Raw genomic sequence first — 268,148 nt, forward strand, 5'->3', positions numbered from 1 at the left:
CCTGCTTGGGGGCTTCCTATGGGGGCGTCTGCTGGCCACTGTGTGAACAGAATGCTGGACTGCAGAGGCCTCCCGTCTCGTCCAACAGGGCTCTTCTCACTGTTCTGATGAGTCACATGCCACTAAGATAAATTCCACTGTTGCTTCCATGAATGAATATCAATCTACAGTTGGAATTGTTGCACTTTTCCTAAAAGGTTGCAATCCAAAAATATTTAGCTTGGCTATGAAAAGCAAAAACACATTTTGCTGGCCCTTGCAAAATGGGTGGAGATGGACCTGGGACTTTTCTAGATGTGGCTTTTAAACTACCACTTTACTGTGGCTTCTGCGGCTGTATTTTTTGTGGGATTAAAACTGGATCCTCTACACATGTTTTTTTCTGGGTTTTCCTCTGCTCTGCCTTTCTATATGTTCCTCTACATAACATCTAGGTGGTGCTGTGGTACAGCAGAATTGCGGAACTAGTCTAGTGTTTCATTCTGCCATTCCCCCAAATACTGGACTTTCCCTGATCAGCCCCCCCCCCCTCCAAAAATGCTTCGAAAGCACAGGAGAGGCCCTGGAGGATGACACTGTTGTGTAAAGCACCTGCAAACTACTGTGAGTGAGGAATCATGACCGCAGAATAAATGTCTCGTGTAGAAAAGCTCTTGGAAATCATGAAAAGCTGAAATAAGGACGTTAGAAGACCACTGATGTGCCAGACCAAGGGTCAGTCTAATCTAGTATTCTGGTTCCCACACTGGCCAGCCAACCAGGTGCCCCAAAGGGAAGCCCACAAGCAGGGCATGAAAGCCTCCCGCACCCTGGTTGCTCCATGGAAATTGGCATTTTGTGATAGATTCTTTCTGAAGATGGCGGCTCTTTTTGGCTGTCATAAGCAATAGCCATTGATAGACCTTCATGAATCTGTCTAACCTCCTGTTAAGCCATCTAAGGCTCTCAGCCACATGCACATCCTTCTAGCAGTGAATCCCTTAAGGGTTAAGTTGTGTGCAATTAATTTGAAGTTGCTGTTTTATCTAGTTGGAATTCATAAGCCATGATATTACCTCTCTGCAGCCATCAAGTAGGACACTTTTGAAGAGGTCATCTAAAAGGTTTAATATACATTTCTTGAGGATTATCCAAAACTACACTGCCCTTTAATTTCACAGACAGGGCGGGGTGGGGGATCTCCAGTAGTACATTAAAAAAACCCAATATATACAAAAAATCACACTGTACCCATGGAGGCTGGTGGCACCAATGTCAGTGGGGTGGTAAATCCACTCTGGGTTTCGGTCAGAACCAGTCAAAACTCTCAAGGAGCCATCTGCAAGGAGACAGCAGCCTCCACTGCATTGCGCCCTTCCAGAGTTTACTAGTCATCATAAGACCACGTTGGACAAGCTAGATTCCAGTTCCACATTGAATACTCTGTGTTCTGCACAGGTCATTCCTCCTCCAATCCGTGTCAAGCTGCACCAAGCGTACTCTGAATCCAGCGCCAAATCTGGATGCCTGCAGTCAAATGTTGTAGAGTTTCTTCCTTGCTCGTGAAGCACCAAAATGAAAAGTGTCAGTTCTTGATTCACCGCCCAGGGATACCTTTCAAATCACACACACACCCCCATTGTTACGGCTTGCTTTCGCGTCTCTTCTCTGAGGTTCTGAGCACCACGACATTAAGGTATTTTCTTGCTGACGCCATTCGGAAGGGCACAAGAACATTGGCTTTGCTGGATCATCGAGTCCTGCGTCCTGCTTACCATGGGGGCTGGCCAGATGGCCCAGAGGGAAACCCACAAGCAGGACACTCACCGGCATTAGCAAAAAAAGGGGAAGGGAGAGTCCCCTGATCCAGCCTGGGGTATTATTAATTAATTAATTAATTAATTGCATTTATGTCCTGCCTTTTTTGCTCCTCAGGGAACCCAAGGCAGCATACGTAATCCTCCTCCATTTTATCCTCAACGTTTTACGTAATCCTCCATTTTATCCTCAACAACAACCCTGTGAGGTAGGCTGAGCTGAGAGTCTGCGACTGGCCCAAAGTCGCCCAGGGAGCTTCCATGGCTGAGTGGGGGCTGGAACCCGGATCTCCCGGCTCCCAGGCCAGCACTCTCGCCGCTACACCACGCCGGCTGTCCTGGCTTCTGAGCACTGCGCGCTGACCAGCTGAGGCAGCTGGCTACGCAGAGCCGCGTGGAAGACGGGAGGGCGGCCGGGCTGGATCAGACCAAGGCCGACGTGGTCCAGCAGCCTGTCTCTTAGCAGCCCACCAGCAGGGCTGCTCAAGCCCCTTTGCTGCCTGGAGCGGAAGATGCAGCCACCCCATTCTGCGTACGAGCGGAGACTGGTGGCTCCGATTGCGGTGGGGCTGTGCATCCGTTCTGGGTTTTGGTCAGAACCAGCCAGCCAGAAGTTCTCTAAGGGCTGAACCCTGTCCCCCCAATAGCCTCACCGAAATCTGAGCCACCAGCCCCCACGGCTACGTGCGCATGCCGGCTGGACTGCCAGCTGAATCGTCCTCCGTCGCTGGAGATGGGGCAGCGTCTCCCACCACGCTGAGGACAGCGGGCTAGCTGAGGCCCGAAGAGAAGTCCCAGGGCACCTTTGTAATGGATCAGAAGCGCTTCTAATCTGACGCAAAGGACGACCAAAACACAGCGGGTCAAATCAGTTCAGACACGGGGGTGTCTAAATAAATAAAAAATCAAAACAAATCTGCATAATATATTTTAGCTGCAGAATCAGTGTGTGTGGTTGTGGCATTTGACAAGGTCAGCACACAATTCCAGCTCTGCTGCCCTACAGTTTGGGCTCTCGCATATGGGAGGAAGGCGGCTATTTTAAAAATAGTTCAACCGGAATATTCCATGACGAACTGTATTTAAGGGGGATTTAACACCTCACTGTTAGAACTAACAGCAGCACAGGTGAACATAACGTAGGTTCAGAGAGATCTACGCGTATCAAAATCCCAACCTGATATGGTTCACTGGATTTGCTGGCTCTAGAGCAACCTTATTCGTGAATCCAGCTGCTGCAGATAATCCAGGACTCCATGGGGAATAGTGGGATTCCACAATCTAGAAGAGTTTAAAAAAAGAAGTAGAGAAAAGCTCAATGAAAGAGATGAGAGCCAAAGCACAGTTTCATTAGGAGTCAGTTATGCTGAGATAATCTCTTAATTTTCTTCACGACTGGGTTTGTTTTCAGGGTCAAGGGTAGGATGAAAGGGAAGAGAAAGCCCTGGGCAGTTAGGGGGTCCTCATTCAGAGGGGTGAGGCTGCAGCGATGTCAGCCCCCCCCCCCCCCGTGATCGGGCTTCCCTTTAAGGTCATGGAAGTGGCGCTCTCCAGGGACTCCTCGCTGTTCAGAGGAGATCCGAATCAGCCCCGATGTCAAGGGCTCCTTGGAGGGCTCTCTCAGTCTAATCCAGTAGCCAAGTCCAGACGCAGACAAAGGGATTCTTTTCAAAGCTTTATTCTTTTTTTACAACTTACAACTCTACAGGTAGCAACTAGATCTGAGCAGCAGCATCCCTATGCCCTAAGTTGGAACAGTTGGTCCCCGTTTGAAAGGCAATTACTGGCAGACCCCTGAATATAAGGACTAGGGAGAATCCCTCCCCTTTTCCCTTGGATCCTCTGGGTGCAACCGTTCTTTGAGCGCCAACCTTTTGGCGCCGCTGTCTGCGTCTGCGCCGCGCATCCACCCAGTCTGCTATCTGTGCTGAGACACTCCTTGGACTGCTTTCTAAACTAGGAATGTGGGTGGGAGGAATCTCTGTCAGCTGTTGGTCCTGGGAAAAAGGAGCGCACTCCTCTCCCAAAGGAGCGACTGCTCTTCCTCAGCAGCAGAACTACTCTGGGAATCTATGGGCTCAGTGTCCACCCTGACACCCGAGAGGCAGGGCCCGGGAGGGTGGCTTGGTTGGTGAAATTCGCCAGTACCCTGGCCTTCCTAGGAGAAAGGAAAACACGGAACACACCCCGGAAAGAGACCGTAGCTGTGTGGCAGAGCACCTTCTTCGCATGCAGAAGGTCCTGGATCCGCTCCCAGCATCTCTGGTCAAAAAGATCCGGGAGCAGGTAATGGGAACAGCCTGTCTCCGAGAGCTGCTGCTAACCAAAGCACACCAGCTTTTCCCAACCTGGTGCCCTCAAGGCGTGTTGGATTACAACTCCCATCATCCTCAGCTCAAACATCCATGCTGGCTAGGAGGTGATGGGAGTTGTAGTCCAACACATCTGGAGGGCTTCAGGTTGGGGAAGACTGGAGCAGGCAGTGTAGCAGCCATATCGGGGATCAGACTAAGTAGCCTCATGCAGTCTCATGCTTCATGTTCTTGCTGAGCTCTTTCTCCCTTGAATATATTGTTGTAAGCTGATGAGACACAGGAATTCCTTATCTTGTCAAAGGTCATACAATTGTATATCTTGTTCTCTGCTGTTCTCTTCTGTTCTCTCCTTATCATGGCTACCCTATAACCCAGTTCTTGTATTATAAACAATAGTGCTAAGAGAAGAAATGTTGAGGATTGCAACCCCATGCGGGAGGGGGAGGAGGAGCCGTTTCATATGTGTCACAATGTCTATAAAACCAATGTGCTAATGTAAATCGGGGCTTCTGGCTCTTTGGAAACGATTCCAGCCTTAAGCCCGCGCGTTAAATAAAGAATCTCTTTTTCCTTCACTCCGTGGTCTCTCTGACTCTGGGTTCTGCAACATAAATGGTGCCGTGACTCGGATGTGGCAGGCTCTGAGCCAGACAGGTGGCAGTTGCCTGCTCTTGATCGCCGCACCGGGAAGACGAGCTCGGCGCATGCCTCCCTTTCTTGGCGCCACCGACCTTTTTGTCGAGTGAATGGGAGAAAGCCTGCACCGGGATCGCCCAAACGGCAGCGAGCAGCAAGAGAACCTTGGGAAGCGGAGGAAGGAACTTGAGCCCTGCCTGTATCGCAGCTGCAATTGAGTTGAAACCCACATTGGAAGCCTTCAGGAGAAAGGCAAGTATATGGGAAAAAGAGGGCCCCGCCTTTAGGGAGAAAGGCCACTGGGCAGAAAAAAAGAGGGCCCCGCCTTGTGAAGAAGGTCAGTGTTGGTGGTATACGTATACAAAAGAACCTACTCCTTGCGGGTAGAAGGGGGGCCTGATCACACCCCCGAGTGGGCGCCAGTACCTAGCATGCCAGTACTCAGTAGGAAGCTGAGGAAGCTGGGGAAGCCGTATTCCGCTCTGGTAAAAAGTGGGAAAAGTGGGTGGCAGGGACATATGGATGTAGTGGAGAGATTAATGATTGTGTGAGTGGCTACTGCGGTTTCTGAAGCATACCGTTGACCGTCCGGGTGCCCAGGCCAGTAGCAAAGTGCGTGGTGTGAAAAATCCTCTTGTGTCGGCCAGTGAGACCCCTTACTCACTGACCAATTCCCATTCCCTAATTGTGTCTGTCTTCAATTTAGGAGGGAGGCTATGGGTGGTGGGGGAAGCAAACCTTGCACCCCCTTGAGATGTATGTCAAACAAAGAAGGAAAAAGGTTTTTTTAAAAAAAGATTCAGAATAGAGAGAGAAAACAGCAAAAAGCTCAAGGTCGAGCTGAGAGGAAAAAAAAAAAGATCTGAGGCTGTTAATTAGAAAAATGTTGCAGGACAGTCTGGCTTTTAACAAAGCGTGGGAGCGTGAGAGTGTGAGGCCGAAGACGTAGCTGTTAGCCTAGCGCGCCGAGAGGGGGGGGGCAGGAAAATTGCCCACAACGTTCTGAGTTGTGCAACATCATCACCTCGCCTAATTGAGATGAAATCCCTAAGAAATGGAAACTGAAAATGAAGACCCAGAAGATGAAGGAAAAATAGAAAATAAAGGTGAAGAATCAGCCCCCAGAGCACAGGCTAGACCCCTCTTCGAGTAAAAAGTGTGCCATAAGACTGTCCCAAAGCAGAATAAAGTGGAAAGACCACGTTGAAGATCTCTGTCAAGGTAACCGTGTTTAGCTTTGAACTGTGTTAAAATTGCATAGAGCCTGTAGCTACTGACCATCAGCTATATGATTTCTGAAGAGCGTAACCATTAAGTTTTTGCCGTGGGATTCCCTGCAATGAAGAAATCTCACTGATTTGAGTGTCCAGTGTTACACTGCCTAAGTGTGTGTGCTAAAGAGACCGAGAAACCAGACAGCATGTTCCTGGCCAAGCCAAAATCACGCTACTGCCATGCTCCTGGAAGCTGCAATAAACTGTGTAAGCTGGGAGACCCAACCTGATTGAGAAGAAAAGAAGATATTGGAGCAACTGTCTTGAAAAACAATGAGATCTGTGTAGCTGGCTGGCTGACGCTGTCAGTGATGTTACAACTTTAAATTAAGACTGTTTTCCTGTTTGAGACCCCAGCGAAGAAAGCTGACCTGAGTTATTTGTTGCCCGTGCCAAAGCAAGAATTTAGCTGCCCTGTACCTCATCGTGTCCTGTTTTGAGCTTGGGATTTACAAATACAAACAAACTGAGAAGCTTGCCTTTGAAGTCCTGCAAATCACCCCACCACCTCCCCAAAGATTAATGGCTGCCTGAAAAATGCAAGTATAAAGCGATGCCCATCACCCCCCAGCGTCCTGAGTTTCGGCACTCAGTGTTTCAGTGCTTTCGTGTACCAGGTTAGAAGAGAAAAAAAAAAGAGTAAGTTTTTAAAATGTCTGTGAGAGAACCTGACAGAAATAAAATAAAATTTACAGAGGAGTTGCCCAAGTTAAAGCGTCACGGCTAGAGAGCTGAGCTGTGCGGCTCTGTTTAGACAGAGGCCTTGCTAAAAAGTTAAAGGCCCTTGTCTGTCAGAAGGGGTGTAGGGCCACACTTCCCCTTTTTAAACTGATGCAAAAGTGGAGAGCCTTTGCTGGAAACATCACATCTTCATTGCCCAGAGCCGTCTCTGTTTGCTTCCATCAATGTCTGGGCTTTTTAGAGACACTCTGCACATGAACTAAAATTTTAAATTGTCAAAGACTTGCCATGGACAGTGCTGTGAAGCTTTTGATAAACTTGAATTCTCATCGCTGTGGACCGTGTGTCTATGTTTGTAGTCAGCTCAGTGTACAGCAGGCTGAGTTTGATCTATAACTTTTAGATTTCCTTCTGCCAGAACTCATGCAGCATAGAGTTGCCAATGCAAAAATGGTGACCTAGAACTCTGCGTGTGTGGGTATGCCCGTCCCTTGATTTTAATGAGCCCTGAGCTTTCAGCCAGAAGACCAGTATGATTGCTGGATCTGCTCCATCATGCCTTACCATGCAAGAAGTGTTTTCCATTCATTGTGTTAAATTGCAGAAAAAGTTTGTTGTATATATTTTATGATTTCTTAGATATCATAAAGTATATGTGATATTTGCAGATTAGTGTTAGTTGCAACTCCAAATGATACTAAGTGTGGTTCCCAATGGATGACGAAGAGAAAAGACAAAAGCAAATAGAAAAGAAGGAATAGAGAAAGTAGAAGACAGATAGAGAAGAGAGAAAAAGAAAAGGCAAAAGGCAAAGAAAAAACATTTATAAAAAAGAAGCGTGGCCATAGTTGCCCCCAGGGTAAATTAAAAGCAGCTGATTGTGCCTAGAGCTTATTACCTGGGGTAAAGTAGCCACAATAATGTAATAGTTCTTTAAAATGAAGAAAATGTAACTAGAAGGAGAAGAAGAGCCTATCCCAAATGTGTGTCAGTGAGACAAGTGTAAGGCAGAAAAGTTTAAGTAAGTTTAACTTGAAAAAGACAAATAAAGAGACAAGGCTGGTGCATGGAGCAGAAAGTTTTATATAAAAAGTTTGAAACATGATCTGCAATACAGGCAGATCAGCAAAGAAAAAGAAAGCAAAAGAAAGAGAAAAAATTTGTCTTCCCATACTAATAAATAAAAAGTGTTATCAAGCACTTTGGGAAGCGAAGTTGTTTACAGGAAGCTGTGCCTGAGAACCAAGCACTTCTAGCCTATGCTGAAAATGCTTGCTAGTGTTGTGCTGCCTCATGGGTAACATGTATGGTATAAAACCCATTTAGCGCAATAGCTCGTGGTTCAGAGAAGCTGTCTGATCCAAAAATTAAGTACGCCTGTATGCTGTAAGTTACCCAATAAAGTCTCCTTATAAATAAATCCCCCCCTCGCTGGAATCCCAAAACACAAGTGCAGCTAGAGCGCCTCACCCAGTATCAAACCCTGCTGTTAGAAGCCATGAAAGCAGGTATGAAAAAGTCAATTAATATGACCAAAGTGTCTAAAGTGCTGCAAGGTGCCACCGAGGCCCCAGAGCGTACTTGGAGCATCTTTCAAATGCCTGTCGCCAGTATACCTCCCTCAACCCAGAGGCCCAAGAAGACATGGATGAAAGAAGAAAAAAAGAAGACCCGGCAGAGGCAGAAGATTCTTTAAAAAAGAACCAGTGTGCCCAGTGTGGACAAGATGGACATTAGTGGCATGAATGCCCAAATAAAATAAATCAAATACACAAAGGAAAAAAACAAAGGGGCCAGAATGGGCGAAGAGGGAGACAGCTTGTGAGGGGCCATGACATTGACTTCATAATTGACACTGGAGCAGCATCAAAAGCAAGCAACAAGAAGTCCAAACACTGAGCAAAGTTCTTCAAGCCCAGCGTCGCTTTGTCTTAAAAAAATAAGCCATTCCCATCACAGAAGCTCATCCTTTCCAACCAAGAGTTAAAGTATGAGTTAAAGAGGGAAAAATAACCCTTTGACTCCCAGATGGAGAGGACTGAAAACTGTCATACTTTCCACCCCCGCAGCTATGAAAGCAGCTAGAGTTAAACCCTGGATACATTGGACACGAGTCAAAAGAGCGAGAAGGAGAGAGTAGACTGTAAACAGAAATCCTGAAAATCCTTTAAAAATCATTCTGAAAAAGCAGTAAGAAGACTCAGGCTAGACCTTACTGTGGACACACCGGGAAACTGTCCCCCTGCGTACGGTCAGACCTGCAACTGGAGAATTGAAGAAGGGGACTAGACCCTACTGCAGCTTGCCAGGTGAATAGCTGCCCAGCGTACGGTCAGATCCCAAAGAAGATCAAACATGCGTATTGTAGTGTTGTAGTGTTAGTAGTGTTGCATTGTGTCTCCTTAATAAGGTGCAAAAAGGGGGGTCTGCCCCTGGAAAAAGAAGTTTGTCCCAGTGATTTGCTGATAATTACTGGCTTCACCTGGCTAACATCACGAGAGTAAAACATTTTTGTTTGCCAAGAGGTATACCTGCAAACAGGCTTATTAGCTCTTGCCTAATACCTGTCTGTAGACATCCTGGGAAAATTCAAAAAGATACCATGTTAAAAGTTTATGGTGTAAGTTTAACTTATTCCCAAAATGCTAATTGGGGCGTGGTTGCAAAGATCCTACCCCCTACAGAGTTCACTCTACGCACCCCCATCGTTGCTGAAACAAATGCTACGTGTGCACAAATAATTGTCAAAATTTTTTCCAGAAAATACAAAGCTATCCCTGGCCCCCTTCCACTGTAATAAAATTCAAAACATATCTTTTAATGATGCCCACATACTTTTGCCTCATGGATGGTTTTAGACATGTAATTCCCGCACTTGGTCATTCATTCCTGCCAACTTGTCTGATAACCACCCATGTTGCCTCAGCCGCCAATTGAACTGGTGCCAATTCTTCCCCTGTAGCCCGAGAAAATCCGTCAACGGCAGCCTCGAGCACTCCAACTAACTAAAAATTGTAATAGTCATGTGCAGTTATATTCTGACTCAGAAAAATTGGCCTTAGCAATGTCACTGGTTAAGGTTCCAGGTTTAGCCTTGGCTGATGGTCTAGAAATCAACCGGTTAGCTTGCAGCTTAGCCAAAAGCATAAATGCCACCTCACAAGCATTGTCATTGTTAAATAAAAAGTTGCGTGATCTAAGAGGTGCAGTTCTAGAAAATAGAGCTGGTATAGATTACCTCTTCCTTCTTCATCATTTAAGTTGTGAGACACACCAAAAGCTCTGTTGTTTTAACTTAACTGATAATGGCAATGCTGTAGATGAACAGATCAACAAGCTGCACAATATAGTAGCTAACAAAACAATAAGACAAAACACTTAGCTCAATTAGTTGACCCTTTGGCTTCCAGATCTTAGCTGGCTTAAAAGCATTGTTCATCCTAATTCTACCAGTATTGTTCATAAAAGTTCTGTTATGTCTCTGCGTTCCTTGTCTTATGCGCTGTTTAACCAATCTGTTTTATGTCTCAGCTAGTAAAACTGCTGCCCTCTATGCTCTAATAGCCCAACAAGAGGCTAAGTAATATGTATGTCACAAAAAGCTTTGTATAGTTATCAGAAATGCTATAATTGTAATGAAATTATGCATTTAAGGGGGGAATGTAGCAGCCATATCGGGGATCAGACTAAGTAGCCTCATGCAGTCTCATGCTTCATGTTCTTGCTGAGCTCTTTCTCCCTTGAATATATTGTTGTAAGCTGATGAGACACAGGAATTCCTTATCTTGTCAAAGGTCATACAATTGTATATCTTGTTCTCTGCTGTTCTCTTCTGTTCTCTCCTTATCATGGCTACCCTATAACCCAGTTCTTGTATTATAAACAATAGTGCTAAGAGAAGAAATGTTGAGGATTGCAACCCCATGCGGGAGGGGGAGGAGGAGCCGTTTCATATGTGTCACAATGTCTATAAAACCAATGTGCTAATGTAAATCGGGGCTTCTGGCTCTTTGGAAACGATTCCAGCCTTAAGCCCGCGCGTTAAATAAAGAATCTCTTTTTCCTTCACTCCGTGGTCTCTCTGACTCTGGGTTCTGCAACAGCAGTACCAGGCTAGATGGACAAATGGTCTTGTGTTCCTCGGATTCATCTAAGAGGAACTCTATCGGAAAAGGATCGCTCCGAAGTCTGGTGATATCCCCACCATCCTCAACCCTGGGGAGGAAATAATGCAGATGAGGGAAGAGACCCAAGTAGAAGGGAGTGGAAACGCAGACAAGGTCAGCAAGCCCACTGGCACCTTGGGTTGCTTGTGTTAACGGAGAATTTAAGACAGGCCAGGTAGGACCGGGGGCTGGGGGGGGGCTGAATCTCCTTCAAACCAAGGGCTGGACACCATTTTGGAGAAGCGCTCGGGGGCCACATTCCAGTGGTGGGTGTGGCCAGAGGCAAAAGGGGCAGGATCACAAATGCCAGCCTACTTCAACTTGACGCTCTTACTACCAGGAGCTCAGCCTCCGGAGAGGCCCGTCGAGCTTTTAGCATGGGGGAGGTGGGGTGTGCAACAGCCAGAGAACTCCCAAACAATCAGCAGTCATGGGAGAAGGGGTGTGGCCATCTGGAGGGCCGGATTTGGGCTCTGGGGAGGCCAGATTTGGCCTGAGCTTCTGCACCGCTGAGGCAGGAGGAGGGCTGTTCACATACACGTGTTCATCGCCTGCTGATCCTCCCGGCGGATTGCCTGGGAAGCAGCTCAGAGGCTGAACTGCGGTGCTGCCCCATGGAGGGGGTGCCTGCCTCCCGACGCCAACCCCGGCACAGTGCCTTCCAAACAAAGACAGCCCACAGCAGAGCATCTTTGTGCGTGATGTGGAATCCAGCGGCAAGCAACCCATGGGCAAAGATGTGTGTGGGGAGCCGCACTAGCGGAAGACTTACGCCACGCTCTGAATGTGGGGGCATCTGCTCAAGCTCTTGGTCAGGTGCTGGGCGCCTGCAGCAGTGATCTTGTTGCAATTTATGCTGAAAAGAAAGGAGAAGAGGCCCGTCTGTTAGGTGGCATTTTCCTCCTCTTCAGTCAAGGGGATCCTAATTCCACTTGGGACTCGCTGGCAGGGGGGACGCAGGAAAGAGGTTTAGAAGGTTACGCCTAGTGTGGAGAAAGGGAAGAGAGAGATCGTTTCACTCCCTCTCTCATCATGTTTGAATATGGGATCCTCCAATGAAACGGAGGAGATTCAGGGCAGACAAAAGAAATGGGCTTCTCCACACACAAATCATTAACTTGTGGAACCCGCTGCTTCAAGTTAGGAGGCTGTGAATGGGGATTAGACAACTCCATGGAGGAGGAGGAGGTAGAACCTCCAAGTTCAGAGGCAGTATGCCAATTAATGCCAGGTGCTCAGGAACAATGGTGGGAGAGGTTTTTGCCCTCATGCCCACTTTGTGGGCTTCCCAGAGGCATCTGGTTGGCCACTGTAGGACGTAGCTAGACTAGATGGTCATTCAGATAGATCCCCTGGGGCCCTTACGCCGCTTGGCAATCCTGGGGCGAATGCCCCAAACTGCTGCTCCCTTCTGAGCCAGAAGAGGGCCCTGCAACACAAGCACCAACCCGTAGTCCTGTCCTGTCCTGGACAGCAGGCACGCACGCGAATTCTGATTCTGTTTGCAAATCACGTGAACATGTCCTCATTCGCAATCCCAAACACAAGCAGGAGCACTTCTTCCCCTGGACAAATGTTTGCAAGCTCCCAAATTTGAGATTGCATTCCAAAAATGTGTACTTTAAAACAAATACATCCGTGCTTTAGTCCGCGGGGGAAAACTGGGCATTTTTGAAAAATGCACACAGAAATGCACACTTTCCCCATTCAAACGAGCAAAAGAACAGGTTGAAAACAAAAATGGGAGTGGGCTGAAATCAGCTTTGAAGTGGTCTTTGGGGACAATTTAGCCAAGCTCGAAAATCGCTATTTTCCCATCCCAACTGGATGGATCCCTTTGTCTGGCCAGTCCCTGGTCAAAAAATCCCTAGTTTAAATCCTGAGATTCTTAAGTAGTCAGAGGTAGCATTACATCGATGGTAACTAGTTGTTGATATGGCGTCTTCCCCAGCCCCCAGTGACATGTAAATATCTTTTGTCATAGAAAAAAATCTCCCTTGCATCACAGGAGCTAAAACAACCGCGCATTGCTACCGTCATGCTTCGTGAAGTATACCCTTGCACACTCCCCATGAATGGGGACTTATGGGCCCCAAGTCTCTGCCGCAGGATGTGCTATACTTACTCTAGCACCCTCAAAGAGGCCATCTGGGGGAGCATCTTTGCAAAGCTTTCCGCTCCGGCATCCCCAATGTTGTTATTGTACAAGCTGCAGAAAACAAAGGCAAGTTTGAGGTTTGGGCAGTGGATCCATTAACAGGAAATGCATCACAACATTACCAACGACCTTGCAAGGAACAGCTGTGCATATGTTTCTAACCCATCGGAAAGCTTTACATCCCAGGTTCAAACACAGAGTCCAAGAGGCCACAAATGCAAACTTTAGTGCAAAGAGACATTTGGAAAAGGATCATGGAAAGGGGGTGAGAAGTGAAATGTTTTTGCTCTGTTGTCCCTCAGTGATTGAGGGACCCTGAGTAAGATGCTCTCTGCCCCCCGTCCTGATTTCTGGGTGCCTCCCGGGTTTCTCTCTCCGCCCCAGGCCCCAGCACATACTCAACTCTTTCCATTCTGCCCCCCCCCCCCGCTTCGCCGGACAGCAGCACTTTCCCTTTCTTTTAACTTTCAGAAGAGTTTGGGTGCATTGCAGAGAGAAGCCGCAATTGCATCTGGCATCTTGATATCCCCAGAGTGCCTCCGGGCCCACGTGATGCTGACTGCAGGCCCTGTGGAGAAATTAATACACCAGGCATGGCTGCAGCTCCCTCCGCAGTATGCCCAACCTCTTCTGAAAGTTTTTTTAAAAAGATCTGCGGGACAACTTCACTTGTGCCCTGTGCCTGGTGGTCCAACCCCAGTGGTGCCACCGGACGTGGCTGCCCCATAACCATTTGCAACCTTGGTGTCCTGCCAGGGGAAGCAGTAGGCACTCGCCACAGACCCACATTTCCCAGAGAGGAATTAACTGTTTTGCATATGGTGACCCGAGGCGCCCACGGAAATGACGGAGGAGCGCTTCTTTGGCTCAAGTTGTTTGCGTTGGTCTGTCTTGTGTGTTTTGGAGTTTTTCAGAGTGCAGAATATTGTGATGAGGAGCAGGAATGGGGATAGGATGAGTAAATTTTGAAACCGAGGGCTTGTTCCTGCCGATTGACAGCCTGAACTTAAACATGAATCCCTGTTGACAACTAGCAATTCATATGTGAAATGGAAAGTGGCAGAAAATGCCTTCTAACTGTGTCATGTACTCCAACTGGAGAAAATCACCGTCCAGCTCCAGAAATCACCGTCCCTGGTTTTCCCCAACTGTTGCCTTTTTTGGATGCTGTTAAAATTTTACGAGTGTGTTAGAGCTGCTTTCTTGAACGTTCGGCTTCTTTTCCAAGATCTCTAGTTAAATCTCTTGAGTGGGGAAGGGACACATCTTATCTTTTGTTCACATCCGAGTAAATGCATGTGCATGGATGCTCAGGTATGAAGCAATGGGTGCAGGCTGTTGTTTCAGGCACTGCAGCTACTGAGATATATTCTGAACTGCAGATTTATTCACTTTAAAAGTTTCTTAAACACCCTTCATCAAAAAGATTCCAGGGTGGTATACAGAACTATTCATATAAACATATAAATACAATATAATAAAAATAACAAATAACAACTGAGCAACCAATTAAGCAGAATAAAAGAGGCTAAAGCATAAAAACAAACAGAGCCTGAGCAAATTGGAAGGTCTTAACCTGGTGCCGAAAAGACCATAGTGTCAGTGCCACTTGAGCCTCTTTGGGGAGATCATTCCACAGTCAGGGTGCCACCACAGAAAAGGCCTTCTCCTGTGTAAATCCACAATGCACCTCTGCTAAAGAGGGCGCTTGGAGAAGGACCTCAACAGAAGATCTTAAAGCATAATAACCTATTGTTGGACAATGATGTTTTTCCAGTTGAGCTTTAACCAAAACAAGTCTTATGGTTATGGTTGTTTGCTTGAGATGGTTTGCTTGAGATTGTGTATTTGAAGTTGTTTTAGATATATGTTCTCTTGTGTATATTGTCTGTTTATGTGTTTTTATGTAAATGGCTTTTAATCTCTGTATACTGTATTTTTAATGTTTTTAATCTTTGTAAACATCCCAGAGAGCTCTGGCTACTGGGCAGTATATAAATGTAATAAATAAATAAATAAACCAAAACACCCAAATGCTTTCATAGCTAAATTAATGGAGGACATGGAGTTGCAAAATAAATAATTATAGACCCCAGCCAGGTGGTAAAGAGCCTTCCACAACTTGTATTGAGGAGTTGGGGGAGACAAGGATCCTTGGCAGGAGAACTGCAACATTACAGGCGTGCCCCCATTTCCAGCTGTGAAATAAGGAAGGTCAGCTCCATCAGGCTCAGCCCTTGAGTAGGATGAATACTTGCCTAAGGGTCTTCAAGGAAGGTAAAGCCGGGAGTGCTCTGGCCAGCTGCGCCGCACCCAGGTCCGTTATCTTGTTCCGTGACAAGCTAGAAGCAAAGCAGTTGGCAAGGTTCAGGGCGTGTGTTCAGGCCAGGGCTCAGGGCATGAGGGCCAACACAGACAGTGTGTGTGTGTGTGTGTGTGTGTGTGGAAGGGGGATGCTACGCTTACACTCTCTCTCTCTCTCTCTCTCTCTCTCACACACACACACACACACACACACACACACACGAGGAAAATGGCATTTTAGTTTTTTAACTGGTTGTAATCCACCCAGAGAACATTAATTATTGGACGGATTAGAAATGTACTTACTTACTAACTTACTTACTAACTAAAATAATGCCACACTTCTTTCTTGACCAGTCAAGACAAACAAAAAACTAGACTGGGTGGGGTCATGCAGAAGCAAGCTGCTTCTTCCCACTACGCCTTGGGGAAGCTGGCCTCCCACCCTTGGAGAGCTATGGTAGATGTATCTTCCGTGCCACTGTGGCTGAGCACTTCCGCTCTCTTTTTTGGCATCCCGACACTGGCTGTCAAGAGATAACTTACTTTAATGTTTCCAGGGAGGCCAACCGAGGAAGGACGTTGCTGAGGCTCACAACTCCTTCGTCGCCTATTTCGTTTTCGTTTGGAGAATCCAGGCTGCAAAACGACATGTAATATTGTTGGTGAGATTGGGAGGTGAGGGTTCACAGGGACAGAATGACTGCACATAGTTCCTTAATAGTCTGTGGCAAAGTTGCAGGGCATGTCTTCTCTCTTAGGGAAAGTACAATGTTCCCCCCAGCAGCTGGCTTTCAAGGCCAGCCAGATTCCTCCAGGAAGCCCTTGAGCCGGGCATGGAGTCAATGTAGTGCTTATTTCCCGGCAGCATCCCAACAGATCCATCTACCTGTTGTAATTGGAGATGCCCCAAAGGCCCGGCCCGGCCCAGCCCACCTCCTGGCCACTCACTCTAAATGCTGAAGAGCTGGAAATGCATCCAGAATTTCAACCAACATTTGGAAGCCCTTCAGGCCACAAATGGGCCCCAATCTGCAAAGCAAAAGGGGAGAAATATTGGTGACTACTGCTCCAAGAGGGTTTTTTTGTTTCTGTGCCTTTTCGATTATTTTGCACAGGGACGGCTATGGGCCCCACCTTTCTCATTCCCTGAGGATGGGAAGCAGGATAAGGACCTGGCTGGCATGACAAGAGAGCCCATGGTGGGTTTATTTACCCTCAAGGAGCTGTGGAGTGTGCTGACCAGCATGATGAATATGCAAGCCCCGACAGGGGGTTGTTGCAGCTTGACATGTTGTGTGAACCCGGCCAGCGGGGGTTATTTGAGGATTAAAGAATCCACACATAACCCATGGTCTGCTTTAGGGTTGTGCGAGGGTTGTTTAACCCTCAAATAACCCCTGCTGGCTGGGTTCGCGTGACCAGCCATGGCACACACAGCTGGGGCTTGCATATTCAGAACGGCAGCCGGCACACGCCACAGCTCCTCAAGGGCAAGTTAGCCCATGATGGGCTGCTGTGTTGTGTGCACTGGCCCAATGACTTCCAAGCAAGGGCTCAACATCATTGTTGCAGGACAAGTCAACAATGTTCGCCTCAAGCCTAGAGCCAGGGCTCTTTCCCAGTGCAGATTTGCACTGGGGCAGTGGTTCAGGGGGATCCTTCAGGAGCAGGCAACCTGGTGCCCTCCAGATGTTTTGGACTACAACTCCTACAAGCTCCAGCCAGCATTGCCAGTGGTCGGAGATTATTAGCGTTCTGGTCCAAAACCTCTGGAGGGCACCAGGTGGCCGGCTCTTGAGTAATGGAGCTTGCTCTCAGGGCTTCTCCCAGGGCTTCATAGATTCCAGGAGGAGTGGGGGGGAGGAACTGTGAAATACAAAATGCACACGGAACACTCTCTTCTAATCCTTAACATTTGTACAGCACATTTCAACTGCTCTGTGTCCTTTACATAAGTTTTCTCAACAAAGAATTTCACACAGTGCAGCTTTGGGGTATCTGTCTGCAGGCTCAGCTTCATAGTTAATCCATTTCCTCCCACATTTACAGACTGTTACAGGTTTTTCAGCCAAATGTTTGACTCTTTTTCCCACCCCAGTTAGCCCACTAAGCCACCAGGACTGATGTGCCCTTAATGGGCTGTGACGGGTGTTTCGACAGAACATGGCCACCTTCTGCTGGGAAAGGGAGGAGCCTGTTTTGCATGGGGATTTTCCCCTCATGTGACCTCGATTATGGCCAAAATATGGGTATTTACCAATCACCCTGGGGCATGGAAGGAACTAGGAACTGGTTCTGCTGGTTCTTTGGAGCACTTCTCCCTCCCTCTTGACTCCTTTGGTGTGACCATTAAAATCTGAACTGGAGCGTGTGTGCGAATGTGTGTGAGAGAGAAAGAGAAAGAGTGTGTGTGTGGGGGGGTGTTCCAAAAATGAGCAATATTATTGGCTGAGCCCTGGGAGTGTTTGTTTGCCTTGCCTTCCACACAGGTGTTTGAGACTCCAGCTTGCTGCACCCAAGCCGAAGGGTGAGAGCCAAAGGGCACTTGGCCTAAAGCTCTCAGCCATGGGCAAGAAGCGGCTAAACAGGAGCTGCTTCCTTAAGAGAAGAATAGAACTGGTTCAGTGCCTGGAGTGGTGACCAGTCACTCACACAAAGTGCCAAAGCTGTGCAGAGGGCAAGATCTGGATTACTCTGCTGGCCCTGTTAGGAGATGCAAGCGTGCTGACTAGGTGGCATCTGCCTCCAGGCAGCTGACCTCCATGGCTACGTCCACTGTAAACGAGGAGGATCGCAAACCATCCGCAAAGTCACCTTGTGGTTTCCAGTGCAACTGACATTCCAGACCCTGTTTGGGCAACATTTGCCAAAGCGAGGAGTGGTTGGTCAACATCCCCAGCAGGGGGTAGCAGTTCGGGTTGCTATTTTTGTACACAAGTCATGTACTGAGAAGACTGATCTTGGTACCAGCATTCTGCTAGGAACATTGGAAGCTGCCTTATACTGAGTGAGACCCTGGGTCCATCTAGCCCAGTATTGTCGACCCTGACTGGCAGCCATGGCTTTCCCGCGTTTCAGGCAGGACTCTTTCCTAGGCCTACCTGGAGATGCCGGGGATCAAACCTGGGACCTTCCACGTGCCAAGCAGGGGCTCTGCCGCTGAACCACAGCCCTTCCCACTTTGGTCTGTTCTTAATATAATGTGGCTCCTTACAAAACCCTCACCTTGTTCCATGGGAAAGAAACTCTCAAAAACTTTTCAAAAAAATATTTCTGGGGGTGTTTTAGGAATGGCTTTTCTGGATCTATCAGGTCTTGAATTTGGTTTTCCAACAGCAGCACCAGCCAGAATCAGAATCTCTGAGCAGCCCAGAATCAGGCTGAATGCAACAGCCCGTCTTTCTCCCTCCTTGGCGTTAATCCAGTACTCAGAGGTAAACTGAGTACTCAGTTTAAAAGGCTCTGCTTTTAGCTCAGGGCTGACGAGAGGTCGTTCGCCTTTACCTGTTTCTAAAGTCCTATTCAACACAGCAGCGGCCCTCTCTTACTTACGTGAATTCTAGTTGCCTGAGATCTGCGACAGCCGGAATGAGGTGGATGTTGCAGCCAGCTGGATCCTTCTGGCTAAAGAGAAAATAATTCGGTGGGAGGGGGAACAATCAGTGCCTGGTGCTTTTGAAAGAGAGGAAGAGGACAAAGGGTGCGGCTTCTCCCCTTCAGGCATAAAACTGACTATACATCTTTTATTTTTATTTACTTACTGCATTTTTATTCTGCATTTCAGACAATTGTTGTTTTCCAAAGCGGCTCATATCAACGAGAGAGAGAGAGAGAGAGAGAGAGAGAGAGAGAGAGAGGCCCTGTCATCAAGCTTACAACCTGAAAAAGTGGAGACACACAAGGAGAGGCGAATGGAGGAGAAGGAAGAGGAGGGAGAGCAGGTTTTCAAGGCCGGAGCAAGGCGGGCGTTCCAGCGCGCTTCGGGGCCAGGCTGATCTCCCCCTGCGGGTGTCTCTGCAACTGGTGGCTCTCGCTCCTTTGGCAGACGGAGGGGCCGGAGCGCTCTGTTATTTATTTTTTATTTGCAGAGTACATTTCTAATCTGTCCAGTAACTACTGTTCTCGGGGCAGATCAGAACTGGTTAAGAAACTAAGCTAACCCTTTCCCCTGCCTTCTGCAGTCCCAGCAGGGCAACTGTCTGCTGGGGGACCAGAGCCATCTCCCTGGCAGGGCGGGGGGTGCGTGCTCCCTGCAGCCGCTCCTCCGCTGGCCGAGGGATGGGTGGGTCGGTCTCCCTTGGCTAGGTGGCATTCCCGGGGGCCGCCTCCCAGGGCCCTCGGTCCCCCAGCTGGTGGCAGGAGCCGGAGGGCGCTTCCCTTCCGCTCCCCAGTCCCAGGGCAACACTTCTGCTGCCTCAGCAGGCCAAGGCAGTTGCGGCAGACCGAGAGCCAGGCCTGCCCTCCCCATGAAGAAGGCCGGAGGGTATTTTTCTTGGCTTACGGAGGGTGCTTCTGGGATGCTGTGCCAGATCCCACAGCTGCTCCCCTGATGGCAACAGCGGAAAGGGCTGGGGTCCTCCCCGCGCCGGTTCCCCAAAACGTTTCCGCTTGCCGTTGCGGGCACAATCACATGTGGAGAAAACAACCACAGAGGGCGCAACCCCGTGCACGTTAAGACCGGAAAAAGTCCTACGACTCCCAGCATTCCTCAGCCAGCAGCACACGCAGAGAGACACCGGTCTGCCGAGCACGCGTAGGACGCACCCTGACTTACTGACGTACCCTTGGGCCATGCTTTCTTGCAAGCGCACGAGAGCGGAGAGGTCGCCAACGTCCCTGATGGTCTTGGCTTTGAATGGAGCAACGATGAATTTCTTGATGGCCGACTGCAGCGGCTCTCCTGCCTCGGTTTCCCACAAATGCTTCCAGAGCTGGACGGCGTCGCTGAGAGATGCCCTGAAAAAGAGCAGCGCCGCCCTGCAGTTTATGTGCAGCCCAGCTGGTCCGAGAAAGCGTTGCCCATAACCCGTTGGCCCGCCTCCACTGCCCGCCTCCTGGGCCGCCAGGGCTTTGGGTTCCTGGCAGACTGAGCCCTCGGCTTCGGGGCAGCCCCACGCTTATGGTCCCAGCCTGCCTGAGCATTCCATCAGCTGACCCCCGGGGGCCAATCCCTGTCCACCAGGCCCTATAGAGCCCCGCCCTCTGGGCTTGCTCCTCAGTCAGAGCGACTCGTCTTGGGGGTGAGGACGCTGAGCCTTTTTCGCTGCCTTGGATGGTGACCTCTGCCTGGGTCTGACTCGCTCCCTGCCCCAGCCCCGCTGATCTTTGCTCAGTTGGGAATGGGTGGGTTTGAACCAATTTCAACCCCAGGGCCACATTTTGGCCCTCGGGGACCACATTCCACTGGTGGGCAGGGCCTAAGGCAAAAGGGGTGAGGGCCAAAACGCCAGCCTGTTTTAGCTTAAAGCTCTTCCCACAAGCAACTCAGCCTCAGGAGAGGCAGTTCAACCTTTTTTTGGGGGGGGGGGACGGCACAAAAGCCGGGAAGCCACCCAGGAACCAGTAGTTGGAGGAAAGGGGAGAAGCTAGAAGAAGGGGTGGAGTTAGAAGGGGGTGTGGTTGTTTGGATGTAGCTAGGGGGTGGAGCTAGAGGAAGGTGGGCTGGATCCCCCCCCCCCCGGCTCTGCTCATTGCCCTGGAACTCAGCCACTCCCTCGGTTTCACCACTCCCCAGCCGCAGCCTTGGCTCTTGACTGCCACCTCTTTGGGCCCACCCAGTGGAGGCTGGTGGCTCCGATGTCAGTGAGGCTGCCAATCCAGTACGGGTTTCAGTCAGAACTCTAAAGGAGTTCTCCATGACACTTCACAGAATTCTGACTGCCTTGCACCTTGGAGAGCTGCGTTAGAGTTCTGACTGAAACCCAGAGCAGATTCACTGCTCCACTGACATCTTGCATAACACCTTGGAGAGCTCTGTTAGAGTTCTTGCTGGTTCTAACTGAAACCTGGAGCACATTCCTTGCCCCACTGAGTTCTGAGCCACCAGCCTCCACTGGGTCCACATGTCTGCTTCTGGCCCACTTGGACTGACAGCTGGTTCCCCCTTGTTCTAAAAGCTGATCCTTGCCCAGGGCCAACATTGACAACGAGCCCGGCAAACCTGAATGCTGCCACGTTCCTCATGCTGACCAGCCAGCCAAGTCCTTCTGAATCAATGGAACTCCCTCTCAAATCCAGAGTGAACTCCTTTGTGGATCTTCTTAAGGTGGAGTGCAGAACGTGGACATCGGACGGGGTGAGGGGGAAACCCAAGAAAGAGAGGTCAGGATTGAGTTCTAGCACCAAATGCTGCAAAAGATACGGATTTTCCGTTTCGTAGATGCAGTGAAGAAGCTCTAGCAACTTGTCCGGACCAAAAGCTCTTATGGTGAGTTTCCGGATGTATTTCGAGAGACTTTTCTGCTTCTTGGCAATCATCTTCTCAGTGTCCAATTCCGCTTCCTCACCAAAGAGGAGAGAAGACCTGAGATCGTCCTCTAAGAACAGCAAACCAGACAAGAAGCGAGGCACCAAATCCCAGGAGGAGAGAAATTTCTTGGACTTGGAGAGCAAGCGAAGGTGTTTGGTGAGTCCTTTGTCCTTGATTTCTTTGGCTAGTACCAAATGCAGTGCGACCAAGAAATTTTGGACCACAAAGCTGGAAAATGCATACCCACACCCCTCCTCTCTGCTGCTTGCGTTTTGGGGGAAGGCGAAAGGTACCACCAGCCCATAGTTGAGGGCAAACTCCTTCACTTCCACAGAAGGGAAGTGATTGCTCGTGAGTGCATTTTGGCGACTTTGTCCGAGGGCCCAGGCCACCTGGGCTAAGGCGGCGATATGCTGGTGTTTTGGTGCAGCTCCTTTCTGCGCTGGACATGCCAGCCTTCGCAGCAGGAACTTCACAAACAGGCTGGTAAGAGTGGGAGGCAACGCCTCGACTCCTGTTTCTAACACCGACTCGCAAATGAACCGGCACAGGTCAGGATTGTAACAGTGGCTGAACAGATAGGGAGAGTTCCTGATCAAATTCACCACCTCGCCGCACCCGGGGGATCCTTCAAAATAGCGAGCGAGGTACAATTCTGCTTGCTGCACGGAAAACCCCACCACCTCCAGGACCATGTCCACCCTGGGTAGATACTGATGCAACTTGTCCTTGGGCCGTGCGGTAAGTAACAACGTGCAGCCGCTGAGGACTTTCTTCTGGAAGAGTCCGGCCAAGATGGCTCCGATGGCCCAAGACTCCCTGCGGGGCAGGCTGTCCGAAGAAGGCAGAAAGTCGTCTCTATCCATCAGCTCTTCAAAGCCATCAAAAACAAGGAGGACCTTTTCCGGGTTCCGCAATATGTACCTGTAGACTTTGTCAGGTCCCTCTCCAGGTCCAGCAGAGAGCTCAAACAGCAGATGTTTGAGGCTATGATGACGATTCCCGTGGAGAAGGCTCAAGCTCCGGCAATCAAATCGGAAGACAAAGTCATATTCGGGCAGCTTGCCCTCGGACCAGTCCAGGCAGACCTTCTGGGCCAGAAGGCTCTTCCCCATCCCGGCCTTCCCCAAGACGACGACGAGCCTGCCTCCCCGGCTGCGCCTCCCCGGCACCCGGAGCAGCTGGCTCCTCTCCACGGCAGCCTTCCACTTTTCCTCGAGGTCACAGGGCCGCAGGTCGGCGTTCCTCCCGCTCCTGCTCTCCACGGGACACGGCACCAGCTCGCCTGCAATGTACAGGTGCTCCAGGGGGACCTCTTGCTTCATCGGCGCCCCGCGGCACGTGTGCTGGAAGTGGCCTTTCAGCCGTGCGCAGAAGGCATCCACAGGCTCTAGACGGACAAAAGGACAGCGTGGGGTTGATGCGGCCTGGGGTGGAAAGAGAGCTTCCCGGAAACCTCGCTGGGACTGCGCTGCTGGCGTTAAAAAAATCCTGCCCTTCCTCTGAGCAGCTCAGTCTGGCATCTGTGGTTCTTCTCCCCTCCCCATGTTATCCACAGGGAACCCTCTGAAGTGGCTTAGGCTGAGAGGGAGGGACGGAGGGAGGGAGGGAAGAGGCTTGCCCAGAGTTGCAGACACACTATGTCACACTGGCTCTGTATTGGTACCTGCAGCATGTCTAAGTCTGCAGTCCTACACACGCTTAAGCCCCACTGATCTCAGAGGGGCTTAATCTGGAGTTGATGTAGGTAAAGTCAGCCTGCACAGACCTACAGCCACATCTGTTCACGTTAATCCCTTGTTAACCTTGTCTCTTCCCTCTCTCTGTTGTCTCTCCTGCTCTCAAGCTTCAGATTGCAAGTTCCTTGTGGTGGGGCCCTGTATTTATTTTCTTATGGCATAATAATAATAATAATAATAATAATAATAATAATAATAATAATAATATTTATGTAAACTATCTTTATCCTGTTCCTCAGCCAAATAGGGTCCCAGAGCAGCTTGCATATAACCAGTAAAACAAGACAGTCTCTGCCTACAAGGCTTACAATCTAAAAAGACACAACACACAAGGAAAAAGGGATGGGAGGGAAGAGGAAAAATCAAGGAGTCTTCCAGCTGGGCGGGTGGACTGACCCTGCTCCCCCCTCTTGTCTCCCTCTCTACAGCTTGCTGGAATGTCTCCTGGTGATGACAGCTGAGGAAGGAGGCACCAGTCCTCAATCATCATCATCACCACTGAATGGGAGCCCATAAAAAACAGCAAATTGTTGATGATCCATCAGAATGTCCCCCTTGGCAGTTACACAGTGATGAGCATGCAGTCCCCACTGGGAACTCCTCCCTGCTGTCCTGGGGGCTGCGTGCTGGCATGCCCAGCTCTGCTCCCTCCCAAAGTCTTCAGAAAACTCCACCACCTGCCCCTCCTGCTTGGTCTTGTGGACGGGCTCGTGTGATGGCTCGCAGGAGCCCAGCTCACGTTGGCACCCGTTGCTGATGTGCTGATAACCCCAGAGGGCTTGAGTGGGGAGCGGGGTGGGGGCAGAACAGGACCTGAGAAGCTGGGCACAAAACCAGCGCAGGAGGAAAGCCGGCCTGGGTGGCACAGCCAGGAAACTCGGCAAAGCGCTTAAGGCGCCACTCGGGTCTTTCTGCAGCGCTCGCAAGGATAATTCAACAGCTGAAGCCCTCGCTGGGGAAATGGAATTCAAAAACCATCACTCACCTGGGCTTTTGTGAACTTGGTTAGAATGAACCGCCCGGCTTTCAGGTCCTTTATCAGTTGCACCTTCGCCTACGAAGAAACAACCAGGATGTTGAAAGAGAGCAACCCTGTAATCCTCCCCCCAAAAGCGAGGGAGGGGGTGGTGTCAGGAATGGGCTGACTTTAGTCCAAGGAGGGCCCGTGGCTCAAAGGTCGAGCCCCTGCTTGCTGGCAGAAGGACCCAGGTTCGATCCCTGGCAGCATCTCCAGGTGGGGCTGCAAAAGGTCCTGCCTGAAACCCCAGAGAGCCGCTGCTGCCAGTCAGTGTCGACGATGCAGTGCTAGATGGACCCAGGGTCTGACTCACAGAATCATAGAATCGTACGGCTGGAAGGGGCCCACAAGCCCATCGAGTCCAACCCCCTGCTCAGTGCAGGAATCCAAGTCAGAGCATCCCTGACAAGTGGCTGTCCAGCCTCGTCTTGGATGCCCCCAGTGTGGGAGAGCCCACCACCTCCCTAGGGAATGGGTTCCATTGTCGTATTGCTCTAACAGTCAGGAAGCATAAGGCAGCCTCCAGTGTTCCTACTCTTGCACCTTATCTTTTTGTACGGCCTATGTTACATTTTGCGGCGGATTTATGCATTACATACATCAGCCTTCCCCAACCTGGCGCCCTCCAGATGGGTTGGACTACAACTCCCAACATCCCCCAGCCAGCCACATGATGAGATCCATGGTGCTTTTTAGTACAGCCCCCATGGTCCAGAGAACCCATTTTGAATCAATCAAGCAACAGCACGGAGGATCTCTGGACGGTGAAAGCACAGCTTCTTGGCGTTTCGTGAATGCACTCTTGATAAAGAATGCCGGGAGAACCTCACTGGCTCAGACCATCAAAGGCCCATCAAGTCCGGGACTCTCTGCCAGCAACCCAGCAATTCATGGGTAGTAGGCAGTGCCCCCCACATTGGCCAGTGGTCCAGCTTTGACCGTCTGTCTGTCCCTAATTCAAATTGCATCCAAGTTTCACCTCTGATGTCATGTCAGCCTGGAACCACCAGGAGGCAGTAGCAGCTTATAAGAAACAGGAGCTGAAGGGAACATTCCCCTCCAGGGCTGCAAAGTTTTTTCTAAGAACTCCAACGTCTTCAGAGACCAAAACTACAGATTATCTTGAACACGTCTTTGCCTTTGCCTTTGCATGTGAGTGTGTTTCTTTTAAATAGCAGCGGCAGGAAGCCCTGATTCAAATCAAGACCACACCCCAAAGGGAGGGGGATTTCACACTTTCCTCCATGCCATGGCTCTAACAAAAATCGTCCCCCAGCCCTGAAACTGCTAGTTGCTGCTGGTGGGAAGGTCTTGCTACTGCCAAGAGCAGCTTCTCTTCCAGGGCAAATGGGAGCTGTGGAGAGGGATGTACGGATTCTGTAAAATCCATTCCCTCTGCATTTAGCGGATTGTCAGGAGCCTTTTGTTGTTGTCTACTCCTTGGTGGAATCAGATTTTTCCCATTTTCCTGAATTTGCACAAATTCGCATTTGTGCAAATTCGTATTTGCCCAAATGCGCAAATTTCCTCCAAAATGTGCTAATCCCCCCAAATGTGGAAATCCTCCCCATGCACATTTTCATGCCTTAGCCTATGGGAGAAATGCACATTTTCGGCTGTTTTGAAAAAAATCTTTCATATTTTTCTATGACTAAATCTGCATAAAATTCCAGAAAGTAAAAAAACTGGTCTGGAAGTCCATGGAATCCGTGTGACTTGGGAAACACCAGTCCGCTGCGGAATCAGATTCATAGAAAACTGAACTCGTTTGATTCTGTCGTGGATTTCTCTGACATCCCTAGCTGTGGAGGGGGTGAATTTTGGTTGCAGCCACAGAATAGAGAACCCCCACTTCCGCACCATGGTCCCAATCCAGACTGTAAATGGCCCTAAAGCTACAATTAAAACACCCCCCCCCCACACACACGGATTTTTAAAGTTGTTACGCAACATGGAGTTTGCTCCTAAGGCTCATCTACAGGACTAGATTGAAGCAGCTCCAGCTGACACTTTGTTCAAGCACCCTGGGAACATCGATCCCTTCTCCCAATCCAGACTTGGGCTGCTATCCTACATATTCTTTCTTGGGAGTAAGCCCCATTGAACTCAGTGGGATTTACTTCCAAGTAAACATGTATAGGATCAGGGCCATTCACAATGGGAACAAAAATCACGACACTCACCCGGACAGACATCAATGCTGGCTGCCCCTGCAGGCAAATTAACAGGTTCAGCAACAGGTTCAAAGGCGAAGATCACCTGAATATCCCCTGTGATGGGTAGGCAATAGCCCAGGTTAGCGCCTGAAGGCAGTCCTGGAAATGAGGAGGCAAAGAGAGAGGGGTTTTTGCTTGTCTGCACTGCCTCATCTTTTTGAGGCAGAAGAATAATGCACTTCCCTGAAAGACCCAAGAGCACGGAAGAGAAACAAGGTCAGGAGACGCCGGTGGACATTAAGTGGGCCCCTGTGGGTGAGGGTGGGTGTCGGCCGCCGCCCAACGATACCAACTCATGGCTCCTCCGACATTTGTGTTGCTGTCGTTTTGTGCTCATGTTGTGAAGTCATTTTAATCTTTGCTTAATGATGGGTTTTTATTGTTTTACATGCTTGGGGAGTCAGTCTTTGGACTGGAATAAGGGACAGCGGTACTTCAAATAAATAAGGGCACAATCCTATGCATGTTTAGACAAAGGAAAGTCTTGCAACTCCCAGCATCCCCCAGCCAGCCATGCTGGCTGGGGCATGCTGGGAGTTGTAGGACTTTCCTCTTTCTAAACATGCATAGGACTGCGCCCAAAAAGGGGGCTATGCAAAAAGTGGAAGTCCCACATACTAAAGACAATGAGATACCTGTCATTTGGTACATTTATTCCCCTTGAGACGCTCACGGGTACCAAAGTGTTTCTGAGGTGATGCCTTTGCAAGACAAGGGAACTTCTACAGCACAAAAACGGAACTTAAGCACTCTTAGGCTGAAGATGCATCCCCTCAAAACACGTTTGGATCCCTGCACATCGTAGAGAAAGAATTACATGCGATGCGTGTATATCATGGGTTTTTCTTCTGCCTGTGAATTTGCACCTTTGCCTGAGCAGTGTTCCTCTTCTCGGTGAGCTGTTGCCCTTCTCTTTTGCTGCAGGGCTGCAGGCAAAGATCTGAACGTAGCTTTCCCCCCAGCCCACATCCAGGACTCGGATCCACTGAACCTTCCCATCGGCCAAACCAGAAAAAGAGCAAATCAAACAAAACGGAACGAAGGTGTACGACTGGGCATGATCTCCCACAGGCGTCGTGCTTCGGTATCTGTTTCACTCTGATGTTTGCGCTTGTCTATCAAATTTCACTGAGCCAAAGACGTTCTGCACGAGGGCTGCAGCAAAGGAGATCCAGTTCTCCAACCAAAGCACCTCCCAATCTGACGCTGTAACTCTGATCCTCCCCCACTGCCAAGTGGTTTTTACACACAGGCAGGGGCACTCTTTGGCACTGAAAAGATTCAGGGACCAGGCCTAGGGAGGTGTGGGAGTTTCGATTTTGCTCCCCAAACATGTGAACATGCCCCCTTTAAAGCTCCGAATGTGAGTCTGAGGATGTGTCCACAAAAATATTCATAAATTGTCAAACGTGTCAATCCTGATACTCAGTTGGATTTGTGGAAATGTTCTAATTCGCGCAAATGTCCTCCATTGACTGAATCAGCCCCGCTTTAATCTATGGAGGGAAGTTGTGCAAATTTGGGGAAAGTTGCTCAAATTTGGGGAAATCTGCTCAACTCTCCCATTTGATCACTGCTCCATTTGTGCAAGTTTCCTGTTCACACAGAGTGAACAGCAATTGCAAAGACGAATGAGACGAGTGCCGAGATGATGTTTGGAGTATCTGGGTGACCTCATTCGCCCAGGCCCTGTAGGACACAAATTTGCATATGTTAATATATATTTATATATGCAAATTTAAAAATTATTAATAGGAATTATTTAAATTTCACAAGAGGCAAAGCCAGTCAATCAATTTCTCCTCCAAATCACCTCAAATAAAATTAATTCTTCAATTAATTTGCACTCTGCTCCAGTTCATCCCAGTCCAATGGGAAAAGCTTTTTTCTAAGCATAATGGCTGTGCAAGGGAAGATTCTTCTGGAGGGTGTTGTAGCGTGTGAGAAGGCGAGAGCTAACCCCTCACTCCCCAGCTCCAACTAGGGGTGTTGGAGAAATCTGTAGTGGAACCCAGTGAGTTTGGATTTCTATGAACCCCACCTGCAGATGCCACAGTGGAGTTGCATGGATTCTGCAGACTGGCAGACTGGTGTTTTTTTTTTACTTTCTGAATTTTATGCAAATTTAGTATTAGAAAAATATGAAAATTAAAAAAAGAAAGAAACACCAGCTGAAAATGCTCATTTCCCCCATAGGGTAAAGTATGAAAATGGGTATGGGGGGAGATTTGCACCTTTGGAGGGGGGATTAGGGGGGATTTCAACATTTCACAAGTGCAAATTTGCGCAAATGTGAATTTGTGCAAATTTGGGAACTTAGAAAAAAATCTGATCCCATCAGTGAACGAATGACAAAACGAATGGCACCTGGTAGTCTGCGAAATGCAGACAGAATGGATTTTACAAAATGCATACATCCCTGGCTGCAACCCCTCTTGAAAATTGCCCCCCTGCATGGCAATTCTATTGAGGAGAAATAAACATGCTTCCTTTGGCACCAATGGACAGTCAGGGCCTTGTGGAATAGACCCAGGGCCCCAGGAAATAGATTTTGGGCTGAGGATTTCTGGGCCTGATCCTAGTAATGCCACTGGCCAGGGCCGTCCCTAGTTTCGGCTCGCTGTGACAAAAGGAACATGCGGGAATAATGTTAATGTGCAGCTTGGCCCTTCATAAAAGGCAAAGCCCATGTCTTACTGCACCTACCAAATGCCTTTGGAGGTCCTCCTGCAGGGCTTATGGTGGTCACAGAAAACTCTACATGGAAGGTGGAGTGGGAGATCATGGCGGCCACCGGGGAACTGTCCAGTGGGATGGCAATGGAGTTGCCGCTCATGACACACAGAGAAGGTGAATGTGCTATTAAAGGCAACAAAAACAACAGGAAGAATGAGGCAACAGGGATGCTGGTTTCTTGTGCTAAGTTGCAAACAAAAGCGGGAGATCTCTAGGCTCTCTTCAAGCTCAATACTGTTTGGAAAGATGATTGCGTAAGGGCTGTGGCTAGTAGCTAACCTCTCTAGTATTCCCTCATCACAAGAAAATTGCTTTATTGTTTTCCAACAGTGCTGATAGTTCAACGCCATGAAACCCCCACCTAGGATAGAGCAGCAGTCTCCAAAGCGGGGTGCGCGCATGACAATCCATGGGGGTGTGCGAGCCGCCTGATCATTGAGCAGCCTCCCGCTGCCCTGACAAGTGGCCATGGTGTGCAATGATGGCCGCGGCAGAGGCAGCAGGAGGGGACGGGAGCCAAGAGGGACGTTCCAGGGCATTTCTCTCTTGGCCCTGGTCCTACCTGCCTCTGCCGCAGCCACCCACGGAAAGCAACTGCGCCAGCCTCTGCCAGGCCTCTGTCTCGGCCACGGCACTGGAGCAGCTGCTGTCCTGCTGAAGGAGAGCAGGTCTGGAACAAATCTGCTGGCCTTTCCTGGGATGGCAAGCAGCCATCAGTAGCAGGCTCCCTAGCAGATACGTCTGAAAAAATAAACACTCTTCATCTGTCCCTTCAAGGTAAAGGTGACGTTTTAACAATGAGTGAGAAAGGAACTGCTTTTCGAAAGAAACTCGTGCTACGGAGAGAACATTCTGAAAATGGATGCTTGGGAATGTTTCTGTCAGTGTGTGATTTTGTTGCCGAAAACAAAGTAAGTGTCTCGTCTATAAAAACTCTCATATTTGCACACTTAAAAAACTTGGAAAAAGGAATTTTCAAACCTGTTTAAAAATCTTCCAAATGAAGAGTTTCAGTGGGTTTTGAACCCATTTGTGAAAATATAAAAATGCAACACCTTTCAATTAGCTTGCAAGAATAACTGATTGGCATCAGGGAAGATGGAAGTTTACTCGCTGAATTTCAACAAAAACCTTTACATAAATGGTGGATAGGACTGAAAAATGAGAATCATGATTTAGTAAGTGCAGCCAACAATGCACTTCTTCCATTTGGATCTACGTATCTTTGAGGGGTGTCTTTTCAGCTAGGACAGCCATTAAAACCAAGTATCAAAATAAAGTGAACTTAGAACCAGACCTTCAGCTTGCTGTATCACAAAGTGTTAAGCCAAGATTTTTAAAAATAATGAAGCATATTCAATCACATTGCTCTCACTAAAAAATATTATTATTAATAATATTTTAGTGAGGGCAAAAAGGTTTTTTATACCATTAATAATATATATATTTTTAAAAACATTGTTTATTTCATCTTTATCTCATCCTTTTAAAAATTCTGATTTTGGGTATGTTTTATAATGTACATAATATATTAGTAGTACATGTACATCATTTATAAATAAATATACATATATTGGGGGTGTGTAATTTCACTGATAGGGTCCATGATCAAAAACGTTTGGAGACTACTGGGAAAGAAGGTGGAACACACACGTTCTTTTACAAACAAACAATCAAAAATTGACCCTGGAAAAGGCATCTCCCTTGGAATTTCTCAGCCCTTGAAGAAGTGGGGAGCATGAACAATGTAAAAGGGAAAGTTATTTGTTCATCTCATTGAAAGCACACCTGTCAGCAATCTGCTTATAAGAGGAAAAGTAGAGAGGATAATGGCAACAGTGGCACTGAGTAAGGAACGCTGTGCTGGCGTCTTTGCAGAGGGGAAGTAAGTAGATTAGGGGTGGGCAAGTTGGTGTCTTGCATGTACATGTTCTTAGAGAAACAAAGTAGCCTGCACTGTCATTGCAATGCACACCTATAGATCTGGGATGATGCTCAGCTATTTGTGCAAAGGCCAGCTCACCAAGTTTCCTGCGCTTCAGTTCCGGAGCTTCAGAGCAGCTGCCTGCGGATGGAAAGCAAACAAGATCAAAGTCCAGGTGTTTGAATAGGGACTTCGCCACACGTGGCCAGGGGTGTAGCAGTAAATTAAATTTCAAAGTACAGCCGCTCATCATGACACCATAGCCAGGCCCTCCAAAGAGAGCCCCAAACTGCAGGCAGCTGGGTTGATCCATATCAGCAAACCAGTTCTGAAATTTTCATCTCCCAACAGGAGCAGGAATGTTGTAAAGAAGATGGGTCTTAATTGCCCATTCAAGACCAAGTCACCTCCAAAACTTGTAAAGTTTTATAGAATTTCATTTGCTAGTAATACTTACTGCTTTACACCTTGGAGAGCTCCCTGAGAGTTCTGACTGGTTCTGACTGAAACCTGGAGCAGATTCACCACCCCACTGACATCGGGGCCACCTGCCTCCACTGCTATATAGAACCCCCATGGTCATGGCAGCAGCAAACATTAGTTGCCGAAGAGCCATGACGAGAGAGGGCTACTGCCTTACAGCCCTGTCCGTGGGCTTCCTGAAGGCACCCGCTTGGTGACTATGGGAAGCAAGACGCTGTTCTACATGGAACTTTTGGTCTGATCCAGCAAGGCACTTTGGAATGTCTTCTGATAATCAGGAGAAAGCAGAAGTGAAGAGGGAAAGAGCACCGTGAATGACGATGAAGAAGAGAGAGGAAAGAAAGTTTTCTCTGGTGCTCGATAAAACCGAATGTATTGCACTCTACACGTTTCAGGATGCTTCCTTCCCCAGGAGCTATAAATTAAACCAAACATTTACAGAGGACTCAATGAGGATTTGGACTTCTCAGGGTTTAAATAAAGGCAGAAAAAGAATTAGGATCAGCCCAATTAATGCATAACATGATACAATAATAAAAAATGAAATTAGAAGATTGTAAGAACATGCAATATCAACCATAAATATCATGTGTGAAATGTTATCAGTAAGGCAAAATAGGAGTAGCACACGACTGAAGATACAACAGGGTGGTGTTCAGCTCTAAATCATCTAGGACAGTGGTCCCCAACCTTTTTGGCACCAGGGACCGGTTTCGTGGAAGACAATTTTTCCACGGACTGGGGGGGGGGGGAGGATGGTTTCGCTGGTGGATTTCCGGCCACTGGGACGCAAATGGCGTCCCTGTTCTTTGCAGTAATAGGCTATGTAAAGATTTATGTAGCCCATTACTTGAAGAACAGGGATGCAAATGGTGTCCACTATGCGGACGCCATTTGCGTCCCAGCAGCCAGAAGTCCGCCAGTGTGGCCGGAGCTGGCCAGGAGCTCTGCGGACTCGCTGTGGAGCAGAGCGGAGCTGGCCGGGGCTGGCAAGGATTCTGTGGGGGAGGGATGGCCTCCCCCCCCGTGGACCCCCACGGACCCGAGGTGAGGGGGTTTCACACACCCCTACTATGGCCTGGGGACCCCTGCGGACCCGCGGACCGGGGGTTGGGGACCCCTGGTCTAGGATATAGAAGGCACACCTTGGGCTCAGCACCTGATGTGAGAGCAAAAGACGCCAACTGTAGCCGTTGCCAGTATCCAGAAGTAGGAATGGTTGTGTATTTAGGGCAAGAGATCAAACGGCTTGTATAAGATCAGTGTTTGTTCGAAAGATAAGAGCTGATATAATGACTATTCATTCGTGTGCTCCTTAAAAAGCGATGCAGCCGTTAGAAAGCTCCCGCTCACTTTATCTCTCAAGTTCAAAGGCAATGTGTGGGAGTATTTTACACAATGTGTAAATGGGAAATGCTTTTTTCTTGAGTGATTTGATTTTGGGTGGCGGAATTTTAAGATTTGCATATAAAAAGGTTTTAAGAAACATTGTCACATAGGAACAGGGTGCTATCTGCAAGTCAGTATTTTTAATGAAAATGTTTGGTTTAATTTATAGCTCCTGGGGAAGAAAGCATCCCGAAATCCGCCAAGCGCAATAGATTCTGTCTTCTGATAACCAGGGCAGCACCGAGGGGGCGCGTGGCTGGGCAGCTGCTGAGGGCCTCGCTGACAGAGCCCCCGGGGCTGCTTCTCCTCTTTGCCGCTGTGACCCATCTGCTCGCCTGCCTCTCGCCCCGGCCCAGGCAACGGTGGCAGTGAGGGGGAGGAGCAGGAGACGCCGTGGCCGGCTCGCTCTCTGCCTGCCAAGCCAGCGAGTGGCAGCAATGATGAGGAGCGGGAGGAGGAGCAAGGGCGGCTGGCGAGAATGGCGGAGAGAAGGCCAACTCACTGAGGGGGCCCCCACGGAGGGTCTCTTGCCTAAGAGCCCTCCGACACCCGGAGCCGGCACTGCGGGCAACAACAAGGGGCGGTGGATGTGTCCTTTACCAGTGCTTGGTGCACAGTCCTTGTTGTGTAAATATTTAGTGAGAGCAGAATGCCGGAGGGGGAAAGAGATGAACGACTCCCCCCACCCCCATTTGCATGGGAGTACTCAGGTACTCAGGCAGTTCGAAAGCAAGAAACTGCAAGTAGATAAATAGGTGCCGCTTCGGCGGGAAAGGCAACAGCGTTCCGTGCACCTTGGTGTTCAGTCACGCCGGCCACATGCTGGCTCTTCGGCTTAGAAATGGAGACGAGCACCACACCCTAGAGCCGGACACCACTGGCTGGGGACACCCGTTACCTTCACCTTTACTCAGGTATCACAGACTGTGGAATGTTCTCCCTATGAAGATCCCTCCCCTGCTGGGTGGCATCGCTGCTGAATTTCCAGTGTAAAACCACGTGCATTGTGTGGCCTTCTGAAACAGTTGGCCAGGGCCCAGGTTCAGCACTGCCGTGGGCCTTGTAGGTCATAGCCACGATTTGATGAGAAGTAGCCTGGAAGGCCCTGGGCCTATTCAGTTTCTGGAATGTCAGAATCTGTGTGAGCTCATCTCTGTCAGCGTGCCCAGGGCAGAGCCAGGGGGAGTCACCCAACTCCCTGCCTGCCTGTGGTTTGGCCTTGGCAGGCAGGGAGGCTGGAAGCTGCCCGTGAGGACCTGACAGAGGTGGGCTGGGGTTTGCAGAAGGGTCGCCCAGGTTGAAACGCCACTGCTGGAGGGCTGAGCAGTGGCGCCCTGTGCAGACAGGGGCCTTGCGGAAAGGCCAAAGACCCTTGTCTGTCAAGGGTTCCGGAGGGGTGTCCTACAGTCACGCCTTCCCTTTTAAACTGAAGCAAACGCGAAGAGCCTTTGCTAGGCACATCCTGTCTTCCTTGCCCGAAGCTTTCTCTGCTTGGATCCATCATCGTCTGGGCTTTTGGAGGCACTCTGCACATGGGCTGGAACTTTGGACTGTTAAGGACTTGCCATGAAAAGTACTGTGAGGCTTTTCATAGACTTGAACTCTCGTTGCTGTGGACTGTGTGTCTGTGTTTGTAGTCAGCTCAGTGTACGGCGGGCTGGGCTTGATCTACGACTTTTGGACTTCCCTCTGCCAGAACTCAGGCAGCGTGCAGTTGCCAGTGTGAAAGCGGTGGCCTGGAACTCGTCCCCTGTGTGGGTGTGCCCTTCCCTCGATCTTGATGGGCCTTGGCCATGTAGCCTGGAGTTATCAACAAAAAATTCAGCGTTGGACTCTCTGTGGGTGTGGTTTTGTTAGGCCTTTTAAGAATTTATCCCTTGATTGTCTGAGGGGTCATCCCAGGAATCATTCCCTTTCCATGTCCAGGGTTGGAACCCCACGAAAGGATTGTCGAGGTTAGGTACCCAGGAATCCAGAGTCCCTTCCCTTGTGTTCAGAGCCGTGGAGAATGACAACGGCAAAGCCACGTTGATGAGGATCTCAGTCGTGGAAGCAGTGCTTAGCTTTGGACTGTTCTGGAATTACATAGAGCCTATAGCTACTAACCATCGCTTATATGATTTCTGAAGAGTGTAATCATTAAGCTTTTTCCGTGGGATTCCCTGCAATAAAGAAATCTCACTGATTTGGATGACCGGTGTCAGATTGCCTGAGCGTGTGCGCTGGGGGATCGAGAAGCCTGACACAGTCGATGTTCCTGTGCCACGGTTTTGGGCATTTGCACTGGCTTTAGATTGTGACTTCCAGAGCTGAAGTTTTCTTGGTATTTTACAGCATTGCCAATCTGTTTTGACACACACTGCCTCAAGCATCTGTTTCTGGTGCTAAATATGTACAAATATTTAAAAGAAACCAAATCAATACATTGATGGCTGCCTACACCCACTCCCCCAGCAATCTCCCCTTGCTCTTCCAGCTTGGGTTGTACTTACACCTCTTCTTTGCCTCCATGCAGCCTGGAAGGTATTCAGCAACTGTCTCATCTGAAGCGAGGCTGCCTGTTGGGTTGTTTTGAAGAAGAAGAAAAAGTAACAGATTGTTATAGTGTCGGTAGGTAGAGGTGTGTGTGTGAGCGAGAGCGAGAGACCGACCGACCGACCGACCGACACAGAAAGTGCGAGATTCTTATGGGTGTGTCTTCCCAAGAGAGAATCATAGCATCATAGAATAGCAGGGCGGGAAGGGGCCTATAAGACCATCGAGTCCAACTCCCCAATGTGAAATGTGAACCTATTTGGGGCAGAAAGCAGGATGAGGCTCTGACATTCAAAGGGTGCAACTTTCCCCCCAACATGGAGATGTATGTCGGAAACGAGGCTACAATAAAGCCTTAAGTAGTGTGTATCCTTGTTGTTGTTCTTATTTTGAAAATGCCACTGAAGTCCCTGGAGATTTGCAGAGTAACAGAGTAACAAAAGCAAAGCAACAACACGAACAAGGACTGGTCTCTGTCTGCAAGGAGCTTACAGTTCCGAAGTGGGAGAGAGCACATAAAGGGAGGAGAAGAAAGGGAGTGGCGTGTAGGCTGGAGAAAGATTCTTTGATGCTTAAGGCAGACCATCCAGATGGTCCCCCTTGCCCACCAACTAAAGGGGCATGATCCAGCAGGATGTTCTCCTGCACCAGACCCTCCCAAGCTCTTGCGCAGCTTCCACTTGTTTCCACGGGTCTTGCGTTGGAGAGCGTTCCGCTGGATTATAACCCACAGGTCAGAACCACCATGTGCCCGGAGAGAGGTCCCTACAACAGCGTCCCAAATTGACCGCCTCGCTCGGCTCCTGGAACCAACAGGTGACGAAGGACAGGTAAAAAGCTTACCAAAAAGCTGCTCCACTGGCTCCTCTTGCTTGTCTTTCAGTAAGTATTCGGCCAATGCAGCTAAAGAGGAAGAGAAGGTTGGGAATGTGACATGAAAAATGGGGCGGTGTGAGTTCTTCTTGCACAGAAGCCCAGACCTCTTGCGGAACGGACTGGCCCCTCTCCCCAGGCTCACACACGTTAAAGAGGTTTCGAAATTCTGCTCCAGCAGAATTCTGTGGCCTGCATAAGTTATGCTAACAAAGAACGACAGCGTCTCTAGCTTGCTTCCTTTGCATGACTGCTTCTGAACCATTGCAGGGAGTCAAATGAGTCTGGAGTTCTATGAATCCGACCTATGCATTCTGCAGCAGACCACCTTTTTCTGAGCTGTGCGGAATCACGGACCATTTTTTCACGGGGGGGGGGATTTGCACAAATGTGCATGTGTGCTAATGCCCATTAGTGCTAATGCAAACTTGTGCTGATGCGTATCAGCGCAAATGTGCATTTGCACATGCAGAACAAAATTATTGTACATCCTTAAAAAAAATTCTGAGTATGTCAGTGAATGGATGATGGAATGAAAGAAACCTGACCACAGACAGAACAGATATAACCAAGTCAATCTCTCCTTAACTATAACTCAGAACGGCAGAGTGAAAACCTTCTTTTAACACTCCCTTATATGGCATCTCCCTTACTTTTCTTATCTTCTTCCTGCCATGTTATCATATTATTGTGATTATTATTAGGTGTATGTTTCATTTACAGATAAAGGTGACTGGTGCTTACTAGAAATTCAGATTGCAGGAAGCAAGAGGGTGGCTGCCTTGATGGTGACACCACAGTTATGGAATTCCCTTCCTGGTGAGTAGGAAATCCCCAAAGCTCCCTTTCTAACTGCTTTTAGATAGGAACAAAAAACTCTTTTATTTCAGACAGGCATTTGATTAAGGTATTTTCTCTGCGGTTTCATTCATGTTTGTGCTGTTTTAGTGCAACGGATTGATCCTGTGCTTTTTAGATTGGTCTTCACCCTTTAAACAGTGACATCTGTATGCCACCTTGATTGCAGGTGCAGAAAAGCAGAGTAAAAAACAAATACATTGACTTTGAAAAAAAATATTTGTGAGCCACCTCCGAAGCCTTTGGCTGAAAGGCAACCTAAAAAAATAAAATAAATCCTAAAACAAACAAACAAGCCGAACGTCAACCAAGTCTTCCCCACTCCCACAATCCAAGCCACCTACCGATTTTATCATAGGCCTCTCCTGCATTCGAACAGCGGCAGACCTCTTCCCCACTCTCATCACTTTCCACTGTGTAAAAGACATCTGGGTTGTTGTCTTGCTCCTCGTTGATTGTGATGATAGAATGATCTAGAATAAAAAATGAAACGAGGCATTAATAGAGTGAAATCGTTCCTTCTTGTTCCAATGTTCAGGTGTGAGTGCCGATGCCAATGTGTAGCCAAAACGGCTTCACCCACATACAAGAGGGAGACATCAGAAGGCTTTGGGGGACCCAAGGCTGGCAGATGTACAAAAAAAGTTTGGGAAAAAAACCAAATCCCCAATGAGGACCGAGCCTGCTCAATGGCCACCATACACTGACCACAGGGTGGCAGGGGTGGCGGTGGTGGGGTGTGTGTGGAAAACTGGGTGGAAGGGAAAACAGAATGGTGTATCATGCAGGAAGGGAAGGCTGACTGACTGAACAGGGACACCTTGTTGCAGGTTCCACTTGTGGACCCTATCCGGCTTTGATCTTAACATGGAAGGGTGTCAGGAACCAACTGCAGCAAGCCAAGCTCTCCGTTTCCCTGTGTGGGCACACGGGCCGGCAGCCAAGGGAGGCAACACTGGTGAGGAGCAGACATTCGGCCGCAACGTCGGCGCCTTCCCCGGGAGCGGCCTGCTGAGCCAATCGGCACTCCGGGGAGCTTGGCGGGGGTGAGGCCAAAGGAGCGGACCCGCTGGAGGGAGAGCTCTCTCCTTCATTCTCACTCCAGCTCAGCCCGAGGCCCTGAAAAGCAGGCCACCCATGCAGCTGCAGCATTGCAGTGGCAGACTTCCCCACCCACCCACTCACCCATCCACCCACAGTAGCAAGATGTCTTGCGGTGGCAGACATAGTCGCCAGTTCATGGGGCTGGGAAGGAATTTTTCCTGCACACAAATCAGCAAAGACGGTGGAGGGTTTTTTGCCTTCCCATTGCAAGATCAATTCCATTCCAAATAGGTTGTTCTGGACTGTCAGTAAATTCATTGTAGTTGCTTCATTCTATAACAGCTGTCACAAGTGTGTATGTGTGATAGGCACTGGGCTGAATGCATTGATGAGGGGGAGTGGGGCTGGGCTCCCCACTCCCCTATGGTTAGGGACGTTGGAGGGATCCATCCGGGGGGTGGAGCTCGCTGACCTTTCATCAGCTCGGTCCCCGGACCTCAGTTCGTTTCCCTGCAAGCTGGCCTGATATGAGCTGCACTGAGTTGGGCTAGCTTGTGGGTTTTCCGTTTAAAAAAAAATCATAAATAGGAGTGTATGCAAATTTCAGCCGTAATTTGTGTAATTGACGCTAATTTTGCATGTAGTTTGCATGAATTGTGGCTGAGATCTGTGCAAATTATGCAAATTGCAGGTGCAATTTGCACAAGTGTCTATTTATGAAAATTTAAAAACAACGAAAGAAGTTCCTGGATTTGGGGAAAAACCCATGGCTCAGCTTGCAAATGCACACTGAGCTGGGGCTCTGTGGATATCCAATGAGCCCCAAAAGGGACAGATTTCCTGGCAATAGACATCCCACGGTGTGGGTTCCCATGAGGGCCAAACCAGGTCAGATCATACAATGTGTTTAAAAAACCCAAACCAAATCAAACTTAAAAGCAACCACAGATTCAGTGGGGGACATTTAGATCAGGGAAATGGTGCACAGGAGAGGTTTAAGGCCTTCTCTCAGAAGAAGAGCTGTGCTGGACCAGACCAGAAGTGTCTATAGTCCAACATTTCTCAACCCGCTGCCTTCCAGCTGTGTTGGACCACAGCTGCCAGCACCCCCCAGCCAGCATGGCTGGCTGGGGGATGCTGGGAGTTGTAGTCCAATACCTTTGGAAGGCACCAGGTTCAGGAAGGCTGATGCTGTTCACACACTGGCCAACCAGATGCCCCAATGGGAGGCTCACAAGCAGGACACGAGTGCAACAGCACTCAACGGGTTCCCTGTCAACTGGTGTACATGGGCATACTGTCTTGGATACCTGGAGGTAGCATAAAGCCATCAGGACTAGTAGCCATGGATAGCCTTCTCCTCCATGAATTTGTGAAATGGGTGGCTATCACCTTGCGGAAGTGAATTCCATGGTTTTACTCCATGCTGTATGAAGAAGGACTTCCTTTTGTTGTTGTTTATTCGGTCAGTCGCTTCCGACTCTTCATGACTTCATGGACCAGCCCACGCCAGAGCTTCCTGTTGGCCGTCACCACCCCCAGCTCTCCCAAGGTCGAGTCCGTCACCTCCAGAATATCATCCATCCATCTTGCCCTTGGTCGGCCCCTCTTCCTTTTGCCTTCCACTTTCCCTAGCATCAACATCTTCTCCAGGGTATCCTGTCTTCTCATGATGTGGCCAAAGTACTTCAGTTTGGCCTTTAAGATCCTTCCCTCAAGTGAGCAGTCTGGCTTTATTTCCTGGAGTATGGACTGGTTTGATCTTCTTGCAGTCCAAGGCACTCTCAGAATTTTCCTCCAGCACCACAGTTCAAAAGCATCTATCTTCCTTCGCTCAGCCTTCCTTATGGTCCAGCTCTCGTAGCCATAGGTTACTACGGGGAATATCATTGCTTGAACTATGCGGACCTTTGTTGTCAGTGTGATGTCTCTGCTCTTCACTGTTTTATCAAGATTTGTCATTGCTCTCCTCCCAAGAAATAAACGTCTTCTGATTTCCTGGCTGCAGTCAGCATCTGCAGTAATCTTTGTGCCTAGAAAGACAAAGTCTGTCACTGCCTCCACATTTTCTCCCTCTATTTGCCAGTTATCAATCAAGCTGGTTGCCATAATCTTGTTTTTTTTGAGGTTGAACTGCAACCCAGCTTTTGCACTTTCTTCTTTCACCTTCGTCATGAGGTTCCTCAGCTCCTCCTCGCTTTCAGCCATCAAAGTGGTATCATCTAAATATCGGAAATTGTTAATGTTTCTTCCAGCGATTTTAACTCCAGCCTTGGCTTCATCAAGCCCAGCACGTCGCATGATGTGTTCTGCGTACAGGTTGAATAGGTAGGGTGAGAGTATACAACCCTGCCGTACTCCTTTCCCAATCTTAAACCAGTCCGTTGTTCCGTGGTCTGTTCTTACCGTTGCTACTTGGTCGTTATACAGATTCCTCAGGAGGCAAACAAGATGACTTGGTATCCCCATCCCACCAAGAACTTGCCACAATTTGTGATGATCCACACAGTCCAAGGCTTTAGAATAGTCAATAAAACAGAAATAGATGTTTTTCTGAAACTCCCTGGCTTTCTCCATTATCCAGCGGATACTGGCAATTTGGTCTCTAGTTCCTCTGCCTTTTCTAAACCCAGCTTGTACATCTGGCAGTTCTTGTTCCATGAATTGCTGGAGTCTACCTTGCAAGATCTTGAGCATTACCTTACTGGCATGTGAAAGAAGTGCCACTGTTCGATAGTTTGAATATTCTTTGGTGCTTCCCTTTTTTGGTATGGGGATATAAGTGGATTTTTTCCAATCTGTTGGCCATTCTTGTGTTTTCCAAATTTGCTGGCATATGGCATGCATCACCTTGACAGCATCATCTTGCAAGATTTTGAACAGTTCAGCTGGGATACTGTCATCTCCTGCTGCCTTGTTATTAGCAATGCTTCTTAAGGCCCATTCAACCTCACTCTTCAGGATGTCTGGCTCTAGCTCACTGACCACACCGTCAAATCTATCCCCGATGCTGTTATCCTTCCTATACAGATCTTCCGTATATTCTTGCCACCTTTTCTTGATCTCTTCTGCTTCTGTTAGGTCCTTGCCATCTTTGTTTTTGATCATACCCATTTTTGCCTGGAATTTACCTCCAATGTTTCTAATTTTCTGGAAGAGGTCTCTTGTCGATCTTATTCTGTTATCTTCTTCCGCTTCCGCGCATTGCTTGTTTAAAAATAATTCCTGATCTCTTCTGGCTAACCTCTGGAATTCTGCATTTAATTGGGCATATCTCCCCCTATCACTGTTGCCTTTTGCTTCCTTTCTTTCTTGGGCTGCTTCCAGTGTCTCAGCAGGCAGCCATCTTGCTTTCTTGGTTTTCTTTTTCTTTGGGACGTTTTTTGTTGCTGCCTCCTGGACAATGTTGCAAACTTCTGTCCATAGTTCCTCCGGGACCCTATCTACTAAATCTAGTCTCTTAAATCTATTCTTCACCTCCACTGCATATTCATGAGGAATATTAGTGAGCTCATATCTGACTGATCTGTGGGTCTTCCCTGTTCTCTTTAGTCTGATTCTAAATTGTGCAATAAGAAGTTTGTGATCTGAACTACAATCAGCTCCAGGACTTGTTTTTACCAACTGCATAGATGTCCGCCACCTTTGGCTACAAAGGATGTAGTCAATCTGATTTCGGTGTTGACCGTCTGGTGAAGTCCATGTCTCTTAGGTTGTTGGAAGAGGGTGTTTGTTATGCACAGTGAGTTGTCTTGGCAAAATTCTATCAGCCTATGTCCCGCTTCATTTTGTCCTCCCAGACCATGCTTGCCTGTAATTCCAGGTGTCGTTTGACTACCCACCTTAGCATTCCGGTCTCCTGTAATGAAAATAACATCTTTGTTTGGCGTACTATCCAGTAGGTGCTGCAGATCCTCATAGAACTGATCTGCTTCTTCAGCATCTGTGGTTGGGGCGTATATTTGGATCACTGTGATGTTAAATGGCTAACCCTGAATTCGAACTGAGATCATTCTGTCATTTTTTGGATTGTATCCAAGCACTGCTTTAGCCACTTTATTATTAATTATGAAGGCTACTCCATTTCTTTCTCCATTTCTTCTCCATTTCTCTTGTCCACAGTAGTAGATCTGGTGGTCATTTGATGTGAAGTGGCCCATTCCAGTCCATTTCAGTTCACTGACACCCAAAATGTCTATATTTAATCTGGACATCTCCCCAATAACCACATCCAATTTGCCCTGGCTCATAGATCTTACATTCCAGGTTCCTATGGTGTGTTGCTCTTTAGAACATCGGATTCGTTGTTCACCACCAGCACCATCGGCTGCTAGCCGTCCTTTCGGCTTTGAGCTAGCTGCGTCATCACATCTGGGGCTAGTTGAACTTATCCTCTGATCCTCCCCAGTAGCATTTTGACCATCTTCCGACCTGGGAGTCCCATCTTCCGATGGTATACCGACATCTCTCTGGTTGTACTGATCCATTTAGTTTTCATGGCAAGAATACGGGGGTGGGTTGCCGTTTCCTTCCCCAGGGATAGTATTTAGTCTGACCTCTCTGCCATGACCTTCCCGTCTTGGGTGTCCCTTCACGGTTTAGCTCATGACGTCATTGAGGTGCTCAAGCTCCAGCACCATGACAAGGTAACGATCTCCTTTGCTGTAGGGACTTCCTTTTATCTGCCTTGAATCTCCTGCCATTCAGCTTCATGGGGTGACCCATTTGGGTTCTAGTATTGTGGGAGATGGAGAAAACCTTTGTCCTATCCACTTCCTCCCTCCTCCTCCCTTCCTCCAATATCCTCTTCCAACCCTGTTCCTACCCACAGAGCTGCTTTCCTTTGAAATTGGGAAATCCAGTCCCAAAATATCAGTTTTGGCCTGAAGTTACCCTCAGAGGAGGTGAGGAATGTTCGTTCTGGCCTGCATCTCCCTCCCCATTCATCCATCTCTCTGGCCGAAGCGGAGGTTGGAGGCCAAACGGAGAGAACTATGAAGGTGAGGCTGCATGGGTGGGGGGAGAGATGGATTGGCAGCAGCTGCAACACCTCCCGGAGCCAATCCGTCTTCATTTATTAGAGGCAGGCAGGCAGGCAGGCAGAACTGCCTTGTGCTTGACTCTCATGCGGGTTTTGCACTTTCAATTTGCCCCCTTTGGAATTTGACTCTGCCATTTCTTGGCAGTCTGCCCCTTCCTCCACAGGCAGAAGGAAGGCTGCATCCTGTGCACGTTTACCCAGGAGTAAGCTCCACTGAACACAGTGGGACTTACTTCTGAGTAAACATGCAAAGGCATGCACTGCACATCATCACCTGGGGACGTTATGGAGCCCTCAACTGTGAGGGTGCTGCTGCAGCACACATAATTAATTATTATATTATTTATTATGAATTAATTATTACATGTTATTACTTATTACTTCTTATTAATAATAATAATTATTATTAATAAGAGCAACAACAATAGCAACAGTATTACATTATCATTAGCATTAGTAAAAGGTCTTGGTAGCAGAGGTGCAACTGACCAGGTTTTGTGGCGCTGGGCTGTACAGAGTCAGAAGAAGCTCCCCCATTTTGAAGAGAAATTGACAAAGCCCCCCCCCCCCCGAACTGCGGGCATCCTGGAGAAAAGAGGACTTTGTTTCTTACTGTGAGTTTCTGTTCTCAGAGCCTCACGGAGGGCATTCCGTAACCTCAGGTGGCCCCTCCCTCTGGAGCATTTAGGCAGAGCCAAAAGTTGCTTCTTCAGAGGGAGGAGCTGTCTGTCCCGCCATCCCAGCATGGACTGGCAGAGCAAACAATCCTTCAACCCCAGACTATAAAAGAGCATAAACAGAATTATGCCCAGAACAAGAGTATAAAAAACATAAAAGGTATAAGTATTTATTTTTATTACATTCCTATACCGCCCCATAGCTGAAGCTCTCTGGGCAGTTTACAAAGATTAAAAAGCATTAAAAAGACATCACACGAAGTGTTAAACCATTTGCATAAAATCATTTAAACAGACAGCATGCACAGAGACAACATATATCTAAAAATAATTTTAAACCATAGAAGACTAACCAAGGACCTGATTAAAAACTCATCATATGCTGCCGAATGCCTGAGTGAAGAGAAAGGTCTTAACCTGGCGTCAAAAAGATAACAATGTTGGCACTGGGCACAGGACCCATCAGGGAGATCATTCCACAATCGCGGGGGGGGGGGGGGCACCACCAGGAAGGCCCTGTCCCTTGTTGCCGCCTTCTGAGCCTCCCTCAGAGGAGGCACCTGGAGGAGGCCCTGAGATGCTGAACATAGTGTACAGATAGTTTCATGTCTGGAGAGATGCTCTGTCAGGTAAACAATACCCAGATGTTCCAAGTTAAAACCACATAGAGATAAAACATGGGAGGAATTGACCCAGGAATCTCTGCCCCATAACCACCCTCCTCCCACCATACCCTAGAGAGGTCGGTGGAATGCCCTCCACAATGTGCTGAGGCTTTGTAGAAATGCCTGTCATTTGCTTATACTTATGCTCCACTTTTATATTTGTAAATAAAGCAAGTTTTACCACCCACCCTCCCAGCCCAAAGTCCCTTGTCTCTGTTCCATAGCTCGCTCGCTCTCTCCTCCAAAGAAATTCAAACCTGGGGTCATGCTGCCCTTGGAATGTCTCAGTTCTTGGGGAAGCAGTGAGTACACAACAGTACTTTTAAAAGGGAAAGTGCTTCATCAGTTGGGCCCTTAGATTGCTTGTATTTGGAGGCAGGCAGGAGGAGAGGAAACAGCTATGGAGAGTTAATATATATGTGTCATAGGCTGAACTGCTCTATTGCTGGCATGCGCAATAAAACCACACATCAGGTTTTCTCCCCTTTTTTCTCTAAATAGCATTCACACTAAATCACCGAGGCATACACCCTGCAGTGGTACATTAAAAACTCAGACCATCATGTCTGCTTGAAAGTTGATTTCCTTCTCCAGCCACTTCCTCCCTACATCTTAACCACCTCTCAAATGCAGCTGTCCCCCCATGATGGCAGAGTTTCTTTCCTTTTAAAATTTCTGCTTTCGCAGTATAGAAGCTGCAGCATCCCCCAGCTTGATGCTTCGGAGGGCAGTGTTTTCTGTCCTGCCCCGTGCCTTGCAAATTCGGGGCAAGGAGATTAGAAGAGAGTGGCATGGATGAGATACCTTCAAGAACAGTGTGTGCGTGATGGGATGGGGAGTGGGGAGGATGAGACTGAAGCAGCTACAAATGGGACAGCAGAAAATCTGAACAGAATAACATTCCTGTGAGGGGTTGAGACTGGGAGTGGTCTGGAGCAGGGATTTGCATCCCCTTAAACCCAGCCATGTAAAATAATCTCCCTGAAGAATGAATATATCTATATGCCTTTTCAGTGGTGGCTCCCTGGTTGTGGAAAGTCCTTCTCAGAGAGGCCTGCCTGATGCCTACATTGTGGTCTTTTCAGCACCAGGAGAAGACCATTTTATTCTCCCAAGCCTTTCAGTCCTTCAGTTTTAAAAACTGTGTTAGGACATTCTTAGATCTCTGCACTGCTGCTGGCTTTTACTCTGGTTTTTACTTTGGCTGTATTCTGTTTTTAGCTTTTAAAAGGCTTCTGTTATGTTTTGTCATGTTGCATTTTATGGTTTACATTTCTGTGAGCCACCCAGAGAGCTTTGGCTATTGGATGGTATAGAAATGTAATAAATAAATAAATAAATAAATAAATAAATGTGTGCGCGCAAGGGAGGGAGGGAGGGAGAGATGCTTCTGAAAGTTTCTCTCTTTCTCTCCAGCCAGCGTACAAGTACTGGAGCAGGAAAGGGTGCAAAAAGCCCCAAAGCAGTTTTTCACATTTTAAACCTGCACACCTTGTGAGACAAATACGTGCCTACACAAAGGGGTTGCCTGATCTGAGGGCAGCCTCTGGGAAGGGCCAGGGTCTTCTCCTACACTAGCTGAAGGGGCTGGGGTGGCAGTTAAATCAGAATGCGGGCAAGATCGCATGTCACAATAAGCCACCCTGGAAATAAGCCATGGTGGGTTGGTTGTTCGATCACCAACCCACGTTACTCCTGACAGACAGCTGCATGCTCTGCTGCTTACCGCGGCTTGTTTCTCCCCTTATTTGTCCTGCCCGCTCCCAGCCCATATCCCAGGGGCCTTTGCGGCACAACCTCAGCAGCCTACTCCACTTTTTGTAGTGGTTTTTTTTTTTTTTACATTTGGGGAGATTTGAGCATATTCAATGTTATTTTTTCCCCCACCTTTAGGGAGATTTGTGCAAAGGTAACATTATTTTTTTAAAAACTCTCAGGGAGTTTGATGCAAATTCGCTACAGCAGAGTAGTTACTGCGCATTTACGTACATTCACAGTAACTACTACACTTCAGTGAATTTTCACAAATCTTCCCAGAAGTAAAAAGTTAAATATGCACAAATCTCCTCAAAGGTGAAAGAAATGGAAATTTGTGCAATTTTCCCCCATAGACTAAATCAGCCCTTCTTCAGTCTGTGGAGGAAATTTGCAAACATTTCTGAATTTTGCTTAACTTTAGGAAAGTTGTGCAAATTCCCCAATCCATTAAAAAAAAAAAAAAAACAGACAGGTGAATGTGTGCATTTGCACACTTATGATGGACTGGAGGGAGATGAATTTAAAAAAAATACTAACCCATTTGTGTACTTCAGAAACACCGAGAAAAGACGAAGAAAAAAGGTGGCAAACACATTAGAGAGTTTCTTAACTGTCATTTCTGTATTGATGGAGGGGCAGAGGGCACTGACAAGGGAGGAGGGAGGTGGCACTCACGAGATTGCAAGGAGGGGCTTGGTTTTTTGCCACTCTTCCCAGGCGGCTCCATAGCCCGTGCTGACAAGCCCCTCACAAGCCACTCTGGTGGGTTTGGATATCACAACAAGCCACCCTGCAAACAAGCCACCCTGAACAATTCAAGAAGCCATGGGTTCGCAGGGAAATCGTACCAGATTCGGACATCATGACAAGCCGCTCTGCAACAAACACGGGCAACAACCCACCATGGCTGATCCTGTCAGGTGAACCAGGTCTGGGTGTCAGTGCTTCAGTGGCCAAAGTTCCTGTGCATTAACTCACAGCTAAATGTTTCAGGCCATTTATTAATTTAGCTGGGTTTTTTTCGACCATTCGCAGGAGGGGCAAAAAGAAAATGCCCTGAAAATTGGAGAGAACTCAGGGGGTGTGGGAGAGGGTTGGCTAATGGAGGGATTTTTTAATACTCTTTTTAAAAAAGCCTTACAGCTGCCATCCAATTCCGCCTCCTCCTGTTTCTTCTGGGCGTGTTTCCCCTTCCTGTGCCAGAGGAACCCCACGGAAACAGTGTTGTACCAACCATGTCATCATTTCCATGGGGATACTCTGGCACAGGAAAGGAAAACACACCTGAAAGAAGCCCAGGAAGCAGCAGAAATGGAGAGTCTTGCTGGCTGTGATTACTGGCTGGTGTGGCTTTTTTTTTTAAGAAGAGTAAAAAAAAGAAGGAAAACCCCGCAGCCCTCAGCCACCTTGTCTGTAAAGTAAGTCGATTCTTCCCATCCAACAATTTCTTTAAAATTCACTTCCCCCCCCCAACATGGCCCCCCTAATTTCATGGGGGGATAAATGGCCCAACAGAAACGGGGAGGGAATTTTGGCCCACCACTCATTCAAATGGTTTAACAAGCTCCTGTGATTCAGGCCAAAGGTGCGAAGGCAGCAAGCATAACATGGTGGCTAAGAGAGTGAGTTTGGAAACCCCAGGTACAAATCTTACCTCTTCCAGAAACTCACAGCAACCCTCCCATTGCCAACTGGCAATATGGCAAGAATAAAGCTAACCTACCTTGCAGGGTTCTTGCAAAGATTACTGGGCTAACATATGCAAAGTGCTTGGAATACTTGAAAAGTGCCCCGTATTATTATTGTAGCAATATTGCTTATTGAAGTCAGCAAGAAGCTCCCCCAGCCTTATTGAAACCTTACAGATAGATAGATAGATAGATAGATAGATAGATAGATAGAGAATATTCTTTATGCTACGACCAACCACCTGTGGGAAGCTCAGCTGTGTCTTCAATGTGCTTATACAGAACTGAAGGGTCGACATCACTCTGCAGTAGTTCCAGGTAGCTCTTCCCAACTAGAATTCCTGGGTCCATTGTGTGATCTGGAGTAAGAATTAAAAAAGAAAAGAAAGATTTTGGTCTCTTTTTAAAAAAAGTGCTGAACAAGAACGTCAGGTAAAATTATGAGACAAACTTTTAATCTGGTTTTAAACTATGTGTTGCCTGTGCTTTTAAGAATTATTATTATTATTAATAATACCAATAATTTATTTTTAAAGGCATTTCTACTTTGGATTGAAAGTGAATAAAGAAAGGACATCCATTCTGTCAGCTTCACTGTCATTAAAGTTTAAGGCTTAAATAACTCTGCTCATGCTTCCTTACTGCCCTTATGTGGGGCCGGCATGGTCGGGCACCTCCCAAGGGCCCACACCTCAGGAGGCTCTCACTGACAACCCCCCCCACAGAGTTCTCCTCCTCTTCACCATTACACACCCTTTCATACGACCTCCGTTCCCTTGTCTCTCGCTCTGGCCCAGGCAACGGTGGTGGTGATGGTGAGGACAAGTAGCAGGTGCTGCCATCTCCTTGCTCTCTGCCTCTCTGCCTGCTAAGCAAGCAAGAGGTAGCAGTGATGAGGAACAGGAAGAGGGGCAAGAGCAGCTGGAGACCATGAGGGTGAGGGCGACTCACTCAGGGAGGGGCCCATGCAGGATGTCTTGCCCAAGGGCACTCAAAACCTGGAGCTTGCACTGCCCTTATGCCTGGAACCATTTCCAAGAATACCTGTGTGGTGCCCCTCTCTCCCTTCCGTTGAATCCCTCTTCCAAACCCATCTTTCTCGGAAGGCCTCAGTCCGTAAAGCAGGAGTGCAGAACCTCAAAGCCGGGGGCCAAATGTAGCCCTCTAGGGTTCCCAGAAGACCACACCCCCTTCCCCTTCCCGTGTCCCCTTTCCCTGACCAACAACTGTTTGCTCATTTCCAGGCTTTTGTGCTGCCCCCCCCCGCCCATTCCAAAAAGTTGAACTGCCTCTCCTAAGCTTAATGACTGGCAGGAGGAGCTTTGCGTTGCAATCTGCTGGTATTTTTGCCCCCGCCCATCACTTGAAAGCTTCTCCGAAATGGACCATGCCCCTTGGGTTCAAAGAGGAAAGAGAGGAGGTTACACCATCTGGGATTGTTGAGCTTGGAAAAAAGGAGGGTCAGGGGAGACATGATAGAGGTCTACAAAATGATGCATGGTGTGGAGAATGTGGAGACGGGGACATTTTTCTCCCTGTCTCATAATGCTAGAACCCAGTGGGGTCCTCCCATGAAGCTGATGGGTGGAAGATTCAGGACAGATCAAAGGAAGGACCTCTTCACACAGCACAGAGTCAAACTATGGGATTCGCTACCACAGGATGTAGCGATGGCCACCAATTTGGAGGTCTTTAAAAGGGAGTTGGACAAATTCCTGGAGGAAAAGGCTATCGATGGCTACTAGTCCTGATGGCTGTGTGCTACCTCCAGTACCAGAGACAGTGAGCCTGTGTACACCAGTTGCTGGGGAACATAGGTGGGGGGTGCTGTTGCACTCATGCCCTGCTTGTGGGTTCCAGCTTGGCAGCTGGTTGGCCACTGTGTGAACAGAATGCTGGACTAGATGGACCCTTGGTCTGATCCAGCAGGGCTCTTCATATGTTTTTAAAGCAATGTGTGCAGTTCAGCCTTACTCATCACTTCCCTGGCCTGCAGTCCCCGTCCCCCGCACTGGTGCCCCGGCTTAAGCTCCCAAACTCCCTGGCCTGTCTGTTCCCCTCTCTGCAAAGCAGGCGCTCTTTCTATTCCACAGTATTGGTGCTGAGCCAAACTGGAATGTGCTGAGTTGTGTTAACATTTTCTTGCCCCTCGAAAGTCCCCCCAGTCTTGGTGATCTTGCAAGTTGCACAAAACTCTGTGGATTAATGCATCTCAGTGCCTAGATTTGTTTAACCCATCAGAATGAGAAATGAATGCTGGCAACATGGTTTTGTTTGCCCTTGCAGATATCACTTTTAAATGTATGACATTTTTAAATGTCATACATTACATTTGATATTGTGCTTCGAAGGAGCTCAAGGCGTTATGCATGGTTCTTCCCCCAACTACACCCCATCATCACAACAACCCTTGAGTAGGTTGGGCTGAGATAGAGTGACCAGTCAAAGGTGAGCCTCATGGCTGAGTGGGGATTTGAACCCGGGTCTCCCCAGCCTTAGTCTAACGGTATAATCACTGCACCATGCTGGCTCAGCCGATTCTAACTGGCTACAATCACTTGTGACATCATCACATCCACTAGATGATCCCTGATTGGCTGGAATCAAACATTGAAGAAGCCCTTCCAAATTAAATATATTAAAAAGGTGGTATATCACTAGCTGCCTAGTTGCTACCAGGCCAGGTTTAAGGTTTTGGTACTAGTGTATAAAGCCCTAAACAACTTGGGGCCAGGATACCCGAGAGAGTGCCTTCTGCCTTACCAACCTGCCCGGTTACCGAGGTCATCAGAGGGCATTCCCTGGTGGTTCCACATGGAATTATGGCCTGATTGGAGTCCACCCGGAGAAGAGCCTTGAGTGTGGTGGCCCCATTCTATGGAACTCCCTGCCTCTGGAGGTCAGGCAGGCGCCAAAACTGGGTTGTTTCCAGCACCTTCTGAAAACATCTTTAATTCAGGAAGCCTTCCTTGATGGAATGGCCATGGTTTTTACCTTAAAAAAATGTAACTGGAGTTTTATTCTTTTATCTTCTTATCTTTTTATCTTTTATTGTTCACTGCTTCAGAATCTGTCTAGATGTAGAGCGATATATAAATGTTGTAAATAAGTAAATACATAAACAAACAAACAAACACATACATATATACATACATACATAAAGTATCCAACAGAACAATGACTGTAGATCATAGAATCATAGAATAGTAGGGTTGGAAGGGGCCTACAAGGCCATCGACTCCAACCCCCTGCTCAATGCAGGAATCCAAGTCAGAGCATCCCTGACAGATGGCTGTCCAGCCTCGTCTTGAACGCCTCCGGCGTGGGAGAGCCCACCACCTCCCTAGGTCATGGGTTCCATTGTCACATTGCTCTAACAGTGAAGAAGTTTTTCCTGATGTTCAGCCGGAATCTGGCTTCCTGTCACTTGAGCCCATTATTCCGTGTCCTGCAATCTGGGATGATGGAGAAGAGATGCTGGCCTTCCTCTCTGGGACAACCTTTCAAGTACTTGAAGAGCACTATCATATCTCCCCTCAGTCTTCTCTTCTCAAGGCTCAACAGGCCCAGTTCTTTCAGTCTGTCCTCACAGGGCTTTGTTTCCAGTCCTCTGATCATCTTTGTTGCCCTCCTCTGAACCCTCTCCAGTTTGTCTGCATCCTTCTTAAAGTGTGGTGCCCAGAACTGGACACAGTACTCCAGATGAGGCCTAACCAGTGCTGACTGGAGTGGAACTCATACTTCCCGGGATTTGGAAGCTATGCTTCTATTAATGCATCCCAAAAGAACATTGGCCTTTTTTGCAGCCACATCACATTGTTGGCTCATATTCCGCTTGGGAACAACAACAATTCCAAGATCTTTCTCGCTTGTAGTGTTGTTGAGCCACATATCCCCCATCAATATGGGCACCAATCTCTGATCCATAAGGATAGTCCTGATCGATAAGGATGCTGTCTCTCTGATTTGGTACCCTGTCCAAAATCCAGCCAGTTTTGAGTGTCTGCACCTGGTACTGGGAACCTAAGACAGGACTGGGATTCTGTTGGTTATCCATCCTGCTGCTTAACAGTCTCCCTGCCTGAGCTGATGGAGCTGGTCTCAAGGAGCGTGGGGGTTGAGGACCCCGAGGCTTGTCACCTTAGGGGGCTTTAACATTCACACTGAGGTTAATCTGTCGGGTGCAGCTCAGGATTTTATGGCCGCCATGTCCAACTAGATCTGGTGCACTGCATGTAGCAGGACATGCTTTGGATCTGTTTCCAGAGGGGTGGCCCTTGTGCTAGTCTGTTGCAGCAAAAACAACAAAGTGTCTTGTGGCGCCTAAAAGACTCACCAGTTTATTCTGGCAGAAGCTTTTGTGGGCACTGCTGTCCACTGCTGGAAACAAGATGCTGAGCTAGATGGACCTGATCCAGCAGGGCTCTTATCGCATTCCGCTCTCCCTGCCCTCAGTGGTGCATGACAACCTGCTTTTGAAACTGGGAGACGTTTCAAAAGCTATTTTGTAATGGAGCATGACAGTTGGCTTGAAAAGGGCAAGAAGGGCTGGTCTTATCAGGAGCCGGCTCTGCCCTTAGGTGGACTAAGACAGCTGCTTCAGGCAGCAGGTGCTATGGGGTGGGAAATGGTGGTGACCCACTGGAGGACAGAGCTATGTGCGCCACGTGGCCTGACGTAAGCTAAACCTAAGCTGGCCTGGTGCCCCCTGGTGGAGCGGAGGATGCTGTCCTGTCACCAGGAGTGAAGTAAAATTCAACTGCCAGTTCAGTCAGCTTTTGTATTTATTTTCATTTTATTTATTGCATTTATATCCCACCTTTTTTCCTCTTGCAAGGAACCCAAGGCGGCTTACATTCTCCTCCTCCTCCTCCTCCATTTTATCCTCACAACAACAACCCTATGAGGTAGGTTGGGCTGAGAGTGACTGGCCCAAAGCCATCCAGTGAGCTTCCATGGCCGAGCGGGGGCTAGAACCTGGATCTCCCAGCTCCCAGTCCAACACTCTCACCACTACACCACGCTGGCTCACGGAACAGGGAGGTGCCATCTTGTCCTTTGCTTCAGTAAGATGTCTTGGGCTGGTCCTGGGTTGCATGCAACCCCACAATCATGTCTAAAGCAGCTTTTGGGATCCTGGCTCCATATGCACGACTGCCAGGCCAGTGAGCACCATGGTCGCTAAAATGTGGTGAACTTTGGCAATGCTTAATGCATCAGAGAACTAGCTAGAATGGTTGAGAGAGAGGCCTTAGGACCAGCCAACACCCACAATTGAACCCATGAGTTAATCTCATTTGGATGGCTTTAAAAGGGGGTTGGACAAAGTCCTGGAGTCCTGATGGCTCTGTGCCACCTCCAGTACCAGAGGCAGTGAGCCTATGCACACCAGTTGCTGGGGGACATGGGCATGACGGTGCTGTCGCACTCCTGCCCTGCGTGTGGGTTTCCTGTGGGCAGCTAGTGACCACTGTGTGAACTGAGTGCTGGACTAGATGGGCCCTGGGTCTGATCCAGCCTCAGGGCTCTTCTGATGCTCTTATCTGATTTAGATCAATGAATAACTTCGCATCAGTGTTATCCTCTGCATTGCCTTGGTTCTCAAAGAAAAGATACACCCTTTTGTTATAAATCAACAGCAGTATATTAGTTGTCCTTTAAAACCTGCAGAAGGTAAAGGCAATGGGGGGTTATTATGCTAAGGAGAAGAGTGTGCAGTTTCACATGCCAGAAGTCCAAGCCATGTTCACAACAATATTGTCTCAAAGCACGTTAAACCACAGGTCTCTGTTCACATAAAAAAGAGGAAGAGAAACCTGTCATTTTGATATTTTGTTTCCTTTGAAATGTATATATACATTTATATAATCACGTTATGTTGTGAATAAGCTAGAAAAGCAAACTGGAACATTTTGGGGTTAGATTCTAGGTTAGTTAAGGTGTCCATGGATCCAAAGGAGGACAAGTGAGAACCCCACCACCCCACAAAAAAGAAAAGAAAAAGTGTGTGTGTGTGTGTGTGTGTGTGTGTTGCAACTGGAACCTACAACATGTTGTTCTGACTTGTGGGATGTGGCTATAATGGGCTTTGAAATGAGGATGTGGGTTTAAAAACACCTCGCTTTGCCAAGCGGTGAGACGGGTCTGGGGTGCAGTCTTTACCCAGGTTTGCTTCCCTGTGGAAGGAAGTTACTGGAGATTTATTGGCATTTTGTATTTTTTGCCATTATCTAGGCTGGGCAAGGGCAAAGGCAAAGGCACACAGCCGAAACGCTCCAAGAGATGGCCAAAGCCCACACCTCCCATGTTGGATCTCCACGGAGGCAGCCAGCAGCAACCTCAGATGCTCCTGGAGCACAGACTCGGCTGTTTGCGTCTTGCTCCGTCTCTCCCAAATTTCACACACAGACACCTAGATTATAACATCCTGTGACGGGGGCAAGGACGGCTGCCTTTCTGGTATCTATGAGCCTTTGGAAAACTACTGGAAAGTGGATTGCTGGAGTGATGGAAGCCCTTGTCAAATCCCAGGCTCTGGCCAGGTACTGCCTGTGGGCGATCCACACCGAGAGTCCTGCTCACAGGAAACCTACGACCTGGTGGTGGAGTTTCATCTGTCAAAAATAATCTGGAGCAGCTATCCCCAGCTGGGTGCCCTCCAGATATGCACAGGTTGGCAGCGCCTGTGCAGCACCTGCCCAACCTGGTGCCCTCAACAGGAGGAGCTGAACTCACAAGCAGGGCGGGGGAAGGAGCATTATGGGAGGGTGGCCACCGAGCTGGAAAGTGTGCAGATGGTTCTTGGTAGCGGAGATGAGAAGGGCCCCTCAATCCGCCTTCCTATACCCTCTTTGCAGGTCTCCAAAGCCTGCTGCCGTCCCACTGATCTCATGGCACCACTGCTGTTGCGTTCCTTTATTTTTTGCAGCAAAGAGTCTTATAGCACCTTAAGGACTAGCACATTTCTTCTGGCATAAGCATTTGCAGACTGTCCATTTCATCAATTGCATGCAGTCTTGACCTCAGATTGGTAGCTGTAGAGACATATGGTGGGGGGCGGGGGTTGCAAGGTTCTTAAAAGATCTGGGGCACAGGCCCACAACACAAATCTTCAGGTGGTATATATGTAGTGCATCTATGTGTGTGCGTACACCCCGCCCCACATGTCTGAGTGGAAGCAGGTGTGTGTCTGTGTGTGTGTGTGTCACTGCATACCAATATATGAATATCTGTAACAGGGGGCCCAGAGGTATTCCTGAAAATAAAGATGGTGCTGGAGGCCGGTGCTTCCCTTTGCAGTGTGTCAGCCTCCCACTTAAGTTTTAAAAAACAAAACAAAAATCTACATAAAATAAAAATCAGGAGAGGCAGGAAGCCTGGTGGTTGCCAGAAGAGGGGTCTGTGGGCACAGTGGTGCCCACAGGAATGACGCTGGAGGTCCCAGCACAAGGTGGCCTTTGGCAAGCTTGCCTCAGCCCCTGTGATCTGCCACACAGTACTAATAGTACTGACCCACTTTACAGGGTTGTTGTAAAGGGTATAACATGATGTTGTATGTGAAGCACTAAACACTGTAAAAAGCATTACTTAGGAGTATCAATACTACTACTACAATGATGTAGTTGTATTAGAGACCCAGTGTGGTGTAGGAGTGTAGTGTCAGGGCAGGAGTGGGGAAATGCGGATTCAAATCCCCTTTCACCCATGACACTCCGCAAGTGATCTTGGGCCCGTCACACTTTCTCAACCTGGCCTACCCATGGGGTTGCTAGTGGGTGGGGAGGGGAAATGACCACATACGTTGCCCTGGGCAACTTTGGAAGGAGGGGTAGGCTAAAAACAAGCATTTAGCTGGTTTCAAAACCTGTTTCACTATCACTCGCAGGCCCCAGCGGAAGCAACAACCCCAGTGGTTGTAGGGTGTCTTGTGGCGAAGGACCAGTCTAGCTACTGGTTTTAGGAGGCTGTGGTGGTGTGTGTGTGTGTGATATGGCTAAAATTGGGCAGAGAGCAACGTCAGGGGCTTGCTGGTGTTTTTAGAGGCCTGCGAGGGTGTGGACTATTAGTGCTGAACAGCTAGAACCTAAATACAGCTAGCTTAATGGATGTGAAAGTACCGAGCTGCATTCAAAAATCGATACAGCAAACATGAAATGTATAACTTTTGAAAATCATTCCGGCACCTTTGTGCTGGAAGATGGGGAGTCATTGATTAAACTGCTGGGCTCTTACAGCATCCACAGGAGGACTTGGTTTTTCACGGTGAGTGAGAGTTGAACATACCAAGGGGGGCCAGGAATATCCCCGATGCTAACCACAGTTACCCACATCTGCAGCTGCAGCCCTGCATCTTGTCTCCCAAAAGCCCAACGAACAAAGAGAGCCCACTCATTTCACCACCAGTGAAGTTTCAGTCACTCGTGTTCTTGTGATGTTTTGCTGGGTACTATAAGCACGTTGCAGCTTCAACAATGAAAGAAGATGACTCAGTTGCTTAAGGTCAGGTAAAGCCACCAACTGCAGTCAAGGCATCATCATAGTGAGATGTTCTTCTGCAACATCCATTAACAACACAGTTAATGTGTTAACACAGTTAACAAGCGACACAGTGCTTATTGGGGGGGGAGAGATTGGGGGGCTTATCAAAACCTACAACCCCCCTCACAAGTCCCCACAATTTTAGCCAAATCATGCCCCTCCCTACCACCTTTTAGGAACAATAGCTAATGGAGCCCATTGCAGTAGGTGGGGGCTAGACGCCCTTAGTACCAACGTGCACAGGGCAAACGACACCTTCCCATCACCACATGGAACTGTCCTCTGTGCCCAAGTGGTTACACCAGCCACTATTCACAGATGAAAAATGGGGGCAGACTTCTGCTTTAGCAAACCCCTCTCCTCACACCTGGACGTTTGGCCGGGAGTGGCAGGGGGTGGGGGCTCTTTTCTGCTTGCTGCACTCTCTTACTTTGCAGTAGGCACTCCATTGAATTTGGAAGCAGTTTTATGAATTAACTGCCCATAACAAAGTCGATTAAAAAAAGCATGCACATGTTAAGGAATGTTTTACAGAAATTTTTGTCTCACATTGACTGGGTTCGCACAACCATTCAGTGTGGCTTATTTTTCTTGAACAACCCACCTTGAGAACCCATGGTTTGTTGTTGGGTTGTTCTGTGTGGTTAACAAGCCACCCTACGGAAAATGTCCTGGGTTCAGGCAGCACGCTAAGCCATGGTTCCACAAACAACCCACGGTTCCACAAACAAGACACCCTCAACCACTAAGGGGTTCACATGAGGCTGAAATCCTGCATCCTTACTGAGGCTTTCTGCTTCTGGATTCTTTGGGATTAAGACTGGCTCCCTTACACAGGCGGCCATGTGCTTTGAATCAGGGAATTCCTTTCTCAGCAAGTTCTATATATTTCATTTTACAGCCACTAGATGTCGATGTGGTTATAGTGGAACTGCACAATTACACACAGCTGATATATTGGATTGAAGTTTCTTATCGAGTTATCTGCGATCTTTTAAAAAGTGGGATAAAGGTTAAAAAAGTGTGGGAGACTCTCTGGAGGTTGACGACATCGTGTAAAGGACCCACAAACTTCCGTGAGCGACCAATCTTGATCACACGATATAAGCCCCATGTAGAGAAGCTGTAAGTGTGTGTTAGCGCATTGTATGAACAACCCCAGTGGATCTGTTCTGCACTTATCATAGAAGAAGCACGCACCCTCAGTGGCGCACTCGAGGCAGGAGCTTGGGGCAGAGGTCCTCAGCTCCATTGAGCAGACTGAGCAGCGGTCCCTCAACCCAGCCCCAGTTCAGTGGGGCTTACTCCCAGCTAAGCGTGTGTAGTATGTATTGCAGCCTTAGCATCCACGTGCATGCATTTCCCTGCATGCCTGCTAGAGACAGGGTGCACCCCTCCAAAATGTAAGGGGAGGGGAGGGAGCTGAACACAGAGTGACGACAAATCCCACAACTCTCACGCAGGCATTGACAGAAGGCAAAATGCATATTCTCCCCACTCTGAGATGTCACTTCTAGAGAGCCTGGAGAGGGAATGGGACCAGAACTATGAGGGATAACAATTCCAGCAACCCACACTGACAACATTTTTAACAAGCCTTCTCCCAGTGGGCAAAAATGGGATCAAAATAGAGACCGCAATTGACCAGAGACCAAAAAACAAAACAGGGACTGCCCCTGGTCAATATCAGCTTTCCCCAATCTGGTGCCCCTTTAGATGTATTGGACTGCAACTCCCATCATCCCCATGCTGCCTTTTGGAGTGTGCAGACTTGCTGCAGCTCAAACACATTCAGCAATTTTATACTGTCTGGACGAGCAGGTATGGAGGAGGCAAAAAGCAGGATGTAAACACGACTTGGCGCATATGCACACAGGCTAGCTACATGGAAGGCTCCCGCCCAAATCTCCCCAGAAGGCAAAATAGAGACAGGGATTTAAGAAACAACAGTAGGGGGAGGAAGGGGGGTGTCCCTCAGAAATAGTAGGGATATGTGGAAGAGTTGATAAGCAGAAGGAAGTTCTACTGGGGATAGGGGAAACAATAAACTGACCTTGGAGAAGGTGCTCCAATTGTCCCTCTTGCCAAATCTGCTGGAGGCAGAGTCCAGTGTTGCAAGCCATCCTAGATGCCAGAGAACACGCTTGGATGTAGCACGGCTGCTAACAGCAACCCTGTGCCACTGAAGGACAGAGAACTTGGTGCACAGGGCCAGCCTCAAACCAACTGGGGGAATCCCGGAGGGAGAGCAGAGAGGAAATTCCCTTTTATCCTACTACAGATATTATTAATGGGCCAGGAGCAGAGCCAGCTGTGGGCTGCCCCTTCCTTCCCGCAAGCACCCCTCCCTCTCCCTCCTTAGATCTTTTACATTAAATCTGCCACCTGTTGAATAGACTGGTTTCCTAATCTACCTCGTAGGCACAGCTACAGAGCCTCTTCCAAGGCGGCCTTTTGGAGCTATCCACTTCCCACAGAACTGGAAATAGTCCTAGACCCCCAACCCTGAGGAAAAAGCAGCCCACAAAGCATTGACCCAACTGTGTCTCAGCAACCCACCCCAGGAATAAAAATTGCCCAAAGCATAAGTCCTCCCGATCTTACCCGGTGTGCTGCAAACAGCTCATGTTGACACAAGTGAAAGGAGAGTGTTGCAAACCTCTGTTTCACTTTCTGAACTATTATTTTGGGTCAGGAAGCAACCATGCCCTCAAGCAGGCAGAAATATCTTGCTCCCACTCCCACTCCCACTCCAGCAGTGAAGTTCTTAGCTCTCTCATTCACATTCACATTCACAAAAACTCACGCTTTTCGTTTCTACATGATCCAATTGCTCCCTGGTTATCAGCTGAGGTCCCTAGAATTGCTCTAGAGTACAGGCAAAAATTGACCTTTGCAGCTGCGCAGTGTGAAATGACAGGCTCCATGCTCCACGGCGCCTTGTTGTTCATGCACATGTGTTTGCATGCATGCCCAACAGGCCACATCCATTCCTCGTGCAGAGATTTGCCCTCTAGAGAGTAGCCTTGTCCAACCAATTGCCCCATGCTGGCCGTGGGCTGCTGGGAGTTTTAGTCCAACACATTTGGAGGGGACTAGGCGGCAGGAGGCTGCTCTAGAGACCTTGAGGACTAGCAAACTGAATTCCAATGAATGACAATTCTAGCAACTCAAACTGACAGCATTTTAACAAGACATCCCCCCAAACCCCCTCTCTTTGTGCCTTTAAGTGTGTTCGGAAAATACATATTAAGTGTAAAAGGAAGGCCTTTTATGATTAGTTTTAAAAATCTGTGTTTGCTGCCTGGGTTTTATAAATCCTTCAACTGTGCCGTTTTTATTGGATATATTTTATTGCTATTGATATTTTTTACTGTTTTCATTCATACCTGGGTCCAAAATGTGATCAGTGCATGCAAACAATAGACGATGCTAAAATGATGTGCACCTGTGTGAACCCTCACTTCTGTCCTGGCCCTGCCCTTAAGCTCCGAGGAGGAGGAGCTGAACCAACTTCCTGAGGCTAAGCCAGAGCATCCTACAAGCAACTTCCCCTCATCCTGAGGAGCCAAAGGCCTCTTGGACTGCCAGCCTGCCACATCTGACCAACAGCGAGTGGAGCGTGCCAGGCGGGAGGTCCTTGAGCAGCCACCTCCAGGGCAGGCGTGTGGTCCTTTAAGAGGCTCCATCCTTTGAGCAAGGGGGTGGAGTTTGGGGGTGGGTGGGACTGGAGGCAGAATTGCTACCTCCTCAGTCTACCTCCAGCCCTCAGGGGCAAGTTGCTCATTTGGAACTCTGTGTCTTTTGGCGGGTGCTGCAAGCAGATGGACCAGAACAAATTCACGCGGAACACTGGCCAGTTCTACTAGATGGGGCCTTGTGAGAGGGCCTTGTATGCATGAACAAGGATTGTGCCCTGAAAGAGCACATCGGAGCTGCACATGGCAAGGGAAAGTCAGTCACGGTGCACAAGCTCACATTTTAGGGAAGCTCATTTAACTCTGCCAAGCTTCTCTTGGGGGAACTTCAAAAGTGCTGATCTAGATCAGACTTATATCCTAACTCCGCTCCACAGAGCTCAAGGGGATAGATGTGGGGTACTCCCATTTTATTCTGGAAGTCGGGGGCTATCAGTCACCAAGACCAAAACCCCGTCCTGACCTTGTAACTGCAAGAAGATATTCCCATCGTACCTTGATCACCATCGGGTTTCCCCACAGCTCTCAGGTTATTTAACTTATTTATTAAAAGATCTAAAGATTAAAAGGCCTCAGTGCCAAAAGCCCACCCACCCCATCAAGATACCTTACCATGATAGATTAAAACCCAACAATAACATTGACATCTAATTAAAATAACAATCCAACCAGAAACAAAAAAACAGCAAGTAGCAACAACTTGGAGAAAAATACTAACTTAACCCCAAAGGGCAACAAAATTCACAGCATCAAAGAATCATAGAATAGTAGAGTTGGAAGGGGCCTGAAAGCCCATCGAGTCCAACCCCCTGCTCAATGCAGGAATCCAAGTCAGAGCATCCCCGACAGGTGGCTGTCCAGCCTCGTCTTGAATGGCTCCAGTGTGGGAGAGCCCCCCACCTCCCCAGGTAATTGGTTCCATTGTTGTATTGCTCTAACAGCCAGGAAGTTTCTCCTGATGTTCAGCTGGAATCTGGCTTCCTCTAACTGGAGCCCATTATTCCATGTCCTGCATTCTGGGATGATTGAGAAGAGATGTGGCCTTCTTCTCTGTGACAACCTTTCAAGTACTTCAAGAGCTCTATCATATCCCCACTCAGTCTTCTCTTCTGAAGGCTCAACATGCCCAGTTCTTTCAGTCTCTCTTCATAGGGCTTTGTTTCCAGTCCCCTGATCATCTTTGTTGCCCTCCTTTGAACCCTCTCCAGCTTGTCTGCATCCTTCTTAAAGTGCGGTGCCCAGAACTGGACACAGTACTCCAGATGAGGCCTAACCAGTGTTGAGTAGAGGGGGACTAGTACTTCCTGAGATTTGGAAGCTGTGCTTCTATTAATGCAGCCCATAAGAGAATTTGCCTTTTTTGCAGCCACATCACATTGTTGGCTCATATTCAGCTTGTGATCGACAACAATTCCAAGATCCTTCTCGCTTGTAGTGTTGTTGAGCCACATATCCCCCATCTTGTAACTGTGCATTTGGTTTCTTTTTCCTGGGTGCAGAACTTGGCATTTATCCCTATTAAATTTCATTCTGTTACATGCTGGAATCCAGTAAGGAGAGGGGGCAAGTTCAGGCCTCCCAGAGTAATGATTCCAGAGGCTCAGGGCCACGACCAAAAAGATCCCACCTCAATGTGCCATGTTCCCATCAACCACACATTGGGTGGCTGTGGGATGGGATGTAGGGCTTCTCTTGATAACCCCAGACTCAACTTCATAAACGCAAATGTGGCAATCAAAGAGGCCTTGTTTGGAGAACTAAGAATGGATTAACTGTAAAGATCCCCCCCCCCACCTCCCACACACACTGAAAATGCTGAGCATTCAGATGGTCATATTACATGAAGCAAGCTTACCAGTCAAGCATCTAGACCTTGGTGACACGGTATTTGTAGCGTCTTTTCGGTGGCTGCCAAAGAGTTGTAAACAACAGGGGGGAGGTACACTGTTCACCTGCACAGCCCATTTCTCCACAAGGGTCAATGAGATCTTCCTTGCTAGGTCATCCCTGTCTCTTTCGTGGAGCAATGTCTGATGGTATTCCTTGGATACGATTCCTTCTCCCAACATGAGGCTCAGCAACACCTCAACTTGGGAGGCTGACGCGCTGGATAGGATTTCTCTAACACCTGGCAAGATCTCCTTGAAAAGGTTCATATTGGCAGCATCCGCTTTTTGATTCCTCTGGACTATTTACACATGATATGTATATAGAACAGACAAAACACATCCCGCCAGCCTCCAAAAACATGAAGTGAAAAATGAAAACTGTAACAACATGCCAGGGTTTGGGGAGTCATCTGTATTATTTCCTCATTAAATTGAAGTTATGAATACAACTTCCAAATAAACTTAACCACAGATTTTTTTTGGTTAATACAAGCGCAGCTAAAACGGATCCACAGTGTTTTTGGCAAGCTCAGGTATAGTCTATTAATTGCAGACTGATCATTTCACAGGTCTTGAAACCAAGCGATTTTCTACACGACGTATGTATCATGATTCTCTACTCACGGTTGTGGATTCTTTAGACAACATCGTGACACTCCAGTTTTGCTTCTGTGTCTAACCAACACTTTTGGCGAGTTTTTTTTAGAGCAGGGAAAATGCAGCACGACTGTGAAAATGAAAGAAACTGCTTTTTTCACTTGTGTATTTGTGTTATTCCACTATACCACAGTGCCACCTAGAGGTTATGTAGCAGAAAAGCAGGAAAGGAGATGCTCCTCATGTAGTGCTCGGATCTCATTTCTGTGACAAAACTTAAAGTAGGTACAGCAGATTAACAGCCTCGTGTAGAAAAGTGAAAGACGGAGCTGAGTTTAAACCTTCACTCATATATTAGAAGCAGATCTTGCCAACTCCATACCAATGACATGTGGAGTAAGGCAAGGATGTGTTTGAGCACCCCTGTTGTTAAATCTTTATTTGAATGATCTCTCCCTCAAACATTCGCTGTAAGCAGTTGTTGCAGTGTTATTCTCACTGAGCCAAGTTGGACTTAGGTTATTGTAAAGTTCAACAGCTGATCATCATCTATGAAGAACTGAGGGGATGATTTACACAAATGAAGGTAAGATGCTTAAGTGGGTATTAGATGGACATAGAGTTGAACAGGTAAACCATTTTAGGTACTTGGGAATAATTTACCAGTCTTTTTTGTCCTGGTCAATTCAAACTCAAAATGCCATATCTGGTACATTGAACATCTCAATTGCATTGTTAATGTTCTTCTTTACAAAAGGAGGACAATATAGACCTTCAATTGTCACAACGTATAATGCTGAAGTAGTTGACAAGTTGATGCCTGGAGTTCCCCCTTGGGTATTGGGAATTAATTAATCTATAGAAAATACTCAATAGACTTTTCTGAGAAAGGTTTTTCGTTCCTTAAGATGTGTGTCTCATGCAATAATACAACCTGAAGCTGGGATTTGCTCTTTGGAAATTGTTGCATGGTCCTTTGCAACTGGATATTGGCAGCGTCTTTACCTTCTCCTGATCTTGGTTATTTATACCTGATCTTAATTGATAATTATGCCTCTTCAGGTTTGAAATCTATCAACAATAAAGTCAACTCAACCAACTCAATCAACTCATTTTCTGGCTCATTCCAAAGAACTCATTAAATCAATTACTTCCAATTAGACTGGAGCAAAGAAATATTTTATCAACAAATACTATTGGACATATATTGGATACCACTAAAAGCCAGGTGGAATAAGAACCTTTTCACTGTCCGCCTAACTGTCATCAGGGATGGGACTAGTCTCACCTCCTTTGGGAGAGAATTCCACAATCGGGGGGCTGCCAGAGAAAAGTCTCTGTCTTGCATTCTCACCAACAAATTGATCAAGGACAGAGGTTGTCACCTAGTCGCAGCCTTCCCCATTGTGGTGAGGAGCATAGTATTTCTGTTTCAGTTATAGCATTATTTCTAAATTTCTATCTGTACATGTAAATTGGCATATAAACATTTTACGCAAACCTGTGTCCTCTTCTTCATTGAAACGTGCCTTCTGTTTTGGCTGCGTGTAAGTGCCCCCCATACTTAAGCCATTAAGGGCTTTACAGGTAAGCCCCAGGACCTTAAACTGAGCCAGAAAACAAATCAGAAGCGAATGCAGTTGACATATGGACATGACATGAATGGTCACCCCGCCCCCGCTTTTAAATTTTTTTACATTTTTGTTCTTGTTGTGTTGTAACTAAAAAGATATTTTAGAAAGATTAGATCTTCAACTCTGGGCCTGTCTTCCAAATGATTATCTGAATTTTACTGCACATGTATCAGGCACTCTGGTCTGAGGAATAGCAGTGGCTGGAGAGGCAGTGAGTATCTGGAGCAGAGGAGACAACGGAAAAGCAAGTGGAAGGAGAGAGGTCTGAAGGTTTGCTGGAAGGGCAAAATGATGGAGTGCTAGACAAAAGATCAGTACATTTAAAACTAGATGGGCTCTATTCCTAAAGGTCTTGGAGCCATTTCCACAGGCTGTACAGAGGGAGATGAGAGGGGAAGCAGCGCGATCCCACCAGCCCTGCTGAAAGACTACTTATTTTTTTCCTCTTCCCTCCCCATCCCTTTTTCCTTGTGTGGCGTGTCTTTTTTTAGATTGTAAGCCTGTGGACAGGGACCACTTTGTTTTACTGATTGCATGTAAACCACTCTGGGAACCTTGCTGGCTGAGGAGTGGGATAAAAAATAAACCTTTTTAATGTGGCAGTTCACAGTACGGAGAGTGACCATGCTTGGGAGGGAGAAAATTGTAATTATCCCCTATAGAAAATATTTTTAAAGAAAAATATTAGATGGTCTTGCCTCAGGTTTCTTGTTCTGTTTAAATTAATGATTGTGACCTCTCAGTGGGGGATCTTTGGCATGGTTGGGTGCCTAAACTTTCCAGAACTGGAAGGCTGCCAAATTACTTACCAAACAGCCTTTGTTCTGTCCTTCTCTTATGTCCTGGGCCTGAGATGAATTCTCTGAAGTCACATGATTCACTATTAACTGAGCAGAGATCAGTTGCTCTGATGGAGATCTCCTTGCCCTGTAGTTATAGTTCCAGGCAAACATGGTGAGTCTCTTGGATAAACACAAAATATTCCCCATGAGTTTCGGTTTCAAAGGGCGCGTCCTTCTGGCAGTCACTTATTTGCCATTACTTGCACCGCCCATTGTATAGGGCACCTACAGGGAGATTTTTATCCTGTTTTTTCCTTCTTCCAAGATATCAGATTTTGAGAAAATGTGTATGCTGTTAGCTGATGAGAACAAACATGTTACATACTAAGTTTCATTATTTGCAATAGCTGCTTTTAAAATTAGATGGAATTATGTGTGCATGTGATGGAAATTGTTTGATCGATTCTTTAATGTGGATATGTTTGGGGGGAGGGTTCTCCTTTTCTTCTTTTCTCTCTTGTTTTGCAATAACCTTTGGTTTTAAGCAAATATTGAACTGACCTGAATGCTTAAATACGTGAAGAATGAGTGAATACATCTTACAGGCAATCAGGCTGCTATTAAAAGGACAGCAGCAAGCCCAGGAGATATTTTTTTTAAGCAGAAACTAGATTTTGGGGAGTTAAATTGCATTTGAATTCTTAGATCTGGGGCCTCCAACCTTTTTGGGTCAGTGGGCACATTCGGAATGTTGAATGTGTGTCATGGGCACTCTCACAAAATGGCTACCATGGCAAGTCACAAAACATTCACTTCCCAGAAAGCAAAACAGTGTGACTAAAATAAAAGTAACTTGCTCAAGAACCGAAGTACAAGGCAAATGTGGGGGCTGAGCTCCAAATCACAAAAACTCTCTTTTGAACCCAAATAAAGATGGCACTGGAGGGCAGTACTTTGCTTTGCATTGTGACAACTCCCTAGGCTTTTTTTTACTAGTTAAAAAGAAGTCTTAAGGCATAAAATAAAAATCAGTAAGGGCAGGGAGCCTGCAGGCACCAGAACAACTATCCACAAAGCACATTGGTGCCCAGAAGCAGCACATCGGGGACTCCAGCCTTCGCTCTTCGGTGCTGGCCGTTTAAACCTATAGTTGATACTGCTGCTGGTTTTTGACTTGCTTGATTCTGATTTCAGTTGTGTTGTATTTTGTTACGGGGTTTTAATCCCTTAAACACTGCTTTGGTGGCCTTTGGATGAGAAGCAGCACGTCTTTATTTATTTACAGCATTTATACCCCGCCTTTTAGCCAAAGAGACTCCCAAGAGCAGCTTACAAAGATATGTAGCACAGACAGTCCCTGGGTAATGATCAAAATTTAAGACATGACACACAAGGAAATATTAACGTGACATAAAATACAGATCTCACTTCTGAGTCAAGGTGTTCAGGATTGGGTTGTGTGTGTGTGTGTCATGTCTGAAATGAGAACTTATTATGAACTAGACCTAAAGCACAAGTTCTACATAAGAACATAGAAAGAGCCCTGCTGGATCAGACCAAGGGTCCATCTAGTCCAGCATTCTGTTCACACATGGCCAGCCAGCTGCCCATGGGAAGCCCACAAGCAGGGCATGAGTGCAACAGCACCCTCCCACCCATGTTCCCCAGAAACTGGTGTACTGAGGCACACTGCCTCTGATACTGGGGTAGCATAGAGCCATCAGGACTAGTAGCCATTGATAGCCTTCTCCTCCAGGAATTTGTCCAACCCCCTTTAAAGACATCCGAATTGGTGGCCATCACTACATCCTGTGGTAGTGAATTCCATAGTTTAACTTGGCACAGTGTGAAGAAGTCCGTCTTTTCATCTGTCCTGTATCCTCCACTGTTCAGCTTCATGGCATGACATCATTGGGGTCAAGGATTCTGAGAGAGGGAGAAAAATGAGTCCCCTGGACTGCAAGGAGGTCAAATCAGCCAGTCCTAAAGGAAATCAACCCTGAGTGCTCATTGGAAGGACAGATACTGAAGCTGAAGCTCCAATATTTTGGCCACCTCATGCGAAGAGAAAACTCCCTGGAAAAGACCCTGATGCTGGGAAAGACTGAAGGCAAAAGGAGAAGGGGATGGCAGAGGATGAGATGGCGTGATGGCATCACCGATGCAACGAATATGGACTTGAGCACGCTCCGGGAGAGAGCGCAGGACAGGAAGGCCTGGCGTGCTGTGGTCCATGGGGTCACGAAGAGTCGGACACGACTGAATGACTGAACAACAACAAATCCACTTTCCCCACAGCAGGCATAATTCTGTACACCTCTATCATGACGCCCCTTACTCACCTGTTCTCTAAGCTAAACAGTCTCAGTTGCTGTAGCCATATAACTCTCAACCTTTTATGTTATGACGGTATTTATTTTTATTTGTATTATTGTTCTGATTATGGTTCATACTGACTGGATTTTTTTCTGTTATATCTTTTTCTTTATTATATTTTTAATCCACCCAATAAACAATGTTCTCTGGGTGGATTACAAACAGTTAAAAGATGCCATACAAACAGTTAAAAATATAAAATAAAATACAAGTATTTAAAAGAATAGAATAATGAATCATGGATTTCCGTATTGGGCGTGTAAGTCGTTCGAGACAGCTTTGAGTGATGCATTCATAGCAACAGCAGTAACAAGAGACGCCTGAAATTTCCCCTTCACCAGGCTTGTCCCTAACCTCGTGCCAGCTGCCCCTGGCCCCCAAAGTCAAGAAACGCCCCTCCTGGGGCCGGGGCTGTGCCTCCTGCTGCACCTCTGGCCCAAGCCGGCTTGCCTTCCTCTCTCCGCATCACTACCGCTTCAGTCTCCATAGCAACCGGCCAGGACAGGAGGAGGAGGAAGGTGAATGCCGCATCACATCCGCAGGGCCAGGGAAGAGCGAGGCCTTGCAGGGATGATGAAGCAGGTGAGGGAGGGAGGGGGAAATGGTGGGGTGAGTATTCTGGGCTGTGTCACCAGGCCTGCAGGATGCCTGTGCGTGAAATGAGGATGCCAGGGAGGGGTCAGCATGAAAACGGTCGGTGCAATGTGGTCTGTGGAGCGTGGGTGAGGAAGAACGGGGGTGCCAGGGGAGGAGAAGTGCGGTCATTTTCCTTTTCCTGGCACGCAGATGCGAGGAGGGAATCCTGAACGTTAGACGCGCAGGAGCAAGGCCATGAAAGATTAAAAAAGAATAAGATGGCTGAATAAGGTGCCTTTTAATTCCGAGAGCTTATTTCTGGGCGGAGGTGTTTAGGATTGGTTGAGTGTGTGCTGTTTCTGAAAAAAGGGAGACATCTAGCTCCGTCTATGGGAACCTGATAACTCAACTAAACACACAACTCTTTGAAATGAAAGGGCATCCTTTTTTGTTTATTTTTTGTTTAAAGAAATAGGGAGTTGAGCCCACTCTTACTCACATGCTTTTTGTGCAGGGGGATGGAGAAGGGCATGTCGTACATCCCTGGCAGGAAGAGAGGGGTTGGGGGGGCACGTTAGTCTGTGGGGCATGGATGCAGGGAGGAGGGGTCATGGTAAATCAATGGGGAAAGCCGTGAAAAGGCGCACTGGAGTGGGGGTAGATGGGGGTCTTGTTGGGAGATGAATGCCACTGTCATAGGGTTGCCACTGGACCTCTCGATTTTGCCTCCCCCTTTTCAGGGTCCCCTCAGCATGAAGCACCAGAATTAGGGGACTGAGGGCAGTTTCTTCGCTCTTCTGCTGGGCGGAGTTTGGCGTTGCCTTTTGTTTTTCCCCATCACTCCCTTTTGCGGACCTAAACGCTCTCTATCAGCCCCAAAGCAGAAAAGAACATACAAGCAAGATCCTCTCAGAGTGCGCATGTGCGCATGCACACTTATATTTATTCTCACGGTGAGGAGGATTAAGATTGGGAAAACAGCGCATGGTGGGGGGCTTACACATTCCGTCCCCCAGCGCCACTGTTCTAATCAAAATTGGAGCATCCGCTGCTGACTTTGAGTTTAAAGTCAGAGAAAAGTTTAGAGATATGATCAGAGAATCACTCCTGACATATTGGGGGGGGGGGGCAGTCAGGCACAACTAAGAGTCCTCTCACCAACTAGGTGCCAATGATTCTCTGCCCCCAATAGGTGCCAATAGACTCCACTCTTCGTGCAGCTCCACCCCAATCCACCAGTCACCACCTTCTAGCTCCCACACTCCATCCCTCGAGTCTTAGCCTGGGGAGACCCAGCAAGCCCACACTTAGGATCATTTTAATTTTGGGGTGGGGGGAGTTTGCAAGCCCCAGGCTGATCAGGGAGCATGCCCAGAAGAAGTGGGTGCCTCATTAAGGGTTGGTGTGTGCTTGTCTTTTCCAGACATTAGCAGATGATACTGAAGATGTCTCTCTTGACTTTGGAAATGAAGAGGAGGTGGCACTAAGGAAAGCAAAAATCAGGTAAACAAAGCAGAAGATAAACAAAGATGGAGCAGAATTGCATCGAGAGCAGCCTTCCCCAACCTAGTGCCCTCCCTATATGTTGGGCTACAAGTCCCATAATCCCCAGCCAGGGTGGCCAATGGCCATGGATTATGGGCATTACACCCCCAAACTTCTGGAGAACACCAGGTTGCCTTCCCCTGCTCTAGTGAGACATGGTAGGAGGGAGTGACGGTGATTAGCGATAGATGCCACCCCATTGAAGACATTTTACATTGCAGTCCTAAACATGTTTACTCAGACTAAGTCTCACTGGGTTTAATGGGGCTTACCCTCAGGTAGACTGCAGCCTTCACTGATTAATTAAAGCTTCTCTACATGAGACTATTAATTGTCTATATCTACAATGGGTTTCGTTGTAGAACTAAAGTACAAGCACTAAACTAGGAACATTTCCTCTCTTGCTTTCCACTACATGACCTCTAGGTGGAACTGTGGTAAAGCAGAATAGTGCAAATACGCAAGAGATTGCGCTTTCTTTTGCTTTCACAATTAAACACCGCATTGTCCCTGCTCTAAAAAAAAAATCACAGAAACTGCTGGTTAGACACAGAAATGAAACTGGAGGGTCTCGATTTCATCTAAAGCATCTGTAAACAACCATGAGTAGGGAATGATGAGCACATGATAAATGCCTCAGGTAGAAAAGCCTTCGAGTCAATGAAGTTTGCATAAACTTGCACATGGGAAAAAACAATAGTTCTGGAGCAAGAGGCACCCTTTCCCTAAAACTGGATTTGTCCCTTGGGTTGTAAGAGGCTCAACACCCCTGTTTTAGGTGATGTGTCATCTTAGAAGATGCCATCCCTGCTCTGTGTGAGAGAGAAAAGGGGAATAGGGATGCCTTTAAGATGTTGCAGTTGCCATCTGTAGTTTTTATAAGTATATGAAATAAAACTATAATATATTTTTATTTTAAAAGTTATTTTAAAGTTGTTCTGTTTAAAAAATCTGCTGCTATCTTTTTAGTCCACTGACAGGGCAATCTAGACTTGCCTACTCAGAAGTTGTTGTTGTTGTTCAGTCGTTCAGTCGTGTCCGACTCTTCGTGACCCCATGGACCATAGCACGCCAGGCCTTCCTGTCCTGCGCTCTCTCCCGGAGCGTGCTCAAGTTCATATTCATTGCATCTGTGATGCTATCTAGCCATCTCATCCTCTGCCGTCCCCTTCTCCTTTTGCCTTCAGTCTTTCCCAGCATCAGGGTCTTTTCCAGGGAGTTTTCTCTTCGCATTAGGTGGCCAAAATATTGGAGCTTCACCTTCATTATCTGTCCTTCCAATGAGCACTCAGGGTTGATTTCCTTTAGGATGGACTGATTTGACCTCCTTGCAGTCCAGGGGACTCGTAGGAGTCTTCTCCAGCACCACAGTTCGAAAGCATCAATTCTTCGGCGCTCAGCCTTCCTTATAGTCCAGCTCTCACATCCATACATTACTACTGGGAAAACCATAGCTTTGATTAGACGGACCTTTGTCGGCAAGGTGATGTCTCTGCTTCTTACTATGCTGTCTAGGTTGGCCATAGCTTTCCTCCCAAGGAGCAAGCGTCTTTTAATTTCATGGCTACAGTCACCGTCTGCGGTGATCTTGGAGCCCAAGAAAGTAAAATCTGTCACTGCTTCCATTTCTTCCCCTTCTATATGCCAGGAAGTGATGGGGCCAGATGCCATGATCTTCGTTTTTTTAATGTTGAGTTTCAAACCAGCTTTTGCACTCTCCTCTTTCACCCTCAACAAGAGGCTCTTGAGATCCTCTTCGCTTTCTGCCATTAGGGTGGTATCGTCTGCATATCGGAGGTTGTTGATAATTCTCCCGGCAATCTTAATTCCGACCTCTGATTCATCCAACCCGGCATTTCTCATGATGTACTCTGCATATAAGTTAAATAAGCAGGGTGACAATATGCAGCCTTGTCATACTCCTTTCCCAATTTTGAACCACTCGCTTCAACCACTCCCATCTCTTTCAGAATTTGCCACAGTTTGTTGTGATCCACACAATCAAAGGCTTTAGCATAGTCAATGAAGCAGAAATAGACGTTTTTCTGGAATTCTCTTGCTTTCTCCATGATGCAGCGAATGTTGGCGATTTGATTTCTAGTTCCTCTGCCTCTTCTAAACCCAGCTTGTACTTCCGGTAGTTCTCGGTTCGCATACTGCTGAAGCCTAACTTGTAGGATTTTGAGCATCACCTTGCTGGCATGTGAAATGAGCGCAATGGTGCGGTAGTTTGAACACTCTTTGGCGTTGCCCTTCTTTGGAATTGGAATGTAAACTGACCTTTTCCAGTCTTGTGGCCACTGTTGAGTGTTCCAGATTTGTTGGCATATTGAATGCAGCACTTTAACAGCATCATCTTTTAGGATTTTAAATAGCTCGGCTGGAATACTGTCATCTCCGCTAGCTTTATTGTTACTAATGCTTCCTAAGGCCCACTTGACTTCACTCTCTAGGATGTCCGGCTCAAGTTCAGTGACTGCACTATCATGGCTATCAGGGACATTCAGATCTTTCCTGTATAGTTCTTCTGTGTATTCTTGCCACCTCTTCTTAATCTCATCTGCTTCTGTTAGGTCCCTGCCTTCTTTGTCCTTTATCATGCCCATCTTTGCACAAAACGTTCCCTTGAGATCTCCGATTTTCTTGAAGAGATCTCTAGTCTTTCCCATTCTGTTGTTTTCCTCGATTTCTTTGCATTGTTCACTTAAGAAGGCCTTCTTGTCTCTCCTTGCTATTCTCTGGAACTCTGCATTCAGTTGGGTATATCTTCCCCTTTCTCCCTTGCTTTTCGCTTCCCTTCTTTCGTGAGCTACTTGTAAAGCCTCATCAGACAGCCACTTTGCTTTCTTGCATTTCTTTTTCTTTGGGATGGATTTCGTTGCTGCCTCCTGAACAATGTTATGGACCTCCGTCCATAGTTCCTCAGGCACTCTGTCTATCAGGTCTAATCCCTGAAATCTATTCCTCACCTCCACTGTATATTCATCAGGGATATGATTGAGGTCATACCTGAACGGTTTAGTGGTTTTCCCGACGTTCTTCAATTTAAGCCGAAATTTTGCAAGAAGCAGCTCATGATCTGAGCCACAGTCAGCTCCAGGTCTTGTTTTGACTGACTGTATGGAGCTTCTCCATCTTTGGCTGCAAAGGACATAATCAATCTGATTTCGATATTGACCATCTGGTGATGTCCATGTGTAGAGTCGCCTCTTGTGCTGTTGGAAAAGAGTGTTTGCTATGATCAGCGTGTTCTCTTGGCAAAACTCTATTAGCTTTTGTCCTGCTTCATTTTGTACACCAAGGCCATGCCTGCCTGTTATCCCGGTGATTTCTTGACTTCCTACTTTAGCATTCCAATCCCCTATGATGAAGAGGACGTCTTTTTTTGGTGTTAGTTCTAGAAGGTGTTGTAGGTCTTCATAGAACTGATCAACCTCAGCTTCTTCGGCATCAGTGGTTGGGGCATAGACTTGAATTACTGTGATGTTGAATGGTTTGCCTTGGATTCGTACTGAGATCATTCTATCATTTTTAAGATTGTACCCCAGTACTGCTTTTCCCACCCTTTTGTTGACTATGAGTGCTACTCCATTTCTTCTAAGGGATTCTTGCCCACAATAGTAGATATGATGGTCACCTGAATTAAATTCACCCATGCCTGTCCATTTTAGTTCGCTGATTCCCAAGATGTCGATGTTCAATCTTGCCATCTCATGTTTGACCACCTCCAGCTTACTTTGATTCATTGATCTGACATTCCAGGTTCCTAAACAATATTGTTCTTTACAGCATCGGACTTTCTTTTCACCACCAGACACATCCACAGCTGAGTGTCCTTTCGGGTTTGGCCCAGCCGCTTCACTCTTTCTGGCGCTACTTGGAAATACCCTCTGCTCTTCCGCAGTAGCATATTGGACACCTTCCGACCTGAGGGGCTCATCTTCCGGCGTCATATCTTTTAGCCTTGTGATACGTTCCATGGGGTTTTCTTGGCAAGAATACTGGAGTGGGTTGCCATTTCCTTCTCCAGTGGACCACATTTTGTCAGAACTCTCTGCCATGACCTGTCCGTCTTGGGTGGCCCTGCACGGCATAGCTTATGGCTTCACTGAGTTACGCAAGCCCCTTCGCTACTCAGAAGTAGGCCCCATTAAATTCAATGGGGTGGGATAGGATTGCAGCCTAAAGGATTTTTAACGATCATTAATCTAACTCATTAATTGATTAAACATTGTGGCCTTAGTGTTAACAGCTTAGAAGAACCATCTAAAGACTTATTGGTAAATGTTAACATTCACCATGTTTCTGACATTTACTGTAACATACATGTATGAATAAAGTAAGTCAGCCTCTCTCTCCCTCCTTCTCCCTCACACACACAGTGGCCCGGTTCTTACAATCATCTTGGCTTAAACAAGCTATGGTGGCTTGTGCTGGGCGCTGAGCACCATTTGCCTAATTACGCACCTGGGCATGGCTTGTTGTGCTGCCTGAATCCAGGCAGCGTGGCTTGTGCGGGGGGCAACCCTCAAATAACCATTCTGCCCACTGTGACATGTCCCCTTGGGATATAGAAGGCTATAAATAGATGCCCTGTCCTGCTCCCCATCTCACTGATCAAGCGTAAACTGTGCAGAATTTGAGGCACATGCCTGTAGTAGGTTTGCTAGTAAACTCATGGTCAACTGTTAGTAAACATACAGGAGACTCAACCCATTTATAGCTTGCCATGGGGAGCCTCACGGTGGTGAAACCGGACAGAACTTGCACTCACTGAATTTTAAAAGCGTCTGAAAGGATCCTCCTTTTCTAAACGCTTGTGCACAAATTTCAATATACACATGAGGCTCAAAAAGAGCTAATTCTGCTTTCCTTGTAACGGACTCCATCTTTATCATATTTTGCAAAGGGAAATTCCATAGCAAGCTTCAGCTAAAATTGTGTCTAGACGGAACATACAAATCTTTGAGGAAGTGAGAAAGCGAGGGTTTCGTTCCATCCCCTATAAGCAGGAGGATCTCAAGCATGATCGATGGACGCCTCTGCAAATGCATGGTTTTAAAATATATATATATATATCCACAAATCATAACTTTGTTTAAAATTATACCAAGTGCTCCCCCCACCCTGCAATGAAACATTCTGGATGGCTCTTCGTCATCTGTATTAACTTATTCTGCAACCCCCACACCATCATCTACGGCTGAAAAGCCAAGAGGATATTTGCTCTTTTGATTAAAGACATACTAGAAGAAACATATGCCCTATTCAAATGCTTGAATAGGGTGCCCCTAACATCTGTAAGAGGGATCATAGAATAGTAGGGTTGGAAGGGGCCTATAAGACCATCAAGTCCAACCCTCTGCTCAATGCAGGAATGGGGCAGCACACGTTGGCCCTGCCTGTGGCATCCATGACCTTGGATGCAGGGACATCAGCAAGAGGCTTCTACTGATGCTCATGAAGGCTGCTCTACAGCAGCTGCCCCCAAACTGCTGCCCTCCAGTTGTGTTGGATTGCAACTCCCATAATTCCCAGCCATGCTGGCGGGGAATTATGCGAGTCGCAGTCCAACACATCTGGAGGGCAGCAGGCTAGAACATAAGAAGAGCCCTGCTGGATCAGACCAAGGGTCCATCCAGTCCAGCACATAGTGGCCAACCGGCTGCCCATGGGAAACCCACAAGCAGGGCAGGCATGCCACAGCACCCCCCCCCCCACGTTCTCCAGTGACTGGTGTACATAGGCAGACTGCCTCTGATACTGGAGGTAACAGTGATCAGCAGTAGTAGCCATCGATAGCCTTCTCTTCAGGAATTTGTGTAACCCCCTCTTAAAGCCATCCAAATTGGTGGCCGTCACTATGTCTTGTGGTAGTGAATTCCATAGTTTGACTCTGCGCTGTGTGAAGAAGGACTTCCTTTTATGTGTCTGGAATCTCCCACCAATCAGCCTCATAGGATGACTCCATTGGGTCTAGTATTATGAGAGGGAGAAAAATGTCTCCCTGTCCACTTTCTCCACACCATGCAGAATTTTGTAGACCTCTATCATGTCTCCCCTGACCCTCCTTTTTTCCTAAGCTAAACAATCAACATATAAACAATGCTGTAACCTTTCCTCATAGGGGAGTTGCTCCAGCCCCTTGAACATTTTAATTGCCCCTTTCTGCACTTTTTCCAGCTCTACAATACCTTTTTTTTTTTAGCTGTGGTGACCAGGACTGTACACAGTATTCCAAGTGTGGTTGCACCATAGATTTGTATAAGGGCAGTATGATCTTAGCTGTTTTCTTCTCAATTCTGTTTTGTTATGCCTAATATGGAGTTTGCCTTTTTTACAGCAGCTGTACACTGGGTTGACATCTTCATTGAGCTGTCCACCACAACCCTCAGATCTCTTTTCTGGACAGTCACTCCTAGCTCAGATCCCATCAGGCTTTACTTGAAGTTGGAATTTTTTGCCCCAGTGTGCATCACTTTACACTGGTTTACATTAAACCACATTTGCCATTTGGATGGCAGTTTGGAGCAATCCTTTTGAGCTCTTCACAATCTCTTTTTGTTTTGACCACCCTAAATAGTTTGGTGTCATCTGCAAACCTGGGCACTTCACTGCTCACTCCTAATTCCAGATCATTTATGAACAGGTTGAAAAGCATTGGTCCCAATACAGATCCCTGTGGAACCCCACTATTTATTTCCTTCCACTGGGAGAATTTACCATGTACTCCTACTCTCCGCTTTCTGTCCTTGAACCAGTTACTGATCCATAAGAGGACTTCTCCCCCTATTCCATGACTGCTAAGTTTGCTCTGGAGTCTTTGGTGAGGGACTTTGTCAAAAGCCTTTTGGAAGTCCAAGTAAACAATGTCCACCAGATCACCCCTGTCTACATGTTTATTGACATTCTCAAAGAACTCTAAAGGGTTAGTGAGACAGGTCTTCTATTTGTGGAAGCCATGTTGATTCTTTTTCAGTAGGGCTTGTTCTTCTATACTCTTACTAATTTTATCTTTAATAATGCTTTCAGCCATGTTTCCCAGAACAGACATTAAGCTAACTGGCTTGTAATTTCCCGGAAAACCCCTGGATCCCTTTTTAAAATGTGGTGTTATATTGGCTATCTTCCAATCCTCTGGTACAGAGGCTGATCTTAGGGACATGTTGCATATTTTTGTTAGAAGTTCAGCAATTTCATATTTGAGTTCTTTGAGAACTCTCGGATGGATACCATCTGGGCCTGGTGATTTTTATTTACTTTCAATTTGTCAATAAGGTTGGGAGCTTCGTCTTTTGTAACCGCTATTTGCCTCAGTTCCTCAGACTCCCTTCCTGAAAACATCAGTTCAAGCACAGGTATCCTATATCTTCTGCAGTGAAGACAGATGAGAAGAATTCATTCAGGTTCTCTGCAATCTCCTAATCCTCCTTTAGTACGCCTTTAATTTCATTGTCATCCAGCTGTCCAACTGCCTCCCTTGCTGGTTTCCTGCATCTGATGTATTTAAAGAACTCTTTATTGTTGGTCTTGATGCTGTTTGTGCAAGCTTGTGCTCCCTTTTGTTTTCCTCATTTGGGCAGGACTTTTTGAAGGAAGCCTTCTTTTCTCTAATAGCTTCCTTGACCTTGCTCATCAACCATGCTGGTGACCTCTTGGACTTGGTGCTGTTTTGCCTAACCTGCAGTATACATTCTAGTTGAGCTTCTATCATTGTGGTTTTGAGTAGCCTCCAAGCATCTGAAGAGATTAAACTCTCCTGATTCCCCCTTTCAACATCCTTTTTACCAGTTCCCTCATTTTAGAGAATTTTCATCTTTTGCAGTCAAATGTCACTGTGCTGGACTTCCTTGGCAAGTTTCCATGTAAATATATAGTAAATCTGTTAGCACTGTGGTTACTGTCTTCAATTAGTTCAACAACACTCGCATCTCATACTAGGTCCTGGGCGGCACCACTTAGGATTAAATCCAGGGTCACCTCCCCTCTGGGTGGTTCCATGACCAACTGTTCTAGGGCATAGTTGCTTAGGGCATCAGGAAATGTAACCGCTTTGTCATGACTGGAACATGCATTTATCCAGTCAATGTGAGGTTCATTGTAGTCACCCATTAGCACAACACTCCCTCATTTGGAAGCCTCTCTGATTTCATTTTCCAGCTCAAGATCACCCTGAGTGTTCTGGTCTTTTGGAGCTTGGTATTGTCATCCAAAGCACTTCTGTGGTGGAGTCTGCCCCTTTCAGGTATCCTAGTCTGTTTGACACTATGCCCTCTTTGACATATAGGGCAACACCTCCTCCAATATGCCCTTCCCTCTCCTCCCTACACAGGTTATATCCAGAGATGACTGTATCCCATTGGTTCTCTTCATTCGTTCCATCAGGTTTCTGTAATGCCCACTATATCTAGGTTCTCCTGTAAAACCATGCCCTCCAACTGCCCCGTTTTTGCTCGGAGGCTTCTAGCATTAGCATAGGAACACTTATATATGGTGTCCCTCCCCAGAAGTCTCTGGCGTGTATATCTTCTGCTAGGGTGCTTAGACCTCTTTGGCTATCATGTTTCACCGTATGCTCATGGCCTATTTCCTCTTCTACTACTTCTGAGTAGTTATGTATAGGATCGCACTGTTAGACACCTTTCTCAAAAAAGGACCCAAGGCAACTTAGAATTAAAACATACAAAATTTAAAACAGCTACAGCAGTGGCCCATTAAAATACAACTATCCCATAAAACAACTGAAACATGAATGACGACCACAAATATAACTGATACATTAAACATTGGCTTGGCTGCATATATGTAATTCCATAAAAAGGGATCTCAGGCAATCTGAGGAGCCTAGTTTGTAATAACGCCCCCCCCCCCCCCTTGTCAAACACCTTGGGCTAAACTGGGCGCATTGTTAGCCTCCTGAGCCGTGACACTCTGGCCATTGGTGGGGAATCATTTTTCTTCTCTTTTCATTTTTTGCAACTTAAAATATGTCAGTTACAGAGAACAGTAGCAATTATTCCGTTATACAAAACAGTTACGACTGATTTGAAGTGTGGGTCTTTGAAGAACATTTTTAAAAGGCTGTAAAGGGAATGGGCCCCCTCTGCAGTCTCCCCCTCCCCCAGTTGAGATTCTTACCTGACATTGCAGGGATCACAGGATCTAGAGTTGGAGATGAGCCATCTGATCCTTGCTTCAGATGCAGTTCTAGCATGCCCGAGGGAAGGGCATAGCTCAGTGGTATTGCGCAAGTTATGAATGAAAAAGGTCCCAGGTCCAATTCCCAGTACCTCCAGGTAAGACCCCTGTCAGAAACCCTGGATAATGGCTGCCAATGTTGACAATAAGGGGGTCGATGGATCAAGGGTCTGACCTGGTTTAAGGCAGCTTCATATGCTCCAGATTGCTCTATCCTAGGCACCCGCTGGCCACCTTCTTCCACCTCTTCTTCCGAGTGAGCGCCATCGTGACCTACTTGCTCTGTGACTGGTTCAGCAAGAGCTTCATTGCCTGCTTTGTCGTCATCCTCCTCCTGCTATCCTTCGACTTCTGGTCTGTGAAGGTATGAATTCTCTGGGCCTCTCAAGCTCTACTGTTGTGCCACCTTACTCCATTTTGTCCGCAAACACGGCCAGTTCAAGAGCTGATGCGTTCACCAAAGTTTTGACACCATCAGTTATCCTGGAGTATCAGGCCTTGAAGTCTGGTTCTGGTTTCTTTTAATGCTAGAGATGCAACCCAATTAAAAGGACCTAATAGATTAATCGTGAGTTTTAGTCAATTGATTACATTTGCATATAGATAAAAACTGTGGCCAGATCTACACCTCGTGTCATATCGATATGATCCCATCATGGTGATGCTATATCCTTCTTGCGCATTTATACCTCACGGCACACACAATGACAACCGCTGTGGTATTTTGGATAATACAGAACAAAAAGCGGGAAATAATGCTAGAAAAGCAGTGTGTGGAATATGTCGTGTGTTCCAACAGTTATCAGTGTACCTCAGTACTGATAAAAAGCACTACTGTAAAGCCAGCCAGTATCTCTGAAGCAAGAACCATGTTTTCTTTATTTTTAAATGATACATGTGTATTATACCTTGCATCAATTTAGAAGAGATTACTTGTCACCAGCAATCTAATGGGGAGGAGGCAAGCCCAGATCAGCACATCACTCAAGAATGCAACAAGCACCATCCCCTGTGAATAGAGTTTTGGGCTTATGGGAGCCTTTCATGTAATTATTTGCCATAGGGTTTGGTGTTCTAAAGTAGACATACCTGCAATGGCCTCGGATCCTGATTGCATATATCACACTATCTTCATGCTCAGCAAGACACAGTGGCAAGACACAAAAGGAAAGAGGATTGGGAGGAAGGAGGGAGGGAAAAAATCAAAGTCAGGCATCGACTAGATTCTTAGTTACAAAATCGCCCTGCAGCACACGAGACGAACCTGACACACCACATGACGTATTCTTACATGCACACACTCAGCAGGGCCCATGGTTACCTCTCCTACCCTTAGGAAGAGGCTAAGTCAACTTGATGGAGCCCCACTGCCAACCTAACCTCCCAATGCAAGCCATGGTCTGCCTCTCTTCTGTTATGACGGCTGGGATCTCTGCCACTGGAGGAAGGCGAGAACAGGGGTTCTGGTTGCTCTCATCTGGTTCAGCCAAGTTGTCAGGACTTTGCATATTTCTGCAATTCAGAAATCAAAGTTAGCATTCAGGTTGATCAAGGAAGCATGGATTGCTGTCTGAAGCATCTGCTGGTTTTATTTGTGCCATTAGAATGTCACTGGAAGGCTACTGGTCGGCTTGAGATGGTGGAACCAGATTGACGAGGATGGGAAAAGCCACTGGGTTTACGAAGCAAAGAAGGTAGCCTTTCAAAATGACTATTTCTTTCAAAGATTGTTAAGCCCAAGGAGTTTTCCTACCATTCAAATGCATTGTGAGAAATAAACCTTTTCCCACTCAACATATCTGTGCTAGGTTAAAAGCGGTTTTATTGTTCTTACCCTTGGTGCTTGGTAAGCGTTTTGGTTGTCAAAACAGTCACCATTCTCATTACCAGACCTGCCTGTGTATATATTCACCGGGTTACCAGTTTATTAAAGTCTTTATAAGATTATAAAATCCTTTAATTTATCAAGTGGTACAATAGCTCACGTCTAGAACTTATAGGCAAGTATGAAGCAAGTTTATACATTTTTGAATAATGTGGAGACACATTTTTCTCCCTGATACTAGAGCTTAGTGTCATCCAATGAAATTGATGGGCAGCAGACTCAGAAAAGACAAAGAACTTGTTAGAACACACAACGAACTTTGGGGATTCACTGTCACAAGACATCTGTGATGGAGAAGCAGTTTGAAATGAGCACCACCAATTTAATTGTCATAAAGATTGTGCTTGCCCATCCATCCACTTTAGAGCTCATTCATTTTGAAGAGCTCTATGTAGCAATTATATTTTGTTTAATGTTTCCCACCAACATAACATCTGTCATGAAGCCAAATTTTAGGGAAGTTTATAGCCAAGCTTGAGGAAATGAATCTATTTCCCTAGAATTAGGATGCATACTTCAGTTGTTCCCATTTCTGCTAATTTTTTTGCGTTTTTTTCTTTGCAGACATTTTAGCTGACAGTAAGTCCTCTACATGATTTTAAAGCCACCTCTTTTGTTTCTCCTCCTTGTTAGGTCCCTTCCACTGCAGCTGCCCCAACTGAAGTAGAAGCTCGGATATTCTGGCTGGGGCTGATTATTTGTCCCGTGATTTGGACACTTTTCTTTTTTAGCACCTTGTTTTCGTTGAAGCTGAAATGGCTGGTAAGGGCTGGATGGTGCTTTCCAAGACTAAGGAGGGTCACCCCGGTGCCAAGAAAAGATGCATTCTTCCTTTAGAAACTTGTATGGTGCATAAGTGTTCAGTATATGCTGCTGGTTGTTTCATTAGGAGCTTGATCTGAAGGAACATGATGCAGCCCATTGCTGATGCTCAGCAGGTCTGAATCTTGTCAGCATCTGGGCAGGAGACCGGTTGGGGCCCTTGAGTGCATCATGGCAGAATACTGATGAAATAAGTAGAATATATGCTTATCGCCTTGCCCAAGGAGCCAAGGAGGGAAACGTCAGGACACTGTTCTCCTTTCTAATGCTTTGTCTCTATGGCCCCTGTCAGAATCACAATTCTGCCATTGTCCCATTCCTGCAAATCTTTTGCACAGCCACCCTACTGCTACTTCGCTAGGCTTTGTCTAATGATAGGCAGGGTGTTCGCACTCAGGCCAGAAGCTTATCATGAAAAAACAACACACACAGAAAGCTCAGATTCCTGTGAACCTGAAATCTGTCCAATATCACCTTGATTGCTTGGCCTGCAAAATAGTAGAGAACATCAAGTTAGACTTTTTGTCCATTTAGCTTAGTATTGTCTGCTCTGACTAAGCAGCACTTTTGGGTCTCACATAGAGAAAGACCTCTGCCCTCACCTGCTACCTGATCCTGTTTAACTGGAGATGCTAGGGAGTGACCCCGAAGCCTGCATGCAAAGCAGGGGCTCTACCACAGTGCTTTGGACCAAACACTTGCATAGGATTATACACTGACTTGCCCAGACTAGAAAAAGTAATATGTGACTTGGCTGGGACATTCAAGTGAAGCTTGCAAATACACCCCAACTAGAACTTGGTCTGTATGAACACAGCCCCATAGCCCACATAGCATGTGGTCTTCAATGTCACAAGTATCTCCCAGAGCTTAACTAAGGCACTTGACAGAATATGAAGTCTTGCTTAGATATCTACCAGTGTTCTCCTGGTTTTTGTTTTGTTATAGGCACTTGTGATAGCTGGCATCTGCCTCCAAGCTGCTAACCTCTATGGCTACATCCACTGTAAACTAGGAGGATCGCAAACCATCCACAAAGTCACCTCGGGGTTTCCAGCGCAACCGATCTTCCAGAGGGTGAGTTGTTCAGGCTGTGTGGGCAAAGTGAGGGGTGGTTGGTCAACATCCCACACATGGAGTAGCAGTACAGGTTACTATTTTGTACACACGTCATAAACTAAGAATATTGGAAGCTGCCTTATACCGAGCGAGAACCTTGGTCCGTCTAGCGCAGTGTCGTCGACACTGACTGGCAGCCATGGCTCTCCAGGGTTTCAGGCAGACAGGATTCTTTCCGAGCTCTGCCTGGAGATGCCGGGGATTGAAACTGGGACCTTCTGCATGCAAAACAAGAGCTCTACCACTGAGCCCCAGAATCTCTAGCAGCTCCATATAAGCCAGCTAGTATGAAAGATCACTCTGACAAGAATATGCAGCACGCTCCTAAGCTTGCTTACTCAGAAGCAGGGCCTACCGAGTTCAGAGACCTGCTCTCTCATTTGTTTTGCAGTGTCAGTATTTGAAAGCATCTGACTGACTGTATGACATTTGGAGGACATTAAGAAAGTGACAAGCAAAAGTGTGGAAGAGACACCTTGGACTAGTCAGAACACTTTGCATAGGGATTGTTTCCCCTTGATACTGAAGGAAATTCAGGAACTTCAGTCACATAGCTGGGACCTTGTGATGGTTTCTCAACCCAACAGCATGGATGGAGGTTGGAGCTAATAGGGAACAGCTCCTCTTTCAGGAAGGCATACAGAAGCCTCAACTTGCACTCATGTGGTACAGCTCCCACTGCACCCCTGCCCCCCTGGATCGGCTAAGCGACTCACACTGCAGGGTGTGGAAGCAGGGCGCTCTAAAATGGAAGTAGGGTGCTCTTACCCTGGGGAAGTTCCTGTTTGGAAAGAAGTTTAACGCAACTGCTCCCTACACATGCCTCCCATTCAAAAGCAGAACAAGTATAATTCTGATGTAGAGTATTTTTTAGGAGAAGAGGCACTGGCTGTACAACATTGTTAGGTGGTGGGGCAAATGGATGGCAGAGAAGACATCAAGCTATGTGAAACAGCAACAGCTGGTAGTACCAAGTAGAGGAGAGAGCAACATATATCTGTGCAGCAGGAGGAAAGAAAGAGCCAAAGCCATTCAGACCTCTCCTAAGAAGCAATACTGGACAGTAAAAGGCGGGCAGTAATTAGGGCACTCCTTAGATTTTGCTGGTCGAGTAGAATGCATCAGCAAAACTACTGAAGCTTGCTTGGTCACAGGTAGTCGAAGTCCCTTCAGAACAAGCAACAGGGACAAAAACACAAGGCAATTTATTTACATTGCAGGAAATGCCAGAGGAATTTCAGAAGACTGTTCTGAAGGGGATGGGGACACGAAACCATTAGAGGAGCTAAACAAAAAATGATTACTGGTAGGAAGCATTTCAAAGTACTATTCCTGTGCTAAATCAGGACTGACTGCATTTTGTTTCAGAAGGGCAGATGCAACAGGAGCCAAGTGCAGCGAGTTGTTCTTTCACATCTTGTGTTACAATTGAGAGCATCACCCTCACCCTCACACACTGCCTCCTTGTCTGTAGGGCACTATTCTGCTGTCTTCGTCTGTTAGAGCATGTTACACAATAACATTCCCCTGCAGCCAGCTCATCCCTAGCATGAAGTTTGACATCTTTGAGTGTGAAGGAGGAATTGAAACCTCTTCTTCCTTCCACAACCCAGCCAGCCTTCAGGGCCGTCAGCCAAGGCCTTTCCAGACTATGGCTTTGCCAACTGCAAGAAATCTGAAGCATGGCTCGTCAGTGCTGCTGACAGGCCCTAAGCAGCACTAGAGTACTGCAAAGGGAGTCTGAGCATGTCAGATTTCATCACATCCTCAGTGGCCAGTTAATAGGGAGGGTGTTGCATATTTGGGGAACCCCAGTGCTGACTTCAAACTTGTCAGTGGCCCACCCCAAAGAAACACACACACTTCTACATCAGTTCTTTTCATCCCCATGCACACTGGGGTGGGGTTGTTGAAAGCACTAATTAGGTATCCATCCTGCAACTATTTCCCAGGAAGTAGTAGTGGATATGGTGATGGGCAGATTTTGTCCATGGACCTTGGGTTCTCTACCCCACCATGTGGTAATGTTCCAATGGACAACCAGACTGGGAAACAATGCAGCTGTCCACTGCATAGAATTAAAACCCACACGTTTGCTAGTTAAATTATTCCTCTTTAAAGTACTACTATGCTGTTCTGCATCCTTTCTAGAGAGACTGGCCATCTTGAAGGGGATCTGCTGTTTAAATATGGAATGCCATCAACAACTCTATATGCTGAAAACAACTGAACAGAAGCCTAAAAACAAACACAGGAGTGATTGTTAAGGAACGCTCCTGAAACAGAAAGAGAGATGTACATGTTTCTAAATAAAAGCACCCCTATATATCTCTACGTGTTGGTTTCACTCGTGAAGACAGTAGCCATTAAGGGTAAGCAGACTTGCCCCTCGTACCAAGACAGTGTCTGTTCTGATTCAAGCATACCATGCCGGTCCTAGAAAAAGACAACTCAAACTAGCAGTTATTACTCAAACAGATTTATTTGCAAAACAAAGTATTTATATTATTCCTATACAGAGAGGCTTCAGGCGATCAATGCTTTCCTATGACTCTTCTAAATTTCATTTGCTACTCAAATGGTTTTTTCTTCCCCCGGGTGGTTGTGGCTGCAGTAGTCTTGGATTCCTGCAGAAAGACATAAGGCAAGATGAAACACAGCACTGCCTCCTGAGTCTTGACATTTTTGTGCTGGAGGCTGGAAATTCAAGTGTGCACTTCTCCCTATAAGTATGGGGAACAATCCACTGTGATGATCTGCTGTGTAAGCCTCGATGACATGAATGTCAGCACACGCCAATGAGACTTGCATTGGTGAAACTTGGATTGTGCCCGCAAGTGTATTCTGCACTCTGCCATTCTTATTGGCACCTAAAAGCCACCTCTCCCTTCATGTGAGGTCTGACAATGTAAACTCTGACCAGGTTCAGTACAGCTATGAGGTTTTTGAGAATGGAGATATTTATAATGATGTTATTTCAATTTGATTTAAAAGATGTATAGGCTGCCTTTTTATGGGAAACCTGTATCTGCATATAGTAAATTGAGTTAGAAAACTGGCAGGGAAAAAAAATCTTATGAAACCTGGAACTTGGTGTCTAAAAACCTGTAACTTTGTTAGGCATTAACAACTTAGGTTAGGTATGAATCACTTCTACTTAAATCTACTCAGAATTCTTGTTATAACATATAATATTAAGACATAGCACAGCATTTTACCAGCCCATTCACATGCATCTACATGCCCCAAAGGGGCTTCAGAAGTGGACCTGGCTGGTTACTCACTGAAAGGAAGTAACTTCTATGGAAAAGCTTCCATTTGGGGCTGTAAGAGATTTGCTCTCAGATACTACTTAAATATGGAGAGTGGAAAGGTTTCTGTATTGCAGGGTCTTTCCAGGATTCTGAACTTACTTTGGATGATATTCCTGTAGGATAATGTAGCTGGAGAATTTGGTACTTCAGACAAGAATGAATGGCCTTGATCACAGCTTTTTCCTGCAGGAGGTGAGGGAAGAGAAGAGTCAAGCTAAGTCCAATCAAATAACAGAGAGAAATGTCAGTATTTAGCTCAATAGTCTCTCTTCCATCTCCACTCAGTTGCATCACTGTTCCAAAGAATCCAGTTAAGACATTCTTCCTGCCTGTCTGCACTATTTTGTACCAAGTCTGCATGCAAGTCAGCCTTAGTGAGATGACGAGCAAAAGTGAAACGTACTCCAGCAGACCACATTACCTATTTGAGGGTCCAGAGGCACTTTCCCCAGGAGAGGCACACTTAAACTGTGGCACATCGCCTCTGCGCCTCCAGTTGCTGGAGGGAATATCTGCGACTCTTTCTGTGAAAGGAAGACACCATTAAACATGCTCCAGGTTGTAAAAATAAAAATCAAGAGTTTGGTTTCAACCTTTTGCTCTAAAGACCTTGTGCTTTACTGCTAAGTATACTGCAGCCCAGGACCTAAACTGGATTACAACTCTCACCACGGTGCCATTATTAGAGAGGGAACCTATCCTTCACCTGATTCCTTTAACACTTCCCATTTCTACATCTACAGGGCCCTAGCCCTGCCACTCAAAGAGTCCAGCCAATCTAGAACTGGAGAAGATGTCACTGATGATGTTGTTCTTCAGTCGTTCAGTCGTGTCCGACTCTTCGTGACCCCATGGACCACAGCACGCCAGGCCTTCCTGTCCTGCGTTCTCACCCCGGAGCATGCGCAAGTCCATATTCATTGCATCAGTGATGCTATCTAGCCATCTCATCCTCTGCCGTCCCCTTCTCCTTTTGCCTTCAGTCTTTCCCAGCATCAGGGTCTTTTCCAGGGAGTTTTCTCTTCGCATTAGGTGGCCAAAATATTGGAGCTTCAGCTTCAGTATCTGTCCTTCCAATGAGCAGTCGATTTCCTTTAGTATGGACTGGTTTGACCTCCTTGCAGTCCAGGGGACTCGTAAGAGTCTTCTCCAGCACCACAGTTCGAAAACATCAATTCTTCGGCACTCAGCCCTCCTTGTAGTCCAGCTCTCACAGCCATACGTTACTTCTGGGAAAATCATAGCTTTGATTAGACGGACCTTTGTCGGCAAGGTGATGTCTCTGCTTCTTACTATGCTATCTAGGTGTGCCATAACTTTCCTCCCAAGGAGCAAGCCTCTTTTAATTTCATGGCTACAGTCACCGTCTGCGGTGATCTTGGAGCCCAAGAAAGTAAAATCTGTCACTGCTTCCATATCTTCCCCTTCCATATGCCAGGAAGTGATGGGGCCAGATGCCATGATCTTAGTTTTTTTAATGTTGAGTTTCAAACCAGCTTTTGCACTCTCCTCTTTCACCCTCAACAAGAGGCTCTTGAGATCCTCTTCGCTTTCTGCCATTAGGGTGGTATCGTCTGCATATCTGAGGTTGTTGATAATTCTCCCGGCAATCTTAATTCCGACCTGTGATTCATCCAGCCCGGCGTTTCTCATGATGTACTCTGCATATAAGTTAAATAAGCAGGTCGACAATATGCAGTGTTGTCGTACTCCTTTCCCAATTTTGAACCAATCGGTTGTTCCATGTCTGGTTCTTACTGTTGCTTCTTGACCCTCATACAGGTTTCTCAGGAGACAGGTAAGGTGGTCTGGTACCCCCATCTCTTTCAGAATTTGCCAGTTTGTTGAAGCAGAAATAGATGTTTTTCTGGAATTCTCTTGCTTTCTCCATGATCCAGCGAAAGTTGGCGATTTGATCTCTAGTTCCTCTGCCACTTCGAAACCCAGCTTGTACTTCTCGGTTCGCGTACTGCTGAAGCCTAGCTTGTAGGATTTTGAGCATCACCTTGCTGGCATGTGAAATGAGCGCAATGGTGCGGTAGTTTGAACACTCTTTGGCATTGCCCTTCTTTGGAATTGGAATGTAAACTGACCTTTTCCAGTCTTGTGGCCACTGTTGAGTGTTCCAAATTTGCTGGCATATTGAGTGCAGCACTTTAACAGCATCATCTTCTAGGATTTTAAACAGCTCAGCTGGAAGACTGTCATCTCCACTAGCTTTGTTGTTAGTAATGCTTCCTAAGGTCCACTTGACTTCACTCTCTAGGATGTCCGGCTCAAGTTCAGTGACCGCACTATCATGGCTATCAGGGACATTAAGATCTTTCCTGTATAGTTCTTCTGTGTATTCTTTCCACCTCTTAATCTCATCTGCTTCTGTTAGGTGTCTGCCTTCTTTGTCCTTTATCATGCCCGTCTTTGCACAAAACGTTCCCTTGAGATCTCCGATTTTCTTGAAGAGATCTCTAGTCTTTCCCATTCTGTTGTTTTCCTCGATTTCTTTGCATTGTTCATTTAAGAAGTCCTTCTTGTCTCTCCTTGCTATTCTCTGGAACTCTGCATTCAGTTGGATATATCTTCCCCTTTCTCCCTTGCTTTTCGCTTCCCTTCTTTCCTCAGCTACTTGTAAAGCCTCAGACAGCCACTTTGCTTTCTTGCAATGATACTCAGGCCCTTAAGCCTGCCTCAACTTGTACCATGTAAACAGGCTTTGTCACAGTGGGATCCACATCACTGCTGGGAAACAGGGATTCAAAACCTGAGAGAATGTGGAAATGACTTTGGGTAAATATGCCAGTAATTTGTGTGGCAACAGGGTTCCACCCCTAAAGGTAGCCTAGATAGAACTGTAGATTAGATTAAAGGTGGAAGAAATCCTAGTAATACAGGGCAGTATCTCATCAAAATAGTGTTTTTTTCCTCTTCCTTGTTTAACAGCCCCTGTAAGACAAGAATGATGATGCTTAAAATATATCTGTGAAACGTTACCTTACATTTTGGGCATATGAAACCACTCATATTTTCAACAACTCCTATGACTGGCAGCTTCACCTTGCGGCAGAAATTTATCTCTTTTCGAACATCCTGAAGCGCCACTTCCTATTTCAAGAACAATACAAGAACCCAAAAGAATGTGAATTCAGGCACCCCATGTTTGTTTGAAAACATTTCCTATTTGAACCCCCCAAATATACAAATGAAGAACATGAGAACCAGAGTGACTTATTTCTGTTAATATTCAGCCTATCCAAGAACATTTATGTATTCCTGGATTTAGTACTGTTAGATTAAATAACAGGTTTTACAAATATATCTCCACCTGTGTAAGGTCGGTGTCTAGATTCCTCCCCCTTCAAACGATATACACCCCTGACCAGGTTCCTACTTTCTACCAAGTTGCCCCCACTGCTGCTCCAGCAGCCCTTTTCAAATTCTGTCTCTGCGCCTCTTCCTACCATTTCTACTTATGGACGTTTCTACTTTTCCTGTCCCGAATGGAACTCAACTTACACTAGTTTTTGCTGCGCACACACAGTGCGTGCATTGGACTTCCGAGAACAAAAAAGAGGTTACCTAATTTTAATCAGAATGGTAAGCTTAATGCCAGCTATATCAGCAGCGTGGCCCCGGAGTGTTGACGGGCAAGGAATGAGGAGACTATCTATCCTTAATTTCTGCCACTAAAGCATATTAAGCACATTAGGACACAATCTGATGCAGGACTTCTGTCTAAGCATGCAGCTCCCAGCATGGCTGGCTGGGGAATGCTGGGAGTTTTAGACTTTTTTCCTGTCTAAACATGCATAGGATTGCCCCCTTAGTCATTTTAGAATTTTGTATTGATCACATTTGATGAACTATCATATTCTAAATATGAACCTTTGATCCAAGTGTTCAGAATCATCCCTTCTGCCAGCATAGTCCAAAGGACAAGTACGTCAGACATTTTAGCTTTATTAACTTGTATCTTGCCTTTCTTCAAGCAAACCCAAACAACTAATAATTGCTGATTACAATACTATAAAATCAAGCAAAGTTCTTGATTCCACACGCCATCATCCCAAACAAGTCAAGAAAAGTTGAACTACAAAACTACTATGTTGAGCTCAGTGGGCTTCCACAGGGAGGTGGTTCTACAATACCAGGGCTTCAACAAAAAAGGCTCTGCTTTGAATCCATGATTATTTCACAAATTACGTAAACTGGCACCAGAAAACAGGACCTCCTTAGAAGGTCTGAATAAGAAAGAGGGCTCCATGTCAGTTCCCCCCTTTAAAAAAATGTAATAGCAGTTGCCTGCTTCACAGGGATGTTGTACAGATTAAAAACTGAAAGGCTCTTTCTACAACTAAAAGCGAATAGAATGATCATGCTACACAATCTCTCTTAGCAAGAGAATATATTAAGTATCTCCTATGACCCTTTTCGCAGGAGACTGCTCTCCTGCCTGCAAGGTAGAACCAGTAAAGTTTGAGATTCCAAAGAACTAGGCAAATTCAATCTCCATTTGATACCCATGGCTTACATACAGCTGAAACTGAAGTATTCTGTCCTATTGAGGGTCCCAAAAATGGACTGACCGAATTTAGTAAGACTAACAGTGCAATATTATACACGCATATTCAAGTATTTTCTCCCAGGTAAGTGTGTATAGGATTGTAGCCTCAGTCTCATGTCCAACTTCATCTTTAGAGACTTAAACATAGCTTTTAACCACTATTAAAGTCATGCATCTTACCTGAGGGGTGGTAATTATCACTGCCCCATCTATATCACTGGTGCTGAGATACTGCACTATTGATAAGTGCTCATCTGATGTCCCTGGAGGTGTATCTACAATAAGGTAGTCAATTTCACCCCAGTCCACATCCCGAAGAAATTGTTTAATCATTCCTAAAAACATGAAATGTATGGTTAACTTGTGAAACTGAATTTTCACCATCCTTAAAAAAAAATATAAAGCAGTCACCATTTCCACTGCTCAAATTAAAATCATGACACAAGCGTAACTCCTGTCTCCTTAAGTGGAAGTTTGCCTGGGAATGGGTTACACTACATGCCAACCCCCCCACCCCAAAGTCTTCTGAACTCAGTAACAGCATTCAGTTCTGTTAAGCATTCCCTATTTACACAGTTTATTCTGGAAATAATATTTTAAGTTTTCCAGGCTATGGACTAGTTTAACAAGTACGGGGGAAGTGTGGGGAAAGAGCAGAGGTAGGCAGAGAAGTCATGTTCTAAGCTGACAATCAGAGCTGAGATGCTGTGCTGCATGTTAAATGCACAGAAAGTGCAGAACCCTGAAGTAGGATTAGTATTACTTTCCAATGCAGAGGATGACCCCTGTTGTTGTTTAAGTGACTGTAGTTTCTAGTTCGTAGATGTTTTAGTTAGTTTTAATGTTAAAACTTGTGTGTAAACTGCCCTGTTTAATTTGATGAAAGGCAGTCTAGGAATATTATTCATAAATAAAATAAATGCTAACTTTCCCCAAAGCCAGAAAACTAACTGAAGCTGAAGATTAGTCCCAAATTGTCTCCTGCCCTTAGGTGGCTGAAGTTACATCCATCAAGTAAGGTTCTACTCTGCAATATATATGTTCATAATCCATCTTCCCCTCTTTTCTATATGGCCATTTCACAAGAAAAGCATACAAATGTAATTAGTTGGCTAACAAGGTATGAAACTAACTTAACATGCTATTGAAGGTGTACACAATAACTTCTTGCCAAAGTTTTAAATACAGAGCAGGTGCCATCTGAACTCCAAGGGCTTGCATTTTAAGATAAGCATCTTTGTTAGCATTGATCACTGTGAGATACAAACCATTTTTTTTGGGTCCTCTCCAAATAACAGCATCATCAGGGCTGCTGAGCAAGAATCCCACTGACATGACGCCTAAATTTTCTTCAACATACTAAAACAATAAACAGATATACGTTTGGCAAAATAGAAAGAGGATTACAAAATTATAGCACGTGTGCAAAAGGCTGTAATAGCTTTACTACTTCTAGAGTTTGAAATATAACGCAGAGATAAACATTCTTGAACTAAGCCTAATTTCATGACAAAGATAACTTCACATACATGCAACCAATCAATAGGTGGTGTAGGGTAGTTCAGCATCAAATATATATTAACACAGATGAGGCTACAGTTATCATTGCCTCCATGAAACAGGAAGACCTACGTGAGTTTATTTAAACAGTCAACTCACCACTGGGGACCATCCAGAACCACTTTGGTGAACCTGAAAATGTGAACATTTCAGAAAGTTAATGTTTATGTAGAACACAACACACTACAGTTAGCTAACAAGAATCACAGTGCACTGTTGTTGCCCTCAGTTTGTAATGCAGTAACAGGAAGTTTTAAACACGTTACTGGAAAAAGTCATGGGCTCACAAGAATCAAAACTCCCCAGGACTAGCTGCATGCCTGTACAATATAACAGACTTAACAAAAGAAAATAAAACCAGAGAGCTGCAGGTCTTTTCCATAACAGAGTAGAGGAACTGTAGAAAACCAATACTAGCAAAAGAAACACACGTTTTTGCTACAAGTATTAACAGCATTTTCTATTCCAACAAAAAATTCAGTAATCTTTCTTGGCAACGTTGAAAGGGATCTCCATGTTCATTCAGCCAAAACTTCTGCTTTTTATGTTTGTATACTTATTCCTGTGGGAGCCTCAAAGACTACAGCGCAAAAGCATTTCAAGTCATACAAAAGCCTTAAGAAACATCCACTCAGGCAATGTCACAAAACGTTATCTCCCATTCATGAAGTCATACCTGTTCACCCTCAAGGCCCATGATTTTAGGGATGGATGGACCACATATGTCAACGTCCAGCACAGCAACCTGGGGGGCAGGGGTGGGGGGAGAAGAAAAAGATATTTCGATTGGAACAAGTGGGACCTGCAACACAACACTGCAACAGAAGTGGACTACTCCTATTCCGGGTTCCAGCAAGCAAGTCAGCCAGCCAGCTACCCCTTCTTCCATTCCATCCCCCTTCCCCTTTTTGGTTTTTCCTGTGTAAGGATGGTGCTACCTTAGCTACATACAGATCCGCACCTGGGCAATGAATTTGTGATTTCATTGTGATTTCATTTGTGATTTCACACACATACATAATACATATGAGATGGAACACCACATAAGAAAATTACAGACATCAGATAAAGCAAAATGAATTGCAGAAACTTCACATAAGTGACATGCAGCACAATTATAAGCATATTTCTTTGCTGAATGGGACTTCCTTTCAACCTAGTAAGTGCACATAGGACTGCGGTATGCTTTTCACTTGGGTTAGGTTACACACACACACACACACACACACACAGGTAAACCCTTTTTATTTTCCTAGGCATTTTAGTTTTTCAGCTTCTGTTTTAAATCTGGAACTGTATTTTAAATCTTTGCACTGCTCCTAGCTTCTATTGTTTCTATTTTTATACTGCAGTTTTAAATGTTTATATTGCATTTTATCATCTTGTATTTTACAGTTTTAGTTGTTGTGAACCACACTGAGATCTTTGGCTATTGGGCAGTAAAGAAATATAATAAATAAATAAAGTGCAGAACAATGTCAGCGATGATACAACGGCTGTATGAAACAAAAAATCATTCTGAAATATATACATTCCAAAAATATGTTCTGCTATAATATCACATAGGAGAACATATTTTTGGAATGTATATATTTATACTATATTATCACATCTTCAGCAAAGGAGATTGTTACCTTGTCGTGGTGCTGGAGCTTGAGCACCTCAATGACGTCATGAGCTAAACCGTGAAGGGACACCCAAGACGGGAAGGTCATGGCAGAGAGGTCAGACTAAATACGATCCCTGGGGAAGGAAACGGCAACCCAACCCAGTATTCTTGCCATGAAAACTAAATGGATCAGTACAACCAGAGAGATGTCGGTATACCATAGGAAGATGGTCAAAATGCTACTGGGGAGGAACAGAGGATAAGTTCAACTAGCCCCAGATGTGATGACGCAGCTAGCTCAAAGCCGAAAGGACAGCTAGCAGCCGATGGTGCTGATGGTGAACAAAGAATCTGATGTTCCAAAGATCAACACACCATAGGAACCTGGAATGTAAGATCTATGAGCCAGGGCAAATTGGATGTGGTTACTGGGGAGATGTCCAGATTAAATATAGACATTTTGGGTGTCAGTGAACTGAAATGGACTGGAATGGGCCACTTCACATCAAATGACCACCAGATCTACTACTGTGGACAAGAGAAATGGAGAAGAAATGGAGAAAGAAATGGAGTAGCCTTCATAATTAATAATAAAGTGGCTAAAGCAGTGCTTGGATACAATCCAAAAAATGACAGAATGATCTCAGTTCGAATTCAGGGTTAGCCATTTAACATCACAGTGATCCAAATATACGCCCCAACCACAGATGCTGAAGAAGCAGATCAGTTCTATGAGGATCTGCAGCACCTACTGGATAGTACGCTAAACAAAGATGTTATTTTCATTACAGGAGACTGGAATGCTAAGGTGGGTAGTCAAACGACACCTGGAATTACAGGCAAGCATGGTCTGGGAGGACAAAATGAAGCGGGACATAGGCTGATAGAATTTTGCCAAGACAACTCACTGTGCATAACAAACACCCTCTTCCAACAACCTAAGAGACATGGACTTCACCAGACGGTCAACACCGAAATCAGATTGACTACATCCTTTGTAGCCAAAGGTGGCGGACATCTATGCAGTTGGTAAAAACAAGTCCTGGAGCTGATTGTAGTTCAGATCACAAACTTCTTATTGCACAATTTAGAATCAGACTAAAGAGAATACGGAAGACCCACAGATCAGTCAGATATGAGCTCACTAATATTCCTCATGAATATGCAGTGGAGGTGAAGAATAGATTTAAGAGACTAGATTTAGTAGATAGGGTCCCGGAGGAACTATGGACAGAAGTTCGCAACATTGTTCAGGAGGCAGCAACAAAAAACGTCCCAAAGAAAAAGAAAACCAAGAAAGCAAGATGGCTGTCTGCTGAGACACTGGAAGCAGCCCAAGAAAGAAAGGAAGCAAAAGGCAACAGTGATAGGGAGAGATATGCCCAATTAAATGCAGAATTCCAGAGGTTAGCCAGAAGAGATCAGGAATTATTTTTAAACAAGCAATGCGCGGAAGCGGAAGGAGATAATAGAATAAGATCGACAAGAGACCTCTTCCAGAAAATTAGAAACATCGGAGGTAAATTCCAGGCAAAAATGGGTATGATCAAAAACAAAGATGGCAAGGACCTAACAGAAGCAGAAGAGATCAAGAAAAGGTGGCAAGAATATACGGAAGATCTGTATAGGAAGGATAACAGCATCGGGGATAGATTTGACGGTGTGGTCAGTGAGCTAGAGCCAGACATCCTGAAGAGTGAGGTTGAATGGGCCTCAAGAAGCATTGCTAATAACAAGGCAGCAGGAGATGACGGTATCCCTGCTGAACTGTTCAAAATCTTGCAAGATGATGCTGTCAAGGTGATGCATGCCATATGCCAGCAAATTTGGAAAACACAAGAATGGCCAACAGATTGGAAAAAATCCACTTATATCCCCATACCAAAAAAGGGAAGCACCAAAGAATGTTCAAACTATCGAACAGTGGCACTTATTTCACATGCCAGTAAGGTAATGCTCAAGATCTTGCAAGGTAGACTCCAGCAATTCATGGGACGAGAATTGCCAGATGTACAAGCTGGGTTTAGAAAAGGCAGAGGAACTAGAGACCAAATCGCCAATATCTGCTGGATAATGGAGAAAGCCAGGGAGTTTCAGAAAAACATCTATTTCTGTTTTATTGACTATTCTAAAGCCTTGGACTGTGTGGATCATCACAAATTGTGGAAAGTTCTTGGTGGGATGGGGATACCAAGTCATCTTGTCTGCCTCCTGAGGAATCTGTATAACGACCAAGTAGCAACGGTAAGAACAGAAAACGGACTGGTTTAAGATTGGGAAAGGAGTACGGCAGGGCTGTATACTCTCACCCTACCTATTCAACCTGTACGCAGGACACATCATGCGACATGCTGGGCTTGATGAAGCCAAGGCTGGAGTTAAAATCGCTGGAAGAAACATTAACCATCTCAGATATGCAGATGATACCACTTTGATGGCTGAAAGTGAGGAGGAGGAACCATGAGGAACCTCATGACAAAGGTGAAAGAAGAAAGTGCAAAAGCTGGGTTGCAGTTCAACCTCAAAAAAAAACAAGATTATGGCAACCAGCTTGATTGATAACTGGCAAATAGAGGGAGAAAACGTGGAGGCAGTGACAGACTTTGTCTTTCTAGGCACAAAGATTACTGCAGATGCTGACTGCAGCCAGGAAATCAGAAGATGTTTACTTCTTGGGAGGAGAGCAATGACAAATCTTGATAAAACAGTGAAGAGCAGAGACATCACACTGACAACAAAGGTCCGCATAGTTCAAGCAATGGTATTCCCCGTAGTAACCTATGGCTGCGAGAGCTGGACCATAAGGAAGGCTGAGCGAAGGAAGATAGCTTTTGAACTGTGGTGCTGGAGGAAAATTCTGAGAGTGCCTTGGACTGCAAGAAGATCAAACCAGTCCATACTCCAGGAAATAAAGCCAGACTGCTCACTTGAGGGAATGATCTTAAAGGCAAAACTGAAGTACTTTGGCCACATAATGAGAAGACAGGATACCCTGGAAAAGATGCTGATGCTAGGCAAAGTGGAAGGCAAAAGGAAGAGGGGCCGACCAAGGGCAAGATGGATGATATTCTGGAGGTGACAGACTCAACCATGGGGGAGCTGGGGGTGGCGACGGCCGACAGGAAGCTCTGGCGTGGGCTGGTCCATGAAGTCACAAAGAGTTGGAAGCGACTGACCAAATAAACAACGAATAATATCACATATATAAAAGAAAAAGTCTATTCAATATTCTTAATACAGTATGTCAACAGAGGCTCACAATTGATCTAATATATGATTTTTAAAAATATTACTGTTAACAAGTATATGTGCACCAATTATAACACTGAACAACTCTATGTAGAGAAGCTATAAAAGAGCCACTGTGGTGTAGTCTCACAGACCCAGGATCAAATCCTCACTCAGTCATGAAACTCACTGGTGACCTCAGGCCAGTCATACTCCCTCAATTTAACCTACCTCACAGATTTGTTGCAAAGATAAAGGGTGTGTGTGCGCACGCGTGTGTGTGAAGAACTGTGTAAGCTGCCTTGAGCTCCATGGAGTGAAGGCAGTATATAAGCAAACAAAACATGTAGTAAAAGAAACTATTCATCATTTCACTCTAGAAGAATTAGCAAATAAACAATATTTATGATTACCATTTCACACCAGTGCCACCAAGATACATTATTTCTGCTATTTTTCTTCAAAGCATTTATTGCAGCAACATAAATAATCGGGGGGGGGGGGAACTGGCTGCTCATCCCCTTCTCCACCAGCCTGGCCACTGCTTACAACATGGGCTTTTTAAAAAGGCACCAAAAGGAGCACACCTACCTGTTTGGTTTCATCCTCTGCTAAGCCATGTGCCAAGTGGGCACTGAATGTGCTCTTGCCCACACCTCCTTTCCCAGACAGCACCAGGAGTTTGTGCTTCACAGTTTTCATCTTTTCTTTGATTTCCTCAATAGCTTCACATAGAAAAACAGAGTTTGCATGGGAAGGATATTATGATTAACAAATTCCCTTTCCCAAGACTGCATGAGTGTGCTCAATTCCTAGGGAACCCTCCTAGACTAGGCTGCAGATCTACTGCTAGTAAAGGATGTTCTCTTTCCTTAGTTTAAGTAAGTTTAAGTAAGTTGAACACTACAACTTTAATAGCAGCAAGCACAGCAAAGTTGTCAACTTTCTTTTGGCAAGGCTCCGACTCCCCACACTCAGCCACGAGGAAAGACCCCTAACCCAAGGCTACCAGCCCTCGCCCCTAGGTGCTGGGCTCCTTCCCCCGAGCCACCTGGGAGGCCCTTAACTTGGGGATACTCACCCCCACCCCCAAGACTTCTCCCTCTGAACCACCAGAGTTACCTGGGCTTCCTGGCCTCTGCCCCCAGCTTCTAGACTCCTCCTCCTCCTCCTCCTCAAGGCTGCTAGCATGGGGCTACCAGACCCCAGCTCCACTCTTAGGCTCCTCCCCCGAGCTCCCAGAGGAGTCCCCTCACCTAACACTTCTCTGGGCTCCGCCCCCAGTGGCCGATAAGCCAGCAGGCCCTACCACCAGACCCTGAGGTGACTTGGCAGCCCACTCCCCCCATCCTTCGCACAACAAACGCAGCCTTACCTGGGTCGGGGCCGGCGGGCCGCCCCGAGGCGCACAAGCCCTGGTTGGGGCACCCCTGGCAGGCGTCGGCCTTGCCCGCCTGGTCGCTGCCGGTGCCGGGGCATTCTGAGGGGGCACAAAAGAGGAAAACAACCGCGTTGGAGAGCGGCAGCGGAGGAAGGGACCCGGCGTACCGCCCGCCCCCGCCGCCCGCTTCCCTCACCGTGAGGCGGCACGTCCAGCAAAGCCGGCCCGGACCCCGCCGCCATAGTGGAGCCAGCTGCCGGAAGGAACCCACACGGCTCACTTCCGGTCGAGGGTTCGCTTAAGAAGGTCGCTCGTTCCGGAAGACAAAAATCACTTCCAGGTGTGCGGCAGAAATGGCTCCCCCAAGGTAAACCGGGTGACGCACTTCCGAGTACAAGCGTGAGGCGGGGGGATAGTGACAGCTCCTCCCTCCAAAGAAAATCGACGAATGTAGAGGCGGTCGCGCATTCTGAGTGCGCATGCGCATTCTGTTCGGCGGGTTGTGCTGTGAAGGAGGGGGGACGGGCGGGCGCGCGCGCGGCCTCGTGACTCTACTTGGCGTTTACGATTGGAGGGTTCAATTCTCCTCAGCCGAGTTTTATTTTCTGAGGAAACTGAAGCACTTCCTCAGGCGAGACGGCGCGTCTTTTGACACGAGACTTTCGTTCACACGTTACGTGTGTGTGTGTGTGTGTGTGTGAGAACTACCATGTATCCCCCTTTTGCTCGAGCCTGCACTGTTTGAAGGATGAGAAATATAATGTATTCATTTTAAGGCTTTTTATATAAACCTCTTTCCTGCTGGAAGGAAGCAACCAACAGCAGCCAAAGCGGCTCTCAACAATTCCGCAGCATATAAACAATAAAATGCACTTAAAATAACACCCAGCTATTAAAAATAGAGCTAGAGAGAATAAAACAAAAATTGTAAAACATTCCATTTCTATGAAATTAAAAACAACAACTTCTTACTATAATTTAAAGAAATAACACATCCCAGGAAATAAACAAAATGTGGAAGGCAGATCCCCTTCATGGATCACTGCCTTGTTGTGGCGAAGGGGCTTGCGTAACTCAGTGAAGCCATAAGCTATGCCGTGCAGGGCCACCCAAGACGGACAGGTCATGGCGGAGAGTTCTGACAAAATGTGGTCCACTGGAGAAGGAAATGGCAACCCACTCCAGGATTCTTGCCAAGAAAACCCCATGGAACGTATCACAAGGCTAAAAGAGATGACGCCGGAAGATGAGCCCCTCAGGTCGGAAGGTGTCCAATATACTACTGGGGAAGAGCAGAGGGTATTTCCAAGTAGCGCCAGAAAGAGTGAAGCGGCTGGGCCAAAGCCGAAAGGACACTCAGCTGTGGATGTGTCTGGCGGTGAAAAGAAAATCCGATGCTGTAAAGAACAATATTGTTTAGGAACCTGGAATGTCAGATCAATGAATCAAGGTAAGCTGGAGGTGGTCAGACATGAGATGGCAAGATTGAACATCGACATCTTGGGAATCAGCGAACTAAAATGGACAGGCATGGGCGAATTTAATTCAGGTGACCATCATATCTACTATTGTGGGCAAGAATCCCTTAGAAGAAATGGAGTAGCACTCATAGTCAACAAAAGGGTGGGAAAAGCAGTACTGGGGTACAATCTTAAAAATGATAGAATGATCTCAGTACGAATCCAAGGCAAACCATTCAACATCACAGTAATTCCAGGCTATGCCCCAACCACTGAGGCCGAAGAAGCTGAGGTTGATCGGTTCTATGAAGACCTACAACACCTTCTAGAACTAACACCAAAAAAAGATGTCCTCTTCATCATAGGGGATTGGAATGCTAAAGTAAGAAGTCAAGAAATCACCGGGATAACAGGCAGGCATGGCCTTGGTGTACAAAATGAAGCAGGACAAAAGCTAATAGAGTTTTGCCAAGAGAACATGCTGATCATAGGAAACACTCTTTTCCAACAGCACAAGAGGCGACTCTACACATGGACGTCACCAGATGGTCAATATCGAAATCAGATTGATTATGTCCTTTGCAGCCAAAGATGGAGAAGCTCCATACAGTCAGTCAAAACAAGACCTGGAGCTGACTGTGGCTCAGATCATGAGCTGCTTCTTGCAAAATTTCGGCTTAAATTGAAGAACGTCGGGAAAACCACTAAACCGTTCAGGTATGACCTAAATCATATCCCTGATGAATATACAGTGGAGGTGAGGAATAGATTTCAGGGATTAGACCTGATAGACAGAGTGCCTGAGGAACTATGGACGGAGGTCCGTAACATTGTTCAGGAGGCAGCAACGAAATCCATCCCAAAGAAAAAGAAATGCAAGAAAGCCAAGTGGCTGTCTGATGAGGCTTTACAAGTAGCTGAGGAAAGAAGGGAAGCGAAAAGCAAGGGAGAAAGGGGAAGATATACCCAACTGAATGCAGAGTTCCAGAGAATAGCAAGGAGAGACAAGAAGGCCTTCTTAAATGAACAATGCAAAGAAATCGAGGAAAACAACAGAATGGGAAAGACTAGAGATCTCTTCAAGAAAATTGGAGATCTCAAGGGAACGTTTTGTGCAAAGACGGGCATGATAAAGGACAAAGAAGGCAGACACCTAACAGAAGCAGATGAGATTAAGAAGAGGTGGCAAGAATACACAGAAGAACTATACAGGAAAGATCTGAATGTCCCTGATAGCCATGATAGTGCGGTCACTGAACTTGAGCCGGACATCCTAGAGAGTGAAGTCAAGTGGGCCTTAGGAAGCATTAGTAACAATAAAGCTAGCGGAGATGACAGTATTCCAGCCGAGCTATTTAAAATCCTAAAAGATGATGCTGTTAAAGTGCTGCATTCAATATGCCAACAAATCTGGAACACTCAACAGTGGCCACAAGACTGGAAAAGGTCAGTTTACATTCCAGTTCCAAAGAAGGGCAACGCCAAAGAGTGTTCAAACTACCGCACAATTGCGCTCATTTCACATGCCAGCAAGGTGATGCTCAAAATCCTACAAGTTAGGCTTCAGCAGTATGCGAACCGAGAACTACCGGAAGTACAAGCTGGGTTTAGAAGAGGCAGAGGAACTAGAGATCAAATCGCCAACATTCGCTGCATCATGGAGAAAGCAAGAGAATTCCAGAAAAACGTCTATTTCTGCTTCATTGACTACGCTAAAGCCTTTGATTGTGTGGATCACAACAAACTGTGGCAAATTCTGAAAGAGATGGGAGTCCCAGACCACCTTACCTGTCTCCTGAGAAACCTGTACGAGGGTCAAGAAGCAACAGTAAGAACCAGACATGGAACAACCGATTGGTTCAAATTTGGGAAAGGAGTACGACAAGGCTGCATATTGTCACCCTGCTTATTTAACTTATATGTAGAGTACATCATGAGAAATGCCGGGTTGGATGAATCAGAGGTCGGAATTAAGATTGCTGGGAGAATTATCAACAACCTCCGATATGCAGACGATACCACCCTAATGGCAGAAAGCGAAGAGGATCTCAAGAGCCTCTTGTTGAGGGTGAAAGAGGAGAGTGCAAAAGCTGGTTTGAAACTCAACATTAAAAAATCTAAGATCATGGCATCTGGCCCCATCACTTCCTGGCATATAGAAGGGGAAGAAATGGAAGCAGTGACGGATTTTACTTTCTTGGGCTCCAAGATCACCGCAGACGGTGACTGTAGCCCTGAAATTAAAAGACGCTTGCTCCTTGGGAGGAAAGCTATGGCCAACCTAGACAGCATAGTAAGAAGCAGAGACATCACCTTGCCGACAAAGGTCTGTCTAATCAAAGCTATGGTTTTCCCAGTACTAATGTATGGCTGTGAGAGCTGGACTATAAGGAAGGCTGAGCGCCAAAGAATTGATGCTTTCGAACTGTGGTGCTGGAGAAGACTCTTACGAGTCCCCTGGACTGCAAGGAGGTCAAATCAGTCCATCCTAAAGGAAATCAACCCTGAGTGCTCATTGGAAGGACAGATAATGAAGGTGAAGCTCCAATATTTTGGCCACCTAATGCGAAGAGAAAACTCCCTGGAAAAGACCCTGATGCTGGGAAAGACTGAAGGCAAAAGGAGAAGGGGACGGCAGAGGATGAGATGGCTAGATAGCATCACGGATGCAATGAATATGAACTTGAGCACGCTCCGGGAGAGAGCGCAGGACAGGAAGGCCTGGCGTGCTATGGTCCATGGGGTCACGAAGAGTCGGACACGACTGAACGACTGAACAACAACAGAAGGCAGATCCAAATATCCAAAGTACATGAAAGCACTTCAGCGCTATTTAAAAAATAAGGGCACAGTCCTATGCCTGTTAAGAGAGAAAAAAGGTGTACAACTCCCAGCATGCCCCAGCCAACCCTGCTGGCCAGGGAATGCTGGGAGTGCTAGGCCTCCCCCCCCCACCCCCCCACCCCACACATATATAGGATTGTGGCCTAAATCAGCAAACAATCATTACACTGAGGGGTGGTGGTGAATGTCACACAGCACTGGGGAACCAGTGATGTGCAAGGAATGCTTGCTTGTGCAAAATCACAAGCAGTCGTATGAGGGAACGTTAGGTGGTTGTTCACATACGAATGTATGTATCAGAGAGTGAAGATCCGTGTACGTTGGGCAGTGTCAGGTGCTTTTTATCATTAGCACTGAATGGCACTTTTCCATATGGAGCGTTTTATATAGGTCTTTCTGAGCATCAAAATGCTTCACATGCACTACGTCAGAAACCTTACAACAGTCCTATATGTTAGGCCAGCATTATTATTCCCAACAGTTATAGAAGTCTGGTTCAGAAACTTATCCCATGTCACCCAGTGAAGCATAGTGACTAATAGTGCAGTCTTAAGGACATTTAGGGCGCAATCCTATGCATGTTTAGACAGAAACAAGTCCTACAGCTCCCAGCATTCCGCAGGCAGCCATGCTAGCCGAGGAACGCTGAGAGTTGTAGGACTTTTTTCTGTCTAAGCATGCATAGAATTGTGCCCTAAGAGTACAATCCTATGCATGTGTAGACAGAAAGCTGCATGGCTGGCTGGGGAATGCTGGGAATTGCAGGACTTTTTTTCTGTCTAAACATGCATAGATTGTGTCCTAAGACAGACCCTGTTTGAACGTCACAACAACCCAGGTGTGTGTTTGTTTTTAAACCCTGGGTTGCTGGGAATGAGTGAGCATGCTGCTCTGATTGCTGCCACTGCAAACAGCAGCAGCTAAACAACCTAGGGATGCTCCATCCCGGGGTTGTTTAGCACTGTGTGTGAACCAAGAACTCTGGGTTGTTAGAAGAGAGACAGACCAGGGTTTAACTCTGGGTTCCAATTCTGGGTTGTTTCTTCCCTGACAAACCAAAGTTCCTGGTTCACACACAATGCTCAACAACCCAGAGTTCCTTACTGGGTTGTTTAGCCATTCCTACTTAGAATCATAGAATAGTAGGGTTGGAAGGGGCCTACAAGGCCATCGAGTCCAACCCCCTGCTCACTGCAGGAATCCAAGTCAGAGCATCCCTGACAGATGGCTGTCCAGCCTCGTCTTGAACGCCTCCAGTGTGGGAGAGCCCACCACCTCCCTCAGGAATTGTTTTCATTGTCATATTGCTCTAACACTCAGGAAGCTTTTCCTGATGTTCAGCCGGAATCAGGCTTCCTGTTACTTGAGCCCATTATTCCGTGTCCTGCAGTCTGGGATGATGGAGAAGAGATCCTGGCCTTCCTCTCTGGGACAACCTTTCAAGTACTTGAAGAGCGCTATCCTAACTCCCCTCAGTCTTCTCTTCTCAAGGCTAAACAGGCCCAGTTCTTTCAGTCTCTCTTCATAGGGCTTTGTTTCCAGTCCCATGATCATCTTTGTTGCCCTCCTCTGAACCCTCTTCTGTCTGTCTGCATCCTTTAAAAGTGCTGTGCCCAGAACTAGACACAGTCCTCAAGATGAGGCCTAACCAGTGCTGAGTAGAGGGGAACTAATACCTTCCGGGATTTGGAAGCTATGCTTCTATTAATGCAGCCCACAATAGCATTGGCCTTTTTTGCAGCCACATCACGTTGTTGGCTCATATTCAGCTTGTGATCTACAACAATTCCAAGATCTTTCTTGCTTGTAGTGTCGTTGAGCCACGTATCCCCCATCTTGTAACTGTGCATTTGGTTTCTTTTTCCTAGGTGCAGAACTTGGCATTGATCCCTATTAAATTTCATTCTGTTGTTTTCTGCCCAGCGCTCCAGTCTATCAAGATTACTTTGAATTTTGTGTCTTTCTGTCTTCCAAAGTATTAGCTATCCCGCCCAATTTTGTGTCATCTGCAAATCTGATCAGCTTTCCCTGCACCTCTTCCTCTATGTCATTAATAAAAATGTTGAAGAGCACTGGACCCAGGACCGAGCCCTTCAGTAAAGCTTTCAGGACAGTTTACAAAAAGAAGATAAAATACAACACTCTAAATAAAATAGAGTAAGTTCCATAGAAGATCAAGTAGTACATCCATCATTCGTGGACCAGAAAGAAAAAAGGAGAGCTCTTTCTTTCTTTCTTTCTTTCTTTCTTTCCTTCCTTCCTTCCTTCCTTCCTTCCTTCCTTCCTTCCTTCCTCTCAGCCTGTTACCTGAATTGTTGGGGATGGGTTTTGGTTGCAAACTTTTGAATGTAAACATTCTGCTATTTGGTCAAGCAAGTAGGGCAAGCAAAATTAGAATCCATAGGTAAATATTTCAGTTTGGTCCGGGCAGGTATGGCTTGAGAGAACTTGCAGTCAGGTTCCAGCACGGCATGGAGAAGTTGCATGTGGCGATACATATAGGCTTTCTTCATATTGAGCTTTTATCCTGCGGTTGAGATTGCTCCTTCATGGAAGTTTGTGGGCTCTTTACATGATGCCACGACCCTCCAGGGTATCTCCTGCACTAAATGCCCTTTGTTCTGTTTTTAAATAGATTGCAGATAATGAGCTATCAAATTACCCCATTGCGTTCCGCTTGAGTTCCCTCCGTGAAAAGAGAAAAAGCAGCAAGAAGAGAAGCGAGATCAATGAAAGATAATGGAAGACTCAGATACAGGGAGAAGGAGGAGGAAAGGGGAAGGGGGAAAAGAAGTGGGTGGAAAAGGGAGTCGTTGTGATCCTGCATTTAAAATGGAAGCAGAAAGCTCCATTTTAAATGCAGGATTTTAGGCTTGTGTAGAGATGCCCAGAACCTACTTGTGGCGTGGTGGCTATGGATGAATGAATGGCACAGACAGCATTTCCACATGCAGCAGGCCTGTGAAATGGTACATAGGCGGTGAGCTCCATGAGGCCAGTAACATGTGCACCAAGAGAAACTACTGCTGTTGCTGCTGACTTTGCTGAATAAAGTATTGCATTTATCAGAAATAAAAATCTAGGAACCAACCCACTGACATTTCTGTCTGGGTTTTTAGCCCTCAAATTATAGTAACAGGCTGAGAGATTTAAAAACACACATACTCAAAAAGCTAGGCTGTTGCTTTTCTTGGTTAGACTCTGATTTAGATTTTAATCAGGAGGGACTTTTTGGCTCACCAGTCACACTTTTAGTCACAGTGCTACACCAGTTGTGAAATATGGCCATACTACTTCCCATTTAGATCCCCTTTTCTGTTTTTAGTGCATGGTTTTTCTCTCTCCCCCTTAAACTGGCAGGACAAGTGTGCTTTACCGGGCCCCCTTACTGGGGTCATGATGTCCTATTAATCTTTTGTGACACCATCACCAAGTCACAGTGCATAAGCCAGCACTTGTAATGAAGAAAAATAAAAGCTGCAGCTGCATTGCTTTCTAGGTCTGACCAGCAAGGAAGCTTGGGTGACTGAACCACAGATTTAGATGGAATTCCTTGGCACTACCCAGACAGGCAGCTACTGTGGACCTAAGAAAAGCTGCCTGCTTCCAGAGGTGGCACCCACCAGTCTTAGCCAGGATAGCTACCAGTCGTATTACCTGCCGGGTTACCGCTACTTGAGCTCATGGAGACCCAGCTTGTTCTACAAAGTATCTTCCTTCCGACCCAATGATGAGGGGGGCGGCCGCCTTAGTGCCCCGTTACGGCCACCCACTATACTGCCTTCGATGAGATCGGCCTTGTATGCCCGGTACAGCCCTCAGGACTGGTACAAAGCAAATGCCATCCAGATTAAAGGGTCGGAGGCTTATCGGCACTGGGCCGGGAGGCTGAATGCTGACTCGACACGGCTGATGCAAGATAAGGACCAGCTAACGCGGCAACAGCAGGAGGAATCTGGGAAGAACATTGGGCAGAGGCTAGCTGACATCGATTTCTGGAGGTCCGAGCTGACCTATGAACTGGAGCGGCTGCTGACTGAAACCCGTGCACTCGACACAGCCAAGAGGCGTCTGGAGTGTGCTGCAGATGAAGCCCAGGGACCATTGCAGGTGGGTGCTGGTCCTGATAAGTTTCCTATGCTCTTGGTTTGATATGCAACTGTGCTCACACTGCCCTAGCTAAAAGACATTCACCTTTCCCTTGGGCCACCTCTGTGGTGAGAGTGGTGGTCCCGGCTCTCCTCGTTTCCAACCATTCCCACTGGTGAGTCCTAAGATAATTCTAAAGCACTCTGGACCAAAAAAAAAAAGCATTCTCGTATCCTCAAAACTATAGGTGTCTTGCTTGCAAGCCCTTTATATCCCAAAATTTTGTCTTTCAGTACAACTCTAATCATGGTGGCCAACAGAAACCAGATAATAAATAAACACACAATAAAATAACAATACAAAATCACATCATTAAGAAGCATCTAAAAACAACTATCTAAAGGTCAAAATCACCAGCAGATGAATTGTATTTAAGGGCAGCATCCAGAAGAGGCCTGCTGAAATAAAATAGTTCTTTGTTCCTGCTGAAAGGCAAACAGCAATGGGGGCGGGCGGGCCTCTCTCGAAAAACTGTTCCAAATTCTGGGGGCCACTATCAAAAAGGTCTGTCTTTTGTGCACACCTGGCCTGCTGCACATCCAATGGTGGAAGGACTCTGAGAAAGACCTCAGCAATGGATCCAAGTGCCTTGACAGGTTCTTACAGGGAAGGCAGTTCTGAAGATACTGTGGTGTCAAACCATTTACAACTTTAAAGGTCAAGAGCAGCACTTTGAACTGAGCCCGGAAACAAATTTCTAACTGCTGTAGATGGTAAAGGAGTGATATGATGTTGTCTGCCAGCTCCAGTCAGAACCCTGGCCGCTGCATTTGGCATCGACCTACATTTCCAAATTGTATTCAAAGGCAGTCCTCTGTAGCAACTCCAAATGCTTTACCCATGTGCCCCAAAAACATTTATTTAATCTTACTGATACTGGGCATCTCTACACCAGCCTAAAATCCTGCATTTAAAGCGCCCACAAACTTCTGTGAGGGAGCATTCTCAATTGCAGATTAAAAGCGCCGTGTGAAGAAAGCCACCATTTGATCCTTTCCATGAGAAGTGGTTTTGTAGTAACGACAGTGTGAATGTCACTACCTTAAGTGGCTATAGAAAAAGTACTCAGTGCATAAAAGTCCTGAATCCATGCCTAGACTCAGTGATGGGCTGGATGAGGGCCAGTACATTGAAGCAGAATCTTGGCAAGATGGAAGCCCTGTAGATGAGTGGTTCCCAGGTCCAGGAGATAGGCTCATTGCCTGTTCTGGATGGGGTTGCATTCCCTTTGAAATATCAGGTTCGTAGCCTGCGGGTACTCCTAGATCCATCACTATCACTGGAGGCCCAAGTGGCCATGATGGCTTAGAGTGCCTTTTACCAGCCTCTCCTGGACAGGGATAGCTTGGCCACAGTGGTCCAGGCGCTAGCAACCTCAGGACTGGATTAATGCAATATGCCCTCTGTGGGGCTGCCCTTAAGACTGCCCCGGAAGCTCAAGCTAGTGCAGAATGCAGCAGCTTGGATGTTGTCAGGAGCTGCCCCTTTTCAGCATGCAACTCTTTTGCTGAGGGAACTGCGCTGGCTGCCTATTTGGTACCGGGCCAGGTTTAAGGTTTTGGTAATAGTGCATAAAGCCCTAAACAACTTGGGACCAGGATACTTGAGAGAGCACCTTCTTCCTTATCAACCTGCCAAGTCACTGAGGTCATGGGATGGCATACCCCTGGTGGTTCTGCATGGACGTATGGCCCGATTGTTGTCCACCTGGAGAAGAGCCTTCAGTGCGGTAGCTTTCTTTCTGTGGAACTCCCTGCCTCTGGAGGTAGGCAGGCACCAATACTGTGTTGTTTTTGGCACCTGCTGAAGACATCTTTATTTCAAGAAACCTTCCTTGATTGGCCAGGCATAGTTTTCATTGGTGTTCTGTTTTTTAAAGCATTTTTCTTTAAAATGTGTTTTATTCATTTTATCTTTTTATCTTTTATTGTTTGCCACTCCAGAATCTGTTTAGATGTGGAGTGGTATATAAATGTTGTAAATAAATAATAAAATTAAACTACCAGGATTCAGAGAAAGAAAGAAAGAAAGAAAGAAAGAAAGACCTTTTTGAAGAGTGATGTGCAATTGCTAGAGGAGGTAAAAGCTTTGTTCCAGCCCTTCCCAGTCTAGTTTTGTTGTGAGTCTAAAACTGGCCATGAGGTGGCATGTTAGCTTTCCTCTTTAAATCGATGCAGCTGCAGCATGCAGAGTTTGTTGAAAAAGAGCAGCCATAGGAGTTGTAAATCGTCTTCAGCCCTAACATAGCTCTAGAGGCAGGAGGCCAAACTCTCCTTTTTTGGCTCTTCCATGTTCACAACTGTATGCCATCTGTTGTGATTGGAAGGGACAATACTGCTGTCTTCTGAAAGGTGGTAGAATGCATCTTTCTTTCAGCACATCCAGACATTGCAGTACCCACATGGCTGACACGGATAGGCACAGGACTAACACAGCTTGGAGAACAGACGAGATGGCCAGCCTCCTCCCACAGTGATGGCAGGATATCCTGCCTTTCCCCAAGTCACTGCCCATGCTGTTGATTCACTCGTTGAATGCCCAATGAGGAGTGTAAGCAGCAGGTCTATAGCTAAGAAAAGGGGACTTTTTGATGGGACATAATTAGTTGAGAAGGAATGGTATAATAATAATAATTCCTAAATAGGTATTTTACACCTTTTTGATGCCCCTGACTGTTATGACTGCTGCATCTGGAACCCAGCATTGTCCTGAGGAGGATTAACTTTTTGATAAATCACAGACCACCCCACTCAGGGGGAGCCCTTGACTATCCCCTCTATACAGGCTTGAGGTCATGGCTCTCGCCTCATCTGCAGACACTGAGGGCCCTCCCCCATGGCTTCTCCTGCTCCCTAGACATGCAGAAGCATGAGGCTTTAGATTTAAATCTCCAACACCTTTAAGGATTACAGACTGCTCTTCCAGGATGGGCAGAACCACTTGAAAGTGAGGCCCTGCTAGCCTTTGTAAGGCTTCAGACGACTTTGGTTCTTTGCTGAGACAACATCTTTCTATAGCTCAGCTAGCAGAGTGCCATGAGAGCTATCCAGGGTCCTGATTGCGGCTCACTGGAACCTGCTGTGGCTATGCCAGTGACTTGTCTTACCTTGTCCTGACTGGACCTGATGTACTTCAACCTGAATCTGCTTGACTCAGCTTGATTCCAACTCTCAATGAAATCTGCATAAACGTTTGCAGCTAAAAACATATTTAAATATATATACGTTCTCCCAAAATATGCATTTTATCTCAAAATACTTATTTTAAAACACATTTTGATACCTTTTTTGAGCCGAGAACTGCGTTGGGACAGGAACCTGAAAGCCAGTGGATGACCCATGTGTTAGTCCAAGAGGTGTATATTAGGTGGATTTCAGAAAGATTGAATTCCTCAAATGTCCCTTAGCTGACCTAGACACACAGAACCTGCCCAGAGCAGTCATTGAGTTAGCAGCACATGGGTCTCCCAATTATTGGCTCAACAGATCCAGCACTTTAATCACTAGGTCATACCAACAGATATCCATCATGCATTCATCTTGTTTAGTTATATGTTATTAACTATTCACAGATATATCTGAAACAGTTTTCTTCCTCTATTAGATCAACTGGATAAGAAAAAAGCCAGAAGAAAACCCTCTCTTGTTTTCTAAAAAAACCACTAAGAATAGTTCTGTGTCTGAGGGAGTGAGTCCTATTGTGTACAGATTATTTTGCTTGCTTGCAGGTAGCCTTGGAATGCTTATACAGTCGAGAAAAACGGATGGGAATTGATCTAGTGCATGATGACGTGGAAAAGAATCTCATACAGGTACAAGGTTTCCTGGCTTTATGAAATGGTTTGTAGGCAAAAACCAAATATAGCTGTCGGGCTGTACATTTTGTTTGATTGTTTGTTCTTCCTTGAATTCATTTCTTGCTATTGGAAGGCCAAGTTGACTGGAAATTTTACAGCAAGTGGGAGACTTTGTTGCAGCTTTAAAACCAAACAGAAAGTTGAAATGGAAGCCAAATTATTTGAGAATAAAAGCGCGGGGTGTGGGGTGGAGCTTGCTGCTTGGGTAAATGGCTGTGCTGTTTTGGAGGTGGGCATTCTAGTACACTGGAAAATGAGAGTTCCCAACCTTCAAATAAGTTTTTTAAAGGTTTTTTTTTCATCCCCAAAGTGTACTTAAATCCCATCAATTTGGTGCTTGCTTATAGTTACTTTTGACAGATTACATTTCTGTCAGTGTCATGCCAATTTCACTCCAGAAACAGGTTTAGGAATACCTAGAAGAGGCCTGATTATGGTCCTGAGAAGGAAGTGGCATGAAATTGACAACCATCACATGGTTTACATTTCCTTATAGGGTTACTCATCTGAAGGAAATGATCTTTTCATCTTTTAAGTGCAGTAGCTTTTATTGAAAGCTTTCATATCAAGGGATTATTACAATGGGAAGAACTGTTAACAAGTCATCTGATAACTTCCAAAGCAGGGTAGTTCTTTTAGTCTGTTGGAGAAAACAACAACCCCAAAGCAAAGCCTTATGGCACCATATCTTACCCAAGGTTAACGGATTCGTTGCGGCAAAAGTGCTCATGGACTAGAGTCCAGTTCATCAGGCATATGAAGTGTTAATCCTTTCTCAGATGTCAGATTCTCATCCCCCCTCTCTCTCTGTCTGTCTCTGACCACACACACACACACACACAGGAATTTTAGTCAGTGGGGCCAAGAGATAAAAGGCTGTGACATTCTATACAAAGCTTAAGTGTACATGAGATAAGCACACATTAGCAATATCTAATGCTGCCCACGCACCTCCACTGATTATGTTGAGCAAGCAGGGCCCACCACAGGCACAATAGGAAGCTGGCACTTCCTAGAGCAACCCCGACAATGAGCCAAAATGCTAGTTTCCCTTTTGTGACCTCCGCTGACCTGTTCTGTCCTGGAAATGAGTGTCTGGGCTTATTTCTGGTTGCTTTAGGAAGCGCTAGCTTCCTGTTGTGCCAGCAGTGGGCCCAGCTGGCACACGGGCAGCATTGGATACTGCCCAATCACTGCTCAAAAAAGCAATAATAGCTAACAACACAATTAGTTCTAGTACATGAATTTCTCTTGGAAGTCTCCCCTGGATCGCTTGATAAACCACTCCTTCATGTGGGTCTGAAGATCCATGTTGGTAAAAATGAATGCAAGAAGCAAATTCATAATTTGAGAACCACTCTTCCCAATGTATAATCAGTTATTGTGCATGTTTCCATCACCGACGAGACTTCAAGTGTTGCAGATTATTGCCAGTTCTCATGTTACCTAAAGAACGTTTCCGCTTTCTGTGTTGCCCTGTGTTTTCCCCATTTGTGTCACTCTCAACTGCAGGGAGACATTCCCACAAAGGCCTTTTCTCTACAAGGCATTTAATTGGCTGTATCTACTTTCAGAGCATTTCTACACAAGGCTTTTATTGCACACTCATGATAGGGAACTCATGGAAGTTTGCTGGTCCTTTACACGATGTCGTCAACCTCCAGGGTGTCTCCTGCACTTTCTGACTTTTATCCCGCTTTTAAAAAGATTGGAGATAACTCGATAAGGACCTTTAATCCAATATATCAGCTGTGTGTAATTGTGCAGTTCCACTATAACTACAGCACCATTTAGCGGCTGTAAAATGAAACATATAGAACTTTCCAAGAAAGGAATTCCCTGATTCAAAGCACGTGTCTGTCCGTGTCAAGGAGCCGATCCTAATCCCGCAAAGAATCCGGAAGCAGAAGCCCCAGTAAAGTTGTGGGATTTTAGCCTCATGTGGCGAAGCTCACATTCATCACAGAATTGAGCAATGAGCACTACACAAAGAACATTTCCTTTCCTGCTTTTCTGCTACATAACCTTTAGGTGGCACTGTACTATAGCAGGATAATGCAAATACACAAGTAAAAAAGCAGTTTCTTTCACTTTTACCATTCAATACCGCATTTTCCCTGCTCCAAAAAACCTAGCTGAAAATGGTCTTTAGATACAGAGGCAAAACTGGAGGGTCATGTCATCGTCTAAAGAACCCATAAACAACCGTGAGCTGGGAATGACGAATGCACGATAAGTGCCTTATGTAGAAAGTCCAAAGACAACAAAGGTCTTGTGGCACCTTAAAGGCTAGCAAATTTATTCTGGCATAAGATTCTACAGAAGTGGACCGAGTCCACAAAAGCTTCTGCCAGAATAAATCTATTAGTATTTAAGGTGCCACAAGATTCTTTGTTGTCTTTGCTGCAACAGACTAAAACAAAGATTGCCCCTCCGGAAATCCCACGAAGGATGCTATTATGCCCTCGGTTTTGTAGAATTACTGACAGGTGTGTATATTCTGTTGTAGGAGGTTGATTTAATCAGAGCATGCCAAGATAAAATGAGAAAGCTTGCAGAAAGAATTGAACAACAGCTGAAGTAAGCTTTTAAAACTGTAATCCACTCTTTAAAGGCGGATGGTGAGCCCATTCACGTATGATCTAGGGGTCAGAAAAGTTCAGCAGCCTTTGCCTTGAGAAGCCTCCTTTAGGGTGTTACCCTCCAGTGAATGACAGTTAGTTCATTTGGCAATTCTTAACAGCAAGAGCCCTTTAACCTCTCTTGGTAGCCAGCCATCTGGAATGTACCCAGAATTCATAACATTACCCAGGAAATCACACCCAACCCTCAAAGGCAGGAACTGAAAAAGTCTGCAAGTGCCTAAAGGCCATAATTGTTGGTTCTAGTGGGTGTTGCAGGGTGTTTGGGTTAGTTTTTCTGACATGGCAGGCAGAAATTCAACAGGTGAGCCTTGCAATAACATGCAGAGCTATGGAAATCTTCCCTTACCTGTTCATTTTTTACCTGGTATAAGGGTAGTAAAGGCAAGGAGCTCCCCCTGCCAAGAAAAAAGGTACAGAGGACAACTCTAGCTTTGACTGAGGCATCAGCATATAAAATTGTTGTCCCACTGAAAAGGATGGGAGATATGCAGGAGCTCTGCCAAGCACACCGCCTGTGTGAAAAGCTTCTGGATGGTTATGTCAATATTTTGTTAGTGTTGCACAACTTTAGGCCAAAATTCACAGCTTATTTTCAGGAATTGTGAACATAAAAAGAGCCCTGCTGGATCAGACCCAGGGTCCATCTAGTCCAGCATTCTGTTCACACAGTGGCCAACCAGTTGTTGACCAGGAACCCACAAGCAAGGCATGAGTGCAACAGCACCATCACACCCATGTTCCCCAGCAAGTGGTGTACATAGGCTCACTGCCTCTAGTATTGGAGGTCGCACATAGCCATCAGGACTAGTAGCCATTGATAGCCTTTTCCTCCAGGATTTTGTCTAATCCCCTTTTAAAGCCATCTAAGTTGGCGGCCTTCACTCCATCTTCTGGTAGCGAATTCCATAGTTTAACAAGGAAATTACATTTCCCAAGCTGTTGTTGTTGTTGTTGTTGTTGTATTTTAACACCTATAAACAGTACTAAAAAAAGCTGTAAAGATGCAAATATAACAGAAACCTTTGTTCTTCTTTGTAGCATTGATAGAGATGCCCAACACGCCCTTGAGAGGGACCTTGGTGATAAAAACTCAGCCCATTTCATTGATGAGAAATGCTATAACTTGAGGAACACTTCTGATAGCATTAACTACTACCACGGCGTGGAAAAAATTGATGGAACGTAAGTACAATACACTCTGTTTATAACAGCTGGAATGGATAATTACATACATGGGAATCCAAAACAGACACCAGAAACAAACCTCAGGATTTTATAGCAATCCTATTACAACGGACAATGAACTTGCTGAATTTCCAGAGACAAGTGTTCTGCACTGCAAGAAGTTATTTTGAATAGTTAACTACTTGAAAAAGTCACTTAGGGCACAATCCTATGCATGTTTAGATAGAAAAAAGTCCTACAGTTCCCAGCATGCCCCAGCTCACTATGGCTGGCTGGGGCATGCTGGGAGTTGTAGGACTTTTTTCTGTCTAAACATGCATAGGATTGCATCCTTAACCCCCTACAGAGCAAAATATTAGGGGAAAAACTCTGCAACCTTTTTTTTCCTGTACTGTGCTAGAGACTGAAATGCCCATTGCGTTACACTGGTTTCTTGATGTCTATTTTAGAGCTGTTGCTACAATTTTGGATGGTGCTGATCATCCACGTTACAGCAGGTCCCAATCAAAATGCCCCGGAGAATCATGTATCTGTGATATGTACATGAAGTGCCCCACACTCAATAGCTCCCCATTTTCTTCTTGGGGAGCTGGGAGTCACCATCGCACCCATGGAGCAGTTGCTTGGGTTGCATCCACACTTGAATCTTTAGCGTTGTGGAGGCTTTTCCACATTTGGTAGTAAATGAAATTACAAGTTTCCACACAGCACTTAGTATAGTGCTATGTTATTTAGCATGGACTTGAACACACTCCGGGAGAGAGCGCAGGACAGGAAGGCCTGGTGTGCTATGGTCCATGGGGTCACGAAGAGTCGGACACGACTGAACAACGACAATGTTATTTAGCAATGTCCTTCCCCATCACAATGTTTACTCACAGGTAGGTCCAGTTCAGCAAAGGTCCCCTGTAATATTAAGTAATAGCTTCCTCCTTGCAAGTTCTGCCCCTTTTTCTTGCTTCCTGTTCAGCACAGCTGTGAGATTAGTGATGAATTACCCCTTCAGACAGAGGAACCTGCAAGGAGTAAACCTTCTGTCAGTGGAGGCTAGTGGCTTCGATTTTGGTGGGGCTGTAAATCCATTCTGGGCTTTAGTCAGAACCAGCCCAAACTCTAAAGGAACTATCCAAGGTGCTGAGGCTATTTGGGGGATATGGTCCAGCACCTTGGATAGCTCCTTTAGCATTCCAGCTAGTTTTGATTAAAACCCCAGAATGGATTTACAAAAGCCTCCACTGCTTTTAATTCAAGGTCTCAGTAGTGGTCTGCTTGTCCACACTGGGCAGACTGGCGCTGCAGTTACATTTTCATTCATTTATTCACTTATTGCATCACCCAGTAGCCAAAGCTCTCTGGGCAGTTTACAAAAACGGAACGCCTAAAAAATGCAATATTGTACATAATGTAAAAACCATTTACTTACAAACATATAAGCAGACAGTGTGCGCACACACATACACACACCTAACCATATCAACAATCAACAATAAGAAATCTAGTACCCGAATTAAAAACCTTATTACATGCTGCCAAATGCCTGAGAGTAGAGGAGGGTCTTAACCTGGTGTCAAAAAGGTAACAATGTTGGCACCTTGCTGAGGAGATAGTCCCCTAATCAGGGGGCCACCACTGTGAAGGCCCTCTCCCTTGTTGCCATGCTGTGAGCCTCCCTTGGAGGAGGCATCTGGAGGAGGGCCTTAGATGATGAGCTTAGTATCAATTGGGTCTGAAAAAACAACAACCAGCATGGCAACACAGAAACCACTGGAATGCTCCTAATGAGCAACAACGTTCTATGTACAAAATGTGAACAATTCCAGAACCAAGGCCAACTGTGGAAACAACTTTGATTTGTGGAATCCTTTTAAAATATGGGTGCTCGTTAAGCTTAAATATTTAGAATATAAATAATATAATTTTTAAAAAAGAAAGAAAAGTTTAAAACTGTTGCGCATCAACCTGAAACACCAGACATTATGTGGATTTTAGCACTAGTTTGATTCTTATTACCTTGCAGTGTTTCAGTCCCTGAAACATGGGCAAAATTTAGTGACGACAACATCCGGTATTCTCAGAATGCACGGGCCAACTCAGCCACCCTCTGCTCAGAAACAGATCATACACTGGAAATCACTTCTGATGATATGTGGAGGCAGTGGACAAACACTAATTTGGCTTTTGATGCACGCATCTCGGAAATAGCAGATTCAAAGAACCAACTGCAAGCACAGCTGGCCAAGGTAGGAAAGTATGTTCTTTAAGAAGCTGGGTGGGTTAGACGGCTACTACCACTCTATGCGGATGAGACCAAATGTAGAGGCTATCTGTGATTTTTTTTTTAGGCTTGGAAAGAATCTGTGGTTCTCTGGTTAAGACATCCAGCTGCTATCTAGAGCATAAAAAACAAATGAAACTGCCCCCCACACACATTCATTAACATGGGGCACAATCCAATTGCAGATTTCCCTGAGCATGCCCCCAGAGAATTCCCCCCTGGATTGGGAACTCCATGGGCTTCCTCTCCCGGCACTGCCAGCTCCAGGCTTTGAGGGCTTTTGGGAAAGGTACCCTCAATAGACCCCCTCCTTCAGGGGATCTTCCTTCTCATCTCCATTGTCTCCAGCTGCTGTTGCACCTCCTCCTCACTCTCATCATTGCTACCACTTGGGTGCTTGACAGGCAGAAAGCCAGGGAGAAAGCAGGCCGTGGCATCTCCTGCTCCTTCTTCCCACCACCTCCATTGTCTGGGCCAGAGCAGGAGGCAGGTGAACAAGCAGGTTGCAGTGGTGAAGAGGAGGAGCAACTCCAGGGGGCTCTTGTCCTTGGGCCCCTGCTGGGGTGTGGGCCCTCGACACGTGCTGGACCATGCCTACCCTTGACACCAGTCATGCCAGTGAACAAGTAGGCACTGGCATCTGCTGCTGCTCCTCCTCACCACCACTGTTGTCTGGGCCAGAGTGGGAGGCAGGTGAGCAAGCAGGTTGCAATGGTGAAGAGGAGGAGGAAGTCCTGTCACTGGCCCCTGCTGGGATGTAGGCCTTTGGCAGTTGCCCAGTCATGCCTACCCTTGACACTGGCCCTGCCTCCCAGTCTTCCACCCTTAATGGCAGCAGTATGAGAGTTCTGGCTGAGCTGTGTGAGATGGCTGCCCCAGATGATAGCTGTTGGGAGCCATAAGAATTGGCAGACCAAGAGCTGTCTATTCAGACCAGCATGCTACTGGCTTTGTGGATTCTTTAGCTTGGGAATATGTCATGTAGTCACAGGCCTGGCCTGGCCAAGTTACACTGTGATGTCACCATGCCACAGAACCTGGACAAGGCTTACCAGTGGAGCTGTGTGAGAAAGACATGGCAAGGCCCATCCAGTGTGGGCAGGCTTGGCATGAGAAGTGGGTGGGGCAATAGCTTTCTCATTTCAATATCTTTATTCCCTGGGCAAGAGAGGGGCCACACATCTGGCAGTGAATTGCTGCTTGTTCAATGTTCTTTTCCAAGCACTGCCTGGTTTTTAAATAACTGATTATTAATTAATTTTGGAACTATTTCAAGTGTTGGTAAAGTTTTCTGTGATTCTTGTCCATATTACTATTCCTCCAAGTGCCTTTAGGTGTCTGTCCTGGATGTCCTTTATTCACAAGGTATAACACAGAATATTGGTTGTAATGACATATGCATGCATGTGCGCATGCACACACACACACACACACATGCACACAGATACACAGGTTTTTAAAAGAAAGATAACTAAAACAAATAGGAACATCAAAACAAGAAATACAAACTGCAATACAATAGCTCATCGATCAATCTGTGTCTTTGGGGATAAAACTCCCTATAAAAACTTGCCCTTTTAATGAACATGAGGGCTTCCTGAGCTCCGCAGTGTTCAGGATGCAGGAACAGTGGGAATCTGATCAGAGCCTTTTCAGACATGGCCCCATATTATGACATTTTCTTCCCAAATAGTCTGCCTAAATCTCAAGTCTGGAGAAGATTTTCGATGACTTTGCATGATATTCTGCAATTGCTTTCTAGGCACTGAACTTCCTTGTTTGACTGAAAGATCATTGCTGATGTATTTTATGGAATGGTATGAATCGATGTCCAAGATGCTTATATTGTCATGTGCTTTATATATGTTGTAATCCAGTTTGAACCTTTTGGAGCAGGTGCCCTAGAAACATAATACACCTAATCTGATCTGGTATCTGTCTTGGGATCTCAAGAACCTGAGGGCACATGCATTATGGCGGACAACCAGGTACCTGTTTCATTTCCAGGGCACCTGTGTGCTCATCGTGGGATGACAGTTAATGGACTGTTTGGCCTGTGCTGGTGTCATTTAGTTCAGCCACAGGGATCTGTCATATGTGGGCTGAAGCAAATCACCTATCTCTATAGAGAGGATCAAATAACTACAGCAGTGATCCCTTCCATCCCCCAAATTAGAGCCCCCTGGATGTGTGCTGAACTTTTAATCTTTTCATTTTAAAAAAAGAAGAAAGGAAAGTTACAAAGAACAAACCACACAAGCGCAAGTCGCTTTTTACTAGAGAGACCATGCGGTGCTTAGGGGGTTGGACTTAAACTGGGGGATGCTCAAATCCCTTCTCAGTTGAGGTTTGCACTCTCTCAACCCTCTTTAACTTCCCTTACAGTGAAAACCACCTAACACTTTAAACCCATTTTTAATGCAGAAGAATGGCTAAAATGTGTTGAGTGGTGCTTTCTCTGCACTGAGTCACACCCCTTTTATGTCATATGTGGAATTTCATGAAAGCAGAATATTTTAAAACAAGGGTAAATATATATATATATATATATATATATATATATATATATAGCATGGCACACCTTGTCTCTGCCTGGGATGAAGGTGGAGGTGAACTTACATAAATGGCTAAGAATACCACAGGGCAAATTTGTACTTGTTTTCTGGAAGACAAGGGTGTATGTTTGGTAGCTAAGTAAACTAATCCACAACCGGCCTCTGAAATTCAGTGTGTGTGTGCGCGCACTCTCTCTCTCTCTCTTTGTTTTGCTTCCTGATTCTTGGAATATGGCCAGAAAATGAAGTAGATTGGTGCAATCTGATCTGGTGATTTCTCCCGCCAATCTGTTCATGCTTTTTTGAATGATGTGAATTGTTTTGGTCCAATGTGTAATGTGTAGTCATGGTGTATAATGATAGGCCACTTATAGCATGGTTCTGCCAGGCGTTAAGAGTGGGTATCCTGAGGATTCACATTCTCCCCCTTCTTTTTACCTAATTCTTAGTGAGATTTTTTAAGCTGGAAAGGAAAAAGAAGAGAGACTGTGCCTAGGAATGCAGGATGACCTTAAAACCACATTTATTATACCACTCCCAGCTGAGGTTAAAAGATAGTTGAATGTTTGGTTTTAGATTGCGAGTTCACAGAAGAGTCCAAATAATATTTTGTTTCAGATGCTGATGAGGGAGGAGACTGCTGTCTGCTTATCAGTTATCTGCCTTTTGGGGGCACAATCTGGCAGGAAGTTCTCATGCAGAAGCCCCAGTGGAATGAATCAGAGCTATGCTAGAGCACCCAAGTTGAATATAATTTTGGATCTGCATTGTTGGTCTTTTTTATGATGCTAAGATTTGGTGCCGCCCTGCTCACATCTCAATTGGAGCAATGGCAGATTGCATTTCTCCCCTGGACTCTCCTTTTCAAAAAGCCCCTTGTGGAGGTAGAATTGCTCTATGGGACCCTTGGCCAACCAAACCTCAGGGGCAGGGCTTAGTGTTACAAATTTGAGATCACCAATGGGGAAGTTAGAAGCTAGTCTCTCCATATGTCTTGGTAAAGAAAGGGTTGATAATTTGCCTAGACAGATATCACCTCTTCACTTGAGCACTTATCAGAATGTGTCCCCATTAGGCATGGCAGATCTTGTACTGTGTTTGAAGAGACAATGGATGCAAAACAGCCCCGTTGGGGCAGTAACTGATGTTTTCTATAAGGTGACCAGTCCAGCAGGTTGTCATGGCAGTTTGGGGGCCAGTATTAAGCTATAGAGGGCTGGTATAAGAAAGTGGGGTTTTCTCCGGGAGAGAGCGCAGGACAGGGAGGCCTGGCGTGCTATGGTCCATGGGGTCACGAAGAGTCGGACACGACTGAACGATTGAACAACAACAACAGATAAGAAAGTGGATCCAAATGGGGGTTTCACCACCCTAGCTGGTCATTACAGAGAAGGCCCTGCCCTTTTAAGAAGGGAGGAACACAAAGCAAGACCATTCCTTTCTGACATGACGTGGAAAAGGAAGGATTCTAAAAGGGGGTGGTGAGCCATGACCCTTAGCCAGTCCTAGCTCCAGGTTTTTGAGGGCTCTTGGGCAAGACACCCTCAGTGGGGCCTCTCCCTCCATGAGTCTACCTTCTCACCATCATTTTCACCAGCTGCTCTTGCTCCTCATCCTCTTTCTCAACATCGCTTCTGTTTTGTTGTTTGACAGGCAGAGAGCCATCGAGCAGGTAGGCTGTGGCATCTCCTGCTCCTCCTTCCTTCTCACCACCACCATGTCTGGGTCAGAGTGAGAGGCAGGTGGACAAGGAGGTTGCAGTGTGAAGAGGAGCAACTCTGGACAGCTCTTGTCAGTGGGCCTCTGCTGGAGTGTGGGCCCTCAGCTGGCACCCGACCATGCCTACCTGCTCTAAGCCCCCCTTCCTGGGCTCTAGCTGCTATGAGTCCACAAGATGCTCTGAAATCTCAGGACAGAGAATTGTTTATAAATACATTTTCACCTGACTTGTCCAAACGTATTTCATTTGCATTACTCACTTTTAGTGGAGAGAGATCATATACACTCAACCAAATTAATCCTAAGCACAGCTCTGACAGTTAGAAACAACACAGAACAAGGGTGATGTTATGTTTTACTGGACCAATTAGTACTTGAAATACAGGAAACAAAGTGTTGCACTGGAAGAAAATATTCATGTGGATTTTTCAGGAACAAAAGGGATGGGCACGATATTGGATTCCTGCTGGCAGATCTTTCCTGAAAATGTGGATTTTCCATTCTCATTAAAACATTGCCAGGTTACACATTTCTGCTAAAAGCAGTCCTGTGAAGGGAAAGCCTTTTGTTAGAATAGCCCCAAAGGACAGTGGTGTAAATCATATCAAGTAGACGGTGAGTTCTGGCAATAAAAGCTGTCACTTTTCTTTTCGTTTTGTTTCAGACACTTCAAGAAATTTTTCAAACAGAAAATACAATAATGTTGTTGGAAAGAGCTATAATGGCCAAGGAATGCCCACTCAAGTTGGCTCAGACCCGACTTGAAGCGAGAACATGGCGGCCCAATATGGAGTTATGCCGGGACGTACCGCAGTTCAAGTAAGTGGACGCTTCCTCTTTCTCCCCCATTTCCTTGTAATCTGGCCATCTGATCTGTGTGTGTGTGTGTGTGTGTGTGCAAAACCCATAAAGCAGGGGTGCCGACCCTCTTCCAGCCCAAGGACCGAATGCCATTTCAGAGAAGCTCTCGAGGGCTGCATTCCAGTGGTGGGCAGGGCTGAAGGCAAAAGGTTCAGGGCCAAAATGCTGACTTATTTTAACATACAGCTCTCCCTGGCAGTAATTCAGCCTTAGGAGAGGCATTTCAGCCTTTTAGAATGGGAAAAACTGCACAAAAGCTGGGAAACCGCCAAACGATTGGTGGTTGGGAGAAAGCGGGTGGGACTCAGGCAGGCTGGATTTGGCCCCTGGGCCTGAGGTTCTGCAACCCTGCCTTAAAGGATTATGTGGGTGCAAGCCCTGTGAAGGATTCATGCTGTTGGTAACAGCTGACAAGTCCTTCCTGCCATCACCTAACAGGATCCCTGTGGGTTCTCCCCTCCCAGCAAAACAGGCATGCAGTGGTTAGAGCAACACCCAAGAGCAGCATAAGGGCAAGTGGGTGTAATTTTTTTTTTGAATGACTAAGATGCAGCCATTACATGGGAGCATCAGGGAGATGTCTGTCCCTTCTCCATCTTTCCTGGAGCTTTGGCTTTCTGGTCAGCAAGACGAGGAGACGGGAGCTCCTCATCCACTCCTGTCAAGGTAGAGAATGAAAGCAGCACTGAGAAATGCCCCTCGCCATCTGCCCTGAGTTTTCTCAGCAGGCAGGAGTGCCAGAGCACTGGGGAAAGTGGGGTGCCGGTTGCATCCTCCCCCCCTTTCCCTTTGTCCCCTTTGGAAGCCTGAGGCATAGCAAGATGCGGAGGAGACCTTGCACTGCTGCGCCAGCAGCTGCTCAGGGCGCCTGCCTTCTGGGATTTGGGAAGGCCTCTCTGCGCTGGTTTGCGACTGGGGCTGAGGAATTTAACAGGATACATTTGTGGCTGATTTCTTCCACTGTTTTAACAGCTTCACGATAATGCTCACCGGTGAAGTGGGAAGTCAGCAGCCATGAATACTCTAGCTTCCCTTTAGTGCTGCCGAGACATTGCTCTTTCACAATCAGTTGGAAGTGAAATTAATGTGGTGCTTACACATGGCACTCAACATAGCACTATCTTCCCTATTACAATCCTGCAATGTTTGTCGCCACAGGCAAGATCCTGTCATATTTTTTTTACTAAGAAGTAAGTCGTGTTAGCAGAGTTTCTATGTCCCTTGACTGCTGACCCTTTACCTGTCATTTCTTTCTTGCTCCTTCCTTTTGAAAAGTCTTCTGCTTCTTTGCTATATTGGCCCTCTAAAGTAGCTGCATCCTTTCACTTGTAGCCAGCGCTCTCCTGAATTGGCCCTTTAATTAGTATGTACCTGTTCTTTGTTGAATTGTTAGGACTTTAATTACTTGTTTCCTTTTTGCAGCCAGTGGTATTGCTTGTTCATTATTTTATTTCATTTTATTATTCTTGTGATACATTAAACCATATTGAGGAAGCAACAGTCCCAAGACCGAGCTGTAAAATGAGGATTGCCAATTGAAATCTGTGTTTGGCTGCAATCCCAAACATATGTACAGTAGAACTTTGGAGTAAACATGGAGCTAACATGCATTGGGTTGGGCCAGTAGTCATTTTGCAAAGAGAACTAGTGTATTTATTGTGTATTTATTCTGGATTAATAAATCTAGAATAAAAGAGCATGACCTTCTGAGTGACTTCTTACTGTGTCACTCACTTTCTGTCCTGGAGGAGCCCTGATTCAGTGGAATGTGTTTTAAATTCTGTATTGTGCAAGGAAAATAAACATGGGATGGATCAGGCCAGGAGCTTGACGATAATGGAGTTAAAGAAAGGAAGCACTCTTGAAAATGTTATTACAAGCCTGTACAGTGTATATATATTATCAGAAATGGTAGCTGTTCATTTAAAAATAAACTCCAATACAGCTGCTGCATCTCTAACCAGGCCAGCTGGTCAACTGAAACAGTTAGAAATAAATTAATAAAGATTGTTTAGCTTTTCATTTTCCTGAAGTATTCATTACAGTAATGTGTGTGCTGTTTCAGTCCAGAGATGTATCTGTTGCCCTCTGAACAGCCTACTGTCGGCAGATGCAGTATTTGGCCACCCTATTTGCCTATTGTGCTCAGGTTGTTTGCATATGTTTCCATACCAGCTATGTGTTGTTCTGATGCTTCTCTCTCTCTCTCTCTCTCTCTTTCTTTCTTTCTTTCTTTCTTTCTTTCTTTCTCTCCCTTTGCTTCCATTTTTGTTCAGGATGTGCTGAGGTTAATTTGAGCCATGGTTCGTTATGAGAAGTAAAACGAAAGGCCTCTAAATATATGTAATTTAGAGGCCTTTAAGTTGCTTCTAAGGCCCATTATTAAACATCTAGAATGGCAGGGAGGTGGGAGCTTATCAGCCAATGTGGCATTCAGGCATGGTTGACTGTCACCACTGATCCTTCCTGCAATTAATCTTGGCCAGTTGGTGAGATCTTTTTTGGCATCTGTACCTTGACACCAGTGCCTGCTCTGGGTTAAGGAGGGCCCTTGAGCAAGGCACCCTCAATGGGCCCAAGTCGACCTTCCACCACCATGGCCACTGGCTGCTTTTGTTTGTCATCCTCTTTCTCATCTTTGCTACCCCTTGCTTGCTTGGCAGGCAGCCAGCCAGGGAGCAAGCAGGCCGTGGCACTCCTGCTCCTCCTGCTCACCAGCACCGTGTTCTGGGCCAGAGCGAGAGGCTGGTGAACAAAAGCTGCAATGGTGAAGAGGAGCACCAAGCCCCGGGGCTCTTGTCGGGGGGCCCGTTTGGGCATGGGCCCTTGGCAGGAGCCCAGCTATGCCTGCCTGAAACTTTAAAAACCCAATGAAAGAGTGGCGTTCAAAATCTAAGGCCCACTCAGTGGTACTTGCACTCAGTGTCGTGACACCGATTAAATTAATAGACACAATACATTGAAGGAAAATTGTCTTCTTGGAGAGAGAGAAAAAGAAAACGACCTGTTAGCATAAATTTTCACTGGACAGATGGCTTTCCCAGGACAATTGTTGATCATTCATTGAGGGAGATCCCGGTATCTTTCCTCCAGGTATTTTATTTATTTATTAGATTCATAACCTGCCCTTTTTCCTCCAAGGAGCACAACGGGGCATAATTCCCCATTGGTGACTGGTCCAAAATCGCTCAGTGAGCTTCATGGCTGAGTGGGGATCTGAACCTGGGTCTTCCCAGCTGGAGTCCAACATTCTCTTACACCATACTGGCTCTTAACAATCCCATTGCAGGGAAATCAGATTTCCCCAGCACTCTAATGTCCTGCCCTGACGGGAGGAGTCCTCCTCAGAGGAGGTGCTAGAGGACCCAGAAGCCCAGGACACCCCAGGCCAGGGGCTGCCCCCAGCACCACAGGGGTCTGAGCCCTTGGGGGAGGTGGCTGCAAGGCCACCCCTGTCAGGAGAGAGGGACCCTGCCTCAGAGGCAGAGGCCGAGCCCCCCACCGAGCCCCAGGAGCATCGTCACCTCAACAACAAGCTAGCAGGGCTCCTGTGCGACAGGGTGTTCACCTCCAGAAGAGGTCTTCTCAGGAGAAAGGGGCACCTCAAGAGTAGGCCCTGGAAAGGGAGCTCTGAGTGCCGCTGCTGGGCTCTGGGTGGGGTCCGGCAGGCTTTGGGCTTAGAAGCCTTCACTGGAAACCCAACCAGCATTGGAACAACTTGGTCCATCCAGCCTCTGCTGTGTGCCTGGCCTCTGAACCATGCCCTGTGATTGATGCTCTGTCTCCTGATCTTTTGGACTGCCTAATGACCCTGCTCCTGGACATGTTCCTTGTTATTGTGACAGCTCCTGCTGTTGCCTGATCGTCTTGCCTGCCTGCCTGCCTGCCTGCCTTCTGACTTCAGCCTGGATTTAGGCCCCCTCTGTTATAGCCTGAACCCCACTGGCTAATCACCTCTAGGCTTGAAGGTTTCCTGATTTCACCGCAATCAGAGTTTGCTACAGCCAGAGCAGGACATCTAACCACAATAGTGATTGCTGGGAAAAAGCGATTCTCTGTTCCTGCCCCATGGGTGATGAGCAATACACTCTCTACCCCACCCACTCTGCCTATCTGTACCATTCTGTGAATTGTTTAAAGCCCCCCCCCAACACCTTTAGAGGCTGAGTGCCCCCTACTGTACCATTGTAGCAGGGAGTTCTCAGCTAGCTCTTTAATAACACACACACATATATATACACACACACACACACACACGCACGCACGCACGCACAAACAACCTCCTTTTTAGCAAAGTTCTACTGTTTCTATTCGTGTTCTCTTGTTTCTTTTAGCTCCCTGAAGGCCAATGTACCTCCCCTTCTCCAGCTATGGAGTATGTCCCTGTTCTCATCATTTAGGGATGCAGGATGTTTGCACTGCATGCTCTGAATTTGGGCTAGGATGGGTATTGTGATAAGGGTGAAAAAAGCTTTGACAAAAAATCATTTGGAAAGGCCCAAAGAGTTGAGTCATCTTTTCCAAGTGCACCTGTATTAATCTCAGTGGGTGGGAGAAGAGATAATATCTCCAGCAGCTATTTAGCTGGAGGCATTTTCAGGTTTTGGCTAGGGATCAAAGAAGTTTTATGACAGAGCCTGCAAGTTTTGAATCCCTTCAGTCCTTCTCAGCAACCACAGAGGAGTCACAGAAAAAGGCCTGCCATTGCCACATTGCAGGCAATTTGGCTGCAACTGAAGTCCAATCTATACATTATGTTAATCATGCTTTTTTAAAAAGTGTGCTCAATGTTGCCACTTTTATTTTGAAGGCCCCAATCCACCCCCACATTCCCAATCAGAATCAGGTTGCTATGGTGGGTTCCCACCGAACATTTTCCCCACCAGGTGCTGTTTGTCCCCAAAAGACGCTGTTTACTGCAAGCATCACCTTTGGGAGCAAATAGCACGCGTGGAGGGGATGACGTTCGGTAGGAGATGAGTGCAGGGGCCCAATCTGGGTTGGAAGCCCTATGCTGGATTGGGGCCTCTGTGGCTGTCTTGTATTATTTATTTACATTATCTATATGTGCCTTATAATTAAGGTTCTCTGGCTGGAAAAGGAAAAATTACACTAATTTTACAATACAATACAAGCAACAAATAAAAACAACAATAAAATAAAAACCGTCAGTGAACACAGAATGCAAAGAAATAAAACCACAGTGCCAGATCAATTAAAATTGAGAACAGAGATAAAATCCACAGAGCTAAACAATATTTAAAATCACAACTAGGTTTTAGAGGCCTAGTCATTGCATGGCACTTTTTCTTCAAAATAAAAAGTGACAATATTAAACGGGCTTTATAAAAAGGCATGATTCACATAACACATAGTTTGGCACTTGCTTATGACGAGGCTCTCTCCACCCACTAACTTGGAACAACTTCTTGCAGACACAGAATTCATCCTAGTATTTATATTTGTGTGAGCCAGGAGTTCACACAGATCCCATGTGGCAACTGCTGAGATTACAGAAGATGCTGCATCTAAATAAATAATCCAGGAACTCCTGGCTCATATGTTGTCTGTGCTGCTACCCATGCAAAAGCAGTCACTCGGATGAGTTCTCAGAAAAAAGCATGCCCTGATGTAACATGTGTGAACCTGTAATCATTGCTAATTCTGGATTAAAAACCATGGATTCCTTTACAAAATAAGCGACGGTGTGTAGTAAACACACTTGGTATCGATGGAGAAAACCATCCCTCACATGCATCATTAACTATTATTATTATTATTATTATTATTATTATTAATTATTTGTATTTGGGCATGTTTAGCCTCAAGAAGAGTAGACTGAGGGGAGATATGATAGTGCTCTTCAAGTACTTGAAAGGTTGTCACAGACAGGAAGGCCAGGATCTCTTCTCGATCATCCCAGAATGCAGGACACGGAATCATGGGCTCAAGTTACAGGAAGCCAGATTCTGGCTGAACATCAGGAAAAACTTCCTGACTGTTAGAGCAATGTGACAATGGAACCAATTACCCAGGGAGGTGGTGGGCTCTCCCACACTGGAGGCGTTCAAGACGAGGCTGGACAGCCATCTGTCTGGGATGCTCTGACTTGGATTCCTGCATTGAGCAGGGGGTTGGACTGGATGGCCTTGTAGGCCCCTTCCAGCCCTACTATTCTATGATTCTATACCGCCACATAGCCAAAGCTCTCTGGACGGTTTACAAAACTATCCAGAGGTTTTCTGGTTCTCGTCTTATCAAGGCTGGTAGTCTGGAGCTGAGCTGGGCAGAGGAGGCAGCTGGTCAGGGATGCAGGCTCAGGAAGTCTGAGAGGACACTTTGTACCTGGACAAGAAGGAGCCAAGCCAGAGGCATGGCCAACCTTTGTGTCGCCAAATATTCAAGATGCAGCTGCCATTCCAGGCTCTAGCCCTCTGCGGTGATGGTGTTGCTGCTGCCTCCTCTGCCCATCATGGTGACAACCACAGCAGTTGCCTCTGTCCTGCCTCCAGAGTCCCTATTTGGGGTTCTAAGAGATGGTGAGGATTGGAGCAGGTGGCCTCCCATGAAGTCCCCAGCGGGAAGTAACTGGTTTCCCCTTTTTTCACTTCAGGCTGGTGAACGAAGTTTTCACCATTGATGACACGCTCCAGACTTTGAAGTTGCGCCTACGTGAGGCACAAGACACCCTCCAGCTGCTGATCCTCAACAAGGCAAAGTTGGAGCATGACCTCCTGGTGAAGGCCAACTCCCTCTTCATCGACAAGGAGAAATGCATGGGGATGCGCAAGACCTTTCCCAGCACCCCGCGCCTGGTTGGCTACACCTGAATTCGCACTGGTCGCCTTTCCTGCTCCTGTCGATCTGACATAAAAGATTGCAAATCATGGGAGACATTTCTGCTCATTTATTTTTTTTAGCAAAGTGAAGAAAGAAAGAAAGAAAGAAAGAAAGAAAAGAAAAACCCAATGGAAATAAACATAACAGAAACAAAATCAGAACAAGATCACAGCTTTTCTTGCTTACAGAAAACTTGAGATGGATCTCTTCCTGTGAGTGGAAGGATAGCCCACAATGCATTCTGGGAAAGAACTGGTGCTGGGGCTCAGCCTTCTGCCCCGCAGAGCCCATCTGCACTCTTCTTCAGCAGAGCTGTGGTGACTCTTTGGTAAAGGAAGGGCATGTGGGTATTAGTGTGCAATCGCCCTGCCTCACTCATGGAATTTTACAGGGGGGTCCAGATGATGTCTTCCATTTGTAATCTTCTCCCACCACTTCCATCTTTTTTTCTTACCCCCTAATAGGAGAGAAAGATGGAATAGCTGTACAGGGCCTTTTGATTGGTAGGGCTCAAGACCCTCCATTTGGAAGCACTCTTTGGCATAAGGCAAGAAATAGTGCTGCCTGCACAATGCAGATCTCTCTCTCTCTCTCTCTCACACACACACACTCACACACACACAGACCGTCCCCGCTTAATATATGAGATTCTTATTTCTGTTCCTCTGCACTGGCTTCTCCAGGAGAATGAGAGCCTCATACCTGCAAGTCCTGCAGTTCCTGGTTGGTTCTAGCTGTGAAGGTGTATAGTTCATAGGAATGTAGCTGAAAAATTTATGTTGGAGATCAGAGCTAATGCTACTGTAAAGTGCAAGGAAATTAGGCCACCCCAGGCAGAGAAATTTGGGACATCATTTAAGAATGCAGAGTGGGGAGATGGATAGGTCTGACCCACAGGCCACAACCCCCTGGAAAGCTCTCCTGCATAGCCCTATTGAAATGAGTGGGAAACCGACCATACTGTTGTGGAGTTCCCATTCATTTCAAGCACGATTGTGTAGGAAGATTGTTCCCTGTGTTAATTAGTCTGTGTGTACCATTTGGAATTTCTGCCTCAGGCACCAAAGTATCTTTGGGCTGGTCCTGTTGAAGCAAAGGGGAAGCAACTGTAACCTCTAGGTGTGGTAAGGCAGCCAGGCTCCCGAGCTTCAGATCCTGAAATGTAAGGAGGGGCAGAGCCTGAGAGCTAAGCAAATCAGGGGGTGGAGTCTAAGGGTGCCTCCTGGGGGCAGAAGCCTGACAATCACAAGGAGGTGGAACGAACCGAACCGCTAAGACAATTAAGCAAACCAGAAAATAGCCTGCTCTCTGGATTCTGCCCCGCAACCCACCCCAAGATTTAACTTCTTTCCCTGGCCTGGAGAGCCTGAGAAGATGGAAACCCTGAGCCTTCAGACTGAACCTGGGTGATGGGGTGGAACATGGAGCAAATGTATCCTTAGAGATAAAGCAGCATTGTTGCTTGCAAAAATGGGCTTTATTGCAAATCTGCCAGGAGAGTCTATCCTCATGCAGCAACATGTTGTATTTGTGTGCAGTGAGTGAGTAATTCACACTCATCCTAATTGTGCTGGTGTAATCCTGATCTATGTGTCCACTGTAAGTAGTACAAAAAGCAATTTATGACTCAAAGGCTGTTTTTATGTTTGCCATAGGGAGGTTAAAATGCACACTCCACAAAACAATTCATGCTTACCCTCCTCAGCCCTACTTTTTATGAGATGTAAAGGCAGTACAGTATGAGAAGCCAAGCCTCGCTATGTCACGCAAGAACATGCTCGCAGGGAATCCGTTATTAAATAATTGTTTCCTCTGGTGTCAGTTCAAAGCTGTTCTTTTGCCCCAGGCCACCTCCTTCGAGTCCCTATATATAGCTTTACTTTCATTTCTAAAATGTACTGTTTTAAATTTCTGAAAAGAGATACTGTGTTGGGCTTTTGCCAAGTTCAGATAGGGTACATTCCTTATTTACAGTACGAGTAGCAGATTCCACAAGTTTGGAGAATAGAGTTGACTTATTTGATGGAACTGGAGACCTATGTAAAGTCAAACCATCTCCATGTTTCTTCCCACCCTATTTGCAGGATAATTTTAAGACAGGCTGTGCCATCAACGCAGAAGTGCTTAAGGGCGACCTCTGTAAGAGCAGTTACTCCAGCTCAGCATCACAAATTGTGCAAGCAGCTGGAGCCAAATAAGCGCCAGCAGGCTTGGGGTGATTGTGGTCCTGTGATGTTTCCAAGCATGCACCCATGCGCTGCTCTATCCCAGCCTGGATTTAGGGTGCTTCCTTGTGCTAATAATCAGAAGGCATGGTGCAGCTGTTCCATCTTTTCTTCTTTAACGGACTTTCTGAAGTAAGAAAAAAAGACGAAGTGGTGGGAAAACACAGGAGGGTCACAACACAGGAAGACATTGTCACCTGGAGCCCCTGTAAAATTCGGTGAGTGAGGCAGGATGATGGTTCCATAGAAGCCTCACCTGGAAGCACCTTTAAATGGTTGCTTCATTCCCTCCCCCACCACCTTCCACCAGCAAGGCAACCTTTTCTGGATCAGTTTACTTTGGAGGGCAGAATCCTGGAGATTCTTATAGCGCCTGCTGTATTAATCTGCTTACAAATGTCCAGGCGGCGTATATGTGCACCAGCTAGGAGAGGAACAAGGTGATCGAGACCATGGTGATGGTAGGGAGTGAGGAGAAAGCTTCCCAGGCCTGCTGAAGAGGTTGAGCGGCTCGGCACTGAAAACCTTGAGGAAACTTTGAGCCATCATATCCTAGATCAGCTGTTCCATCTCTTATTCATGGTTAGAATAGCAGCAGTCCCCCCAAGGTGGCATCCTGTCATGGGTTGGAAAAGGAGTGGCAGGAGCAGTTTCTCCTCACACTCATGAGGACTAGAAATTTGGGGATTTTTTTAAAACATAAAATAAACAGAGGCTAATACTGCACTTAGGCATATAACTTCAAATTTTGCAGTAATTCAGTTCCCCACCAACATCACCACCGAGAATATCAATGGTATTGTTGCTGTGAAGACCAATCTATTGCACTCTAATGAATGGAACCACACAGTTTATAAACCTTTGGATGTGATGAGCATCTGGGGATATTATGGATACTTTTATATATCTGTATCTATAATAATATCCCCTTTATTTCCCTCTAATGTTGCCATGGTTTCATGAGCGGTTTTCATTCAATGTAGATTATACAGTGAAAGTGTGTGTGTGTGTGTGTAACTTTATTTATTCACTTACTGATTTTTATGAATCAGCTTAAAGAGAAATTTCTAAGCAATGTATACACAATACAGTATAAAACTGTAATAAAATACTATATAGAACTTAGAAGAGACAATAGCATAACAGCAAGAAAGGCAGGAAAATTGTTCTGGGAAAGTGTGCTGAAACTAGTACATTTTCAGTAGGTGCTGAAAACCCAGAAGGGTTGGTGCCAGGCCAATTTGTAGTGGTAGGGAATTCCAGGGAGTGAATGCTATGATATTCAAGTACCTATTCCAAGCCATCATGCACCAGAGCTTTGACATCTTGGGCACCACCAGGAGAGTATCTACTGATGAGCACAGCAACTGAGGCAGGTAGGGGTTCGGCATCTGGGGTGTGTGTGTCTCCATGACAACAGAGGGAGAAGCCAATGGTGGCTTACCCAGATTTTTCAAGGAGCTGGCTTTGGTCCATGCAGGGCTCCACGAACAAGTGCACCGCACCATTCTAAGTCCCTTTACAGCAGCATACTTCCAGGTGGAGTGGGGGGATTGGAGTGAACATCATCAGATTGGCAGAGGCTGATCAACTATTGCAAGAGGCTTTCCCCCTCCCTCCAATGCAAGAGGCTTCCCACGTCTGTCCTTATGGCTGACAAAGCTGGAAACGATCGAAGCTTCACATTAATTACTCCAATTAATGTGAATTAATTCCAACCAGCCCTGTTTCTAATCCCCTTTCTCCTTTCTGCTGAAGCTCCTGATGCTGCAAAGGATTGAAGCTGCGACTTAATTACTTCTGAAAAGCAAGGAAGCAAACATCAAAGGACATGCAGCTTCGTCATTAAGGCTCCTAAATATGTTATTTCGATGCATGGCAATCTCAGTAACTTCTGGAGTGTGCATTTCAGGAACAAGCCTCATTGACCACAATGGGAGTTACTTCTGAGGAGACGCACATATGTTTGTGCTGGGAAAGACAGGGATGGGAAACTAGCCCCCTTTCTAACCTGATGCAGCTCGGGGTCAAAGGTGTGAATTAGTTACTTCCGAATGGCGATAAACAAAAGAATGGAGAATTGCAGCTTTGAGATAGCGCTTCACAGCCTTTAGGGAATTAGTGCTTTAAAATGTGCTATTTCGATTGAGGGGGATCTCTGTAAATTCTGAAGTGTGCATTTAGGGGACAAGCCTCATTGACTACAATGGGAATTACTTCTGAGTAGACACTAATTGGTTTGTGCTGGGCAGGAAACCCCCCTTGACCAGGGTCATGGTGAAAGGCACATCCCTGGGCAGGGCTAGCATACCCGAGGTAAGTGCAGGGGTTGGGGCGCACAACAGCTATACCATGGAGAACCTGACTTAAAGAAAAGAATAGGACTTAAAGTAGTCTCAGGAAATCTGTTTTTTTCCATGAAAAGCTCCAGGGTATTTGCAGGATGGCCATGATGTCATGTACTCCGAATGACCTTGAAACGGAGCCAGCTTGCGGCAAATCGACCATGGAGACACCCCCCTAGTCATGAGTAGTTTAGGGCTACATTATAACCAGGAGTTATGTGGATTTGATTAGAGGATGACTTGTAGGGTCTGGATTATAAACGTAGCTTTACAGCATTTCTGTTTATTGTAACCAACTCCTTTGACCTGTCCAGATTTACCCAAATAGCATCATTGTGATCTCGCCTCCTGATATTCCTCGCAGAACGCTGTTTCTTCTCATAATCCAGCCACATTCTTTTCCTTCCTTAGCAATGTCAGGCTTTGAGCTGAAAACAAAGTGGCATTTTGTTCCCCCTTCTGGACTGCACTCAACAAGCAGCTACTTAGCAGCCATGAAGGGGGGAGGGGGGAGAGGGAAAGGCACAAAATAAGCAATTAAGATGCCTCTTAATGTTGTCACACATCCTGCATACAGAACATTCTTTAATGTTTGCAGAGCTAACACCCATTTTACTCAGACAAAGATTCTGGAACGCAGAGAGCTACCAGTCCCCATCAGCCCACCCCAAATGCCTTGTGCCTCAGTGCAAAAAGTGGAGGCTGGCTGAAAGTTAGGTCCAGGTCAGAGTCAGACTGCAGGTCCACCTCTCCCTTCACTGTTTACTCTGGCTGGTAGCAGCCCCCCCTCCCCCCAGCTCTCAGGAAGGGTGTCTCTCCCATCAATGGCTCTCTGAGCCTTTTTACTGGAGGTGCTGGGGATGGAACCTGGGACTTGGTACATGTCAAGCATGCTCATGCAGTCATCTGCCAGTTATAAACTGGGGCTGGTACACATGTAAGTGAAGACCTTCATGTGTGAATGGGCCATCCCAGATCTATAACCACTTTTACATCACATCACACACACAAATGCCAGCCATCAGGTGTAGAGAAATCAAGGGACGTACATGAATATTAACTGGACTGGACCCAAAGGGATAAATATCACCCACTTGCTCTGATGGAGGCCCTGCTTTGTTCCGCCCTCTCCCCTGCTCCACCATCAGACGTAAGGTTGGTGGCTGCCAGGGACAGTGGTGGAGCTCACTACAGAGAGGGGCTACTTCTTTATGTGTTGTTCAACCAGGTTTATTTAGGCAAGCATTTGGGGGCGGGGGGACTCTTTGTTTGATTGCTCTTTGGAAGCTGTTAGTTTTACATTGTTAGTATTGTTTGCTGTTTTGGTCTCGGATTCCTGTGCCCTTACTGTTTTAATTTATCTAGAGGGTTCAGAGGAGGGCAACAAAGATGATCAGGGGGCTGGAAACAAAGCCCTATGAAGAGAGACTGGAAGATCTGGGCATGTTGAGCCTTGAGAAGAGAAGACTGAGGGGAGATATGATGGCGCTCTTCAAGTACTTGAAAGGTTGTCCCAGAGAGGAAGGCCAGGATCTCTTCTCCATCATCCCAGAGTGCAGGACACGGAATCATGGGCTCAAGTTACAGGAAGCCAGATTCTGGCTGAACATCAGGAAAAACTTCCTGACTGTTAGAGCAACATGACAATGGAACCCATGACCTAGGGAGGGGTGGGCTCTCCCACACTGGAGGCATTCAAGATGAGGCTGGACAGCCATCTGTCGGGGATGTTCTGACTTGGATTCCTGCACTGAGCAGGGGGTTGGACTCTCGATGGTCTTGTAGGCCCCTTCCAGCCCTACTATTCTATGGTTCTGTGATCTCGTTAGCAGCTTGGATGCTCGGTGCAGAGTTAGGGATAGAAATATTTGAAAATAAAACAGTCACCCTAGATCTAAAACTACAACTTCCACATCATGTCAGAGCTGCAGGGTAAGGGTTGGTAGTCAGCAGTGTCAGGTCCAGGTCTCTGAAGGCTCTTGGGCAAGGCAGCTTCCATGCCCGCCCCCCCAGTGCGTTTCTCTTCTCATTACCATTGTCAACAGCTGCTGCTGACCCGTATCCTCTTCTTCATTGTTGCCACCACTTGCTTGCTTGTCAGGCGGAGAGACAGGCACCGGCACCTATTGCTCACCGCCTCCATTGTCTGGGCACAGAGATGTCAGAGGAACCTATCTGGGGGGTGAAGCGCTCTGAGCTGTAGTCAGCTTGGCTCCCCAGACTTCAGCTCACTTTCCTGAGTCAGGCCAGCTTGTGGATTTCCAGGTTTTTAAAAAAAACTGCAATGCAATTAGCACAAATTGCAGCTGCAGTTTGTGTAAATTACACAAATTTCAGCCATAATTTGTGCAAATTGCTTTTTACTCAAGAACATCCCCCCCCCCCAGTTCCTGTATTTCAGGAACAAACCCCCAGCTCAGCTCGAAAATGCAAGCCAAATCATGAGAGCTGTGGGAATCTTTTGAGCCCCCAAAAGGGCAGATTTCCCAGTGACAGACATCCCTACCTGAGCCAGAGTGAGAGACAGGTGAACAAGCAGGGAGCGATGGTGAAGAGGAGGAGCAACTCCAGGGGGTCCTTGTCAGTGGGACCTTGCTGGGGTGTGGATCCTTGGCAGGTGCCCCACCGTGCCTACCCTTGACAGGAGCCAGACCATATAAGACCCTGTAAGGCATTTTAATTGCTGAGGCAGAGTCTCCTTGCTTTTATACTCCTTGCTGTTGAGGGCTGCCAATGAGCAGCCTGAGTGGTCAGAGTCCCTCTAAAGCTCAAGAACCCTTCTTGCCCAGGGAACGCTCCATGCTGTAGCCTTGGTGGGGACACCCGTATGAAGCAGCAGTTCCCAGCTCTGCAGATTCCATGTTCCAGTTTTGGTCAGTCCTGACGTATCACCTTGTGCACAATGCTTTTTGGTGAAAGCAGCTGACATAAGAAGAGCCCTTGAGGATCAGACCGAAGATCTGGGTAGTCCAGCATCTTGCTTCCCACAGTGGCCAGCCAGATGCCTCTGGGAAGCCCACAAGCAGGGCATGAGGCCTATGGCCCCCTCTTGCTGCCGCGCCACTGGCATTTAGAGACATACGGACTCAGAGCCTGGATGTTCTGTAGAACCACCACCACTAACAGCAGCTCACACGCTCAGCTGCTCCTCATCAGGTTTAAAGGAACAACGTGATGAATGGTAAATAATATGCTAGTGTGAACCAGCTTTTGCGAGGTGCGCAGTCTCAGCTGCCGGCCCCATCCCAATCTGCAGCCACAGTGGCTGCGAAGTTGCTTTCCTGCCCTGCTTCTCAAATCCTCATTATGTCAAGGCAGAGATCAAAACACTGCTGCGGCTGAGAAAGAACTCCACGTCCACGCTACGAGGCCAGAGCTCAAGGCAGCTTTCTTGATTCAGGCTATAAATTAAGACAGGGAGACTGCTTTCTTTGCCACACACAAGAAAACTCTCCCAAAGCTTTTGGCCTTCAACCAGAGCCAAATATCTGAGCTCAGTTCCTCCTGGTGTGTAGAAAAAGATGGACTGACATTCAAAAGGCCTGAGGGGAGGGCCTGGAACACTTTGTGCGAAGTATCTTGAAGTGGTTCAAAGGCATGGATCCATTCAACCTGGCAGTGACCTGTTGCCGTGCAGAGTCAAGAGAACTTGCCAGTGGTGCAGTAAATTTTGAAGTGCAGGCGCTCATCATGATGATCTCCCTAGCCACCCCCCCCCCCCCCCCCCGGACAGCCCAAAACTGCAGGCAGCTGAGTCATCCATATCAACCAACCAGCCCTAGCAGTTTTCATCTCCCCCAGGAGCAGGTCTTTTGTCAAGCAAATGGGTCTTAATTGCCTATGCGAGACCAAGCCTCCTCAAATGACTTTGCATGACAACCAGGAATGATGTTTTGTTGCTGGGAAAATTAGCTTCCCCCCAGTTACTGTGAGGATTGCAGCTAAGAGGGAACAGGGAAGTCTGATCACCCAGTCCCTGCTAATGAGAAAACAAAACTGTTGCCGCTGTGCCCTGTGAGCCCTGGCTCCACTGGAACCCGCCCCGACAAGGGACGACGTTTGAGTTTGTGATGCAGCCAGAAGCGGGGCCAGTCAAAGATGTTTCCATATCTCAGGTGGAACCCCAGCAGAAAGCTCCCGCACAAGCCTCATTGAATGGATCACGAGCTGCACCATCACGCTTGTTCGCAACTCCCCAGTGCTTCAGTGGGGCTCGGCTCGCACAGGAGAATTTCCTGCTGGACTGTGCCACGCAGGGCGAATCTGTGTACCCACTCACTCTGCTGCCTTCATGCTCCTCCTTCCAATCCACCACAGTGCAGCATGAAACTGCTGAACTAGAGCACGGGGGGTTCTGGTGGTGCAGAAACACCGCACCCTTTGTTTGCAGAAGACACTTTTACTGCTTGCAACCGTGGCACATCATGGCAGTTCCCCAGACTGGCTTTGCAAGGCTGGAGCTCGGCGGCGGAGCCCCTGCTTTGCACACAGAAGGTCCCAGGTTCAGTCCCTGCTATGGGCTAGGAAAGACCCTCCAATCTGGAACTTTGGAGAGCTACTGCCAGCCTCCGTAGTCCAGGGGAGTGGGATCTGTGGCCCTCCAGATGTTCTTGGACCATCAGCCTCGGCCAGCATGGCCAGCAGTCATGGATGCTAGGAGTTGTAGTCCCGCAACATCTGGGGGGCCATAGACCAGCCTTCTCAACCTGGTGTTCTCCAGATGTGTTTGACAGCAACCCCCATCATGCTGGCTGGGAATGATGGGAATTGCAGTCAAACACATCTGGATGGCACCAGGTTGGTGAAGACTGTTGCAGACAACAGCAAGCGAAATGGATCAGTGTTCTGGCCTGCCATAAAGTAGATTCCTAACGGCAACATTGCTATAACCTCCAGCAAGTACAGTGAGGGGAAAGGCTTCACCTGTTGAAATTCTGTCTGCCATTCAGTCGCTCAAGGCAGGGGAGAGGGGAGAAAAATGTAGTCAGGAAGATGCTTGTGTGTTTCCCTCCCTGATTTCCCTGCTGATACACAATAGCAGGCAAAAGATCTGCAGCTCTGCTGGAAATGGAATGACCTGAGGAATATATGCATGAATGAAGTCACCACCAGAACTGGGGTGGGTGGAGGGCCGCAGGTTTCACGAAGAGTGCATACAGCCACCTGCAACTGAGAACCGCAGATGCTTTTTCCAGCTGTGAATTGCTGGCCTGCCTGCCAGTTGTCCAAGGTCTTTGTGTGGCTCACAATTCACTCAGACATCTTTCGTCATTTTGTGGTCAGCTTCAAGCCCAGAGGCCCTTGATTTAAAGCACCACACTCTCTTTTTCTCTCTCTCTCATTCCCTGCCCGCCCCTCAGACTTGTTTGCAGTAGATTTAGAAATTTTTGAAAACCTTGTATCCGTCCTTGGTGCTGGTGGAGAGAAGAGGGGGAAGGAGGAACAACCAAGGTGGGTGGAGAGAGTTTGCTAGGGTTGTGCTTCTGTGAAATGTCGCCTGGCGTCAACAGCGTTGCCATTTGGATCTCTTGCTGCTCTGTGTAAATGTAGCCAAACATTCAGAGAACTATCGCTTGTGGGTGTGTTACAGTTCTGGACATAACAAAGGCTTTCCGTGAAGAAAGAGTGCCTGTTCAAGAGGAAAGGATCCAGCCCTTCACTAGTAGGTCCTAAGTCTAGGACTCGCTCAAGCACTTGAAAAGCTGAGGGGCAACTTGACCTAGAAGAGACCCTTAACTGTTGGTGGCAGGGGTGTGTGTGTCAGAGTGAAGGGCATGGCATGGATCATCACCTACTCAGATTACCCTCTCCTCTATTCTCCAACATTTCCCAGATGGATAAAAGGGACTCTATTCCGCATGCCCTGTTCCTCCTCTATTTTTAAGTCACCTGCCTTCCACTGATTTCAAAGCCAAGAAAAACACAAAGGATTGTAGGAGTACCTTAAAGGCCAACAAATTGATTATGGCACAAGGTTTCTAATGCATCTGATGAAGTGACATCTAGTCCACAAAAGTTTCTGCCATAATAAATGTGTTAGTCTTTATGATGCCACAAGACTCTGTCTTATTTTTATGGCAATAAACTAACATAGCTGGGAACCTCTCTGGAAAAAGCCAAGAGGGTGATTGTTCTTGGGTATAAGGATATATAATATACTAGAAAACTACAATTGTCCTACTATCATCAGTGGCTCAAAAAATACCTCCACTGCTGCAGTGTGTGTGTGTGTGTGTGTGTGTGTGAGACAGTGTGACACAGCCAGTTGTGTGCCATGTGGTGCCTCAGTGTTCATGCACATTAATTTATATGCATGCACATGAATTTATATGCATGCATGCTAAAGGCAATGATGCATCAGCAGCTATTCACAGTCATTGCTGAGAATGGAACCTCCATGTCTAGAGGAAGTCTATTTCCAGACAGCAGTTGCTAGATGGCAAATCACAGGAGGGTTATTGCCTTCCAGCCTGCTGCTTGTGTGCTTCCTAGAGGTCATCTGTCTGACCGCTCTGGACTAGAGGGATCTTTGGTCTGATCCAGCTTCAGAGCTCTGCTTATGTTCTTAAGCTATAAACACACTAGCAAAACTGATTCATGGCTACAGCCTAGAAGGCAGCCCTGTTCCAAGCCTCTTATTTTATCTTTCTGATCATAAACAATGCCACCCACTCAAAGCAAACACAGTCAAGTGCAAGGATAACTTGAGGCAAGCAGAAGAAAAACCTAACTAAGGGAAATCATGAGATGTAACTATGGCCAGATTTTTCTCCCTGGCCCATCCCAGTTGTCCTTCCAGTTTGGGGATGTGCTTGTTATGCAGAAATTGGCATTTGAAACATTTCATAACATGGAGATAAATATTATCCTCAAACTGCTCTGAAAGGCATAACTACAAGCCAAGGTGGGTTGGTTCTTTCCCCAATCAGTTGGCAATCCTGTATAACCCGCTTTTCTGCTCTAGTCCTGAGTCTGTGCCTTTAACAGCAGCAAACACTTACCCCAAGAAATTTAGCAAGAGAAGCTACTCCAGGCAGGTTGTTAGGTGGTAAAAAAGTGGCATTTCTATGTTTACTCACAACAGAAGCTGCAGACAAAATCCGATGTCTTAAATTGCTCTGTCAGTTGTTAATCTGAGTGCATTAATATTTACCATTTATACAGCATGTATAAATAGGGTTGCCAACATATCTCCCCCTTCCTGGCAGGCTTCCTGAGCCTCTAAGAGTTGTGTGGGAAGCAAAATATTTAGCAGGCCTAGGTTTTCCTTGGCATGGCAATTCAGTGATGGGGGAAAGCTTTGCCTGTTGAATTTCTACTTGTTGCACAGCAGTTAAAGACCCAGGACACAAACTTTCCAGGAAAAAAACCCTACTGGAAACCCAGGTGATTTAAAACTGCTGTATAGCTTTTTATCTTGGAAGAGAGCTCTTTCCACCCCATCAGCTTTCAGCACAAGCAAGGTATTTCTGTTCTGGTTTTTGCAGGCTGGCCAGATGCAAAGGAAGGAACAAAGGGGGTGGATAGAACATGGTGATGGTTATGATGATGCATTGACCTAACAAAGGAAGAAAAATCCTGGTAGCGAAAAGGGAGAGGCAAGCCTGAAGGTGCTGCTAGAAAGTACCAATTCATTTTGTGAAAAAAGCCCATCACATTTTGTCTAGAAGCCTTCTTCATATGTCTTATCCTGTTCTAGCAACATCAACTTGCTCAAGGACAGATTTTCCAGAGAGGTAATTCTGGAAACTGCACTTTCTCTCAACTGTGGAGGATATGCAGGGACTAGTAGCCAAATCCCCCTCCTCCTCCCTCCTGCAGTGCTGCCAAAAGGTACAAGAATCCTGCAGATCTGGTGTACGCTGTTCATCTAGCCACCCAACTCACAGCCTTCCTGAGTCTTTTCAGAGCAACTCACGGTCTTCCAGAGTTCAGTAAAGGGGGTGGCCTCCGGGAGGGGTACTGCAGTTTCTACTTCAACAGGGCTGGTGGTTTTCCTTTCATACTCACTACACAGGCGCTCTCTTCCTCTCGCTCTCTCTCACTTTCTCTCTGGGCAACTGAAGTTAGGAATCCGCTGCTGGTCAGTGTGCCTGCTGTTTGCCATAGTGCTAGGGTGGACATGTGTTCTGCTTTATAGACAATAGTCCTGGCCTTGAAGGGCTGCCAGTCTGTTATATGGAGGGCATCCTCTCTTGGAAGGGCTGTCCTGTGCAAGTCTGGTTTAAAGATAAGGAACCCTCAGAAGGAAGAGCTAAAAAGGGCCTTGGAGTTGCCCACAACAGGGAGCACCTGGGCAGCAGACTAAGCCAGGCACTCAGATTGCCTGGTCACCAGCTTGTCACATAATTACTTTTACGTTTGCATCTATACATATACATCAGCATATGCAAATATTATGCAACTCCGTGTCCTCTTTCATTCTCTCTTCTGGTGATGCATTTCCTCTCTTTTTGGTGACCTTAACTTATACTGTACTTGTATATTTGTAAATAAAGCAATTTGTGCAAAAACACCATCTCTCCCTCTCTCTCGTGAATGGATAGGGAATGCTGGGAGTTGTAGGACTTTTTTCTGCCTAATCATGCAGAAGATTGCGCCTTAAGGGGCTGTTTAAATGAGGCGGACTTCCAGTCCTTTATTAAATGGAGGACTGAATGTGTGACTCCAGTAGGGCCCCATCTACACGAGCCATTTACTCCGGGGCCGCTGCAATTCAAGGTCCTTCGGGACAGTCTCCACTTCGCAGCCTAACTGTGGTTTTCACCTGGAAAATGTGGATTTCCAAAGACGCGTTTTGCTGTGATGCTTTGGTTTGCTGTGGGTTTCTTGTGGTTGCAAGCTGTCTGTCCCTTCCCTGAACCGACTTTGCATTTTGTGGTGGGCATGTGGTTGGCGTGCCTAGTCCTTGTGTCACTCTGTGACTCCCCTTCTCTCCTCCCCGTTCCTCCATGGCTACACAATTACAGAGGCACGGGGAAGCATGCTCATTTCGCCAACCACACTTTCGCGACTTCGTATCTCTGCAATGACTGCTTTGGAGTCAGCAGCCAAGGGCCGGGGGGTCGGGGGAGCAGAAGGTCCAGGACCAACTTTGCTCCAGCCACCATTTTGGAATGATGGGTACGCATGTACCCCTCAAGGGCACATGGCTTGGCGAACCATTGCGAGAATCTCGGGCTGGAGAACTGCCAAACGAGAAATGGACAGACACAAAAGAACCCCTAAAACACCAAACAGCCACTAAAACCCGAAGTGTAGCCTCCCCACCTTCATGTGCCTGCATAGCCGCATATTTAAATCTAATGGTAAAAAAAAGGGCAGCGCGACTGCTGCAGTTTACTTCGCTTCGACAGCTATGTGTCGTGGCACAGAGGATTTTCCCGCTGGAGAAGTCCGCAGTAAAACACATGTGTACCACAGCAGAACCTAACTCACAGCTGCAGTGCTGCGCAGTTATGACGGAGTGAAGGTTGAAAGCAGTGCCGTGTAGAGATCCATCAGGTGGCTGAGCAGAATACAAATGCATTAATCTTAACCAAAGGAAAGGGTCTTTTAACCAACTCCCTGGTGTTTAGGGGCTGATGTGTGCCCCTGTGCACACTGGGCAAGATTTAGCATCAACACATTGGAAGACTTGGGACTTTTCTACGTGAAGCATTTATTGCGCGCTCATCATTCCCTACTCATGGTTGTTTACAGGTTCTTTAGATGATGCCTTGAGCCTCCAGTTTTGCTTCTGTGTCTAACCAGCACTATCAGCAAGTTTTTTTTAGAGCAGGGAAAATGCTGCATTTAATTGTGAAAGCAAAAGAAAGCGAGAGTTCCACATGTGTATTTCCAATATTTCACTATATCACAGTGCTACCTAGAGGTCATATAGCAGGAAGGCAGGAAAGGAAATGCTCCTCTGTAGTGCTTGGATCTCAGTTTTGCAACAACATCAAAAGTAGATAAAGTGAATTAGGAGCCTCGTGTAGAAAACCTCTTGGAAAAAAATGCATGGCTTTTACAGCATAAGAGCCACAGTGGCTTATTGGGTTTTTCAAGGAGAGAAAACTCAAAAAAGGGATTTAAGACCTTCCAAAGGGCCTATTTCCCACAATGACCAAGCAGATGCCCCAGTGGGAACCCCCAAGCAGTGGTACAGTGCCAGCGGGGCTTGCAGGGACATGGTGCCTGGATTTTTTTTATTAGCAGGGACACTGGTGTCATCTCCTGCCCCCCAGCCCTTGGATTCCCTGTTCCCTCTGCACTTAGCTGCAACCCTCAGTGACTGGGTGTGGGGGATGAACTTTCACAGCAAAAATACATTGTTCCTGGTTGTAATATAAAGCATTTTGGGTGTGGCTTGGTCTTGAATGGGGAATTGAGACCCATTAGTATTACAAATGACAGACTGTGGCTCAGATCATGAGCTTCTTATTGCAAAATTTCGGCTTAAATTGAAGAACGTAGGGAAAACCACTAAACCATTCAGGTATGACCTCAACCATATCCCTTATGAATATACAATGGAGGTGATGAATAGATTTAAGGGATTAGACCTGATAGACAGAGTGCCTGAGGAACTATGGACGGAGGTCCGTAACATTGTTCAGGAGGCAGCAACTCAATCCATCCCAAAGAAAAAGAAATGCAAGAAAGCCAAGTGGCTGTCTCATGAGGCTTTACAAGTAGCTGAGGAAAGAAGGGAAGTGAAAAGCAAGGGAGAAAGGGGAAGATATATCCAACTGAATGCAGAGTTCCAGAGAATAGCAAGGAGAGACAAGAAGGCCTTCTTAAATGAACAATGCAAAGACATCGAGGAAAACAACAGAATGGGAAAGACTAGAGATCTCTTCAAGAAAATCGGAGATCTCAAGGGAATGTTTTGTGCAAAGACGGGCATGATAAAGGACAAAGAAGGCAGGGACCTAACAGAAGCAGATGAGATTAAGAAGAGGTGGCAAGAATACACAGAAGAACTATACAGGAAAGTTCTGAATGTCCCTGATAGCCATGATAGTGCGGTCACTGAATTTGAGCCGGACATCCTTGAGAGTGAAGTCAAGTGGGTCTTAGGAAGCATTAGTAACAACAAAGCTAGCGGAGATGACAGTATTCCAGCTGAGCTATTTAAAATCCTAAAAAATGATGCTGTTAAAGTGCTGCGCTCAATATGCCAACAAATTTGGAACACTCAACAGTGGCCACAAGACTGGAAAAGGTCAGTTTACATTCCAATTCCAAAGAAGGGCAATGCCAAAGAGTGTTCAAACTACCGCACAATTGTGCTCATTTCACATGCCAGCAAAGTGATGCTCAAAATCCTACAAGCTAGGCTTCAGCAGTATGAGAAACAAGAACTACCGGAAGTACAAGCTGGGTTTCGAAGAGGCAGAGGAACTAGAGATCAAATCGCCAGCATTCGCTGCATCGTGGAGAAAGCAAGAGAATTCCAGAAAAACGTCTATTTCTGCTTCATTGACTACGCTAAAGCCTTTGATGGTGTGGATCACAACAAACTGTGGCAAATTCTGAAAGAGATGGGGGTACCAGACCACCTTACCTGTCTCCTGAGAAACCTGTACGAGGGTCAAGAAGCAACAGTAAGAACCAGACATGGAACAACCGATTGGTTCAAAATTGGGAAAGGAGTACGACAACACTGCATATTGTCGCCCTGCTTATTTAATTTATATGCAGAGTACAACATGAGAAATGCCGGGTTGGATGAATCAGAGGTCGGAATTAAGATTGCTGGGAGAATTATCAACAACCTCCGATACGCAGACGATACCACCCTAATGGCAGAAAGCGAAGAGGATCTCAAGAGCCTCGTGTTGAAGGTGAAAGTGGAGAGTGCAAAAGCTGGTTTGAAACTCAACATTAAAAAAACGAAGATCATGGCATCTGGCCCCATCACTTCCTGGCATATAGAAGGGGAAGAAATGGAAGCAGTGACAGATTTTACTTTCTTGGGCTCCAAGATCACCGCAGACAGTGACTGTAGCCATGAAATTAAAAGACGCTTGCTCCTTGGGAGGAAAGCTATGGCACACCTAGACAGCATAGTAAGAAGCAGAGACCTCACCTTGCCGACAAAGGTCCATATAATCAAAGCTATGGTTTTCCCAGTAGCAACGTATGGCTGTGAGAGCTGGACAATAAGGAAGGCTGAGCGCCGAAGAATTGATGCCTTAGAACTGTGGTGCTGGAGAAGACTCTTACGAGTCCCCTGGACTGCAAGGAGGTCAAATCAGTCAATTCTAAAGGAAATCAACCCTGACTGCTCATTGGAAGGACGGATACTGAAGCTGAAGCTCAAATACTTTGGCCACCTAATGTGAAGAGAAAATCCCCTGGAAAAGACCCTGATGCTGGGAAAGATCGAAGGCAAAAGGAGAAGGGGACGGCAGAGGATGAGATGGCTAGATAGCATCACCGATGCAATGTATATGGACTTGAGCACGCTCCGGGAGAGAGCGGAGGACAGGAAGGCCTGGCGTGCTGTGGTCCGTGGGGTCACGAAGAATCGGACACAACTGAACGACTGAACAACAACAGTATTACAAAAGACTTGCTCCTAGCAGATGAAAACTGCTAGAACTGGTTTGTTGATGTGAATCAACACAGCTGCCTGCAGTTTTGGACTCTTCTTGGAGGCATGGCTATGAGGACGGTCATGATGAGCACTTGGATGTCAAAATTGACCACCCCTTCACTGTCCACAAACAGGGCATGAAACCAATGTCTATTTCCCATTATTACCCCCCAGCAACTGAAATTCAGTGGAAGACTGCCTTTGAACATGGAGGTTCAATTTTGCCATTGTAACTAATAGTCATCAACAGACCTCCCCAAGCTCCTCCATGACATTACCTAATCAGGTTCTAAAACCACTTCAGCTGGAGGTCATCACCATAAAGTATGGCTGCAAATTCCATCATTTAATTACGCATTTTATGAAGAAGCATGTCCTTTTGTACGTCGCAAATCTATTAATCATTAATTTCATTGGATAACCCCTGTGTTCTAGTGTTGTTATTGTTGTTGTTGTGTGAAGGGTGGGGGGAATCTCTCTATATACACATTAGTTTTCGGGGGTCAAATGCCAATAGTACCTTAACAAAACAGAGCTATTCTAGCTTGTCCTGAATTAATAAATGGGTTTTTCTCACAGGTCCTAAACCCAACTAACTCTGTGACTGCAGAAGCCCCTCTTCCTGCACAGGGACCCAGGTTTTACCAACCCTAACCCTAATCTGAGGCTTAACCCTAACCCCCACCTGATATTGAAACATCTTCCCATCCACAAAGTACACTCAGTCAGTAGGCAAGGTGTCCTGGTTGACCAATCAGGTTGACCGAGGTAGCCTTTCCCATGGCCCCATCCTGGCACAGGGAGCCAGGTCTTCCCCACCCTAACCCTAATCTGACGCTTTACCCTAACCCTCACATAGAAATGAAACATTTCCACATCCATATGGTATACTCAAAGACAGTAGGAAAGCCATTCTGGTTGACTACTCAGTCTGTCTGGCCAAGCTAAGCTTTACCAAGGCCATGGTTCTGGCACAGGGAGCCAGGTCTTCCCAACCCTAACCCTGACCTGACAATGAAACACATACCTATCTGTATGGCATTCAAAGAGACAGTAGGAAAGCTGACCTGGTTGACCCCTCAGTCTGTCTCGTCGAGCCTGGATTTACAGAGGCCCTAGTTCCAGCACAGAGAGCCAGGTATTTCCAACCCTAACCCTAACCTGAGGCTTAACCCAAACCCTCACATGGAACTGAAACATCTCCCCATCTACACGGCATGCTCAAAGATAGTAGGCAAGCTGTCCTGGTTGACCACTCATTCTGTCTGGCCAAGCTTGGCTTTACCGAAGCCCCTATTCCAGCAAAGGGAGCCAGATTTTACCGACCTTATCACTTCCTGATATGATTTGATGCATTTTGAAATGTGACCCTTTTGCAGCAAAGTAGATTTCGTGGGTGGGGATGGAATGCATTAGCAAATCCCTTGGCATAAATTTGGTTGCCAGTTTTTTTCCCCCTTCAGATCAGGTGGGTAATGAGGATATAGACAGAGCCCAGCTGTATTAGGCCACAAGACCATGTGGTCTAGCATCCTGTGTCCCACATGGGCCAAGCAGTTGTCACCAGGAAGCCCATGACCAGCAGGAAATGAGGGCAATAGTTTTCTTCCAAGTAAATGGCTGTGTTCATGCAATATGACAAGCCAGGGTATGGGTTGAGTGTGAGTTGTCGTTGAACCGTTGGATGTTGTTGAAGCATGGGTTGTCATGTTGTGTTAACCCAGCTGTACCAACAAACCATGGTTTGTTAACCATGAGCAACCCATGAATGGAAGCCATGGTTTGTTGTTTGGCTGTGAACTGTGTGTTGATCGTGGTTAACAAGCCATGGTTTGTTAGCGCAGCTAGGCTCACACAACAGCCCACAATTCAATATCAACCCACAGTTCAGTGACTACCCACCCTCAGCCCATACGTAACTTGTACTCTTGCTTGTCATGTTGTATGAACCAGGTTGTTTCTCTGCAATATTTCCAATTCTTCCAAACTCATTAGTCCCCAAATCCCATGGTAAATAAGCCTAACTTCATGTAACTGTACTAAATGCTTATTCTTCCCTCATTAACCACTGCCCCCATTCCCCTTCCTTTTTTGGATCTCCTGGGCCAAAATTTAAATTGTAAACACCTCGGGGCAGAGATCTGTCATCTTGTCCTATGTAAACTGTCATTTGTTGTTCAGTCGTGTCCGACTCTTCGTGACCCCATGGACCACAGCACGCCAGGCCTTCCTGTCCTCCGCTCTCTCCCGGAGCGTGCTCAAGTCCATATTCATTGCATCGGTGATGCTATCTAGCCTTCTCATCCTCTGCCGTCCCCTTCTTCTTTTGCCTTCAATCTTTCCTAGCATCAGGGTTTTTTCCAATGACTTTTCTCTTCGCATTAGGTGGCCAAAATATTTGAGCTTCAGCTTCAGTATAAATAACAAACAACAGTAAAATAAAATTGTGTATGCCTTGTGTTACTATGATATCAACACAATTTTGTTGATATGTATTGTCTTAAAATCCATCATCATGATCTAAGGCTGAAGATCTAGATCAAAATATTTTACTAGGAGGGTCTAGTTTGGCTGCAATCCTCAACGGATTCTGTTTACTACAGAATAAGCCCCAATTAAACTCATGGGAGTTTACTTTTAAGTGAATAGCATGCAAAGAATTGTGTTGTTCATCTGGAGGCTACAACTGGATGGACTGACTTTGCTAATGTCTGCCCCCCCCCCTCTGTTTGCTTACCTGTAACTCCCACAAAGTCCTTCCTACATCTTGGTTGGTATCTAGATGCTTTGGTTAAACTTGGACATCATCAGTCTCTCAGCTTGCCTTCCCTATGAATTCTCTCAGACTGAAAGGAATCGCGTGTTATCGTAGAAGACAAGCTGTTTCAGCTTTGTCGTATTTTGTAAAGGTTCTGCCAAACCACTAAGTGAACAGATGACTTGGGGGTGCCCATGTCCTGGCTCTGGGATCATGCCTTGTAATAGTGACTTAATTTATCTCTGCGAGACAAAGAGGTGCTGCTGTAACATCATAAACTACTTGCGGTGGAGATCTGTGCGGTGTCATCCTAAATCAGTTCAAGGATAATGTGGCAGAAATAACTCATCTCCTGAGGGAAGAATGTTTGGATTAATGGGGGTGGAGAGACAGAAGAGGTTATATAGGGAGACGGTGAGTGGCTGGATGGGGAGGAATAGGCTGAAGCTGAACCCTGACAAGACCGAGGTACTTTTGGTGGGAGATAAGCGGAGGCCAGGGGATGTTGACCTGGTGTTGAATGGGGTACGGCTACCCTTGAAAGACCAGGTCCACAGCCTGGGGGTCATTTTGGACTCCCAGCTGTCCATGGAGGCTCAGGTGTCAGCTGTGAGCCGGACAGCGCTGTATCAACTCCATCTGATACGGCGGCTGCGCCCCTTCCTTCCCGACCATCTGCTCCCATCGGTAGTACATGCCCTGGTCTCCTCTCGTTTAGACTACTGTAATGCGCTCTACGTGGGGTTACCCTTGAAGATGGTTCGGAAGCTGCAGCTGGTACAGAACGCGGCGGCTCGCCTGATTAAAGGCAGCCGCCGGCGAGATCACATCACTCCAGTGCTGAAGGAGTTGCACTGGTTACCAGTTGTTTTCCGGGCCAAATTCAAGGTGTTGGTTTTGACCTTTAAAACCCTATATGGTTCTGGCCCAGCCTATCTTAAGGAGCGCCTCCAGCAGCACCAGACAGGCTGCTTAACAAGATCAGCCTTGGATGGCCTTCTCTCTGTCCCGTCAGCCAGGACAGCTAGACTGGTGGGGACGAGGGAGAGGGCCTTTTCTGTAGTGGCCCCCACTCTGTGGAACCCCCTCCCTAGGGAACTCCGTCATGCCCCCTCTTTAATGAGCTTCCATCATGCATTAAAAACGTGGCTGTTCAGGCAGGGATTTGGGGTGGGTTAGGGTATTTTAGAAAATGTTTTTATTGTAGAATTTTATTGTTTTACTGTATGTTATACATCGCCCAGAGTGGCTGGGTGCCCAGCCAGATGGGCGATTAATAAATTAAATAATAAATAAATAAAATATAGGGAGACAGTTTATTGTTGTTATTGTTAATAATTAATAGCCGCTAAGTAATTGCTAAGGACATAAGAACTGTGTCACCAAAAAAAGTGGGGAAAAGTGGACACTTTTCAGGCACAGCATGCCTTCAAATAGAGGACTGCCCTCTGTAAAGTCAGGCATGTGGCCATCCTACTTCAGTGAGCTTCACCCGCTGTTAGGGTGGCCTTGTGTCCTCTTTGATAGAGGACCATCCTCTGTGTGAAGGGTTCCTGTCCAATTCTGGTTTAAAGAGAAAGAGCCTCCAGAACTGTTGTCCATCCACAGTTCACATCTGCACAGCAGGCTGAGCAAAGGGGCACACAGGTCACCTGGTGACAGCCTTCCACACAGAGGTGAGATGTCCTGTATTTCTATTTAAATTACAGTAGTTATTTCTGCATTTGCATCTAGACATGAAATAGCATATGCACATTTCATGCAATTTTTTGTCTACTTTTTCAGTGATGCGTTTCCTCTTTTTGCTGATTCATAACTGGCTGTCTTACCTGCTGTAAGATCTGAATCAGAGATCCTGCTCTGTCCATTTCCCCCAGCCCTGGAGGTTTGGCATGTGTGTGCATGTGGTGGTGCCCCAAGGGTGGATCTCTTTTTTCATGGACACTCACCTGGCCCCCTTTTCATTGGCTTTTGGCACCAAGCGAAGCCCATTTCATTTATTCTCCAGAGGTTTTAATGGATGACATATTAATGCTTCCCTAGCTGTTTTATTCCATTTACTTTTCTTTTTAATGGCTGTTGTGGGATGGTTTTACAGTTGGTCTTTTAATAGCTGCTCCTTGGTGTTTGTTATGTGTTTTAATTGCCACGTTAGCTGCTTTGCAGGCTTTATCTTTGTACTGAAAAGCAGGATTAAAATATTTAAAATAAATAAATAAAGAGTTGTGACCAGTTTTTTAAAAAAGGGTGACAGCCTTAAGAAACAAAGATACAACGAAAGGAAAGCTAATTATATACACCTCCAAATGCTGCAAGCTGCATCACTTTCCTTTCTAAAAGTGGACTCCAAAACTTTCCACTGAGCTTGGCCAATGATCATGAAAGGGACAGCTGCTGTGAAAATATGGATAATCCAGAACCTGGGAACAGCGCTTGAGAAGAAGAGAGAATGATTTGGCTTTATTTTTACCTCCTGTTGCTTTTAATAATTTGGGCCACTGCTGCTGCAGACATGGTTCCCTTGTCTTGTTTCCCCAAAGTTGTTCAGGTGGCACTGTGCTGTTTCTTCCACCCAGAGGACAGCCATTGAAGGGCTGCTAGCAACAGAGACATCACAAGCAGCAGAGAATGTAACCAACCAAGGTCGCTGATGGAGAGATTCCCTAAGGCCGGTTCTACTGGAGTGAGCCATTCATTAAAAAGGAGGAAGAAAGGTTCATTAACCCACTGGCAGATTGACCGAGGGGATGGGTGGGGCAACGTGTGAAGGATGAAACAAATCCACCCCACCTGCATTTTTTGTAAAAAAGAAGAGCTATTTTAAACCAAACAATTTAAGTGGAATGATTCTTGGTGGCCAGACAGGAGAGGTGTGTCACGGTTGAGAGCACCTTTCGTCTCCACCTGCTGGAGCTGGAGATTTCTGTTGATGCTTCTTGAAAGCTAAAAAAGTAAAAAGTAAATGAATTTTTGGACTCGATGGCCTTGTAGGCCCCTTCCAACCTTACTATTCTATGATTCTATGACTCCTTGTGCATGCATGATTGAACCTGGGGCCTTGTGCATGCAAAGCAAGTGCTCTGTGCTAAGAACATAAGAGCATAAGAGGAGCCCTGCTGGATCTGACCACGGGTCCATCTAGTCCAGTATTCTGTTCACACAGCGGCCAACCAGCTGCCCATGGGAAGCCCACAAGCAGGACAGGAGTGCAACAGCATAACCCTCCTGCCCACGTTCCCCAGCAACTGGTGTACATAAGCATGCTGCCTCTGATACTGAAAGTAGCGTATAGCCATCAGGACTAGCAGCCACTGGTAGCTATTGATGCAGCCCATCCAGCAAATAATCTGTCTTCTCCTGCAATCTTTCTTCCTTTCCCTCAGAAATAACCACATTGGGGGGGGGGGATGAATAAATAAATGCTATACTGATGCGTAACACATGTGAGTTTGCACAATCATTTGCCCTTGTAAAATTGTGGCTTTTTGGGTTACAGAATCTGGTGGGTGGAAGTCTGGCTCTTGAATGCAAAAACTTCGACCACTTTATCACGGTGTTCTGCAAGCCAGCATGAGAAAGAACCGAGGAGCCTTGCCAGCCAGAGAGATACCCATTGGGCAAGGCAGCCGTGTGGGGGCTCGCCTCCTCATTTAGCCTGCATACTTCCTGGGGAAACGCCCCCTGCGCTGTGCTGCCCTGCCCTGCCCTTAGTCTGCCACACCCAACTTTGGGCCCAGAAAAAAGCTGCCATGCTCTTGCACAGCCGCACCTTCCTTGCACCTGGAGGGGGCTGCAGGTGCCCTCGAAATAACCTGTTTCTGCACTCGCCTAGCAGGTTTGGGCCTTGGGGAGAGACCGGCAGGGGATGTGGCTTTCTGGCTCGCTTGCACAATGTGTGTGGATGAGTCAGGCCAGGTAATCAGAGAGTGCAAGGCTGACATGTGTGTTTCCAGCTGACTAGGGAAGTCTCTCTGAGCTCCTGGAGATTAACTTTGCTTAAGCTAACACCAGCCTGCATCCTGTGGAAGGTGGGCTACAACCGAGCGGTGGTCAGAGCTGTCTCGGGTTACAGAGTTCTTCAAGGATCCCAAAGTCTTTGGAGTCAGCGGTCCGTGAGATCACCTGCTGGTCAAAGCGTTCTAGGTCTTCTGAGAGAAAATAAAAACAGTCATCATCAAGGAAACGTGACTGAAAGTATTGGCAATTACAATCCACCTTGTTCGGTCCCTCTGGCCACAGTTCAGTTGCAGAGAAGGTCCCTGGTTTGATCCGCGGCATCTCCAGGACAGCTTGGAAAAACCCCACCCCGAAAACCTGAAGAGCTGCTGCCAGTCAGTGTAGACAATACAGAGCTAGATGGACCAGAAAGGGTCTGGCTCCGTTAACGGCAGCTTTTCGACTCAGGGGCAGAGCACATGCTTTGCAAGCAGGAGGCCCCAGGTTCAATCCACGGATTTAAAAGATTGTTTGTTCTTTTGGTTAAAGTTCTAGTTGAAAAAGCATCTCTCTCTTCCAACAGGTGAGTCTTTCATGCTGGGTGCTGTAGTCCACCACCTCTGGAGGGAAGGCTGCCGTAGGCTATCAATAGGGTTAAGAGTATGGTGCAGGATGTCAGGCTGTCCACTGCATGGAGCTTTAGTGCTAGAGACATGCCCCTTCCCCTCTCACTCCCACAGAGTTGTAGGGGCTCTGGGAAGGAGTGGAACACTGACATATGACCCTGAGTGGAACCTCAGACCAGCACGGGTTTTTGCATTTTCAGTAAGGCAAACAGAGGCACAAAATAGGGACCATATGAATGTAAGAAGAGACATGCTGGATTAGCCCAAAGGCCCACCTAGTCCGGCAGTCTGTTCCCAGAGCTGCCAACCAGATGCCCCTGTGGGAAGCCTACAAGCAGGACACAAACACAACACCACCCTCCTGCTCGTGTTCCCTGCAACTGGTATTCAGCAGCATTCTGGCCCTGATCCTGGGCAGATCATGATTTCTCAGAAATAGGGCCCAGAAAATAGGATCAGTCCCAGATCATGACCAGAGACAGCTGAAGCAATGCTAGCTCAGAGTAGGGAGGGCACTTGTGTATCGCCCCAAAAGAAGACAAAAGAGGGCACCAGTTTGCACAGTATTTGCATATGCAAAGTTATAGGTGTAAGTGCAAATTTAGAAATGATAACTGTAATCTAAATCAGGAGTGGGTAACTTGTGGCACTCCGCATCCTTTGGCCTACAACTCCCATCAGCCCCAGGCAGCAAAGCCAAGGGTAAGAGGATGGTGGGAGTTGTAGGCCAAGAGATCTGGAGGACCACAAATTTGTCCACCCCTGATTTAAATTGAAAAGCAATACATCCCTCCACAGTGGGGAAGGCCGGGCAAGTGACTGTGTGCCTGGTGCTCAGCCTGCTGTCCAGGTGCTGCTACCTGGGGATGCGTGACTTCGAGGCCCCTGCTCTGCTCTCCCCCCTTGCGGTTCTTTGACTTTAAACCAGGCCTGGACTGGGCAGCCCATCAGAGGGCAATTCAAATAGCAGGCTCTCCTCTGTGAGCTCTCCAAGGTAGAGGACTGTCCTTTGTAAAGTAGGACACCTGGCCACCCAAGGCCTGTGAGGATAAAGATCCTTGCCTGAGGCCCTGGAGAATCACCCTCGGTCACAGTCAGTGGCGTTGGAGAGAGGCAACTTTTTCGGGCTGTAGGCACATTTGGCAATTTGAGACATCGTCTTGGGCACCACCACAAAATGGCTGCCACAGGAGGTGCAGAAACAGACAAGTGACCTGCCCCAAAGACTGAGTACAAGCCAGAGGTGGAGTCTGAGACCCCCACACTGAGACCCAGCGTGGTGTAGTGGCGAGGTGTTGGGCTGGGAGTCAGGAGATCCGGGTTCTAGCCCCCACTCGGCCATGGAAGCTCCCTGGGTGACGTTGGGCCAGTCGCAGACTCTCAGCCCAACCCACCTCACAGGGTCGTTGTTCTGACGATAAAATGGAGAGGAGGAGGATTACGTATGCCGTCTTGGCTCCCTTAAGGAGGAAAAAAGGCGGGATATAAACGTAATAAATAAATAATAAATAAACACGACATTCCTTGAGACTAGTTTTCAGCACCAACAGACGCCTATTTCACAGCAATCCCAGCTGCCGGCGAGGAAACGTGTCCGTTCCACGCAGGGAGGGCGGGGGCGGGGGCACCTCGGCGGGCGCCAAGAAAGGCGTCCGGGGTATTGGTGCCTGTAGCCGCCACGTCGCCTGCCCTAGGCTAATGGGCCCCCGGAACGAACGAACGGTTGTCTCCCCGCTCCCCGTGGGCCCGCACATTCCGAACCTCCCGGAACACTTCTCCTCCTGCCACGCAGGCAATCGGCCCGCGGCGCTCTCCTCGCTTCCCGCCCCGCCCGTTTCGGCCGCACCGAAAAGCCCCCCCCCCTCTTCTCCCCCGAGAAATCCCGCTGCCCGGTCCAGACGTGCCTCTGTTGGTCTCTGGCTCAGCTCCCACCGACCACGCGCCTCCGGGGAGCCTTTCTCCCAAGCCCGCGGGAGCCGCGCGGCAAGACCCGCCCCGCGGCTCGAGCAAGAAGCCGCCGCGCCGCGAGCAGGGCAGCCCTTTCTCGGGGGCGCTGCGGGCCGGAGCCGCGTCCCGCCGGGGAAAGCGGGGGCCGCGGCGCCCCCCGGCCGGCTGCTGCGCGGCGCGCCGCGTGCCTCAGCGCGAGCCCCGGGCGGCGGGCCGCCGCTCCCCGCACGAGCCTGCCCGGCAAAGGCGCAGCCCGCGCCGTCGCCGTCGCCTCGGCTCGCGGAGGTCCGCTCGGCGGGCGCGTCGGGGCAGCTCTTCCCGCGTGGCTCCCGGGCGCCGGGGCGCCCGCCCTTTGCGGCCGCAGCTGGTCCCCGCGCTCTGCGCGCAGGGGCAGGAGCGAGGCCTCTTTCGACGGGGCTCGTGGGGGGCTGCTTCTCGCGCGTTGCCACGCTTTTGTTTGATGATGGTCTCCGTTTTCTGGACTCCGTGCATCTTGGCTCGCTTCGGAAAGGCGGTACAGAAGCACAATAAAGCCTCGTCCTCCGTCCTCGCCCTCCACACGGGGCAGCCCCTGAAGGCAGTTTGGGAGCTCCGGCCTGCGCGGAACGCCTGCGAACTGATGCCCACGAAGCTGCTCTTCATTATCAGGACGATTCTGTCTGCTTTAACTGGCAAAAGCTGCCAGACAGAGAGGAGCCTTTCATGGTCCAACCACTTGACATCCCTTTGGCCATAGAGGTCAGGCTGGGACCGCCAAGCTGGGACCGCCAAGCTGGGTCAAGCTGGGGCCGTTTACACGCAAAGCAGGGGCTTGTCCAGTGACCCGCGGGAACTCCCCGTTCATATGGAGAAGATGCTCGCCACTGAATCAGACTGTTGGGCTGTCTGGCTCTATATGTCCTAGAGCTGAGCATTGCTTCACCTTGGGCTCCGCTTTGGTGTTTCGGGAAAAATCCAAGCCCCAAAATAGGTTCAGCGCCTTGGAGCGCTCCTGTAGAGTTCTGACTGGTTCTGACTGGAACCTGGAGTGGACATACAGCCCCACTGGCACTGGAGCCTCCAGCCTCCGCTGGAAGCTGTTAGTACACGGACGCATTTAGTACATGGAGGTGCTACTGGCACTCTGCACATATTTGTTCCCTGGTTATGCAAGCTGCATGAATGGTCTCCATCAAAAAGTACCGGGCACAGGAGAACAGCCAAAGTTCAGTATATTTTGACAGACTGAAATCAGGGGCTCTCTGAAAGTGCTCCGCCTTGCCTGGATTGTTTGTTTACGGCGATAGGAATTGATCGTATTTGTATCCTGCCCGTCTCCATGGACCCAAGCCATGCCTGGAACACTGCGTGCGCTTCCGGTCGCCACACATCAAAAAGGAAAGGTGGAGAAGGTGCAGTGAAGCTGACTAAAACAATCAAGGGGCTGGAGCAATTCCCCTACGAGAAAAGGTTACAATGTCTGGGGCTTATCATCTTAGGAAAAAGGCGAAAAAAGGGGGGTTGTGAATGTGATAGAGTTGTGTCAAACTGTGCATAGTGTGGATAGGATCACAACAGATGCCCTTTCCATGCGCTCCCTTTCCCCCTCCCCTTTCCCCCTCCGTCTCCCCACATCTCTGAGTCTTCCATATCTTTCACTGATCTTACTCCTCTTCTTGTGGCCTTTCCTTTTTCAAGGAGGGAACTCAAGCGGAAGTCAAGTGGGGAAATTTGATACCTCATTATCTTTGATCTATTTAAAAGCGGAATAAAGGCCATTTAGTGCAGGAGATGCCCTGGAGGTTGATGTCATTGTCTAAAGGGCCCACAAACTTCTGTGAGGAACCAGGCTCAATAGCCAGATAAAAGCTCCATGTGAAGAAGCCCTCAGAGTCAGCTCGCTTTGACTCAGGACCGAACTTGAGCTTAGGTTCAAAAAACCAAGGCTTTGTGCTTCCCATGTCTATGATGGGAATTTTTTTAAAAAAACAGCTACAACTTTTTCCTGTTGGGCATGACTGGATGATAGTTACAGACATAGGAGGAGATGATGATGATGTATTTATTTGAAGTATTTATGTGCCACTCCTCGGCCTCCCAAAAGACTTACAATCAATTAGTAAAAGGCGGCCCCTGCCCACAGGATTACAAACTAAAAAGATGTGTCAAACGTGACACACAAGGAAAAGGGGGGGGAAGGTTTTCATTATTACACCTGCCCAATGTCAGAAAAATAGGTATGGGGGTCTTTGTGCTCTGTACCTTTATGCTTTTATTTTATTTTTAAAGGAAACTGCTGATATCTTTTTGATTTCTTGGCAGAAATGGACAAAAAATTGCAAGTGTAGTAGCCCCTTTGGAGGGATCCTGCCTGCTACATGTCAGAATTATAGCTGCAAGAGTTTTTGTTCTAGAGCAGTCTTGACATTTTAGGGGTCTCCAAAAGAGGATGCGCTTATATCCCCCTATGTTCCTTGTGGACCATTGTTCTGAAAATAACAGAACAGCCTAGAGGTGCCCCTAAATAATAAAAAAAACATGCAAAGTTTCTAGGGTAGGTGCAGCAGTTCATGTAGAAAGGGAGCCCTCAAATTCTCTGCGAGAGTGAAGTGATTCACTTTCCCTTCCTTTTTCACCCTGTTTTTGGGGGGCAATTTATATGAAAATGGCACACATCATAGAAGTGTCCCCAGGCAAGAAACCTGCAAAGTTTCAAAAGGACAGGTGCAGGGGCTTGGGAGTTAGGATTAAAAAGCATCTTAAGGCTTTTTTCATAGTGAAACCTGGTGGCATTGGAAGAATGGCCATCTCACGGTTCCATCCTTGCCCTCCCCCAAAGCACAGTGCTTGGAGAGCCCCTGGTAAAATATTCCCTAAGATTGGAAAGTGGACCTGTCAATCATTCAGCTGCATTCCCTCCCCCCCTCCCTCCCCCGTTCAGTGTTTTAGAACTGAAACTCAAAGATGCTATATCTGCAGGAGACATTTAAAAAAGTCTCCGTGTTTCCCGAGTCTCTGAAACACGAGTTGCTAATGAGCCCTCATTCTGGGGGCATCTCTGCACCAGCCTAAAATTGTGCACTTAAGACGGGGCTTCCTGCTTCCATTTTAAATGCAAGATCACAACAACTCCCTTTTTCACCTGCTTCCTTACCCCCCTCCCCTTTCCCCCTCCTTCTCCCCGTATCTGAGTCTTCCATTATCTTTTATTGATCTCGCTCCTCTTCTTGCAGCTTTTCCTTTTCTCATGGAGGGAGCTCAAGCGGAACACAATGGGGTAATTTGATAGCTCATTATCTGCGATTTATTTAAAAATGGAACAAAGGGCATTTAGTGCAGGAGACGCCCTGGAGGGTCATGGCATCATGTAAAGAGCCCACAAACTTCTGTGAAGGAGCAATCTCAATCGCAGGATAAAAGCTCCCTGTGAAGAAGCTCCCACCTTCAGTTCCACTGCATTTGGAGGGCAGCCCACTTCATCTTGGCTAGCAACAGACCTGGACCGAAGAGGCCTGATTCTGGTCAGGCTTCTAGCTTCATATGTAGCTGATGCATGTCCCTAGTGTAGAACATGTTGGTACCTAAGAGCACGTAGGAGCAGGGCTGTGTGGAGAAATGCCCAATGACGGTAAGAACTTGCAGGAGGGCTGTGACTTTCAAGTGTCTGAGAAATGGCTCAGTGCCTTGAGATGCCCATCCGTAAAGCAGACCATGGTCCAGCCAAACTGGAATGACCGGCCAAGGGGTGCTCAGCCCATCCCTGCTCAACTCGAGGCAATGCTGTGTTTGTTTGAGCCACCTCGCAACCACCTGGCTTTTCATTTCAGTGCTATCGAACTCTCCCTTAGACATGTTCCGACAGGGCTCTCCTCCCGCCCACCCTGGAGCTGGCAAGGTAGACGAGAAGCTCTCCTGCTGCTACCTGCTTTGAACCAAAGCCGGCGGTGATCTTGCCACCTTCTCTGCAGCAGGCTGGTAGGAGCCCTGCTGCAGAAGACCACCAGGCCCACCTCGCCCAGTCTTCCTCAGCCTGATGCCCTCGGGATGCTGTGGACTGCAGCATTCATCATCCATGACCATTGGCCATGCTGGCTGTGGCTGATGGGAGTCGCAGTCCATAACGTCTGGAGGGCGCCCCGTTGGGGCAGGCTGAGATTCCAGGCCAGCAAGTGCTAATAGAACAGGATTGGTGGGATGGAGGGGGTGATGAAATTGTCCTGTCCTGAATCCCCCCACCCCACACACATCTGACGGTGGCCCACACACATCAATCCGGGGGCCTGGATTTCAGACCCAAATGGGTGAGCAGCGCCATGTGTGTGGCAACGGCCACGGTGGCTCGGGACAATGGGGCTTGTAGTTTGACATGTCTGGAGGATACTAGGCTGGGGAAGGCTGATGTATGCCACACACTTCGAGCACTCAGAAGCACTCTGCACATGCTTGATTTTTCAACTTGCTGTTACAATTTACACTTGACACCGATGAAGGATGCTCATTCACAAGAAAGGGACCTTAAAATTCAATTTTTGTTAAAGGAACCATTTCTCCCACTTTATCTTCCTAATTATGTAAAAACTCATGGCAGGGCTGTGGAGAAGATTCCAAACTATTCCATGTCATGAGTCCATTGGTGAAGTGCTTTGACCAATGGCTAAGAAAGGAGCCTCAGAAGGGAAGGTGGGTACCCAGCGGGTCACGTAAATAGGGACCCAAGAAAAAAACAAAGCAACCTCATGTAGCAGAAATAAAAGGCAAATTCCCTCCCCTTCCACCCCGCCCTAGGTACACACAGCTGGACAGAGAGCTGCATTAGCCCTTTGATCTCCATCCATAGACATTTGAATAGTTTCCATGGGAGCAGATCCTGTTCCAGAGACAGCTCTCCCTTGGCTGTGAATCTTCTCAAGCAAAATGGATCCATTTCGGTTGTCTGGGTCTTTCTTTTGTAAGATGGCGGCAACCATAATTTTTACTGCATCATCTCTGGTTCTTAAAGATTTACTTGGTTTTATTTAAAGCAGCTGATTATGGCTGGGAGAGCAAAAGGGGCAGGGCTGCAGTCACTTAGTAGCAGAGGTGCCGTTCGGCATGCAGAAAGCCCCTGGTCCAGTCGCGGCCACCTCTAGGCAGTGCTGGGAAAAACTCTTCTCTGCCTGAGAGCCTGACAAGCTGTTGACAGACAGTGGAGACGTTATCGAGTCAGATGGATCGTCATGGGTCTTTCCGACTCATTCGGGCATTTGGGGTGTCACTAAGGTCAGCACGGCGGGAGGCGGATAGATCTGGCAGAATCCATTGGGACATTCTCCTGCACAAGCTTCACTAAAACATAGGGGGCTTCTGCAGGAGCACTGGATGTCTTGTGGATGGTAGATGCACACCCTACCCTACATTAGCGTGGCCATCTGTCCTTTTTTAAATAGAGGACAGCCCTCTCTTTGAAGGGCTGTCCAGTCCAAGTCCAGGATAAAGAACCATCTGAAGAAGAGCTAAAGGGCCTCAAAGTTGCCCGTCAACAGCACCTGGACAGCAGATGGGGAGAGATACATGCAGATCCCCTGGTCACAGACTTCCCCACCATGGTGAGATGTCTGGTATTTCTATTCAAATTATAGAAATTATTTCTACATTTGCATCAATACATATAAATTAGAACATGCACATTTCATACAAAATGGTGTCCTCTTTTCTCTTCTGCTGATGCATTTCCTTGTTTTGGGCAATTCGTGCATGGCCTCTTTCTCCCTGGTTGAGGACAGGCCATCACTGAGTAGGAAGAGCAACTGCTTGGCATGCAGAAGGCCCAGGTAAGTCCCCGACATCTCCAGTTCAAAAGACCTCAAGGATCAGGGCTGGTACCCAGAGAGCTGCTGCCACTCAGAGTGGAGGACTTAAGGCTTGGCTAAGGCTAACATGGCAACATCTGTGGGGAGAGGCCCATAGCTTGATGGTAGAACAAATCAACCCTGACTGCTCATTGGAAGGACAGATACTGAAGCTGAAGCTCAAATACTTTGGCCACCTAATGTGAAGAGAAAACTCACTGGAAAAGACCCTGATGCTGGGAAAGATCGAAGGCAAAAGGAGGAGGGGACGGCAGAGGATGAGATGGCTAGATAGCATCACCGATGCAATGAATATGGACTTGAGGACACTCCGGGAGAGAGCGCAGGACAGGAAGGCCTGGCGTGCTATGGTCCATGGGGTCACGAAGAGTCGGACATGACTTAACGACTGAACAAGAACAAGATTGCTCCATGCAGAAGATCTCAGGTTGAATCTCCAGCTGAAAGCATCTTGGGTACAAAATGATGGGGAAGACCCAGTGGAGGCTGGTGGCTCTGATGTCAGTGGGGCAGTGAATTCACTTTGCATCTTTGATAGCTCCTTTAGGGTTCTGACTAGTCTTGACTGAAACCTGGAGTGGATTCACCGCCCCACTGACATTGGAACCACCAGCCTCTACTGGGAAGACCCATCTTTGCTTGAGACCCCAGAGATCTGTGGTTGGTTAGAGTAGACAACACTGAGCGTGGCTGGCCAGTGGTCTGACCCACAGCATGGCTGCTTCCTCTGCTCACACCTCCTGGGGACAGCGGCATCATCCACATTTGTACACATCCAAACTTGCCTTGCAGCACAGCTGTCCTTCCCGACAATACCCCCAGTACTCCTGATCCAAGAAGGAAATCTGCAGACAGAAGCTACGCACATATGCAAATCTGGCTCACATCACTGGGCCCAAATTCAGGCTCTCTGGGGGCAGGAACCTTCTCCAGCCCCATGATCCTGCAAATCTTGTTGGCTTCTAAAACGTCGCTAAATCAGTCCAGCAAATAAAATGGCCAATGCGTGCCATGCCTGCAGTTCGATAATACTGCTGAATACATAACACTTTGGCAAACATCTCTCAGAAGGTTGGATCAAGCCCACTCCATCCCGCTCCCTCCTCAAAGCCAGTTCTTAAAAAACAAAAAACAGATGGTTTGGCTTCAGGCTCACAAAAGCCAGGAAGAGCAAAACGAAACAGCTTTGCCTCCCTCTCCCTCCGCATTCACTTGGTCCGCTTTCCTGCCCAAATGAGAGCCGAGAGAACTTGGCAGAGGCCAAGACAGGCAGACATCAAGGCATCGAGTTTCCTGCTTCTGGAACCAGCGCCTTTTTCAGGGATGTGCATGCATTTATGCAGAAGGGAATATGGATGTGAACAAATGTGCATGAACGCACCCCCCCCCGCGCGCGCACACACACACGGAATTGTGTAGCCACACATTTCCCCTTCCTTTTGGCCAAGGGGACTTTTTAATGGACCCAGCTCAGAGGTTCAGCCCTGTCAGTCACCTACTTATTCGGTACTGGAATAATTTCCCCTTTTCAAGAAAAATAATCTCTGCTGAGAAAAAGGAAAAAGAAAACACACACACACCGCTACTAATGCAATAGAAGGAATGTCTGATTCTATGCACACATTGTGGAAGCGTCCAGGTTTTATTCTGGACACAAATATTTTAAAGCTCCTTAGGGCAGGGACCAGATCCCCTTGGACTATGTAAAGCACTATTCACATTGATGGTGTCACAACATACAAGGGCCACATTCTGCCCAAGAAACAGAAGAGTGGCCTCAGCATTTACAGCAATGGCCAAGAATTTATTTTATTTTGCTCCTTTTCCAAAGAAGAAGAAGAGCGACAGGAGATCGAGAGAGGTGTTATGTGCTTCCTGCTTCTGTGTGGTGAGGGAGTTCCAGAGGTGGTGCGACTGGGTTTGGTTTCCTATGGAAGTGAAGTCACTGAAAGATTCACCTGCTGAACATCTGGAAAAGGCACTGAGGAGCCTCTGTTGTGAAGACAACAGAGGTGCCCAAATCTCCCCTTCGCAAATGTGATTTATCAGGAAAGGTGCAGGTGCTGGTGCACTGTCAGCCAGGGAGCATCAGATCATGGGCTTGCAGTCCAGTGGCTACACAGTACTTACAGGAGCCTCCAAAACTGGAGATGCATATGCAGAGCATGAGATCATGGTTCTGGCAATTGGCTTTCTCTGGTCCAGCAATAACATTTCCAGAGGTGACGCTCCACTCCCCAGCTTGTCTTGGCAGGGCTGCTCACTGTAGTCTTCACTGGGGCTTAGAAGTCCCTTGCACAGCAAGTACAAAAGGAGCTTTTTCAAAGAGGGAAGAAGCATCACTTTTGTGGCACCTAAGAACTTCAGAAGAGCCTTGCTGGGTCAGACTAAAGGTCCGTCTGGTGCGGCCCCTGAGAGTTTCTCCAAAATGAAATTTGGCCCTTGGGCTGAAAGAGGTTCAACACTGCTGATCTAGTGACTAGCCCCGCAGTGGCCAACCAGGTCCCTGTGGGAAGCAGGGAATGAAGGAAACATTTCTCCTGTTGCTCCCCAGCAGTGTAAACTGCCTGTGAACACAGAGGTTCCACTATAGTCCTGGATCAATCCTCCTCCGCATGTCCAATCCCCTTTAACACCCCCCAAGCCTGTGGCCATCAGCACACCTGGTGGCAGCAAGTTCTGATGTCCTGTCCTCCCATGGGCTGGTACCACTACAACACTACAAGCAAGAAGGATCTTGGAATTGTGGTTGATCACAAGCTGAATATGAGCCAACAATGTGATGTGGCTGCAAAGAAGGCAAATGCTATTTTGGGCTGCATTAATAGAAGCATAGCTTCCAAATCCTGGGAAGTACTAGTCCCCCTCTACTCAACACTGGTTAGGCCTCATCTGGAGTACTGTGTCCAGTTCTGGGCACCGCACTTTAAGAAGGATGCAGACAAGCTGGAGAGGGCTCAGAGGAGGGCAATGATGAGGAGAGATTGAAAGAACTGGGCATGTTGAGCCTTGAGAAGAGACAACTGAGGGGAGATAGGATAGCGCTGTTCAAGTACTTGAAAGGTTGTCACAGAGAGGAAGGCCAGCGTCACTTCTCCATCATTCCAGAGTGCAGGACACGGAATCATGGGCTCAAGTGACAGGAAGCCAGATTCCGGCTGAACATCAGGAGAGACCTCCTGAGTGTTAGAGCAATACGACAATGGAACCAATTCCCTAGGGAGGTGGTCGGCTCTCCCACACTGGAAGAGGGTGGACAGCCACCTGTCAGGGATGCTCTGACTTGGATTCCTGCATTGAGCAGGGGTTGGACTCGATGGTCTTGTAGGCCCCTTCCAACACTACTATTCTATGATTCTATACTTTTTGGCAAAAGGAATACAGATAGTTTTAGAGAAAGGGAGAGAGTTAACATCGGTGTTTTGACCCAGGGCCTCACTAGACATGTTCTTGCTCCCAACGTGCATCTCCCGCATACAGGTCTAATAAAAAGAACAACTGTGTGATATGTTTTTGTTTTTATTTATTATTGCATTTATATCCCACCTTTTTTCCTCTTGCAAGGAACCCAAGGCAGCTTATATGGTCCTCCACCTCTCTGTTTTATCATTACAACAACCTTGTGAGGTAGGTTAGGCTAAGAGTCAGTGACTGCCCCAAAGTCATCCAGTGAGCTTCATGACCAAAGGCGGAGGACTAGAAGCCAGATCTCCCGAGCCCCAGTCCAGCACTCTAACCACTACACCACACCAGCTGTCAACACATTTGCCATTTCCCTGCCCCATAAAAGTGGCAGCCACTGAACTGGATCACTGAATCACAGGGGAACCTGCATGAGAGTGAGCAAGAGGCTGAAGGTCAGTCAAACAGAGGCGATGAAACCCAGGCCTACAACAAGAAGATAAGAGTGGTAGTAGTGGGAGACTCCTTGCTGCGTGGGATTGAGGCCCAAGTATGTCGCGAGGACCTGTAGACTCACCAGGAATGTTGTCTCCTGGGAGGATGGATTAGAGTCATGACTGAAAGGTTGCCTGCGCTCATAACGCCCACTGACAGGTATCCCTTTCTTCTCATCCATGTGGGAACAAACGATACTGCCAAGTGGAGCTACGAAGAAATCACATCAGACTTTGAAGCTTTGGGAAGGAAACTCAAGAACTTGAGGCCCAGATAGTTTTCTCATCCATCCTTCCAGGAGTTAGAAGAGGGATAGAAAGGGAACGAAAAATACTCCGGGTGAATGACTGGCTATGAAGGTGGTGCCGACGAGAGAGATTTGGATTCTGGGACCACGGGCTATACTTCCTGGAAGATGGGCTGTTGGCAAGGGACGGGTTGCACCTCACAAAGAATGGGAAGAATGTGTTTGGCCACAGCATGAAGAACTTCATCAGGAGGGCTTTAAACTGAATCCTACGGGGAAGGGAGATGTAATGTTGGGGGTAACAATGGACAAAGGCGCATGCACTGCAATGGAGAGAACAGCTCTGATAGCGCCCAATCATAGTCTTCAGACACATGTAGGAAGAAAGCCAGACTATGAAGCACATGGTCTTCGATGTCTATATAATAATGCCCGGAGTATAGGGAACAAACAGAACAAACTTGAACTCTTAATATAGGAGGGAAATTATGACCTGATAGGTATAACTGAGACTTGGTGGGATGACTCCCATGACTGGAATACAGCAATTGAAGGATATAACTTGTTCAAAAAGAACAGGAGGAAGAGAAAGGGAGGTGAGGTTGCACTGTATGTGAAAAATACATATCTCTGCACAGAAATATAGGAGGATGAGCTTGGTAGCTCCATCGAGAGCAAAATAAATGGAGCAAAGAATAAAAGGAACCTGGTGGTCGGAGTCTACTACCGGCCACCCAATCAAGGAGAAGACAAGGATGAAACTTTTGAAAAGCAAATAGCCAATGTTTTAAGGAAGCATGATGTCGTAGTAATGGGGGACTTCAATTTCCCCGATATTTGTTGGGAGACAAATTCTGCAAAACATGGCCCCTCCAGGAAATTCCTGACTTGTGTGGCGGATAACTTCCTCCTACAGAAAGTAGAGGAAGGAACTAGAGGATCGGCTATCCTTGACTTGATCCTAACCAACAGAGATGACTTAGTGGATAAAGTAGCAGTTACAGGAACTCTGGGGGAAAGCGACCATGTTGTACTTGAGTTCTTGGTTCTAAGGGAAGCAAAAGCCGAGTGTAGTCAAACGCGTACCCTGGATTTTAGGAAAGCTGATTTTAATAAACTCAGAACAATGATCAGTAAGGTCCCATGGCAAGCGATGCTAACGAGAAAAGGAGTCCAAGATGGGTGGGAGCTTTTAAAAATGGAAATTCTCAAGGCACAATTACAAACAATTCCAACAAGAAGAAAAGGTGGAAGACAACAGAAGAAGCCAATGTGGCTTCACAAAAAGCTTAGGGATGACCTGAAAACAAAAAAGGACACATATAGGAAGTGGAAAGAAGGCCAAGCAACAAAGGAAGAGTACAGGCAGGTAGCCCAGAATTGCAGGGATGGTGTCAGGAAGGCTAAAGCGGAGAACGAGGTGAGGTTAGCGAGGGATGCTAAAAACAACAAAAAGGCTTTCTTCAGCTACGTGCATAGTAAAAGGCAGAGGAAAGAAATGGTGGTTCAGCTATTAAATAAGGATGGCAAAATGATAACAGATGACAAAGAAAAGGCAGAGGTGCTCAATTCCTACTTTGGCTCAGTCTTCTCCCAAAAGAGGGTCTATGACCCCCCTGGCAAAGGCGAAGTACAGGCTGAAGGGGCAGGATTGCAGCTTGAGATCGATAGGCATATGGTCAAGGAACACCTAATTACTTTGAGTTCAAATCTCCAGGGCCAGATGAACTGAATCCTAGAGTAATAAAGGAACTGGCAGAAGAACTCTCAGAACTACTGTCTATTCTCTTTGAGAAATCATGGAGGACGGGGGAAGTGCCAGATGACTGGAGGAGGGCTAATGTTGTCCCTATCTTCAAAAAGGGTAAAAAGGAGGAACCTGGGAACTACAGACCAGTCAGTCTGACATCAATCCCTGGGAAAATTCTGGAGCAGATGAGAAAGCAATCCATCTGGAAGCACCTTGAAAACAATGCAGTGATTACACTAAGCCAACATGGATTTGTCAAGAACAAGTCCTGCCAGATAAATCTGATCTCATTTTTTGATCAAGTAACCTCCCTTGTGGACTGTGGGAATGCTGTAGACATCATAATGTACCTCGACTTCAGCAAAGCTTTCGACAAGGTGCCCCATGATATCCTGATGAGCAAACGAGCTCAAAGTGGGCTAGATGAAGCAACAATCAGGTGGCTCCACAGCTGGCTACAGAATCGGACTCAAAGAGTGCTTATGAATGGGATCTTCTCAAACTGGGGAGAGGTAACGAGTGGGGTAGTGCAGGGCTCAGTCCTGGGCCCAGTGCTCTTCCACATTTGTATTAATGACTTGGAGGAGGAGGTGCAGGGAATGCTGATCAGATTTGCAGATGACACAAAATTGGGCGGGATAGCTAATACTTTGGAAGACAGAAACAAAATTCAAAGCGATCTGGATAGACTGGAGTGCTGGGCAGAAAACAACAGAATGACATTTAATAGGGACAAATGCCAAGTTCTGCATCTAGGAAAAAGAAACCAAATGCACAGTTACAAGATGGGGGATACATGGCTCAACAACACTACAAGTGAGAAGGATGTTGGAATTGTTGTCGATCACAAGCTGAATATGAGCCAACAATGTGATGTGGCTGCAAAAAAGGCCAATGCTCTTTTGGGCTGCATTAATTGAAGCATAGCTTCCAAATCCCAGGAAGTACTAGTTCCCGTCTACTCAGCATTGGTTAGGCCTCATCTGGAGTAGTGTGTCCAGTTCTGGGCACCACAGTTTAAGAAGGATGCAGACAAACTGGAGAGGGTTCATGTCAGGGTGGAAACTGAGCTGATAGAACCCCAGAGCATTTCTGATTCTGAGGAGGATCAGCAATCCGTGGGAGAGGAGCCAGCTCATCCCTCACAGCCACAGGCACAGCAGCTGGCAGAGATTCCTCCTGCCGGCATTCCTGAAATAGATAGTGATCCTAGCAGTGAGAAAGTGCGGGAATGGGGCTTGCTAGATGTTCAACACAGACACAGGGAGCAACAAGCGTTGGAGGGTGCGGAAAGGAAGCGTAGTGCCCATTTGGCACGCAAGCAATGGCCGCCTCCCGTGGACCCAAGGGAAAGAGGGAGGATCTCTCCCTAGCCCATAAGTTCAGGGTCTTCAAGTGACTCTCCTTCAAACGGGGATCAGCTGCCTACTCGGAGCATAGGCTACTCTGCTGTTCCTTGCTTAGTCGCTGGTGATTAGCATCTGAAAGAGTCATTAAGTTGTAAAAGGATTAAAGCCTTGAAAAGAATCCTTTCATCTGTGTCTTGAGTTGGCTATTAAGAGTCTACTGAAAGGGGCCGCTAGGGCGCTCCTGACAGTTCAGAGGAGGGCAACAAAGATGATCACGGGACTGGAAACAAAGCCCTATGAAGAGAGACTGAAAGAACTGGGCCTGTTGAGCCTTGAGAAGAGAAGACTGAGGGGAGATAGGATAGCGCTCTTCAAGTACTTGAAAGGTTGTCACAGAGAAGAAGGCCAGGATCTTTTCTCCATCATCCCAGAGGGCAGGACATGGAATTATGGGCTCACGTTACAGGAAGCCAGTTTCCGGCTGAACTTCAGGAAAAACTTCCTGACTGTTAGAGCAAATGACAATGGAACCAATTCCCTAGGGAGGTGGTGGGCTCTCCCACACTGGATGCGTTCAAGACGAGGCTGGACAGCCATCTGTCAGGGATGCTTTGACTTGGATTCGTGCATTGAGCAGGGGGTTGGACTCGATGGCCTTGTGGGCCCCTTCCAGCCCTACTATTCTATGATTCTATGATTCTATGGAGCCAGGGTGGGAAAGCACTGAATTCTCTGACATCGCGCCCTTCAGCATTTCAAGGATGGGAAGAGGGATGGACGCTCTGGGAACACCCCTGTTCTCACACCAAAGGTTGCTACCCAAGGCGACACCTGTTGCTACGACACATCTCATCCATCAGTTGCATTCCTTTGCTTGTTCATGACTGATCTGAAAGCCAAGATGTTCTTTGTCTTTTGGGTACAGGTCCATCAGAAAGACATAACAGTTTTCCAATATGCTAATCGCAGTTCAAAAATATACCCCAGCACCTGCAGAACATGGAACAGCAGGCTGCAGACTTCGCCACACTTTTCATGCACATTCATGCGTCAGAGTGTACACATGCCATAGCGTACACATGCACTAGATCAGCTTTGCCTAACATGGCGCCCTCCAGGTGTTCTGGACTACAACTCCCATCAGCCCCAGCTAGTGTGGCCAATGGTCAGGGATGAAAAGAGTTGTAGTCTAAAACAGCTGGAGGGCGTCAGGTTGGGTGAGGCTGTGTGAGAGTGTGTCAGACTAAGCCCAGGGAGACCGGACTTCAAGTGCTTGCTCAGCCCATTAACCTCACTCACCAGATGTCTTTGGACCACTTGCCCTCTCTCAGTCTGGCCTACCCTGCAGGATTGCTGTCAGGGTAACGCAGGGTTTGGAGGAGAGCCCTAACCACCACCTGAATTCCGCAGAGGAGGAAGGTCCAGATGAAAATGCCGCCGACTTTGGATTGCCAAGTATTATGATCATGGCAATACGTTGGATGCTTATGGTTGATATTATGCCCTTCCCCTTAAATATTTTTAAATATTTGTGGTCAGCTCACTGGCTGATTGGTTTTTTCCTGTCTCTCCCTCCACTGTAGTGCATGGTTTGGAGCCATAGAACATGCCCTTTTAAACACAAGCCTTCTTGTGTTCTTGAGCAAACATGCCTCCTACAGAACACGGATGCCCCTCAAGATGCTATAATTCACTCCACTTTAGATTCTTCCGTCTAACGAGTCAGCTGTTTGCACCTCGGTCTGCTTTCCGAGGCAGAAATCAGCGGCTTATCCTTCTTGCATTTGCCGGTGCTCCTTTTTATGCTGGCTTCTGTAATAGTAGTAATCACCATCATCATCCGTGCATGTACATGGTGCTTCACAGAGTACAAAATGCCCCAAGGAGCCTACAACCTAAAATTGGACGCGGAGAAAGTAAGAGAGGAAGGGGAAAGAAGTAGGTGGGCGGCGTAAACAGGGAAGCCACCGGTTGCCTTTTCAGTCGCATCTGTTAGGCTTGGTTACAAGCAGTTACGGAAGACGCAGCCTTCGCCAACCTGGCGCTCACCAGATGTGTGGGACTGCAAGTCCCATCACCCGCTGACACCCACCCCCGCCGCCGCCAGTGGTCGGGGACAAGAGAGGTGGCACCAGACAGCATGTGTAAGCCCACCCCGTGCAAATGCCTGTATCCCCAGGGGCAAAGGTATTCTGCAGAGGGGGCCCCAGCGTGCCTTCGCGCGGGCATCACCGAGGGGCGCGGACCACGCGCTCAGGCATGACTGGGGATTAGTCTTGCTTACAGTCCGTCAAGAGAAAAAGAACGGGAGATCAAACCTTTCTCCTCTTAAACAAGCGGAGAAGTGGTGGGCTAAACCGTTCTTGGAACAAACATCCGGAATAAAACACGAGACGGAGGAATAAAATGCCCCCTTTCCTAAAGGCACATCCCAACGGCGAGGCGTCCCATCTGGAAGACAGCTCACTTCGCCGAAGGAGCCGCAAAATGAACTCTGAATGCCCCTCCGCGCCCCCAGCCATGGGTATGTGTGGACCCTAAAAATCTGGGGGGAGATACTTGAGGGGCTGGCTGAGGCGTGCGACGGGCGTGTTTTAGCCCTCAAGCCTCGCTCCCTCTCGCTGTCTGCAGCGGGGAGGCACTTTGGAGAAATCTCTCTCCCCTCTCCTCCTTCCACACCCAGTTTGGCTTCTGACATCACCGCCGCTCCAGGAGGAGGCAGCCGGAGCGAGACCTTCAAAACAAGCTGCGCTTTCGGCTCTGGCCAGCCCCGGCAGCCTGACTGCAGTCCCAGGGGCTAGCACCAGCGGCCGGTGAGTAGCCACCGCTCCAGAGGGAGGGGTGGGGAGCGGGGGGGTGGAGGGGAGGAGAGGCGTAAAAAACCCGTTCCTCTCATAAATAAATACATGTGGGCGCCAGATGTGAGGGGGGGAGGGGGAGGGGGAGGGGGGATGCAGGAAAAGGAAATTGGATCTTTGTGAGAAGGTGCTTCGCTAACAAAGGAAGGGAGAGAAGGGGGGGGGGGTTGCAATTTGGGACAGTTTCAATCCAGACCAAACTTCCCCTTCCGAAAATTCCCTAAAACGATGATGATGGTGATAAATTAAAAGGCCAGATCTGCCTTCTGGCTGCAGCTGTGTTGGGCGGGCGGGCGGGGGGGGGGCCTCCCCCGGTCCTCCCCCGGTCCTCCCCGTCCCTTCTGCAGTCCTCTTCGCACCGCGTTATCCGGGAGGAGGCGAAGGGAACAAGCCGGAGCGAAAATCCCGTCCCCGCTTCAAGGCAGCGCCCGCCGGCCCGCCGAAGGCGCAGCCGGCCAGGCGAGGGCTTCGGGGGGGGGGGGGGAGCGGCTGGCGCCCTCGGGACGCGTCGCTCCCAGCCGCTCGCAGGAGGGCCGGGCGGGGGCTCTTGGGAAGCCCTTCCCTGGCGCGGAGCGACTCGGGGGCGGGGCGGGCGGCCTCCTGCCGCGGGGGGGGGCGCGGCTCCCCCCGCTGGGGCGAGCTGGGACGGCCGCTCCCCGCTGCCGACGCGCCGGGCCTGGCCGCTCGCCCCCTTTCCTCGCCCGGTCGGCTCGGAGGCGGCCTGGCGAGCACTCGCCCGGGGCCAGCCCGCGTGTCACCCGGGGCCCGGGGCCGGCTGCGCGGTGCGCCGGCCGGGCATCGCGCCCTGTGGCGGGGCCGCCGCCCGGCGCGCGGGACGCCCGCGGACCGCCCGGCGCGCAGCCCGGCGCGCAGCCCCTCGGGCGCCCCGCCGCGGCACGCAGGGCGGGGCCGGCCGTCCGTGGGGCGCGCCGAGGGCTCGGCGGGCGGCGGGGGCGGCGGGCGCCGCCCTCCCGCGGGGCCTGGCGGGGCCCTGCGGCGGGGGGCGGCTTTGGCCCGCCCGCGCGGGGCCTGCCTGGGCTTGGTTCGGCGCTGTGCGTGTTCCGGCGTGTGCGCGCTGCCGGCCGTGCAGCCTTCGCCGCCCGAAGAACGTTGGTTATTGGGTGGTTTCGACGTCCGGCGAAGAAATGGCAGAAAATAAAAGCACGTTCCTGCCACCCCCAGCTAAAAGGGCCCGGCAGCAGGTGATGGCAAAAGCCCTCGTTCTGCAGAAGAGCCTCTGCGGCGCTGCCGGTCTGTGTGAGCCCCGCCGGAGGAGACGGGCGGCGGGCCTGGCCTGGGCGAGGCGACCTGCCGCGCTCCTGAACCATCCCCGGGGGATGGGACAATGTCATTTAATTATCATCACATTTATATCCTCTTGCAAGGAACCCGAAGTGGCTGACGCGGTCCTCCTCCCCACTTTATCCTCGCAAAAACCCTGTGAGGTAGGTCAAGCTGAGAGTCAGCGACCGGCCCAAGGCCACCCAGTGAGCTTCCATGGCTGAGTGGGGAGCCGAACCCAGATCTCCCGAGTCCCAGTCCAGCACTCTAACCACTACTCGAATCCCAGTCCAGCACTAACCACTACTCCACATTGTCTCTCAAACAAAATTAGGTGAACAAAATCAATAGAATCCTGACCAGCGACTTAGGACTGACCCCAAGATATGTTGCCACCGCATTTGAGCCTTGAGGTCCTCTGGTGAGGCCCTCCTGTTGGTCCCACTTCTGGGGTCCGCTTCATAGCCATTCGGAGCAGGGCTTTTAGCGTAGTGGTGCCCCGCTATGTGGAATCATCCTCCCACGAGCCTGGACATTGCCAACGCTTTTTATTTTTAGGTGGATATTGAAGACCTCTCTGTTCATGCAACCTTCTCTGGGCAATGTAGCCTTCTATCCTACGTAAAGATGATGCATTCTACATATTGGTCTTTATTTTTATGTTTCTTTGCATTGTGAACTCTGTCTTGAAAGCAGTGTATAAATACCTGCAAATGAATGAATAAATAAATGTGTGATCCAAAAGGTGTGCCCAAGATCCATATTATTATAGCATATTATGTCTTCTATGGCAGCTTTCCCCTTCTGGGGGATTCTGGGAGTTGCATTTCAACACATCTGGAAGGCACCAGGTTGAGGAAGGGTGCTCTGTGGGGTTACTTTCAGGATTGTGCAGAATGTAAGGCATACCGCCTGTATGTTTTACATTCCACCTGTAGGAAAAAATGATTGTGACCAGCCTCCCAGATTTTGCATGCTGCAGTCAACAGGGTTTGTTCCCCCAGTTGCAGCCGCCCACTGGGGATTTGCATGTGTGGAACAAGTTTTGTGAAACAATAATCCAAACTGTGTCCTCAGATGCCTGTTACCCACTGTGAGACCGGGGGTCGACTGGGGTGGGCTGGCAACCTAGCTAATAATAAGCCCATTCTGTACAGTAACTCTTTTTTTTTTAAGGACATTGTTTTTTGTGTGTGATGCTTACCATTGCTAAAACTGGTTCTGCAGGTCCAAATCCACAACACACACACACACACCAATAAATAAACAGTGAACATCCATTTCAAGATGGTTGGTATGAATCAACCTGCGAATGGGTCTCCATGCCTATTTAGGCATTTGAGTTGTGTACCTGTGGGCTGGGAGGAATTTTAAAAGAAATACATTTCAAGAGTGATGAGCTCAATTCACAATTCATTTAAGTTTTTTTTTAAAAAAAATCTGTTGAATAAATAAAGAGGCAGCGAGACAGAATCTAGAATGCGTAAATGTCAATTAGAATGAAAATGATGTAATTCATTATATTTCTGCACAGACTCGCTGAGCAATGTGTACGTTTGTTATTGTGCTCTCAACACCCCCCCCCAAAAAAAAAACGCTTGGTATTTTAGCCTGGAGGCAAACAGTCACAGATTAACGTACGTTCAGGGATACCTGGTACAGTTTAGCAGCAGTGATACAGGGTTGCACTCAGCTATAAGGATTTAAAAGTCCCCCAGCCCCCACCCTTTGCCTCAATTGTCTTTTGGACTGTGTCAAGGATTGCTGGAAATCCTTGCTCTTTAATGCTAAGCAGAAAGGCTACAATTGCTCAGTGGCAAAGGGAAAGGCCCTCTGTTCATGCTCAGAGGTACTTTTGTTTATTCTAGACAATGCTGTCTTTTTTTCCTTAAAGAAAGGGGTGTGGCCAAGGAGGGGAGGAGCCGGTGCTAAATGGGCATGGCTTACGGGGGGAGGAGAGGTGAGAGCAACAGGCCCCACATCAAAAGCCACTATAAGCATCTCTGGGTGTGGGTGTGGTGGTGGGTGTGGAGGGGAGATCAAAACAGACATCAGAAATTGAGGACAGCCAGCATCCAGATGGCACAGGTGGGACTCTTCCCACCTCTCTTGGCTGACCCAAAGGACCTACATTCCAGGTGGCTGGTTTTGGTACCTGCAAACATTTGTTCTGTGCAGCTTCAGGCGATTCAGTTCCGATGGGGCATAGAGCATCTGTCAGCGAGGCTGTACGCCTCGGCCGTCATGAAGTTCCGCCCAAGAGTCCCCAGATGTTTGATGCTTTCCCCCTGGCATTAAGACTCCTGTCTCACCCACACCTCAGACTTGCCTATCTGGCAGAAAGTGCAGCATGCCCTTCTGGACAGAACCTGGCACGCTGTTGGAGCAGACTAAACGTCGAGTGGTGCGATCACTGTCACAGCCTAATTTTTGAAATTAGGGGCTTGGTGGGCTGTTCATGGGGCCGGGTAGGGCAACCTGCAGCCCACAGGCAGCAAAGTGCCCCCAGACACCTTTCTGGACACCCACCAAGGGGCCTCTCACTTAAAAAAAGGTAACATGTTTTCTTACAGGCAGCTGGGGTTGCCCTGAAATAGGTTTCTGTTGGTGCTGAAAACTGTGGGTTGGAAGTAGTTGTTTAGTGTCTTGGGGCTCAGACCCCACCTCTGCCTTGCACTCAGTCTTTTGGACAGGTGAATTGTCCTTTGCCACACCACCCGTGGCAGCCATTTTGTGCTGGCGCCCTGGACATTTTTTTTTTCAAATTGCCAAATGTGCCCATCGCTCCAAAAGGGTGCCTAACCCTGACCTAGTATTTTGCATAGGCACTGGATAAACTGGATTCAAATTTTGATTCAGCCACAGATTTGCCAGCTGGCATTGGGCAAAGGTCACTTTCTTTGTGCCCCAAATTTCCCACCTCTAAAGTGGGAGAGAGGGAATCTTGCAGCCAGTGGAGGCTGGTGGCTCTGATGCTGTAGAGTTCTACCTGATTCTGCCTGAAACCCAGAGCGGATTCACTGCCCCTCTGGCTACCTCCCTCATAGGACAGCTGTCTCCAGCCTAGCAGCCTCCCGATCTGCAGGGCTACAACCCTTGGCATCTGCCAGGTTATGGGAGGCTGTCATAGGGCTTCTGCAAGAGGCGGGGGTTGTGAGGTGCTTTATGCCATGGAAATGGCCAATTGCAGCGATGCCTGGATAGCTGAGCGTCTGGATACTGGCTATCCCGTGCTGTGCCAGACAAGCCCTGCGCTCAGCTCCCATTCATGCCGACACAGGCTGGTTTTGTGATATGACCGCTTTGGGCTGGGCTAGGTATGGGTGCAGAAGCGGTGTCCTGGGACTGGCTCCATGTGCTATGACATGTGCCTGGGCAGAGGAGAGAGGAGAGGCTCGCGCGCATGCTTTCACACCTCGGGGTGTGTGTCAGTGGGGGGGTGTGCATGTCTCTCTCATCTCCTGTACGAGGGCATTTGTGCTTCTGGTGCTGGGAAAACATGCTTTCCACCCTGTTTCTTATGCACAGCCCAAGACTGCATTCCACTGTTAAGTGGCAGATCTGGGCTGGTGGATGCTCGCTGCCATTTGTGGTGACTGCACTCGGTGCATTAAATGCACACAGGCCTGTATAGCAGAAACAGAAGGCCCACAAAGGAGCTGTAGCTCCGCGGCAGAGCACTGGGGGTCGGACTCGATGGCCTTGCAGGCCCTGTCCAACCCTGCTGTTCTACTCTTCTATGAGTCATATGCTTTGCATACAACGGGCCCCAGGCTCAACCCCCAACACTTCCACAGAGGGCTGGGAAGACCCCTTCAGCAGCCCTGGAGAGCTGCTGCCAGATACCTTAAAGATAGGGCCTTTTCTGTGGTGGCCCCCACTCTGTGGAACTCCCTCCCTAGGGAACTCCGCCATGCCCCCTCTTTAATGAGCTTCCGTCGTGCATTAAAAACGAGGTTGTTCAGGAGGCATTTGGGGTGGGTTAGGGTATTTTCGAAAATGCTTTTACTGTAGAATTTTATTGTTTTGAACTGTTTTATTGTATGTTGTACATCGCCCAGAGTGGCTGGGTGACCAGCCAGATGGGTGATTAATACATTTAATAATAATAATAATAATAATAATAATAATAATAATAATAATAATACTGTGTTAGATGGACCAAAGGCCTGACCCAGTATCAGCTTCTTGTGTTCCTAACACAGGGCTCTGCCCCAAGGGTCTTGCCTTGGCAAGCTCTGGTGTCAAGGAAGCCCTGATCCCTTTGCCTGCCCCTGGATCCCTGAACCCGTCATTTCACAGCCGTTGGTCCCTGTGCAAATGAAGGGCCAAAGTAGCCTTCCCAAGCCTGCTGCTCTCCAGGGGTGTTGGACTGCAATGTCCGTCATCCCCAGCCAGTGTGGCAACCAGGCCTGGGCAAGTTTTGCTCAGGCTCTGCCTGTGCTTGGCATGTCTTCTGCTGCGCCTGGCTGAGCCCAGAGTTGAACGCTGAACAAGGGAGAGAGGACGCCGCGCAAAGCATCGCTGGCAGCCCCTTGCTTCTCCCAAGGATGGTCCGCTCCGTGAGCCTTGTTGAGAGGAGGCGCATGTCGCAGCGTCCCAAACTGGGCCAGTGTCAAGGGGACGCACGACTGGGCACTGACAAGGGCCCACGCCCCAGCAGGGGCCCACCGACGAGAGCCCCTTGGACCTGCCCCTCCCCTCCCTGCTTGCCTCCTGCTTGTTCCCCTGCCTCTTGCTCTGGCCCAGGCCACAGTGGTGGCGAGGAGGAGGCGCGCGGATGCTCCCCGGCTCACCGCCTGTCCAGCACACCAGTGGCCGCCGCGATGAGAGGGAGGAGGAGGGGGAGCCAGAGCCGCTGGCGACGCTGGCGGTGAGGTCGGCTCAGTGGGGGAGGGGCCCATGGAGGGGGCCTGGCCAGGGCCCCCTGAAACCTGAAGCCAGCCCTGCTCCTGAACACGGGAGACGCCTCGGAGTGCCCGAGGCGTGAATGAGGGAGACCTGTGCCTGGGAAGTGGTTGCAGGAACAGCTCCCGCAAAGCCTGGCTTGCGCTTTCAGGAGGCGGTGCTGGCTGCTCTCCCCTCGTGCTCCTCAGGGATCTGGCCAAGCCAATAGGTTATGTTCTGGTTGTACTTTTATATTGTCATTTTAATCTTTTATATTTGGTTTTATAGTTTTATATTTCCAAATATATTTTTATATTTTATTTGTTTTATATTGTTCTATGTTGTACTTTGTGGTTTTAATTCTTGTGAACCATCCAGAGAGCTTTGACTGTTGGGGGTAGAGAACTGTAATAATTAAGAAATAAAAAAAACACTAGGTAGCGCTGTGGTATAGTGGAATTGCACCAATACACCACGGTCTCATGCTGCCATTCACAAAAGTACCAAACTTTCCTCATTAGGACCCCCCCCCCCCCGCACTATAATGGTTGGAAAGAACTGGAGAGGACCTGGAGGTTGACAACATCATGTAAAGGACCCGCAAACCACTCCGCGTGAGCAATCATGAGTGCACAATGAAAGCCTCATGTATAAACATTCTATATGTTGGAAGTGTGGTGGGTTTCTCTTTCTGGTGGCTATGGACTTCGAGGGACAAGCTTCTCAAGGCACTTGCAAGTACAGCCAGTGGCCTCTTTCGGAAACATCCCAGGGAGAGGATGCTTCTTCCTCTGACCACAGGTGAAGTTCCTTCCTTCCTTCCCTCCCAGCACAGTGTGGGGAGGAAAAAGGAAAACTGCAGCTGAGTTCGGAAAGGAGCTTTGGGGTTTCCCTTTCCATATGCTCATCCAGGAAGCTGCATGGGCTCTGAACAAATTGCCTAGTGTTCAGGGCCATAACAGGCTACGGTCAAAGAGTTTGCCCCGCTCCAGCCCCAAATGGTGCAGGGATGACTTCCAGGGTGTGCAGGGTTAGAGCAGCAGGGCAGTGTGTGCACACACACATGTGCCCTGATCCTGGTCAACCAACTGGAGTCAGGTGCACAGTGGTGTAGTGGAGCCAGGAGTCGCAGGGACGCAGCACCAGCGCTTTTTCATGAGCGGGGTGCTGCAGTCACCTGCCAACCCCTCAGACTTCCCTGTTCTCTCGGAGCTCAGCTGCAATCCTCACAGTAACTGGGGGACAAGGAATTTCCCCCACCCACAATACGTTGTTCCTGGTTGTCGTGCAAAGTCATCTGAGGCTTCTTGGTGGGCAAATTAAGACCCAATTGCTTGACAAAAGACCTGCTCGTGGGGGAAATGGAAATGGCTGCAACTGGTTTCTTGATATGGATCAACCCAATGGTCTGCAGTCTTGGGCTCTCTTTGGAGGCCTGGCTGTGGGGACCCTTGCGACGAGCACCTGCACTTCAAAACTTACCACCGCACCACTGCAGGTGCAAAATCGTGGCTCAGGGCAGACCTATGTGGAAAAATAAAATAAGTTCCATCCCTGCATGTAAAAAAGTAGCAGACCAAGTGGAAGGTGTTCTGGCCCAGCTGTCGGCTTGCTCTGCTGCTGTTCTAGGTGCAGCGAGCTTTTCACAGAAGGAGCCTTCCAGGGGAGTCGGTTCTTTTTCAGTAAACATTTGCTTTGTTGCATTTTGGATGCTTCCTCTTCCGTATGGTGGAATTCCAACTAATGTTTTCAAGGAACCTCAGCCATAACTCCCAGAATTCCCCACAGAGCTAATGACCATGCTGGTGGGGGATGATGTGAGTTGTAGTCCAACACATGACTTAGTCCTTCTGTTTTGTTTTTAAGGGCACAATCCTAGGCATGTTTAGAAAAAAAGAGTCTGGCAACTCCCAGCATTCCCCAGCCCACCATGCTAGCTGAGGAACGCTGAGAGTTGTGGAACTTTTTTCTGTCTAAACATGCATAGGATTGCGCCCTCAATACATTGTTGTGTTTTTAGATCTTTACACTGCTGCTTTTACTCTGGTTTTTATTTTGGTTTCATTCTGTTTTAAATTTTAAAGGTTTTATAATATGATTCATCATGAATTATTATTATTATTATTGATACGAGGTTGGGGAAGACTTCTCCAGAAGGTAGGATCCAAGCCAGCAGGTTCAAATTACACAAAAGGGGATTCTGATTAAACATTCGGTAGTGGAGGCTGGTGTCTCTGATGTTGGTGGGGCGGTAAATCTGCTCTGGGTTTCAATCAGAACTCTAAAGGTGCTCTCTAAGGTGCAGAGAACCTTGGAGAGCACTTTTAGAGTTTTGACTGGTTCTGACTGAAACCTGGAGCAGATTTACTGCCCCACTGACATCGGAGACACCAGCTCGCACTGATATTAGGAACAACTTCCTGTTCAACACCTTCCTGTTCGTCAAATGGTGGTGGATTCTCCTTTGTTAGAACTTTTTAAGCAGAGGTTGGATGGGCACCTATTGGGGATGCCATAGTAGTGGATTTTGTACATTGGCAGGGTATTGGACTAGATGATCTTTGAAGTCACCTTCAGCTCTGAAATACTGTGGCATCAGAATCTAATATGGTGCTGGTGATATATGTATGTTGTGGGATGTGGGGAGGCCACATGGTAAGAACATAAGAAGAGCCCTGCTGGATCAGACCAAGGGTCCATCCAGTCCAGCATTCTGTTCACACAGTGGCCAACCAGCTGCCCATGGGAAACCCATAAGCAGAACATGAGTGCAACATCACCCATGTTCCCCAGCAAGTGCTGTACATATGCATACTGCCCCTGATACTGGAGGTAGCATAGAGCCATCAGGACTAGTAGCCGTTGATAGCCTTTTCCTCCAGGAATTTGTCCAACCCCTTTTTAAAGCCATCCAAATTGGTGGCCATCACTACGCCTGGTGTCAGCGAATTCCATAGTTTGACTCTGCGCTGTGTAAAGAAGTCTTTCCTTTGATCTGTCCTGAATCTCCCACCAACCAGCTCCATAGGATGACCCCTTTGGGTTCTTATTATGAGAGAGGGAGAAAAAAGTCCCCCTGTCCACTTTCTCCACACCATGCATAATTTTGTGCACCTCTATCATGTCTTCCCCCCCTTCACTCACCTTTTTTCCAAGCTAAACAATCCCAGCTGTTGCAGCCTTCCTTCGGAGGGGAGATGCTCCAGCCCCTTGATCACTTTTCAGGTTTCTTAAATTGTGCCTTGTGTGGAGGAAGCGGAGAGAGAGCCTTTCTCCCTCTCTTGTAATAACAGAACGGGGGGTTTCCCAGTTACATTGAGAGAGAGCAAATTTAGGACGGACAGAAGTCCTGTTTTACGCAACATGTAGCTGACACAACGCACTGCCATTGGCCATTCTGGCTGCGAATGGTGGGAGTTGCAGTCCAACACATCCGGGTGGCATCAGGTTAGGGAAGTCTGCAGTCATCCAACTGTACATGTTTGCTTGTAAGTGTCAAGAGGCAACAACTACGGGCAGATGAGGAAGGGACCTTTGTACCTGTTTACTTTTTCCCAAACAGAGCTGGACATCCACATGGAGCACTTAGGAAAAACAACCCCACCCCCTCTCCATCACTAGTTGTTTGTGTGCACCCCCCCATCCAAGTGCTGAAATCTGATTGGACACTGAAATGATAGTGCACTTTGCTGCTTGAGTATCGACTCTTTCCCAAGCCTGGATTGGCGCCTGAGTGGTATCCGCCCTCCTTGCACAAACCCTGGCTTTGGGTTCCTCCTGCTTCGACTAAGGCTCAGACTGAACTGCTTGGAATTATTGTTCTTTGAATAGTTTCAAAACAGGCCTGTCAAAAGTGTTTAGACATATTTTCACGATTCCTTCCAATCCACATTCCTTTTCCCTTTTTGTGTTTGCCTTGTTTTGATCGGTCAGTTGTAAGCTGTACGCTTTCCAAGGGCATTTGGTTGGCCAACCATTGGAAACAGGATGCTAGGCTGGACTGATCTCTGGCCTGATTCAAGAAGGCAATTCTTTGGTGAAGAAGACTGGGCTGGTCCAAATGCCAGCATAAATGCCGGTTTCGTATGGGGGCAGGGAATGTATTGGGATACACCAGGCAAGAGGAGGTAGAGCAAGGACAGAGAGTGGGTCATGCACTTGCAGGAATACTGTTGCTGGGATTGAGAGGGGTCTGCTACTACCCTGCACTAGAATTCTCGAACCAAATGCAGAGGAGCAGGGCTATGATGGGCTGTTAGTTTACGGCCGCAAGCTCTCAAAATCAAATATGCTGGTACCAGGATGGAGACCGTGAGTGGTGTCTTTGAGGTCAGGGGGTACAGCCTTAGGTTTGGGATAGGCCAGTGTTAGCAGTGACGGCCTCCGTTTTAGTTTCTCACCAGCTGCAGCCCAGGATCTGTATAATGGAGACCATGCGGTTTGCTTAGGGAGGTCTGTCACTGGGAAATCTGGTTGGTTTTTTTGGCTCGATGGAGTTCTGTGGCATGTACGACTTGTTTTGCATCTGCAAGCTGATCTGTAGGTTGTTCCCTAATTCCAGGAATTTTTTTGTGCATTTTTTTTGGAGGGTTCTGCAATTTGCACACATTTCTGAACAATATGTGCGAATTATGGCCGAATTTGCTCAAATTGCAAACATCCTTAAGTTTGCTACTTTACTGGGCCAGTGAAAGGGTGCCTCATATAATCCTTTTCGGAAGCTCATTTCGGAAGACTGTGTTATAACTGTGACTCCATTGGATGCCCTTTTGGTGTGGCCACACACAAGCTGCTTACTGTGGAAATGGGGACCATTTGGCTCACAACACGCGTTTCCTTCCATTCTTCTGGGATGCTTCTAAGCAGAGAGGGGAGGGGCAAGCAGATCAGATGCCTTTGCAGTGTCTTTGCAGAATCCAGCTCATAACTGGCTCATCACATCCTTGTGAGAGCCTTGAGGCTCATCACCCCAAAGCACTAGGAAGCAATGTTTAGTGGACAAGCCAGGCTTATGTCCTAAGACATCCCATGAAGCTGATTGGTTGGAGATTCAGGACAGAAAAAAGGAAGGACTTCTTCACACAGCGGAGAGTTAATCTACAGAACTCACTACCACAGGATGTAGTGACGGCCACTTTAAATGAGGGTTGGACAAATTCCTGGAGGAGAAGGCTATCAGTGGCTACTAGTCCTGATGGCTATGTGCTACCTCTAGTACCAGAGGCAGTGAGCGTATGCACACCAGTTGCTGGGGAAAATAGGTGGGAGGGTGCTGTTGCACTCCTGCCCTGCTTGCAGGTTTCCTGTGGGCAGCTAGTTGACCACTGTGTGAACCGAATGCTGGGTGAGATGGACCCTTGTTCTGATCCAGCAGGGCTCTTCTTACATTCTTAGTAGCTTTACTTTGGTGGGGTGCCATTTTTGGCATTTCATCAAGGGGATGAAGGTCATGTGTGCTGCATGAGGTGTGTCTCACAGGCAGGACTGTGCATTCTCTGCGCCATTCAATGTTGTAATGCAATACAACTCCCAGGACTCCATTGGTCACGCTGGTTGGGAATGATGGAGTTGCAATCCAACACATCTGGAGGGCGCCAGGTTGGGGAAGTCTGGTCTAAACCAACCCAGCACCAAACAGAAGCAGTTTAAGAGCTGCAGTGCAGGCTTCGTAACCATGCAAACAGGCGAAACAGCGTCTTGCACTGGGCTCCATGCCATACGAGGCTCTTCCATGCATGAAGCTGTCCCATTTCAGGCACCCTTCCTTGTGCCTGGATCCAGCTGCAGCTGAGACCCCCTCCCCTCCCTCCTGCTACCAGGTGCCACTGCTGAGGATGTCAGAGGCCGCCGCTGCCCTTCCACCGAAGATCCAACTCCAGGTCTTGCTGATCTTTACAGCTCAGAGTCGAATGCCTCCTTTTGTTATTTCCTCCCCCGTCCCAATCCCCTTTCCTTTTGTGTTGTGTCTTTTAGGTTGTGAGCCTGCAGACAGGGACTGTCCTCTTTCTTATCTTATCTTCTGGGAGCCTTTTTGGTTGAAGGGTGAGATAAAAATGCTACAAGCCGAAGACTCTCATTTGATGAGGAGCAGTGCTTTGTCTGAGAAAGCCCTTTCCTGTCCCTCTGATTCAAGGTCCTTTTAACTGGAGGTGCCGGGGATTGAACATGGGACCAGTTTGCTCTGCGGCTGAGGCCTGGCCCCATCAGCATAAGCTGCCTTATACCAAGCCAGACTATGGATCCATTTAGCTCAGTATTGTCTGACTGGCAGCAGCTCTTAGGAACGCAGGAACATCGGAAGCTGCCTTATCCTGAGTCAGGCCCTTGGTCCATCTAGCCCAGTATTGTCGACACGGACTGGCAGCAGCTCTCCAGGGTTTCAGGCAGGATTCTTTCCTCGCCCTACCTGGAGAAGCCGGGGATCGAACCTGGGATATCTTGCATACATGAGCATCTTGCATACATAGAGCATGTGCTCTATCACACTGAGCTATGGCCCCTCCCAAGGTCTCATGCAGAGAGAGAGGGCGGGTTCACATGTGTGTCTGATCCACCCTGGAGGATAAGCCACCGTGGGCTGGTTGCTCGCTTGCCATCCCATGTTACTCCTGACAGACAGTCAGGTGCACAGCGGCCTGGCCTCTTTCCCCCTCAGTCCTCCAGCCCGCTCACTGCATGTCTCCCAGCGTTCTTTGCACGGCAACCCATCTTGTCTCCGCACCCTGGCCTCCTCCCCACTCCAATCACTACCTCTTTTTGGAACACTTACTTAATTCACCACTTTTTTCAAAAAACAAAAATGTGGTTCTTTGGGAGTACATGAATGGGGATGTATCCCACCCCAACCATCTTTTGCAAGTGCGCAAGAGCACAGAACAACCAGTCCACATTGTGTAGTCTCACCTGTCAAGAGTGAGTGAGTGAGGGTGTGACAGAGAGACCCCTTGAGTGAGTGACTGAGTGAGTGAGGGTGTGACAGAGAGACCCCTTGAGTGAGTGAGTGAGGGTGTGACAGAGAGACCCCTTGAGTGAGTGACTGAGTGAGTGAGGGTGTGACAGAGAGACCCCTTGAGTGAGTGACTGAGTGAGTGAGGGTGTGACAGAGAGACCCCTTGAGTGAGTGACTGAGTGAGTGGGGGTGTGACAGAGAGACCCCTTGAGTGAGTGACTGAGTGAGTGAGGGTGTGACAGAGGGACCCCTTGAGTTAGTGAGTGAGTGAGTGGGGGTGTGACAGAGAGACCCCTTGAGTGAGTGACTGAGTGAGTGAGGGTGTGACAGAGAGACCCCTTGAGTGAGTGACTGAGTGAGTGAGGGTGTGACAGAGAGACCCCTTGCCCCCAGCTCAACCATCTGCTTATTTATTTATTTATTTATAATATTTATATCCCGCTCCACATCAAAGATTTCAGAGCAGTGAACAACAAGATAAAAGCATAAAACACCGTATTGTAACAATTAAGGGCACAATCCTATGCATGTTTAGACAGAGAAAAAGCCTGCAGCTCCCAGCATTCCCCAGCCAGCAAGGCTGGCTGGGGAATGCTGGGAGTTGCAGGCCTTTTCTCTGTCTAAACATGCATAGGATTGTGCCCTAAAACATTTTAAAAGAAACAAATTCTGAACTTCATAAACTGGAGCTGGCCACTCAAGGAAGGCCTCTCGAAATAGCAGTTTCTACAGGAGGTGCTGAAAGCAACACAGCATTTCTGTTCTAGCTGGAAATGCTGAGGTTGAGCATGGGATCCTCAGCCCCTTGTCTGTGCTATAAATGCATGCAGCTGCCTCATACATCGTCGTCTTTGGATGTAGATATTTTCAGACCGTAAAGGAAATGAAAGAGCCGCCACATGTCTAGAACCGATGTAAAATCCTATCGGTTCGGTTTCAGTTCACTGGGACATTCCGGGAGGGAGAGGACTGCTCTCGGATCTCAAATGCCCCTTCAAAAATAAGATGGCAAAGAGAGGGAGGGAACAAGAACAGAAAACAAACAGTTGCACTGAGCTCTTGGGACAGAATAAGCTGCAAGATGGAATGAAGGAAGAAAGAACAAACCAACGAAAGAAAGAACGAACCAACGAAAGAAAGAACGAACCAACGAAAGAAAGAACGAACCAACGAAAGAAAGAATGAACCTATGAAAGAAAGAACATTCAATTTAAGCGGGTCTTGTTTCTCTGGTTCAGGGATGGGGAATGTGTGGGCTTCCAGATGTTATTGGACTGCAACTCCCACCATCCTTCACCACTGCCTACACTGGTTAGGCTGGTGGGAGTTGCAGTCCAGTGACATCTGGAAGCCCACACATTCCCCAATCTTGAATTGTTGCAAAGCAAAAGGTAGATATGACAAAAGAGGCGAAAGCCACAGTTCAGCTGAAGCAGAGATTACGGCCCACCCGTCTGCACAGATGGCCCCAATCGTGAGTCAAGGGGTGGCGCCTGCCCCAGGTGGTAGGTGTGGGGCATCGTTTAAGGGCGGTGGGGTGGGTGGCAGTTGGATCTGATCCATGGGGACAACCTACTGGGAAGTTTCTCCTGCATGGGCACCATTGGAAGGAATGGGACTGGGAGCCAGGCAAGGTTTGAAGGAGGGCGTTGAAGGGGCTCTCCCACTGGAAGGTTGGCATGTAGGTATCAGCTGGGGGTGTCTCCCATGTGGGAACTTTGGAAGACAGGGATTGCAAAAGGCTCATGATAAATGCAAAATGGCTTATGCAGAGTGCAGGTATGTTGTAAGGGTGATGGTTCTTGTAGTGCTGGTGATAGTTCTTGTTCCAGCTTTATTCATATGGACCAGCTTTCCCCAACCTTATGCCCTCCAGATGTGTTGCACTAGAGCTCCCAGCATCCCCAGCCAGGGAGCTGTAGTCCAAAACATCTGGAGAGTGGAAGTTTGGAGAAGGTTGATATGGAGTATAAAGGTATGATGATCTGGATGCAAGACATGAGCCGCTGGCTTGATATTGGTAATGTTTGCTGATTCCTTAAGAAAAGTCAGAGACAATTTAGTGATTTCTGGATGCAAATCTGTAGGATGATGGTGTGAGAGAACAGATGAGCTAACAGATATTTCATGACAACTTCCCCCAACCCAGTGCTTTCCAGTGCTGAACAACTGCTATCATCCCCAGCCAGCAGGCCATTGGTAATGCTGGCTGGGAATGCTGGGAGCTGCAGTGCAATGCATTTAGAGGGTGCCAGGTGGAGGAGGGGGGGCTGTTTTATGATATATATTTCTCTTAGGACTGCAACACTGAATCCATTAATCAATTCAGGAACTTTTAACTGACTTCAAAGGATGCCACCAATTAACTTTGGAGAAACTTCCTGACTGTTAGAGCAATACAACAATGGAACCAATGACCTGGGGAGGTGGTGGGCTCTCCCACACTGGAGGCGTTCAAGATGAGGCTGGACAGCCACCTGTCAGGGATGCTCTGACCTGGATTCCTGCACTGAGCAGGGGGTTGGACTCGATGGCCTTGTAGGCCCCTTCCAGCCCCACCATTCTATGATTCTATGAACTGGACAGCAAATTATTTTTAAAAAGTCATTATTTTTCATACAAGCACTTATAAAAACTGTAGCTGGGCAGGCACTACCTTAAAAGAGGCCCTCTCTCCCGTGAGAGATGGCGCTTATAACACAGACATCTATTATTTTAAAATAAGAAAAATATGATCCTTGCTTCAGAAATATTATTTTTATCCATATGCAAATGTATTCAATAGAGTAATTATTTGAGTAAAACTCATATGATTGATTGAAATTACTTTAATTGCAGCCCTAAATTCATTCATATTCTCTCTCTCGGATTAAATCCAGATACTAGAAGTACATTGTTTATGGAAAACTAATTCGTATTGCTTCCTCCTCCACACACTTTTCTAGCTTTGTGGAAGTGATCACATATACAAGAGCCCTGTTGGATCAGCCCCAAAGTTCAGTTAGGACAGCATCTCTGGGAAGCCTATAGGATGGGTGTGAAGGTAACAGCCCTGCCTGGCTACCTGTCCTCAGAATTTGGTACTCAGAGGTAGATGGCCTTTATGGATGGACACTCCATCTAGCTGTTATGGCTGATAGACTGATCCTCCATGATAGAGTGCTACCCTTTTTTGTTTTGTATTCAGCAATTTGAGTTGAACAAAACCAGATGTTTAAGCAAGAATTAGTTCTTTCTGACTACTTTGCAAATTACTTTTAAAAAGCACCCCCCCCCCACACACTCACAATCGGACTCAATCTGCTCCTCAAAACAAAGGTTGGCTGCTTGTCTGGAAGTGCCAGTTTTATTTTAAATGCAAAGGCACACAGTCTGGGTTGGGTTACATGGTCAAATGCCACAGGGTTAGCTTTGCAAGTTGCAACAGATGTTTCCCTGCCTTGCCAAAAGATACGGAACATTGAATCTGAAGCGGATTGTTGAAGCAAAAAAAGAAAAGAAAAAGAAGCCTAAGGGAAGATTAGTTGACAAAGGGCATGCACTAAATTTTATGCAACCTAAAGAACAATTTTAACAATGCTTAAAGTGGTTGTGCATGCCCTGTGAGACTTCTGCCTGTTTTTCTTCAAACAAGAAACTCCTATTTACCAACCTGTGTGATGTGCTGTTTTGCAGATATGTATGAAACTACAGAATGTATTTTGAATGCTTTTAAGTTTCTAGTCCTTATAATTGCATTTTTTTAAAAAAAAAATTACCACAAAAAACAACAGAAAACGGATTTCTTTCCAGCCTGCCAAGATTACAATGTAAATTCAGTCAATCTCATATCTTGATGGATTTGCTCAGTCCATCAAGATGTCTGTTGCTGTAAATTCTAAAGACTTAACCAGCCATTCTTTTAACTAAAAGAGGCACTGGATTTTTTTCCGGTGAGGAGCCCACATAGTCTTGCAGCCAACCACAAATTTGTCATGATAGGTTTTAAAAGAATATGGAATGTTATCAAAAATCAAATGTAGTTCGTGGTTGCGAATCTATGCTTGAAAAATCCCCCCTCCCCACTCCTTCAGGGGGCATAAGCCATATTTATGAGCCAGAAAAGTAGGCTACGATAGGTTCTTCACTTAGCCAGTGTGACTGCTTCCAGACAAGGCTTTTATGGCACCATCAACCTGAGTCATAGAATTTTACTGGGGGAGGAGGGAGACGTGGTTGTCTTCCACCCATAACCCTTCTGTGTTTTCCCATCACTTCAGTCTTTTTTTCTTACCATGGAAAATCTGTTAAGAAAAGATGGAATAGCTGCACAAAGCCTTCTGATTGATAATAATTGGTAATTAATAATAATGGGTTGATGAAAAACTATATATCCCAGCAATCAATGTGGCTTATTGGTGCTACTGCTGGTTATTTCCTGTGAAGGTTTCAACATCTGAATGCATCTGGGGAAGGCAAGCTTAATTTAGAAAAACAGTATCTATAAGAAATATTAGAACAGTATCATGGAAAAATAACAAGAATTGGGGCAGCTTTGGGCAAAATTAAGACTTGGCTTGCAGAAGCTGTCATTGTAATGGCATCTTTAGCATCCCTTTGCAAAACTCTAAATTCCCTTTCCACTTTGTGTTTGAATAGTGTTGTCTTCCCCTAAAGCAACCCTTCCCACGCAAGAATGCTGATTCTCCTGGCATTTATCATTGTCTTCCACATCACCTCAGCCACGCTTTTGTTCATCTCTACGATTGACAGTGTAAGTTTCCCACCAGCAACAGTTTTTGATTTGCTATGTGTGTGCGCGTGGATCTGGTACTGAAAGTTTAAAAGAAGGTCCTCAAAATGGATATTGCTCTTTGAGCCTGACCAAACAACAGGGAAATTGCATTTCTCAGCCATAACCCTCTTCTCATCTGTAAAATGGGGATAAACATAGGGCAGCAAGATTGTTAATGGGGACTGGCCAATGTGATCATATTATGCCAGTATTTTCCCATCTGTATTGACTGATAATTTCCTGGCCTGATTCAAAGTGCTGGTACTAACATTCAAAGCCCTAAACAGCTTGGGGCGAGGTTAGTTGAAGGATCATTTCTTCCCATAAACCCAGACCCTAAGATCATCTTCAGTGGTCCTTCCCTGGGAGCCCTTGCCAAAGGAAGTGAGGTGGGTGGCTACTAAGAAGAGGGTCTTTTCTGTTGTGGCACCCTGGTTGTGGAATGAGCTCCCTAGAAAGGCTCGCCTGGTGCCTACATTGTACTATTTCCAGTGCCAGGTGAAGCCCTTCTTATTTCCCCAGGGATTTTAGTCTTTCAGTTTATGTTGTTTTAAATCTGTTACTGTGTTTTAAATCTTTGCATTGCTGCTAGGTTTTATGTTGGTTTTTATTTTTATTTTATACTGTAGGTTAAAACTTTTATACTGTATTTTACTGTGTTACAGTTTATAGTTTTAATTGTGAACCACCCAGAGAGCTTTGGCTATTGGGCAGTATAGAAACGTAATGAACAAACCAACAATATTGGCCTAAAGATAAGAACATTGGCAAAGGACCACTGCTAAGGTCTCCTTGGCCAGCTAGATGTCTCTGGGAAGCCCATAAGCAGGGCTCGAAGGCCATTGCTCTCTCCCGCAGTTGTTCCTCCCCAGTAGCTGGTACTCCCTGGCAGATTGCCTCTGAGCTTTCCTGATCAATGGCTGCTGACCAGATCATCCACCACACAATGTTTGTAATCCTTTAGAAGCAGCATTTCATGTATTTAGTTAGGGCACAATTCTATTGAGATAGATGCCGGCCTCTGAACTTGGAGGCTGACACCTACCCAGTGCAAGTTGGGCAGAGCGTGGAGAGGATCCTCTTCCCCGCACTCTGCCAGCCCTGCATTCTTGGCTAGACACATGATTTTGTGAGTCTAGCTGGGGCTGCGGAGAGGGGCCAGGAACCGGCCTGGAGTCCCCATAGGAAGCAATGTAAAGGGGCTTCTGTGGTCTCCTCCCCTCCCCCAGGAGCGTCCCCTTTTTGCCCTCTCCCCGCTCCGTTTTACGAGCATGGAGAGGCAGCCACCTCTCCAGTTCTCCCCATGCAGGCTGGGAGGGGAGAGGGCGGGGAGCGCGGTTTCCTGGCTCCGAGCCCGGAGTGCTGTCTACAGACTCGGAGGCAGTAAACTGAAAAGTCCTAAGGCCCTCTTGACAGTGTGTAGCGGCTGTAGGATTGCTCTCTTAACTAGTTTATACATTTGTGTGTCTTCAAGCTCCAAATAGGGGCCCCTTCCCAATTTAAAAGCTTTAAAGATGTTAAAAACCTTAAAAGCAATTTGAAAACTTTAGGAACATTCATAAGATGTGCTCTGCTGGATCAAACCAAAGTCCTTCTTATCCAGCACCCCCTTTTCCACAGGGCCCCTGGGTTACTCTCAACCCGAGTAGGAAGGCGATGGCATTTCCCTGTTGCTTATGCCCAGAGGCTGGCACTCAGCAGAGGCAGACTGCTGCTGTCTGCAGCCTTCATTCAGCTTCCACAGCTCTTCCGATAAGACGCATGCACTGTGAGTTTGTCTAACTCATTGCAGGTGAAATCTGGGCCTCCCAGGGTCCCAATCTGGGCCTCCGGGTTGCCAGATGGTCTTACCCCCTTCCCCCAAACCACTGAGCCTTTGGTGGTTTCACAGCATTTTGCACAGGTTTCCCCCCATTTTAAGAGGCTGAAATGCCTATTCTATGGCCTAGTTACTGGCAGGAAGAGGTTTAAGCTACAATGTGTTGGTATTTTTGGTGGTTCTGACTCCGCCCCTCTTACCTTTGGCCCCGCCCACCACCGGAATGCAGCCCCTGGAAGCTTCTCCAAAACTGAATTTGGCCCCTGGGCCGAAAGAGGTTCTGCCCCCCTGCTCTAACTCCCAGTCCCAGCAGCCACCGTTGGGGCTCCAGAGCATGTGCAGGTTTTCTCCAGGCCATTTCTCCCTACTTGGAGAATATCCTTTTCTGGAACAGTCCTTCTGGAGGTTGTTAGAACCACTTTCATCGTACCAACAATGCAAAATAAGCAGAAACAGGACCAGCGTGACCCTTCCCACCGGATATAGGAACTGGATGTATGGCTAGCTTGACACTGGCAACCCCGGCTTCCTTACTTCCTGAGAAATTTCCCTTTAAAAAAATAAAGAGCATTCCCTTTCCTGCCTTTAACCCACCTACCCTTCACCTGCAACAGCCTGGCTTCTCCTCAGCCCAAGCCCATTCTGCAATGGAACATTCCCTTTTTATACACCTTATCTAGCCCCACCCTCGTTGGCCATGCCCAAGTCGTACCCACCTGATGCTTCTGCAGGTCAGCTGACCCTCTGGCTGCCCCACAGAGATAGGCCAAGGCCAGAATTACCCTCTCCACTCCTGGTTTCTGTTTGACTGCTGCCACATGTGACCAAGGCATGAGCCAGCAGCGTGATGCAGCTGCTAAAAAAGCTAATGCAATCTTGGGGCATTTACTGAACATAGTGTCCAGATTGCAAGAAGTAACAACTCCACTCTATTCTGTATTAGTCAGGCTGCATTTGGACTTCTGTGTCCATTTCTGAGTGTCATATTTTAAGAAGGGCATTAAGCAGCTGGAGCGTGTCCAGAGGAGGGCGATTACGATAGGGAGGGGTCTGGAAACCAAGTCCAGTGAGCAATGGTTGAAAGAGGTGGGCAGGTTTCACCCGAAAAAGATTAAGGGGAGACATAATTGGTTTTAATTTTTGTGAACCGCCAGAGCTCTTCGGCTATTGGACGGTATAGAAATGAAATGAAGAAATAAATACATAAATGATAGCAGTCTTCAACTATCTGAATGTCTGTCATGCAAAAGAGGGAGCAGGCTTGCTCTCCGTTGCTCCACCGGGCAGGACTAGAACAAATGGATGGAAACTGTAGAGAAGTTGATTTTGGTTCAACGTTATGGGCAACTCCCGGACGGCACGGGCTGTCTGACAGCGGAGCGGGCGGCAGGTACTGGGCTTCCCTTCGCTGCAGGTATTTCAGCAGTGGCTGGGCAGCCACCTGTCCGGGATGCTGTGGCCTCAGCAGGTGATGGACTCTGATACATTAGAGTGGATGGGCCATAGACACGAATGCTTAAAACACCAGCTTAAAATGCACCTTTTGTTCAACAACAGCAACACCCTAATGCAAGACCCAAAGCAAAAAACAGCAGATGGGCAGCTAAAATACTTGATGGTGGCAGCGCTGTCTTCAGATTCTTTTGCTGGTTATGGTCAAACTGCCACTCTGTTTCTCTCCAGCCACTACCCAAGCAGGTGGTTTTTTTCTATAGCTAGGAGCCACCAGCCATCAATGCTCCTTTAAACAAGTGCCAGTTTCCATCAAAGAAGTATATTTGTTAGCTATTAGATGGAAAAACACCCCCCCTTCCCCCCCGCTGAGAAAAGCTGGTGTCTAGACTTGAGGATCATATCTTCCCCCCCCCTTCTGCATCCCCCTCTCCCGCATTGCACTTTTCCTCTCATCCTTTGGCAGGCCTGGTGGGTCGGAGATGGCTTCCACACAGATGTTTGGCACCGCTGCTTCAATGTCTCTAACTGTACAGCGCTCGACGAGACCTTCCCGGGTGAGTGACGAGCTGGACCTGCTGGGGGTTGGAGACAGCGGTGGCAGGAACGGAGTGTCTGAGGCCCAAATTGCTCATTACGTGCATCTGTCCCCTCCATCCCATGTCTCCCTACTGCTGCGTTGTTGAATAAAAGTGTGCCACATGCCATCATCACATTAGCATTTCCTTGCCCTCTTCTCTGCATCATTGGCGGCCGCTTGCGGGTGGCCAGGGACCTGGGAAACCATGCATGCCATCATGTCACGGCCTTACATTAAGGCTGTGACATGATGGCATTTATGGTTTCCCAGGTACGTGCAACTGGGGAGATATGGTGGCCCTGCTCTTAGCCTTAAACGGGCTGGCCCTACCATTTGGCAGGGTGAAGCAGTCGCCTCCGGCAGGAGATGCTGGGAGGTGGCAGCAAGGTGCTGGAGGAGAGAGCTGTGTGCCTCACGGCCTGCCCTATGCTCCCTACGCTAGCCTGCTGCCTTCAGGTTCGACGGAGGAGGTTGTTCCATCACCAGCACTGAAGAAACAGTCTAGTCAGCTGTTGTACATGAAATGGGAGAGGCTGCCACCTTGTTCTCCACCTTAGGCAACCTGTCTTGGGCTGGCCCCGGCCGTAACAGGGAATAGCTGCTGATAGAGCTATCCACTGGACATTTATCTGATCCAGCCTTCGCCAGCCTGGTACCCTACAAATGCTAGACAGCATAAACAGAAAGTTTATTGAGCTCTGGCTGGGCTCACACACGTGGCCTGTGAGACAGGTCCTGCTGCTCCTTGCCAGCTGTAGAACTCTGCCTGTTTCTCTTTCTGCTAACTCCCGTTCCATACCACAGAACTACTTTATCCATCTCCTTGTCTGCCAAGTTGATGCGAGTGGCCTTCTTAGCTCTGGGAGCACCACTTCAGCATCAGTGCCTCTTAAGGAAGCTCATGCAGCTCATAAGCGTGTCTCTGGGAAGCCTGGCTTCCTACATTCCCGTCTTATTACAAAGGAAGGCTCACGAGTTACGAGCTCTTTGGTTTTGAAAAAAGGCGAGTAAGGTGTGAGGGATGTTCCAAGCCCTTCATCTCTTTGATTGGCGTTTACCACACCTTTTCTTCAGCTGGGGTGGTTTTTTGGCGGTGGGATATGAGTAGGGGAGTTTTCATGGCCCCTCCTGCTCCATCTGTATTTTAAATCCCCCGCCCCGTTTTATAGGAATTTGATGGCAAGACGATTCTAACACCACTGTCTGCCTCCCCACCGCAGTCGATTTTATAGTTACCCTCCAATTTTGCATAAGATCCCTAAAGCATAACAGAAGGAAGGGAGGGGTCTGTTGCCGCCCAGTTCCAAGGAGTTCCTCTCTGCGGAAGATGCATTTTGGAGGAGGAAGCCGATTCTGGAGAGCTGGCAAGAAGCTGACAGCTTTTGTATTGTCACTCTGCATGAAAATTGGCAGGGGAAGTCGCTGGCAGGATGCAGGTGGGTCTTAAGAAGGAAAAACGGGTGGAAAATAAACTTCATTTAGGGAGGCACCCCCAAGATGGTGCAAGGAGGGAGCAGTTAAGGGCAAGCAGGACCAGCTTCATGCATGCAGTTTCACCGAGGGGTGATGTGCACAGGACCACGGCTTATCAAATGCCACTAATTCCATTGAAAAATGGGTTGTGTGTGAAGCACATCAGTTCACGCATGTCAGGGGTAGGCAGTGCGGTCCCCTCAGACACTTCTCTTGGCACCCGCCAATGTGCTCTCCCCCCCAAACTTAAAAAATTAACAGGTATTCTTACGGGCAGCTGGGGATGTTGTGAAATAGGTTTCTGTTGGTGCTGGAAAGGCGTTGCGTAGTGTGTTGGGGCTCAGATGCCACCTGTGCCTTGTTCTCAAGTCTTTGGGGTAGGTTACTTGTCCTTTGCCATGCCTCCCATGGCAGCCATTTTGTGGTGGTGCCCAGGACAGTTTCTCAAATTGCCAGATGGGCCCTCAGCCCAAAAAGGTTAGCTGCCCATGACATATGCAGGCCACCCAATGTATAGTTATCGAGAATCAACTGATATGTGAACTGGTCCTAAATCCATTTAATTTTTAAAATTTCCAACAGACTTCTCAGCTTTCCAGGCAATTCAGGCTGCGATGATCTTGTCCACCATTCTGTGCTGTGTGGCCTTCTTTGTCTTCATCCTCCAACTTTTCCGCCTAAAGCAAGGGGAGAGATTCGTTCTAACATCCATCATCCAGCTCTTGTCCTGTGAGTATATCCCCATTAAGGATTTGCAACCCCCTCTAATCCCAAAAGCAGTTTTTACAATAGGGGAGCAGAACCGCAGCCCTGGGGTGCAAATCCGGTCCTTCAGGGTCCCCTAGATGGCCACCCCCCGCGCCTTAGCCACTTGGCAGTTTCCCTGCTTTTGTGCAGTTTTCCCCATTTTAAAAGGCTGACATGCCTCTCCTAAGGCTTAGTTACTGGTACAACTTTTAAGCTACCATAAGCTGGTATTGTTGACCCTGTCCCTTTTGCCTTTGGTCCCACCCCCCAATGGAATGCAGCCTCCGAGAGCTTATCCAAAATGGAATCCAGCCCTTGGGCTGAAAGAGGTTCAATGCTCCTGTTTTACGATGAGCTTCAGGGCCGCATGGAACTAAATCCAAACCAGGATGTATCTGATACTGCTCAATGTTATTTTGGAAAACCCGGAATAAATCATCTTTCCCCTCCTCTTCATTGGGGGGGGGGGGGATGACGACTCAGGGCTGTAGCTTATTTTTTGCTCAGGTGATGCAACATACACAGAAATAGTTATATGATACAAAAGGAGACAAAAGTACACAAAATAGGTACTTTATTTTCCTGGTTGTTCCAATTTTCAACATTGTAAATTTCTTTGAAATGCCCATTTCTAAAGTGTTTGCTGCATGATTGAATATTGCACTTTGATGATAAAAAGACACAGCATAGCATGATGGCTGTGATATACTTAACAAATAACAGTAATAACGTTTCCATTGGGCTTTTGCCTAAATGCACCAAAAAAGCTTGATGTTAGTTGTCACCCCATTAATCCTTTGTGTGCAATCCTTTGATTAAACTTGTACAAATTGGCATATGGATAAATGCAATAGTTTAGAAGTGAAGAGCATACTTTCTTTGCTTTCAGGTGATGTACATGATCTGTGTGGGAGAGAAAGCGGAATACTTCGTTTAAGATGCTGCTTGCTATTTGCAGTTTTTTTATAAGCACTTCTATTTACACTATTTTTTAAAAAATCTGCTGCCCAACTTCTCAGAGGGACCCTTGTAGTTGGTCAAGAATTAGACCAAATCAAACTGGTTCTTGACTGTACTTTCTAGCTGTTCATTCCTTGCAGAAAGCTGTTGACTGGTTCTGTACCAGCTAACAACACAAGCTTCAGCTTGGACTTTGAGACATTCAGCTGTCTGAGCGAGAGACATTCAACCCTTCTGAAGGCTGTTCTTGATGGATTGCACAATTGGAACCTTCCAGCTGGGATTGCTGGAGGCCCAAGAGTTGCACCAATGCTCTCTTGTGCATCCCTCTTCTCGTACTAGATTTCCCCTATCGAGCACCCTTCAGATGTGTTGAGCTACAGTTCCCATCAATCCCCAGCCAGCATGCCTATGCTGGCTTGTGATGACACAGGTTGTAATCCAACACACCTGGAGGCTGCCCAGTTGGGGAAGGCTCTGTCGCACCTTCCTTACCTGACCCTTGATGACATGAGGCCCAACAGTTCGAGTCTGCTAATTTAAGCTGACTTTTAAAGGGTGCATAGAGGGAGCTAACATTTAACTGCCTGCCCTCTCAAGCCATTGATATTTCTGTAGCACTCTCTTCTTGCCTAGCATTCTATATCCTTCACATGGCTGCATTCAGCTGGTGCTTGGCCCTGCATTACCACTGATCTAGGACTCTTTAACTCTGTGGGACTCAGGTAGGGAAGGAGTGTGAAATTCTTGCAGCCTGAGGGCCAAGTTCCATTTCAGAGCAGCTCTTGGAGGCTGCGTTCCAGTGGTGGGCAGGGCTGAAGGCAAAAATACCAGCGTATTCTAGCTCAATGCTGTTATTACCAGTAATCAAGTCTTAGGAGAAGGCTTAGAATGGGGAAAAATTGCCCCCCAAACTGAGGAACCACCAGCCAGTGATCATGGGAAAGGGGGCGTGGCCGGGGAAAGGGGGCATGGCCTTCTGGGAACCCCAGCTGGGCCAGATTTAACTGCTGGGCCAGAGGTTCCCCACCCTGGGGCAGGGAAACTTCTTCCTTCTACTAAAAAAATAAGCCTCCCATACTTGTCTTCATCACTAGTAAGATTCTTCATGGTTTTCTTCCACATTCCCTCCACAGGTCTGTGCGTTATGATTGCAGCTTCTGTTTACACAGACCGACAAGAAGAGCTACACAAGGGTCCTCTGGACTTCTTAAATGTGAGCAAGGGCCAATTTGGCTATTCCTACATCTTGGCCTGGATTGCTTTTGCTTTCACTTTGCTCAGTGGTATTATGTACCTAATATTAAGGAAGCGCAAATGAAAACAGCAAGATATTAGAAAAAATTCTTATACTTGCAGTACTGGAATTTCAGTATCTCGTTTGTATATAGTCAGAAGAGGTTTTGTAGTATGGTTATTGTTTGATCCATTTCCCCCACCCCCCTTGGTGTGAAACAATGACTATGGGAGAAGAAAAAATTCAGGTGAACTGGAACACCTGAATTCCCCCAGCCATGGATGCGTAGCCAACAACCAACCAACAAGCCATGGCCACAGTGACTCATCGCCATTGATAGACGAATCTTTCTCCATATTTTTGTGCGTTCCTCTCCTTTCAACACAACTGTAACATTACTAGGCATTAACAAAAGATGGGGGCTCACCAAAATGAAAAATTGCAGCTGACAGAGCGCAACGTGCTCAAACCTTATCAGGTCATGTGTACTACACAACCAACTGGGCATCTGCATTCTTCTTGTTTTAAAAGCGATATATACGGGGAGATCCAGATTGCTCTTGGTTCCAAAATAATTCTGTAGATGCACGTTACCATGTCGTACCTGACAGTTCCTCCATGGATCACACAGCAGCACAGAAACAATCTCAAAATATGAGGGTTTTCCCCCCGCTAAAGCGATGGCTTGGTGCAACAGCAGCAAACTCAACATTACTATTTTCATGCTGATCTTTGTAGTCAATTTGGCCTAGCAGGGTATTGGCACAGTGGCCATCTGTTTTCTGGGTGTTGAGTGGATGGGTGTGTACTGCACTAACCATAACAAAATCCAGCTTATACATCAAATATATGTACAGCACACCCACCCTTGGACAGCATTCCAGCGGGAAGCATGGTATTCTGCTGCTATAGGCGTACAGTGAACACCCTTAGAGGGTCCCAGAGAATTACTTTGCCAAGTCTAAAAAATTGCTTTGGGACTCTTGAGCACAGATTCTGTTCTTGTCAAATTTTGCATCCAGAGCTACCTCAAGAAATGCAGTTTACTCATTGCCTTGATCTGCAACTGGAGTATTTTTGCAGTAAACAAAGGCAGCACTACATCAGACCAAATTCTTAGCTCATCTCTGCTTTGGCACTTAAATCTTTCTTCAGTCTTAATATTTCCCAGCTGAGGAATTTAAATTAAAAAAAATCCTTGACATTTTTTCATACAGGGGAGGTAGGGTTAAGCCCCAGTCTCCCTGCTTAAGTTTCCAGTAGCAGGGCCAGGAAAGACTTCTCTGCCTGAGACCGTGGGGAGTTGGTGTGGACCCATCTTCCCCGACCTGGTATCCTCCAGAAGTGTTGGGCTGCAACTTCTATTATTCCCTGCCTGTGATGATGGGAGTTGGAGTCCAAAACATCTAGAGGACACCAGGTTGGAGAAGACTGCCATAGAACGACAATGAAGCACATGACATCACTTTGTAATGCAAATGAAAAGTCCATCTTGGCCAGAATGCAGGCACTTGTATGACAAATCCATCTCTTCTGTTACTCTGCAAACCGCTTTAATAGTTGCTCACAGCAGAAAAGAGCAAGAAGCAAAAGGCAATCTTAAATCAGGAAATTAAAGAAATAACAAAAACACCCAACACCAACTATTTTTTTTTCCTCTTCAGTTGTATTGTTCCATAATATCCACTCTGGGTTACCTGACTACCCAGATCAACATGGTTTCCCAAGTTCCTAGGCCTCCAAACAACTAGCATTTTGTTACCAGTCTGGCATGTTTGTTGACAGATATAGAAACTTCCCAATCTTGGCCTGAAAGATGCTTCTGAAACCAGTTGCTTGAGTTTCACGGCCTGGGGGGCATCTGATAGATTACCAGCAGGCGACAAACTTGGAAGAAACTCACATTGTACATGAAGATCCTGTCTTTTGTCCAGGAACTTTTATCTTTTCATAGCTGCATGACATCCTTAACTACAGCAAAGATGGCTTTGCAGAGAGCCATCAGTTACCAAAAGTAAAAAAAAAAGAAGCAGACAAATGGCTGTTTCCTTTCCAAATTCACTGCTAATTCCAGTGGTTGCTACTGGCTGTGATCCTAAACTCTGTGTAGGGGGAATAAGCTCCAATAAACTCAATGCAACCTCTTGATAAACATGCTTAGGATTGCCCTGCGTGGCTTGTTAGCTGACTAAGGTCACCTTAGTGGATCAACCACCTGTCTTTTAAACAATCACACCATTAATTTAAATTAAATCTGCATGCAGCACATTTATTTAATACTTCAAAAAGAGGACTTTCAGGATCTGTGAGAGTGTAACAGTTTAACAAACAAAAACCACTGTGGTATGGAAAGCTATTTTAAATACTTTTTATTTTACATTTGCTACTAGCAGAACCAAAACAGCCACGTCCCTCCGCAACCTTTTCATGCTTAAAATGGCGCACTCTGAAATGGCCTTTGAAAAGGTAGCCCAACTCAAAACGTGTGAATGTACACGAGGGCACAAAATGCCCAGATCCTTGACAGTCCCTCTGCCTCCCTGGGTTCTCCCGGCTCTCCCCCAGTCTTACTGCTCTATCCTTGCGCAATCTTGCCAAGACCCGAAACACTGTGTGCAGCTCCATGTACATTTAGTAGACGAATTTGTGCCACTGGCGATTCTCTGTTCAAAAGAACGAACTGATCTTGCTGGGCGATTTTATATTTTGAATGCCTGTTTATGTACAAAAAAAATCGTATGTATACATACATACATATATAGCAGTATTTACATTATTACATTCCTGACCCCTTAATGAAAGCAAATAGCAAATTATAATATAGCTATATCACCCTGCCTAATCATTACAAATATTCATTTTACTGCCTTTGCAACTCCACCTGGAATAACAAGGAGTCCATTTTTACATTAGTACTACCATTTTTCAAGATTTAAAAGAAGGATATTTCCAAACATTCTGGATTTCTCAGTGGACAATCTTTTCAAGATAGCTAGCTTAACTCTACCAACTGTGCCTCAATTGTTTTGTATTTTATATACCCACTGCGTATATGGAAATAAAAGTTGCAACCAGTATTGTGCTTGGCATCATGTTTCAGTTCTGTTTTTGACTGTATCTGGCTAAATATTGAAGGAAAAAAGTCAAACCACTGTAAGAATCAAATATAGGGATGGAGAAAAGGTACAGACAGGGCTGTGTGTGACGGACAGCATACAATCTGCTATGGGGCAATGAACCCAGCAATCCTAGGATACCAGCTTTCATTTTTATATTTTTAAAAAGCGAGCTTCTAGCCCTGAAGGCTGAGAAGGAAGGCTCGAAGGCGGCGCCTGTTTGGATCGCAGAAGCTGAAAGGCATGCACCTGTGTGCCTAAGCAAGATTCCCAGGGTTCAAAGGATGAGGCTTCAACACCTTGCCTTTCCCCATAACTAGTAAAAGTGGAGATGTGGACACTAAGCAGCCAGAGGTTTAGTTGGCTTAATTCATACAAGCAGCAGGTACCTGCCTTCTTTGAATGAGCCTCGCAGTTGTCAGTGCTAACCATGGACTCAGCCCTGGCATCCAGCAGAGAAAGCCACTACTGGTGTTACTCCACCACCGGGGCAACCCCTTTCTTTCGAAGCTGCCAGCAACGCAGCAAGGAGAGCTGCTCTCTTTTAGCATGGCTGCAAGATATGCCTGGATGCAGTGTCATAGGCTGGACAGAAGCAGTTGCTGCAAACACCCCACCTGCTGCTCCTTCCTTGGAAGAACTCCTTTGCCGGGCAGTAGGTACAAGCAGAACTGGAAGCGGGAATGCAGAACTTCACTGGCTATTAAAAGCAATGCCTGGATGCCACAGCCCAGTGAAAATGTGTAGGCCCCTGCTTAGTGCAAAGCTCATCCCACCCTGGGCCCATTCCTGTAAGAAAATGTAGAATGGATCATTTCCCACATCTTGGTAAGTACTAAGAGGTCACCGAGCCTCTGGTTCTCATGGCTTATGTGCATCAACATGGGAAATTGACTTCCCCCTTCTTGGGGGAACAGTGGACCGACCGCCTTGCCACATCACAGATGGCTTGAATGTCATCCTTTTCCAAAATTCGTCTGCCGTACAGCACTGGCCAGGTGAGACTGCTGCGAAAGAAATACAATTGCCCATACTTCCTTTCAGGTACGCAGAACTAAAACTACAAGTTGTCTTTATCCTGACTGTAACCAGCAAAGTGTGCTAGAACACACAGGACCACTTACCTATTTCAGATGATTCTTCATTCACATTTATATATATAGCAAAATTGTTCTTTTTGAGAAAATCACCATGATATAACTCTCATTTGAAACAGCACCATTCTTTATGCCTATAAGCTATTAGATCAGAAACATGGGGTGTGTCAGCAGAACTCAGCAGGAATTGGATGTTTACAAGCATATGTCACTAAATTAAATCAATTTTAATTTACTGGTGTTTTTGTGTGTATGTAAATTTAGAAATATACCTCCCAACAATTTTGGTTTATGAAAACCCAACATAAAAGGCAGTTTACTTCAGACAAACAAACAAAAAACCCTATTATTCTTTCAGCATTAGAAGGTGAACTTTTCATGTTTCATCTTGGTTACGAGGATGCAATAAAAGTTAAATTTAAAGAAAACTTATCTCCCCAGAGATATGTTATTCATAATTCTCACTTTGAGGAGAGGAAGGTTGACCAAGAACTTTAAGTGGAATTTTTACAATAAACGGAATTGTGCAAATGGTACTATTAAACAGTGCACAGAACAGGGTATGTAAACATGTTATATCGAAAGGGTCCTCACCCCTCTTACAGAAACTATACAGCAGAAATGGACTGAATGTCACAGAAGGGCCCATAGCGTCCGTAAATGTCCTTTGATTGCATGGTGAAGTAGCACCTGGCGGAACCTGGGAACGGAGTTAGAGAGCAAGCCATAGGGAGCGGCAAAGCCTTGATTTTGTTCGTCTTCATCCAATTAGATGACACACCACTTTTTGGTCCCTCTACACATATGAACAAGTGGAAGCTGTCTATAGGGGCACACCTTGGATCCACTCTTGTGATGTTCCACTGGAGGGCAATGCCTTTGGGGTTCTGGACCTGAGCAACGGCAAGGTCAAGCTTCTGAGGCAGGAGAGTGTTTCTGAATCCATTCACATTCTCCGGTTGTAAGTGGACTCTTGGTAACGGAGGGAGGTGGGAAAACTCTTTAGGAACCTAGGAAAGCAGAAGCTTAAGTTAATGAGCCACCCGGAAGAGGTGCAAACCTACATATACATACTGAGAAGTAAGTCCCCTTGAGTTCAGCGGGACAAACTCCCAGGTCATGAATTAGGTACACAAAAAAATTTTTACACATTGGGCCTAAAGTGTTATGAAAATGCAATATTACAGTAAATTATTACTGTTATGACTGATGGTAATTAGTATTTTTAGTTATGAATAGGCACTGTTCTTGTCCTGTATACATTTGAGCTTGGCATAGCAAGGTCACAGAGCTATTGTCCCTCTTTCATTTCATAACCATTTGGGCTCACTGTACATATACATACATAAATATACACACACACAAGTCTTTGGCAGTGTGCGCACATGTATAACGATCTGTCAGCTGCACATAACTCTTCATACATCTGGTGAAGAAGTGGCTTGTGATCTAATCCAGCTAGTCCTGTTGGCCTCTCCCTTTTCTGAATTGTTTCCGTTCAAGCTGGCTATTCTAAGAACTACATTTTTAAAATAAATAATTAAAAGAAAATATGCAATGTTAAGAACTGGTGCCTGTATTTGCTTCTTTTCCTTTACTCTCCCCTTCTTGTTTTCTTTTTAGATCACAAGTCTGTGGGCAGGGACTGTCTTATTTTTAATCAGTGTACAACTATAAGCGTTAGGCGCTTTATAAAATTACACAACAGCCCATGAAAGCCTATGTTTTTCTATGCCACAGTTAACCTGTCAGCTTTCTAGATGCCACAAAACATATCGCAGTATCAATTCCCCGTCAACAAGACTCTGAAATTACAAAGCCATTTCAGATCATGTAAACCTCCTGCTTCTATGAACCTATTCCTGGATAATTACAAATGACAAACGTTGTGTAATACAACATAATCTCAGTACAAAACTATTAAGAAACAATATTCAAATAGAGAAACACATCTCGCCATACAGTAAGCTTGATTCATCCATCTCGCCAAACTGAAGTGTTTTCTAAATATAGCTTTTTCGCTTTGGGAGTAATAATTACTGCTAACACAGTACAGGGTCAAGTGCTGTCCCATAAGGGACAAGGAGAGTGCTGTTCCTCTCATATCACAATACAGTCCTCTAGTGGCTAAGAGGATGAAGCTCATTCTTCATCACCACACTTGTAAAGCCCCTCCATGCCTACACCTTCTCAGCATTGTCAACACTGAAGGTATTGTATTTATTAAAATCTGATACTGTGCAGGGCCTAACTCTGATAAGCTCTTTGTTATGTTTTAATTCCAATAAAGGGGCATCCGTCCATTACGATTAGTGCAGGGATTTATTTTTAGCGGTATTAATAGGATACTGCCGGAGGCACTTGAAAACACCAAGCCCTGCTGCACATGGGTCCTACAAACCCCAACCATGGTTGGCCGCCTGTATCTTGAACAGTCAGTTTAAAAATAAACTACACAAACGTTATTAAACAGTACTGAAATTACTCACTCACACAGAAAGCACCCTATAAATACTTCTCCAACCTGCAACGGCGAGCAGTGGTGGCTCCTTTGCCTCAACCCCTAGATGTCAGGAGCAATCCCACCACCTCTTCCATTCCTTTTTATTCTTCACCCCAAATACCAAACTTGGTGACGGAGTGTTTTTGGACACTTGACTGGGCACTGCACCTTCAGTGCACCTTCATTGTCCCTGAATATTCCAAGCCGGTTATGCCCTCCCCTCCTGTGTCTGCTGTTTATTTCCCAGTTATCGCTGGAAGACCGCCTGCTCTATTTTTGTACCCTATGCTTAGTTTGGCACTTCCCTACGCTCTGCTTTTGTATCCTTCCAGAACCTCGATGCATTTATGCCAACGCAACCTCTGGCCTAACATGCTAACTCAACCTCTGACAGAGTTATGCCACGCTATTCTGTGAGGCATTGGACAGGCCCTTACAACCTTTAAACCAGGGATGGGGAAACTGGTTCATGGGAGTCCTCCACCCAGCCCATGGTGGCTTGAGCTCCTGCCGCACGACCCTCCCTGCTGGAGAGGAACCGCTGATCTTACCTCCGTTCAGTGATTAGAAGTGAATATGGAGGGTGAGCAGCGCACAGGGGAATCCCCACTGTTATCTCCAAGTGCTTTGCTACCCTGTGTCTTCTCCAATGGAAGGACTCCACCCAATGCCTCAGCTGGGGAAGAGCAAAGCTGACTCTTGCTCCCTTTGCTCTTCCACTGGAAGGCAACGGAAGAGGGAAGGGAACTGGGGTGGCTCGCCTCGGCTCCTCTCTCGTGTTCCTTGTGTGGGGAACGTGAGGGAGGAGGAAAGCAGTCTTCCTGCTGAAGCACCAGTTGGAGGAGCTCCAGCTGAGGACTGGATGCCAGGGGTGCGGCTCCGACCCCTGACATCATCCAGCCCATGGGATGGGTCCAGAGGGGCAATCTGGCCCCTAGAACCCAAACAGTTCCTCACTCCTTCTTTAAGCTATGCTTTTGATAGGCATTTTCTGTGTACCATTGATAAGCCTCACAATATATACTTGCACTTATGTTTTATGCACTTTTATGCTCCTGAATTAGGGGCAAAGGAAGCGGTCTTATCCGTTGTCCCTCTGTCTCAGTGACGCTTGTTCTGGCAGGCACCAGCCCATCAGGCACCAGCCCTTGGTCATCACCTGCTACCTTTTAACCGGAGATGCCAGGGTGGAGCCTGGGCCGTGCTGCATGTAACACGAGTCCCCTGCCGCTGAGCTGTAGCCTTTCTAAGAGCTGCAACCTGAGGCAGCAATTCTCTACACACTTGCCATGGGGTAAGCCCGGGGAAATACAATGGGGCTTCCTGAGTGAAGGACTGTGCTGTGAATCTCTTATATCCTGCCTCTCTGCCATAATGGATCTAACACCGGGTTCCCGGGTGGCTCTCCATCCAGGCACTGACCAGACGGCTGCATCACGTGCGCTCAGCTACGCTGTCGGATTTTCATGTACACCCAATACTGCTGGATTGGGATGAATGAGCTTCTACCATTTTGTTTTTTTTAACATTTAAATACCTCATTGGACAGCTGTCGTGTAGACTGGGGAGGACTTGATATTGCGCCTTCTGGTGCCGAGCGGCCTCTCTCTGCAACCCTTTTCGCCTTTTCTTCACCAACTCATGTAAAATATATTAATATAGCATTTTAAACTTTGTGCCAGCCCCTGTGACCTAGAACATCTTTCGTAGGATCAGCTGTATGCTGAGGCCCCGTTCTTTCGCCACAGTTGCAACAAACAAACAAGCAGGCACCGAGACAGCAATCCTATGGCCGCTGCCTAGGATTGCTGGATACTTGGGATTCCTGGATCCGAGGCTCAACCCAGGAGTCTGAGATCCCCTCCCCCTCCCCGCCGGCATGGAGAGACCCACGCTGGCTGCCTCTATGAGCTCGCAAACGCAAGCCTGGAAAGGAGGGAAAAGTGGCGTGCCGGTGGGTAGCGAGGGGACGGGGAAGCAGGGATGCAAGCTACCCCCAGCTTCCGTCCCTCCCCTCCCCTCCCCTCCCCCGACACCTCAGCTACTTGGGCAGAAATGCCCATCTAGCTAAATTGCAGAGCGGGTGGCACAGTGCGGAGGCTGACGTTTGGAGGCTGATGGGTATCGAGGGCGGATGCAATAGAACTGTGCCCCAAACCAACAGTACCAGTCACATTTCACCACAGCAGCTGTTTAAGTCATCAAGAAACATCATATATGCATCAATTATATTTTGGAATGTGATGCTGCTGCTCAACAGGACTTTGTATGTTTTCCATGACTGTCTTATTGTTCTGGTTTGGTCATTTTACTGTATGCTGCTTCGGGCATTATGTGTGGAAAAGCAGATTCTGAATTTTGTAAAGCAAATGAAGAAACATTCACAACAAATCAAGAGGTTTTTAAAAAACAAACTTTCTTCACCTTTATTAGCATTGCTTTCTTCATCAGTTAAATCGATCAGTAATAGATTCTGCAATTAGGAAAGAATTTTAATGAAGCAGGAATTATCCCAACATTTTTATATCAAAGGCTGTCAAGATTTAGGACCTGAAGGCTAAATTTACTTATTTTAAAATATTCATTATTTAATAAATAATAACATGGCTGCTGCCCCTGTGGAAATTCTCATATACTGGAACTTGGGTTCATCCCATACTGCAGAACAATTAAAATGTGGCTGGACACATTTGGATCATGTGGCAAGACCTGCAGCCACTGACAGTGTGGGTGACAAGTTCAACACAATTAAGGGTGCCATCCTAGGCATGTTTAGACACAAAAAAGTCCTCCAAGTCCCAGCATGCCCCAGCCAGCACAGCACCCTCAATTACATCTATTTTATAAAGCCAAATAAAAATGGAACACTTCACAGCCATTCATAACTTTGACTTTTTCTTCAAGGAATGGGAAAAAGGGATTAAAGCTTGGATTACACCAGAGGAGAGGAACACAAAGGGAAAAAGAAGCTGTTTAAAAACTGACCTTAGAGTTGCATGGAGTTTCAGCTGAAGTGTTTGTATTTACAGAAGATCCTTTCTGCTGAACATCTAAGGGAATTTAACAGAAGTGTGATGTTAAAACTCTACAACTGATTTGACAAGTTATCATGGCTTTCCCCTACAGATTTATAAGGAAAGTAGACAACAAGTTAATACATATGAGAGCTACAATGGCAGCCAGGGGTCTAACAAGCAGCACTGAGACACAGAGCACTACTTTAGGCTTTCAGGCTGGGCATCCTCCTGGTTTCCTAAAGGGGTGTCAGGAATGAAACTGACAGAGAATTAACCTACTCAGGTGAATGACGACCTATTCAGAAAAGGTAACGGCAGCAATTCAAGGGACAGAATCATCCTTAATAGCCAGAGGTGAACAGCCTTTCTTTAAAGATCTATAAATAATTATTTAATATTGTACCATTTAGCTCACTAGAGATCCTTAAAATAGCTTAATCACAACCCACAGAATGCTCTCAGTAAAATTTATAGGTTTGGCAATGTCCAATCTCAGGGGGAAGATGATTCTACATACCGGGCACCACTACTCTAAAAGCCCTGCTCCGAATGTCTGCAGAGTGGACCCCAGAAGTGGGACCAACGGGAGGGCCTCACCAGAGGACCTCAAGGCTCAAATGCGGTGGCAAAATATCTTGGGGTCAGTCCTAAGTCGCTGACAATAATTCTATTGATTTTGTTCACCTAATTTTGTTTGAGAGACAATGTGGAGTAGTGGTTAGTGCTGGACTGGGATTCGAGTAGTGGTTAGAGTGCTGGACTGGGACTCGGGAGATCTGGGTTCGGCTCCCCACTCAGCCATGGAAGCTCACTGGGTGGCCTTGGGCCGGTCGCTGACTCTCAGCTTGACCTACCTCACAGGGTTACTGTGAGAATAAAATGGAGAGGAGGACTGCGTAAGCTACTTTGGGTTCCTTGCAAGAGGAAAAAAGGTGGGATATAAATGTAATCAATAAAAATGAATGCACAAATAAATAGGAAGCTGCCTTACATCAGCTCAGACCAATAGTCCATCTACTGTCTACATGGACCAGCAGTGGCTCTCCAGGGTTTCACACAGGGGCAGTGGAGGCTGGTGGCTCCGATGTCAGTGGGGCGGTGAATCCGCTCTGGGTTTCAGTCAGAACTCTAAAGGAGCTATCCAAGGTGCAACCTTTAGAGTTCTGGCTGAACCCCAGAGCAGATTCACCGCCCCACTGACATCGGAGCCACCAGCCTCCACTGCACAGGAGTCTCCCACTCTTACCTGCAAATGTCAGGGACTGAACCTGGGACCTTTTGCATGCAAAACAAGTGCTCTGCCACTGAGCTATGGCCCTTTCCTAAATCTCAATCCACTTAACAACTCAGTGAGGTACATTATATCCATTCAGCTGAAGAAGAAATGGGAAAGACAGAGGGAGAGGGGATAGGTTCAGTCACAATTTCACTCAAAATTGCTGAACAACAGTTCATCAAGAGAGTCAACACTATTTCTATGCAATGAAGTTTGTGTTATCACCTAACAACATTTTGTCAGTGGCCAGTTAAGATAATTATCACTGTCTGTACTTTTTGCATTTCAATTCCCTCTGACCACATGGTTTACATATCCTCTCCGCCTAGCATGTGTATATAAATCTGCCAATTGGAGGTTCACACTTCATGCATCTGATGAAGTGCATGGTGTCCATGAAACCTTATGCCATAATATATTTGTTATTCTTTAAGGTGCCATCAGACTTGTTGTTTCAGCTTTGCAGTGAAGAAAGTAAGACTTAAAGATGCACTGTGCCCCTTTAATGAAAACATGCCAGTACACTTGTTACTAGTTTGCTCACCCCAGCACATTTAGGTATCCTCCAGTTATGCACTTGTTTTATTAGAGAGAAGAGAGAAAGAAATGGAGAGAGAACAGCTGTAAGCAAAATATATATGTTTAATTTTGCACATTCTGTTGAAATGTTTTTCAAAATATAGAAATGCAAAGTTTAGTTCTCTGTACCTGCAGCATCCACAGCTTCCACACCTGAACTTTTGTTCACCAGATCAATGCAAACAATGTCATCAGAACTGATAAAAAAGCAATAATAATGACGATAAAATAATAATTATAATAATGCATTGTATAGACACATAAAGCAGCCTGATCTCTCCCCATTTAACATACCCCAATTCTCGTTTTATAAACACCTACTTTCCCAATAATGCATTTTATACTGAGATGGGTACTGTCACACCATTCAGAAATTACCTCTCATTTGTATAATATATTAAGACTGCGAGTTACACAAACATAGTGTTATGAATTTTCGACTTTGCTGAGTGCTATCAAATTACAGTTCCAGTATTTTCGAGGTTTTAGCTACCAGTTAACTATCTATAGCCAACTACTTCAAAAAAAGGTTTAGGGTTTTAATACCAAAATTGTTTCAAGATAGGTTTAATTTTGGTTTTGTATTAACAACACTTCCCCTTCATGGATCACTGCCTTGTTGTGGCGAAGGGGCTTGCGTAACTCAGTGAAGCCATAAGCTATGCCGTGCAGGGCCACCCAAGACGGACAGGTCATGGCAGAGAGTTCTGACAAAATGTGGTCCACTGGAGAAGGAAATGGCAACCCACTCCAGTTTTCTTGCCAAGAAAACCCCATGGAACGTATCACAAGGCTAAAAGAGATGATGCCGGAAGATGAGCCCCTCAGGTCGGAAGGTGTCCAATATACTACTGGGGAAGAGCAGAGGGTATTTCCAAGTAGCGCCAGAAAGAGTGAAGCGGCTGGGCCAAAGCTGAAAGGACACTCAGCTGTGGATGTGTCTGGTGGTGAAAAGAAAATCCGATGCTGTAAAGAACAATATTGTTTAGGAACCTGGAATGTCAGATCAATGAATCAAGGTAAGCTGGAGGTGGTCAAACATGAGATGGCAAGATTGAACATCGACATCTTGGGAATCAGCGAACTCAAATGGACAGGCATGGGCGAATTTAATTCAGGTGACCATCATATCTACTATTGTGGGCAAGAATCCCTTAGAAGAAATGGAGTAGCACTCACAGTCAACAAAAGGGTGGGAAAAGCAGTACTGGGGTACAATCTTAAAAACGACAGAATGATCTCAGTACGAATCCAAGGTAAACCATTCAACATCACAGTAATTCAAGTCTATGCCCCAACCACTGATGCTGAAGAAGCTGAGGTTGATCAGTTCTATGAAGTCCTACAACACCTTCTAGAACTAACACCAAAAAAAGATGTCCTCTTCATCATAGGGGATTGGAATGCTAAAGTAGGAAGTCAAGAAATCACTGGGATAACAGGCAGGCATGGCCTTGGTGTACAAAATGAAGCAGGACAAAAGCTAATAGGGTTTTGCCAAGAGAACACGCTGATCACAGCAAACACTCTTTTCCAACAGCACAAGAGATGACTCTACACATGGACATCACCAGATGGTCAATATCGAAATCAAATTGATTATGCCCTTTGCAGCCAAAGATGGAGAAGCTCTATACAGTCAGTCAAAACAAGACCTGGAGCTGACTGTGACTCAGATCACGAGCTGCTTCTTGTTGCAAAATTTCGGCTTAAATTGAAGAACGTAGGGAAAACCACTAAACCATTCAGGTATGACCTAAATCATATCCCTCATGAATATATAGTGGAGGTGAGGAATAGATTTAAGGGATTAGACCTGATAGACAGAGTGCCTGAGGAACTATGGACGGAGGTCCGTAACATTGTTCAGGAGGCAGCAACGAAATCCATCCCAAAGAAAAAGAAATGCAAGAAAGCAAAGTGGCTGTCTGAGGAGGCTTTACAAGTAGCTGAGGAAAGAAGGGAAGTGAAAAGCAAGGGAGAAAGGGGAAGATATATCCAACTGAATGCAAAGTTCCAGAGAATAGCAAGGAAAGACAAGAAGACCTTCTTAAATGAACAATGCAAAGACATCGAGGAAAACAATAGAATGGGAAAGACCAGAGATCTCTTCAAGAAAATTTGAGGTCTCAAGGGAACATTTTGTGCAAAGACGGGCATGATAAAGGACAAAGAAGGCAGGGACCTAACAGAAGCAGATGAGATTTAGAAGAGGTGGCAAGAACACACAGAAGAACTCTACAGGAAAGTTCTGAATGTCCCTGATAGCCATGATAGTGCGGTCACTGAACTTGAGCCGGACATCCTAGAGAGTGAAGTCAAGTGGGCCTTAGGAAGCATTAGTAACAACAAAGCTAGCGGAGATGACAGTATTTCAGCTGAGCTATTTAAAATCCTAAAAGATGATGCTGTTAAAGTGCTGCATTCAATATGCCAACAAATCTGGAACACTCAACAATGGCCGCAAGACTGGAAAAGGTCAGTTTACATTCCAATTCCAAAGAAGGGCAATGCCAAAGAGTGCTCAAACTACCGCACAATTGCGCTCATTTCACATGCCAGCAAGGTGATGCTCAAAATCCTACAAGCTAGGCTTCAGCAGTATGCGAACCGAGAACTACCGGAAGTACAAGCTGGGTTTCGAAGAGGCAGAGGAACTAGAGATCAAATCGCCAACATTCGCTGCATCATGGAGAAAGCAAGAGAATTCCAGAAAAACGTCTATTTCTGCTTCATTGGCTACGCTAAAGCCTTTGATTGTGTGGATCACAACAAACTGCACAACAAACTGTGGCAAATTCTTAAAGTGATGGGAGTACCAGACCACCTTACCTGTCTCCTGAGAAACCTGTACGAGGGTCAAGAAGCAACAGTAAGAACCGGACATGGAACAACCGAGTGGTTCAAAATTGGGAAAGGAGTATGACAAGGCTGCATATTGTCACCCTGCTTATTTAAATTATATGCAGAGTACATCATGAGAAATGCCGGGTTGGATGAATCAGAGGTCGGAATTATGATTGCTGGGAGAATTATCAACAACCTCCGATATGCAGATGATACCACCCTAATGGCAGAAAGCGAAGAGGATCTAAAGAGCCTCTTGTTGAGGGTGAAAGAGGAGAGTGCAAAAGCTGGTTTGAAACTCAACATTAAAAAAACGAAGATCATGGCATCTGGCCCCATCACTTCCTGGCATATAGAAGGGGAAGAAATGGAAGCAGTGACAGATTTTACTTTCTTGGGCTCCAAGATCACCGCAGACGGTGACTGTAGCCATGAAATTCAAAGACACTTGCTCCTTGGGAGGAAAGCTATGGCAAACCTAGATAGCATAGTAAGAAGCAGAGACATCACCTTGCCGACAAAGGTCCGTCTAATCAAAGCTATGGTTTTCCCAGTAGTAATGTATGGCTGTGAGAGCTGGACTATAACGAGGTCTGAGTGCCGAAGAATTGATGCTTTTGAACTGCGGTGCTGGAGAAGACTCTTACGAGTCCCCTGGACTGCAAGGAGGTCAAATCAGTCCATCCTAAAGGAAATCAACCCTGAGTGCTCACTGGAAGGACAGATACTGGAGCTGAAGCTCAAATATTCTGGCCACCTAATGCGAAGAGAAAACTCCCTGGAAAAGACCCTGATGCTGGGAAAGACTGAAGGCAAAAGGAGAAGGGGACGACAGAGGATGAGATGGCTAGATAGCATCACGGATGCAATGAATATGAACTTGAGCATGCTCCGGGAGAGAGCACAGGACAGGAAGGCCTGGCGTGCTATGGTCCATGGGGTCACGAAGAGTCGGACACGACTGAACAACAACAACAATTAACAACACTTAGGGAAAAATCTTTGCATCGGTTTTTCATTTTTATTAAAAAATACATATAAACTCTCAATAAAGCATAACATCAAAATACAACATACCATCTTAACATATAAAAATATTGTTATTATAAGGGAGAACATTCTAAAGATTTTTAGATCTTCATAGTTTAACAGGGAACAGCATTTCCTAAACATTTCTCATTATTAAAGATTTCAAGTCTTTAAAAGGAGAGCTTTCATCTAAACACCAAGGGTTTTTTTTACCCAGCTCTGAATAGGCTATTCAACTGACAGGTACACAGGCTTGGTAAAATTCAACATGGAAAAAAAGCAACCTCATTCCAAAACCAGATAATACTTACACCTTTTCTAAAATATTACTCCATTGTTAATATTATCTACTGTCCCATAAATTTGAACTCACAGCCTTAAAATTCCCGTAAGATTAAAATGGAGAAAGAATGCTTAGGGAGCAACCCTATGGCCCCTAGACAGCATCTGAGGGGCCACAGGATGTTTTAGATTCCTGGATCCAAGGTCGGAGAATCGGATTCCCCAGATCCAGAAATCCACGCTCCCTGCCCCCCGCCCCCAGCATGAAGAGAACTGCACTGGCTGCCTCTTCGAGGTCGCAAAAGCAGCCTTGGAGAGGAAGTAACGGGGGTGCTTCTCTGGGTGGGGAGGGGACTGGAGAGGCCAGCTCGTGCAGCGTCTCCAACCCCTTTCCAGCCCCCTTTCCCTCCCTCTCCACAGCGCCCCAGCTGGACAGGAGGAAAAGCCTATCTGGGGAAAATGCAGCCTGGGAAAAGCATTCTTCACTGGATGTCCGCAAGCCTCTGAGTTTGGAGGCTTGCGAGCATCAGGATAGGACTGCACCCTTAATCATATACCTTTCAGGCTAGATAAGATTAGTTCGGAATTATGTATTTGAGAAGAAAACGTCTAGCTCAAAATTCATTAATTAAACCTATGGGTATAAACTTTTCTAGACATCTATATATCAAGCTTTTAAAACATGTTTATACTTGTAATGGCCCCAGGAGTGTAACCAGGTTACCTGTAGTGTTAGAGGGGCCTAGAGATTCATAATGCTTTGCTTAGGTTCATTATTAGTGCAATTTCCTTGCTAGTGGACCTCTGAGCATGTGAGATGAATCAAAGGTCGATAGTAGCAGCCTCAGGGCCTAGTATGTGCCTGGGAAGTGAGGCTATGTTTATGCCATTCTGCAGGTGTCTGTGCTGAGAAAGCACCAATTGTTTTCCTTCTAAACAAGCACTGTTAGTCTATGCTGGGAACAAATGCTAATTAACGCTTGCTGCTGTCATGCTGCCTCACTGCTAACATGTATGGTATAAAACCCATTTTATCCCATGGCTCTGGGTTCAGAGAAGCTGTCTGATACAACCATTGGGTATGCCTGTGTGCTGACTGTACTCAATAAAGTATCTCCTTGTGAGTAAACCTGGATCTGATTTATGACTATCTTGGCACCTCTAAATTAAGAGTTCAAAGCCTACTGCAGGGGCAATACAATACTGTATATGTCTTTTTTGCTCATTAACTGACAACCAAAAACTTTAAGTAAATTTTTTACCTTGAATATTATTTTATAGCTCTTCATTACTCAAATAACTCTTTGACCCAACTGATAGAGGGAATGCTGAATTAAAACCCTATATTATATTTTATTTTATTTTATTATATTATATTTATGTATGTATTTGTTTCATTTCTATACTGCCCAATAGCCAAAGCTCTCTGGGCGGTTCACAAAAAGATACCATTAAGCTCATCCTGCCCATTATTCCGATATTCCTTATCCAGAATTCATTGTGAACCAGAGAGCTTCGGCTATTGGGTGGTATAGAAATGAAATGAAATAAATAAACCTGCTTGCATCTTTGTGTCTTCCCTGTATACTGTCATTATTTCTACTTATTCACACCTCCAAATTCTTAACGATGCATCATTAAGCATACAGAGTTGCTCTTCAATTACTCATTTATTTTATTTTTTATTAACATATTCATTGCTTTTCTGCCTACAAGAGCGCTCAAAGTGAAGTACTCAGCATTTCATAAAAAGGTATCTTGTTTCGCTTCGAGGGAGATGGGTGTCTTTCCTAGCAATTGCAAACAAGCTCTAAAGCAACTACTCTCTTAAAAGCTGTGGTACTCTGGAATTGAGAAGGGTATTAGTTATAGAAACATCATAGAGCAGCCTTTCCTAAGCTGGTGCCCCCAGATGTGCTGGCCTACAACTTCCAACATCCCCAGACAGCACAGCTAAGCACCAGGTTTGGAAGGCCATTCACAGGGAGTCCACTGATACTGACAAGTCATACGAAGAACAATTGTTTACTGATATTCTTAAAAAAAAAAACTTTTTTCTGGAGTACCAGTGCAACTGCGCTGCGTTTATATAATGCTTTCTGAATGTTTACACACATTATCTTGTGATGCTTATAACAACCCCGAGGTACTATCAGTCCCCATGCTGCAGGGGCGGGACACCAAGGCTGGGGGAGACTGGCTTGCCCAAGGCCCCCTGGTGGGTTCATAGCAGAGGTGAGATTCAAACAGAGACTTCCTGACTGGTGGCTCAGGGCTAACCTACAAGCTATGTTAAATGCATGGCATGTACGTGATCTGAACCATTTTACTTACTCTATTGCAGGGGTAGGGAACCTTTTTGGGCCATGGACACATTTGGCAATCTGGAAACTGACCTGGGCACCACCACAAAGGCTGCCATGGGAGGCATGCAAAGGACTAGTAACCCACGCTACGCATTTCATCAACACATTATGCATTTAACATAGCATGTAGTTTAAACCTCAGTCTCTTAGCCATTACATTAAAGTAGCTCTCAGTAGTGTAGAACTAGAAGTGTGTTACTTAGGGCTGCCTCTGTCATTACAATTTCATACACGCAAGCCGCGTTTTCAAAGCTGCATGCATGCTATACATGTAGGGGATGGTCACATAAGCTTGCTTTCCATGGTCTGATACTTGCACTGGGAAGCAGCACTACGTAGGCAGGTAGCACTGATTGAGGTCTCCTGTTACTGTTTGCCACTTACCTTTCAGTGCCTTTAGAAAGTGTTACCCTAGGATTTGATGGGGTCACTGTGCCGTTTGTATTTCCAGGTAGAGGTGTGGTGCGATTTAATATTTTATTTTGTGAATTTGGTCCTGGACGGTTGATCTGGGGAGGAAGACACAAAAGAAGTCATGCGCTGTGCCATTCCACAGTCCAGTGTGAGTAATAAAGCCAAACTTTGCCATGTCAGGTCCCCTTCTCATCCACAAGGGAGCACCAGCCTATGCAATTAATGGGTTCTCTCACCTGTTAGCTGAACTTTATCCCAGCTCTGCTTCAACAGCATCTATGAATAAGACTGCTTATCAGCTATGTAGGGCCTCTTCCAAGACGATTTCGCTTTCCCAAATAGGGACGTTAAGACGTGTATCTCAAAAGCAAATGCAAGCTGCCTTATGGATAGTCTTGCATCTAGTCCTATTCACACGTCATAGAATTGGAGGTGTACTTAGAGGCCTTCTAGTCCACCCCCCTGCTCAATGCAGTAAATCCAGAGCTAGAGCATCTCCAGCAGACAGCTGCCCAGCCTCTTCTTGAACAATTCCAGTAAGGGAGAGCTCCCACCCCAACCCCCTGCTAACTGATTCAATTGTCAAACTGCTCTAACCGTGAAAGACGTGTGTCCTAATGTTCAACTGAAACCTCCCCTCCTACCATTTCAGCCCATTAGATCTAGTCCTGTTTTAAGGGGCAGCAGAGGACAAGTCTTTGCCCTCTTCAGAGATTTGAAGAATGCTCTCATGTCCTCACCTGCTGCATCTTCTCTTCTCCAGGCTAAACATAGCTGGTTCCTCCAACTTTTCCTCCCCTCCTGCCCCTCAGTTTTGAAGCCAGGTAGGAGGGGCCACGCAAGATCCCTCTCTATATATGGTAGGTTGAGGAACAACAGGATACCAATAGCTGCTGAAGCCTCTGACAGCCCCATCAACATTTCAGACCACAATAAGCCAGACCTTTTAAATATACCAATTACTCATAATCAAATAAATTTGCTATGCATTGCAATAAGGTTTGCTACATTGGGCTCTTGCACCAGTTCCCAGGAACTGGGTCACTAGACAAATAGTTTAATTCCTTCTGTCTACACTAGAGTGTTGTAGCATGTGAAGCCTTACTTTTTTGGATAATTCTGTCTTCTGAAATGATATCACAGCATTAATCCGTCTGTCAAGCCTAGAGATTCTCTTCTGGAAGGAAAGAGAAAGAACTGGTTTGCATCAGACTGCAGGAGGGCTTCTGAAACGGAGGAGCAAAGATACAGGGCCAAAGGTTTCACTGGTTAGTTCAATTTGGTAAGTAAAAATCAGCTGCCTCCCTAGCAATCGCATATGGTCTCTCTTCTCCCCAGCCCCTGTGAGAGGTTCTCTCTCAGCCAGTCCTGCACTTTCTGTGCTCCAGGACCATCCCCTCTACTGCTCCACAGATTTTTTTCATTTCACTGCTCAAAGTCCTGCTTCCTTTTAGCAAGGTCCACTCTGAATTCTCTTCCCGCAGCTGCTCAGCCTTTAGACCGGGGGTAGGCAACCTGATGCCCACCAGATGTTTTGGGCTCCAACTGCCAGAATCCCTGATCACTGGCCTTGCTGCCTGGGACTTAAGGGAGTTGTAGTTGAAAACATTTGAGGGGCACCAGGTTGTCTATCCTTGCTAGACTCTACAATTACCCAACACTGTCACATCAATTTTATGCCAACTGCCAGCAGTCTCTTCTACCCTCTTTGCCCCTATGAATTATTTTTCCTTAAACACTTTGCTCTTCCTTTCCCCATACATTTGATTTTCCCTGACCCATTGTTTCCTATTGTCCCCCATTTCTTCAACCACCCTGTTCCTTGAACGCCCACCCCTTAGCTTCCAACTCTCCACACTTCTAAGCTATCTTGCCAGCCCAGGACCTTTTCCTGTGGCCTTCTTTCCTGCCAACAGCACCTCTTATTCAGGGCACTGCTTCAGTGGAATGAATAAAAGCAAGATTATTTAATGCACCAACTTAATTTAAAAAAAATCTAGCTCTAATTCATTTAGTTTCTGATCAAGCACCCATACTAAAAGACTGCTGTAAACAATATGAACATATCTATTTACAAGTATGTAGAGACTTAACACTATCTGGGGATATGATCCCAAACCTCTGACTGTGCAGCCCACATGCCTTTTTCTCTATTAAATGTATACCTGCTTAAAGGCGCAACTGTAAAATTAAGAATTACTGTTTGGCTCTTTTGCATACCTAGCAGGACACCAAGCAATATCACTTACTTGAAGATGAAGGTTAAAACTACACATGCATTTGCAAGTGCTTTAGTAATCTTTTGGGAATCTCCCCCTCATTTCAGTTACACCTAATGAAAATCTTTTGTTGTTGCTTTTAAATAATTGATGTGTTCATTCTACACAGCTCCCACATTCACTTTTTTTCATTTATTCAGTTTTTCAGCTTGCATCAAACCCGAAAGGAAGCTTACGATAAAGTTATTACTTCAAAGTAAAGTAAGAGCAAATAAAGTCACTTTACAGTTCCACCAGCAAAACAGCATTAAAATCAAATTATTTAGTAGTTTGAAATCCTTCAATGGCCAAATGCCTTTTCAAATAAGTATGTCATGACCATATGTGTAAATGTTCCCAGTGAAGGGGCCCAGTGGCCTTCCTTTGGGAGCAAGTTTAAGAGGAGAGACACCACCCCTGGGAAAGCCCTGCAACACCAGTGCCCGAGAAGAGGACAATACAAACAGAGGTGCTGCTCCTTATCCTGGCTCCTGCCACTGCTTGCTTCGAGAGTGCATGTGAGCAGGCAGTGACAGCAAGGAGCAGCAGCAGCATAGGCAGGGGGCTCTGGGGGTCATCAGTAGGCCTCCTGCTGACGTGTGGGTCTTGGAAGATGCCTGATGATTTTATTTTATTTATTTATTTCATTTCTATACCGCCCAATGGCCGAAGCTTTCTGGGCGGTTCACAAAAATTAAAACCAAACAGCACACAATAAAACAATATAAAATATATAGAACATTAAAACCACAATGCCAACCCCCGGCGCCAGGCCTGTAGAGATTGCATGGGAGAACTATTAGGCCCTAATAATAAAGCATGGTTACCCATAGATACACGCTTGTGGCCTATTATTTAACATCTTAATGCATAATGAATGATACACAAAGCTGTAAATGGAGTACTATCTTACTACAATTTTAATAGCTATTCCTTCATGCTTTCGTAGGCATTGTGTGCGATCAATTCGTTCATGTAAATGTTGGAGTTGGTGATCCAAATTTCCCATTGACGCATCCATCTGACTTTGAATAAAACACTTGACCTACAACAAGGAAAACACACAACCGTGCATACTTTAAATTGAGAAGCTCAAAACAATGGATACGTGGAGATTGTACTTAGCAGGAGAAAATGTCAACCCGCCCCCCACCCGCACTTTGAGCAAATTAACTAAATTTGAAGCACTGTGCTTTTTGCACTATAGTTGCACCAGACATCTTTTGCGTTTTGCTTTCCATATTCATTCTTTGTCTTTTATGCCTCATTGTTGCACTTGTAAGTGTAATACAATACCAACATGTGATACGGTCTCTCATTGGTACATTTTCTAGTCATTTGCATTCGTACATTAAGTTCACAAATCTCTCTTCTATATGTTCTTACCACCCCTTCTCTTGCTGACTCCAAATCTAGGTTCCATGTGCATTCAACACAGCTTCCAAAGAACCGTGCAACCAAGCTCCAGGCATCCCCTAAAGGGTTTTTGATCTTGTGTTTCTTGAAGAGTAACTATTTCCCTGTGCCACATGGAAAACCATTTTGGAAATGGTATGAGGATCTGTGGTTCAAATTGCCCCAAATCACACTGGGCAAGTGCAAGTCCTTGCAGCTTCCTACAGAAGCCCTTTGGATTTGAGTTAAAGACTTCTGCACAAGCAGACACCCTCGCCACTGACTTCTGCAGCAGCTCCACACATGTAAAGGGTTGAGTGTATGTAGCTGTTCCCTCCACATAAATAATTGGGGAAGTCCAAGGAAGGGTGGGGGGAAGGAAATGGAATCCTCACAATGCCGACTGTAGCAGCTACTCTGACAAATTGGGCAGCACTCCGAATTCTCTCCTCCTTGACCCTACCAGGGCATTTTAGCAATAGGTGTGTTCAAGTCATGAAGACACGGCCAGTGCTTTCTACACCGGTAGCTTCCAGTAGTGTAGCTACGTTAGTCTGTTGCAGTAAACACAAGTCTTGCAGAACCTTAAAGTCTTAACAAATTGATTATAGCGTTAATCTTTTAACAAAACTCTACTGTTACTCATCTTGAGCCTTTAGAATGGAGTGGATCAGACAGTCAAGTCAAGGAGCAGACTACACCCTCAACTAGAACTCAAAGACCCAGGGTGGGTAATCACACCAAGACTTATTTTGATGGAAGATTCCTGCCCCCAATTCATATAGCAACAGCACTGCAACATGCAGCATTACCTTTAGGCTTTTCCAGCCCCAGGAGGGCTTGAAGCAAGCTATCAAGACAAAAACGGCAGTAGTTATGCAAAGCTGAAATGAACAACTCAAACTACAAAAATATTTTAGTGCCACTTCTGACCAGCCTGACAGCACATTTAGGATGACCAGATCACCTCAAGACCCACATGCCATTCTCAGTCCCACTTTAATTATCTTTTAGCACTGCCACTAAGAGCAAATGCACCAGTAACACCACATTGCTCCATCAGACAACTACAGTGACTTACTGAAAAGCAAGCTTTTCTCTTTTAAATCAGGCAAAGCAACTTACCTTTCCCAACCCAGATGGTCTTTTATCTGGGCTTGTATCTTCTATAACTTCATCAGATATTTTGATGCGTTTGGAAAGGGCTTCTTCATTACTTTCTGAAATTCTCCTTTTCCTCCAAGCATCATCTTTGAGAAAAGGCAAAAAGACATTTCACCAAGGGATTTGGAAAACATCAGCAACACATCTCAGTGAAGCCCTATCAGTACTGAAATAAAGTTTCCCCTCCAGCTTTTGCGAAAGCTTTAAGTAATTTTAGCATCAAATTTAAAACAAACAAGAAACACCTCTCTGCCGCCCGCCTCCCTCCACCAAAGATTTAGCATTGTGCAAGAAGCACCCAAACTTTACAGTAGGCTGCAGTTTGCTAGTTCCCACTGAAATGAACAGGGCCTGTAATAATACAGTGTCTTCAGGACCAGAATATAGAAATGCCAAAATTATGCATTTTTGTCATTCACTTGCTTTAATGAACTGTACAGTGTTCCCCCCACCTCCCGAAAAAAGTAGTATCACACTCACCCCTGGGGTGACGCAGTGGGATGGAAGAACTGGAAGTTGCCACTATGTAGCAGCTTCTGGGATTTGAAACATCACAACAACCATTTAAGAACGTAAGAGCCCTGCTGTATCAGGCCAAAGGTTCATCTAGTCCAGCATTCTGTTCACAGGAGCCAACCAGCTGCCTGTGGGAACCTACAAGTAGGACATGAGTGCCATAGCACCTCCCCACTTGTGTTCCCCAGCAACTGGCATACAGAGGTATGCTGCCTCTCATATGGAAGCAACAGATAACCATCATGACTGGTTGCCACTGATACCTTTATCTTCCATGAGCTATAATCCAACACATATCCCTAATAGCAACAGGCATTGCAAACAGGAGGTGATGAAGGCAACACCTTGCACTGGAACAACAGGTGCAGGGGTGTTAAGTGAAAGTTAATTACAATATTCAGACTGCTGCCTCTCTGGATATAGTCATTTAAGTTTACTACATCTAAAAGTTGGACTCAGTGGTCTTGTAGGCCCCTTCCAACTTTACTATTCTATTCTATGAAAAATACTCTTAATACTCCATACATCTGATGGACTACAGTCCATGAAAGCTTATGTCAGAATAAATGTTTTAGTCTTTGAGGTGCCACAAGACACTCTGTTGTTTTTCCTGCAACGGACTAACAAGGCTACCCTCTAGAAATTGCATCTAAAGAGACTCAAGAAAGGTCATGCACGCTTACACATCTGTACTGCTGCCTGCAAAACAGGCACTGACTATGGTCATGAGCCTGCACAAACACTGCATGCACCACGGACTGTTTTAACTATATGACAGAAGGAGGGGCATGTCCCCTATCTCCTTAAACCCCCATATTACAATATCCAATGCTTAACATTTTAAAAGTAGGGAACTGAAGATGGGTTTTCCCAGGCCTAGGCTATCAGCCCTAACTATTACAGCTAGGCTACTTGGGTCTTCAGGTGGTAGGCCTTTTTTGCATTCAGACTTTTATTTCCATAGACCAGGTTAGACAGACACACATTCCAAAGATTTGTAAAATTGCTTGCAGCACTTAACCTCCCCACCACAAACCATTAGCTTCTTTACAGCAAGGGGAGCTCAACTTGACTCAGAAAAGACATTCTTAAGCTAAAATCCTATCAGCATTGTAGCTCTGATAAAAGGTTGTCATACATAAACTTGATACCAAATTATCATAAACAAGAGTCCATAGAGTTAGCAAGAGGATTCAGACCTAGCAAATATCCAAGTATTAAAGACTTTGATCTCCGCGAGGTCTCGTCAGCCAGGGTCTACTTTAAATACCAGGGTAGGCCTAGTTAACGACACTCTTCTGATCGCTGTTCTGGATCTGAACCTTTTGCCTGTACACACAGGGAACGCTTCAGAGGGCACCACTGCTCCTCCCTCTTGATTTGATGTCTCACCCTGGGTGAGATATCTGATCCCACCCCTCCTCAGAATCCTCTTGTTCTCCAGTTCCCACCATCTCAGGTAATAAATGAGGGGTGTGACATGATGCCTTATTTTGCAGCTGGGCAAGATCTGAAGTTACACTCCTCATTGTCATGTAATCAGTTGCCAAGTCAGGCTGCACCAGGTTCCCTGGCCTTGAGGTTTCCAACACAATACTGGAGTCTAAATCCTCCCTCTCTGATTTGGGATGAGACCCAGAATCCTTAGTGTTAAGGCCTTTTGTGATGCTTGGACCAGTCCTGACATTACACCACTCTGGCTCTCAACCATTTCCCCTTCCCTGTTCCTCCCCTGTAAAATACGTGGGTTCCAAAGAACCCCTGCATATGAGCTGGGACACTTTGGGTCTCCTTTTCCAACTGCATTCCTTCTGCTGCATCGAAGGCTCCTCTGGAAAGTCCCCCAAACTTCTGGGGTAGCTTAGAAGGTGGCGCAGAAGGAGCTGTAGTGGAAAATGGGGGTGGGATTCTAGTGGGGATAGATTCTTTAAAGGACTCTAGGATGAGATCCAAACATGTTTAATTCTTTAAAAAAATATAGCATATGCTTACCTGGCTTTACTGATGAATTAACAGTTTTCTTATGCAACTGGACGTTACCATCTTCCCTTTCCAATACTGGAATAGTTTGGTTGACAAGTGTTTCTTCTGTTGTTTCCATTACTAAATCTAAGGCTGGGATTGTGTTTGTGGGAGAGGTAACAGAAAACTGTTCTTTTGAATTGTCTAAGAGCTCGTTATTTGGTTCTGAATTCAAGTGTGCTTCCACTGGCTTAAGCAATGGGGAATTGGATTCCTTTTCATACCAGCTGTACAGTATATCCTGTAAAGCACCAGCATTCAAAAACTGTTTGACATCAGAGTTTGTAGTGCAAGTGTCACACGGATGATCTTTGGATACTTCTCGGTGATCATTATAAATGCAGATTTCGGAATTGACAACTAAATTAGCTACTGGTTCCTTTACTGTTTGGGGAGACAATTGTGTTTGTTTTGATCCAGGACTGCAGTCAAATTCTTTTGGAGAACTCGGATACAAGGAGTTTGTTTCAACCATTTTTACATGAACATGATTAACCTCACTGGAGGCACCATTTGCAGTCTTTTCTGCTCCTTGGGCACTCTTCATTTTGTTCAACATTTCCACTTGCTTTCGGCTGCTCGGAGTCATTGTTTTTCTGGCACGCAAGGGCTTTTTGATGTCCATGTTTGGATTCATTTTTGCACCCTAAAATTCAAAATTGCATCTTAAAGCTATGATCAACCATGTTTTTTCTTATAGTGCCAATTAAAGATCAAATCAGGCATTTTAAATTTACCAGAGAGCTGTTGCTTTAATTCATAGTCAGTTCAATATATCAGAGGCCAAACCTTGATTTTTATCAAGTTCCCTTTTGGTTGGTGTCTCACACCAATGCTGTAGTGGTGCTTGGGTTACAACGGTGAATTCTATTTGTAGTGGTTCTAGCTGTAAGAGAAGCTATAGTTGCAGAACCACTTAGTCAAAAACTGAAAATGGGGACAATATACATATTCTAGAATAAGACCACCCTGCAATTAAAGGAACATCTAAGATTGTAATTCTGAATACAGTTTACTGGGGAGTAAGCCCTACAAAACACAATGGGATCTACTTCTGAATATCTTTCCCAATATCCCAATTCAAGGCCATCTAGTCCAAACCTCTGATAATGGAGGAAAACCACCTCTACAGCATCCCTGACAGGTGGCCACTTGTTTAAAAACCACTAACAAAGGAGAGTCCCACACCTTCAAAGCAGTCAGTTCTACTGTCAAACAGCATGTACCCATAATTTCTGCATGGTCAGAAGGTCAGCTTAAGCAAAAAGAAAGATTTGAGAGCCTCCTTTGAAGGAAGTGTAAACAAAGGGCCAGTTCCCACGTCACAACAACCTATGGGTTGTTGAGGACAAGTGGGAGCAATCAAGCATCCAGCTTCCAGCATGCTCATAGGTTGTTAATCAAAAGTGGAAGCCCTGTCCACAGGTTACCCTGACATCCCAACCTGGACACTCTTGTTTAGGAGTTAAGCCATGATTTGTTGTTGGGTTGTTTAACTTTGAAACAACGTCACGACAGCAACTTACGAATGGGGCGATCGTAAGTTATTGATCAAAGTGAAAGAGAGTAACACGCCAAAGGCAGCATTCTCATTCCTTCTAAATTTCAGCAATCCACAGGTTAAATAACATGCCATTATGTTTGAAGTGGGTGAAAGTCTTGACCTCCCTATTTTATCCTCTGAGGCTTGTCAGCCAGACACCTAAGCAGCTGCTTGACCAGAAAGTTGTTTCCTCCAGCAGAAGAGATGAGGGATAAGAAGTGTCCTGCTTGGACCACCTGTCTCTCTGCTCTGACTCTACCAGCAAGAACATTCTTGTGCTTGCTGGTAGAGGCAGTTCCTACTCACTTGTGTCAACCGCCTGCATCTTCTCTTTGAGAAGACCTTATTTGCCCGTTTTTAAATCCATTTTAACTGTCCTTCACAGCATATTTTAGGGGAACAGGTCTGCAGGAACACCTCACCACATAAACAGTCTTTTGCATCTTAATTATTCCAAGTAGAACCAAACTACAGAATAGAAAAATCTAGTTCTACAAGGCTGTTACAGGAATAAATGAAAAAGAACATATAAAACAAGCCAAGGCTTTCGGAAGACCAACATAATAGCAATAAAGGCATCTTAACAGTCTTCTAAAATCAGGCATAGAGAAAATGAACTCTCAATAAGAGAACTCCAGTCCCTGACAACCGGACTGCCTTTTATATGTTTCAAACATCTTTAAACATGTCTAGTTGCTTATGTGCATGCTTATCCCTTGTGACAGATCTTGCCGTTGCCCTTGTTTCTTTGTACAAACTCCCTACCCCCTTGCTAAAAATGATTAATGACACAATTCCACATTATGCCACTTGTAGGTTACATGAGATATTTGTAGTACGTGGCTCACATGATACATGGCAAAATGTCTTTATAAGCATATTTAGGAAAGTGGAAGCCTACCAAATAATATGGAATGAAGGTCAGAATATTTTAATTTACCATTTAAATGGAGCACCAGACCATCTGCCACTGACTAAACAAACACCCTCCCCCCCCGATCTATCGAATATACACTACACATCCCCTTTTTCTTATAATTCCCTCCAAGTTCGATCAACTCCGGAGGACCCATCCAGTTCAAACTAATTCAACTTTGTCAGCATCCAAGGTGGTTAAAATAGATAATTTAAAAATAATAATTAAAACTGATTTTAATTTCCCAAAATTGTAAATACTAAGCTTCTCTTAAAGAATAATTTGGTTAATGTTAAATAATCTGAACATAAGCATGTTAGCCCTGCGGTCTGTATCTGAATCAATGGCCTGGTTCACACATCGCAAGGACCCTCTGTTTGTTCAACCATGGGTTGTTGAGAATGAAGTGGAAGCAAGGGAGCACGCTGGCTCCTGCCCCCCTGCTCCTGCTGAGCTAATCAACCCAGGGATGCTTCATCCCTGGATTTTTGCCTTGATATCCAAAACCAAAATTGTAGGTCTCTGGGGGAGGAACAACCTAGACTTGTAATCCAAGAACAAACTATGGGGTTACAAGTCTGGGTTGTTCTTCCCACAACATCATACAATTCCAGGGTCGAACACAATGGACAACAGCCCAGGCACAGAGTGTCCCTGGGCTGTTTAGTTCAGAGGGCAGGTGCCTAGGAGCCGGCATTCTCGCTTTCTCCCGCTCATTCACAGCTACAGAAGGTTTGTTTAAACTCTAGGTAGCCATGACAGGTGAAGTGGGCCAATGCCTTTAGCAGATACCTTGAGTTAAAGGAGGGCTTTCTGTGTAAATGAAGAACCAATCCAATCATTTCAAAAATACCTAGATTGCAACTGGATTGCCTGACATCTGTCATGGGTTAATCTCAATTCTCCCACTCTTTCCCCATCTCTACTGCTCTTGCCTGTTCTTTCCACACTTGCCACAAACTAGGGCACAATCCAGCTAAAGTTGAGCACTTCAACTCTCTTCCAATTCAATCAGAGATTCTGACAGGTGCTTAATTCCCTCCCACTGAAATCAATAGTACCTGAAATTGGTTAACCAACTAGATTGTGCCCTAGTCCCACCAATTTCAGTGGATCTTACTTACAAATTAAATCTGCATACCGTCTCACACAATTAGAAGGCTAACATTCAAGAGCATTCAAACGCCAAACGCTACATGTTATTTGGCACTGTGTCCTTGATCTGTTTCTCTTGCTGTTCTTCATGTCTGCAACTACCTCCCAGAATGCCTCTGTGTGTCCACCTCCCTTATTTTCTTCAAATCCTTCATCAAAATTTATATTTTCCCTGAAGCCTTTAGAACAACCCCCTGGACCAGGACCTGTGGCCCTCCGCCTAAATGCAAAAATATTCTGTATGTGATCAGTCCGGACCTGTGGTGACAGCAATCTGTCCCTTCCCACGCAGCACGCTGCCTGAGGAGAGAGAGAGAGAACGAATGAAGAGTGTGGCAGGAAGAGAAAAGGGGGTGACATATCCACTTTTAGCTCTGGCCCCACTCACTGTCAACATGTACCGCATGACAAATTTTTGTATCAAGTGCTGCATTCCCTCGCAGGTAAAGGCTGCCCACCCTTGCCTCAGAGCCAATACACCACTGCAACTAAGCCTGCAGCATATGTGCCTGAAATAATCAGATTCTCCCCGTTTACTCCTGTCAGTACTTCCCTTCTTTTCCTCTACTGTTTCCCTGGTTTTTATTTTTAAGTGGTAATCCCTGCAGGTCAGGGACCTATCTGCACATTACATGTAAAACATCATGTACATAGTTAGAACTATAAAATATTATTATTATTTCATAGTAAGCAGTAACGTTCTTCATTACCAACAGTACAGGGTAATTTACTTGGCTCAAAACCAAGTGCCAAGAGGAACAAGATAAAATGTTCACAGAATTTCCTTTTTTCCCTGCTCAAGAAAACAGCTACTAACACAAGGTGTCCTGCAAGGAATTCACTCCCCTGAAACCCCTGTTAGTTCAAATCCTAACAAGACACAGACACAGCATCATGGATGAGTTGGGCAATTAATTCCTGTATGGAGAATCCATTATCATCTAAGGGTGCAAAGCCTGACACCCTTGCTTTTAGTCACCAGAGATAACATAAGAAGAGCCATGCTGGATCAGACCAAGGGTCCATCTAGTCCAGCATTCTGTTCACACAGTGACCAACCAGCTGTCCACTGGGAACCCACAAGCAGGGCATGAGCGCAACGGCACCCTCCCACCCATGTTCCCCAGGAACTGGTGTACATAGGCTCACTGCCTCTGGTACTGGAGGTAGCACATAGCCACCAGGACTAGTAGCCATCAGGACTAGTAGCCATTGATAGCTTTTTCGTCCAGGAATGTGTCCAACCCCATTTTAAAACTATCCAAATTTGTGGCTATCGCTACATCCTGTAGTAATGAATTCCATAGTTTAACTATGCGCTGTGTGAAGAAGTCTTTTCTTTTGATCTGTCCTGAATCTCCCACTAATCAACTTCATAGGATGCCCCCACTGGGTTGTAGCATTTTAAGAGAGAAAGAAAAATGTCTCCCTATCCACATTCTCCACACTATGCAGAATTTTGTACACCTCTATCATGTCCCCCCTTACCCTCCTTTTTTCCAAGCTAAACAATCCCAGCTGTTGTAACCTTCTCTCACAGGGGAGATGCTCCAGCCTCTTGATCATTTTCGTTGCCCTTTTCTGCACTTTTTCCAGCTCTACAGCATCTTTTTTTAGGTGTGGTGACCAGAACTGTACACAGTATTTTAAGTGTGGTCGCACCACAGATTTGTATAAGGGCACTATGATGTTGGCAATTTTATTCTCAATTCTTTTTCTAATTATACTTAACATTGAGTTTGCCCTTATTTATTTATTTATTTGTTTTACAGCAGGCGCACACTGGGTCGACATTTTCATCGAGTTGTCCACAACCCCAAGATCTCTTTCTTGGTCCGTCACCGCTAGCTCAGACCCCATCAGGTTATACTTGAAGTTGGGATTTTCTGCCCCACTCATTTTACACGTGCTTCCATTGAACTGCATTTGCCATTTGGTTTGGAGAGATCCTTTTGGAGCTCCAATAATTTGGTGTCATCTGCAAAGTTGGCCACTTCACTGCTCACTCCTAATTCCAGATCGCCACCTTCTCCCCACATTCCTGCTCCCACTCATCATCTCTTAAAGACCACTGTGCTCACTCCCAGCAATGCCCTGTAGGGAAGCCACTGCCCCAGAGTTCCCCTTATCAAGATATGACTTGCCTGCCCATGAAAGCCAAAGAACCAGTTGCTGGGGCTGCCCTTTGCAGGGTCAAATGGTGGCCGCCTTTGAGCTACTTCTGGCTACTTGCTGACCTAAACCTCTTGTTACCTAGGAGATGAAGGATCTGGGTCCTTTGTTCAGCTATACTTGGGCATCCTAATGCTGTATTTTGAAGACATGGTGTGCAGTCTGAGAAATGCTATGTGAACACCCGCTCCCCCTGGGCTACTCGAACAAACCCCTGGACTTGAGCTGGGCTCTTCCCAAGCATAAGCACCACTGACAGTCTGCCCTAAGCTCTCCAGGGCATCAGCATCATTAAAGCCTCAATTTTGGGGTTCCCTAATCCTTGTTTTGTGAAACTGCTCTCCCAGAAACATTCAACATTTTGTACCTGGGATCATTTTCCAACCTCCTGACTGATTTCTTGCTTGTTTAAAGGAATTTATGAATCATTTATGAACAGGCTGAAAAGCATTGGTCCTAATATAGATCCCTGTGGGACCCCACTATTTACTTCTTTCCATTGGGAGAATTTACCATTTATTCCTACTCTCTGCTTTCTGTTCTTTAACCAGTTACTGATCAATAAGAGGACTTGTACTCTTATTCCATGACTGCTAAGTTTGCTCCAGAGTCTTTGGTGAGGGATTTTGTCAAAAGCCTTTTGGAAGTCCAAGTAAACAACATCAACCGGATCACCCCTTTCTACGTGTTTACTGACACTCTCAAAGAACTCTAAAAGGTTAGTGAGACAGACTTACCTATGCCGAAGCCATGTTGATTCTTTTTTAGCAGGGCTTGTCCTTCTATATGCTTACTAATTTTATCTTTAATAATGCCTTCAACCAATAGAGAAACTAGTGCTTATTTCTCACATTTATATCCTGTCCTCCCTTCAATTAATTCAGAATGATGGACATGGGGTTATACCATTTTATCTAAATGACCCTGTGAGGTAGGCTAATGCGAGAGAATAATTGCTCCAGGGTCATTGAGCAAGCTTCATGGCCGAGTGAGCATTTGAACCCAGGTCTCCCTGGTCCCACACAGTCCAGCATTCTAACTATTATGCCACACCAGACCTCATATAAGGAGCTCCAGGCATGTTAAACTGAGGTAACCTGTGTTTATTATCCTACTAGCAGCACTTCAAGGGCTTTATTTAATCATTAGCATACTGAACTGTACAGCCCAAGGCTCCAACCTTCTTCTTTCAAATAGGATTTCAAGAACATCAGAAGGGCTGTACTGGTCAGGCCAAAGGCCGATCGAGTTCAGCATTCTGTTCCCAGTGGCCAACCAGATGCCCAAAATGTTCCAGGTTAGGTTACCTGAACGAGTGTCTCCTCCCATATTTAACTATCCAGACATTAAGGGCATTGTTGGAAGCAATCCTACAGGTGCCCACATCAAATGGGGCAAGGCAGGTGGCTACTGAGAAGTCTTTTCAATGGTGGCACCCCATCTGTGGAATACCCTCCCAAGAGAGGTTCACTTGATGCCTACATTAAGGTATTTTTGTTGCCAAGTGAAGACCTTTTTTTTCCTCCCATTTTAAGAACTGGTTTTAGTAATTTTGGAAGTTAGCACTCTTTTATTTTACTGTTGATTTTACCTTTGTTTTATGTGCTGTAGCGTTTGCACTCTTTGCTGCTGGTTTTATTCACTGTTTGCATTTTAAGTTTTTTAAGTATTGCAGACTGGGTTATTGGGTGGCTTTAAAAGTGTAATAAAACAAACAAACCTCTGCCAGGAGTCACAGCGCTCAACTTCTTCCATTTCCTAATGTATTCTATTAAAATGTCAAGCTTGGCTATGCGGCCTGCTTTGATTAGTGGTTGGTCACTATGCCTGTTTTATTCCTGCCTATCTATACCTTCCTCCTATGTCAGTTATCCCCCCTCCTTCCTACTTTCCAGTAACCCCATAGATTAGGGTGGGCAGAAGGTACTTCTGGCTCTACTGGGTGATTTACAGTAGATCGGCAAGGATTTCTGAGCCCCAATAGTTTGAACAATAGCAGCAGCCAAATGACAATCTAATCCACCCTAAATTATACTGCAGAAATGAATAAAAGTTGAACCAGGACTGGATTTTCTTTTGTGGAAGGTCTGTGAGTTCCACTCAGTTCTGATACTCAAAACCATTCCCTAGGCTCAGAATTCCTAATTCGAGGTGTATGTCTTTTGCACCAAGCTTTGGATCTCAGGGTTCTAGTAAAAATAAAGTAGATCCAGCAAGCCTGAAGTTTACCCACCCTTCCTCTAGATTGCCACACCACTGTTTTGTTTTTGGTCTAGCTACAAGATTGACATATCTTCAAGATTGACACTCCTAGGTTCCTCTTTTGTAACTCTCCAGGCCCTTACTGTACATTGCTAACTTAAGTTAGGGCAAAATCTTATGCATGTTTAGATGGAAATAAGTCCTACAACTCCCAGCATCCCCCAACCAGCTATGCTAACCTAAACTCTACCAATGCTATGCTATGGGCCTTTAGTAGGGCTATGACTCATCCTATACATCTATATCCATAGCCAGTATCTATGCAAAGTCTGATGCATTAGGATGATTTGAGGCAGTGTTTCATCATAGGTGCTCCTGCATTTCTCCTCCTTTTAAAGATTCCTGTTTTGACCTCTCCACTGTAGAATACACGAGTCCCTAATAGCATTACACGCACAAGCAGAATGGCATGCATACAGTGACATTTCTGAATTCATATTTGCATTCGTCAACTAGAATCTAGTTACTAGACTAAACTTTGGATTCTGCCTACTTTGTTACAATATTTAGAAACTATGGAGGGGTAGCCTTGTTAGCATGAAGACAGACATTCTCAAGTGTGGAGGACATAGTACCAACCCAAATTCTCATTCTATGAGAGTAAACACGTTGGAGAAGTTGGAATACTGCAAATGTCAGTTGAAACCACTACTGCTGTGCTTTATACTGCATGCAAGTGATGCTAGGTGTGGCAGAAGAATTTTTAAAGATGGAAAGGTGGGGGGGAGGAGAGTATAGATACATAAAGCAGCTCACATCCTTTGCATATCAATGAAGAATCCTGTGGCAGCGCTTTAGAGAGCAATCCTATGGTCCCTGGATAAGGATTACCACCTCTAAGGTCAGAGACAGTGCTACAACACTAGGAGTCAGAGATCTGCCCCCCTCTCCCTCACAGCCAGCATGGAGACAATCGTGCCATCTCTTAGAGGTCGGAAAATTGACCTCAGAGAGAGGAAAAAGGAGGCATTCCGAGTGGGCAGGGAGGTGAGGAGACCGGAGAGGCCACGATACAGTCTCCTCCACCTCCTTCCCTCCCCTTCTCAAGCACCCTCGCTAGACAGGCTTAAAAGCCCATCTGGTGAAAAAAAGCAAAGATCAGAGGACAGGGAGGCAAAGTTCACCTCTGCTGCTCCTTCCACCCTGCCAGCTTCAGCCCTGCAGGGCACAGGACTCTCAGAAGCCTCAAAGTTTGGGGGCTTCTGAGTAGTGAGGGTGCAGTCCATAGCACTGCACCCTTAAAGTCTTAAGTCATTTTATTATGCTTGGAGCTTTCTGACATAGTTTCTGCCACATATAAGCCTATCAGTTTTTAAAATGCCACATGGGGCTCTGATGGCTTCACTACAATTTTTAGTCGTCACATGAAAAACCCGGTGGTGGGTTCAGTCCTGGCTGGAAAAACCTCACATCCTCAGGGACACATACCCAAGAACATTCAATACATGTGCATATAATATAAAGGCCATTCCACCTGGCTGCAGCAGACAGAAGAAGTGGGGAAGTGGTGCTCTTCCCTCCCTGAACGGTCTCTGCTCCAACTCATCATTACGGCCATGTTCAGATGTCACAGTAGCCCATGATGGTTTAATAAGCTACTCACAGTAGCTTATTTGCGAATTAGTCCATGATCCCCCAACATACGAAGGGGCTAATGAGTTATTGTGAGTAGTTTATTAAGCTTCTGTGTGTAATCTGCCTCACCCCCAACCCTTCTGCAGTCCTCCTGCCCAAGCATTGCTGCTGTTTTGCATCTGCAGCCCTGGATGTTTGCAGTCCAGGCACTGATCCAACAGCCAAACCCGGTGCGATCGCTCACCAAGGAGTGGAGATTCCAAGCACACCAAAAACGGGTTTGTGGCTTTAAAGGCTGGATCCAGAGAAAACTTGACACGCAGTCTCCCGCACTGAGCACACATCCAATTTACCAGTCAAACCCAGTGTCATCACTCACCCAGCAGCAAAGATCCCAAGTGCACAAAAAGGGGTTTGTGGCAATAAAAGCTTGGGGGTTTGCAGGATCAGGAGAAAACTTCATACATGCCTTCCCCCACTGAAGAAGCACCTGATCCAACCAAGAAACCCCATGCAATTACCCCAGAAGAATGAAAATCCAAAGTGCACAGAAAAGGGGGTGGTGACTGTAAAAAACTTGGGGGTTTGAAAGATTGCTCATTCAGTAAAGCAACATGGCACCTTCCTGCAAAAGCAGAACTGTGCAAAAGTTAACACGGGGGAAAAAAAGAACAGAGGCAACTGAGGAAAATAGTGAAAAATGGGGGAATCAGGGGAAAAACATGCTTACTTTTTGCCCCATCACAGCAAACTGTCAGGGAGTCTACATTAAATAGAGAACTCCCACAAAAAACAGAGCAAGCTGAGCCACTCTTGCCGCACAACTCTGTAGGCAGGCAAAATAACCCATGGTGCCCAACAGACATGTTAACCAACATAGGGTTAAATAACCCCTACTGCATCGTGGGTCAAAAAACTCCTGACATATGACATGATATCCCACAATGAGTTAAATAACCCGTTGTAGGTTATCGTGACATCCAAACCCAGTCTATGTCACTTTAAGCTGGTCCCCACATTTGCTTCTCCCCCCCCCCATCCCCCTTTCCATTTGTATCAAGCCTATTTGGTTGTAAGACAGTAGGTAGGGATGGTCATTTTTCTTAATCCCGTTCAGCACCTCAAAATGTCAGGTGTTTTATAAATAAGAATATTTATATGCATTTAGAAATTAGTGTCTTCAGGCGCCAACTGAAGACCTTTTGGGTTTACATGACTGCCTTTTAAGTGACTTTGGATTTGCAGTTTTGTTGGCCGACTCCAGATTTGAAATTATTTGTCATGACTGGTGTTTCACTTCTTTCTTTGGTTTTATAATGTAGGTTAAAATTCATGTTTTTATGGAAAACTGTTAATTACCTTGGAGGCTCCCTCATGAAGTGAAAAGACATGATAAAAACATGTCTTTTCGCAGTGATTACTCGAAGCCAGCATGGATTTGTCAAGAACAAATCCTGCCAGACGAATCTGATCTCATTTTTTGATCAGGCAACCTCCCTTGTGGACCATGGGAATGCTGTAGACATCATGTACCTCGACTTCAGCAAAGCTTTCGACAAAGTGCCCCGTGATATCCTGATGACCAAACTAGCTCAAAGTGGGCTAGATGAAACAACGATCCGGTGGATCCACAGTTGGCTACAGAATCGGACTCAAAGAGTGCTTCTCAATGGGACCTTCTCAAACTGGGGAGAGGTAACGAGTGGGGTAGCGCAGGGCTCAGTCCTGGGCCCAGTGCTCTTCAAGATTGTTATTCATGACTTGGAGGAGGAGGTGCAGGGAATGCTGATCAAATGTGCAGATGACACAAAATTGGGTGGGATAGCTAATACTTGGAAGACAGAAACAAAAAGGTAAGTGATCTGGATAGACTGGAGTGCTGGGCAGAAATCAACAGAATGACATTTAATAGGGATCAATGCCAAGTTCTGCACTTAGGAAAAAGAAACCAAAGGCACAGTTACAAGATGGGGGATACGTGGCTCAACCACACTACAAGCGAGAAGGAACTTGGAATTGTAGATCACAAGCTGAATATGAGCCAACAATGCGATGTGGCTGCAAAAAAGGCAAAAACTATTTCGGGCTGCATTAATCAAAGCATAGCTTCCAAATCCCGGGAAATACTAGTTCCCCTCTACTCAGCACTGGTTAGGCCTCACCTAGAGTACTGTGTCCAGTTCTGGGCACCACACTTTAAGAAGGATGCAGACAAACTGGAGAGGGTTCAGAGGAGGGCAACAAAGATGATCAGGGGACTGGAAACAAAGCCCTATGAGGAGAGACTGAAAGAACTGGGCATGTTGAGCCTTGAGAAGAGAAGACTGAGGGGAGATAGGATAGCGCTCTTCAAGTACTTGAAAGGCTGTCACAGAGAGGAAGGCCAGGATCTCTTCTTGATCATCCCAGAGTGGAGGACACGGAATAATGGGCTCAAGTGACAGGAAGCCAGATTCCGGCTGAACATCAGGAAAAACTTCCTGACTGTTAGAGCAATACGACAATGGAACCCATTCGCTAGGGAGGTGGTGGGCTCTCCCACACTGGAGGCATTCAAGACGAGGCTGGACAGCCATCTGTCGGGGATGCTCTGACTTGGATTCCTGCACTGAGCAGTGGGTTGGACTCAATGGTCTTGTAGGCCCCTTCCAACCCTACTATTCTATAAGAGGTCTTGCTGGGATAAACTCAGCCTGACTGACTCCTGGCTTTGAGCACACCTTTTCTGCACTCCCATGTCCAGTGGATTCCGCTTAGTAAAGCCTTGAATTGGCCAAGCAGTTTCTTCCTTTTACCCTGACACCTCACACTTCCTTCCCGTGTTTTGAACAGAGCATAAGGAATGAAAAGTGTTAGTTAAGGGAATTTCCCACGTTTTGATACTACCTGAAATTTGTTTGCTCGAGTGTTTATATTCGGTTAAAAAAACAATTTAATATAAATAAAGCGACACACTTTAGCTTTGACGCTACAACAAAGAATGGCAGCCAAGATCAGCATAAACTTGCCCTTGTAGCCACACAGCGGGAGCAATCCTTTGGCCGCTAGTCAGCAGCTAGATGGCAATAGGATAGGTTGGTTCCCTGAGAACCGACCTCCACCCCCTCCTGTGCTGCCTCATAGGCAGCACGGAAAGGTCCTGCACTCTGAAGAGGAGCGCCGAGCAGCAAAAACGGGGGGTTCCTGGGGGTGGGGAAGTCAGAAATGCTGGTATGACACATCCTATGAGTTATCCAGCCACCACTTCCCGTGCTCCGAGGGTCCCATGGCTAGCCATAAATGCAGGGCAGATCCCAGGACGATCCCCTCTGTGCTTCCCCTGCCCTGCACTGAATAGGCGGTCGCCTCTGAGTTCGGAGGTGGCCACCTACCCTGATTGGATTGTGCCCTGAGTTCCATGAAATCTGGGGGGCAAGCTAGTATTAGGTCTCGTATACCCAAGGGATTTAGAGGCCCAAGTTGAAAAATTACAAAATGGTGGCTAATTATAATTTACTTTGGGCAACAATACAAAAGCTGTACAAATTATGTTATTAAGCCAAGTGTGCTAATCACAGAGCATTAAATGACATACTTGGTTGTATAAACTAACCTTTAGTGGCACTATGATTGAGAAAAAATGTAAAAATATATAAAAAATTAATTATTGGAAAAGCAACTTAACAGTGCTACAATCAAACTGTCTCTGATGAAGGAAGCAGCTGAAACCTTTGATAGAAATTAAAGAACCTAGAAAAATACTATATATGTATCCATGTTTTGCCAATTGCTTTTATTTATATATATATATATATATACACACACACACACACAGTATATATGTATCGATGTTTTGCCAATTGCTTATCTCTCTCCCCACCCCTCTCGATAAATACTATATATGTATCGATGTTCTGCCAATTACATATATATACACAGTATATATGTATCCATGTTTTGCCAATTGCTTTTTATATCTATATCTATGTATCTATCTAGATAAATAGTATATATGTATCCATGTTTTGCCAATTGCATATATACACACAGTATATATGTATCCATGTTTTGCCAATTGCATATATATATATATATATATATATATATATACACACAGTATATATGTACCCATGTTTTGCCAATTGCTTTTTATGTCTATATCTATATATCTATCTAGATAAATAGTATATATGTATCCATGTTTTGCCAATTGCAGAGAGAGAGAGAGACTGACACACACACACACACACACACGTACGTACCTTATTACATTTCTATATTACCCAACAGCCAGAGCTCTCTGGGCAGCTTGCAACGATTAAAAGGCTTCAAAAAATACAGCACTGGGCATAATATAAAAGCAGCTCAGCTGCAACCACGTGAACAGGCAGCCCACATAAACCCGAACACCTCCTGACCCAATTCGGCATGCGCGCGCGCGCGCACACACCGACCAGGGCCCGGGGCGAACGCGGGGCCTCGCCGGGCCATGGCGCCGCCCTCAGGGGCTCCTCGGGCCGCGCGGCTCGACGCGCCCGCGGACCGGTCCCTGCCGCCCCTCCCCCCTCGACTCACCGGGCGCCGTCTGCGCAGGCGCGCCGAGGGCTCCCTCAGGCCGGCCGCCGCGGGCCGCTCCCGCAGCCAAGGCTCGAAGGCGGTTGGCGCTGCCGGGGGCGGGGGGGGCGGAGGCGCAGACACGCCGGAGGGGGATGGGAGCGCGGCGGCGGCGGCGGCGGCGGCTCCTGCCCGAGCCGGAGGAAGTCTGCGCACGCGCACAGCCGAAGTGTGGCGACGCCGCGACGACTTGCTGTGGGAGCCGTGGGCGGGGAAAAGCGTCCGCTCGACGCTCGGGAACTCCGCTATTGGGTGAGGCTCCCGACTTCTCGCGCGATCAGCGATTTCATTCAAGTTCCGTCTCGCGTCCGCCAGCCAGTCAGGAGCGAGCGTGCGCCGACGCTGCGTCTTCCCGCCCTCCGTCGCTCTTCTCCTGAGAGGAGGAAGGGACTCGTCGCTCAAAGGGGCCCTCCCAATCGGAGCCGATGTGGGCGGGATTAGGAGGGGGCGTGGTTTAGTCGGCTGCTTCGCTCACCAGCCGTCTGAGGAGTTTCTCGCGTATCAACGTGTGAATGTAGGAGATACGTGTATCATGCGGGGTTGCATAGCAGCAAGCTGGCAGTGGCAGCAACTCTTAGAGGGAGATTTACTCAGCCCCCTCCTCAGGCTTTAAATGAATATGTGAGGGGGGCTGAGTGAACCTGGGTAGTATCCAGTGTTAGTCCTAATTATAGTAGACCCATTGAAATGAATGAGACTTATGTTAGTCACAACTAAGTTACATCCCATTCATTTCCATAGGTCTACCCTACATAGGACTTTCACTGGATACTACCCTCTGTCCCCGTCAAGTCAGTCTTGGGGGCAAATTTCCTGCCCTGGGACCTGTGAAAGGGCCTAGAGGAGCCTTCCCCAAGGCGGTGCCCACCGGATGTCTTGGACTCCAGGCCCAGCCCCAGCCAGCATGGCCAATGCTCATGAATGCTGGGAGTTGTAGTCCAAAACATCTGGAGGGCACCAGACAGGGGAAGTCTGGCCTAGAGTGATCCATGTGACCCCTAATCCGGGAGTGAAGAGTTTAAACAACCCCTGCCTTTCCTGCGCTCTACTGGCCCTTATCATTAGTGTACATGATAAAACGTTTCTTTTAAACAGCGAGGCAGTATTCCTGTGCACGCTTTCCCAGGAGAAAGTCCCATTAAATGCTGAGAGACATCCAAGCAAGCACACGTGTAAGTTTTTACCATTAATGATGCAACCCTGTGGTCACTTTTTGCATGGGGCCTAGTTATTATAGGCGCTCCATAAATAACAACATTCGCCACTCGCAACAGCAACACCTGGGGGGGGGCATGGCGGGAAGCCAAGCAGGGGTCGTAAAACAATATATTTTGGTAAGACCAACCGAAAATCACAAAGGCTCATGGAAACTTTGGAGTTCAGCAGCCCTCTTGCTCAAGGCACAGTGTGGGGGATTGGGGGGGACGACAAAAACACAACCTCTCTTCAGTAAAAAATAAAAATCCCTGGGCCGTTTACATTTTTAAAAATGCAAAAACAACTATAATATAACTGATGCAGTTCCGAAGAAACGTTTAAACAAAAACAAACACTAAGAACTAAAAGGAAAAAAATCAAGAAAAGATGTTGGTGGCACTGCAGAAGCCCTGTGGGTTGACTTACTTTGGAGTAAGCCCTGTTGAACACAAAGGCATTTCCTTTTCAGTCAGCCTGTGCAGATTTGGGCTGCATCCCTCTGTTTCCAAGAATCAGGCTACAATCCTTTACCTACTTACCTGGGAGTAAGTCTCATTGTACTCAGTGGGACATGTTTTGGAGTAGACGTGCATAGGATCCTGCTATCAATTTAATCGCATAGTCTTTCATCTTTCCAGGTGCAGAGAGGAGGATCCATCTTGAAACTTAACCTGCTATATGGGGCTTGCTTTTTATTTTCTACTCTATTGATATGTTAATTTTTCTATTCATTCGCCACCCATTTTCTGTTTACTCCTCTTTATGCCAGTCTCCACCTTTGTACTTTACCTTCTCTGGAAAAAAGAACAAAAAAATAAATGAAGGTTGATAACCACTGGAGGTTTACCAGTAACAGAATGTTGGGCCCTGATGTGCCATTGGAGGCCAGCGATGCAAATGGTGCTAATTCAGATCTTGTTCCAACTGTGCTCTTTTTTCTAACGAAACCTTCTCTGTCGAGTAGGAGGCAAGTTGCCTGCATAGGCGGGAGGCTTGTTTACAGTACTGTCCTATCCATGTTTACTCACAAGTAAGTTGTTCTTCAGGAGCAGATTCCTCCTATCCAATGAGCTGGTGTCTGAGGACAATCCCCTTTGGCCTGGAATGGGAAATAGGCTCCATGGGGCTTACTCCTAGATAAGTGTGCATAAGATTGTGCCTTGAAAGTTCCACTCTCTTTTTCCTTACCTAAATTAACACCCTTCTGGTTCTATGTTTATTTATATTAAAATGTTTAACTTGCCTGCCTCCCCTCAAGGATCTTACTCAGTTCGCAGAGAATATTAAAAATATTATAAAAGTACAAAAAAGACCCAATTTAAAACACTCCATCTGCTTATTTTTATTTCCTTTTTTAAATAAACCATACCCAGGACTCAAAAATACAGCTTTACCCTGCCAGCATGTGTACCAAATGCTTGATGGAATGTCTTCACTTGTGTCACTGAAACTCAATTGAAGAAGCAATTCCAGACACAGCTAGGACTCACAAAAGGAGCAATAGCTGGATGGTTAAATTTGCCATTAATAGCCGCTTTTGTTAGTTCCTGCTGCTAGAGTGTCTTTTGTCCAAATGTTGCCACAAAGCAAATGTGGTAAAATGTATTAAAAACTGACCTCAATTTGTATCTCTGTGCAAACCACACAGGCTGACTTCCCCATTTTGCAGCCAGTTGTGCGGAATGTATAAAAGCAACTCTAAGCTGCTAAAGCAAAATGGCTCCGAGAATGAACTGTGATTGGTGCGTATCTAAATTTTTTTTCCCCCATGAATTGACCAGGCTGCCTGAGGCAAGCCACCATCTCTCAACCTCAGTACCTCCATATCCAATATGGGGATAATAATACTGGCCAACCTTCCAGGGCTGCTGTAAGGGTTAGTGCATGCAAAATGCTTTATGGCGCAATCCTATGTATATTTAGACAGAAAAAAGTCCTACAACTCCCAGCATTCCCCAGCCAGCCATGCTAGAGTAGTAGGACTGTTTTCTGTCTGAACGTGCATAGGATTGCGCCTTCAAAGCACGGAACAAGCCATTGAAATTCTTACAGCGACAGTGATGGAACTTTTTATGCAAAAAGGAAAAAGCTACACAGTGATAGTCTCAGTGAAGTCAGCTGGCTTAACCTTGCTTAAAGGATGCTGTTGCACGAGATAATTTTGTCTCTTGTCTCCCTGCCCTCCAAATTACTGCTTAATGTTCTGTAGTGCATTTATAACAACTTTCCCACACTTATGCTCAAATAAACAGGGCTCCAAGCTGCCATGAATGTCACATTTCCTTGGCTTCCCTGCCTTACAATGCAGGGAGGGCAGGGGAGATAACAGGTAGTTCCAACACAAGGTTACTTTACAAAGTAACACCAAGTTTCAGTTGGTGGATGGCTGCCAATTTGCTTGCTCCTTCCAGCTCCTATCCCAGCCATGCCAGGGAATGAAAAAAGTTCTCTTTTTTATGTACGTCTACTGGCCTCAGAAATGCAGTTGCATTATTTGGGGGATGTTTTGGAAAAGATGATCACATTTCCACTTCTTTCTTTCTTTCGTCATAGCCAATACCCCAGCAAGGGCTCACTGCTAACACAAACATAGAATCATAGAATAGTAGGGTTGGAAGGGGCCTACAAGGCCATCGGGTCCAACCCCCTGCTCAATGCAGGAATTCAAGTCAGAGCATCCCTGACAGATGGCTGTCCAGCCTCATCTTGAATGCCTCCAGTGTGGGAGAGCCCACCACCTCCCTAGGGAATGGGTTCCATTGTCGTATTGCTCTAACAGTCAGGAAGTTTTTCCTGATGTTCAGCCGGAATCTGGCTTCCTGTCACTTGAGCCCATTATTCCGTGTCCTCCACTCTGGGATGATAGAGAAGAGATCCTGGCCTTCCTCTCTGTGACAGCCTTTCAAGTACTTGAAGAGCGCTATCCTATCTCCCCTCAGTCTTCTCTTCTCAAGGCTCAACAGGCCCAGTTCTTTCAGTCTCTCCTCATAGGGCTTTGTTTCCAGTCCCCTGATCATCTTTGTTGCCCTCCTCTGAACCCTCTCCAGTTTGTCTGCATCCTTCTTAAAGTGTGGTGCCCAGAACTGGACACAGTATTCCAGGTCAGGCCTAACCAGTGCTGAGTAGAGGGGAAGTAGTACTTCCTGGGATTTGGAAGCTATACTTTGATTAATGCAGCCCAAAAGAGCATTTGCCTTTTTTGCAGCCATGTCACATTGTTGGCTCATATTCAGCTTGTGATCGACAACAATTCCTTCAAGCTGGTAGTGTTGTTGAGCCACATATCCCCCATCTTGTAACTGTGCATTTGGTTTCTTTTTCCTAGGTGCAGAACTTGGCATTGATCCCTATTAAATGTCATTCTGTTGTTTTCTGCCCAGTGCTCCAGTCTATCCAGATCACTTTGAATTTTGTTTCTGTCTTCCAAAGTATTAGCTATCCCACCTAATTTTGTGTCATCTGCAAATTTGATCAGCATTCCCTGCACCTCCTCCTCCAAGTCATTCATCAAAATGTTGAAGAGCACTGGGCCCAGGACTGAGCCCTGCGCTACCCCACTCGTTACCTCTCCCCAGTTGGAGAAGGTCCCATTGAGAAGCACTCTTTGAGTCCGATTCTGTAGCCAACTGTGGATCCACCGGATTGTTGTTTCATCTAGCCCACTTTGAGCTCGTTTGCTCATCAGGATATCATGCGAAAGCTTTGCTGAGGTCGAGGTATATGATGTCTACAGCATTCCCACGGTCTACAAGGGCGGTTACTTGATCAAAAAATGAGATCAGATTCGTCTGGCAGGATTTGTTCTTGACAAATCCATGTTGGCTTTGAGTAATCACGGCATTGTTTTCAAGGTGCTTCCAGATGGATTGCTTTATCACCTGCTCCAGAGTTTTCCCAGGGACTGATGTCAGATTGACTGGTCTGTAGTTCCCATGTGCCTCCTTTTTACCCTTTTTGAAGATAGGGACAACATGAGCCCTCCTCCAGTCATCTGGCACTTCCCCTGTCCTCCATGATTTCTCAAAGAGAATAGACAGCGGTTCTGAGAGTTCTTCTGCCAGTTCCTTTATTACTCTAGGATTCAGTTCATCTGGCCCTGGAGATTTGAACTCATTCAAAGTCATTAGGTGTTCCTTGACCATATGCCTATCGATCTCAAGCTGCAATCCTGCCCCTTCAGCCTGTACTTCGCCTTTGCCAGGGGGGTCATAGACCCTCTTTTGGGAGAAGACTGAGCCAAAGTAGGAATTGAGCACCTCTGCTTTTTCTTTGTCATCTGTTATCGTTTTGCAATCCTTATTTAATAGCTGAACCACCATTTCTTTCCTCTGCCTTTTACTCTGCACGTAGCTGAAGAAAGCCTTTTTGTTGTTTTTAGCATCCCTCGCTAACCTCAGCTCGTTCTCAGCTTTAGCCTTCCTGACACCATCCCTGCAATTCTGTGTTACCTGCCTGTACTCCTCCTTTGTTACTTGGCCTTGTTTCCACTTCCTATATGTGTCCTTTTTTGTTTTCAGGTCATCTCTAAGCTTTTTGTGAAGCCACATTGGCTTCTTCTGTTGTCTTCCACCTTTTCTTCTTGTTGGAATTGTTTGTAATTGTGCCTTGAGAATTTCCATTTTTTTAAAAACTCCCACCGATCTTGGACTCCTTTTCTCGTTAGAGTCGCTTGCCATGGGACCTTACTGATCATTGTTCTGAGTTTATTAAAATCAGCTTTCCTAAAATCCAGGGTACACGTTTGACTACATGTGGCTTTTGCTTCCCTTAGAACCAAGAACTCAAGTACAACATGGTCGCTTTTCCCCAGAGTTCCTGTAACTGCTACTTTATCCACTAAGTCAACTCTGTTGGTTAGGATCAAGTCAAGGATAGCCGATCCTCTAGTTCCTTCGTCTACTTTCTGTGGGAGGAAGTTATCTGCCACACAAGTCAGGAATTTCCTGGGGGGGCCATGTTTTGCAGAATGTGTTTGCCAACAAATATTGGGGAAATTGAAGTCCCCCATTACTACTACATCATGCTTCCTTGAAACATTGGCTTTTCAAAAGTTTCATCCTTGTCTTCTCCTTGATTGGGTGGCCAGTAGTAGATGCCGACCACCAGGTTCCTTTTATTATGTGGTCCATTTATTTTGATCCAGATGCTCTCAATGGGGCTACCAAGCTCATCCTCCTGTATTTTTGTGCAGAGATAGGTCTTTTTCACATACAGTGCAATCCCACCTCCCTTTCTGTTCCTTCTGTTCTTCTTGAACAAGTTATATCCTTCAATTGCTGTATTCCAGTCATGAGAGTCATCCCACCAAGTCTCAGTTATACCTATCAAGTCATAATTTCCTTCTTGTATTAAGAGTTCAAGTTCGTTCTGTTTGTTTCCCATACTCTGGGGGCTTTCTTCCTACATGTGTCTGAAGACTATTATTGGGTGCTATCAGAGCTGTTCTCTCCGTTGCAGTGCATGCGCCTACGTCCATTGTTACCCCCAACTTTACATCTCCCTTCCCCGTAGGATTCAGTTTAAAGCCCTCCTGATGAAGTTCTTCATGCTGTGGCCAAACACATTCTTCCCATTCTTTGTGAGGTGCAACCCGTCCCTTGCCAACAGCCCATCTTCCAGGAAGTATAGCCCGTGGTCCCAGAATCCAAATATCTCTTGCCAGCACCACCTTCGTAGCCAGTCATTCACCCGGAGTATTTTTCTTTCCCTTTCTATCCCTCTTCTAATTAATGGAACTATGGATGAGAAAACTATCTGGGCCCCAAAGTTCTTGAGTTTCCTCCCCAAAGCTTCAAAGTCTGACGTGATCTCTTCGTAGCTCCGCTTGGCGGTATCATTTGTTCCCACATGGATGAGAAGAAGGGGATACCTGTCAGTGGGCTTTATGAGTGCAGGCAACCTTTCAGTCATGTCTCTAATCTGTCCTCCCGGGAGACAGCATATTTGGCGAGTCCATGGGTCTTTGCGACATACTTGGGTCTTGATCCCACGCAGCAAGGAGTCTCCCACTACTACCACTCTTCTCTTCTTCTTGTTGTAGGCCTGGGTTTCATCGCCTCTGTTTGACTGACCTTCAGCCTCTTGCTCACTCTCATGTAGGTTCTCCTGTGATTCTTCCTCTGCAGGCTATCCTCCAGTATCATCCGCAAGTACCTGGAATCGGTTCCACAGCTTCCACTGGTGCAGAGTGGCGTCTAGTCCTTCTTGTTCTAACTGTCACCCTTTTCCAAGGAGTATCCTCTACTCCATTTTTCTTCACCTCAGCATTTCCCACTTCTGCCTCAGCTTGCTGTTGCTCCTCAAGCTTCTGGTCTTTCCTTTGCTGCTGTAGTTCCCCCAATCTGTCCAAGAACTCTTCGTGTTCTCTTATTCCCTGGAGGGTCGACAGTCGCCGCGCCAGTCCACTTACTTTTTCTTCCAGCAGCGTGATCAACTTGCACTTGTTGCAGGTGTAGGCCACGCTGTTCTCAGGCAAGAAAACAAACATTGCACACACCTTGCAGGTCACCACCACTGGAGAGTCTTGTCCTTCCATAGCCTTTTTTCCCTTTTTGTGTCTAGCTTTGTGATTGTTCTAGACTAGCCTGTGTCTGCTCCTCTACTCACTAGAGGTTAAAAGCAGCGTCCCACTAGTGTGGAAGTGTGTGTTGCAAGACAAATAAATGAAAAAAAAGTTTGTTAAAAAAGAAAAAAAATGTTAGGGGCCTCCCCTGCTGAACTCCCCTGGCCAACTCCCGTTTGCTCCCCCTGTTCGCTCACTCTGGTCGCTTGCTGTCTGGGAGTTTGCTTGCTTCTGTAGTCCCTGGACCAGCTGGAGTAGCTTGCTCTGCTCTGCTCAGCTGGGAGGCGGGAAACAGACGGAAGCTTCCCGCCCACTCAGCTGCTGGGAGTACTCAGGCCACCCCCCCAATCCAGTTGGAGTTCTCAGAAGCACCTGGTGAGATCACAGCCACTCAGAAGGATAAAGGGCAGCCCCCTGGGCCTCCTGCAGCCCACTTACCTCTTAGCCTCTGTCTCCTTTGTCTCCTTTGTCTCTTCTACCACTGCAGCTCCCCTGGCCAGCTCCTGTTCACTCGCTCTGGTCGCTCGCTCTCTGGTCGCTTGTGTCAAGGTGGATACTGAGCCCATAGAATCCCAGAGTAATTCTGATTCTGAGGTGGAGCAGCTGCTCCTGGGAGAGGCCCAGGGCCAACAGCTGGCAGAGATTCCTCCCACTGGCATTCCTGACATAGATAGCGGTCCCGGGAGTGAGAGAGCGTGGGAAGAGGGCTTGCTGGATGCGTGACGCCGAAGCAGGGAGCGGCGCCAAATGGAGGGCGCGGAAAGGAGGCATAGTGCCTGGTTGGCGCGCAAGCAACGGTTGTGCCCAGAGGATCCAAGGGAAAAGGGTAGGGACTCTCCCTAGCCCATAAGTTCAGGGTCTGCCAGTGATTCTCCTTCAAACGGGGACCAACTGATCCAACTTAGGGCATAGGTACTCTGCTGCTCATAGCTAGTCGCTAATAGTAGAGTTGTTAAGTTGTAAAAAAGGAATAAAGCTTTGAAAAGAATCCCTTTGTCTTTGTCTGGACTTAGCTACTGGATTAGACTGAAAGAGGCCGCCAAGGAGCCCTTGACAGCTTGCTTGCTTCTGTAGTCCCTGGACCAGCTGGAGCAGCTTGCTCTGCTCTGCTCAGCTGGGAGGCGGGAAACAGGAAACATACACTCACACAGCTTCCCAGCTAGGCTTCCTAGCTAGGCTTCCTAGCTGTCTATACACACACGTACACACACACACACACTTTCTTCATATAGTTCAAGGCGGCCCACTGTTTACAAAAACAGTAAAATACAAAGCAATAAAAATAGCAATATGTAAAAGAACCAAAAACAACAATAAAAGCCAGCAATAACACAGTTTAAAAGTAACTGCAATCAAAAGCATAATAAACAGAGTGAGAGAGAGGCAAAGGGCTGGATGTGCCCGATCTCATCTGATCTCGGAAGCTAAGCAGGGTCAGCCCTGGCTAGTACTTGGATGGGGAACTGTGTGGGAATCAGGCTTCCTGCATTGAGCAAGGGGTTGGACTCAATGGTCTTGTAAGCCTCTTCCAACTTGATGATTCTATGAGTCTATGAGAAAAGAACCCAGAGTCAAACAGAAGGGTCATGTATAATTAGGGTTGGTGGCAATATAAATCCAGCCTCTAAGGCCAAAGGCCCTGCTAAAGAGGAAGGCAACCATCTTCATGCAGTGGTGAAAGGTTAGCAAGGAGGCACAAAACAAACCTATGTAGGTAGGGAGTTCCAAAATCTGGGGGCGGCAACAGAGAACGCTCACTCTCTTGTCCCAAGCAAATGTCTGCAGAGAGGATGGAGGCAGAAAGACGCTTCCTGTGTATTTCCAGCTAGTCCACTCTTTCAGTTGCCAGAGGTAAGCATATGGATGCCAAGCCCATCCTTTCCACCTCCCTTCTCCTAAACCCAGAGCCCATGCTTCACCTCTCCTAATCTCAGCTCTCACTGGCCTCCAAGGATAATCCCTAACCCTAAAATATTTATTTATTTGTTTGTTTGTTTTTTTATATGCCACCCAGTAGCTGAAGCTCTCTGGGCAGTTCACAAATATTAAAACCACAAGTATATCATAAAACAATATAACATATGAATGCTTAAAACCATAATACAACAGTAGAACCAGAACAAAATCTAGCAGCAATGCAGAGATTAAAAATGCAGATTTAAAACACCAGAGCTAAAAGACTAGGAAGCTAAAATGCTAAAATACTGGGAGAATAAACAGATCTTCACCTGGCATGTGAAGGAGTACAACGTAGGTGCCAGGTGAACCTCTCTTGGGAGCTCATTCCACAGCTGGGGGGCCACAGCAGAAAAGGCCCTCTTCCTGGTAGCCTTTGGCAGGGGCTCATGGAAAAGGACCCCTGAAGATGATTTTAGGTCTGGGCAGGTACATATGGGAGGAGTGATCCTTCAGGTAACCTGGCCCCAAGCCATTAAGGGCTGTGAATGTTAATACCAACACTTCGAATCAGGCCCGCAAATGGACTGGAAGCCAGTGCAGCTGGAAAAGTACTGGTGTAATGTGATCTTGTTGGCCACTCCCTGTTAACAATTAATTAATTAATTAATTAATTAATTAATTTTTATCCCCCCCCCCCCCAATAGCTGAAGCTCTCTGGGCGGTTTCACTAAAATTAAAACCAAAAAGCACACAGTAAAACAATATAAAATATAAAAGCATTAAAACCGCAATATAACAATTCAACCAGAATACAACCAGAATAAAACCTAGCAGCAATGCAGAGATTTAAAATACCGATTTAAAACAGCAAAGCAATCTTGCTGCCCTATTATGGATTAGCTGAAGTTTCTGGATCGTTTTCAAAGGCAGCCCCACGTATAACGCATTGCAGTAATCCAGACAAGAGATTATCAGAGCATGGATAACTGTAGCTAGGCTATCTCTGTCCAGATGAGGGCATAGTTGGTGTATCAGCCTAAGATGATAAAAAGTACTCCATCCCACTGAGTTCACCTGTGCCTCTAGGGACAGTTCTGGGTCCAAGAGCACCCCCAAACTACGAACCTGATCATTCTGGGGTAGTGCAACCCCCTCCAAAGCAGGTTGAACATCACCTAGCTGGGCGGACATATAAAGAAGCATGACATATAAGGAAGATGAATAGGTTATGTCTGTTCTGTTTTGGTCAGACATCACACCTGGAGTCCTGTGTCCAGTTCTGGGCACCACAGTTTCAGAAGGATATGGACAAACAGGAAGATGTCAAGAGAAGGGCGACAAAGATGGTGAGTGAACTGCAGACCAAGTCCTATGAGGAAAGGTTGCAGGAGTTGGGAACGTTTCACCTGGAGAAGAGATGATGAAGAGGCAATATGAGATAGCCACCCTCAAATACTTGAAGGACTGTCACATAGATCAGGGGTGCAAAACCTCAGATTTGAGAGATAAATCTGGCCTGCCTAGGTCCTAATCCTGCCTTCCAGGTTTCCTTAGAAACCTCCTCCCCTTTCCCTCAACCGCTGATCATTTCATGGTTTCCCACCTCCCCATTCAAAAATGTTGCTTCCCTGAAGGCTTAGTTACTGGTGTGGCCTCTGCCCTGGTTCAGAGATTCCCTCAAACTCTATTGTCTGTCATTGGCAACCACTGGTTTTCTGTCTACTGTGTATACAGTCAGATTTCTCTGAAAACCAGATAGCATCTAAGAGTAAGCTCAGTACGTCACTCTTGATATGGGTGATACAGAATTCTATTTCTTAAGAAATACTCTCTCAGACAAGATTTGTCTTTTTGTCTTTTTACTCCAAAGTATTAGCATAACAGTACTAAATACAGGAGCTTATGGATGCATAAATTCAAACACATGAAGCATCTAAAATCATTCTTAAGCAAGGCTTCTAAGCAGAGTCAAGTACATTTGCCAGTTCCCAATGATAATATCAAGCTTACCAGGTTGATTCTACAGGCAACACGTTGGGGAAAGCTGATCCTAAAGGATAGCTTCCACTGTTGTGTGTTCTGAGTCTCCTTTATATACTTTTTGGATGCTATAAAATATGTCAGAACTATTTTTACTACAGTTTATATTTCTTATCCAAGAATTCCAAAGATAAGCTTTCTACTTTAAATCTTTATATGTCTAAATAAGATTCTCAAATTTTGAAGCTTCTTAACGAGATTAATGTGCAGACCAACATACTTATCCAAACATTTTAGCTTTCTTTGACATGTTTCAGGTATGGTTTTGACACAAACATATTTCCTTGACATCATCCTGTCTTGTGAACTTGTTTTTCTTACAAGTCTGGAGTGAGGCCTCTTGGTCACTTAACTGATGGCCCATCTGGCTTTACTGTTTTATGGTACCCTGCTAAGTGAAAGTTGTAACCCTAAATTTAACATTGGCACCTCCTTATCTGGATTCCTTTCTAATAAGTAAAATGTTGCTAATGATCTATTATTTTGAATGGCCTGGTATAACTGTCTCTCATCTGGCAAACCTCAGAGATAAGACATTTTTATTACTCCTGGGTCAAAGGCTATACTGGGTGGTATAGAATCGTAGAATAGTAGGGTTGGAAGGGGCCTAAAAGGCCATGGAGTCCAACCCCCTGCTCAATGCAGGAATGCTCAATGCAGGTATTAGGCACTGGACTCTTTTTTAATTCCAGAATTCTCTTGGAGGCATGTGATTATAGAATTTCCTAATTGAGCAGCAGGTGTAAGATGATGCAATATGAAAGATTTGCTTGATCTGCCACACCGGCAGTAAGGGCTTCAACCTACAGTATTCTAGTATTTGGGGGCTTTTACCTTTGGCCCTGCCCACCCCTGGAATGTGGCCCTCGAAAGCTTCTCTGAAGGTGCAGAAAAGGGCAACTAAAATGATCAAGGGGCTGGAGCATCTCCGCTGTGAGAGAAGGTTACAACAGCTGGGATTGTTTAGCTTGGAAAAAAGGAAGGGTAAGGAGAGACTTGATAGAGGTCTACAAAATTATGCATGGTGTGGAGAAAGTGGACAGGGAGATATTTTTCTCCCTCTCCCATAATACTACAGCCTCAGTGGGGTCATCCTATGAAGCTGATGTGTGGGAGACTGAGGACAGATCAAAGGAAGGACTTCTTCACACAGCGCATAAACTATGGAATTCACTACCACAGGACATAGTGATGGCCACCGATTTGGATGGCTTTAAAAGGGGGTTGGACACATTCCTGGAGGAGAAGGCTATCAATGGCTACTAGTCTTGATGGCTAAGTGCTACCTCCAGTACCAGAAGCAGTGAGCCTATGTACACCAGTTGCTGGGGAACATGGGCGGGAGGGTGCTGTTGCGCTCATGCCCTGCTTGTGAGTTCCTGGTCGACAGCTGGTTGGCCACTGTGTGAACGGAGTGCTGGACTAAATAGACCCGTGGTCTGATCCAGCAGGGCTCTTCTCATGTTCTTATTGAATTCAGCCCTTGGGCTGAAAGAAGTTCATCGCCCCTGACATAGATGATGGAGCACATTAGTTATCTGTTGCTCCAGAGGGTCAGAGCTGAACTAACGGGTTCAAATGGTAAGAAACAGGATTTTGACCAAACATTAGTGAAAGAGAAGGGAGCAAAGCTGCCCACCATCAGCTCGACTGAGAGATCCGTGATGTTTTCTCCTCCTCTTCTTGAGCGGTTTCCTGTTCAAGCTGGTCAAAGAACTTTGTTAGATTAAGGATTGGTGACAGAGTTTTCTTCCCTCCTCTCTTCTCTCAAAATCCCTTTTCCTTTTGTGTCATGCCTTTTAGATTGTAAGTCTGTTGTGGGTGTGGGTGTTTTAATGGATACACAGGCTGCTCTGGGAGTCCTCTTTTTTTGGCTTGTGAGTGGGGTAAAAAAAGAAGCTTTAAATAAATAAAATAATTATTAATAAAGCAACTTTTCACTGAAGCAACTAGTGAGTGAACTTGGTATGCAATGATAACAAGAATACTTCGATAAGAGGCTGGGAACATCTGTGGCATAGTGGATCATGACACTTTAACACCTTCGGAGTAGATGGAAGGTACTCATGAAGCAACCTACACATGTTTAGATGGAAAAAAGTCCTATAACTCTCAGCATTGCTGAGACTTTCAGTTCTTTTTTCTGTCTAGGATGCTGCCCATGCATAGGATTGCTCCCCAAATGTATTATATAACATAATATTCTGTCCAGATATATGGACAATCACCCAAATAACGAATACATGGCAATTACATAAGCCATCTTATATGGTCCATAAACCCATGTTTGCATTTCCACGCTGGATGAATGCCAACCCCTCCTTCCCCCCAGCATAAAAAGATGTGGGAAAGAAGCCCAAGGTAGAGAAGGTAATATCTGTGGTGGTGGCCAGGTGCCCTACTTTACAGAGGACAATCCTCTATCTTGGAGAGCTGGCAGAGGGCAGTCCTCTATTTGAAGGTGTCCTTTAGTTGATGGGTGCCCAGTCCAAGTCCGGTTTAAAGTCAAAGAACCGTAAGAAGAGGAGAGCAGGGGCCTTGACGATGCTGCCCATCCAGTTAGCATCTGGACTGAGCAGGCACACTGGTCACATGGTCATAGCCTTCCCCCCTAGGGTGAGATGTCTTGTGTTTCTACGCAAATAATAGTTATGTCTAAATTTGTCTAATATGTCTCCCTGTGACATCTGAATCAGGTGAGGCTGTGCAAGTCCTGCATCAGTGCCTAGAGGCAGTAATGGGCTGGATGAGGGCCAATAAACTGAAACTGAATCCTGGCAGGATGGAAGCCCTGTGGGTGAGTGGTCCCCGAGTCTGGGAGATAGGCTCGTTGCCTGTTCTGGACAGGGTTGCACTCCCTATGAAAGATCAGGTTAATGGCCTGAGGGTACTCCTAGATCTATCACCGTTGCTGGAGGCCAAGTGGCTGCTGCAGCTTGGAGTGCCTTTTACCTCTCCTGGACAGGGATAGCTTGGCCACAGTGGTACAGGTGCTAGTAACCTCAGGACTGGATTACTGCAATCCGCTGTATGTGGGGCTGCCCTTGAGGCTGCTCTGGAAGCTGTAGTGCAGAACATAGCAGCTCGGCTGTTGTCGGGAGCTGCCCCTTTTCAGCATGCAACTCCTTTGCATGCCTATTCGCTACTGGGCCAAGTTCTAGTACTAGCATACAAAGCCCTAAACAACTTGGGACCAGGATACCTGAGAGAGCGCCTTCTTCCTTACCAACCTACCTGATCACTGAGGTCATCAGAGGGCCTGCTCCTGGTAGGTCCACATGGACCTATGGCCTGGTTGGAGTCCACCCAGAGAAAAGCCTCCACTGTGGTGGCTTCCTTCCTGTGGAACTCCCTTCCTCTGGAGGTCAGGCAGGCACCAACACTGGGTTGTTTTCGGTGCCTCCTGAAAACAGCTCTTTTCCAGAAAGCCTTCCCAGATTAACAACCCTCGGTTTTATTGGCACTCTGTTTTTTAAAGAATAATTTTAATATCATGTTTCTTCTTTTTATCTTTTGTTCATTTTATCTCTTGTTGTTCAGTGCTCCAGAATCTGTTTAGATGCGGAGCGGTATACAAATGTTGTAAATAAATAAATAAATTCTAAACTCATGCTTATAAGTTTGGATACCCACATGTTATGTAAATTGGTATCCTCTTTTTCGGCGATGCAGTTCTTCTTTTTCGGCAGTGTGTAGGCGGTCCCCCTGACCGTATCCACCTCTGCTCCATCCCCCAGGGGAACCTCAGCAACTGTGCTGCAGGTGCAGTGAGGCTTGCAGCTAGCTTCAGCAGCCTGGTTATAATGGCTTGTGGATGGCTGTGTGTGTGGCTGTAACTTCTGCAGAAACAGTTTCTGCTGTGAGCTATTACAGAGGAAAGTCTCTAAGACTGTGGGTCTGTAACCGTGCACCCTGAGAGGCTGAGAGATTAAGAATGAATCCTGCAAGGCTGATGACTTGAAGTCAATGTGGGAGCAGCTATAGGAATCATGACGTCCGTGACTGAATTACTATGTAAACGGAGGAAGAGACCAGGAGTCAGTGACTTCAAAATAAAGCATGCATACTTAAATCCAGTTAAGTGGTTGTAGGGCAGTAGCATTTCTTCCGAGCAAGATATTGCAGTGGGCTTGGGAATTTTTATTAGACCCATTTCTGCTCCCTGCTCCCAATCCCACTGCAGTATCTTGCTTGGAAGAAATGCTACTGCCTCACAACCAGCACATCTTGCTCAAAAAAGAACAGAGAGAAATGTGTGTGTTTGTGTGTGCATGCTTAGGAAGGTCTGGGGTTGCAGGAAAATAGCTCTGGCACAGAATACTGGGCTCAAGTTACAGGAAGCCAGATTCCGGCTGAACATCAGGAAAAACTTCCTGACTGTCAGAGCAATAGGACAATGGAACCAATTCCCTCTCCCACACTAGAGGCATTCAAGATGAGGCTGGACAGCCACCTGTCAGGGATGCTCTGACTTGGATTCCTGCATTGAGCAGGGGGTTGGACTCGATGGCCTTGTAGGCCCCTCCCAGCCCAACTATTCTATGGTTATATATATATATATATATATATATATATATATATTCTACAGTCAGGGCCAGAAATATTGGAACAAGGATAATTGTTTTGACAGTTGGCCTCTGTACACCACCACATTGAAGTTGAAAGGAAACACACCCAGATGGGAGCGAGGTCAGGACTTTCAGCTGTAATTCAAGGGGTTGGATAAAAGTGGGGCACTAACCATTCAGGAAGGACAGCCTGTGGCATACACACACCCCCATCATTGGTGGCTCATAAGTAATGGAATGAATGGCTGACAAGCAGCTGCATGGCCAGGTGTGGCCAGTTTCCTGGGTACCCCATGACCAACCAAGCAGATAAAAGGCCTGGAGGTGGTTCTGAGTGTTACATTTGCATTTGGTAGCTGTTCACTGGAACTCCCAACATGAGGTCCAAAGAGGTGTCCGTGCGAGTGAAGGAGGCCATCCTTAGGCGGGGGAAACAAAATAAACCCAGCAGAGAGATAACAAAAACAGTGGGAGTGGCCAATACAACAGTTTGGAACATCCTGAAAAAGAAGGAATTAACTGGCAAGCTCAGCAACAGCAAAAGGCCTGGAAGACCACGGAAAACAACTAAAGTGGTTGACCGCAGAATTCTGCTCATGGTGAAGAGGGACCCTTTCACAACATCTAGCCAGGTCAAGAACGCTCTTGCGGAGGTGGACATGTCGTTGTCAACATCTACAGTCAAGAGACGGCTTTATGAATGTAAATACAGAGGCTTTACAACAAGGTGCAGACCACTGGGAATGCTCAAGAACAGAAAGGCCAGATTAGCCTTTGCCAGCAAACACCTTAAAAAGCCTGCCCAGTTCTGGAATAAGATTCTTTGGACTGATGAAACCAAGCTTAACTTGTACCAGAATGATGGGAAGAGAAAAGTATGGGGAAGGAAAGGAACAGCTCATGATCCAAAGCATACCACATCATCTGTCAAACATGGCGGAGGCAGTCTTATGGCATGGGCATGTATGGCTGCCAATGGAACCGGGTCACTGGTGTTTATTGATGACCTGACTGCTGATAAAAGCAGCAGGATGCATTCTGAAGTGTATAGGGCTATAGTTTCTGCTCAGATTCAGCCGAATGCTGCCAAACTGATATGATGCTGCTTCATATTGCAGATGGATAATGACCCAAAGCATACAGCAAAAGCTACCCAAGAGTTTCTGAAGGCAAAGAAGTGGGATGTTTTTCAATGGCCAAGTCAGTCCCCTGATCTCAACCCAATAGAGCATGCTTTTCGCTGACTGAAGACAAGACTGAGGGCAGAAAGACCCACAAACAAGCAGCAGCTGAAGGCAGCTGCAGTAAAGGCCTGGCAAAGCATCTCGAGGGAGGAAACTCAGCATTGGTCATGTCCATGGGTTCCAGACTTCAGGCAGTCATTGACTGCAAAGGATTTTCATCCAGGTATTAAAGGCGATCCTTCAGTTTGAAATTATATTGGTTTGTTCCATTACTTATGAGCCACCAATGATGGGGTGTGTGTGTGTATGCCACTGGCTGTCCTTCCCGAATGGTTAGTGCCCCACTTTTGTCCAACCCCTTGAATTACAGCGGAAAGTCCTGACTTCGCTCCCATCTGGGTGTGTTTCCTTTCAACTTCAGTGTGGTGGTGTGCAGAGGCCAATTGCCAAAACAGTTATCCTTGTTCCAATATTTCTGGCCCTGACTGTATATATATGAATTTATTTGAGTTTGTGATTCCATGGAAGAAAAGCAATGGATACTCTGTTGCTTTTACAATTTCGCTGGGTTCATGACTGCATGGAGGAAAAGTAATGGATGCCTTGTTGCTTTTGTACAGGGAAATGAGATGTTGTTGGCCCCATGGCTCTACCCCAGCTGGCCTGTTCTCCACCCCACCAGTCTCATTGGCCATGAGCCACCACTGTTAGTTTCCCAATGCGTCCCTCCATCTGAAGATTTGTGAATGCACAATCACATTTCATGTATCTAGGTTTGTTTGGTTTTTTGTGATATAGCCGACATGCCAGCAGGGTGGGGTGGAGGCAGAGGACAAGAGAGGACTGCAGCAGCTCTTCTCCTGTGGAAAATAGCAGCTGGGTGTGGGAGGCTTTTTGTCAGCACCTTGGTGCTGGGGAAAGGGCTGCAAAGGATCTTGGCCATGGGGACAGGCATTTTGGATAACATAATGCTGTATTAAGTGCTGTGTACACCTAGCCGGCTGAATGTGGACAAGCAGCACCTTGGCCGCACTCGGGGGCTGTAGTGTGAAAGCAATCCCTGCCTTCTTGGCATTATGTGGTTTTCAGTGTTTATCATGCTTTCACATTGAGCTGCTGTAAGGAATTTGCCCCTTCATGGATCACTGCCCCATCATGGATCACTGCCTTGTTGTTGTGAAGGGGCTTGTGTAACTCAGTGAAGCCATAAGCTATGCCATGCAGGGCCACCCAAGACGGACAGGTCACGGCGGAGAGTTCTGACAAAATGTGGTCCACTGGAGAAGGAAATGGCAACCCACTCCAGTATTCCTGCCAAGAAAACCCCATGGAACGTATCACAAGGCTAAAAGAGATGACGCCGGAAGATGAGCCCCTCAGGTCGGAAGGTGTCCAATATACTACTGGGGAAGAGCAGAGGGAATTTCCAAGCAGCACCAGAAAGAGTGAAGCGGCTGGGCCAAAGCCGAAAGGACACTCAGCTGTGGAGGTGTCTGGTGGTGAAAAGAAAATCCGATGCTGTAAAGAACAATATTGTTTAGGAACCTGGAATATAAGAACAATGAATCAAGGCAAGCTGGAGGTGGTCAAACACGAGATGACAAGATTGAACATTGACATCTTGGGAATCAGTGAACTAAAATGGACAAGCATGGGTGAATTTAGTTCAGATGACCATTATATCTACTACTGTGGGCAAGAGTCCCTTAGAAGAAATGGAGTAGCACTCATAGTCAACAAAAGGGTGGGAAAAGCAGTACTGGGGTACAACTCAAAAACGACAGAATGATCTCAGTACGAATCCAAGGCAAACCATTCAACATCACAGTAATTCAAGTCTATGCCCCAACCACTGATGCATAAGAAGCTGAGGTTGATCGGTTCTATGAAGACCTACAACACCTTCTAGAACTAACACCAAAAAAAGATGTCCTCTTCATCATAGGGGATTGGAATGCTGAAGTAGGAAGTCAAGAAATGTCCAGGATAACAGGCAAGCATGGCCTTGGTGTACAAAATGAAGCAGGACAAAAGCTAATAGGGTTTTGCCAAGAGAACACGCTGATCACAGCAAACACTCTTTTCCAACAGCACATGAGGCGACTCTACACATGGACATCACCAGATGGTCAATATTGAAATCAGATTGATTATGTCCTTTGCAGTCAAAGATGGAGAAGCTCTATACAGTCAGTAAAAACAAGACCTGGAGCTGACTGGCTCAGATCATGAGCTGCTTCTTGTTGCAAAATTTCGGCTTAAATTGAAGAACGTAGGGAAAACCTACGAAAAGCAAGAAGGGAAGCGAAAAGCAAGGGAGAAAGGGGAAGATATATCCAGCTGAATGCAGAGTTCCAGAGAATAGCAAGGAGAGACAAGAAGGCCTTCTTAAATGAACAATGCAAAGAAATCGAGGAAAACAACAGAATGGGAAAGACTAGAGATCTCTTCAAGAAAATCGGAGATAACAAGGGAACGTTTTGTACAAAGATGGGCATGATAAAGGACAAAGAAGGCAGGGACCTAACAGAAGCAGATGAGATTAAGAAGAGGTAGAAAGAATACACAGAAGAACTAGACAGGAAAGATCTGAATGTCCCTGATAGCCATGATAGTGCGGTCACTGAACTTGAGCCAGACATCCTAGAGAGTGAAGTCAAGTGGGCCTTAGGAATCCTTACTAACAACAAAGCTAGCAGAGATGACCATATTCCAGCTGAGCTATTTAAAATCCTAAAAGATGATGCTGTTAAAGTGCTGCACTCAGTATGCCAACAAATTTGGAACACTCAACAGTGGCCGCAAGACTGGAAAAGGTCAGTTTACATTCCAGTTCCAAAGAAGTGCAATGCCAAAGAATGTTCAAACTACTGTACAATTGCGCTCATTTCACATGCCAGCAAGGTTATGCTCAAAATCCCACAAGTTAGGCTTCAGCAGTATGTGAACAAAGAACTACCGGAAGTACAAGCGGGGTTTCGAAGAGTCAGAGGAACTAGAGATCAAATCGCCAACATTTGCTGGATCATGGAGAAAGCAAGGGAATTCCATAAAAATGTCTATTTCTGCTTCATTGACTACGCTAAAGCCGTTGATTGTGTGGATCACAACAAAATGTGGCAAATTCTGAAAGAGATGGGTGTACCAGACCACCTTACCTGTCTCCTGAGAAACCTGTACGAGGGTCAAGAAGCAACAGTAAGAACCAGACATGGAAAAACCGATTGGTTCAAAATTGGGAAAGGAGTACGACAAGGCTGCATATTGTCGCCCTGCTTATTTAACTTATATACAGAGTACATCATGAGAAACGCCGGGTTGGATGAATCACAGGTCGGAATTAAGATTGCTGGGAGAATGATCAACAACCTCAAATACGCAGACGATACCACCCTAATGGCAGAAAGCGAAGAGGATCTAAAGAGCCTCGTGTTGAGGGTGAAAGTGGAGAGTGCAAAAGCTGGTTTGAAACTCAACATTAAAAAAACTAAAATCATGGCATCTGGCCCCATCACTTCCTGGCATATAGAAGGGGAAGAAATGGAAGCAGTGACAGATTTTATTTTCTTGGGCTCCAAGGTCACCGCAGATGGTGACTATAGCCATGAAATTAAAAGACGCTTGCTCCTTGGGAGGAAAGCTATGGCAAACCTAGACAGCATAGTAAGAAGCAGAGACATCACCTTGCCGACAAACGTTCGTATAATCAAAGCTATGGTTTCCCAGTAGCAACGTATGGCTGTGAGAGCTGGACTATAAGGAAGGCTGAGCGCCGACGAATCGATGCTTTCGAACTGTGGTGCTGGAGAAGACTCTTACGAGTCCCCTGGACTGCAAGGAGGTCCAATCAGTCCATCCTAAAGGAAATCAACCCTGAGTGCTCATGGGAAGGACAGATACTGAAGCTGAAGCTCAAATATTTTGGCCACCTAATGCGAAGAGAAAACTCCCTGGAAAAGACCCTGATGCTGGGAAAGATTGAAGGCAAAAGGAGAAGGGGACGGCAGAGGATGAGATGGCTAGATAGCATCACCGATGCAATGAATATGGACTTGAGCACGCTCCGGGAGAGAACGCAGGACAGGAAGGCTTGGTGTGCTATGGTCCATGGGGTCACGAAGAGTCGGACATGACTTAACGACTGAACAACAACAACAAGGAATTTACAGTGTGGTGGAAGTTTGCTTTGTCAACCACCTTGCGCTTGGCAACAGAAAGGTGGGGAGATTAAAGAAAGACACAGGTGCCTGGCTGTTAGTCGAGACAGAGAGCATCTGTGTTTCATTAGGACTGAGAGCATTCCTTTGGCTATGGTTATGGAGTGTTTTGATCCATCGTCCAGGGCACATTTCTTGTTTTACAGTCTGGATTTCTTGCCCTGAGTCTCTCATGCTTACAGCAATAAGGGGGTACAGAACATCAGACCTGGGGTGCAATCCTATGCAAAAAAGCCCTACAACTGCCAGCATGCCCCAGCCAGCCATGCTGGGGACTGTAGGACTTTTGTTTGTTTAAGTGAGTATAGGATTGTGCCCTAATTGAGTTTCTTTTAAATATTTTAGATTTTAATGATAATTTGTTGAGCAAAGCCAAGCTATACATAATACATTTTATCTTTCTAAAGTGACAAAGTGACTTTAGATCTGTAAAGTGCTCCAAAAAAGAAAAAGAAAAAAAAGAGAAGGATTGCATATTTCCCACCAAATTTCTGGTTTTTCTGAAACACACACGCACACACACACACACACACACACAGCCCCCCTCCCCAGTTTCACCATTTCCAGAAATGGTACATCTCTACTCTATTGGCTGCGAATTCCACAAATTAATTCTGCATTGTGTGAAGATGTCCATTATTTTGTCTCTCCTGAATCAACTGCTAATCCATTTCAATAGATGTAAGTTCTAGTATTATGAGAGGAGAAAACTCCCTTTCCGCCCACTTTCTCCATACTGTGCATAATTCTATAAAACTCTTAGGGCACAATCCTATGCCCATTTAGATGGAAAAGAAGTCCTACAGCTCCCAGCAGTCCCCTGCCAACACGGCCAGCTGGGGAATGCTGGGAGTTGTAGGACTTTTTTCTGCCTAAACATGCATAGGCTTGTGCCTTTAGTCGTCTTCCTTGCTAAACTAAAAATCCCAGACTGATTTTTTCACTTTTTCTCATTGGGCATTGCTCAAGCCCCGATCCTTTTAGTCACCTCACCTAATACAAGCAAATGGAGATGATAGAAACACACAGGAGTATCTTTGCCATCTCTTCCTTGGCCATAGCTTCCTGCACCCATCTACATGACATCCACAATCTAATTGGTCACATTTCTCTGGGCAAAGACTGGTTGGGTTGGTGTGCCGTCTTGCAACCAATTTAGGCTGGTTTCTCTCTAATTAAAAGACATGAGAAAATGACCTTCCTGTGACTCAGTTTAGCAATCTGATATGGCCCAGAGTTAAAACATGGAGCTGGGGGCAGGCTTTGAGGTTGCACTCCCACGAAGTGTGAAGATTAGCGCAGCATGAAATCATTCCAATCACACTGATAATCTGTTTTTAAAAACAACGAAACCGCTAGCCCCCCCTCTCTTTTTCTTCCCCTCTTTGACTACAGTCATAGTGCTGGTATTCTTTATTTGGATTGGTGCTGTTTATTACTTTTATTGCTGTGCTTGTAATTGTGTTTTAAATGTATTTGGTTTTGTGTTGTGTTTTAAGTAAAAGTTTGTTTTTGATCTGGATTTTATTGTTAGTTGCCTTATGTGCCATTTGGGGGGGGGGGTGAGGGAGGCAGAAAGGCAGGATATAATAATAATAATAATGCAGGGGATCGCGCTGTTAATAATCATATGTGTCACTTTTCAAACTAAAATGTGACTCACAAATAAGCATGTCATATTGCACATTGTTTCTAAACCCAATACAAAATACACCGCAACAGCAGTTTTTTTTTTTTTAAAAAAAGATCAAGATGCTGCTGCTGCTGATCATAATTAGAGTCTGTAGCAGAGCTTGGCCTGATCAGGCACCTGCCGGGGCCCCGCGGCTCAGAGGCGGCCATTGCTAGCCCTGCTCTCCCCACTGTCGCCAGATGCTGCCACCACAGCCAGTCATTCTCCTCCTCCCCCTTGGATGTGCTCACCCAGCAGCCAGCACTTTCGGACTGGAGCTGATCCGCCACTCAGCTCCCCTCCATAATGGCTGGCTGCCTTCATAGATGTCATGTGTAGCTCACTGGGAGCCATGATGCCTCTTCCATACAGTTACCAAGAAGGATAGCCGCCATCTTTGAAAACTGGCTTAGCCTATTTTCAGAACTTGGGCTTTGTAAGGTATTTATTTTAATATATTTAGGTCTATAGTTGTAGTTTACAATGGCATTTTTGTTGTCCTTTCCTTTTATACCCTTTTTGTATTTTTAACCATTGCTGAAATTACTGTTTCACTCTGTTAAGATTTTATAATTTAAATGTTTTAGGGCGCAATCCTACGGGGATGGCCGAAAGCCCCTGAACTCACGGCCATCCAGCGCAGAGCGGGAGGAGTGGTGGAGGCGATCTTTGCCTCTGCACTCCTCCCAATCTGCATTTTAGCTAGACGGGCTTCTTCACCCATCTAGCTGGGGCTGTGTGGAGGGGGAGGGGAGGAGGCTGGGGAGACCAGAGGATTCTTTGTAAGCCAGCCTCCTCAGTCCCCTCCCCACCCCCCAGCATACCCCCTTCCCTCCTCTCCAAGGCCACATTTGTGACCTTGGAGAGGCAACCAGCACTGTTCTGTCTGTGCTGGCTGCGAGGGGAGTGGGAGAGGGCAGGGAGCTTGGACTCCTGGATCTAAGGTCGGAGCACTGTTGCTGACCTCAGATTGAAGAATATGAACTGTCCTATGTCTCCCCAGACTCTGTCTAGGGACCATAGGATTGCTCCCTCATTCATCGTAACCATCATGTGAAGCCATTTATTCACTGCGTTGATTTTAAATTTGCTGTTTTCTCTAGGTTGCCCCTGATGAAGGATCTCCTGGTTTTGAAACATGTTGAGTCCAATAAAAGAGTTTCTCCTTGGCATCCTTGAACACATATTCTCCTTTTGCATTTTGTTCTGTTTTGGAACTTCCCTTCTGGTTGTTCTTTTTCTTTAATAGGACTGGACAGCTTTATGGAAAATAGATCTATCCATGGTTGTTATGAGCCATGATTGCTAAATGGAACTTTCCTGTAGAGTAGGAAAGCTTTGCAGAGGACAGTCCTCTCTTTGATGGGTTGTCACAGGACACTCCTCTGTTGGAAGGTATCCTGTCTATTTGAAAAGGCTTCCCAGTCCAAGTCCAGTTTAAAGATAAAGAACTAAGAAGGGGAAGCGGCAGATGCCTGAACGTTGCTGCCCAGGACAGCAGACTCAACAGGCAGGCACACCGATCACCTGGCCACAGTCTTCGCCACACACAGAGGCATTTCTGTTTAAATGATAGCAATTCTTTCTGAATTCGCGTCTACACAACCTCTTTCAACCCGAGGGCCGAATCCTGTTTTGGAGAAACTCTTGGGCTGCCTTCCCAAGGTGGGCAGGTGTCGGGACTAGCTCAAGCCGCAGCAAGGGCCATACTACTTGGGAGTCAGGGTCTCATCCAGAATCAGACCAGGATGATCTAGAATCCAGCGCTGCAGTGCAAACTCAAGGCTGTCGAACTTGGCGCAGCCTGGCCGCCCAACTGATTACATGCCGAAGAGGAGCGAAACTGCTGGCAGCTCCAGCTGCAAGGTAAGATGGCGGAGTCTGGTGGCACCGATGTCAGTGGGGCAGACAATCCACTCTGGGTTTCAGTCAGAACCAGTCAGAACTCCAGGGGAGCTCTCTGAGGCATGAAGCAGTCAGAACTCTGCGAAGCACCTCGGTTAGCTCCTCTAGAGTTCTGACTGGTTCTGACGAAACCTGGAGAGGATGCACCGCCCCACTGACATTGGAGCCACCAGCTTCCACTGCACTCTTGGAAACAGGGTCCTGGGCTTGATGGACCTCGACTTTGATCCAGGAAGGCCATTCTTACATGGAGCCTTTTTCTTTCGCAATTCAGGATGGGTTTTTTTTTTTAGCAACATTTCTGAAACTATTTGTTTAATTGGCGCTTCTGTGGCCGTAACAACCCTGAACACTGCTATGAACTATTAAGGACGGTTGTGGAACTCTGGCATTTTGCCATTGCAATCCGGGGGGAAGTTCCCTCATGCAAAACCCATCGAGAACTTCCCTGTGGGTTGTGCCCTTAATCTTCCTGCCTGTCTCAGGACCACATCTTAACAAAATAATGACTTTTCCAACCAGGTATTGACAGTCAGGTCTCTTTCTGTCAGCTGCAGTCCAACTTCAGTGTCGTCCCAACAGCTCACTTCTCTCTCTCTTTGTGATTTATCACAATGACTGTTCCCTTTAGGGCACAAAATCTTTGAGTCATTAACTCACTTCCTCCGGCAGCTGTATCTGACAGTCCTTTCAAACCCATGGCACTGTTAAGGGCCCGTGGCCAGTTGACGTTCTAACTAGGGGATGGCTAGAAGATGTTTCCAGTTTTTAAAACATCTCTCAAATGTAGCCTTTAGATGAAGCATCTGGCACCTGGACTGGAAATGGGGGCACATGATTTAATTTAAAGTTTTAGCAATCTATAATGGCATTGCACTCTGCTCATAACATCATTTCCCCTTAAACTTTCTCTGTGTATGGTATTGTTGTTGTAATGAGGTTGGAACTATGCTCAAAGGGAATCCAACATGCCACAGAAGAACTGGACATTTAAATATGAAAAGGGTCACTTCCTAGACCTTTCTTAGGGCGTTCTAAACTGCATGCAACTGACATTCCTTTCAAAGCCCATATTTACTAGGAAGTAAGCTCCACGCATTTCAGTGAGATTTACCAAGCAAGACTAGACATGTTTGTTTGGGAGTAAGTACCACTGTGTTCAATGGGATTTACTCCCAGGTAAGTGTGCATAGGATTGTGCTGTCAGTGCTACATTAATAGAAGTAGGAAGAGAAGAGAAAAAGGAGGAGGGAGAAGGAAGAGGAGAAGGAGGAGGAGAGGAGGAGGAGAAAGAAGAGGAGGAATGAGGAGGAGAAGGAAGAGGAGGAGGAGAAAAAAAGAGAAAAAAGAGGAGGTTGTCTTGCGGCACCATAGAGATTTATTGTGGCTTAAGCTTTTGTAGACTACAGACCACTGCAGCAGATGCATAAAGGCTTATCCTCAGCTGCCTGACGAATGCATTTATGAACAGTGGGCCCCAGTGGCTGTGAAGTGTAAGAATCACCTGCCCATACGCAGACCTCAGGTATATACAAGATGAGAACTGCTACTTTCTCCCCAACATCAGTAAGCAGTGGTAGTATTGTTAGGCAGGAACATGGCAACATGGGAAGTTGTCTTATACTGAGTCAGACCCTGGGTCCATCTAGCCCAGTGTGGCCGACACTGACTGGCAGCAGCAGCTCTCCAGGGTTGCAGGCAGGAGTTTTCCCAGCCCTGCCTGGAAGTGCTGGGGATCAAAGCTGGGACCTTCTGTGTGCAAAGCAGGGCTGCTGCCGCTGAGCCATGGCTCCTTCCCCACAATTGGCAAGATGTTCCAGGGGAGTGCTACTTGGGTTTGGCTTGCTTTGGAGGTGAGGCCACCAAGGTTTCTTCATGGTGTTCTGTTTGGGCTCGTTTACAAAGTGACAAGTCGCGCATAGGGGGGAAACAGACAGCATGGTGCTCTGCCAAGCAGCAAGTCCGCTGCCTCACATCCGATCTCCAGAGAGGCTGACAAGGCGCTTCCAGTCTTTAGCTCACAGCTCTCTTGCTGTTCCTCTGCCCCATTCCTCTTTGTCTCCAACTGCTTTCCTTCGCACCCCCAGGCTAGCCTCCTCTCCTTGGCCATGGGGTGGGGTGGGGGTTGTGTCACCTTCCCGAGCCCTGATGGGTTTCTCATTCCAAACATTCCAGAGAGATCTTTGTACCAAGAAACCATCTTCTAACCATTAGCTCCTGTAAAGAGATGCCCTGTGGCCATCCTGGACCATTAGCTTGATCAGGCTGTGCCCTCCCCCAACCGTCACCTCATAGTACGAACCAGGGCCACGTCATCTGCTCAACTGAGAGACCAGCTGTCATTGGCTCTTCCTCTCTTTGAACTGTGTCCATTCCAGCTGGCCATGATAAGAACCTTGTAGCTAAGAAGTAATGCCCGGGTTTGCTTTTTTCCTCCTCCCTCCCTATCCCTTTTCCTTTTGTGTCATGTCTTTTAGATTGTAAATCTGAGGGCAGGGGCTGTTTTGTTACTGATCGTTGTAAGCCACTCTGGGAGCCTGGGGGGGGCGGGGGGGGGCTGAGGAGCTGGTTGAAAAAATAGTTTTAAATAAATAAATAAATAAAATATTTCAAAATTGTTTTGTCATACTCAAGACTGTGATCAGCCTTTTCTTTAAGGCAGGGTGAGCCCCTGGCCCAGTTTCAAAACCCTTCTGCCTGTGATCAGTTGCCAGCTCTGGCAAAAGTGGTCTGTTCCTTCCCTGGCAGCCTGCTGGGCAGGAAGGAAAAGGGAGCGAGGGAGAGAGAGAAGAGTGGCAGCAAGAGAAAAGGGCTGACAGACAAAGAAGGCAGACTACCCCTGCTTTAAGGAAAGACCATAGCAACAGTCCACCCAAAGTAATCAGACAGCTATCTCACAATGTCATCATCCTAGCAATAAATGGCTGTGCCCGTTTATTTGGCTGCATGGAGTGACTGACTTGTTTGATGATGTGGACAGCAGGCGTGCATTGATGGCAGGTAGCAGCCCACATGTTGTCACAGGATGAGCAAATGCTATGCTAAGTCAATGTCAGCAGTGTAAAAGAAACCCCCAGTTCCAATTAAGCCCCAACTGAAGAGAATCAAATCTGCTGATAAATTCTAGTTTGGCAATTTTGTGCTGGAGCTTGCCTTTGATGTCTTTGAGTTTGGAATATAGATACTTCGAAGTCAGCAGCAGAGTGTCCCTGAGAGATCTAAATGCCCTCCTGCTGGCTACTGAATCACACCATTTTTATGTTAGAGTTGTGCCCGTTGATGTGGCTGCATGGAGTGACTGTCCTGTTTGTCTGATGCAGACAGCAGGCGTGCATTGATGGCAGGTAGCGACCCACTTGTTGTCAGAGGAAGAGCAAGCCCGGGAACGCCTGACGCAATGGCTGTTATTAGGTCCTGTAGTAGTCTTGCCTGCTAATGCTTATGCCACAATAAGAACTCAGTCCTAAGCATGTTTACTCAGAAGGAAGTCCTATTGATTTCAATGGGAGTTATGCCCAAGTAGTGCTGCAGCCTAACCACACAATCCTATGTGTGTTTACTCAGAACTAAGTCCTCCTCGGTTCAATGGGACTTACTCCCTAGTAAGTGTGTTTAGGGTTGTGTCCTAAGGCTGCAGTCCTTTACCTGGGAGTAAACTGCATTGGACTCAGAGGGTCTTACTTTTGCATACAGGACTGGGCTGTAGGTCTGTTATTTTTCCAGGTACCACAAGCCTGTTGTTTTCTCTGCAACGGTTTAACGTGGCAAGAAGCCCTCTTATTGTAGTAGCAATGTAGAGGGTCAGAACATGAAGCATGAAGTGGCCTCATGCTTCATGTTCTTGCTGAGCTCTTTCTCTCTTGAATATATTTTTTTAGCTGACGAGGCACAGGAATCTCTTATCTAGTTAACAAGGCTAAGGTCAGAGTGGTATATATCATGTCCTTTGCTTATCATGCCCTATAACCCACTTCCTGTGTTATAAACAATTGTGCTAAGAGAGGAAATGCTGAGGATTACAACCCCACATGGGAGGGAGAGGAGGGGCCGTTTCCTATGTGTCACAATATCTATAAAAACAATTTGCTGATGTAATTCGGGGCTTTTGGCACTTTGGAAGTGATTCCAGCCATAAAGCCCGCGCGTTAATAAAGAATAACTCTTTTTCTTTCACTCCGTGGTCTCTCTGACTCTGATTTCTGCAACATTATATTTGTTGAGAAATATGCTTAGGATTTTAGCTTAACATCCAGATTCTTTGCATGTGTTTTCGGAGATCAATCCTACTGAGTTAACTCTGAAACTCATCCCCTAGTAAGTAGGACTGAACCTTTAGGCCTCTAGGCAACTGCATTTGTGAAAGAAAGGGCTCCTTCACAGGGAGGGAACGTTTATCCAGGCTATTGAGATTGGTTCCTCATCAAGTTTGGGGGCTTTTTAGATGACTCTGTGTTAACCTCCAGGGTGTCTCTTGCACTAAATGGCCTTTATTACATTTTTAAATAGATCTGGGATAATAAAGTATCAAATTACCCCACTTGTGTTCCACTTGAGTTCCCTCCTGAAAAGAGGAAAAGCTGCAAGAAGAGGAGCTGGACCAATGAAACATGGAAGGTTTGGAGAAGGGGGAAAGGGGAGGGGGAAAGGAAGCCTCTGTGTAAAGGGAGTCCGTTGTGACCCTGTATTTAAAACGAAGCAGAAAGCCCCCTTTTACATGCGGGATTTCAGGCTGGTCTGGAGATGCTCAAAGGTCCAGTGTGTGTGTGTGTGTGTGTGACATTTTTAAGCTAGCTGCACTTTAGGGGTTGATATTTGTCTGGGTTCCTTGGAGAGAGCTCCTCCTCAAGATTTCTGTCAATATCAGCAGGAAATAATGCTAGAACAGTGGTATAATGGGTAATGTGCCTCAACAGTGAACAGTGTGCTTCAATTCTGATAAAAAGCATTACTGCAGATCTAGCCCTGGTCTGGTCTTATGTCATTATCAGCTGCTTGATGTGCAGAAATCACAGCACAGAGATAAACATTATCGCCTGCTAATGCCTCCGTATGAAGCTGCTGTTAAAAAGCACAGCTACAAGGATTGGGTGAAAAGTTGGCAGCCCCAGTCAATACAGGGCAATGGACCTTTTGCAAGATCCTAGTTTTTCGA

The 268,148-nt window shown here is 46.6% G+C and overlaps 7 protein-coding genes across 17 annotated transcripts; 4 read left to right on the plus strand and 3 right to left on the minus strand.

The window, feature by feature from the left end:
• Positions 1–1,085: 1,085 nt before the first annotated feature.
• CIITA (class II major histocompatibility complex transactivator) lies at positions 1,086–59,628 on the minus strand. Of its 3 annotated transcripts, none has more exons than XM_084818099.1 (19): positions 59,038–59,202; positions 48,689–48,805; positions 37,918–38,046; positions 36,686–36,745; positions 35,800–35,865; positions 31,535–31,576; positions 29,482–29,634; positions 26,743–26,874; positions 24,527–24,595; positions 21,494–23,192; positions 20,116–20,289; positions 18,886–18,957; positions 16,282–16,362; positions 15,877–15,969; positions 15,285–15,368; positions 12,994–13,077; positions 11,641–11,724; positions 2,974–3,077; positions 1,086–1,534 (listed from the first exon to the last, which is right to left on the minus strand). In XM_084818099.1, the coding sequence occupies exons 1-18, from the start codon at positions 59,105–59,107 to the stop codon at positions 3,002–3,004; spliced, it is 3,285 nt and encodes a 1,094-aa protein (XP_084674225.1). In that variant the 5' UTR covers positions 59,108–59,202; the 3' UTR covers positions 1,086–1,534; positions 2,974–3,001. The 3 variants fall into 3 exon arrangements, with proteins under 3 accessions (XP_084674225.1, XP_084674224.1, XP_084674226.1); XM_084818098.1 differs by having other exon boundaries at positions 31,487–31,576; XM_084818100.1 differs by lacking the exons at positions 1,086–1,534; positions 59,038–59,202 and adding an exon at positions 59,589–59,628 and having other exon boundaries at positions 2,713–3,077.
• Positions 59,629–65,684: 6,056 nt separating this feature from the next.
• Positions 65,685–85,439, plus strand: TVP23A (trans-golgi network vesicle protein 23 homolog A). 5 transcript variants are annotated; one of them, XM_084818108.1, is made up of 8 exons: positions 65,685–65,756; positions 69,960–70,039; positions 79,499–79,643; positions 80,884–80,973; positions 81,798–81,926; positions 82,935–83,063; positions 84,326–84,411; positions 85,257–85,438. In XM_084818108.1, the coding sequence occupies exons 1-7, from the start codon at positions 65,754–65,756 to the stop codon at positions 84,383–84,385; spliced, it is 636 nt and encodes a 211-aa protein (XP_084674234.1). In that variant the 5' UTR covers positions 65,685–65,753; the 3' UTR covers positions 84,386–84,411; positions 85,257–85,438. The 5 variants fall into 5 exon arrangements, with proteins under 5 accessions (XP_084674234.1, XP_084674230.1, XP_084674232.1 ...); XM_084818104.1 differs by lacking the exon at positions 65,685–65,756 and adding an exon at positions 68,251–68,542 and having other exon boundaries at positions 85,257–85,439; XM_084818105.1 differs by lacking the exon at positions 65,685–65,756 and adding an exon at positions 69,277–69,489 and having other exon boundaries at positions 85,257–85,437.
• Positions 85,440–85,568: 129 nt separating this feature from the next.
• Positions 85,569–99,015, minus strand: NUBP1 (NUBP iron-sulfur cluster assembly factor 1, cytosolic). Its single transcript, XM_084818103.1, has 11 exons — positions 98,952–99,015; positions 98,750–98,854; positions 97,966–98,099; positions 93,214–93,282; positions 92,637–92,669; positions 92,246–92,336; positions 91,158–91,312; positions 89,408–89,518; positions 86,841–86,943; positions 86,519–86,602; positions 85,569–85,732 (listed from the first exon to the last, which is right to left on the minus strand). Exons 1-11 carry the CDS (start codon positions 98,995–98,997, stop codon positions 85,680–85,682), a joined length of 984 nt encoding a protein of 327 aa, XP_084674229.1. The 5' UTR covers positions 98,998–99,015; the 3' UTR covers positions 85,569–85,679.
• Positions 99,016–106,481: 7,466 nt separating this feature from the next.
• Positions 106,482–130,958, plus strand: TEKT5 (tektin 5). Its single transcript, XM_084818102.1, has 7 exons — positions 106,482–107,169; positions 110,936–111,019; positions 113,574–113,644; positions 114,748–114,891; positions 116,912–117,134; positions 122,108–122,262; positions 128,918–130,958. The coding sequence occupies exons 1-7, from the start codon at positions 106,603–106,605 to the stop codon at positions 129,132–129,134; spliced, it is 1,461 nt and encodes a 486-aa protein (XP_084674228.1). The 5' UTR covers positions 106,482–106,602; the 3' UTR covers positions 129,135–130,958.
• Positions 130,959–171,352: 40,394 nt separating this feature from the next.
• Positions 171,353–200,731, plus strand: EMP2 (epithelial membrane protein 2). Its single transcript, XM_084818115.1, has 5 exons — positions 171,353–171,451; positions 189,252–189,366; positions 193,125–193,215; positions 195,294–195,440; positions 197,555–200,731. The coding sequence occupies exons 2-5, from the start codon at positions 189,289–189,291 to the stop codon at positions 197,737–197,739; spliced, it is 501 nt and encodes a 166-aa protein (XP_084674241.1). The 5' UTR covers positions 171,353–171,451; positions 189,252–189,288; the 3' UTR covers positions 197,740–200,731.
• Positions 200,010–238,107, minus strand: ATF7IP2 (activating transcription factor 7 interacting protein 2). Of its 5 annotated transcripts, none has more exons than XM_084818112.1 (12): positions 237,714–238,107; positions 223,507–224,182; positions 220,960–221,084; positions 219,353–219,484; positions 217,287–217,358; positions 216,152–216,276; positions 209,373–209,440; positions 207,357–207,421; positions 206,796–206,844; positions 205,909–206,009; positions 202,706–202,878; positions 200,010–200,369 (listed from the first exon to the last, which is right to left on the minus strand). In XM_084818112.1, exons 2-12 carry the CDS (start codon positions 224,171–224,173, stop codon positions 200,231–200,233), a joined length of 1,716 nt encoding a protein of 571 aa, XP_084674238.1. In that variant the 5' UTR covers positions 224,174–224,182; positions 237,714–238,107; the 3' UTR covers positions 200,010–200,230. The 5 variants fall into 5 exon arrangements, with proteins under 5 accessions (XP_084674238.1, XP_084674239.1, XP_084674237.1 ...); XM_084818113.1 differs by having other exon boundaries at positions 237,401–237,714; XM_084818111.1 differs by having other exon boundaries at positions 200,010–202,878.
• On the plus strand, positions 237,576–262,281 carry LOC146336440 (uncharacterized). Its single transcript, XM_084818116.1, has 3 exons — positions 237,576–238,004; positions 238,848–238,924; positions 262,195–262,281. Exons 1-3 carry the CDS (start codon positions 237,628–237,630, stop codon positions 262,203–262,205), a joined length of 465 nt encoding a protein of 154 aa, XP_084674242.1. The 5' UTR covers positions 237,576–237,627; the 3' UTR covers positions 262,206–262,281.
• The last annotated feature ends 5,867 nt before the right edge of the window (positions 262,282–268,148 follow it).

The sequence above is a fragment of the Heloderma suspectum genome, chromosome 12 (genome assembly GCF_057233095.1).
Source record: "Heloderma suspectum isolate Gila_16-S chromosome 12, 16-S_ref, whole genome shotgun sequence".
In the NCBI taxonomy this organism is placed as follows: domain Eukaryota; kingdom Metazoa; phylum Chordata; class Lepidosauria; order Squamata; family Helodermatidae; genus Heloderma; species Heloderma suspectum.

Coding starts and splice junctions, on each gene's coding strand:
- CIITA (XM_084818098.1), bottom strand. CDS start 59,107: ATGGCTTGCAACACTGGACTCTGCCTCCAGCAGATTTGGCAAGAGGGA. Junction 29,635..31,486: donor GCATCATCCCAGATCTATAG/GTGTGCATTGCA, acceptor TGCCTTTAATAG/CACATTCACCTTCTCTGTGT. Junction 24,596..26,742: donor CAGCATTGATGTCTGTCCGG/GTGAGTGTCGTG, acceptor GTTTCTTCGTAG/GCGAAGGTGCAACTGATAAA.
- TVP23A (XM_084818104.1), top strand. CDS start 68,483: ATGCCGCATCACATCCGCAGGGCCAGGGAAGAGCGAGGCCTTGCAGGG. Junction 70,040..79,498: donor CTAAGGAAAGCAAAAATCAG/GTAAACAAAGCA, acceptor GCTCTATCCTAG/GCACCCGCTGGCCACCTTCT. Junction 80,974..81,797: donor GGGTTTACGAAGCAAAGAAG/GTAGCCTTTCAA, acceptor CCTCCTTGTTAG/GTCCCTTCCACTGCAGCTGC.
- NUBP1 (XM_084818103.1), bottom strand. CDS start 98,997: ATGGCGGCGGGGTCCGGGCCGGCTTTGCTGGACGTGCCGCCTCACG. Junction 92,337..92,636: donor GTTCTGGATGGTCCCCAGTG/GTGAGTTGACTG, acceptor TTATTGTTTTAG/TATGTTGAAGAAAATTTAGG. Junction 85,733..86,518: donor CTACAGGAATATCATCCAAA/GTAAGTTCAGAA, acceptor GTCTTTCTGCAG/GAATCCAAGACTACTGCAGC.
- TEKT5 (XM_084818102.1), top strand. CDS start 106,603: ATGGAATTCCTTGGCACTACCCAGACAGGCAGCTACTGTGGACCTAAG. Junction 107,170..110,935: donor AAGCCCAGGGACCATTGCAG/GTGGGTGCTGGT, acceptor GCTTGCTTGCAG/GTAGCCTTGGAATGCTTATA. Junction 114,892..116,911: donor GTGGAAAAAATTGATGGAAC/GTAAGTACAATA, acceptor ATTACCTTGCAG/TGTTTCAGTCCCTGAAACAT.
- EMP2 (XM_084818115.1), top strand. CDS start 189,289: ATGCTGATTCTCCTGGCATTTATCATTGTCTTCCACATCACCTCAGCC. Junction 189,367..193,124: donor TCATCTCTACGATTGACAGT/GTAAGTTTCCCA, acceptor ATCCTTTGGCAG/GCCTGGTGGGTCGGAGATGG. Junction 193,216..195,293: donor GCTCGACGAGACCTTCCCGG/GTGAGTGACGAG, acceptor AATTTCCAACAG/ACTTCTCAGCTTTCCAGGCA.
- ATF7IP2 (XM_084818111.1), bottom strand. CDS start 224,173: ATGAATCCAAACATGGACATCAAAAAGCCCTTGCGTGCCAGAAAAACA. Junction 217,359..219,352: donor GAATAGCTATTAAAATTGTA/GTAAGATAGTAC, acceptor CTTTCCTTCCAG/AAGAGAATCTCTAGGCTTGA. Junction 209,441..216,151: donor CTTTCTAAAGGCACTGAAAG/GTAAGTGGCAAA, acceptor CTTTTTTATCAG/TTCTGATGACATTGTTTGCA.
- LOC146336440 (XM_084818116.1), top strand. CDS start 237,628: ATGGCGCCGCCCTCAGGGGCTCCTCGGGCCGCGCGGCTCGACGCGCCC. Junction 238,005..238,847: donor CTCGGGAACTCCGCTATTGG/GTGAGGCTCCCG, acceptor TCTTTTAAACAG/CGAGGCAGTATTCCTGTGCA.